The sequence below is a fragment of the Schistocerca gregaria genome, chromosome 7 (genome assembly GCF_023897955.1).
Source record: "Schistocerca gregaria isolate iqSchGreg1 chromosome 7, iqSchGreg1.2, whole genome shotgun sequence".
Lineage (NCBI taxonomy): Eukaryota > Metazoa > Arthropoda > Insecta > Orthoptera > Acrididae > Schistocerca > Schistocerca gregaria.
Window position 1 is genome coordinate 95248125 of NC_064926.1, and position 288358 is coordinate 95536482.

The window sequence follows — 288358 nt, forward strand, 5'->3', positions numbered from 1 at the left end:
TCTCATAGAGTTGCAGTAACTATGCAGATATACCATTGTTTGACATGTCAGTGTAAACAAGGACAATTATCTTTGGAGTAAATAAGTTGTTTTTCTTCAGTATACTTTGTTTGACATGTGTAACTACTTACAATGCATGAATACAGGAAAGGAATAAGATTTTTAGAACTTTAAGAAGTGGTTTGTGTAGTAATCTTCTGTCTGCATGTTTCATTGTTCTTGTAATTGTGTTTTTATTTCCTGATTAGTCTTTTGGCCTGTTTGTATATTTCCCTAGAAAATTATTGTATGCTGTAGTAATAAATGTACATGAGCTAAATATTCAGCTGTACTGTTTTAAAATTAGTGCTACTGCAACCAATTTTTGCTACATAACTCATATTTGCTAGTTTTGTGTTTTGGGATGTGATATTAGACACAACATTAAATGCTGAGCTTTCTGGGGTCACAGCTGATGACATCATGCTACCAACTACCTGCCCATGATGATAGATGTCACAGTCAGCAAGTTGTTCTTCTCACTTTGGTCACACTTTCAAAGACTTGTGAAAATGACTGCAATATATGCGAGTTGTTGTTGGATTTGTTACACACTCTGTATAGGTTTGCATTCTCCCCACACCACATCTGCGAGCATATGGATGAGTATTTATTAGACAGTGGGATGTTTTTATTTCCTGATTACTCTTTTGGCCTGTTTGTACATTTCCCTAGAAATGTTTTAGTAGGATTTGAAAGTCTGTGACCAGAGATCAGTTTCCTAAAACAGAGTGACACAAACTTAAAAAAAGAAAAACTTGACAACATGCCTCTAGATTAGATTATTTCTCAGCACTGCTATTATGTGCTAAATATTTACACACATTAAGCACAATGTCTGGTGATGGACAAGTCACGGGTTTGAATATCCTTACAGCAAGATTCTTTTTTTTTCTGTTTATTGTGTGGAACTATTTTGCATTTAATAACAGTGCTGATAAATTGTCTCATTTTTAGAGGCACCTGGTCAAGTTTTTATTTTTAAGTTTGTGTCATACTATTTTAGGATACTGATGTCTGGGTACAGATTTTCAAATCCTATTAACCAACATATAGAAAATTGAACAGCACCCTCCATAACTCCCACTGTCTGATAAAAGCACACCTACATGCTTGAAGATGTAAAATCTATACTGCCTGTGGCCTGGCAGGAATGCAGACCTATACAGAGTGTGTAAAAAATCTGACAACAGCTCAGATACACTGCAGTCATTTTCACAAGTCTTTAAAAGAGTGACCAGAGCTAGAGGAACAACTTGTTGACTGTGACGTCTACCAGTAGGGCTGGGTACTTGGAAGAATGATGTCATGAACTGTGATGCCAGAAAACTCAGGATTTAATGTTGAGTATAATACCACATCCTGAAACACAAAGTTAGTAAATATGAATTACATAGTAGAAATTATTTGAAACAGCACTAGTGCTCAAACAGCTAGGACTGCATACTTATCTCATGTACATTTATTACTAAGGTACACAATAATTTTCTAGGGAAATGTACAAACAGGCAAAAATAGTAATCAGGAATAAAAAAGACAATTACAAGAACAATGAAACATGGAGGCAAAAATTACCATTGAAACCTCTTTTTAAAGTTCTAAAAATCTTACACCTGACCTGCATTCATGCATTATAAGTGGTTCTGCACGTCAAACAAAGTATTCTGATGAAAAACAACTTATTTACTCCAACAAAAATTGTCATTGTTTACACTTCCAAGTCAAACAATGATATATATCCATAATGAGTTTGGAAGGTAGGAGACGAGGTACTGGCAGAAGTAAAGCTGTGAGAATGGGGCATGGGTCGTGCTTGGGTAGCTCAGATGGTAGAGCACTTGCCCGTGAAAGGCAAAGGTCCTGAATTTGAGTCTCATTCTGGGACACAGTTTTAATCTGTCAGGAATTTTCAATGATATATATGTTTAGTTACTGCAACTCTATATTGTGCCGAGGAGGTGTACAGCATGCAGGAACCAAAGTATATAACAAAATATCCAGACACATATAATTTCTTTCTGGACTACATACCTTAGAAAATTTGTGACATCTGACCCATTAAAAACAGACTTTTATGAAGTCTCTCCCTAGTGCATACATAAAAACATGTAATTCATTTTGTTAATTGTCAAAATAAAACGTAAGTGTACAGCGTATACTCAAAATTGTAAATAGTTTTTATATGCCAGAATGAGATTTTCACTCTGCAGCGGAGTGTCCGCTGACATGAAACTTCCTGGCAGATTAAAACTGTGTGCCCGACCAAGACTCGAACTCAGGACCTTTGCCTTTCGCGGGCAAGTGCTCTACCAACTGAGCTACTGAAGCACGACTCACGCCCGGTACTCACAGCTTTACTTCTGCCAGTATCCCTCTCCTACCTTCCAAACTTTACAGAAGCTCTTCTGCGAAACATGCACAACTAGCACTCCTGAAAGAAAGGATACTGTGGAGACATGGCTTAGCCACAGCCTGGGGGATGTTTCCAGAATGAGATTTTCACTCTGCAGCGGAGTGTGCGCTGATATGAAACTTCCTGGCAGATTAAAACTGTGTGCCCGACCGAGACTTGAACTCGGGACCTTTGCCTTTCGCGGGCAAGTGCTTTACCAGAATGGAAACATCCCCCAGGCTGTGGCTAAGCCATGTCTCCACAGTATCCTTTCTTTCAGGAGTGCTAGTTCACTCCGCTGCAGAGTGAAAATCTCATTCTGGAAATTATGAACATGTCTGTCTACTACTCTTATGGTAATGGTTAAGTGATGGCACTGACTATATCATTGTTCTCTGAGAATTGATGCTCACATAAGGACTCTGGAACATAGAATTTTAAGTAGTCAACCTCATTTGTTATCCTGGTAGGCTTCGAGAGGATAAAAATGGAGTTTCTGTGCTTTGTTGACTTGTTCTTCTTCCCTGATCCTAATTTCATATTGGATTTCGATGGTAGTTAAGCAAATAAATGTTGCCAATTATACCTTAGTTATTTTGACATCTAAAGAGCATTGAGTAAAGTGTTCAACACTGCTGTCTGTTTCAGATTACGCTGTTGTATCAAGCTATATATTGACAGTTCATCATCACTTTACAAATTGCGCCTTTGTCACCAATAAGCTGTTGCACACTCAAAGACTGCAATCATTTCTGATGCTTATTCCAAGGAGTACTGTGTTCCACAAATTTAACCTCTCATCCAAACCAACACAGACAGATAATGACATGAGCTTGATGTCCACATTAATTTAGTCAGAAATTGAATATTGTAAGTTGCAGCTTGAATGGAAACCTTCAGGAATGTTAAGCAAGTCAAAGAACGTGAAGCTACACAGACAAATTATAATAAAATGATTCTTTGTATAGCACTGCTACTAACTATTTGACATTGAGTAACATGAGAATTTGGTTCTCTCTCTCTCTCTCTCTCTCTCTCTCTCTCTCTCTCTCTCTCTCTCTCTCTCTCTCTCTCTCTTTGTGTACTTACAAATGCTGCAAGTGAACAGATATATATATATATAACAGCCATGAGAAAAATGTAGAACCTAGTTGCAGGAAGTGCTAAGCACAGAATACCTATCACTTGCATTTTTAAACCTATTGCAGTGCTGAATCTTAAGATAGAGGTGCTCAATCCCTTTATGTAGGGATTTCTCAAAGGACAATAGTGCTGTAATAGCAGTTGTGGCAGGTAGCTGTTTGTGTAGTGACTGGACTTACAACACAGTTGGTGACCTAGACAACATAGTCTTCCTAGCATGTCATATCAACAAACACTATATTGGACTGTTTGAGCATCATGTTTGACATTGCCTTAATGGTGCTGTAAAGTAGATTGATGGGAGGCTGTGTATGACAAGGATGATGGCTGATTTTAGGCATGTTGCACTGATACCTGTTGGAACTGCTTGTTGGGACTACTGAACAGGAGTGAGAAGGTAAGGCTGGTTGAATAATTACTGAAAGTTTAGGGACTGGATCATGGATCATATATGGTCAAATCCATTGTGATGGGTAGGAGGACCAAACCAGTTTGAGTATAAAAACCAGAGAACAATTGTGTCTGTCCAATTATTATCTCACACAATTCAGAAACCACTCAAGCTATTTCAATATCCTAAAAGCAAGCTTTCTAGGTATCAGAAGTAAAAAGATATCACAACAAGTAAAACTGTAAAATATGCAGAATAACAAATCTTCATCAAAACACCTCCCTCCATGAACCATGGACCTTGTCGTTGGTGGGGAGGCTTGCGTGTCTCAGCGATACAGATAGCCGTACCGTAGGTGCAACCACAACTGAGGGGTATCTGTTGAGAGGCCAGACAAACGTGTGGTTCCTGAAGAGGGGCAGCAGCCTTTTCAGTAGTTGCAGGGGCAACAGTCTGGATGATTGACTGATCTGGCCTTGTAACACTAACCAAAACAGCCTTGCTGTGTTGGTACTGTGAACGATTGAAAGCAAGGGGAAACTACAGCCGTAATTTTTCCCGAGGGCATACAGCTTTATTGTATGGTTAAATGTTGATGGCGTCCTCTTGGGTAAAATATTCCGGAGGTAAAATAGTACCCCATTTGGGTCTCCGGGCGGGGACTACTCAGGAGGACGTCGTTATCAGGAGAAAGAAAACTGGCATTCTACGGTTCAGAGCGTGGAATGTCAGATCCCTTAATCGGGCAGGTAGGTTTAATAATGAATAAAAAAATAGGAGTGCAGGTAAGCTACTACAAACAGCATAGTGAACGCATTATTGTGGCCAAGATAGACACAAATCCCATGCCTACTACAGTAGTACAAGTTTATATGCCAACTAGCTCTGCAGATGATGAAGAAATTGATGAAATGTATGATGAGATAAAAGAAATTATTCAGGTAGTGAAGGGAGACGAAAATTTAATAGTCATTGGTGACTGGAATTCGTCAGTAGGAAAAGGGAGAGAAGGAAACATAGTTGGTGAATATGGATTGGGGCTAAGAAATGAAAGAGGAAGCCGTCTGGTAGAATTTTGCACAGAGCATAACTTAATCATAGCGAACACTTGGTTCAAGAATCATAAAAGAAGGTTGTATACATGGAAGAATCCTGGAGATACTAAAAGGAATCAGATAGATTATATAATGGTAAAACAGAGATTTAGGAATCAGGTTTTAAATTGTAGGACATTTCCAGGGGCAGATGTGGACTCTGATCACAATCTATTGGTTATGACCTGTAGATTAAAACTGAAGAAACTGCAAAAAGGTGGGAATTTAAGTACATGGGATCTGGACAAGATGAAAAAACCGGAGGTTGTACAGAGTTTCAAGGAGAGCATAAGGGAACAATTGACAGGAATGGGGAAAAGAAACACAGTAGAAGAAGAATGGGTAGCTCTGAGGGATGAAGTAGTGAAGGCAGCAGAGGATAAAGTAGGTAAAAAGACGAGGGCTGCTAGAAATCCTTGGGTAACAGAAGAAATATTGAATTTAATTGATGAAAGGAGAAAATATAAAAATGCAGTAAATGAAGTAGGCAAAAAGGAATACAAACGTCTCAAAAATGAGATCGACAGGAAGTGCAAAATGGCTAAGCAGGGATGGTTAGAGGACAAATGTAAGGATATAGAAGCTTATCTCACTAGGGGTAAGATAGATACTGCCTACAGGAAAATTAAAGAGACCTTTGGAGAAAAGAGAACCACTTGTATGAATATCAAGAGCTCAGATGGCAACCCAGTTCTAAGCAAAGAAGAAAAAGCAGAAAGGTGGAAGGAGTATATAGAGGGTTTACACAAGGACGATGGACTTGAGGACAGTATTATTGAAAGGGAAGAGAATGTAGATGAAGACGAAATTGGAGATAAGATACTGTGTGAAGAGTTTTACAGAGCACTGAAAGACCTGAGTCAAAACAAGGCCCGGGGAGTAGACAACATTCCATTAGAACTACTGACGGCCTTGGGACAGCCAGTCATGACAAAACTCTACCAGCTGGTGAGCAAGATGCATGAGACAGGCGAAATACCCTCAGACTTCAAGAAGAATATAATAATTCCAGTCCCAAAGAAAGCAGGTTCTGACAGATGTGAAAATTACCGAACAATCAGTTTAATAAGCCACAGCTGCAAAATACTAACATGAATTCTTTACAGATGAATGGAAAAACTGGTAGATGTGGACCTCGGGGAGGATCAGTTTGGGTTCTGTAGAAATGTTGGAAGACGCGAGGCAATACTGACCTTACGACTTATCTTAGAAGAAAGATTAAGAAAAGGAAAACCAACGTTTCTAGCATTTGTAGACTTGGAGAAAGCTTTTGACAATGTTGACTGGAATACTCCCTTTCAAATTCTGAAGGTAGCAGGGGTACAGTACAGGGAGCGAAAGGCTATTTACAATTTGTACAGAAACCAGATGGCAGTCATAAGAGTCGAGGGGCATGAAAGGGAAGCAGTGGTTGGGAAAGGAGTGAGACAGGGTTGTAGTCTCTCCCCGATGTTATTCAATCTGTATTTTGAGCAAGCAGTAAAGGAAACAAAAGAAAAATTCGGAGTAGGTATTAAAATTAATGGAGAGGAAGTAAAAACTTTGAGGTTTGCCGATGACATTGTAATTCTGTCAGAGACAGCAAAGGAACTGGAAGAGCAGTTGAACGAAATGGACAGTGTCTTGAAAGGAGGATTTAAGATGAGCATCAACAAAAGCAAAACGAGGATAATGGAATGTAGTCAAATTAAATCGGGTGATGCTGAGGGAATTAGATTAGGAAATGAGACACTTAAAGTAGTAAAGGAGTTTTGCTATTTAGGAAGTAAAATAACTGATGATGGTCAAATTAGAGAGAATATAAAATGTAGACTGGCAATGGCAAGGTAAGTATTTCTGAAGAAGAGAAATTTGTTAACATTGAGTATAAGTTTAAGTGTCAGGAAGTCATTTCTGAATGTATTTGTATGGAGTGTAGCCATGTATGGAGGTGAAACATGGAGGATAAATAGTTTGGACAAGAAGAGAATAGAAGCTTTTGAAATGTGGTGCTACAGAAGAATGCTGAAGATTAGATGGGTATATCACATAACTAATGAGGAAGTATTGAATAGAACTGGGGAGAAGAGAAGTTTGTGGCACAACTTTACTAGAAGAAGGGATCGGTTGGTAGGACATGTTTTGAGGCATCAAGGGATCACAAATTTAGCATTGGAAGGCAGTGTGGAGGGTAAAAAACGTAGAGGGTGACCAAGAGATGAATACACTAAGCAGATTCAGAAGGATGTAGGTTGAAGTAGGTACTGGGAGATGAAGAAGCTTGCACAGGACAGAGTAGCATGGAGAGCTGCATCAAACCAGTCTCAGGGCTGAAGACCACAACAACAACAACATCAAAACAAGCAATCAGTAAACAATTAAGTACAGCATTTTGAGGTTCAACTTCAGTATTTAAACAGCACAGTAATGTTCATAACAGAACATTAGTGTACCAAAACATGTGAGTATCATAAAGGAATACAGTTTAAAATAAGATATCATTTCCCATAGTTAATAATTATGAAAACTTTGAAATATAAATTCAAAGAGATATTGGCACCTAAAAAAAATAAGCAACCTAGTAATAGAACAAACCCCTTTTCTTAAAATAAATCAGCACAAGTTCTAGCCATAATCATAACTACCAGAATAAGATAATGTTATGTGGAGGAATAAATACAAACACAATTATTACAGAAGAAGTAGATAACTCTCATAAACATCCTTCACAGTTTTGGTATGTAACAGTAGGTAAACAAAGCAACAAAAGTATATGAAAATGTAGGATGTTGTTACAAGTATGCATGGTGAAATGCTACTTTACTAAAAAGATTTTGTAGGTTGTTCAGTGGTTCATGTTTATTGAGCATTTTTCCATAAGGCACACACAGTCTCCACTGTCTGGCACAGCAATATAGATAGTTTTGCAAATGATAAGTTACTGATATGCACCTTTTGTATGGTTTCATTGAATCCAATGGAAAACTGTCATGAAAACACTATACTGAGCTGTTCCTGCAGCAACAGCACTCACACTATTGAACTTGTGTATTGGTTGAAGTCTGTTGCAATACTTTGGGTTTTACATTGTACATTTACAAGATTTCATATTTGTGCTTTATTCATTTTTCAATACCTGTGAAGGTATTTTCACAGAAAAAAGACAATTTTGGAACAAAGAAATCACAATTTCACTCTGGAATGAGACACCAGCAACCACTGCTTGGTCATACCAGAGTATTTTGGTGAAGTTCAGGTTCATCCAGTAAACAGGGAGCAAAAAAATGGTTCAAATGGCTCTGAGCACTATGGGACTTAACATCTGTGGTCATCAGTCCCCTAGAACTTAGAACTACTTAAACCTAACTAACCTAAGGACATCACACATCCATGCCCGAGGCAGGATTCGAACCTGCGACCGTAGCAATCACGCGGGTCCAGACTGAGCGCCTTAACCGCGAGACCACTGCGGCCGGCAAAAACAGGGAGCACTGTAGTTTATATGTAGAAGATTCTCTGATCAATTTGAAACACAGTAATTTGGAAACTCTGTATCTGTTAAGTCTTCTACTCCCATCAACAACTAGTTTCTTTCCTGATTTTTCATTCTACTTGTAATACAGCTGCAAGAAATATGTAATACTATATCTACATAAATATTTCAGTGTGTTGTTTTGATGAAATTTCATTTATATTTATTGTCCAGTGATTATACTAAATCTGCTGATTTCAGTGATGCAATTAGTTTTACTGAAAACTTGATTAATTAAACATTATGGCTAGTTGATTGTTCTGCTACAATACATAATGGAAATGCATTGTGAACTAATCAAAATTTTTGGATAAAATGAGAACATTGTAATACATTAAGGTGACACTTTATTTTGCATGAAACTACTTAACTTCAGAGATAATTTACATTGAAGCTTACATGCCAGATTCTACTTCTGTGAATTTGATGCTGTACTTTTGTTGCTGCATTCTGTCTTTCTTTTCTTTTTAATCAGATGACACCTTTCACAAATTAATTAAGCCACTAATTAAGATTTTGGATGATATATAATAATGTAAAATTATTTTCAAGGATGTTTCCATATTCGTAATAGAGTATTTCCAATGAAGCACAGGGTGGTTCTACACACTTTTGTAATCAACTAACTTCCAAGAAATTCATAAATAAAACAACTGTTAAAATTCATAGACCAATTAACATAATGAAATCTAACCAAGCTGATTTTCAAAGCATCATGTAGTTTCCAAGATTAACAAATATATGAACAAGAGTCATTTAGCATTTAAAAGGAAATTAAAAGAATTTCTTAATGGCAACTCCCCCTACTCATTTGATGAATTTTTGGATATAGTAAGTGGGTAATTTCCCAAATCATACCAAACAAACAAAAAATTACAACTATTGAGTGTCATGTAAAATTTTGTCTAATGTAATATCTTGTATAGACACCTTTTATTAACCTGACATGTTCCACATCATTACGAAGTGTCGTATTCATGATCTATGGAACAAACACTAATCTAATCTAATCTCTAATCTAACTGGCCTACCCCACTCCAAAATCACCAGTCTGCAACTGAAGCACAATCATATAACATCATTATGTCAGTTCATGTTAAAGTCCACTGATACTATTAGTACAAATAAAACTGTCAGTCAGTATAAGAGCCTGTGGTGTTACGCTGTCATATTAACATGTCTGTCTAAAGTCTTGACTTGGACAGCAATTGCTGAACATCTTTGTTTTACTCACTTGTAAAAGGCAGAGACCGATAAAGAACCATGCAACATTTCTGTCTCTTCAAAACTCAGTTGTGATAGTAAAATGCAATTTGTAAGTGTGACTACTTCATAAAAGCTACTTACTGGATAATTTAGTTATGGTGTCAACTGTCTACATCGCAGTAATGAGTGCACTTTGTTTATTATGACAATAGATTACCACTGTGTCTAGTTTTTGTTGTGCTGTTTAAAGAACAATGTGTCACTGAATTAAAGACAAGTTATTAATTTGCAGACAAGTTTATAAAAGATATGGGTGATCCTTTTTACCTGTTGTATCAAGTAGTGTACGACTGGAAATGGCCGCCAATAGTTTCTAAATGCAAAGAAAGTGTGCAACTGTCTGCTTATCTGTTATTTTGCTACACTGAGTTTTGTAAAATCTTGAAGTCTCATATCTTGCTGCATTGGAATAACATACTGAGAACTGATGTCAAGTAGGAGTGATTCAAATGATGTTACCTGGTGGCAAAATTAGTTTTAGAGTTGGTTAATCCCAATTTATTTCAGTGTTTTATAGTTGGTGGCCATTTCTGGTTTCACAATTCACAGTATACGCAGGTAAACAAAATACATCTCCTTTTTAGTAATCCCATAAGGAAGCAGAATTGCTGGACTATTAAGCAGTGTCAAAGATTTGGTGAATGCTCATAGTGACAGACTTATGACTGTATTAGTACACACATAAGGATTTACTATATAGTTCCCAGTCTATGTAAACATTTTCCAATAAACATAGTTTGCTGAGCAGTAGCCCTTTTGAAGTCACTATTGTCTAATTCATCATAATTTTGAGACTCAGAGATATGACACAGTTTCACAGTCTTCACAGACACTTTCTTCCCACTTCTTATTGTGTCATGGTGCAGAATTTCACTTTAACTCACACAGAATGGTGAGCATCAGGCTAACAACATGCAGACTTCTACTCAAACCAACATACAGATGATTTGTGTATGCTCACGAGGCACAAACTTTTACACTAACTGACATCTAGATCTTATTTATGTGCCAGTCTAATGCAATCTGATGTAAAGATGTTAGCAGTTTACTGGTCAGATGGAGACTGTAGACTTTGAGGTAGGAGTGGCTATCTAAAACCAGGTATGAAAGGATGATGTGAATTATGAAATTACATAATACTGTGAAATTCAGTTAGGTTAGATTTTACTGTTTTTCATGCACTCTAAGACTTTACTAAAGCAAAAAGAGGATAATGGAATTTAGTCGAATTAAGTTGGGTGATGCTGAGGAATTAGATTAGAAAATGAGACACTTAAGGTAGTAAAGGAGTTTTGCTATTTGGAGAGCAAAATAACTGACGATGGTCGAAGTAGAGAGGATATAAAATGTTGACTGGCAATGGCAAGGAAACTGTTTCTGAAGAAGAGAAATTTGTTAACATCGAGTATAGATTTAAATGTCAGGAAGTCGTTCCTGAAAGTATTTGTATGGAGTGTAGCCATGTATGGAAGTGAAACGTGGATGATAAATGGTTTAGACAAGAAGAGAATAGAAGCTTTCAAAATGTGGTGCTACAGAAGAATGCTGAAGATTAGATGGGTAGATGACATAATTAATGAGGAGGTGATGAATAGAATTGAGGAGAAGAGAAATTTGTGGCACAACTTGACTAGAAGAAGGGATCGGTTGGTAGGGCATATTCCGAGGCATAAAGGGACCACCAATTTAGTATTGGAAGGCAGCTTGGAGGGTAAAAATCGTAGAGGGTAACCAAGAGATGAATACACTAAGCAGATTCAGAAGGATGTAGGGTGCAGTAGGTACTGGGAGATGAAGAAGCTTGCACAGGATAGAGTAGCATGGAGAGCTGCATCATACCAGTCTCAGGACTGAAGACCACAACAACAACAAAACTTTACCGTTGTAAAATGCAAAATGTTTCAGGTTAGTAACTCATGACAGTACATGGAACATTATTACTACATGGTTTTGGGAACCACCGTCTTACAAGTATGGCATCCACCTTGAAATAATTATTTGACAATTCTAAATTACAATATTCAGAATCTTATTACTGACTGGATCATCTAGTGAGTGGCGTTGTCTAAACAGAAAAAAATACAGCAATAAAATTATATCATCAGAGTTCAGAATCTAACAGTCATTAAATCAAGAAGTGCAAAAGAAGTTTAGAAGGTGTGAACTGTGGATGTCAATTATCTTGTAAGTTAATTAATTTTGGATGATTTTAAATATATTCTCAGAAAGCCGAGCATGTCTGCTTTCAAATGATTTCTAATTATTGCTCCCATGCTGCTTCTTAGCTCATAGTGTTTTCTACAATTATATGGCATTGTGGTAATTTTAATTATCTGTATCTTTTAATTGCCAAAGCATTAAGATTTTGCATTAATGACAATTTTACATATTGCTGTACAGATGATTTATCAGTTTACATGTACAGATGATTTATCAGTTTACATGTACCTGCATTAGATATGGAATTACAAAATGAAAAAATTTAGTTATTTTTGCAAGCAGGAAACAAAAAAGGTAGGTTGAACCCCAAGTTGATGTGTCTCATCACTCCCTCACTGAACTAAATAGCCAGTCATTGACACTTAGCTGACTGGATAATTCAGTGACCTGTAAGACTTTGCCGCAGTTGTTGAGAAACATGGAAAAATACTTTTAAATATTTTTCAATTACAATATCCTAAACTGATTTTACCTAATGACCTCTACTGACAACCCTTTTTACTTTCTTGTTTGTGAAACTTCAAACATGGAAGACTACAGGGTGGAGAAAAATTGTGTCACAAAATTTGAATCCTGGATAGCTGATGCCAGTAGGAATCGAGATTACTAATCTCTTGTAGGTCAAAAACACACAATTTATAAATTACAGAAACGTGGCACCATGCGCTCCGACTTGCCGCAGGATTGCCCTGTTCCCAGATGCTCTGGACTACACATGACCGTGAATGCTTTGCCTGCCATAGATGTTGTTCTTCAGACAAGTACTGTGCCACCATGCTTACTGTGTGACTAAATTGCAGGTGATGTGTGTGTGCTCCGAAGTGAAGCTTACATGTGAATACCTCTGACGTGAGGTGGAGACAAACAGCAAGACCTATTCGACAATTGTGCATATCATGTTTGGCCAGTGACAGGGCAAGGGACATTTGTATATGTGAACTGACAACCATAGCACTGCCCGTCAACTGGCAAATGGCAACAGGCAATCCTATGGACAATCGGAGTGCGTGGTGCCAAGATTCAGTAGTTTAAAAATGGTACATTGTTGACCTACACAATATTAATAACTTGGTTCCTACTGGCATCAGCTGTCCAGAGTTAAAATTTTGTGACACAACTTTTCCCCACCCTGTATGTTTACATAAAAGAGTGTACAATTAATTTTTATTTTGCAGTATCCTTCTTCTCAACATATTCACTACAATATTCTGATACTACATACATTTCACTGATACCTGTGTACAATTTAATTTAAATTTTCAAGAAAGACTTAAACTGCAAATGTAATAATAATATTATGAGAGGGAAAGTTGCTACCCACCATATAGCCAAGATGCTGAGTCGCAGATAGGCACAACAAAAAGACTCTCACAATAAAGCTTTCGGCCATTAAGTGAGTTGCATGAGTGTGTGTGTGTGTGTGTGTGTGTGTGTGTGTGTGTGTGTGTGTGTGTGTGTGTGTGTGTGTGTGTGTGTGGTGAGGAGTGGGCAGGGGGGGCAAGGGGGGGCAGGGGGGGGGGGCGGGCGCGCGCATATCTAGTGTTGATGAAGGTGTTAATGGCTGAAAGCTTTATTGTTAGAGTCTTTTTGTTGTGCTCATCTGTGACTCAGCACCTTGGCTATATAGTGAGTAGCAACTTTCCTTCTCATAATACTGTTACATTCCATATTGGTTTTTCAAATGTAATAATAAACTTTATATTACTTTAATTCTTAAGTTTAAACAAAGGGATACTCCCAGCATTGGGAGTGTACTGCCACTCTAAAATTTTCAAATGTTACATCACAACATTTTGTGCTTAGTATACTACACTCCTGGAAATGGAAAAAAGAACACATTGACATCGGTGTGTCAGACCCACCATACTTGCTCCGGACACTGCGAGAGGGCTGTACAAGCAATGGTCACACACACGGCACAGCGGACACACCAGGAACCGCGGTGTTGGCTGTCGAATGGCGCTAGCTGCGCAGCATTTGTGCACCGCTGCCGTCAGTGTCAGCCAGTTTGCCGTGGCATACGGAGCTCCATTGCAGTCTTTAACACTGGTAGCATGCCGCGACAGCGTGGACGTGAACCGTATGTGCAGTTGACGGACTTTGAGTGAGGGCGTATAGTGGGCATGCGGGAGGCCGGGTGGACATACCGCCGAATTGCTCAACACGTGGGGCGAGAGGTCTCCACAGTACATCGATGTTGTCGCCAGTGGTCGGAGAAAGGTGCACGTGCCCGTCGACCCGGGACCGGACCGCAGCGACGCACGGATGCACGCCAAGACCGTAGGATCCTACGCAGTGCCGTTGGGGACCGCACCGCCACTTCCCAGCAAATTAGGGACACTGTTGCTCCTGGGGTATTGGCGAGGACCATTTGCAAGCGTCTCCATGAAGCTGGGCTACGGTCCCGCACACCGTTAGGCCGTCTTCCACTCACGCCCCAACATCGTGCAGCCCGCCTCCAGTGGTGTCGCGACAGGCGTGAATGGAGGGACGAATGGAGACGTGTCGTCTTCAGCGATGAGAGTCGCTTCTGCCTTGGTGCCAATGACAGTCGTATGCGAGTCTGGCGCTGTGCAGGTGAGCGCCACAATCAGGACTGCATACGACCGAGGCACACAGGGCCAACACCCAGCATTATGGTGTGGGGAGCGATCTCCTACACTGGCCGTACACCTCTGGTGATCGTCAAGGGGACAGTGAATAGTGCACGGTACATCCAAACCGTCATCGAACCCATCGTTCTACCATTCCTAGACCGGCAAGGGAACTTGCTGTTCCAACAGGACAATGCACGTCTGCATGTATCCCATACCACCCAACGTGCTCTAGAAGGTGTAAGTCAACTACCTTGGCCAGCAAGATCTCCGGATCTGTCCCCCATTGAGCATGTTTGGGACTGGATGAAGCGTCGTCTCACGCAGTCTGCACAGGACTACATCCAGCATCTCTACGATCGTCTCCATGGGAGAATAGCAGCCTGCATTGCTGTGAAAGGTGGATATACACTGTACTAGTGCCGCCATTGTGCATGCTCTGTTGCCTGTGTCTATGTGCCTGTGGTTCTGTCAGTGTGATCATGTGATATATCTGACCCCAGGAATGTGTCAATAAAGTTTCCCCTTCCTGGGACAATGAATTCACGGTGTTCTTATTTCAATTTCCAGGAGTGTATAAACAATTGTAATATATGAATTTCTTCACTCATTGTTTGCAATGCATTTACAGCACAAACTGCTCTCACTGCCTTTTTCAGATCCATTTTGTGAACACCCATTTACATTTTCACCCAAGTCCATGTATATGTTGGTGCCCAGTGTTTTTAAATGGTATGAAGAGAAAAATAAATTTCCTATATTAGTAAAATAGCGATTACTATATTTAAAACTATAATAAAGGAGCTTCCTTATTAAACTCATATTTGTTACACACAATGGATGTTTATACAATTAGTGTTATAACACAACAATGAAAATTTGTAATTAAATGAATATATATATATATACAGAAGCTGAAAGAGAATGGAAGCTGTTTTAATTACTCTACTGGTCTTCTCTGAACTATTACCAACTAGCTTTCTTGAAAAATGCAGTTCAGTTTAGTAATTAATTATTGTCTGAAAAACAATTACATCAGTACTAACTTTTTATTTCTGTACAGTTTTGGATAGAAGGAGATAACTGTCTTGTTCTTCTTACAAACTATAGATAGGATAGTCAGAGAATGGAGTGATTGTAGAAGTACCCAAGTTTGGGGAAGGACTATGTACCAAATAGTGTATTCACAATACAGTAATGAACCCCTTAACAATTAGTGCATTAACTATGAATTTGACCCCCTACTCCACCATCTCTTTTTTGCAACATTGGGTGCATGTTCACCTATATATTTCAAAATCCTCACCAGATAAAAAAATTTTTTTAAATTATTTCCAGTTTAACAAATAGTATCTCTTCTTCCTGTTCATCAAGACCATAATTTACATTACAGGTACTAACCACATCATTACAGTAAGTCTCAGCATTATCAATTACATAACATCTACAGCGACAGTATTCCTTTTTACTGTATAGGCAACAGTCAATTACTAAAATCATTTCATGCTTCACCATCTCCCTTTGCAACCATTGTATCATTAAGCTGGTCAACAATTTCATTCAGTACTTGTGAACAGCCTGTTTCAACATCATCAAAGGAATTAATTTTTACAGTAATAATTTTGTAACTGACTCCTATGTGCTGTGCATCAATGACAAATTGCTCTATGTTGTAAATAATTTTGTTACTATCATCAGACCAGATTTGCAGTACTTCAGTTACATTATCTTGACAATAACCAACCCAACTTCATTTCTCTTTGTACATTTGCTTTTGATTACATTTGCATTTGATATCTCCTCAGTGACAAAAATTTCTAAATTACAACCAAATTTTCCGTTACAATTTCATCTATTTGCATCTTCTTAATCTCATTATTTCATTTATTGGTCTTAAGTTTTATATTTGAATTTACACTTCTGAGGTCACCATTCATTTCAATTATTTCTAAATGTAAACCACTAATTTCATTTCTAGTATCACCTCAACAACTGATGTCTATTTTAGTACACAATTCTTTATCTGCTGTTCCAATCCTGAATTAAGGCTTTCAGTAACTTCAACATTTCAGAGTGAAAATCCTCCTTTGATGCCTTTTACCCTCAAATACACTGTCTGTCATGTCTAAGTCACAAATTTCGACACAATTGTTGACCATTGAATAATGAAGACATTTTACATTATTTTATCTTAACACTGAGTGCTGCCATTGACCACTCTCTTTTCCACATTGTATACTGGCTGCCACTTTTGCCTTGAGTCCAATCTGCAATGTTTACATTGACTCTACTCCTTATTGCTATGATGCCATACATCAGTTGACCTTGCATGCTGACTGGTTGTTGCTGTTGGTTCTATTAATGACAGCTTCTGCTTGATGTTAATGTCCTCATTCACAATCTTTATGTTAAATTTATTATACTGTCCTTATTAGTGACCATTAGTTATTTTTTTCTATGATGATCACCATTCCTATTTTTACCGTCCTCCTCCCATCTCTATCACATACAATACACTTAGCTTTTCACTCTGATGAACTTTTGCACAATGTTTTAGCAGCAGTCTCTGTCTTGCATATTACACAGTCTTCTACTTTTAAGCTCTCAGGTTTTCAAATCTGGTCTCATGCAGTCCCCAACAATCAGTCTTTCTTTCTCATCCCATTTATTTAAATATTTATTCTTTGCCCATTGACTCCAGCGGAAAATCCAGCTGAGAGTATTGGGTGTGTCATCTGGTAAGTCTCCCCTAATCCAGGGTTCTGAGTGACTTTCCCAAAATCTTCTCCTCCTAAACCTCACCAGTCCATTTCCTTCATCCCTCTTTCTTCCCCTTCAAGCCTTCTGCCAGAAGAAGGAGTCACTGGCTCCAAAAGCTTGCATATGTAATACGTTTTATATGTGTGTTTTCATACCACTGCTTGGTGAGTACACTTTGTACCTATGCAATTACATTGTTTTCAAAAATTTATTATTTTCATTGACAGATTTGGTTAACATTCAGATTCACATAGCACATGTTGACAGGGCTGTAAGTGTATCAGTGCACACAAAAAGGGTTCACTTAATAGTTTCCAGCCTATGTAACACTGTCCAATAAACATAGTTTGCATACCATTAGCACTTTTGAAGTCCATAATTCACACTTGGTCATGAATTTAAAAAATCAAAGATATTACACAGTTTCAAATTTTTTACAGACACTTTCGTTATGTATATTATTATAGAATTTCATCTTAACCATCACAAAATTGTTAGCATTAGGCTATCAATAAGCAGACTTTCACATGAACCAACATGTAGATGTTTTATGTGTGCTCACTAGTCACAAATTTTAATGTGAACCGACATATATATGGCATTTGTGTACTGGTCTGATGTGATCTCACAAGGAAATGTTAACAGTTTATTGGCCAGATACAGACTGCAGACTTTGAACTAGAGTGACTGTATAAAGACAGGCATAATAAATGGTGTGAATTCTGAAATTACATAATACTTTGAAATTCTATTAGGTTAGAGTTAATATTTTGCTTGGATTCTAAGACTTTAGTATTGTCTGGTTTGTGTAAAATGTTTCAGGTTAACAATTCATAACAGAACATGGAATATTATTAGTACACAGTTCTACAAACCTCATATTTATGAGCATAGCATCCATACTGAAATAAATCTTTTATGAGTCTACATTATTCAAAATCTTAATTACTGACTGAATTAAGTAGTGGTGGTGTTTTATGATCCAGAAAAAAATACAGCAATAAAATTATGTTGTCTAAGTTAAGAATCTTACAATAATTAAAGCATAATGGGTGACTGAATTTGAGAGGTTCTGAACTTTCAATGTCTATTATCTCTTGAGTTAATTAATTTCAGATGATTTGAAATAAGTTCAGAGAAATTCAGGTATGTCTGCTTACAAATGATTAGGAAAAGTAACTCCCCATGCTGCTTCTTAGTTCAGTATGTTTTTTTACTATTATGTGGCACTTTTGTAACCTTAATTATCTGTGTCTTGTGTCTTTTGATTTCCAAAGTTTTTAATAACTTTAATTCCATAATTGTAATTGGGAACATAATACCACACAACTGAGATGTAAGTTTACATTAAATTTTGCATAAATAACAATTTTACATATTTCTGTGCAGATGTTATATTAAGTGTACACCTGCATTGAGTAAAGAATGAAAAATAAATAAATAAAATTAGTTATTCCTGGGAACAAAAAACATAACAGGTGGGTTAAACCCCAACTTGCTGTATCTCAAGTGGGAAGGAACCACTTAATTTCAACAACTGTGTTACATGAATCATTTGGCACTATCTTTTCTAAAGTCATGAGATATATTCACAGTTGTGAATATGGACACCCATCAGACATATAATGGAATGATGACAATGGAAATGTGTGCCGGACCAAGACTCGAACCTAGATTTCCTGCTTATTATGAGTGGTTGACTTACGCTTAGGCTATCCAAACATGTCTCATGACCAGACCAAAATTCCCATTTGTCATCAGTTGCAGCTTGTACTCATACATCCATTATGTATATTTATGTACAGGGGATGCTTGAGCAAAGGAACATTACATTGTAATTTGGAATAACATAGGCACTGCAATATCATATTTCTAAAGTCAGTGTTCAGGATATTATTTTTAGATATGTAGAACTAGGCGGAAAACAGATGAAGTGAACATGGAATATGGTTTCCCTGGTTTGAGGAACAATTTGCAGAAAGCACACAGTGAAAAGAACTCATGAAACTGTGACATGAAGATATAGTGACAGCTGCATCTTGTGCAGAAAGCACACAGTGAAAAGAACTCATGAAACTGTGAAATGAAGATATAGTGACAGCTGCATCTTGTGCCCTGGTTTTTGGAGTGCATTGCAGTAGAAGCATTGTGTTGATAAACTCATACATATGTAAAAATGGTGACATGCAAGATACATGCACTGGCGAAATTAAGGTTAGAGGGAACTGAGAATGTATGAACTAGGGATCATTGAGGCAACTAGCAGTGAACAGTGAAAATATTGCAAGTGACAAAGTGTGCAAAAACAGTGAGTAAAACCAATGGAAAGACATTAAGTAATAAAATCTAAGTTACGTATGAGACAACAAGTGCAGAATAAAAGAAGAAGATGCCATGTGATGATGACATAAGGGATTCACAGTCAGCCAAAGTAGAGGCAAGGTAGACGATTAGCATGTGCAGAGGGAAACATCCAACAGCACAGAGTTAGTTTGCGTATTGCAAAGCAACAGAGGTGGCCAACTTTTAACGATGACCTTGATTCCCAGCCTAAGTGAACCATTTGATACCACTTTGCAATGTATATGCAATGTAGCAAATCTTAATGAGCACATGTTGTAATGTCATCAATTGGCTAAATTTATAAATTATGGTACAGTGAGCACATTTATGAAGGGTATAATGAAATTGTTATGAAATACAGTTTTCATCCAAAAATGTTTTGAATGGAAGTAAACAAATAGTAAGATTCACACTTATAAAACTGACAGAGAGAAATCTAATTATTATTACTGTTCTACTTAATGAAAAGATGTAGGAAAAATATTAGCAATAGAAGAACTCATATTTTGAAACGAACTTTGAAGTTATAGTAGTAACAGAAAATGACTGGTAGAGTACAAAATGCAGTTCAGTGATATGGCATAGGATCGCAGCAAGCTGAAATACATTGATGACTGCATGACAACTGAGTACAGTCCATTCCCTTGAGATATCAGAATCTTTGGAATTTATGGGATATTTGTCTTCTCGCACAGGCACCTAGACCACCTACTGCTTACGCTCTACTGAAGATCCACAGGGACATGGCACCATTCCACCTCATCTTATCCACCTTTGGTTCACCAACATACAAGCTGGCAAAGTACTTGGCCAATCTCCTAGCTCCACATTTGGGATACTGTGAGCATTATATTAAAAGTTCAGCAGATTTTGTCAACTGAATTAACTGCTTCAACTTCGTGAGGGTGACATTATGGTCAGATTAGATGTGGTGGTGCTTTTTACGAATGTGCGTGTCAAAGACTGTTTGGACCTAGTATCCCAGTTCTTTGTAAGTGAAGTGGTCAACCTATTTAGGCACACTCTCACATCTTCTTATTTTCTGCACAATAGCCAGTATTACACCCAACAGATGCCATTGCAGTAGGTAGCCCATTAGCTCCAGCTGATGTAAAGCTCTTCACAAAGAATTTTGAGGATATTGCCTTAGACTTGGCACAATTATAGCGTTGTAGTTTCTTTCAATACATTGATAACGTGTTTGCCAATTGGCCCCATGGAATCAAAAACTTGACAAGTCCTTGGAACACCTTAATGGTATTAGCAGTAAATCCAGTTTACCATGAAGGCAGGAAAATATGGTGCATTACCCATCCTCAACATTCTCATTCACTGCAAATGAAATGAATGCCTTAGCCAGACTGTCTATAGAAAACTCATTCACCCTTATATGTAAAGCCATCATCACCCGGCACAGTAGTGCACTGTTTTACAAACACTGATGCATTGTGCAAGAATATCAGATACTGATAACCTACCCCGTGAGCCAAGCAACATATGCAAGGCCTCAGGGACAATGGCTATAATGTCCAGAAAATAAATGAAGTGATTTGTTGCAAGACTCACAATAAGATCACTGATGAGGGGAAAAAATTTGCTTTCTTGCTGTTCTGTGGCCCCATGCTGAGCAAGGTATACTGCCTGCTGGCCTGCTGAAATGACACAAGATCAAATCAATCTTCAGGCCTGTGATGAAAACCCATCAATTACTGAGACCAGATAAAGATGCAGCAGGTCTCAGAACAGCTGGGGGATACAAGATACATCATGAGTACGGCCAGTCTTATGTTGAACAAACAACACGCATTGTGGAACAATGAATGAAGGAGCATGAGAGGTTTTATCACCTATGCTAATCCAAGAAATCTGCTTTAGCTGAGAATGCATTAGAGAATGGACACCCTGTAAAATGTGACAAAACATCCATCATGGCTCACAAAATGTCTTCCAGGATTGTGTAATCAAAGAAGCCATTGAAATAAAAATCACCAATAACACCCTAAATAGAGATGGTGGACTACACTTCAGCACAATGTGGGATCCAGCAATCACGTGGTTGAAGTGGGTGCATCGATTGCTGAGTCAACATATGGCCGTATATGGCAATGCCGCAGACATCAGTGATGTTACAGCCAGCAGATAGTGCATACAAGGGGCATACAAGCAGCCCACTGACAGTCATATAACTTGACAATGGCCAAGAGTACTTGGCTGAACACTCATGCAATTTTAATAATTTGACACAGTGGAAATCCGAGAAATTTTGATTCACCAAATGTAATTAATTCCCAAGCAGATGAAGACTGATTGTTTGCTTAGCCCACCGATATTCTGCAGTGACACCCTCTGTTTTCTGTTAGTTAGATAGGACTGAAACCATTTTGCAGCACTGCCTGTGACACCTTAATATTCTAATATCCTTAGGAGAATGCAGTGATTCACAAAGTCAAATGCTTCTGAAAGGTCACAGAAAATGCCAGTAGCCTCTAATTTGTTATCTAATGAATTAATATCAGTCTCACTGTATGTGTAATTAGTGTTTAAGGAAACCAGACTGTGACTTGCAGTCAGATGCTTAAGAAAACACTTGAACACAAACTTTTCAAATATTTTTGAAAAAGCCAGTAAAAGTTAAACCATCTGATAGACAGTACCTCTTTACACCATTTCTTGTAAAGAGGCTTCACTTTAGCACATTTTATCCAGTCTGGAGATGTTCTGCTGCTAAGAGATTGATACAGAAACAAATGAAGATAGAACTCAACTCATATGAGCACTCTTTGACTAACTTCGTTGACATATTATCACAACCATTATAATACTTTGATTTTAAGGATTTTATGATGAACACTTTTTCTATGGGAAACATGATTGTTATTTCCATTAGCCTGAAGTTATTTGTAAAGACTGGTCTCAGATATACATTGCACTGTTTACTGAAACTGATAACTTGAACCTGTGAGTAACAGAAACAAAAACTTGGCTTCACCTGCCAGAGGTTGCAGTCATGTGTGTGTGAATTGCATTTAAGTGTGTGTGTGTGTGTGTGTGTGTGTGTGTGTGTGTTTGTTGTGGTGTGTTGTCTATTTTCACCAAAGGCCTTGTTGACTGAAAGCTTATATTGTGGCAGTCTTTTTGTTGTGCCTATCTGCGACTCAACATCTATGCTATATGGTGAGTAGCAACTTTCCTTTTCATAATATTGTTACATTCCATGCTTGATTTTCCATTGTTTGATATTTGTTTAAGAGCTTTGCAACACTACATGCATTTGTTACCAATGTGTCATTAATGTTTAGAGCTATCTGTTCCTATTTCCTTCTGGCCCCACCTGTCTGTGTCTTCACTATACCCCAATAATTTTTATTTTGTTGCCTGATTTAATTATCTTTTTCTCATAATAAAGTGGCTTTGATTTCTGGATTGCTTGCTCCAATGTTTTGCACTTTTCCTTGTAAAGAAATTACAATGCTGACATGAGAGCTGTTCCTAGATAGTAGATTCAGTATCCTGTCTTTATTCCTTGTGTAATCTGTGGTTTATTTTCAGATTTATATTGGTTGGTGTTATCTGTAGGGGAAAACAATTCTCATATCAAAAATCTGTTAAAACTGAGTGCACGAAGGTAATAAATCAGTCAAAAATTAAGAATTTTAGGAGATTGTTTAAAGCCCTTAATTGGATAGTTGTTTACAGTGCTTTGTATTTTCCATTTGCATCAGAAGTATTGTAAACATCTATCCAGTTAATGTCTTGGAGCAATCTAATAAAATTCTCAATTTTTGATTGATTTATTACCCTCTTGCATTCATATTTAATATATTTAAATCCTGAAACATTTTTCAACATTAACATAAGATGCTGCATGTCCTGCTCAGACAACCCATTAGTATTGGTTTTGTAATATGACTTCTTTCCTTAGATTTCTCTGCAAAAGTGTTATCAGTAGCAGTCTCAGAGCATTTGCACATCCTAGTTTCAAAGTTCAAGGTAAGAATTAAGTTGAATGAGTGTTACTGATTTCAATAATTGTTCACTGAGAGATCTTTTCAATAAATCTACATTAAAATCACCAGCAACCAGCATTTATTGTTTTTTACTGTGACATGGGACAACAGAGATTCCATTTTTGTTTATGAAGAGCTTAAAGTGTACAGAAGGTGCTCTGTATATACTTACTATTATAAAGGACTTATTATGAAATACTACTTCTGTTGCACAAACTTCTAAGTGCTTCTCTGAGCAAAATTTAATAATATTTGTATTGTTGAAATCAAAACAGTTTCTGACATATATGGCAACACCTCCTTTCTCCACGTTTTCTGTAGAGAAGTAAGAGGCTAATGTGAATCCTGTAATGTTTAACATATATATTTATGAAATGCTGTCTAGTTATTCAGATGCATGTCACAGTAGAACATTTGTGACTATTTGAGCCATGAATGAATTTCTGTAAGAACTTCTGAGCAAATGTGCCCTGTTACCATTTGTGAAGGAACAGATATTAATTATAGTTCACTGTCTGCAGACCTGCCAGCAGACTTGAACAAAGAGGTTCATGAATGGCTACTCTTATCTCTGCCACAATGGTGCCCGTTGCATGGCAAACACTTTTGCACAATTTAACATCCCATCTCCCCACCCCTCCCCCTTTCCAAATACACACCAGCATCGTGGGTTTTTTTTTATGAGGAGAGGCATACCAAAAGTGTGGTATAGATTACCTCATTTATGATGACAGGTGAGCTGTTTCTGCAACAATGTTATGATCCACTATGTGAAATTAGAATTTTGCCATTTATTACAAAGGCTTTATTGCTGTATAGAACATGTAAAAATATACAATGCAATAATGACTTGAATCACCATTATAAATATACTCGAAACCCGAGTAAACTGTCAGAAGTATGTGAGTAGGCCATAAAAAATGGGTAGAAAAGAATATTTTTCTTAGTAAAAAATGATTTACTAAATGTGACCTGTTGATCCTAAGGATTTGTCTTTGAAGTCAAGGAATTCCCTGTATTAATTTGTAATAATGGCAGCCTTTGTGGAACTGGAGCAAACAGCCTCGCAGCAGTGGTACCACCGGTTCCTGTCACATCACAAAAGTTAAGCACTGTCGTGCTCGGCTAGCACGTGAACGGGTGACCTGCCGAGTCCACCGAGTGCTGTTGGCGAACGGGGTGCACTCGGACCTTGTGAGGCCAATCGAGTGGCTACTCGACTGAGAAGTTGTGGCTCCAGTCACAAAAACTGACAACGGGTGGGAGAGCGGTGTGCTGACCGAGTGCCCCTCTGTGTCCGCTTCCTGTGACACCTACCGGCTGTGGATGACACGGTGGTCGGTCGGTACCACTGGCCCTTCTGAGGCTACTTTGCATGAGGGGTTTACGAAAATGCCTTTCTCTGAAATACTTCAACACGTATATCGAGCTTTTTTACTGTCACGTGTAGGCTACTGATACTAACGTGACTTTATTATTCACTCGCGAAGGCAGAGTACGTTTATATTCAAACTATTCCTGCACTATTCTCCTAAAATGTAAAGATGGATTTTTATAATAGTTTTGAACCAACATTTTTTGACAAGTATTCCAAGTAAACTACAAATAATGGTACAGTTTGGTTATCCAGTTATTGTTATCTCATAGTTCACGACAAAATTTTTAATGCAGTTGAAAAGCACTATGAGGTACTGCCAACTGCAGTAGAGGACGTGTGGTTACAGGTGAGGGTTTGTCTTAAAGGAAATTCTTTATTTTTGTGCAAATATTTTTATTTATTGAATTATATTCTTACTTGTAGAATCAATACGAGTGTAACAAAATAGAATGATTATGGTAAATGAATACGAATTGTGGACCAGTCCACTGATGTTGGTGAAATTACATCACAGAGAAACAAGACGCACAAAGTGTAGTCCTTAAATGCAGTTTCACAGCACGGCAGTTAAGTACTGTGCCGCGAGAGGAGAGAATACTGTATCAGGGTTGAGTGAGGGGCGAGCCACCCCCCTGGCTGCGGGCAGGAGCAGCCGGCTAGGCGCCCCTCAGCGCGTTCTCCTGCAGCGGCAGCGAGTCCCAGAAGGCCATCCGCTCCGGCAGCAAGTTGTCCCGCATGCAGAACTTCAGCACTCCTGCACAGCAAACGGAACTTGTCACAACTTCAAAGAAGCTAAAGGAAAGACTTTCCAGAGCCAGCCTACGCAGGGGAGCGAGTTTCCTAGTTCAACTGCTGCTGGTCCCCGACCGACAGTGCGGGGTCTACGTCTACATCTACATCCACATAGATACTATGCAAATCACATTTAAGTGCCTGGCAGAGGGTTCATCGAACCACCTCCACAATTCTCTATTATTCCAATCTAGTTATTCAGAAAACATCGCTCTTGTGCAACGCAGCTAGCTCTTTATTCGCACGAAGTAATGGCCGCTATCGACAGGGGATCTCAAGTTGATTCCGTATTTCTAGATTTCCGGAAAGCTTTTGACACCGTTCCTCACAAGCGACTTCTAATCAAGCTGCGGAGCTATGGGGTATCGTCTCAGTTGTGCGACTGGATTCGTGATTTCCTGTCAGGAAGGTCGCAGTTCGTAGTAATAGACGGCAAATCATCGAGTAAAACTGAAGTGATATCAGGTGTTCCCCAGGGAAGCGTCCTGGGACCTCTACTGTTCCTGATCTATATAAATGACCTGGGTGACAATCTGAGCAGTTCTCTTAGACTGTTCGCAGATGATGCTGTAATTTACCGTCTAGTAAGGTCATCCGAAGACCAGTATCAGCTGCAAAGCGATTTAGAAAAGATTGCTGTATGGTGTGTCAGGTGGCAGTTGACGCTAAATAACGAAAAGTGTGAGATGATCCACATGAGTTCCAAAAGAACTCCGTTGGAATTCGATTACTCGATAAATAGTACAATTCTCAAGGCTGTCAATTCAACTAAGTACCTGGGTGTTAAAATTACGAACAACTTCAGTTGGAAGGACCACATAGATAATATTGTCGGAAAGGCGAGCCAAAGGTTGCGTTTCATTGGCAGGACACTTAGAAGATGCAACAAGTCCACTAAAGAGACAGCTTACACTACACTCGTTCGTCCTCTGTTAGAATATTGCTGCGCGGTGTGGGATCCTTACCAGGTGGGATTGACGGAGGACATCGAGAGGGTGCAAAGAAGGGCAGCTCGTTTTGTATTATCGCGTTATAGAGGAGAGAGTGTGGCAGATATGATACACGAGTTGGGATGGAAGTCATTACAGCATAGACGTTTTTCGTCGCGGCGAGAGCTTTTTACGAAATTTCAGTCACCAACTTTCTCTTCCGAATGCGAAAATATTTTGTTGAGCCCAACCTACATAGGTAGGAATGATCATCAAAATAAAATAAGAGAAATCAGAGCTCGAACAGAAAGGTTTAGGTGTTCGTTTTTCCCGCTCGCTGTTCGGGAGTGGAATAGTAGAGAGATAGTATGATTGTGGTTCGATGAACCCTCTGCCAAGCACTTAAATGTGAATTGCAGAGTAGTCATGTAGATGTAGATGTAGATGTAGTAGAGAGCGAAAGAACGAACACCTCTATCTTTGCGTGCGAGCTCTGATTTCCATTATTTTATCGTGGTGATCGTTTCCTATGTAGGTCGGCGTCAACAAAATATTTTCGCATTTGGAGGAGAAGGTTTGTGATTGGAATTTCGAGAGAAGATTCCGTCGCAACGAAAAATGCCTTTGTTTTAAAGATGTCCAAATCCTGCAGTATGTCAGTGACACTCTTTCCCATATTTCGCTATAATACAAAACGTCCTGTCCTTCTTTGAACTTTTTCGCTGTACTCCGTCAATGCTAGCTGGTAAGGACCCCACACCGCACAGCAGTGGTCTAAAAAGAGGACGGACAAGCGCAGTGTAGGCAGTCTCCTCAGTAGATCTGTTACATTTCGTAAGTGCCCCGCCAATAAAACGCAGTCTTTCGTTAGCATCCGCTACAACATTATCTGTGTGTTCTTCACAATTTAAGTTGATCGTAATTCTAATTCCTAGGTATTCAGTTGAATTTAAGGCATTTAGATTTTACATATTTATCGTGTAACGGATTACTTTTAGCACTCATGTGGATGACCTCACACTTTTCGTTATTTGCGGCCAACTGCCAATTTTCGCACCATTCAGATATCTTTTCGAAGTCGTTTTGCAATTTGATTTGATCTTCTGATAACTTTACTAGACGATAAACGACAGCGTCATGAGCAAACAATCTAAGATGGCTGCTCAGATTGTCTCCCAAATCGTTTATATAGATAAGGAACAGCAAAGGGCCTATAACACTATCTTTGGGAACCCCAGAAATCACTTCCGTCTTACTCGATGGATTTTCGTCAACTAGTACGAACTGTGACCTCTCTGACAGGAAATCACAAATCCACTCACTTAACTGAGACGATATTCCATAAGCACGCAGTTTCACTACAAGCCATTTGTGTGGGACAGTGTCAAAAGCCTTCCGGAAATCCAGAAATACGGAATCAGTCTGAAATCCCTTGTCAATAGCACTCAACATTTCATGCGAATAAAGAGCTAGTGGCGTTTCACAAGAACGATGTTTTCCGAATCCATGTTGACTGTGTGTCAATAGACGGTTTTCTTCGAAGTAATTCATAATATTCGAACACAATATATGTTCCAAAAATCCTGCTGCATATCGACGTTAATAATATGGGCCTGTAATTTAGCGGATTACTGTTAGTACCTTTCTTGAATATTGGTGTGGCCTGTGGACGTTTCCAGTCTTTGGGTACGAATCTTTCGTCGAGCGAACGGTTGTATATGATTGTTAAGTATGGAGCTAATGCATCGGCATATTATGAAAGGAACCTAATTGGTATACAGTCTGGACAAGAAGACTTGCTTTTATTAACTGATTTAAGTTGCTTAACTGCTCCGAGGATATTTACTTATGCTTTACTCATGTTGGCAGCTGCTCTGGATTAGAATTCTGGAATATTTACTTCGACTTGTGGAGGCATTTTTGAAGGCTGTGTTTAGTAATTCAGCTTTGGCAGCACTGTCTTCGATAGTGTCTGACACAGAATACGGCAGGGAGTCGATTACTGGCTCTCAGACGGCAGCCGCAGAGGTGGAGGGTTACGCCATGCTCAGTGCGCAAAATGGCGAACGTCCCTTGCAGTTGTCACACCTGGTCGACTGGAAACTTGACGACGAGCATGTCGGCCGTCACATTCTCGTGCAGTTCAACACCGGGGTACTGTCACAATCAAATGTCCTACAAATCTACGTGTAGCACGATTCGATCAGCTGGCCAAATGGACACCCAAACTGAGACCCCTTTCAAACTGCCTCAGGTGCTGATTAGGCAGTTCCGCAAATGTAAGCGTAAGTGGCATCGTTGTGTCTCTCTGTCATCAATCCACATTTGACACTGAACGCGCCTCTTACACACCGTACCAGGCACGGGAGCAACGCTGAAGATGAACAACACTAATGTACTCTGATGGCTGTTTACTCGCCAAGAGAATTGCAACTTTGATTCAAATGGTTCAAATGGTATGAGACTTAACTTTTGAGGTCATCAGTCCCCAAGAACTTAGAACTACTTAAGCCTAACTAACCTAAGGACATCACACACCCCCATGACCGAGGCACGATTCGAACCTGCGACCGTAGCGGTCGCGCGGCTCCAGACTGTAGCGCCTAGAACCACTTGGCGATCCCGGCCGGCCAATTGCAACTTTAATCACTTACGTACCTCCCCTCACCCCACAATCATCCCCCCCACCCCCCACCCCACGGTTCGTACATGTACGAAGTTACATTCACATCTGACCACATCTTCTGCGTAATAGTAGATAAATCAAATGCGACGATCCGATATGCATATCAAATACACCGTATTCAGGTTTTATTTTGACATTTTTACAAATTGTTTCTGTTTTGTATGTTTTTAGACATTCTGTCTTCGCGTCAACTCTTTTCGTTCATCTAAAATAGGGTGATACAAAAGTCTGGATGCACCCCTATCAGAGCCAAAAGGCATGAGGAATCATGATGGCGTGTAGTATGGTGTGTTTAATTGTGGCTATCTCGAAATCCACGCTCTTGGACTTGGGTTACGTTTTTCAAATGGGAAAGGGATCATGTGACACATCGTTTTCAGCCTCCTCTTTCTCAAGAATACACATGTGAAACCTGTTGTAAGATATGCTTATTTCTGTAGGAGTTATGACCTGTTAAATGGTTCAAATGGCTCTGAGCACTATGGGACTTAACATCTGAGGTCATCAGTCCCCTAGAACGTAGAACTACTTAAACCTAAATAACCTAAGGACATGACACACATCCATGCCCGAGGCAGGATTCGAACCTGCGACCGTAGTCGCGCGGTTCCAGACTGAAGCGCCTAGAACCGCTCGGCCACCCCGGCCGGCTATGACCCGTTAAAGTTTGAAATTGCAAGGAGGTGATAAATTGCGTTTATTATTGTAGGTGATCCACAATGGCACTTACACAGCAGAATGCACTGAAGTTGTGTTAATGAGTGGTGAAAAAAGTACCAAAGTAACTGCTGCTGACTTCAGTGCCCGGGATCCTTAGAGATTACATTTCGCATATGACAGCACCCAAGTTATTGGGCGAATTTCGTACAACAGGTTCTGTGGTGGGAAAGCCACCCACTGAACGTCCAAGAACAGCCATTAATGAGGAGACTGAAGCAGCAGTTGTGGCGTCGTTCCTGAAAAGACCACATAGCGGTACGTGCTGGTTACAAGCAATATACGGTGTCAGTCAGTGTTAAATCCTCCGTGTGTTGCACACACACACCAGTGGTACCCATGCAAGTTACAACTACAATATCGTCTCTCGGAGGATGGCCCTGACCAGAGCGTGCAGTTTGCAGATCGGGCTCTGGATTAGGTTAACATGGGTGCAGACCTCGTATGTAGCTGTTGTTCAGTGATGAAGGTAATTTTTATGTGCAATGTGGTCAGATGCAAACACCTCGTGGGTGGATCCCTGTGAAGGTGCTGTCGGTAAAAAAATAATGGTTTGGTGTGAGATTTGGGACACAGGAATCGTGGGCCGGTGTTTATTGACGGAACTTTGAAAATGAGGAGGTATCTTATCTTGCTCCGTGTGCTTCCAACACAGATGAATTAGCAGGGTGATTTCCAAACGTTCGTCCAACAGTACGGTACATCTCCCAACTATGCTACTGAGGTCAGTTCTGGATGAAGAGTTTGAAAGTCATTTGATAGTCCCCTGATCTTACACTTCTTGACTTTTACTTGTGGGGCATTTGACATCAGCTGTGCATGAGGTAAAAATCAATAACGTGGCCCATCTTTGTCGGCGTATTGAGGAGGCATGGGCCTCTGTTGACGCACAGATCCTGCTACATGTGCAGGAAGACTGGCAAAAAGAGACTCCAACTGTATGTTCAGCGCAATGGAGGTCACATTGAGCGTACGTTTTAATGCCTACTCTGACAAGTGACGTAAGCTTTAGCGGTCATAACTCCTGCACAAAAAAATATATCTTAAAAAGATTTCACACTTGTATTCCTTAGAAAAAGGCGGTTCAGAGAGTACTCTACTGCATTGGCTCCTTACTTAGCTTGCATTTATCGCGAATCTCTTGCTCAACGTAAAGTCCCGAGCGACTGGAAAAAAAGCGTAGGTGACGCCTGTATATAAGAAGGGTAGAAGGACGGATCCTCAAAATTACAGACCAATATCCTTAACATTGGTTTGTTGCAGGATTCTCGAATATATTCTCAGTTCGAATATAATGAATTTCCTAGAGAAAGAGAAGTTGCTGTTCATGCATCAGCACGGCTTTAGAATGCATCGCTCCTGCGCCCTTTTTTCACATGATATCTTGCGAACCATGGATGAAGGGTATCAGACAGATGACATATTCCTTGACTTCCGGAAAGCGTTTGAATCGGTGCCCCACTGCAACTCCTAACTAAGGTACGAGCATATGGTATTGGTTCCCAAATATGTGAGTGGCTCGAAGACTTCTTAAGTAATAGAATCCAGTACGTTGTTCTCGATGGTGAGTGTTCATCGGAGATGAGGGTATCATCTGGAGTGCCAGAGGGAAGTGTGGTAGGTCCACTGTTGTTTTCTATCTACATAAATGATCTTTTGGATAGGGTGGATAGCAATGTGCTGCTGTTTGCTGATGATGCTGTGGTGTACGGGAAGGTGACGTCTTTGAGTGACTGTAGGAGGATACAAGATGACTTGGACAGGATTTGTGACTGGTGTAAGGAATGGCAGCTAACTCTAAATATAGATAAATGATAAATTAATGCAGATGAATAAGAAAAAGAATCCTCTAATGTTTGAATACTCCATTAGTAGTGTAGCGCTTGACACAGTCACGTCGATTAAATATTTGGGCGTAACATTGCAGAGCGATATGAAATGGGACAAGCCTGTAATGGCAGTTGTGGGGAAGGCGGATAGTCGTCTTCGGTTCATTGGTAGAATTTTGGGAAGATGTGGTTCATCTGTAAAGGAGACCGCTCATAAAACACTAATACGACCTATTCTTGAGTACTGCTCGAGCGTTTGGGATCCCTATCAGCTCGGATTGAGGGAGGACATAGAAGCAATTCAGAGGCGGGCTTCTAGAATTGTTACTGGTAGGTTTGATCATCACGCGAGTGTTACGGAAATGCTTCAGGAACTCGGGTGGGAGTCTCTGGAGGAAAGGAGGCGTTCAGTTCGTGAATCGCTACTGAGGAAAATTTAGGAAACCAGAATTTGAGGCTGACTGCATTACAATTTTACTGTCGCCAACTCATATATCGCGGAAAGACCACAAAGATAAGATAAGAGAGATTAGGGCTCGTACAGAGAGAGGCATACAGGCAGTCATTTTTCCCTCGTTCTGTTTGGGAGTGAAACAGGGAGAGTAGATCCTCCGCCACGCAAAAAAAAAAAAAAAAAAAAAAAAAAAAAAAAAAAAAAAAAAAAAAAAAATAATCTGGTTCAAATGGCTCTGAGCACTATGGAACTCGACTGCTGTGGTCATTAGTGCCCTAGAACTTAGAACTACTTAAACCTAACTAACCTAAGGACATCACACACATCCATGCCCGTGGCAGGATTCGAACCTGCGACCGTAGCAGTCGCGCGGTTCCGGACTGAGCGCCTGAACCGCTAGACCACAGCGGCCGGCCCTCCGCCACGCACCGTATGGTGGATTGCGGAGTATGTATGTAGATGTAGATGCGCCTTATGAACCCCTTCCCTCCTGTAACACATAATCCAAACCCAATCTGGCGGATTGCGAGGTTTGAGAGATGGCCGCCGCTGTCGTCACAGCTCCTATAAGTTGCGCTACGAGCTACAGACACCCTCTACCTGACGCCATTGTGATTCCTCTCACAGTTTGTCTTCTGTAGGGGTGTATTCAGACTTTCACCTCACCGTGTCCATGATGTGCATGCACCCCGTGAGATTCGTTAGATTCTATCGTGATTCACTGAATCACGCTGAAAATTAGCCTTCGGCGTCATTTGGCATTGTATGAATGATAATTTGGTAAAAAGACGCTGTACTTCTGACGTCATTAGCTCCTGTACTGAGATAAGCTGCCCCAGCCGGACTCGGGCGGGTCCTCAGTGGGTGACGTACCGTCTTCTGCACTGCGACCGGCGCCCGTGGCCGCGGCTATCTGCAGGTAGGGCAAGGAGCTGGTGTCCGTGGTGCTGGGCCACCAAGCATCGTCCACAGTGCTGGCGCAACCGTCCTGCGACCTGCGGCGACGTCTCCACGACACCGGCGCAGTGGGTTGCCTGGAAGAGAGGTTTCCACTCTAATGGAGCTCCACAAAATGTAAGGTCAAGTAAAAAGGCAGGACTCTGTAGAAATCGTTAGATAACACAAAGCAGACATCTAGAACATGAGGTCGACAGACAGGGCAGAATCACTAGCCAGGAATGGCCGCAGGACAAATGCGAGGCTGCAGAAGCACGCATGACAAATGGAAAAATAGATGCCGCCACAAAAAAAGAAAAAAAAGTGGCCTTCGGAGAGTAGAGAAACAGCTGCATTGACATAAACTACTGGCCATTAAAATTGTTACACCAAGAAGAAATGCAGATGATAAACGGGTATTCATTGTACAAATATATTATACTACAACTGACATGTGATTACATTTACACGCAATTTCGGTGCACAGATCCTGAGAAATCAGTACCCAGAACAACCACCTCTGGCCTTAATAATGGCCTGGATACGCCTGGGCATTGAGTCAAACACAGCTTGGATGGCGTGTACAGGTACAGCTGCCCATGCAGCTTCAACACGATACCACAGTTCATCAAGAGTAGTGACTGGCGTATTGTGACAAGCCAGTTGCTCGGCCACCATTGTCCAGATGTTTTCAGTTGGTGAGAGATCAGGAGAATGTGCAGGCCAGGGCAGCAGTCGAACATTTTCTGTATCCAGAAAGGCCTGTACAGGACCTGCAACATGCGGTCGTGCATTATCCTACTGAAATGTAGGGTTTCACAGGAATCGAATGAAGGGTAGAGCCACAGGTCGTAACACATCTGAAATGTAACGTCCACTGTTCAAAGTGCCTTCAATGCGAACAAGAGGTGACCGAGATGTGTAACCAATGGCACCTCATACCATCACTCCGGGTGGTACGCCAGTATGGCGATGACGAATACAGGCTTGCAATGTCCGTTCACCGCGATCTCGCCAAACACGGATGCGACCATCATGGTAATGGAAACAGAACCTGGATTCATCAGAGAAAATGACGCTTTGCCATTCGAGCACCCACGTTCGTCGTTGAGTACACCATCGCAGGCGTTCCTGCCTGTGATGCAGTGTCAAGGGTAACCGGAGCCATGGTGTCCGAGCTGATAGTCCACGCTGCTGCAAACGTAGTCGAACTGTTCGTGCAGATGGTTGTTGTCTTGCAAACGTCCCCATCTGTTGACTCAGGGATGGAGACGTGGCTGCACGATCCGTTACAGCCATGCGGATAAGATGCCTGTCATCTCGACTGCTAGTGATACGAGGCCTTTGGGATCCAGCACGGCGTCCCGTGTTACCCTCCTGAACCCACGACTCCATATTCTGCTAATGGTCATTGGATCTCGGCCAACGAAAGCAGCAAGGCCGCGATACGATAAACTGCAATCGCTATAGGCTACAATCCGACCTTTATCAAAGTCGGAAACGTGATGGTACGCATTTCTCCCCCTTACACGAGGCATCACAACAACGTTTCACCAGGCAACGCCGGTCAACTGCTGTTTGTGTATGAGAAATCGGTTGGAAAATTTCCTCATGTCAGCACTTTATAGGTGTCGCCACCGGCGCCATCCTTGTGTGAATGATCTGATAAGCTAATTATTTGCATATCACAGCATCTTTTTCCTGCTGGTTAAACTTCATGTCTGTAGCACATCATCTTCGTGGTGTAGCAATTTTAATGGCCAGTAGTGTACAAAGCTGAAATGACAAGCCAGTACTAAGCAATGGAGGAATTTATAGAAGAGCTAAGAATGGAAATGAGCTTGAAGATGACGTTACAGAAAGATAAGAAGAAGTAAATGAAGGTGAGATAGGAGGTATGGTACTGCAAGAAGAATCTAGCAGAGTTGTCAAAGATCTAAGTAGAAATAAGGCCCCTGGAGTAAGTGGCATTCCCTCAGAATTACGGAATCACTGCGAGAGCCAGCCGTACCACAATTATTTCACTTGTTGTTTAAGATACGTGAGACAAGCCTTGCTTGTACTGGATGGGCATAACAAATACACCAAAACTGTAGGGGCAATTCAGCTGGCTCCTGATTATGGTGTAATCAAGTTATTATTTCCTATGCACACGACTCATAATCTACAGCCGCTGGACAGATCGTTGTTTAAAACACTAAAAAACGGCTGCAATGAAGAGTCATTTTCGTGAGCGCTTTATCTTCTACCAGTATATAATAACAGTAATCAAGAAAAATGCAAAACGACCTAAACCAGTATCAAGTCCTTACAGGAAGGAGACAGAAGCAAACAAAACGGAAATAAGAAGAAGAAACCTCTGCACAACTTGTGAAAAAAAGACAAACAGATGGAAACTTTAACAAGAATAAAAAATAAAGGAGAGAGTGAATTGGTTTTGTCAACTGTGTGAGGAAGATGAAGAAGAAGACGTGATTCCGTGTATGAAACGTAATGGTTGGATTTGTGACTTACGTGCTGGTGTGGGAAATAAAATTAAGAATATTTCTGTGATATCCGTGTTCAAACCAACTGATTTTCGATATGCCAATTTAAACAATTTAATTAATAAAAACGTATAATCCGACTCCCGATTTTGAAATCCTACTGAGCCGAGCCTGCCTGAGCAATTTGTCAATGCTTCCAGACGACTAACCCGGTGCACGTCCACCCTTAGCCGTGGCAGGCTGTTATCTAACGGCTTCTAGGAGCAACAAAAATCTAGTTTTCAATACTTCTTATATTTACTGATTGGACTTGAATACTCAAGATGTTCTCATAATGTCCTCATTAAGAGGTACATTCTTACGTTAAATGTACAACAGACTAAAACAAGTACTGCAGATAGAAGCGGTGTACAGGCTTCGCGGCAGCCTAAGTCACTGCGTGCAAATAAATACTCCTGTTATAATAGTATAATAACCGAGAATAGGAGCAGCGCTTAGTGATTTCCAAATCTTATGAAATCGTTGTGGCCTTATTGTTATAACAGAATTAGCATTCGCCTACGGCTTCGTTTTAAGTACGTTTACGGCGGTAATGGCGGACTCACGTCTTATCGCCAGCAGCGAATCAGTGCACAAAATCGCTACGATTTAAGTTCACACATTGCTAAGAAATTCGTTATCACCGCTGCAAAGCATTCAACAAATGATGTATTCATTTTGCACAAACATTTTCTTTTTCCTGTCTACGGCATTAAACAATTTCACGGTACCTCTTTAATAGCCGCTGTCGCAATATTACATTATGCCCCTGTATTGGAATTAATGTAATGTTCCTGCATATAATACTTGCGTCAATTGCATTTATAAAAACAAAACTAAAAATGCAAAAAAATGTAATATTTCCTTGTTAAGCATGTTAATGAGCTACGACCAAAGAAATTTGTTATGTCTAATGTCTGAGATGATGCAGAAGCCAGAGAAGGACAGTTGAAGTGAGAGTTGTCAGTGGAAGAAAATAACAGCCTTGTTAATGTATTGTGTATTTTAACAGAATTTTCAAAACTCACTACTGCTGACAATTCTAAGTTTTGTGCAACTTCCTAAAACACAAATGAAAGATAATTACTTCTGGCTACAAATGTGAGAATTGCTTATTGTAGAACTGTTATGTCGGCACGCTATCGTACATTAGGGCTGTTTTATGAAATACATGCGTAGCTAAAATTTATAAAATTTCGTTCTCTGAGCACATACAAGAAACTTTCTAAAGGAAAAATCCCTCCTATATGGGGTTCAAATGGTTCTGAGCACTATGGGACTCAACTACTGTGGTCATCAGTCCCCTAGAACTTAGAACTACTTAAACCTAACTAACCTAAGGACATCACACACATCCATGCCCGAGGCAGGATTCGAACCTGCGACCGTAGCAGTCGCACGGTTCCGGACTGCGCGCCTAGAACCGCGAGACCACCGCGACCGGCCCTCCTATATTCTGATTTGTGATCCTACGGGACTGTTTCTTTTTTTTCAGGCCATTGACAATTGTTATCTGGAGAAAGTTTTGTGCACAACAGATAAATCGAAGTAACAGCTGTTATTCTTTCCATATTGGATTTCATAGTGTCGAAGAAACAATGTTGGAAAGCGCTTTGACGTTTACAAAAACTTCTATGCAGCTAGTAGTAAGGCGTGAAAGGCGTTGCTAAATAAAGGTAAGATCGTTGAACTTGTGCAAAACAAAGCTGTCACACACACCATATTCCAAAACCAACAAACAGGTTGAAGTATTGTGCTGAGTTGTTATTAATGACCCAAAAACTTAGTAAAAGCTTGCAATAATCATTAACGCACATTAATATATTTTAGTCCTTCAAGTCACTAGAGGCGCTGAATTCCACACTGATTTTCTGGTGGAAATGTATATGAGATAAATGTGTTGTAACTTTCCCATCTAGGCGGAAGGAAGTTTCTGTGCTGGAAGAACAATATTAGCAGTTAGGGTACGGTGGCCGAATTAGGCACGAACAAACTTCTGAAAATCGCTGTATGGTCAAAGTGGCAAATAATAATTGTACGAGACACGGCAGGATTTATCTGGAACAAATGCTTTAGAAAAGGCGTATGTATCGAAAAACTGTATCAGTAAGCAGAGTTGTCAATCGTCTGACGACGTACCTGTGGAAGATTAGTTTGGGACGAACAACAGAATTTTAAGTTTAGTGCAAAGGAGTGAGCTTTAGCAGATGTGCTTTTAAACACATGCATGCTTAACAGAGAGAAGGAATGAATTGTCACGTGGAGTCATTGCGTTGCTGGTACGAGCAGAAGAAGTGTAAGAGGATAATATTCTCAGTATTAACACCCAATTTAGAGATAGAATATTTGAACGACTGCACAGAGTAAATAACTGAGAGTTCGCTTTGGCTGATTATACGTTAACACAGGATATTTTAATGACACAACACCAGTTCGAATATTAGTAAATAATGAGAAAAACGCGGACGAAATAACTATCCGTGATTTCATCTGTCTAGTTTTGGGAGATCCTTCACGTGGTCATTTTCAAAAGAAGTACCGTCAAGTTTTAATATGACCACCAATTTCTTACTGCTTCAAACCTTTAGAGCAACGCGTAAAAACTCAACAAATGGACATCATTTACGCTAGCGCCATCTCTGTGTAAAGCCCAGAATTTTTAGTTTTGTGCGTGCACACCCATACACTGGAAGCCACCTTGCGGTGTGTTTCGGAGGATACAGTGGAACCATTTCCCTCCCCTCCTTCACTGTTTCGTCCGATAATGTTGCGTGAGAGCGAATGTCTGTAAAACCTGTATGAGTTTATTATCTCGTCTCATCATTTCGGAAGACTGTGTAGGAGCCGGCCGCGGTGGTCTCGCGGTTCTAGGCGCGCAGTCCGGAACCGTGCGACTGCTACGGTCGCAGGTTCGAATCCTGCCTCGGGCATGGATGTGTGTGATGTCCTTAGGTTAGTTAGGTTTAAGTAGTTCTAAGTTCTAGGGGACTAATGACCACAGCAGTTGAGTCCCATAGTGCTCAGAGCCATTTGAACCATTTTTGAACTGTGTAGGAGGAAATAAAATATTTCCTTGCTCTTCTTGACACGTATACTTTCAGAAGTTTAACAATAAACCCCTCGACAATGCGAAACACCTCTCTTGTGGCGTGTGCCAGTGGAACCTTACAGAATGAACCCGCTGAGAGACATACCGCATTTCTTTCTGTCTCCTCTATCTCTCCTATTGATCCAACCTGGTATGGGTCCTAGACTCACGAGTAATACTCACGAAGGGTCGATCGAGTGTTCTGTAAGCCTCTTCCTTCATGAGTGAATTGTTGTTGTTGTTGTGGTCTTCAGTCCTGAGACTGGTTTGATGCAGCTCTCCATGCTACCCTATCATGTGCAAGCTTCTTCATCTCCCAGTACCTACTGCAACCTACATGCTTCTGAATCTGCTTAGTGTAGTCATCTGTTGGTCTCCCTCTACGATTTTTATCCTCCACGCTGCCCTCCAATACGAAATTGGTGATCCATTCATGCCTCAGAACATGTCCTACCAACCGATCCCTTCTTCTGGTCAAGTTGTGCCACAAACTTCTCTTCTCCCCAATTCGATTCAATACTTCCTCATTAGTTATGTGATCTACCCATTTAATCTTCAGCATGATTCTGTAGCACCACATTTCGAAAGCTTCTATTCTCTTCTTGTCCAAACTATTTGTCGTCCATGATTTACTTCCATACATAGTTACACTCCATACAAATACTTTCAGAAATGACTTCCTGACACTTAAATCTATACTCGATGTTAACAAATTTCTCTTCTTCAGAAACGCTTTCCTTGCCATTGCCAGTCTACATTTTATATCCTCTCTACTTCGAGCATCATCAGTTATTTTGCTCCCCAAATAGCAAAACTCCTTTACTACTTTAAGTGTCTCACTTTCTAATCTAATTCCCTCTGCATCACCTGACTTAATTCGACTACATTCCATTATCCTCGTTTTGCTTTTGTTGATGGTCATCTTATATCCTACTTTCAAGACACTATCCATTCCGTTCAACTGCTCTTCCAAGTCCTTTGCTGTCTCTGACAGAATTACGATGTCATCAGCGAACCTCAAAGTTTTTATTTCTTCTCCATGGACTTTAATACCTACTCCGAATTTTTCTTTTGTTTCCTTCACTGCTTGCTCAATATACAGATTGAATAACGTCGGGGAGAAACTACAGCCCTGTCTCACTCCCTTCCCAACCACTGCTTCCCTTTCATGTCCCTCGACTCTTATAACTTCCATCTGGTTTCTGTACAAATTGTAAATAGCCTTTCGCTCTCTGTATTTTACCCCTGCCACCTTCAGTATTTGAAAGAGAGTATTCCAGTCAACAGTGTCAAAAGCTTTCTCTAAGTCTACAAATGCTAGAAGCGTAGGTTTGCCCTTCCTTAATCTAGCTTCTAAGATAAATCGTAGGGTCAGTATTGCCTCACGTGTTCCAACATTCCTACGGAATCCAAACTGACCTTCCCCGAGGTCGGCTTCTACTAGTTTTTCCATTCGTCTGTAAAGAATTCGTGTTAGTATTTTGCAGCTGTGACTTATTAAACTGATTGTTCGGTAATGTTCACATCTGTCAACACCTGGTTTCTTTGGTATTGGAATTATTATATTCTTCTTGAAGTCTGAGGGTATTTCGCCTGTCTCATACATCTTGCTCACCAGATGGTAGAGTTTTGTCAGGACTGGCTCTCCCAAGACCGTCAGTAGTTCCAATGGGGCCTTGTTTCGACTCAGGTCTTTCAGTGCTCTGTCAAACTATTCACGCAATATTTTATCTCCCATTTCATCTTCATCTACATCCTCTTCCATTTCCATAATATTGTCCTCAAGTACATCGCCCTTGTATAGACCCTCTATATACTCCTTCGACCTTCCTGCTTTCCCTTCTTTGGTTAGAACTGGGTTTCCGTCTGAGCTCTTAATATACATACAAGTGGTCCCCTTTTCTCCAAAGGTCTCTTTAATTTTCCTGTAGGCAGTATCTATCTTACCCCTCATGAGATAAGCCTCTACATCCTTACATTTGTCCTCTAGCCATCCCTGCTTAGCCACTTTGCACTTCCTGTCGATGTCATTTTTGAGACGTTTGCATTCCTTTTTGCCTGCTACATTTACTGCATCAATTAAACTCAATATTTCTTCTGTTACCCAAGGATTTCTACTAGCCCTCGTCTTTTTACCTACTTGATCCTCTGCTGCCTTCACTACTTCTTCCCTCAAAGCTACCCATTCTTCTTCTATTGTATTTCTTTCCCCCATTCCTGTCAATTGCTACCTTATGCTGTCCTTGAAACTCCGTACAACCTCTCGTTCTTTTCGGTTATCCAAGTCCCATCTCCTTAAATTCCCACCTTTTTGCAGTTTCTTCAGTTTTAATCTACAGGTCATAACCAACAGATTGTGGTCTGAGTCCACATATGCCCCTGGAAATGTCTTACAATTTAAAACCTGGTTCCTAAATCTCTGTCGTACCATTATATAATCTATCTGAAACCTGTCAGTATCTCCAGGCTTCTTCCATGTATACAGCCTTCTTTTATGATTCTTGAACCAATGTTAGCAATGATTAAGTTGTGCTCTGTGCAAAATTCTACCAGGCGGCTTCCTCTTTCATTTCTTTGCCCCAGTCCATATTTCACTTACTACGTTTCCTTCTCTCTCTTTTCCTACTGCCGAATTCCAGTCACCCATGACTATTAAATTTTCGTCACCCTTCACTATCTGAATAATTTCATTTATTTGATCATACATTTGTTCAATTTCTTCGTTATCTGCAGAGCTAGTTGGCATATAAACTTCTACTACTGTAGTAGGTGTGGGCTTCGTATCTATCTTGGCCACAATAATGCGTTCACTATGCTGTTTGTAGTAGCTTACCAGTACTCCTTTTTTTTTTTATTCATGGTTAAACCTACTCCTGCAATACCCCTATTTGATTTTGTATTTATAACCTTGTATTCACCTGAGCAGAAGTCTTGTTCCTCCTGCCACCGAACTTCACTAATTTTCGCTATATCTAACTTTAACCTATCCATTTCCCTTTTTTAAATTTTCTAACCTACCTGCTCGATTAAGGGATCTGACATTCCACGCTCCGATCCCTAGAACGCCAGTTTTCTTTCTCCTGATAACGACATCCTCTTGAGTAGTCCCCGCCCGGAGATCCGAATGGGGGACTATTTTACCTCCGGAATGTTTTACCCAAGAGGACGCCATCATCATTTAATCATACAGTAAAGCTGCATGCCCTCGGGAAAAATTACGGCTGTAGTTTCCCCTTGCTTTCAGCCGTTCGCAGTACCAGCACAGCAAGGCTGTTTTGGTTATTGTTACAAGGCCAGATCAGTCAATCATCCAGACTGTTGCCCCTGCAACTACTGAAAAGGCTGCTTCCCCTCTTCAGGAACCACACGTTTGTCTGGCCTCTCAACAGATACCCCTCCGTTGTGGTTGCACCTACGGTACGGCTATCTGTATCGCTGAGGCACGCAAGCCTCCCCACCAACGGCAAGGGACATGGTTCATGGGGGGGATGAGTGAATTACATTTCCTTAATATGAATTCCAACCTGGCACCTACTTTTCCTAGAAACAGTTTTATGCTTTTGTTCAACATTGCATCGCCAAGGACTGGATATTTCACGGTGGCTATTGTTTCCAATGCGTAATCTGATAGTATGGATCTCTTCGCCTGTTTATACGCCACGTATTACAGTTATTTACGTTCACCAGCCAACTGGCAGCCCCTGCGCCAGCCGTCGGTCTCTGCAGGCTTCCCCCGTTTCGCGCGTCTTCTGACGGTGCAACTTCTCCGAGACGAGTCAGCCCCCGCCAACAATTTTACAACATACACTACATATCATTTTTGAGAACCTTCTGCATTAATTACTCGTTACTCGTCGAAAACCGGATATTTTCTTTATCAGTTTACTTTCGGGAAATATCCGCATTTCCTCTTCTCTATCTGTTTGTATTAACTTTTTTCCTGACGACGGTTCTCATTTTCCACAGAGTCAAAACACCCGTCTAGTCAAACACATTCTCTCCTGTGTATTCTAATAAGGGATCATATCCGCTCGGATATCCGTGCGTGTCAAAGCACCGACTCCGGCACAAGGATTTCGGCCGGTCTGCTGGCCAGCCTGGACTTGGTTTTTAGGATTGAATACAGGACTGGTTCCCTTAGTCCCATCTGAGTTACACGATTCGCAAACATTTACAAAACATTCGTTCACTTTCAAATGAAGAGCACTTTGTGCAGACTGTTAGGCTACACATATTCTGTTCTGGAGGGCAGGGGGTGGGGGGTGGAGGAAGGGGTAACAAGGTGGCGACAGTAAGGTCATCCGGCCACTCTTTAAATTAATAATGTCTAATCCGTTCTACTTCCAAACTGTGCCGACACCGAGACGATGTGGGACAATGGCACAAGAAGAAGATGAGAACTAATAACTATTAATGTATTCTAGGGTCCGATTTCGAGTTCATCGACCACCTTGTATATGCTCTGCTCCTTTACTGAATGCACTTTGCTCACGACATCCGTGTAACTTAGCACCTCAAATCTTGCTTCATGGGAATTGCTATTCAATCATTCACAGACATTTTTACCATCTACGTCTTCACAACAAGAAATTTGTGTCTTAAGCGAAAACATTCTTTCTAATTATAAGATTAAATGTTTTATTCTTTTCATATATTTCCGAACTATAAATCGATAATCTGCAACTCCGATTCCTCACAACTGGGTAATCGAAAGTTTGCTGTTGTATACAGTAATGGTCGCATAACACTCCGTTGGGTTACCACTTTTATATCAGTCGATTTCGGCTCGTTTAAGCATAGTGTTCTGTTCACTTGTACTATAAATTCTCATACTGACGCTACGTTACAGTACAGCAAAACTATTTCTGCTAACACACATTTTTATATAGTTGTTGGCATTGTTATACTCCAATACGCTGCTGAAAATAAAAATAATAATAATATTCAGAACATTACTTTAAAAATTTTCATATAGTGTAAATTTGAAACAACAGACAGTTTCCAGTAACCCATTCTTCTTAGAAAAGCACTCTGTCTTCAGGCCACAAGTGGCCCATCGGGACCATCCGACCGCCGTGTCATCCTCAGTTGTGCCGCAGGGGAGTGTCATAGGACCGTTGCTATTCACAATATACATAAATAACCTTGTGGATGACATCGGAAGTTCACTGAGGCTTTTTGCAGATGATGCTGTGGTGTATCGAGAGGTTGTAACAACGGAAAATTGTACTGAAATACAGGAGGATCTGCAGCGAATTGACGCATGGCGCAGGGAATGGCAATTGAATCTCAATGCAGACAAGTGTAATATGCTGTGAATACATAGAAAGATAGATCCCTCATCATTTAGCTACAAAATAGCAGGTCAGCAACTGGAAGCAGTCAATTCTATAAATTATCTTGGAGTACGCATTAGGAGTGATTTAAAATGGAATGATCATATAAAGTTGATCGTCGTAAAAGCAGATGCCAGACTGAGATTCATTGGAAGAATCCTAAGGAAATGCAATCCGAAAACAAAGGAAGTAGGTTACAGTACGCTTGTTCGCCCACTGCTTGAATACTGCTCAGCTGTGTGGGATCCGTACCACATAGGGTTGATAGAAGAGATAGAGAAGATCCAACGGAGAGCAGCGCGCTTCGTTACAGGATCATTTAGTAATCGCGAAAGCGCTACGGAGATGATTGATAAACTCCAGTCGAAGACTCTGCAGGAGAGGCGCTCAGTAGCTCGGTACGGGCTTTTGTTGAAGTTTCGAGAACATACCTTCATCGAGGAGTCAAGCAATATATTGCTCCCTCCTACGTATATCTCGCGAAGAGATCGTGAGGATAAAATCAGAGAGATTAGAGCCCACACAGAAGTATACCGACAATCCTTCTTTCCACGAACAATACGAGACTGGAATAGAAGGGAGAACCGATAGAGGTACTCAAGGTATCCTGCGCCACACACCGTCAGGTGCATTGCGGAGTATGGATGTAGATGTAGAATTCAATGTCTGGCAGATACGAGGATGGTACGGCATGCATGCAGGCAGGCGTTGTCGGGGAAATGCCAAGTGCTGGAGGGGAAGTGCCGTTATAAACTAAAGCCTACAATCACCATTTTTTTTGTAAATATTGAACGGAGCCCCTTCACGCCCACACTTGCATGATGACCGTTCAGAAAAACCTACTGTCTTCGGTTACTGTCCAAAAAGAATTCCGCTAAAAATGCAGCGATTTATTTTCGCCTGGTTTGTTAACGATTTGTAGCTTTCACACAAATGTCACGAGTGGAGAATTTCGAATAAAACCTACGCATTTCTCTTGTTACGACGTTAAAATTTGCTTCTTTTGTCAATACATAGAGGAGTTTACATTGTCCCACTTCACTAACATGTTATGCAGATACAATTACGAGAGAATTCTGAAACAGTGGTTTATTGAGTGAGGAACTGAGGCAAAGTAAGGTCAGCGTTTTATGAAAAAGCACATTACGTTGTTCCAAAACCCACAGCATTTCTCGTTTCTCCAACTTTCGATGGCCCTTAAAAATTACATTCTTTCATCTGAAAAGTCTGTCGTTAGTGGAATAAGACGGTAGATAATGAAGTTTTGTATAATAAGCGTACGACAAAATACTCTCCCCTTTGTGTGCTATCATTTGCCAAAATCTCACTTTGGTATCTCAAAACTTTTATGAAATGTGAAGAATGTTGTTGGTATTTCACTCTGGCTTTATCGGTTGTGCGGAACGATCGCATATGTGTGCGCTACGTCAGATCAGTATTCTCGAGATTGGTGACAGATAGAGACCTCCACCCAAGTCTAAAGAAAAATTTGTGATGTTAGCTAAATCTCATACGATGCAACATATTATGTAATATGCACCAAACAAAAAACCATAGCGACCCCTATTTTTCATTGCAAACTTTTTCGAACTTCGCGCAATGTCTTACTTCCACGTAAATATTACAGCTACCATGACTATTAATGAAATGATGTGCACATCATAATGAACCTTACAAGTTCAAAAATGGTGAAATGTGTGTGATATCGTATGGAACTTAACTGCTAAGGTCATCAGTTCCTAAGCTTACACACTACTTAACCTAAATTATCCTTAGGACAAACACACACACTCATGCCCGAGGGAGGACTCGGACCTCCGCCGGGACCAGCCGCACAGTCCATTACTAGAGCGCCTAAGACCGCTCGGCTAATTCCGCGCGGCCACAAGTAAAGCTATGAGTAAAACAAAAACATTTCTTTTTACTCAATACTTTCTTTAAAATCACTTGAGATAGACTGTAGGGCGTGCGTGACGATTCTGTCTTCGCCGACTGGCCGAAAGGTGGCAAACGTTTGTGGGGCTCCCCTTCTGAACTAACAAATGAAGTCTGCCAGCGCTCGCCTGTATCCTTATACCACAGGCTTTTTGTGGTTCCCTAACGTAGTCAATATACACCCGAAATGAATAAGAATCTTAAGTATGCGTTAAAAGCTGAATGATCAATGTTTGTTCATTGGTGACAATAAACTCACTGCTCCTCAATATTCGATATTGATTTTCAAGCATTGTACAAAATACTGCTCAAAGGTGCTTGTCATGTCACTTATATAGCTGGTTACATACCTAGTAACTATTCTCCACAGCATTCGAAGCTAATATGTAGCCACGTTGTTCTGCTGGGTGTAACTGCCATTCTGTATTTCCATTTTTAGAAATAGCAGACTGTACACTCCTTAGTATAGGCTGTGAGCTGTTGTCACTGTTAGAACACTTGTTTTTAGTTGCATTGCGGACGGGATCTTCAGTCCAGGGAATTTAATAACTCTTCCAACTGAACATCAGTCAACGATCTACTTGCAAGGTCCTCATAATTCGAACTGGACAGTAAAAATATAGATTCAAATAAGTGAGAAGAGCAATACATTTTCTTGGAAGAAATAAGAAACGAGTCAATTACTGTAAGCTCCGAGGTTTTGTTGATTGCTCATAGTAAGCTGGAATGATAAAAATTGTTATTATCATAAGGTACAACAAGAAACTAAAGCCGGCCGGAGTGGCCGTGCGGTTCTAGGCGCTACAGTCTGGTACCGCGCGACCGCTACGGCCGCAGGTTCGAATCCTGCCTCGGGCATGGATGTGTGTGTCGTCCTTAGGTTAGTTAGGTTTAAGTAGTTCTAAGTTCTAGGGGACAGATGACCACAGAAGTTAAGTCCCATAGTGCTCAGAGCCATTTGAACCATTTTTGAAGAAACTAAAAAGTATTTGCAATTAGGGCAATGGCATTTATGTCGGATCATTATGACCAGAATGTTCCATACGTTATTGTTATGGTTTATTACCAAAATACTTAAAATATCTTAAAACATTGCTCGTTCATTTTCAAACAAAATCATCGAATTTAATAAAGCAGTCTTGGTATTTAAATTTCGAGAAACAAAATTTATAACCATTATTGGGCATGTAGACCATAACCGAAGAGCAGGGTTAAGAGCACCTGAGTTCTGTATGATGACAAGTCTCGAAACTGGTCACAAAACTTGTCCGCTAGTCGGTAAGCTAGCATATTATTCACTAAACGACAGTCCGGAAATATACGGTATGCCATCTGAGAATAAAGGAAATCAGATCTTTGTCTTTGGATACGTAACACTATAGATATTAATCGACAGACGCGAGCGTGTGAGCGTCAGCGTCTCTTACCCGTATTTGGCGAAGTTGGTCCACAGGGTGACGAGGGCGTGCACCACCTCCCAGTCGGGGCTGTTGTCGGGGAACGCCGGGAAGATGGCGGGCGCCGGCACCAGGTACAGCAGGTCGTCGCAGTGGCTCACTCCTGCCGGCACGTCGGAAAGAACATGATGGCGAACACTGCCTACCGAAAAAAATGTATCTACTCTGCAGAAAATAAGTTTTATTGGCACCAGACGGAGGAGCCCGCTACCAGGTTAGTTGTGGCGTTCGTCCCCCCCACCTCCCCCCCCCCCCCCCCCCCACTAGTTTGTTTTCGACTCTCGACATTTATAGTTTTCAAATTAGTACTGAATATTGCAAAAATACAGGATTACACACGAAAAGCCAACTCGGAGTGCAGACTGTTCGCCAATTACGCACGAATCGTTGCCCGCCATGAGCATATACGTCACAAACATAGAAACATGTAATAGTCTTCATATAGGGGATTGATCTTGTCTAGTTTGTGGCCGCCGCGAGCACGCAGAAGTGCTGCAACACGACGTGGGGTGGGCTCGACTAATGTCTGAAGTAGAGCTGGAGGGTACTGGGACCATGAATCCTGCAGGGCTGTCCATAAATCCGTAAGACTACGAAGCGAGTGGAGATCTCTTCTGAACAACACGTTGCAAGGCACCCCAGATATGCTCAATCATATTCATGTCTGGAGACTTTGATGGTCAGTGGAAGTGTTTGAACTCAGAAGAGTGTTCCTGGAGCCACTCTGTGTCAATTCTGGGCGTGAAGGGTGTCGTATTATCCTACTGTAATTACCCAAGTCCGTCGGAATGCACAATGGAAATGAATGGATGCAGGTGATCAGACAGGACACGTGTCACCTGTCAGAGTCGTATCTAGACGTATCGCGGGTCCCATTTCACTCCAGCTGCACACGCCTCACAAAATTACAGAGCCTCCACCAGCTTGAACAGTCCCCCCTCTCGATACAGTACGAAACGAGACTCGTCCGACTAGGCCACATGTTTCCAGTCAATAAAATGTCGTGTGACGAGAGCCTCCCGTCGGGTATACCGATCGCCTGGTGCAAGTCTTTCGATTTGACGCCACTTCGGCGACTTGCGCGTCGATGGGGATGAAATGATGGCGATTAGGACAACACAACACCCAGTCCCTGAGCGGAGAAAATCTCCGACCCAGCCGGGAATCGAACCCGGGCCCTTTGGATTGACAGTCTGTCGCGCTGACCACTTTTTTTTTTTTCGGGTTCGAGGATCGAAGGATCAGGAAGAGGATGTAGTGGGTTTGTCGAAGTTTTATTTCTTTATTTATTTATTTATTTTCATGACAAAGAAAGATCCTACAGCTGCCGTAGCCGAGCGTCCGAGTCGTCTTCTCGTCTGTTGGGAGGGGTTCCCCCCTATTCCGTGCGTAGAGGATCAATATGCTCCAGGGTTCTTCTTCATTTTCAGCGTCTCCCAGTGAGCAGGAGGATCCGCAAATAATGAACCTAAATAATTTGCGAAACGAGTTCTGTACTTCGGGTGGCGGCTGAAAGCTGCATGTGTTGTCATCAATAGGGACCAAAAGTCGAGTGTGCCTTTGGGAGCATCGCAAAATATGTAGTAAACGGCCATGCCTTTTAGCCAGTTAACGGCTTTCATTCTGGTTGATGGAAAGTATACGTCGTCGGGGCGCAATATTCCGTCAGGGGAGACGGACTCCGGTAATCGCCGCATGAGTAATGCCAGCATGCGCTGCGTCAGTAGCCAGCACTCGCTGGTCGCGGCACAAGTCAGACGGTGTGCATCCGAGTCAGCGACTGAGCATGTCGGACACGAGGGGTCGTCCGTCAGATGTATGGAATGGAGCCTTTGACGAGTAGCGAACTTCCCATTCACAACCACATACCACAATGAACGCACCGTCGTAGGTAGAAAAGGCGTGTGTACCGTTCGCCACACGGTGTTCCAGGCAACTTCAGGATGTCTGTGAACGACCGTATTTACAGGTTGCCGCTGTTGATAGAGGCGATAATAGTCTTTTGTGCCGGGCTTCCGTGTCGTCGGAAGTTCTGACCGTAAGTAGCTGAAGTCAAGAAAGAACTCTCTGATGTGAGTGAGTGCCGGTGAAATGTGTCCTACAGAAACCGGGGGATGCAGAGAGTGTGGTGCCACTTCCGCTATCAGGGTGCCCGTCAGAGTGGCGTGGGCAGAGGTCAACTTGCGACGCATAGTGTTGAGATAAAGCGATCGCGCGCGGTTATATACATGAATTAAACCGATACCGCCAGCCCGCTGCGGTAGTGTCAGGGTGGCGTATCGGACTTTATAAACAAGACCGGTGCTTACGAAATGTCCATATGCTGCTTGAAATCTGTCGGCCATCGTAGCCGTCAAGGGAAGGATATGCGCAAAATAGTTCAGTTTTGAGACAAGATAGGTGTTGACATAACGTGTTCTGAGGAGCATATCCAAGCGCCGCAGTTTGTTGTCCTGCAGCAGAGCACGTGTCTGGTGTAGGAGCCGACGGTACGTAGCGGCCGCAGTGCGGCGGACATTGCTATAGAATTGCACTCCTAAACACTTGAGTACGGGCACCTTGTCAAAGGGGAAAGCCCCCCTCCGACATCCATGTATTTTGTCTTCTTCACGTTGATGATGCTCCCAGCGACCGCCCCGTACTGGCGTAGCCACTGTAGCGCCATATGCATTTCATCCTCTGATCTGGCCAGGAACACCACGTCATCGGCGAATGCACCACAACGAAAGGTCACGTCCCGCAAGGAGATACCAGATAATCGCTGCCGTAGACCATGTAAAGCTGGTTCAAGCGCTGCAGCAAATAATATACCCGACAGGGGGCACTCTTGTCGCACTGACCGTCCAACAACAGCCTGATAACCGTTGACCATCATGCGGGAGCGCGCTCCGTGGACCAGTAGAAGGACTACCTGTGCAGACTCCGGAGAGAGGCCCATGTGTTGCAAAACTGCGCGTAAGAAGCCGTGGTCGACGCGGTCGAATGCGTGGTCAAAATCGACGGCGACAAGGGCGCCTCGTATTTTGCAGGTCGCCGTCAAAGCAATTACGTCGCGGTATGCTGCTAACGCCGTATTGACACCACCTAAACATGTCTGATCGGTGTGAATGGCTTTCCCGATAGCGGTGTGGAGACGCGCGCGGAGGATACGGGCGAAGATCTTGTAGTCGTTGTTGAGGAGCGTGAGTGGGCGAAAATCCTGCCACCTACAACCACCATTCGGTTTCGGTACTGGGATCAATATGCCTTCTGTGAATTCTGTGGGGACAGTGAAATCAGGGCGGATCAGGTTTTGAAACATTTGGATCCACTTGTCACCCATTAGGTGGTAAAAAGTGCGGTAGAATTCCAGGGGTAAACCGTCCGGTCCAGGCGACTTGTTCGGTGCTCCACGTGCCAAGGCCGATGTCAGCTCGTCGGGTGTAATGGGCAACAGCAGACTATCATCGGGCGCCACGTCCCTAGGGGTGGGAAAATGGTGCAACAGCTCGTCATAATCACGTACATTTCGCGGATCTTCCATGTACAAGGTTCCATAGTGTCTGGCGAACGTGTGCGCGATGTCCGTTTGTGTCACTGCGTGGCCGCCCTCCTCCGTGTTTACCGCCGTAATGAGCTGACGTTTGCGGTGGCGCCTCTCGCGCACAATGTGATACACTGACGCTGTTTCGTTGGGGATACAGTCTTGCACTCGCGCACGGATGCGGACACCTTCTAGCTGCTCCGTCCTGATGCGAAGTAGACGAGCTTTGATGCGTTGTACGGACATCTGACGTTCGGGAGACGGTGGTTGCGTCACCAGCTCACGTAACGCTGTATAGTAAAATTCCGATGTTGCCGTTTGCCAGTTCGATCTGTCACGCCCGTAGACCATCAAGGTCTTTCGGAGTGCAGGTTTGACACATCCCAGCCACCACAGCAACGTGGAAGCATACATGGGCAGGCGCCTGATACATCGACGCCACGTGTCAGTGACTGCTCGCCGACACGCTTCCTCGCGAAGGAGGGAGACGTTCAGCGTCCACGGGCCCCTGCTGCGTCTTGTGAGTTGTCGGGGCAAGGTGACAGTGCAGATGTACGCGAGATGGTCCGTGAAGGCCGTCGGCCAGAGTTCTGCATCACGGGTTGCTGTGCGCAGAGCACGCGAGACGTATATCCGGTCCAGACGACTGGCAGAATGGCTGGTAAAGTGCGTATGTCCACTCTGGGTCGCATGATGTAAGAGCCATGTGTCGTGGAGCGCGAGGTCACGTATCAATGCTTGTAGAGCCGGACATGGGACGTAATGCGGTATCTGGTCCTCGGGCCGCAGAACATTGTTAAAATCGCCGCCCACTATGTAATGGTCCATATTTCCTTGCAAAAGTGGGGCTACCTCCTCCGAATAGAAGACATGCCTGTCACCTCGGTGCGAATTACCGGAGGGAGCGTAGACATTAATGAGGCGGACTGCGCCAAGTGTGAGTGCGATGCCTCGCCCGTTCGACAAGTACGTCACGTCCGTCGCGTCTATGCCATCTCGGAGAAGGATGGCCGTTCCTCCTGCGCCATCGCCTACGGGTACGCTGTACGTGGTGTAGCCATATAGGTCTAAACGCAGCTCGGGACGGACCTCCTGGAGAAGGACAATGTCCAAATCTGCCGCTCTGATCATATCGTGTAACATGCGGGTCTTGACAGTGGAGTGGACACCATTTACATTGACTGTTCCCACACGGTAGGACTGAGACATATCAAGTGTCGGAGGCAGTGTGCCGGTGCAGGCCCATAGTGATCTCACACACCACACAGCCATCCATCAGCACGCTGTGCATTACTGTGCCGTATGAGTCCTTGACTGGCAGAGCCCTCCGGGCTCAATGTCAGCCATGGGCTCTGGTGGAGATATCGATGTGTGCTGTGCATCATCTGCCTCCATATCTTCTGCCCAATCACCAAGAGACGATTGTGATGTCATTGGGGGCTGGTCGCTTTCACAGGAGCCCACATTTTGGGAGTCGACGCAATGCGGCTCGTTTTCTGGGCCACCAGATTTAGGAGTGTGTTCCTTGTCTTCAGGCACCTTCTGGGGAATGATGCCACTGGAGCGAGTTGCACTTGTGGGCGAGTCAATGAAGTCGATGTCTTCCGCCGGCTGCACATCCCTGTCCTGTTCTTCAGCTGACAATCGCCTCTTCTTGTGTCGCTTGGGTGATTTTTGCTTTCGGGTCCGAGATTCGACATGCACTGGAGGGCGGGGCTCGACACAGTCTCGGTCGCTAGGAACCCCTGTGTCCGATCCCGACAGTGACGGTGTCTGGGCGCCCACGACGCTCCGGTGGGCAGAGGCTGTAGGAACCTCTACACCGTTGGGGTGCGTCGTTGTCGACGGCGTTGACTCTCCAACGGAGCTGGCAGCGGCTTGAGGAGGTGGCATGTGTTGATCATCCATCACATCATGTCGTGCCGCCTCCACATACGTTAGCGGGAGAGAGGTCATGGTGGATCGTTGGGGAAGTTCATTGCGGGGCACCTGAACGAGGCGTCGCTGCAGACACTCAGTTCTAACATGGCCCTCCTGGCCGCAGCCCGAGCAGGTCCTCGGTTGTCCATCATATATAACAATTGCGCGGCAGCCACCAACGAAAATATATGATGGGACGTGCTTCTTAAGTTCTATGTGCACTTGTCGTACCCCGTTAAGGACAGGGTACGTTTCGAATGTGTTCCATTTCTCCTCTGTGTGACTCAGAACTGTGCCGTATGGCCGCAGCGCATCAACGACTAGGTTGGCAGGAACTTCGAACGGTAGTTCAAAGACGCGCACGGTACGCACCCCCAGACCAGCATGGTCAACTCCTACCACGCTCACGTTACCGTCTGCGTGGCAGAAGCGAAAGCCGTTCGCAGATCGTTGGAGTAATCTGTCGCAGGCCGCTTCGTCAATCAGTTTGAGGTACACTGTGCAGGTTACAATAGACAGATGAATTCCTATCAGTTCTTGTGGTTCTATGTGCATGATGTCTCGTAGAAATCGTTCAATTTCATGGGCCTTCGGTCTCGTGTACGATGAGTTGAACGTTAGCTTGATTGTAGCTTTTCGATATGAGAACGCCATGTCGGGTCGGTACAGGTACTATACGGCAAGAGAACGACGCGACCGCGCGCTAGCGGGTAAACAACAACACCTGCGGAGCACTGCCCGGCGCGCCGAGCCCGTCCGCACGGTATCACGGCTGAGAGCCGACTGCCACTCAGCTACCGGGGGCGGACATGTTTCCAGTCATCAATAGTCTAACGTCGGTGCTGACGGCGCAGGCGAGGCGTAAAACTTTGTGTCGTGCAGTCATCAAGGGTACACGATTTTGCATTCGGCTCCGAAAGCACTTATTGATGATGTTTCGTTGAATGGTTTGCACGCTGACACTTGTTGATGGCCCAGCATTGAAATCTGCAGCCATTCTTGCACGATCGTTTTATGGCCGCAGCGATGTTGGAGATTTGATGTTTTACCGGACTCTTGATATTCACAGTACACTCCTGAAAGTTCCCACTTCATCGGAGATGCTGTGTCCCATCGCTCATGCGTCGACTGTAACACCACATTCAAACTCACTTAAATCTTAATAACCTGCTATTGTGGCAGCAGTAACCGATCTAACAACTGCGCCAGACACTTGTCTTATAAAGGCACTGCCGACCGCAGCGCCGTATTCTGCCTGTTTTCAGACCTCTGAATTTGAATGCGCATCTTCGACCATAAATATAATAGACTGGCCCTGTCGTCATTTACGTGGCTCCAACATCCCTGGGCTAAAGTCACGTGAATGTTGGCAAAACATGGTTGTTTCGTGTTGCACTTATGGCTGTACTCAGCGTTTTGTCGGAGGAAATGGCATTACATTTCACGTGTGTTTCTATGATAGTGCAGATGCGTTTATTAAAATCTGCTGATGTTTTTTACACTTGAATTAGAGTATCACGTAAATTAAAGTGTTGAAAGTGATGCCTGTAAAGTCAGACTCATATTACATTTTGGAAAGTATCTGTGATAATTCGGTTACAGAAGTAAGTATAACTGTTTCTCGTTCCTACTCATAGGTTCACTAAGGATGAAAACCGGAGGCAGCTTTGGATAAAGGCCCTCTGAAACGGAAAACCTTAAGCCATCTGCACATATGCGCCTTTTTGTATATACAAGTGATATTATAATAAGGTGAGAGCACCCATAGTCGACACATGAAGAGAATTTTTTCTACCTTCTAGTGCTATTAAATAAATGTAGGCTCCAGAATTATTTTCTGAAACTTCAAAGTCTCACCTTTCATCTAAAACATCATCTTTTTAAACTGATAGTTTAAACTTTTGTAAAAATAGTAGGAACTGAACCTTTGAAGTGCACCTAAAATTGATACTCAAAAATGGACTTGCTCCTAAAGTCGACAATTTTGGCACCTATGATTGACATAATTCCCATATCCCATTTTCTTTTATAAGGACTAGAGCTCAAAACGCGGCGAATCCAACATTTAAAGTTTTGACACGAGCCCACTGTTACTGTTTAAAAGAATTTTAATGACATTTTACTTTAATTGATAGTTTATAGTAATTTAGTCCCGCTGCCCACCAGAGGGGCATGTATTTGTTAGATTTTATAAATGGTACTGTGAACAAATATAGGTCAAATGTAGTTCTGACATAATTTTTCGCAAATAAAAAAGTAAGTTTTGTTGGAAGCGTTTGGCAGTCAATTGAGAAATGTGGGTAAAATACGATACAAACATAGGATGGCAGACCGCTGATTTGAAATCCCGCCACGTTTTGCCAACAGTCACGTGGTTTATGTTGGAGCCACACCAGCCCTATAGCTTCTGCACAGCAAGGCCAGTCTACTAGTATCTATGATGCGCATGCCTTTACCAGTTTCTTTGGCGCTGCGGTATATAAGATGCTGAAAATGGCCTCCTAGTGCTTCAGTGCACTTTTGCGCACACCCTGACATATTAATATACACTTTGCGCGACTCTTCCAGATCAGTTCTCAAACCTTCATTGTGACTGTTGTCGTTCAACTCTTCTAACGTTACTAGGTTATTTGCATACACTTTTTCCTTTAGACTGCCCCACAGATAAAAGGCACAAGTTGTTAGGTCCGGCGAAAGCTGCGGCCACAATCCTTTGCTGAGAGTCCTTCCTTCTGTGAACATTTCATGAATTCGTGAGACTGACTCGCGTGCAGTGGGACAGGTCGCCTCATCCTGTTGAAAGATAGCAGACCTACGTTCATCTTCGAAACAATAGAGGACAATTGGCAGGCGACAATGGGAAGTCCATTGCTCGGGGCCGGTTTTTCGTGCGTCACGTTGTATAATTAGCAACGGAATTACTTAAAAATAAACATATTACGGACTTCATTTGAAAGTTATATTTTCACTTACAGTAATCTTTTTGCTGAGAAAAGGAAATCGATCGTTTCCAGTTCTGCGCACCACTTACATTTTTCACGCCACTCATCGTGTTGAATATTTATTTATTCACTGAACATGGCGTGATTAGGGCCATCTCAGCCCCACTGACATCTGACTGGCCTTTCTACATATTTCGCATTACATTCATTTCGATGAGCGACTTATAAGATACATTTAATATCGAATGCAACATTTACAAATAGTGCACAATAAAGACCCAGTTTACGTTAGTTCAGAAGAAAGTACAAAGATAAAACAAATAAAATGCAAAATGATTTCAGTTTTAAACTATGAGCTCTGGGCGGAGAGAAAAGTGGTGGAAAAGGGAGAAAGATGATTCAATGCCATTAATGAAGATGGGGAAAAAATTAAAAAGAGAGACAAGCATGTCTGGAAAAACTGCTAACTTTTTGACAGAGGGAAATTGGGCTGTCCATTCATTTTTCACAAAACTGATTAGGATGACAGAAGGAAGAGTCTCAGCTTCTTATAAGTAACGGGGCGCAAAGTAGCTTGTTCCATAGGCGTGCAGGGGCAGCAGGCCAAGAGTTTGTGAATATTTTTGTTTTATTTTAGGGTACTATAAAAGTAAACCCTTGTGTCTCGATTATAATGAGGCGACAGGTAGTTAATATTTGATGCGAGGTACTGGGGTGCATGCGCACTGAGCAGCTGATGCAGTCATATAGCGTCCGGTAGTCACTTCACGTGTCTGGCTGCAAACAACCTAGCTGGTGCATGAAATACTAACATGGTCAGACTGATAAGTCGGATGCACTGCATCTGGCTACCTCTAACCATGTCGAGTTCCTGTTTCGCATTGGAGTAAATGTCATGCGACTTTAGCCTCCCGTTGGGTAGACCGTTCGTCGGGTACAAGTCTTTCGATTTGACGCCACTTCGGCAACTTGAGAGTCGATGGGGATGAAATGATGATGATTAGGTCAACATAACACCCAGTCCCTGGGCGGAAAAAATATCTGACCCAACCGGGAATCGGACCCTCGAACCCAAGACCTTAGGATTGATATTCTCTCGCACTGACTACTTTTTTTTTAAAAAAAATCTCATTTTGTTCGTTGCATCTGCTCGAGGCGGACGTCGTAAGACATCCGTTGAAGTTCGTTGTTGATCGATTAGCTCAGTATTTTTATTACAGAGGGCTGCTAACCATCTAACCAAACACGCTGAGCTACCGTTCTGGCTAACCACTCAGCTACCAGGGGAAAACGTATTGGAGTACATCGTAATAGTGAAGGATCGGTGGAATCAGTGATTGCAGACTGCTCATTCTAACAAAAAGAGTAGTAGGTAATATGTGCAGTGATGAGAACTTACAGCCGAAGCTTGACAATTTGTACAAGAACTGAAGCGAAACACGAGTATACAGCAAGTGCAACACAAGATCCTGAGGCCATTCTCTCACAGGGCGAGGCAGCTAATGTTGATGCGGACAGGACATCCGACCTCGTGAGATACAGCGTTGTCGGCACACAGGACTATGTGGTTAACGAGATTTGCACTCTCACGCTTTCCAGCAACCATTGTCGACTTTGCAGCAATGTGGCAGCAGTATATGAAAATACTGCGATAAGGCGAGCAAAACTGCTGATGAAACATATTGTTGCAGGTAGTCCCTGGGGTACAGTGCACACAGAATACTGTGGCCGCCTGATTAACTCATGGGGAGAGTGGTAGTTCAAATGGCTCTGAGCACTATGGGACTTAACATCTGTGGTCATCAGTCCCCTAGAACTTAGAACTACTTAAACCTAACTAACCTAAGGACATCACACACATCCATTCCCGAGGCAGGATTCGAACCTGCGACCGTAGCAGTTGCGCGGCTCTGGACTGAGCGCCTAGAACCGCTAGACCACCACGGCCGGCAGAGTCGTAGTGGTGGGGGTTACAGGCAGGTGCTGTAGGGGAAATGCCGAGCGCTGGAGGGGAAGGTCGTTCTAAACTGAAGCCTACACTCTCGGTAAATATTATGCCGGGTCCCTTCACGCCCACACTTGCATAGTGAGCTTTAAGAAATATCATTCACATCTTTTGTTAGAATCTAAACCGAATTTCGCCAAAAATGCAGCGATTTATTTTCGCCTACCTTTTTAACCATTTGTAACTTTCAGGGAAGTATCACGACTGGAGAATTTTGAGTAAAACCAACACATTTCTCTGGTTTCCATGTTAAAATATGCCTCTTCTTCCAAAACACAGTGGCGTTTAGACAGTCTCACTTCATTAACATATTGTGCAGATGGTGTCGCAAAATAATTCTAAACAACCGGTTTATTAAGTTTATTGAGGAACTGAGGAAAATTAACGTCAGTAGCTTATGAAAAACCACGTTCTTGGTGCAAAATAAGCGTGTAATGTCTCCACTTCTGTTGTTCCAAAACTCATAGCATTTCTCATTTCAAATACTATCGATAGCCCTTAAAAATTGCAATCTTTCATCGAAAAAATCCGTGGATAGTGAAATAACATCGTAGATAATGTAATTTTCCATAATAACCACATCGCAAAATACGCTTCTCTTTGTGTACATTTGGAATGGTGACATGACTGGGAAGCACTGACTGCCGATGAACGGATTCGCATTCAGCGGAGAAACGTAGTTGTGCCAGATGACCCAGACGGCCATCGTCAAGGAGCATGGCGGCAACCAGGACAGAGGTCACATTCTTCCAGCGTTTTGGAGAAGCACAGTTGAGTTGCTCTTGCCATCACCGTGTCCTGATCCATCATCGCGTATTATTTCAGGTCACGGCCGAAAGTGTTTGAGGCAACTCTGACGACACGACAGCACGTCACGGACATCCTGCTCCGTCACACGTTATCTCTCATGCGACAGTACCGTGGCGCCCATTTTTAACAGGACTGTGATTATCCACACACGGCAGCTGGCCCCATGAGCTGTCTGTATGAGGTTGAGGTACTCGAGTGGAGAGCAAGATGCCCAGACCTGTCCCTGATGAAACATGTGGGACCAGCACTCCATTAGTGAGCCGAAATCGAGGCTGTCGAGGCCCGTTAGAACAGCCGTGCGCAGCCTTGCCTCAGGACAGGATACGACAGCTTTCGCAACCGGATCAGTGCGTGCATCCGTGCTAGAGGGCACGCAGCGCCATACATCGACTGGTCTCGTACTGCCAAGTTCTTTGTAGATTTGACTCGATTTTGTAAACACACACACTCTTAATTCATAAAGTGTTGTTTCATTTCGTCCTCCATTTATGGGGTACTTCACTTATTTTTCCAGTTAGTACATTTGAAACGGAGCTATTGTCTCAGTTACTCACTGGTAAATTCCACTGTAAGGTATCAACATTCGTTGTCTATAGGTAATTGAAGCTCAGTCTTGAATTTGGCAGTAGGGAAATGAAACCTTCTGTAGATGAGCAGTTTCAAAATACAAGACTGTGTGACCGCTAATTTTAAGGCAGTTTACGAAATACATGAAATTGCGTTACACATGCGTATGTAACCTGAAAGCGCACAAAAAATGTCATGCTTCCCATATCAAACCACCGGAGTCGTAGCCCTGAAGTTAAGGCACTGGGCTCGCATTCAGAGGAATTGATTCACGCCGTTTCTGGCCAACCAGAGTTGATTTGGCAGTTACCGTAAATCGCTCTAAAGCGAATGTCAAAATGGTTCCCATGGAAAGGACGTGATCCGTTTCCTTCCCTATTCTTGTCAAATCTGAGGTTCTATCATCTGTAACACCTCTCATCCTCGATAGGACGTTCAACTACAGACTTCATTTTTTGATTCCACGTCAGGGACCCTCCTTTTTAGTTTACTTATTAATTCAGATGCTTCATGAAAGTAAATTGTCGAGAAAGTAAGGTAAAAACCCACTTCGCAAGTCGACTCAACATTGCAGTGATTTACTACGGATGAAGCTATTGCATATGGAGTGCCATTAGCGTCTATATATCTGTAAATTAGATTATCTAGTCAGAACTACAATCTGAAGTACAATTTAATGCATAGAGCGATTTTAGATTTCTCAAGTATCTATAGTGTTCAAGCACAAGAAAACGAGTTAAATATAATAAAAGATCGTTGGAGGAGCTCAGAAGTGGCACCTAAGCTACAGGCCTACTCCACCGTGGTTCAATGAACTATGTAACTGGCGGAATTAAAGCTGTGGGAACGGATCGTGTATCGTACTTGGGTAGATTAGTTGGAAGAGCACTTAACCGCGAAACGCAAAGATCCCGAGTTCGAGACCCGGTCCGGCACACAGTTTTAATCTGCCAGGAAGTTTCATATTAGCGCACACTCCGCTGCAGAGTGAATGTCTCATTAAGAAAAGAATTGTAAGCTCATGATGGACTGTGGAAACATAATACTCAGAAATTTTCTGCACTGTTGCATTTCATTATATTTTCGAGCGCGAAAATGGGAACTCTCTTGACGAATACGACAAGCTAATCATATGTGAAACTACGACTCTACAGGAGTATCAAAAGTTGTAAAATGTTACGGCTTGTACGGTCTTTGTGTGTGTTGCTACAGAGACCTTTAGAAAAGTTTATTGAGAGTTGTGGCAAGCGACAATGTAACCAATGGATGTTGGTTGGTTGGTTTGGGGAAGGAGACCAGACAGCGTCGTCATCGGTCTCATAGTATTACGGAAGGATGGGGAAGGAAGTCGGCCGTGCCCTTTCAGAGGAACGATCCCGGCATTTGCCTAGAGTGATTTAGGGAAATCATGGAAAACCTAAATCAGGATGTCCGGACGCGGGATTGAACCGTCGTCCTTCGGAATGCGAGTCCAGTGTCACCAATGGATGTTCTAGTGCTTTATATATGTTCTTGGATTCCAGTATAGGAAAAGCGACATTTCGATGGGAGAGACATGAGATCAGTTACTGTTAGCTCACGTAATCAATATCGACTTACCGAGAGGGTTCTGAGAAACTGTAGCGCTTCTGCAAAGAAATAGCATACATATCTCTTTTTGACCTGTTATTGATTACTGCTATAGAGCTTACATTCCTCACCAGGTGGGATTAAGAGAGAAATCCTAGGAGTGCAGCAACATGCAGTTAGAACTTTAAACTGCTGGTCCAGTCTCTATGAGAGTATCATGGAGACCACACTGTTTAGAAGAAACGCTGTTGGTTTACTTTCAGCACAAACATTTGAGACCAAACCTAGGTATTGTGTGTAAAGATTCGTTCTGAATACTAAATAGTACCTGTAATACCTGTAACATGTGAGAATCCTTTGCAATTCAGGGACGTATTTCAGAGTACTAAACCTTCATCTCTGTATTCTGCTGAAATTGATTTTATAACTTTAGAACGTCAGTATTCAGGGTGACTGTAAAACGAAACACTGCCTCCACTTTGTATCTAACACGTCATAAGAATAAACTAAGACGGATTAGTGACTGTAAGGAAGTATATACACAGTCTCTTCTCCCTCGCTGAATGCGCAGGATGAAGAAAAAAATGAGTGAAAAATTTCGGTACGAAGTGCTCTTGTTGTGCACGTTATAGTGGTTTGCGCAGTATACAGGTGGAGTACACATCGCTGAGCTGACATGAAACGTAGTGAACCCCTTCCAGCTAAATGCCCTTAAGGTGAAGACAGTGAAATGTCTGGAATATAGCTACTTATCAAGAACACATGTAGGGCAAAATTGCAAAAAAATTCGATTTTTTATTACATAATTTATTAAATTGATTCTTTAAGGATAACATTGCAAACTTTCAGAATCGAACTCTGGCTTGAAATGTATTTTATAAAAGTTTGTTTGGGCATCTGCGCCTGCTACGGCCTCTCTTTCTATGCTGTGATTCAGACGTTCTCAACGCTAGAAATTTTTTGTGCGCTAATTTTTTGTTCACCCGATCGAAACGAACTGCAGATGAGTCTAGAAGGCAGTGAGAAAGATTATAGTTGCTTTTTTCTTTGTTTACAATGTGGTTTTGCGAACAGTACATGCTACAACCTTATTTCAGTTTTTAGTTTTGCGTATATCAATCTGTTTTGCTCGAAATGGGACGTAACAGAGGACTCATATTCAAAAAAGTAAGGAAATGTCGAATTTAACACGTAAAAGGTACAGGAAATTTAAATAACACTGTTACAGTTGCTGCTTTTAAGTGTGAAGAACAATTTTCAACAAAGTCAATGAGTTCATCGAAGAAGACAATTAGTGAAGGAATTGATGATGTTGTGTACAGTGTCAAAGACGAGTTTTCCAGTGGTTTTAGGTTAATTGACTTAGAAATACTAGCCCATATTATTAATGTTTCATGTGCATGTGGTAACTGTGGTTCAAAGGCCTTAGGCTGTATGATAACAGTGACAGAATTGGCACCGGTCGCGGTGGTCGCGCGGTTCTAGGCGCTCAGTCCGGATCCGCGCGACTGCTACAGTCGCAGGTTCGAATCCTGCCTCGCGCATGGATGTGTGTGGTGTCCTTAGGTTAGTTAGGTTTAACTAGTTCTAAGTTCTAGGCGACTGATGACCACAGATGTTAAGTCGCATAGTGCTCAGAGCCATTTGAACCATTTTTTGAACAGAATTGGCATTTTAACTAATATACATATTTTGTGTAAAGTTTGTAAATATGATGTTTAGTTCTAGACTTCTGCTCTCTATGGGAAGCTGTATGAGGCGAATACAAGACTGCCTTACGTCATGAGATGCTTAGGTGTAGAGAGAGAAGGCACAAATTTCATTTGTGACTTGATGAACATGCCTCCTGTGACTAGATTCAGTGATTACAACAGAACATCTACATCTACATCTACATCTACATCCATACTCCGCAAGCCACCTGACGGTGTGTAGCGGAGGCTACCCTGAGTACCTCTATCGGTTCTCCCTTCTATTCCAGTCTCGTATTGTACGTGGAAAGAAGGATTGTCGGTATGCTTCTGTGTGGGCTCTAATCTCTCTGATTTTATCCTCATGGTCTCTTCGCGAGATATACGTAGGAGGGAGCAATATACTGCTTGACTCTTCGGTGAAGGTATGTTCTCGAAACTTTAACAAAAGCCCGTACCGAGCTACTGAGCGTCTCTCCTGCAGAGTCTTCCACTGGAGTTTATCTATCATCTCCGTAACGCTTTCGCGATTACTAAATTATCCTGTAACGAAGCGCGCTGCCAAGATGCCATACAGAAGATACCGTCGTCGTTCGAAACAGACAGTCTACAAAACCATCGAGAACATTGAATTTGCTACAACAGCTGGAGACAAGAAGAATCGTATACCAGTCAAGTCTGTCGCTGCTCAAGCCTTGCTGGACGGACCTTCTGTTTTCTGTGGCTGCTGCCGACTTAATTTTAGTTTAGATATTAATGATTCATTTGGTCATGGTAACGGATGGTTCACTGTAGCCTTTGTTCGTGGAGGTACAGGAGTACCTAATGTTCCTGGACTCGAAAGTTTCGTTGACAGAGACATTATTGCATTTCGCACCTACCATATGGCCGAACTTGCTAATAAAGACTTTGGTAAATCCGCAATGCTCTTGCAGTTGAGTACTAGGAGGACATCAAAGCAGCTGTTGAGGAAGGAGTAGCTATTAACAGTGAAGGGGAAGAAGGACACTTTGTAGTGAAGACAGATCTGTGTGTCCTCTATGATGGAACCTGGACGAAGAGGGGCGATACATCACTTCATGGTGTATCATCTGTCATTAGGATGGAACAGGGAAAATCTGAGACTTCCAAGTAATTAGAAAATATTGGTCTCAGTGTGACACAAGGAAGGACAATGATGTCAGTGAAGAAGAAAGGTGGCAGCAAGAACACAAGAAAGTGTGCAGCAAGAATTACCAATGGTGAAGTGGTGGGATGGAAGCAGCTAGGATGAAACTAATATTCCAAAGATCAGTTAAACAGTATGAAGTATCTAGATGATGGAGGTTCATGGGCTTTTAAGAAGGTTTTAGAGAGCAATCCGTATGGCTCTCATACTAAAATTGAAAAACTGGAATGTGTGGGGCATGTTCAAAAGCGAATGGGAGGTAGGCATCTCAGACTGAAGAAAGAAATGAAGGGCAAGAAATTAGTTGATGGAAAGCCACTGGGAGGTGTGAACAGACTGACAGATGAGGAAATTCACACATTACAAATATTTTATGGAAAAGTTATCAGGGATAACTTACATAGCATGAAAACAACACAGCAAATCATGTGGGCAATATTCTTTCACTAACTTCCTACAATTGATAACCCTCAATTAATAAAACTTTGTGACACAATCTTCAGGCCTCCGGCAAAGATCCGGCAGCTAATGAAATCTGTGAAGGACGATGCAGGCCTCAGAACGGAACTCACCTGGAAGCATCACATCCGTGATGTGAAAGGGAGAGCCGTTGGACGCCTCCGCGCCCTGTATCCACTGCTAAACCCGCAGTCAACTTTGCCACCGCAACACGGCATCACGCTTTACCTAACATTGGTTCGCCCACTGTTAGAGTATGCGGCCGTGGTCTGGGGAAAAGCCGCAGATGCTCACATTGTTACTCTGCAACGGATACAGAACCGCGCCCTGAAGACTGCTATGCATCTTCCAAGGCGCTTTTCGACGCGCCAACTCCACGAGGACACCGGAATCGTGCCTCTTCGAGAAAGGTTCCGCGCCATCGCCAGGAAATTCTACGAGAGGACGGAACACTCCCGTAACCGGCTCATCCGTGGACTGGACCAACAACCACATCACAGGCCAAGCACGCGCTGGCCTGACCTGCTGAGGGATTAAGTTTTACTAATCCCCCAGCAGAGTGTGTTACTTTTTCTCTTACAGGTCACACCAGCATGGAAAAATCGACAAGTGTGTTAATATATTTTTCTTTTCTCTTCCACAGGAACCGCAGGAATGACAAATCTGTCTAGACTGCACCATTCTCGAGCCAAGGATCGGCTCGTCTTTACAGCGTCAGCGTCAGCGTCAGAACGCCAGGCATTTACAAGATACCGTGCGGATGTGGTCAGATCTGTGGCGGACACTGCTCGCACTAATGAAAGCGCCGCACAGAACATGAAAAGTGGCACCGTCTGCACTGTCGCGAAAACTCAGCTGTAGCACAACATGCTCTGGAAAACAGACATCGAATAGCTTCGATGAGACGTCTATTATTAAACGGAGTAATGGCTTCTGAGATAGAGTGATAAACGACGCCATAGTGATTAGAACTTCTGACAACACCTTCAAATGAGACGGTTGATTGCAGCTCAGTACAACGTGGGATCCGGTGTTGAGGGGGTTGAACAAGTGGCGTCGAGAGCGACGGCGCGGCTATATAGGCAGGGCAATGACAACTACACGACAGTCATCAACTTGACAATGGCAGAGGAGATCTCTGCAGAAAGCTCGTGGGCAGTAAACCACTTGACGCGGCTTGAAACCCGAGAATGTTTTATTAACGGATACCGCCGCGAAAGCATGCATTCGTACAGATAATCTTCAACATTCCCGTTGTGATATATCATGGTGCAAATGTCCTCAGGCAGCAGCCAGTGGAAAGTCACACAACCACAAACATGGTTTGTCACTTGCTTTTTTTTATGTTATAAAATCAACTTTCAGGTACCTAGCTAATGCTGAACTGGAGAAAAAATGTGTACATGGGGAAAAACAGAATACATATGAGAGCTATATGGATGCACTTTTCAAAAACAGTATTTGTGGCCCCATTTGTTATTAAGATAGCTGCATGTGATGCCTGTCTAGTGTTCAATAGTGGAAGTGTAGGTAGGATTAAGAGCTAGCAGAAACTAGCCTTCCGACCAGGTGCATTCACAATGAAGTAAAAGCACTAATGAAGTGCGACTGGACAAAGCTCAGGCAGCAGAAGAAAAAAATGCAAATTTTGGCTAGGCAGAGGAAGAGATTAATCCAGAAAGACGAGGTAGAGAAGAATGATTTTGGATACGAACACCATTGTCCCTAGAGGTATAGCAATATTGTCAAAAATTGAAATAAAAACTGTAAATGCGAATTGCCATAATCTGACTTTTTTCAGCTATAATGTACCTTTACGAAGGAACTATAGAAGCTAACACCCTGAAATTCGGCATAAGCGTTAAGAATTATGAGTACTTACTGAATAATTATGTACATCATCTTTCCGTTATCTTCTCTCTGAGCAAAGTTCTCTTTTAAAATGTGAGAAATATAGAGCAGTCCCTCGTAACACAAAACTGAAAAATTTATTTCAAAGCAAGTATGACCTTAAAATCTGCTCCACACGTTCTTTTAGCCTCTTACGCAGATGTCAACTGTGAAATTCCAGTTTTATTGCTTGATTAGTTTACGAGAAAAGGTACATTATAGAAACAATGTTAAAAATTCAAATCCATATAAAATGTATGTAGAGGCACATTTTCAAACACAAATTGCACAAAATATCATGCATTATGTTGTACATAATAGTCGCATGTTCCACTATTTTAGCTGTAATATTTTTGGCGGTATATATGTTTAAGTACAAAAACGCATTTTGTCCTACTTCTTTCATTAACACTCCTGCATATTATTTTGGGAATAACGTCTGCAGAGTACTGAATCACTGTGATAAAAGTCGTTATTTACTCTCCCACCATCGACAGGTAAACAGTAACGAAGAGGGAGAGAACTTGTATTCATTACAATAACAAGCTACTTTTAAGAAATATACAAAATTAAGTAAAAAAATTAAACAAGACTTTTAAGTTAGAATGAAGTGCATCATGCTCCTAAGATCATCAGCTTCAAATAATATCACAATCTTAAACTTGTCATTTTTATCCATCATGTAATTCCTAAATTTCATATGCTTTTTTGACTGAACTGAAATAATGGAGTGGGGTGTCCTCATAGCCACACTTATGATATGTAGAAACAAATTTTTATCTACATGTACATCATACTCCGCAAGCCACGTAATGGTGTGTGTCGGAGGGTACTTTCGGTTCCACTATCTGAACCCTCCAACCCTGTTCCGCTCGCGAATAGTGAGTGGCAGGAATGATTGTCGGTAAGCCTCTGTATTGGCTCTAATTTCTCGAAATTTCTCCTCGTTGTCAATACGCGAGATGTATGTGAGGGGAAGTAATACGTCGTCCGACTCCTCCTGAAAAGTGCTGTCCTGAAATTTCAATAGTAAATGTCTCAGGGATGCACAACGCCTCTCTTGTAACGTCTGCACCATTCATCAGTTCTCTGCAGGTCGTTCTGCAAATTTTTACTATCTTTTGGCGTTGCTAATTTGGTATAGACAACTGCATCAGTGCTATCATTTGTGAATATCCTTAAAGAGCATATATTCCTTCGTTGGCGCCTCTAGGTATTTTATTTTGAATTCTGTGGGTGCTTTCTCCCTTTCAGTCTGTCATTTTTATTTTCGAGAAGGAGATGCGCATCTTGCCCTAAACGCTCATCTTCTTCCTCCTATGTAAATTTGTGCCACAGGGATCAGGACCTTCGTTTATTTGCACGGAAGTAGTACGTCCATCTGACGCATTTAGTGGAGCTTGTACCTCTGTCTCATCTCAGGCTCTCCCAGGTTAAGTGATATGGATGCAACTTCTGGAACGGAAATCAATCATAATGTTTGAAAAAATACTGTCGGTCTTCCCTTCCGACTGAAAGAGTCAAATGTTGAAGACAGATCTGCAACAAAATATTTCCTGTTTTAATTCGTCAAATGTATCAATACAGTGCTTGCAGAAACTTTAGGGACTCATTTAAATTTCATTGAATTCACGTGTGTCCCATAACTAATAACATTTCAGTCAATGTGTTACATGTTCTACATCTACATCTACATGACTACTCTGCAATTCACATTTAAGTGCTTGGCAGAGGGTTCATCGAACCACAATCATACTATCTCTCTACTATTCCACTCCCGAACAGCGAGCGGGAAAAACGAACACCTAAACCTTTCTGTTCGAGCTCTGATTTCTCTTATTTTATTTTGATGATCATTCCTACCTATGTAGGTTGGGCTCAACAAAATATTTTCGCATTCGGAAGAGAAAGTTGGTGACTGAAATTTCGTAAAAAGGTCTCGCCGCGACGAAAAACGTCTATGCTGTAATGACTTCCATCCCAACTCGTGTATCATATCTGCCACACTCTCTCCCCTATAACGCGATAATACAAAACGAGCTGCCCTTTTTTGCACCCTTTCGATGTCCTCCGTCAATCCCACCTGGTAAGGATCCCACACCGCACAGCAATATTCTAACAGAGGACGAACGAGTGTAGTGTAAGCTGTCTCTTTACTGGACTTGTTGCATCTTCTAAGTGTCCTGCCAATGAAACGCAACCTTTGGCTCGCCTTCCCGACAATATTATCTATGTGGTCCTTCCAACTGAAGTTGTTCGTAATTTTAACACCCAGGTACTTAGTTGAATTGACAGCCTTGAGAACTGTACTATTTATCGAGTAATCGAATTCCAACGGATTTCTTTTGGAGCTCATGTGGATCGCCTCACAGTTTTCGTTATTTAGCGTCAACTGCCACCTGCCAAACCATACATCAATCTTTTCTAAATCGCTTTGCAGCTGATACTGGTCTTCGGATGACCTTACTAGACGGTAAATTACAGCATCATCTGCGAACAGTCTAAGAGAACTGCTCAGATTGTCACCCAGGTCATTTATATAGATCAGGAACAGTAGAGGTCCCAGGACGCTTCCCTGGGGAAGATCTGAATTACGAGTGTATAGCTAAAATTTCACTGCTGTGACTCTAATACTTTTCGAGGTTTATTTCTCCGTTTTGTAAACACAACTAAGAGAACCCCGTTTTTCCGACTAAAATCGTTTGTTTACCTCTTACACAAGATTGTTTTTCTCTAGTAAATTCACTGATAAAAGTGGTCAGTTTCGTTCCGCGACTACCGATTAACAACACTTAGACGAATACTGACCACGCATCCAATTTCTTCGTGTCTTGTTTGTAATGGATCCGCAGTCAAAATTAGTATTACTGTTGCCAAACAGGAATTATCACAGAACGAAACTGACTAATTCTGCCACAGAATTTATTGTGGAAAAAGTTTGTTTCAGAGACGATGAAATGAGGTGTCAGTTGTACTATTCCTATGCTCCAGAGAAACAACAGTAAAAATTTCATTGCTGTAGAAGCAGTAGCGTTCGAGAAAGGGAATATTAAAGTCAGAAAAACGGGATTTTATAGCTCTGTTTACAAAACTGAAAACCTTCCATCTCCCAAAGTAATGGAACTACAGCAGAGGAATTTAACTGAAAACGAGTAATTAAGACTTCTAATAACACTGACTGAAATACTGTTACTTTATGGACACACGAGGATTCATCGACATTTAGGCCTGTCCATAAATTTCCTGCAAGCGCATTAACAGTCCAAATTTATTTTTTCCAAAGGCAAAGAAGCAGAAACTACTGACAGATGAAAGTAGTTTGCTTAGAATCAATGAATTTGAACTGTACCCGGAAAACCTAATGATCATACACAACCCATTTCCTTGTTTTTGCTGAGTCGTTTGATCCTGTTCCACGTATTATTCCTCTTCTATTTCTCCAACGTAAGTCCCTAATGTTTTTCCGTATGTTCTTAAAATGCCATGAAATACAGACCTACAAAAAATAAAAGCGTAATAGCTTATTTTTTCAGGTTTTTGCAACCGAAGGATCATATCCATCTCCAGTGCTTCCTTTCTGAATATCTACAGAATACGTCAGCAGAAGTGTGGAAGGAGTACTGTCTGCAGTTGTCTACAAACTGTCCCCTATGTATATCCCATTTCCTCGAACAGTAAGTTTTTGAACAAGTGAAGGAATTTTCGACCAAATTGCAGTTTTCCAACTGTGACGGCGCTGGAACAAAGCGCCCTCGTATTTATTATGCTTTAAATCTAGAGACACAGACGCTTACGCTGACAGACTAACTCACAGAGTACTACTTTTTGTGGATGTCTCATTGGAGTTTTCTTTGGGTAGATATCACGCAACAATACTAGGTAGAACACCTGACTCCACAGCTTCCGCTGCAGCTCTGGTCAATGGTGCAGTGTTGCGGGCGTCCACAGCAGTCGCGTGTCGCAGCCCAAACTCAAACCGCGCTTGCGCGAGCAGGCAGCCCGTTTCGTCGCGGGAGAGTCGCACCTTGGACAACGCACCTTTAGCACAGCATTCGGCAGTAGAATGTAATTTTGCTCTCGACATAATCGTAAGAACGCTAAACCGGTTATTTCCAAGAGCGCAAGGAAATGAGGCAACACAGGCTTTCAGTTAAAAGGTAATTAAGTAGCCGGCTGCATTGCTTACCGTAGTCCTTTGTGGTGTTTGCGAAGAGGCTAGAGTAGCTGTACATGCCCCTGTACTCGAAGCTGTACACGAAGATGTTCTTGTGGCCTGCCATTCTATGGTACAGCACCGCGTTGTGAAGGGGATGGTTGAATGACCGGTCACTGTAAAGCTGCAAACAAATTTAGAAATTAGTACTCGTTTCACTTTACTTTCTCAAGGTAATCGCTCAGTTACGAGTTATTTGCTGTGGAAATGGCTGTAAAATCAGAATTATATGCTTAGAATTTCACAATTTTTTGTAAAAACACAGCATCTTAACAATTATAACTTCACATACAATTTCAGTTTCTCGCGCAAGTGGAAACAGTTCACGATTTTATAGTTCGTTTCTTACATCTTTCGAGGTTATCCGTTACCAGGCTACCGACTGTCAGTAGCCGCAGTTATTTGTTAAACTTCATTTTCGTAATTCTAACTACAGATATCTTAGCCGCAGCATAAATTGTTTAAAGCACGGAGCTCCTACAACTAAATGTAGAACTAATCGCAGTATTTTTAAGTCCTGTGAATAGTGTAGTTTTGTTTGATGAGTTGTATGAATAGTTTCTGTTTATTTATTATATATTAGCCGACAACAGGTTAAGTAGAAGCGACACACTAGCTTAGTTTCCACTCGGTTGACAGAAGCCGATTGCGAGTGGACCACGTATAAGTTAAGTCTCACATGTGTAACTTATTTGTCTTGCTTGAGCAGAAATAACGTAAGCTCTGAAATTCGACACCGAAAACAGAAAACACTAGCAGTAATTAAAAAGGAGATATAAATGGGTTGTTTTTGTTGTTGTTCTTGTCTTCAGTCCGAAGACTGGCTTGATGCAGCTCTCCATGCTACTGTATTCTGTGAAAGCCCCTTCGCCTCCGAATAACTACTGCGACATAGAGCCTTTTCAGTTTGCTTACTGTAATTATATCTTGTGTCTCTCTCTACAACTTTTACCCTCAACTCTTCCCTCCAATATTAAATTGCTGATCCATAATATCTCCGAATGTGTCCTATCCCCGATCCCTTCGTTTAGTTAAATCGTACCAAAAATTTGTCTCCCATTTCTATTTAGCACCTCCTCATTAGTCACGCGATCTACCCATCTAACCTTCAGCATTCTTCCGTAGCACATTATTTCGAAAGCTTTTATTCTCTTATTGTGTAAACTGTTTATCCTTCATGTTTCAATTCTATACGTGCCTAAACTCCAGACAAATACCTTCAGTAAAAGCTTAGTAACACTTAAATCTGTACCGAGCGAGATGGCGCATTGGTTAGGACACTGGACTCGCATTCGGGAGGACGACGGTTCAGTCCCGTCTCCGGCCATCCTGATTTAGGTTTTCCGTGATTTCCCTAAATCGTTTCAGGCAAATGCCGGGATGGTTCCTTTGAAAGGGCACGGCCGATTTCCTTCCCAATCCTTCCCTAACCCGAGCTTTTGCTCCGTCTCTAATGACCTCGTTGTCGACGGGACGTTAAACACTAACCACCATCACCACCACTTAAATCTGTATTACATGTTAACAAATTTATCTTCTTTAGAATCGCTTTTCTCGCCATTGCCTATCTACATTTCATATCCTCTCTACTTCGGCGCTGGCCGCAGTGGACGGGTGGTACTAGGCGCTTCAATCTGGAACCGCGCGACTGCTACGGTCGCAGGTCCGAATCCTGCCTCGGGCATGGATGTGTGTGTCGTCCTTAGGTAAGTTAGGATTACGTAGTTCTAAGTTCTAGGGGACTGACGACCTCAGATGTTAAGTCCCATAGTGCTCAGAGTCAAGAGCGGACACGTTTCCATTGATTGATGGTCGAATCCCCATAGTCCAGTGCACTCCGTGATGTCGTTGGGTCAACGTGTGAACACGTAGGATAGGTCTGCTGGAGCTCCATGTTCAGCAATGTACGATGAGTGGTGTGCTCAGAAACACTTGTGCGTGCACCAGCATTGTCCTCTTTCGGCAAAGACGCCACAGATCACCATGTGTCATACTTTACGTAGTAGACAAGCCTCCGAACCCCGCGTTCTGTAAAGAGTCGCAGATGAGCAACCGTTTACCGTCTAGTGGTAGTTTCACTGTCTTTCTACCTCTTTCCGTAGATGCTTACGACATTAGTACGTGAACATTCGCCGTTTCCGTAGTAGCCGTCCATAGGTTCTGCGTAATAATAATCTGTGCGAGTCGGCCGAGAGCGTTGACGCAGGGTAACACTGGTTCCCGTCAGATTACCGAAGTTAAGCGTTGTCGGGTTGGGCTAGCACTTGGATGGGTGACCAGTCTGTCTGCCAAGCGGTGCTGGTAAGTGGGGTGCACTCAGCCCTTGTGAGGTTAAGTGAGGAGCTACTTGACTGAGAAGTAACGGCCGGTAGAGCGGTGTGCTGACCACAAGCCTCTCCATATCCGCATCCAGTGACGCCTGTGGGCTGAGGGTGACATGGCGGCCGGTCGGTACCATTGGGCCTTCCAAGGCCTATCCGGACGGAGTTTTTGTGAGGGATGCTTATCTCAATGGATTTCCCTATTTCCAGCCCATATCTTCGCTAGGATGAACCCTCGTCTGTGTCTGCTCTGCTTGAAAACTTTTTGTTACCGCGTTACCACCACCAGGCGGCATCCAACGTCGCGGTGAGCAGTGGCGATAATGTTTTGGCTTTTCAGTATACGTTGGTTGGAAAATAATGGTAGCATAGTCATATTTGAATACAGGTTCTCTAAACTTACCCGGTAGAGTTTTATGATAGCTATGTCGACTTTCTTCCAAGGATTGCCATTGAAGTTTCCTGTCATTTGTGTTACAACTTCGTGTAGGCTATACATATCTGGTACGATACTAGCAACGGGCCTGGATTCGTTTGATGTTTATTTTCACGCCTAATTGATAAAGATCCCAACACTGGAACTCTACTGTAGAAGTGGCCGCACAAGAGTTTTGTGTGCGGTTTCTTTTGCGGATATACCACGTTTTCCCACAAACCTTCCAACAGAAGTAAGTCTTCCATTCGCATACCCTAATACAACTTTTACGTGATCGTCCCATTTCATATTGTTTCTTAGTATTATCCCCCAATACTCATACGATACGACGAGGTCAAGATATCCACCACTAATATGCTTATCAAATACTTCATGGTTATTTATCTTTGTAATAGGCGTCATCTTAGATTTATGCATATTTAAAAAAAGCTACCATTGATGACATCAAGCGCAAATTTTGTTCTAGGAAAGAAAGATACCCCATGATCAGGCTCTGAAGACCAAGCAATAGATGACCGACCCTATGACATCCTCTGCCGTTTATTACTGGATACGGCACAAAGGGGCATGGGGTCAGCACACCGCACCCTCTGCCGTTGTCGACGTTTCGACCTCTCAGTGATACAGCTACGCATTCGGCATCACGAGACTGAGTGCATCACAGTCCAGTCCTCCTACCAAGGAAAGTCTCCTGGCAATGCCAGGAATGTAACCAGGGTCCCTCGCATAAGGGTCTGTTGTACTGACGAGTCGGCTGCGGAGGCTCACGTTTTGTCGTAGCCTTCCTGAAACTCCTTACGATCATTCAACGACGGTAGTTTCCTGTATGTAACTACGTCGTCAGCAAAAAAAATGTCGTAGCGCTACGAAGCCTAACTGCACACTGAAAACGTTACAGATCCTAATATCCATCATCAGGGCACACCCACTGTAACATTCGTTTGTGTGGTATATTCGTCATCCAATATAAGGTACTGGGCTCTGTTAGTAAAATACTGGTAGCCTCCTACCCCGCCTGATTCGTTAAATTATCAAACTCTTATGTGCGAAACAGATCGAAATGTCTCATTATTTTACGAATGGATTAATGTGTTAAATATTTCGCTTTAAGTACTTAAACTGTTAATTTTGAAGACGCAGAACCCTAATTATGTCGGTTTTGATAGTTACGTATTATTCGCCCATTTAGTAATGAATGTCAAAACCAAAACTTTGTGTCAATGTTTATCTCCAGAACTAACAGTCGTACAATGATGTAACTTTTCGGATACATTCAGCGGTGTATGTGAATACTGTCTGCAAAATGCGTTACGAATACGGTCAGTAGGAAAGGTGTAATAAGCTAAAATGCCATGCTTCACGTTATAGTTTTACTGCACGAACAGTGAAAATGTAGTAAGCAATAAACTTTTTTTCCTTCCATCATTTTTTCGGAGTGCCAGCGAGAAAACGCTTCGTGAAAGTTCGAAATTATGCGTAAGGTTTCTTGGAAGTCACTAAGTGCTGTCGTTCTGAAATATTGAGTAAATTTAGTCTGGATAGTTCGCGCATTGATCTACACTGCCTCAATAAAGAGTAATGCTGGCGTAGTGTGACGTCCTTTGTCGGCGGACGGCAGTCTGTGAGTCTCATTAGATGAAGAGCGTCTCTTTCCGGGATGCGGACAGTTTTTGCGGAAGTCGGGAGGCGACTTGCTCTGACGCACAGCCCGAGGTCAGTGAACATCACGGCCGCCCGGCAGTTCTCACAGGATAACTGAGCGCGACGTTTTCGCTTTTCGGTGGATACATCGAAGAGCAGGATGCTGCAAAAACATCAGACTAGCAGGGGAGAGTCTGTTGCTTTCGTTCTAAAAATCAGCTTCAGCCAAAGGAATTTCATTACTGTGTATCGTGTTCTTGGTGCATAAGGCTGACAAATCGTATAGACACTGCTCCTGTTCAGCACCAACTTTTTGTTTAAAAATGTAGGTCTTGTAACCAAAAAGTGGGAAGGTATTTGTCCTTTATTCAACTTTTTCATGAGCTTAGCAACAATCCTCTCCGTTTCATTGGCAACAGCATCGATCCGTTGTCTACTTTAAAAAAAAAAAGAGAAAAAGAAAGGGAATTTAGCAAGAAGCAAGGCAGTTAGATTCAATTGGCTGCCAGCTGCCATCTGGAGAGGTTATTTTTGATGGATTGTGTTTTAAGCGGCCGTCTGCTGTTGTTCGGCATCGGCACATTTCGCTGTTGTTGAGGGAATGTAAGTACACAAACTGCGTAGCTTGATCCGTATTCAGAGCAGCTCGCTTACTTTTGTGCTTCAAATACGGAACCTGTGTCGTCAATTTGATTTATCATGAACTGTAATTTTAGATTGTTTACTATCGAATTCAGTAGTTGCACATGTCAGTGTCTCTGTGCGTCTCCACGCAGTCTACCAGGTAGATTTTGATACTTGCCGCAGTGATAGCGTCGTTCTTAACCAATTTAGTCGAATATTCGAAGAAATTTGCTCTCTCTCTCTCAATCTGTTGTTAATTGTATGAAACATACACAGCAAATAAACTTTGTACGTGGATTTGACTTAAATTTCAAGATCTTTAAGCTTGTCTGGTTAGGTAAACGTTAATAAAGTCTAACTTGTTGTGTAGCGAAATGGTTGACATCATTGTGTCAGTGTTGTCCTTGTGTAAACGGCCAAGTGCGAGGATATTTTAATAATTATTTTGTGAAACCATTGTGCATTGCACTCGCTCATCTGGTATTCCTACCAATTAATGAACTTGGTGATAAACTCACTGCCCTCTATGACAAACATGCACCTGTGCGCACAGTCCGTGTAAGAAAATCTCCTGCTCCATGGCTGACAGCTGAATTACGTCAAATGATGACTAATAGGGATGCTGCCCACAGGCGTTTCAAGGCAGATCCGAAACCCGAACGTTTTGAAGAATATAGAAAGCTACGGAACAGAGTGAAACAACGCATTCGCAATGCCAAAATCAGGCACGTTCGCTCCCTTGTATGCAGCGATCTGATACCCACGACTCTATGGAAGAATCTCCGTAGCTTGGGGGTCGGAAAGGCAAAATCGGAAACTACTTTTCATGTGTCAGCTAACGAATTAAATGAAATCTTCTCTGCACCTCTGAATACCAGCACGGCTGATAATAACCGTCCACAGGAATCCCCAAACAGGATAACTAACAACGATACCTTCCATCTAAAACATGTAACAACAAATACGGCAAGAAAAGAAATAATGACAATCTCTTCTAATGCAATAGGCAACGACAGTATCGGTATAACCATGATTAAGAATGTTGCCGATATCTTAGTACCTGTCTTAACTGACATATTTAATTTTTCCCTCGTGAACGGAATATACCCCACTGCATGGAAAAGAAGCATAATTCGACCCATCCCTAAGATCGAAAACCCGCAACTGCCTAGTGATTACCGACCAATTAGCATACTGCCTGCTGTTTCCAAAGCACTTGAATATATTGTTCATGACCAAATCACTGAACACTTGCATGAATTTAGTCTATATGACAAATTTCAATCCGGTTTCCGTAAACATCACAGCACAAACACTGCTCTAATTAAAGTAACTGATGACCTGAAATATGCCATCGACAATCGAAAGGCAACAATATTGACGCTACTGGACTTCAGCAAAGCTTTTGACACTGTTAACTTTGACATTTTACTCAGAAAAATGCAACAGCTTAATTTCTCTGATAGTGCAATGAAATGGTTTGAAAGCTACTTAAAAGACAGACAGCAATGTGTTGTCTGCGAAAATGAAAAATCTTCCTGGAAACATGTTTCTTCGGGAGTGCCACAAGGATCAGTCTTAGGACAACTTTTGTTTTCTTTATATGTCAACGATATTTCGTCGGTTTTGTCCTCCTGTAAACATCATTTTTATGCCGACGACCTCCAGCTCTACCTAAGCGTCAGACCTGAAGACGTAAATACTGCAATCGCTCTGATGAATGATGATCTGTCTTCAGTAGTGACATGGGCGAAAAACCTGGGGCTTAAATTAAATGCAAAAAAGACGCAAGTAATCTTAATAGCCCATCAGAAATTAATAAGTTCAGATTTCCGCGAACGGCTACCTCCTATTCTGCTCGAAGGTACTCCAATACCATATCAGAAAACAGTGAAGAACTTGGGTGTAACTTTGGACGAGCATCTCAACTGGGCGGAGAATACAGTCGCAGTGTGCCGAAAGACGTATGCTTGTCTCTATGCTCTCAAAAAGTTTCGGAACATATTCCCACAGGACTTGAAACGCCAGCTCGTGCAAGCACTCGTTCTACCGAACCTTCACTATTGTGTTGTGATTCAACAAGGCATGAGTAGTGAAAACAAAAGACGGCTATAGCTAACCATGAATGCATGTGTGCGTTACACCTGCAACATTCGCCGATATGATCATGTTAGTGCTTCATACTCCGAGCTAGGGTGGCTGCGGCCGGACAAACTGCGTGACTACCACACTCTATGTCTACTTCACCGACTCCTCGTCGCGCAAGCACCCCAGTACCTAGCTTCAGAGATTAAAAACCTGTCATACCATCATAATCGAAACACGAGGTCACTCTTATCTGGTATCCTAACTGTGCCCACTCACAAAACAAAAACTTTTGCACACTCCTTCTCAGTTGCCGCTGTCCGCCTCTGGAACAAACTGCCCCTTACCTTGAGGAAAATTCAATCTCCTGTTGCTTTTAAGAAGAAGTTGAAGCATTTCCTACTATCATCCGCATAAAATTCTCCACAAAATTAATGTGCAAGGCCAATCCTCTCATCTGTCAAATAGCAAAGCTAGCGTCTCCTATCTTGCTCCTGAGATGCCTTCCTCTTCATCTATCTCTATTAGCCACGCAGTCTTCTTTTCCTTTATATTTTCCTTAATTATGTTTCATCATGTCTCTCTATTCTTCTCCTCCCTTCACCATGAGTCTCCCTCATACTCCCTGCTGCCAGCACTCCTATCTAAAATCTTTCTCTTCAATAATGTATTTTTCGAGGTGTACCTTTCTAATTGTTTATCTCACTTTTTGTATTAGATGTAGTTTAACATGCCTACTAAAACATATGACTGTAAAAATAAGTAGAATGCCTGGTTGGATGTAAGAGAGGGCCTGATGGCCCTAATCTTGCCAGGTTAAATAAATAAATAAATAAATAAATAGATTTGGTTCAAAAATGGGTCAAATGGCTCTGAGCACTATGCGACTTAACTTCTGAGGTCATCAGTCACCTAGAACTTAGAACTAATTAAACCTAACTAACCTAAGGACATCACACACATCCATGCCCGAGACAGGATTCGAAGCTGCGACCGTAGCGGTCGCTCGGCTCCAGACTGTAGCGTCTACAACCGCTTGGCCACTCCGGCCGGCTCTACGATTTGGCTTTATTGAAAAAGGAGAGTTGAGTTCACTTCTCCTACAAATCTAAATTGCTCCTCAGTTGGCATTAATTCACAATATAACTACCGGCGAGGAACTTCTCGGTTAGCAGTCGGTGACGTGGTGGAGTTTCGAACGAATGTTCAAATCTGTGTGAAATCTTATGGGACTTCACTGCTAAGGCCATCAGTCCCTACGCTTAACCTAAATTATCCTAGGGACAAACACACACACCCATGCCCGAGGGAGGACTCGAACCTCCACCGGGAACAGCCGCACAGTCCATGACTGCAGCGCTTGAGACCGCTCGGCTAGTCCCGCGCAGCAGAGTGTCGAACGGCTATGGAAATCTATGAAGACAGAGTCGAAAAAGATGTGCGTGGTTTGGATGGAGTTCCAACAGAACAGTGGCTAGAGGCTGAGCGACAGTCGATTAGGTTACTCTACAACGGTTTTGGTGAGCTGGGAAGTCCATACACCATGATAAGGACGAAAGGGAGACGATGACAGGCATCTAGCAGTTGCACGAGCGTACTCACGTCTATGAAGGCCCCGGCGTTGCTGTCGTCGAGGACGACGTCGCCGCCGCCGGGGAAGAAGAAGCGCTTGATCTGCTGCCACACCTGCTGCGACTGGTTGGCCGGCAGCTCCATCAGCACCGGCATCAGCTCGTCGAGGCGCGCGTTCAGCTCCGACAGCTGCGTCGCGTTGCTGAGGATAGCTGCGCAGACCACACCCTCCATTTGTCCTGCGTTTCTTTCTTTGCGTACTACCTCGACTTTTTTCAAACAGCACCATGAAAATCAAGAGCTCAGTTGGAAACCCAGTTTTAAGCAAAGAAGGGAAAGCAGAAAGGTGGAAGCAGTACATAGTCTATACAGGGGCGATGTTCTTGAGGACAATATTACGAAAATGGAAGAGGAGGTAGATGAAGAATGGAATGGGAGATGTGATAGTGCGTGAAGAGTTTGACAGAGCACTGAAAGACCTAAGTCGAAACAAGGCCCCGGGAGTAGACAACATTCCATTAGAACTACTGACAGCCTTGGGAGAGCCAGTCCTGAAAAAACTCTACCATCTGGTGAGCAAGAAGTATGAGACAGGCGAAATACCCTCAGACTTCAAGAAGAATATAATAATTCCAATCCCAAAGAAAGCAGGTGTTGACAGATGTGAAAATTACCGAACTATCAATTTAATAAGCCACTGCTGCAAAATACTAACACGAATTCGTTACATATGAATGGAAGAACTGGTAGAAGCCGACCTCGGGGAGATCAGTATGGATTTCGTAGAACTGTTGGAACACGTGAGGCAATACTGACAATACGACTTATCTTAGAAGGAAGATTAAGGAAAGGCAATCCCACGTTTCTAGTATTTGTAGACTTAGAGAAAGATTTTGACAATGTTGACTGGAATACTCTCTTTCAAATACTGAAGGTGGCAGGGGCAAAATACAGGGAGCGAAAGGCTATTTACATTTTGTACAGAAACCAGATGGCAGTTATAAGAGTCGAGGGACATGAAAGGGAAGCAGTGGTTGGCAAGGGAGTGAGACAGGGTTGTAGCCTCTCCTCGATGCTATTCAATCTGTATATTAGGAAGCAGTAAAGGAACAGAATAAAAATTCGGAGTAGATATTAAAATCCATGGAGAAGAAAAACTTTGACGTTCGCCCATGACATTGTAATTCTGTCAGAGTCAGCAAAGGACTTGGAAGAACAGTTGAACGGAATGGACAGTGTCTTGAAAGGAGAGGTATAACATGAACATCAACAAAAGCAAAACGAGGATAATGGAATGTATTGTAATTAAGTCGGGTGATGCTGAGGGAATTAGATTAGGAAATGAGACACTTAAAGTAGTAAAGGAGTTTTGCTATTTGGGGAGCAAAATAACTGATGATGGTCGAAGTAGAGAGGATATAAAATGTAGACTGGCAATGGCAAGGAAAGCGTCTCTGAAGAAGAGAAATTTGTTAACATCGAGTATTGATTTAAGTGTCAGGAAGTCGATTCTGAAAGTATTTGTATGGAGTGTAGCCACTATGGAAATGAAACATGGACGATAAATAGTTTAGACAAGAAGACAATAGAATCTTTCGAAATGTGGTGCTACAGAAAAATGCTGAAGATTATATGGGTACATCACATAACTAATGAGGAGGTATTGAACCGAATTGGGGAGAAGAGGAGGTTGTGCCACAACTTGACTAGAAGAAGGGATCGGTTTGTAGGACATGTTCTGAGGATCACCAATTTAGTACTGGAGGGCAGCGTGGAGGGTAAAAATCGTAGAGGGAGACCAAGAGATGAATACACTAAGCAGATTCAGGAGGATGTAGGCTGCAGTAGGTACGCGGAGATAAAGAGGCTTGCACAGGATAGAGTAGCATGGAGAGCTGCATCAAACCAGTCTCAGGACTGAAGACCACAACAACAACAACCTTAATATTCTAATTTGTTACGGAATAGCCTTCAGCAACAATCGTGTTTTAAGGCGTCAAAAACTTCCTCAGACTAAAAAAAAGTAGCATCACGAAGGAATTATCCGAACGGGACGGACATCAGCAGACACGATGTACATACGCAGACAAATGCTTATACACACATCAAAAAAAGTTTTGCAGCATCCCAGTTCCCAGAGCTCCTGAGGAAGACGTTGACTGTGGACATTGTATCACAGACACAGTCCCTTTCACTGTTCAGAGATGTCACTACACCCGCCCAGAGATGTAAACAACCATACATGAGCAGCGCCCATTAGATGGATGGGATCCGACAGCCAATCAGTTCCAGACATTCTACCAGGAAGGAGGCACACGCCTCGTGTTCTCTCTAGTTCAACCATGCCTAGTCGCTCAATACCGCGGTTCGATGGCGTCCGCATTGTTACTTTGTGTCACGGTTTGAAGGCAACCCCGTCAAGATGAACACTTTAAACACACTGTCCAGCGAGTGCAGCAAGGCGGAGATTCCCTGATGTTTTCGAGTGGCATTACGTTAGGCCGACGTGCATCTACATCAAAATGGTTACTCTTCAAGTCACACTTAAGTGTCTGGCAGAGAGTTCATCGAACCACTTTCATACTATACCATTCCACTCTCGAATGGCGAGTGGGAAAAAGGAACACCCAAAATTTTCCGTTCGGGCTCTGATTACTCTTATTTTATTATGGTGATCATTTCTCCCTAAGTAGGTGGGTGTCAACAAAATATTTTAGCATTCGGAAGAGAAAGTTGGTGATTGAAATTTTGTAAATAGATCTCGCCGCAAAGACAACCGCCTTTGTTTCAGAGGCTGCCACCCCAACTCGCGTATCATATCAATGACACTCTCACCGCTATTGCGCGATAACACGAAACGAGCTGCCCTTCTTTCCACTTTTCCAATGTCCTCCGTCAATCCTACCTGGTAAGGATCCCACACCGTGAAGCAATATTCCAGCAAAAAAAATGTTCAAATGGCTCTGAGCACTATGGGACCTAGAACTTATCACTACTCAAATGTAACCTAAGGACATCGCACACATCCATACCCAAGGCAGGATTCGAACCGGTGACTGTAGCAGTCTTCTAAGTGTTCTGCCAATAAAGCGCAGTCTTTGTTTCGCCTTCCCCACGATATTATCTATGTGGTCTTTCCGCTGCTGATGGTCACGGAAGGCTCCGTAACGGAGGTACGTGAATGCCATCCTCCGACCGATAGTGCAACCATATCGGCAGCATATTGGCGAGGCATTCGTCTACATGGACGAAAATTCGCGCCCCCATCGTGCACATCTTGTGAATGACTTCCTACAGGATAACGAGATCGCTCGGCTAGAGCGGCATGCATGTTCTCCAGACATGAACTCTATAGAACATGCCTGTGTTAGACTGAAAAGGGATGTTTATGGACGACGTGACCCCCCCAACCACTCTGAGGGATCTACGCCGAATCGCCGTTGAGGAGTGGGACAATATGAAGCGATAGTGCATTAAACTTGTGGATAGTATGCCACGACGAATACAGGCATGCATCAATGCAAAAGGACGAGCTACTGGGTATTAGAGGTACAAGTGTGTACAGCATCTGGAGCAAAACTTCTGAAGGTGTCGCTGTATTATGGTAAACATGCAATGTGTGGTTTTCATTAGCAGTAAAAAGGTCGGAAATGATGTTTATGTTGATCTCTATTCCGATTTTCTGTACACGTTCCGGAACTCTCGGATCAGAGGTGAAGCAAAACTTTGTTTGATGTGTGTAGTTACAGAAACATTCGATAATTTATCCTAGAGAAAGAGTTTCACAAATTGAGCAAGTCAGTAACGTGCTGATGAAGCTCTGGCCCTTATGCAAGCAATTATTCGGCTTGGCGTTAATTGACAGAGTTTTTGGATGTCCTTCTGAGTGATACCGTGCCAAATTTCCAACTGCCACTTTAGTTCGTCAAAATCCCGAGCTGGTTCGAGGCCTCTGCCCATAATGCTCCAAAGGTTCGCAGTTGTGGTCAGATTCGGCGACATTGCTGGTCAAGGTAGTCTTTGGGAAGCGTGAGGACAAACAGTAGAAACCCTAGCCGTTTGTGGGCTGGATTACCTTGCTGAAATGTAAGCCCTGGACGGGTTGTAATGAAGGGCAACAAATCGAGTAGATTGCCGTCGACGTACAGCTGTGCTGTAAGGGTGTCGCGGATGACAACTAAATGGGCACAGTTATGAAATGGAACGGCACCCCAGACCAGCTTTCTTGCCCGGTTGTCGGGCCGTACGCCGGGCGACAGTCAGCTTGGTGTCCCAACGCTGCCAGCAGCGCCTTCAGACACGACTTCGCTGGTCATCAGGGTTCACTCATAAACGGGCCTCATCACTGACAGTTCAGCTCCAGTTAATGAGATTCGAGAATTTTTTTGTCTCTACACAAACATCACGTCTACCGATTTCTGTCCCATTCGAATAACTCCTTCGTAGCATTTTTTTTAACTCTGTTATATTGGGCTCACCCACAACTAGCTCGTACGATTCTCTGTAAGGTTAAGCGCTTCACCTGTAGCTTTGCAGTACGTGTACATGTATCACAGCACGTGGACATGGCCTCCACCATTACCCTCTCGCTGAATGTATTGCTGATCCTCTTCTTACCGCTCGGGCTGCATAGAGAGCTTGCTCACAACTTTAATTGATATATATACTAAGATGGTATCTCTGCTTTCGGACATATATGTAGTTAAGGCTCACCGGCCACTTGACCATCTTCTTCTTCTGTGCGAATGCACAAACAGTGCCCGAACTCTTACGGGAATCGGAAACGTGCCGCGAGTAACGAGTATAACGGGCGGAGGCACTACGAATGTAGTGCGGGACAATACGTTGAGAATGTGGGTTTCGCGGGAGGCGTGTAAGAGATAAATCCTTGCAGTCGCGCTATCCTCTGTGTTCTCAGTGGCTCAGATGGATGCTGGCACGGTAACTCAGCGTGTTCGGTCAGAGGGCTAGCTGCCCTCTGTAAAAAAAAAAAAAAAAAAAAAAAAAAAAAAAAAAAAAAAAAAAAAAAAAAACCCCTGAGTTAATGGATCAATGACGAACTGAAACGGGTGTCTTGCGACGTGCGCCCTGAGCAAATACACCGAACAGAAACGAACAAAATGAGATAAAAAAAAGATGGATAGAGGGTCTGCCATGTAAGCAAGAGATCCCGTGTTCGAGTCCCGGTCAGGGCACACATTTTCATCTGTCCCCGTTGACGTATGTCAACGCCTGTAATCAGCTAAGGGTGTTAATTTCATTGCAATTTCACTTTAATTGATAGTACAATGCTGTTCTGACAATTCCAGGAAAGGCTTTGATGGTCGCTGGTTAACAAAGAAGTTGTCAAATACGGTCCAAGGATTATCTTTATTTTAACAGTTACCGTATGTCTCATTTCCTCAAAATATCCGTCGTGGTACTCAGTAATTTCTGTTAAGTATCACGAGCCACTATCATACAGACAGAGCTGCACGTAATACAAGTCATACTAGACAATAAACGTCGGCCGGAGTGGCCGTGCGGTTCTAGGCGCTACAGTCTGAAACTGCGAGACCGCTACGGTCGCAGGTTCGAATCCTACATCCGGCATGGATGTGTGTGATGTCCTTAGGTTAGTTAGGTTTAAGTAGTTCTAAGTTCTAGGGGACTGATGACCTCAGAAGTTTATTCCCATAGTGCTCAGAGCCATTTTAACCATTTGAACAATCAACGCGTCAGAGCTCTGTGCTCTGCTACCAATCACGAACAATCTCCTAGGCAAGCATCGACACGACGACGCCCTTTCGAGTATACCACTTCACAACACACGCAGCTTGTTAGTGTGCACCAAACCTGGAGACATGGCGTAGCCACAGAATGAGATTGAAGCTGCTGGGACGGATCGTGAGTTGTGCTTGGGTAGCTCAGTTGGTAGAGCACTTGCCCGCGAAAGGCAAAGGTCCCGAGCTCAAGTCTCGGTCCGGCATACAGTTTTAATCTGCCATGAAGTTTCATAGGTTAAAACATAATTAAAGAACTTAGGTAGAGATATTTCAGTAGGTCATAGTTACTGGAGTAGAACAGAAACGAACCTCGATCCACCTCTATCAAAATTCGCGTTTGCTCAAGACAACATTAACTGTGAGAGAAGAAAAAGTTTGCTCAGTGTCATGTGAGTCTTGATATACTCCAAGGCATCTGCACAATTACAAGCTTGACACGGTGGTGCTCTTGTTCTGCAGTACATTGGCCATCCGGCGTTATGGTACTTTGACCCACACCCAACGCCCCCTATTGGTAATGGTGACTTCCGACGTCCTAGCTGCCGCTTCTCCTGTAAATAATTGTGTTGTCCTTTCAGGGTTGGGTAAAGGAAGGAAGATCACCGTTTAACGCCCGACCGACGACCAGGCTCTCGGAGACGGAACACAAACGTCAGACTGGGAGAAATATAGAGAAGCAAGTTAGCGGTGTCGTTTTCAAATGAACATTTTCAGTATTTATCTTAAGCGATTTAGAGAAAACATGGTAAACTTAAAATCAAGATGACCTGAGAGGATTTCAAACCACTGCCCTAAAGGTTGAGCGAAGCCCGTTCCAGCCCAGACACCAAGGAAGTTTGGTCGGTGGTGCCACAGATGGAAGCGAGTTCCTCCAACTAGTAGCAACGCATGCTTCTGGTTCAAATGGTTCAAATGGCTCCGAGCACGATGGGACAACTTCTGAGGTCATCAGTCCACTAGAACTTAGGACTACTTAAACATAACTAACCTAAGGACATCAGACAATTCCATGCCCGAGGCAGGATTTGAACCTACGACCGTAGCGGTCGCGCGGTTTCAGACTGAAGCGCCTAGAACCGCTCGTCCACAACGACCGGCAACGCTTTTGGTAGCTCCGTGCTTCCCCACTACCCGGAAGGTCGAGCAATTTACGTCACACCTTGAGAAATCTCAGGCTTCGCTCGAGCTTTCTATCGCTGCGCGATCACTTTACTTTTTTCGGTGACTTTTCGCGACGTTACTCAGCGTTATTGACATAGATACATTTTAATACTAAAAATCTCTTTGAAACATCGAATGCGATATTTCTTAAGGTACAAGTCATTTGTAAAAACACCAACTAATCACTAAATAAAAAACCACAATTACGATTCAGTCTTAATTCTCGTGCGTTCACTCGTCCCGCAATCAATTGATGTCTGTTGGTACCTTCTCCGCGACTAGTCTCACCGCTACCACATAAAATCTGTATTTACAGCCCGTTTAATAGGATCTATTTGGTTTATTAGGCATTTAATTTCTAATTATTTTACCTCTTGGCTTCATCCGAATGTTACCACCGTGTTTTCAAACTGATTGAAAGCTGATAACTTTTGTAAACGTTATTCTAATATTGAAAAAGGGATCAAAATGGTCATTTGCAAAACCACTTACTAATTGATTGTAGCCTCTAATCATCAAACAGAATTCTGTATTGGGTCCACAGCCAAGTGATACTTTTTAAGGACAACATTTTCGCCTAGACTGTTAATTTTATTTAAATAATCACCATAAATCCTTGCCCAACCGTACACATTATATGAGAACTACGAGGGGACGTCAGAAAGCAAGCTAAGCATTATCTAACAAGCTCAAGAAGTTTTTTTTTTTTTAATGTTGTAGCGCACTTCACATCAAATGGTTCAAATGGCTCTGAGCACTATGGGACTTAACTTCTGAGGTCATCCGTCCCATAAGAAGTACTTAAACTTAACTAACCTAAGAACATCACACACATCCATGCCCGAGGCAGGATCCGAACCTGCGACCGTAGCGGTCGCGCGGTTCCAGACTGTAGCGCCTAGAACCGCTCGACCATTCCGGCCGGCGCGCTTCAAATCCACAGAGATACATGACACTATTTTTCAACAGTCGCAAGTCTCTGTAAACAACGGTGGGAACTTTCTACTAATCATTCAGTTTGTCGGCGGTAGAAATCCGCTCCTCGGTCGCGGAGCCTTTCGAGAACCGCTGAGCGAATGTAGTCACAGCTGGAAAATCTCCACGGATGTTCTTTCAGCTTGCCAGAAAGATGAAAATCGCACGGGGCAACATCTGGACTTCCCGATCAGCGTCAGCCACGTCTTCGCGGCCTTGGTCAAATTTATTGGTACTATTTGACTATTGCTGGACACGGCATAGCATTTGATTCACACACCGCCAGAATTTCTCGGCTAACCTGTGTGAAATTTAGACGTTGTTACACGAGAATCTCAGTGTCCCGCGCATTTCAGCTTCGCAGTACGTTTCCAGTTGGTGCGTCATTTCGCTTGCACACTATGATGCACGTGTTATGTACACTATTCTGGCAGTTGTTTTGGTGTCACCGCCAGACACCACACTTGCTAGGTGGTAGCCTTTAAATCGGCCGCGGTCCGGTAGTATACGTCGGACCCGCGTGTCGCCACTATCAATGATTGCAGACCAAGCGCCGCCACACGGCAGGTCTAGTCTAGAGACACTCCCTAGCACTCGCCCCAGCTGTACTGCCGACTTTGCTAGCGATGGTTAACTGCCTACATACGCTCTCATTTGCCGAGACGATAGTCGTGCATAGCCTTTAGCTGCGTCATTTGCTACGCCCTAGCAAGGCGTCATATGCAGTTACTATTGATATTGATATTGTGAATCATGTACCGTCAAGAGCGACGTTCATCATTAAAGTTAAGTATTAACTAATTACGTCCGCTCTCTGAATTCTAATTCCTTGTCATGTTCACGTCCGTATAGTTCTTCCCTCCTCACGCCAGCCTGCGTGAGCTAAAACGCGTGCATTTCGGCGTCCTCTAGTAACACGGTCTTGGATCTTCTAGCAACACAGCAGTTGTGACCTAGTCTTACTGTGAGACGAGAAGTGTAACTTCCTCTCCGAAGTCCCTACGTATTACTGTAAATTTCTTGAAATACTACAGGAGTTTGTGAGTAGGTAGGATTTAGTGCCATTTCGCGTGTGTTGCGAGTCATCAAATTCTCATATTTCAAAGATATACCCACCTGGAAATGGAAAAAAGAACACATTGACACCGATGTGTCAGACCCACCATACTTGCTCCGGACACTGCGAGAGGGCTGTACAAGCAATGATCACACGCACGGCATAGCGAACACACCAGGAACCGCGGTGTTGGCCGTCGAATGGCGCTAGATGCGCAGCATTTGTGCACCACCGCCGTCAGTGTCAGCCAGTTTGCCGTGGCATACGGAGCTCCATCGCAGTCTTTAACACTGGTAGCATGCCGCGACAGCGTGGACGTGAACCGTATGTGCAGTTGACGGACTTTGAGCGAGGGCGTATAGTGGGCATGCGGGAGGCCGGGTGGACGTACCGCCGAATTGCTCAACACGTGGGGCGTGAGGTCTCCACAGTACATCGATGTTGTCGCCAGTGGTCGGCGGAAGGTGCACGTGCCCATCGACCTGGGACCGGACCGCAGCGACGCACGGATGCACGCCAAGACCGTAGGATCCTACTCAGTGCCGTAGGGGACCGCACCGCCACTTCCCAGCAAATTAGGGATACTGTCTCTCCTGGGGTATCGGCGAGGACCATTCGCAACCGTCTCCATGAAGCTGGGCTACGGTCCCGCACACCGTTAGGCCGTCTTCCGCTCACGCCCCAACATCTTGCAGCCCGCCTCGAGTGGTGTCGCGACAGGCGTGAATGGAGGGACGAATGCAGACGTGTCGTCTTCAGCGATGAGAGTCGCTTCTGCCTTGGTGCCAATGATGGTCGTATGCGTGTTTGGCGCCGTGCAGGTGAGCGCCACAATCAGGACTGCATACGACCGAGGCACACAGGGCCAACACCCGGTATCATGGTGTGGGGAGCGATCTCCTACACTGGCCGTATACCTCTGGTGATCGTCGAGGGGACACTGAATAGTGCACGGTACATCCAAACCGTCATCGAACCCATCGTTCTACCATTCCTAGACCGGCAAGGAAAGTTGCTGTTCCAACAGGACAGTGCACGTCCGCATGTATCCCGTGCCACCCAACGTGCTCTAGAAGGTGTAAGTCAACTACCCTGGCCAGCAAGATCTCCGGATCTGTCCCCCATTGAGCATGTTTGGGACTGGATGAAGCGTCGCCTCACGCGGTCTGCACGTCCAGCACGAACGCTGGTCCAACTGGGGCGCCAGGTGGAAATGGCATGGCAAGCCGTTCCACAGGACTACATCCAGCATCTCTACGATCGTCTCCATGGGAGAATAGAAGCCTGCATTGCATTGCTGTACTAGTGCCGACATTGTGCATGCTCTGTTGCCTGTGTCTATGTGCCTGTGGTTCTGTCAGTGTCATCATGTGATGTACCTGACCCCAGGAATGTGTCAATAAAGTTTCCCCTTCCTGGGAGAATGACTTCACGGTGTTCTTATTTCAGTTTCCAGGAGTGTAGCTTATTCTTCGTAGTTTCCCGCGTATCGCCCCGCGTCAGATTTCACGTGCCCGCTCGAGCAGCGCCCGATTGCTGGCTACGCCTCGGGCGCCGAGAGCCGCTGGGTGAGGTGTGCGGGTACTCACGGACGGCCCTGATGATGCCCTCCTGGGCGACGACGCCGGTGAGCCAGGGCACGGACGTGAAGGCGGCCGAGCTGCCTCCGGCTCCCGCGCTCAGCGCCTCCTGCAGGACGGCCAGCGGCGCGGCGGGCAGGAAGCGCTCCTGGGGATCGCCGCTCGACTCCACCGTCGGCCGGTACAGCGTCAGCGGGTCCACCGACCACACCTGCGCACCACAGGCGTGCAACAGAATCTCATGCGTGGAAAAAAAAGTTCAGACTGTCATCAGGTAAAGCAGCAAGTTCAGATTGTGGAAGGCCTTCGGGACTCGAGAGGCGTTACTCACTCTTTCGGTGCTGATTCTACGATATCATGTTTATGCTTGCTTCGTCGGTTACTAGACATCACTCACCATGACAAACTGACGTATACTGGTGAGCCAAAACATTATGACCACTTCCCATCGCTCAAAAGACGAAATGCCGCTGGACCTGACGGATACCAGTTCGATTTTACACACAGTACGCTAAGGAACTTGCCCCCCTCCTTGCAGCGGTGTACCGTAGGTCTCTAGAAGAGCATAGCGTTCCAAAGGATTGGAAAAGGGCACAGGTCATCCCCGTTTTCAAGAAGCGACGTCGAACAGATCTGCAGAACTATAGACCTATATCTCTAACGTCCATCAGTTGTAGAATTTTGGAACGCGTATTATGTTCGGGTATAATGACTTTTCTGGAGACTAGAAATCTACTCTGTAGGAATCAACATGGGTTTCGAAAAATACGGTCGTGTGAAACCCAGCTCGCGCTATTCGTCCACGAGACTCAGAGGGCCATAGACACGGGTTCACAGGCAGATGCCGTGTTTCTTGACTTCCGCAAGGCGTTCGATACAGTTCCCCACAGTCATTTAATGAACAAAGTAATAGCATATGAACTATCAGACCAACTGTCTGATTTGATTGAAGAGATCCTAGATAACAGAACCCAGCATGTCATTCTCAATGGAGAGAAGTCTTCCAAAGTAAGAGTGATTTCATGTGTACCGCAGGGGAGTGTCACAGGACTGTTGCTATTCACAATATACATAAATGACCTTGTGGATGACATCGGAAGTTCACTGAGGCTTTTTGCGGATGATGATGTGGTATATCGAGAGGTTGTAACAATGGAAAATTGTACTGAAATGCAGGAGGATTTGCAGTGAATTGACGCATGGTGCAGAGAATCGCAATTGAATCTCAATGTAGACAAGTGTAATATGCTGCGAATACACAGAAAGAAAGATCCCTTATCATTTTGCTACAATATAGCAGGTCAGCAACTGGAAGCAGTTAATTCCATAAATTATTTGGGATTACACATTAGGAGTCATGTAAAATGGAATGATCATATAAAGTTGATCGTTGGTAAAGCGGATGCCAGACTGAGATTCATTGCAAGAATCCTAAGGAAATGCTATCCGAAAACAAAGGAAGTAGGTTACAGTACGCTTGTTCGCCCACTGCTTGAATACTGCTCAGCAGTGTGGGATCCGTACCAGATAGGGTTGATAGAAGAGATAGAGAAGATCCAACGGAGAGCAGCGCGATTCGTTACAGTATCATTTAGTAATCGCGAATGCGTTACGGAAACGATGGGTAAACTCCAGTGGAAGACTCTGCAGGAGAGACGCTCAGTAGCTCGGTACGGGCTTTTGTTGAAGTTTCGAGAACATACCTTCACCGAGGAGTCAAGCAGTATATTGCTCCCTCCTACGTATATCTCGCGAAGAGACCATGAGGATAAAAGCAGAGAGATTAGAGACCACACAGAAACATACCGACAATCCTTCTTTCCACGAACAATACGACACTGGAATAGAAGGAAGAACCGATAGAGGTACTCCGCCACACACCGTCGGGTGGCTTGCGGTGTATGGATGTAGATGTAGATGTAAATGTTGATTAACGTGAAGCTGTAACAAAAATGTATAAGCGGAGTAGACAGAGATGGGGCATCATGCTAGCGAAGATACGGGCTGCAAATGAGGAAATCCATAGAGATAAGCGACTTTGACAAAGGCCAGATTATTATTACGCAGTGCCTCTGAACGAGTATCTCGAAAACGGCGGAGATGGTCCAATGGTCACGTGATACTGTCGTGAGCATCTACGGAAAGAGGCAGAAGGACAGTCAACCACCATTGGCGCTAAATGGTTGGACGTCCGCTACTCTTCACAGAACGTGGGGTTCGGAGGCTTGTCAGCTCTGCAAAGCAGGATAAATAGTGATCTGTGGCATCTCTACTGAAAGAACACAATGCTGGTGCCCGCACAAGTGTTTCAGAACACATTGTACATTGTTGAACATGGAGTTCCGCAACAGACTACCCCTAAGTGTTTACATGTTGACCCAACGACAGCCTCAATTACGATAGCAGTGGTCACCATCGGGATTCGAACGCCGATCAGTGGAAATGTGTCAGCTCTTCGGGTGAATCGAATATTTGCTACACTACGTCGATAGTCGTCTCCGTCTCCACAAACGCCGTCATGGAAGTGAACGGCAGCTGAAAAATAAGCGAGACACGGCGGCATGCTGGTGGGAGCAGTATTATGCCATGGAAGATATTCTCCTGCGCTTGCGTCGGACCTGTGGTAGTAGTCGAAGACACACCGAGAGTTGCGAACCACCTACATCTATTCAAGCTTGATGTCTTCCCCGACGGCGATGTCATCTTTCAGAAGTATATTTGTCCTTGTCTCGGAGACAGAACCTTGCTACAGTTGTTTCAGGAGCGTTATAGTGAACTCACGTTGATAACTCGGCGACCAAATTTGCCTGATGTAAATCCTTTCGAACTCATCTGGGTCGCTATCGGGCGCCATACGCAGAATGAGTGATGTATTTCGTTCCAAAGATGAACAAATAGGTTATGAAGCAAATGGTCATAATGTTTTACCTCATCAGTGTGTATCTTACGTGTACTGGTGCTGAATGGTTGTGAGATCCAACGGATTGAAAATTTGTACTGGAATCAAAATACTCGCCGGCCGCGGTGGTCCAGTGGTTCTAGGCGCTCAGTCCGGAACCGCGCGACTGCTACGGTCGCAGGTTCGAATCCTGCCTCGGGCATGGATGTGTGTGATGTCCTTAGGTTAGTTAGGTTTAAGTAGTTCTAAGTTCTAGGGGACTGATGACCTCAGAAGTTAAGTCCCATAGTGCTCAGAGCCCTTTGAACCATTTTTGAACTTGTGTGCATGTCGACGGTCAGTTGTCATAAAAGGTATTCAAAAAATGGTTCAAATGGCTCTGAGCACTATGGGACTTAACATCTTAGGTCATCAGTAAAAGGTATTCACTACGAATGTAATTGGCCAGGGCTGCATTCTTTCCCTATTAATTTTCAACATCTATTCTGCGAACATCTTGCAAGAAGCTCTTGGTGGAATGTATCAAGGAGCTGTGGTTGATCGGGTTATCAGTAACATCAGATACGCTGATGAAATTGTCTTACTTGAAACCCGGCTGGAAGATCTTCAAGAACTACTAGTGGCTGGAACAGAGCAATAACATGGGGTTATCCTTAAATGTCAACTAGAGGAAACAAATGGTCGTCAGCAGAAACCGAGAACCCAGATGAAACCTAGGGCAAACTCGCAATCGGTGATTATTTTTCAACATCTGATCTGCATAAATAATCTTCCAAGTTGCTCTCGTTGGAATGTAAAAAGGAGTGGTGGTTCATGGCGTTATCAGTTAAAATTTCATCATATAAATATTTGTGGTGTCAAGTCAATGATGCCTGGGACTTTTCTCAAGATATTCGCTGCTGAATAGAAAAGACCAGAAGTTATTTTCAGAGAACGTACAAAGTTCTAATTAGCGGTGACATAATCATTATGTTTCGCCGTCTATTATTTCGATGCTACCTATTGAGTATCCTACTCTAAGGACCTGAGTCATGGACACTTGCCGCAGTATTAAGTAACATGTTAGAGGAATCTGAAGTGTGGGCGTACTGAAGGATATTAAGGATAACACGGCCAGATAAATTCACACATGTAGTAGTAAGATAACTGGAATACTTTGGGCATATAATTCGCAACAACAAAATATACTTCAAGGAAAGAATGATGGAAGATGTGGTCCAGGATGTAGAAGATTTTCCTCGCTCAGGAACTTAAGCCAGTGAATTGAGCGCTTAGCAGCTTTTCAGAAGAGCCGTCGGCAGACAACAGATTATGCTCGAGGTCGCCGCTGTTCTTGAAGGGCGAAGTACTCGAAGAACAAGAAAGGACAAGACGTGGATAAAGCGGGTGATCAAAAAGTCAGTATAAATTTGAAAATTTAATAAACCACGGAATAATGTCGATAGAGAGGTAAAAATTGACACACATGTTTGGAATGACATGGGGTTTTATTAGAACAAAAAAAAGTTTACAAAATGTCCGACAGATGGCGCTGGACACCAAAACTGCTACCGTGACGGCTGAGAGGTACGCCGATATGTTACAGAATCGCATTATCCCCAGCCTGGCTGATAAACACCTGCTGGAACGTACGATGTTCATGCAGGATGGCGCTCCACCCCACGTTGCTAGACGCGTGAAAGATCTCTTGCGTGCATCATTTGCTGATGATCGTGTGCTCAGCCGGCACATTCACCACGCTTGGCCTCCCAGGCCCCCACACCTCAGTCCGTGCGATTATTGGCTTTGGGGTTATCTAAAGTCGCATGTGTATCGTGATCGACCGACATCTCTAGGGATGCTGAAAGACAACATCCGACGCCAATGCCTCACCATAACTCCGGACATGCTTTACAGTGCTGTTCACAACATTATTCCTCGAGTACAGATATTGTTGACGAATCATGGTGGACATATTGAGCATTTCCTGTAAAGAACATCATCGTTGCTTTGTCTTACTTTGTTATGCTAATTATTGCTATTCTGATCAGATGAAGTGCCATCTGTCTGCCATTTTTCGAACGTTTGTATTTTTTTGGTTCTAATAAAACCTCATGTCATTCCAAGCATGTGTGTCAATTTGTACCCCTCTATCTACATTATTCCGTGATTTATTCAGTTTTAAAATTTATACTGACTTTTTGATCACCCAGTACACTGTATTTATCTACAGAAGGATGTAGTGACCCGTAGAAATCGAGCCAGGAGAAGATCAGTTTGGGGTTCAGAGAAATGTAGGAACACAACGACTTTATTTCCATATACATATATTTTAAATGTAAGTCCCCTGGCACGTTTTCTGTTTGTGTGTGAAAGCTAATTGCAGAAACTGTAGTAAGGCTTTTGATACAGTTTGCACTAATAGACAGACTGAATCACGAGAAACGTTTGTGTGCATAATTTATTACCGCTAGGCCAGAGAAGTCGTCCGACACAGACACTTTATGCTACCCGTGCGAATCCAAGGCAGATCGCTAGTAGACAATAAGTTGTAGAAAGACAAGGCTACATTTACAAAATTTTGTAAATTTTGGAAACAGAGTTTGACAATGTTGAGTGGAATACACTCTCTGAAATTCTGAAGGAATCAGGGAGCGATTTCCTGATATACAGAAAAATAATAACCTATAATCCAAATTTTATTAGTTAAGAAGTATTTGTCTACAGTGTACCCTCGAATGGAAGTGACACCTACACAACATGAAGAGAGTAGAAGCTCTTCAAATGTGTTGCTACAGAAGAATGCCGATGATAAGAAGGGTAGTTTGAATAACTAATGAAGTTATACTGAATCGAATCAGAGAGAAAAGAAATTTAAATCACAACTTGACTAAAAGGAGGGGTCAGTTGACAAACATACATCCTTAGGCATCCCTGTGATTTACAGATTTTGAGATCCCTTTTGACACAGACTCAACATAATTTATCTGTACTGATATCCATTGCGAATCCTATGTTAATATTCTTATGAATATTCACGCCAATGGTACAGCTTCCAGTACATTACACCAGCTCATTAAGAAATTCAGATTTGAAATATGAGCCAGGAAAGGAGCTTCCGTTCACCAAGACTGTTCTGTGTAGACGTAAAGGAACTTCTCATGCCCTAAAACTGGAAAAACGCAGTCGTCTTAATGGAACAGATCTGAAATATCTCCGTTTCGGAAATTACATTGCGCTGTTTGTCTCTTAAGACTAGTCCTGGAAACAGTTATAATACGACTAAAATAATCAACATATCGAAAAAAATCTACAAATCAAAAACGAAGTCAGCTTGTGGGCTTGTATATTTAGTCGAAGACTGCAGACTAGGTGAACTATAAAATAAATAAGCAAAGAACGAAAAATGGTCGGTAGAACTTTTGGTATCATAGCAAAGCTTCCGACGTATTTGAAAAAGAAAAAGATGCGTTATCTGTATTATGAATTTTGGTTTATAGAAATGAGATACGAATCTCTAATACGAAAACTCACAAGATGTAGGGAACTACCAGCAGGGACGGGAAAACAAATAATACATCAGGCAATACGAAATGTTGGTTGAGTAATAAACAGCTTGTTGATACGGCGTAGCCAGATTGGCCATGTTGTAGTACTGCTGGGGTGGGCGGCATCCTGTTTAAGTGAGAAAGGGAGAGCTTTCCTTAATCCGCCGTGTCTGTGGGGAAAATGGCTCTAGTTTCGAACTCAGTCTTGACCATTTAAGCCACAGAATTCGTCCCTACATACAAACTGATTAGTTAAGAGACTGAGGGGATGGACAGAGGTTACAACACACAAAGAAAGAGGTTATAATTGACATGTTTATATACGTGGCTTGGAACTTAAATAGTGGCAACTATTTATTCACAACATATAAGAGAGCTGCACGTTTCCTTCAAAGTAGTCAACAGTGTTGTGCAGAACCCATTGCCAGCGATGTGAAAGACGTAGTATACCGTTAGCAGAGCCTGTTCTGTTGATGGTACGAATGGAACGGTCCACTGCCTGTCGAATCTCTGGAACAGTTCTGAAGCGAATGCCACGAAGCCAAAACTAAAACTCCAGTCCAACGAATGGCGTCATTATGGGTCGTCGTGAAAGTCGAAAGTGCGTCAGAGCTCCAGTATGGTGAAAGTTACGGTGATTCTCGTGTACTACTGTGATGATGTTATCCTAACGCATTACGTTCCTCCAAGACGGTCCTTCCATGCACAGTATTACTGTTCGTATTTTGGGGCATCACCTGCAACCAGCTTTGCAAAAGAAGCGGCGACACTTTCTGCGCAACCCACCCACCATTCTGCACGACAATACGCGGGCGCGTACAGCGCAAGCTATGGCTGCTCTGTTCAGACGATTGGACTGGGGAGTACTGTACCATCCACCATAATACCCGGATTTAAGTCCTTGTGACTTTGATTTGATTCCGAAGATGAAGGAACCACTTCGTGGCATTTGCTTTAGAACTGTTCCAGAGATTCGACAGGCAGTAGACGGCTCCATTCGCACTATCAACAGAACGGGCTCTGCTTACGGTATACCACGCCTTCCACATCACTGGCAACGGCTTCTACACAACGCTGGTGACTACTTTGAAGGACAGTAACAGGTGCAAACATGTAACCCTTTTGCATCGGTTGTGAATAAATAGTTGCTATTATTTAAGTTCCAACCCTCGTATACTAAACATCAGGACCTTACTCATTTCCGAGTACAGCCTTCACTAAGTGCTTATACAACAAAGAAATAGTGCAGAAAATGACATGCAAAACAGTGATAAACCCTGAGAAAGCAAGCCACTACTAACAAACTTATGAACAGGAGGTAGTATCGAAGTGGCAGACAACGTTTCATTGCACTACAGGACAAACTCTGCTTCTGCTCTGGTTACTGTGGGGGAATCATTTCGAGAAAAATCAGAGGGATCAGAGGTAGAACCGAACACATGAGAGATCTTCGAGACTGCTAAGAGAAGGCTGGTTGCGATGTCCTCCTTATTACAGAGCGAGGCAAGCAAAAGTGGCCCAGGCGAGTGGCAGCATTAACGGAGGAGAAAGAGACCCACAGTTACTTCCAACAGGATGGAGAAACTGCCCATGAAGCCAGCCGAGGGCGAACTTTGGAGCACATTTACACAATATCCACGCCCGGCAAAGCTGTTGGGAGATTTCACTCTGCTCGCGGCCCTAGCTGGCCACGCAGGTCACCTGATCCTTCTCTGTGCGATTACTTTGTGTGGAGAGCCTTCAGGTGTAAGGTGTACCGCAACGACCCTCACAGTCTTCAAGAACCGCAGCAGAACATTTCGGATGAGACTGCAGCAATTCCAGCAGGCCATCTTTGATCCACCTTCAGCAGCTTGCTGACCAGGGCCCGGAAGTACCAAGAGATGAATGGCGGTCACTTTCAACATCTGGTATAGTTAGGTTAGTACAGTATTTCTTCTCTGTTTCTTTGTACCCTGCAACTTTGACCCTGGGACATTTTTATTTGCTCCGTCCAGTACATGCTGGTGCCAGTGGTGTTCCGTAGTAATCAGCAAGCTGCTACAATGCACCTATGTAAAACAGATTCTCTTTCCCGGTTAAATGATGCCGCCTATCGCGAGCGTTACTACGCATACCTGTCCAAAGGGATGAATGTGAAAACTATAACGAGTTTCCAGGCTGCCATTGGTCAGAGCCTGTTATGGTTTTCTTTGGTGTCTTTTGAGCTCATAATTTAACTGCAACCGCTGCTGTCCGAAGAGAAAGTGGGCTAAAGTGGCCGTGCCTCGGAATCCTATGACTTTGGACTGACTGCCCTATGAGTAGGTCTCCGACCTCAAAGAGATAAGTCTGCTGAGAAGGGCAGTTGCTAAGTCCTACCTGTGGGGACGTAGAAAGCAGATAATGTCTTCGATGCTCAGAGGTAACCCATCCTGCTTTCGCGCCAACTGACATTAGGGCGGCCATGTTCCATATCGAGGTTCCTTTCTGAAGAAGAGGAAATCCTTCTCATTTTTAGCAGATTCTAACGGTTGTCGCCATTTTGTGGAAAACAGCAATTTCTCTCATAAAATTCTGTAATACTGATCTCCAGTACCTAAGGAGTCCATCTGTCATTGCCACTTCTCTCTCCAATCTATCTCAGAAGCATTAATCTGCATATAAAGTTACCCAGATACAGAAATAAAATTTCTGCCAAAGAAGCATCTACATGCAGAATGAGATTTTCACTCTGCAGTGGATTGTGCGCAGATACGAAACTTCCTGACAGATTAAAACTGTATGCCGGACCGAGACTCGGACTCGAGACCTTTGTCTTTCGCGGGCAAGTGCTCTACCAACTGAGCTACCCAAGCACGACTCACGACCTGACCTCACAGCTTTACTTCCGCTAGTACCTCGTCTCCTAACTTCCAAACTTCACAGAAGCTGTCCTGCGAACCTTGCAGAACTAGCGCTCCTGAAAGAAGTCTGCTAAGAAGGGCAGTGGCTAAGTACTACCTGTGGAGACGTAGAAAGCAGATAATGTCTTCTTGCCAGCGAAAGGCAAGGGTCCCGAGTTCGAGTCTCGGTCCGGCACACAGTTTTAATCTGCCAGAAAGTTTCAAGCATCTACATGGTTTTAATTAATAGGGGCCTCTGTGTGTGTGAAGTGGCCTCGTGCGAGCTCTCATGTAGGCGTCTTGGCACAAGGTGAGGCTGACTTGAGTTGTAGCGTCACAGACACACTGAAGTTGACGACGTAATTATGACCGTAATTGAAGTGAAATGACGGTAAATGGGAATGGACAATAAACAGACAAAGGAAATTCTTTCTTGGTTTCCAAGAACTGAGAAAATACTGAGACAACCAGCTAATAGAAGGTCGGAACATGACATTAGAAAAATATGAGATAGCTACGTGGGTATAAAAGAACTGGTGTTCAAGGTCCCATCGATGATAAAGTCTTCAGAGATGGAACGCAAATTCGGATTTCGGAGGGAAATACAGGATCTGTCCCAAACATTTCGAGAATAAAATTATCCTGTGAACGAGAAGGGCTACAGGGATGCAGTTTTCGGAGGTGACAGGTCTTGCCTAACGAATGCGACTTGGCTACGCCTCCTCTCGGCATTGACAAGAGTGAAGTTGGCGCCTCAGTCGTAGTGTGTTATGATAACGCTTGGAGATTCGAATTGCAGTGATAAATTGAGCAGTGAACCACTATAAAATTTTGCGTTAAACTAAAAAAAATCTGGCTCTGAGACGGTGTTCGGGACCCGAAAGCCTTAGGGGAGTAACCAACTGCCAACCATGAATTCAAGAGTGGCGGAAGATGCTCCGGGTGGGCCGAGACAGCGCCAAAAACGGGTGCTTTTGGTGTCGTTCAACGTTTCAAACACACCAAAATGTGGAGAGAGTGGGGAAAATTTAGAATAGGAAACGATACCAGAACATAATAATTGTAGTAGGGGATTCTAGTCTGCTGAAGTCGAATGTTTACAGCATTTTGAGAGACGTGTTAGGAATGAGAAAAGTGTGTACAAAGATGATCCGAAATGTGCTGACCGATGAAGACAAGGGACGTGTAACGAGTTGTTGCAACACCGTGAAACTTAAAAAATGGTTCAAATGGCTCTGAGCATTATGGGACTTAACTTCTGAGGTAATCAATACCCTAGTACTACTTAAACCTAATCAACCTAAGGATATCACAGACATCCAGGCCCGAGGGAGGATTCGAACCTGCGACCGTAGCAGTCGAGCGGTTCCGGACTGTAGTGCCTAGAACCGCTCGGCCACCCCGGCCGGCGTGAAAATGACTCTAATTTTTTGGACAGGCTAGTGACAGACGACGATCCCGAGTGAAAAAGATAATGCAGTGAGTGCAGCACAGAAAAATTCACCTCGCGTCAGGAAGACCCACATATGCCAATCGGCAAAGCTCTACTGTGGAGGTTTATTCACAGCGAATTTCTGTCTCAGAGACAAATGGTTAATGGTCAGTCTTACATTCATGTCCTGCCTCGGTTGCGAGATAGGGCAAACGCATCATGAAAGACATCACGAACAACTGAATTTTGCATCACGACACACCGCGCCACACTATTTTCGTCGTGCATGTTTCTCACCAGGAACGGTATGGAAACGCTGTCTCAGCGCCGGATAGCCCTGATCTCACACCATCGGATTTCTTTTTGTTTCTGAGAACAAAGTCGTTGGAGGAGGTAAGAGAGACTTCGAGGCACTGCCGTAAGGAGGAAACGGACGACGCCTGCCAACAAGCCTTTGACTACTGGCTGAGGCGGTGGTGGCGATATGTAGATGCGGAAGGAATGTGCTTTGAACCTTTATAACGTTTTGTAGATTAAGAATCAATAAAGGCCTTTACAAAAAAATAAACAAAAAATAGTTAATCTCGAAACTTCTGGCACAGATCGTGTAAAGAGCTACTACGTGCCAGCAAGAAGACGATAGCTACGGCTTCGCTGCTGCTGGAAGCGGCCGGCTGTGCGCACCTTCAGCTGGTCCGTCGCGTCGACCAGCCGCGCGGCATCGACGGTCCTGAGGCAGGCGACCAGCTGCGAGCTGGAGCTGGAGTTGGAGGAGTCGACGTCGCAGCCGACGAGGGCGGCGTGCCGGCGCGCCAGGCCGGCCGGGTCCTCGGTGGGGAACGCCCACGCAGCCACCGAGTTGCCGCTCTCGCTGATGGCCCGGTGGAACAGTCCTGGACACACACACCACGAGACTGCTCAACTGCTCGCAAGGATGTGACGGGATTCTTCCAAGTTTCTGGAGAGGCCAGGTTGTGGTGATGCGGTTGCTGTACCTGCACCGGCATAACACTGCCCTCGACAGTTCACGTTACGTCAAGCTAGGCTGGTTATAATGCAATAGCGATGCTGCAGCAGTAGCCTCTACATTCACAGCAGCCTAAATGGTTTTCCATTCTACCTCATAAATGTAAGGGGCAACGGCCTTGCCGCAGTGGATACACCGGTTCCCGTGAGATCACCGAAGCGCTGTCGGGCGTGGCTGACACTTGGATGGGTGAGCATCCAGGCCACCATGGGCTGTTGCCACTTTTCGGGGTGCACTCAACCTTGTGATGCCAATTGAGGAGCTACTCGACCGAATAGTAGCGGCTTCGGTCAAGAATACCATCATAACGACCGGGAGAACGGTGTGCTGACCCGACGCCCCTCCTATTCGCATCCTCAAGTAGGATGACACGGCGGTCGGATGGTCCTGATGGGCCACTTGTGGTCTGAAGGCTGGGTGCTTATAAATGTAAGCTGTTGGACAATATCAGTGCATATAAGAATTAGTTTTTGAGTGAATACTCCGCAGTAGTCACAGTGACACCAGATGAACAAACACATAGTAACACAGATACGTGGTCCAGCAGTCCTATGTTCGTCGACAACGTGCAACAGCCTCTCTCAGGCAGCAGTGGCAGCGCTAGCAGCAGATGGTGAAGCGTGTTTGGGGGATGCGAAAATTGTGCAGTCGTTGTTGCAATGCGGAAACAGAGCAATTTACGTAACGCCTAAAAGGGCACGGCCGTTGGCTTTCGGGCCAAGTCTGGAAGCATTTCCGAAATATCTAAGTTTGTAAACTGTTTGCATACTGCCGTCGTTAACATACATCGGGCATGGCAAAATGGCGCTATCCAGATCCGCCACCGAGGCAACTGTGATCCACTAGGACAATAGATGAATGGGTGAACGACAGGGATGGTGGTTATCGGCAGAACAACCAGATTTGGGTTACGTGAGGTTTTTTGAATGCCAGTTTAACCGAACTGTCAAAAACCACTCAGAATAACCGGTTTCTGAAATAAATGATTTTCCGTTTTTCATTCTTACAATTTTCTATAATAAACGTGGAAACCAAACAGAGGCTGAAACATTTTTACTTTCTCACTTTTAAGAAACATAGAATCAAACTATTAAATTAAATAGGCAAATAAAAGTCCATCGTTCACTGTTTTTTCTTGAAAGTGATAAGTGGTTGACTACTACAAAAAATCAATATTCTCCTATTGATTCTAATTTTTTGAAACTCTGCTCAAGCATCACATTGTAATCGGGGATCAAACCACTACTTGGTAATTATGAATATTCAGTGTTAAAGGGCGAAAACTGAAGTTGAAGAACTCGAATTTTTCCGTTTTTTATTAATCATAAGCGAACGCATGCTATGCAGACACATGCAGTAGATCAGCTGCTTTCTATTTTTAATTTAACTACGAACGAACTGTCAAGTTTTAGGTTTTCTCCTTATATTATATCACGTGTTTGTTGTGGCTTTTCCCTTTTTAATCTTTTAAAGCAAATGGAGAGTTTTACTTCAAAAACCCCTCGACCGATCTCGACGAACTGAGCTAGGGGGGCCATTGTTGCACTGTCGTGCTCGACGAGCTGCGTTCTTCCAGCCGTGAGCTCTCGCCGGGCGTGCTCGTCGAATTCAGTTCCGCCGTTTGTTGGCGCTATTGTACGTGCTCGAAGAAAGGCGTTCGGGCGTGCAGTCGACAGCCTACGAAATTCATTTTGACGTCGGTACCAGCCGTTAGAGTCGCTCTACACAGTGTAAAGTTCTTTCGGCGGAGGTCGTTCGCGGTCTTTTCAGTAAAATAATATATTTTGTGAGACAATAGTTTTCCATGTTGAAACATGTCGAAGCGCTCATATTCTTCGTTTTTGCGTAATGAAGACAATGAACTGTTATTATACTAAAGCGATAATGAGTGGTCTAGGGCCAGTTTTTCGAGCGGTGGAAATGACAGCGATGACAATTTCAGTGATGTGATACAGAAACGTCAAGTGTGGAAGAGGACAACGCAGAAGAAATGCAGACTGCTGACACTGGTTCTCCAGCATCTTGCTCACTTAAATGTAGTGCTCATAGGAGTAAGTCTACTTTCACAGGCACTCCAGGAGTAAAAACTAGTTTCAACGATCCTCCATCCATTCAATCTTTTTACCTTCTTTTTTGGTGACAGCTTGTTAACAATTATATCAAGTGAAACAAAAAAAATATATCGAAGAATTTTAAAGTTGAAACTTCCTGTTAAAATGGTTGGAAGAGCATTTGCCCGCGAAAGGCAAAGGTTCCGAGTTCGAGTCTCGGTCCGGCACACAGTTTTAACGTGCCAGGAATTTTCATATCAGCGCACACTCCGCTACAGAGTGAAAATCTCATTCTGGAATTTAAAAGTTCATATGCAGATATAATGAAACAACGATCTCGTGTGCACAAGTGACTGCCTACAAATAATGGAGAGCTCTATTCGTTGTTTGCATTGTTATTTTTCCAAGGAATTGTACAAAAATCGAATTCGAAATGTATTATTCGAGAAAACAAGTTGTTGAAACTCCAATTTTCCGAAAATTATGTCTGAAAGTATATCTAGTCTTCTCTTGAAGTTCCTTAATTTCAATGACAATACTTTGTATTAGCAAGACTGGAATTTCTTCCAAATTGTTCAAACTGAAACCTGTCATTGACCATTTACAGAAAAATAAATAAATAAATGTGAAGAGGTTTATACTCCGGAACAAGGGTTGTCAATTGATGAATTCCTCCTACTTTGGAAGGGGCGGCTTCCATTGAAACGTGCTCCTGTTGGAATTAAGTCATTTTGTCTGCACGAAGCAAAAAGTGGCTATTTGTGTCGCTTTATCATTTGCACTGGAAAAGACACAGTGTTTGAGCCACAACATACTGAATATCTTTTAGCGTGGAAAGTTGTTTTGTCGTTACTCGAAGGGTATTTTGGAAAGGGATATACGGTTTTTATCGATCGATTCTCTTCAAGTTGCCAGCTGTTAGATTTCCATTCATCTAAAAGCACTGACTGTGTGGAACGGTTATGGTGAACAAAAAAGAAATGCCAGCAGCTTTGAAGGAGGGAAAACGCGAGAAAGGTCAAGTTAAGACCTTTTATAGAGGAAAGTTGATGGCGATGCGATGGTGAGATAAAAAAGGTGTGTGCACTCTATCCAGTATCTATAGTAACGAACTGAAAGAAACTGAGAAGAGGAGAACAGTAAAAACAAAGCCTGAAGTTACACTGAAATACAATAAACAGAATGGGCGGCGTTGATTTGGCTGACCAGTACATGACAAATTATACTGCCACAAGAAACCGCCTGTGAATATATTATAATTATGAAGCAGTATCTCCATTTCATGGGCGTGGCAGCTCTCAATTCGTACCTTTTATATAAGAAACTTGGCGGAAAATTGGGACAACTCGATTTTCAAATTCGTCTAATCGAAAGTTTACTGGAAAAATACAGTACACGTGTTGTTTCGTCCTCTCAGCACAGTAAGGTTGGACGCCCCTGCCAAGTTTCATCCCCAACACGTTTGGTAGGCCGGTACTTTCCCAAACACATTCCAGCTACTGAAAACAAGAAGGCGCCGACATGAAAATGCCGAGTGTGTTGCAGCATACTGGATGACAACGGGAAAAAATAAGAAGAGAAACGCGTGTGTATTGAGAAGAGAGTGATGTTGGATAGTGTGCAATACCATGCTTTGAGCTATACCATACAAAGAACAATTTCTAATAAATATTCCTCAAGAAACTGTGTTTCGTTTAGCTCCACCACTAAAACCCTTCCTCAGAATATAAAATGAATAATAAATAACTTTCCTTCAGCAACAGCGTTACTGCTGTGGAAGTCTTGGAATTGTTAGCTATTCAGTTGTTAGATAATCGCTTGCTCTCACAACAATCGCACATAAGCATGTCAAATACGCGCCGTTACAATAAGCGCTAGAGGCGCGGGAAGATTACACGCGCGGGAACACTTCTAGGCGCCAAAATTCTCCGCCTGAGCAGCGCTGCATGCGACTTAAGGCCGGACGATATTCCACATACAAGGGCACCATCTAATAGACCACCCCACATGCTAACAAGTACATTATTGTTGCAGCAATGCTGTACCAATTCTTATGTGTATGTTGCTCGATTCTATTGGCATTGTTATTGAAATAACACTGATCGATTTCCCAATTTTTTACAATAGCGCAATATTTCAAAGCAATGCAAATATTACCAATCAAAACCACCTGTTCTTTAAAAAAGGTTTTGTAAAAACAAAGAAAAACTTTAGTACTGGTGCAATGGCTAACTGACATTTTGGATTTTTACACGATTGTTCATAAAAAATGAAAATACATGTTACAACCGAGATCAAACAAACACAAAAAACCAGTTATTCAGAATTAAAACACCGATGTTGGTTTTACCCAGTCGGTTTTTCCCACCCGTGTTCAACGAGTATGAGCGAACAGGTGTGCAACAGTTTAGCAACCGACCACCCAGAAGAACCAAGGGACTACCAACAGTGTCTCTCCAACAACCGTCCAGTGAACGCTGCTGCTTGTGGTCCACCACAAGGTACCTGGTTCATGCACCATGCTGACTTCGCTGGCAACGAAGACTGGAATTTGCACCCCAATATCGCATCTGGTTCACCGAGTCGCGAGAAGTGGCCTATGCAAACGAATCACGTTTTATGCTCCATTGGCCAGAGAGCCGTTGCTGCGTGCGCTGTGAAACATCTTAAAGCGAATATCCTGCGACAGATGTCGTCAGAACCAGGCCACAGGACGGACCGTTGTGGTCAGGAGTGATCTCGTCATTCTGGAAGGCACAATGGATGAACAGTTATGCATCTGTGGGTCGTGGAGTTTGTCCACTCCTACATGGAGTTTGTCTTTCCTTGATAAGATGGCATCTACCACTACAACTACGCAACGTGTCACACTGCTCGAAGTGAACGTGCGTTGTTTGCAGAAGAGAGGATGAGATTATCATACTCCCACGGCCACCAAACTCCCCTGATTTCACCCCGTTCAGGAATCTGTGGGACCACCTCCATCGGGCTGTTCCCGCCACGGATCCTCAGCTGAGAAACCTAACGCAGCTGGTTGACTCTCTTCCAGCGCGTCTTGCAGCGGTCCATGCTACAGGATGTGGTTTTTGAGAATTTTGACAAATGGTCACATTAATGTGGCTAGACAGTGTATAAGCAAAGCAAATCACAGGCAAAGATATATGGAGGATAAGCGTTTGATGATCACCGATACCCTACAAACGATACTGTATATATGATTACGTAGGCTTTCCCGCCGTAATAAGTCTCGTCGGGTTTGCTACCGGATCCTAAAATCAACTTGACTCGGTATTTCGGCGATCCAACTGGTCACCATCTTCAGGAAAATGATGCTTCTGCTGATGAGTCCCACGAGAACTGACGCCAGGCTGCAAATCGACGTCCTATATAGGCCACCGTTCAGTACACGGCGCATGCGCCGCCCATCACGGTTTCTGCCTTCGAAGACAGGGAAGTGGCGCCGCCCTTAGTAGAACACTGGTGGCAACGGTATATCACACTCAGGGCCGCGCCGAAGAACGTTCGGTTTTGATGCGAGATAATACAGGATTCCACGTCTTGCTATGAAGAAATCCATTGTCTCTGTTGATTTAATTATCAGCCAACCTAATTTCACAGTGCATGACAGGTGTGTGGAACATCGTCGTCATACCAGGCTACGACAGCCGGAAAAATCGGCAGTAGCAGAACAGTGCTTAAATGAGGGACATAGTATGAAATTTGATGAAACTGTGGTAGTTGCCAAAATTTCCACTTTTTGGAACAGTGTCTATAAAGAGGCGATTGAAATTAAGTTGGCTGATACTTTAAACAACAGAGACAATGGGTTTCCTCTTAGCAAGACGTGATATCCTGTATTATCTCGCAACAAAATTGAACGTTCTTCGGTGCGGTCCTGAGTGCGATATATCGTTGCCAACAGTGTTCCAGTAAGGGCGGCGCCACCCCCCTGTCTTCGAGGGCAGCAACCGTGATGGGCGGGGCATACGCCGTGTACTGAACGGTGGCGTATATAGGACGTCGATATGCAGCCTGGTGTCATTTCTCAGCGGGACTCATCGGCAGAAGCAGCGTTTTCCTGAAGATGGCGAACAGTTGGATCGCCAAAATATCGAGTTAAGTTGATTTTAGGATCCGGCAGCAAACCCGAAGAGACTTTCAATACGGTATATAGTTTACAAATAAATAATAACCGAGATTGTAATTTCCTATTCTACAATTTGTAAAGTCAACCATGCAATAAACAATCGATATTCGTAGCTTTTCACTCACCAATATACAGTGACAATTCCACAATTCCTTTTCCTCCACTTTGTCGGCTTCAGCGCCAAAACCGTCGTCATCACCAAGACAAATCAATAGCTTTTCATGTTCTCTGATTATACCTTCCATTGTCTGTGCATTATCGAAAAAGTTTTTTTGATGCCCTCGAACTTTCCCTCCACGAGGCTGCACCCACAGTAACAATAGCTTCACCCAAAACCCATTCCATCTGTGTTATTGTACAAGACTTTGCGTCCGTCTAGCGTTTAGTAACGGAAACCAATACTTTTCAGTACAATTTTTAGTGACGTTTTCCCACCCGTGAAAATTTTACTTTCTGCTAACGACACTAGTAACACTGCTACAGTAGGATACTGTTTCCCGCTGTAGTGCATTTGAATACACACCGTCTTACATAGAAAGCTATCATCGTATCCATTACATCACGCAACCAAACTGTTTAAGTTAGTTTTTTTACCACTAATGCTTGTCACAAAAAATTAGAATTTTTTTTTCGTCAGTTGCTCGCAAATGAGTACCCACCAGGGTGAATGGCTGCAATGTGTGTTAGCACGGCTCTTAACCTACATAACGATATAGTAGATCCCACCGCTGGGGACACATCGGTAACAGCATGAGGCTGCTTTTTCTTCTTTCCAGACGTCGCTAGATTACATTATTTGGTCCAAACGGATCGGAATCGTTACGGCTCATATGTATCTCTTTCAATTTTTGCAATAACTATCGATTACTTTTTGTTCTAGAAGTATCGGAAGGAATTCATGGCTGTCCATGAACACTTACGTATTCTTTTTCCTGCTCGTAAAACCCGCTAGTTCTCGATAGCAACTCCAGTGCCTGGCTGTTAAGTGGAAAACCTAGATGTAAAGGATTGTCGTTAGGCGAACGACGTCTTTTAGGTAGCATTTTTCTTTATTCTTGCAAACTCATACATCGTGTACTCCATGAAGTCACAGCTCTGGTACGAAGACCACTGATAATTTACATGAAGCTCATTAAAGGTTTTAGATGAGCTTTGCTATTTGGGAAACTAAATAACTAACGATAGCCAATGTAGCGAGGATATATAATCCACAGTGACACTAGCAGGGAAAGAATTTCAGAAAAAGATAAATTTATTAACATTGAATATAGCCTCTTCTGTCGCTATTTGTCTGCAATATAGCGTAGTACAGAAGTGAAACACTAATGATAAACTGTTCAGACAAGACCAAATTTAAATTGGTAGGTCGAATAACTAACGAGAAGGTATACTGAATAGAACTGAGTAAAACAGAAATTTTTGTTACAACATGACTAAAAGAAGGGATAGGTTAATGGGACATGTCTCTGGCATCAAGGAATCAGCAGTTTTGTATTGGAGAAATTATGAAGGATAAAAATTGTAAAATGAGACAAGGCTCGAATACATTCAGCAGGCTCCAATGAATTTGGGTTGCATTATTTATGCAGACAATAAGAGGCTTGCACAGAATATTGTAGCGTCGAGAGCTGCATCAAACCATCTTTTGACTGAAAAGCCATGTTGCCTTTTAATAAATGATTTAGGAAATTCGTTCATTGCATAATTCAGAATCGCTCCGTTTTGCATTGTGCTACGGCAGAAAATAGGGAAACGCAATAGTGAGCACAGCAAAAAGAAACCTAGCGCTAGGACTTTGCCGCAGGTCCAGTCCGTACATGTAATTTTTTGATTAAATTGAATTAAATTTTAATTAAAGGTGGGCAGGTGCCAGCGTGGGACTTAGAGGGACACTTCGCCATTTATTCACGGTATGTGTCAACGTCACATCACTCCGTGATCACGCGGCAGGAGGAAACAAAACAGGATCGCTGAAAAAGCATAAGAACCCTTTGCTACTTTGGATCGGGTTTAAACTGCTTCGAGCGGTGTTGAATGGTACCCAGTGGTTCCAACCTATACACAGAGGACAAACAGGTCGCGCTGCGTTCCATAGGTGTCAGACAATACCCATATAACTTACTATGTGTTCTGCCTCACGGCAGGTCTGGTCATGGGGGAAGCCTCGTCAGAGAGGTCCACCGCATGAGCGTCTAGGGAAGTGATTCCAGTGATGGTTTCCCGTTGCCTTCCACTGATGGTTGAGATGATAATGGGAACAACACAACACCCAGTCTCTGAGCGGAGAAAATCTCCGACCCTGCCGGGAATCGAACCCAGGCCCTTTGGCGTTACAGACCGCAGCGCTGACCACTAAGCTATCGGAGCGGAATGTCCTTAATGAAGGACTGAAACGTCCGAGGGTCACAGCAGACTCAAAGGTTGCCAAGGAGTACTTCCTGTCGCTAGTCACACTGCAGACTGTCGTTTTCGACCGCGGAATCTATGGGAATCAAAGCCCCAGGGGGAAAAGGTGCTTTCATGGCGGTCCTGTGGCCTTTTCGTGCCAATTCTAAGTGGCGTTGCACCTGGAATGTTTTCCTCGGCCACTCGTAATAAAAACCGTGTGATTACAACGCCGTGCATCGCCGTTCTAAACTCCATCGCAGACATAGTTTCAAACCTGCGACTTTTCCTGACTTACGCCGCCCCACAAAATTACGAATGGAGGAAAGTTAATCGCTTACTATATTTTCGCTGTTCGTGCAGTAAAACTGCCTCATCAAGCGTGACGTTTTAATTTATTACTTCTTTACTGGTTACTGTATTTGCAACACTTTCCGCAAACACTGTTCACGTATACCGTTGAATGTACCAGCAAAAATATGTCAATGTGTGACACATGATTCAGGAGAGATGAAGTCATGAACACTGAGTTGTGTGAAAAAGAAACTGCAGGGTGAAATTCGCTTGAGGTACAGGTGAAATATACGTAAAAATATGTGAGAAGTACGTTAAATATAGGTGAAATACATGTGACAAATGTGAACCCGGGTAAAGCTTCAGGTAAAAAGCAACTCCTAAACTCCTGGATCGATTTCAACAAAACTTGGTACACATGCTACCCACTAGTTGGAAATAAATACTGTGGCGGTAAGGACCACCAACTTCCTAGTGGGAGGGGGATGACAAAACGGTGATGGAGGAAGGTGCTGAGGAGGAGACTGATAGGGGAAGGAGCAGATGGACATAGATAGGGGGAGAATGAGATGACCAGAGAGAGGGGGGGGGGTTTGTCAGGGAAAGGGAAGGGAAGAAGGTGGACAGTGGCTCCTACAAATCATATTTTCCAAGCCCGGCGAATAAGACACTCGTAGACATTATTATAACTCAATGCCATTGATGTGTTATTGTTGTGATGCAACTCTCCGTGCTATTCTATCCTGTGCAAGATTCTTCGTCTCCCAGTACCAACTGCAACCTACATCATTCTGAATCTGTTTAGTGTATCCATCTCTTGGTCTCCATCTACAATTTTTACCCTCCACGCTGCCCTCCAATACTAAATTGGTGATCCCTTGATGCCTCAGAACATGTCCTACCAACCGATCCCTTCTTCTGGTCAAGTTGTGCCACAAACTTCTCTTCTCCCCAATTCTATTCAATACCTCCTCATTAGATATGTGATGTACCAATCTAATCTTCAGCATTTTTCTGTAGCACCACATTTAGAAAGCTTCTATTCTCTTCTTGTCTAAACTATTTATCGTCCAAGTTTCACTTCCATACATGGCTACACTCCAAACAAATACTTTCAGGAACGACTTCCTGACACTTAAATATATTCTCGATGTTAACAAATTTCTCTTCTTCAGAAACGCTTTCCTTGCCATTGCCACTCTACATTTTATATCCTCTCTACTTCGACCATCATCAGTTATTTTGCTCCCCAAATAGCAAAACTCCTTTACTACTTTAAGTGTCTCATTTCCTAATCTAATTCCCTCAGCATCACCCGACTTAATTCGACTACATTCCATTATCCTCGTTTTGCTTTTGTTGATGTTCATCTTATATTCTCCTTTCAAGACACTGTCCATTCCGTTCAACTGCTCTTCCAAGTCCTTTGCTGTCTCTGACAGAGTTACAATGTCATCGGCGAACCTCAAAATTTTTATTTCTTCTCCATGGATTTTAATACCTATTCCGAATTTTTTTTTTCGTTTCCTTTACTGCTTGCTCAATATACAAATTGAATAACATCGGGGAGAGGCTACAACCCTGTCTCACTCCCTTCCCAACCACTGCTTCCCTTCCATGCCCCTCGACTCTTAACTGCCATCTGGTTTCTGTACAAATTGTAAATTGCCTTCCCACCCTGTATTTTATCCCTACCACCTTCAGAATTTGAAAGAGAGTATTCCAGTCAACATTGGCAAAAGCATTCTCTAAGTCTACAAATGCTAGAAACGTAGGTTTGCCTTTCCTTAATCTATTTTCTAAGATAAGTCGTAGAGTCAGTATTGCCTCACATGTTCCAACATTTCTACGGAATCCAAACTGATCTTCCCCGAGGTCGGATTCTACCAGTTTTTCCATTCGTCTGTAACGAATTCGTGTTAGTATTTTGCAGCAGTGGCTTTTAAACTGATAGTTCGGTAATTTTCATATCTGTCAACACCTGCTTTCTTTGTCATTGGAATTAGTATATTCTTCTTGAAGTCTGAGGGTATTTCGCCTGTCTCATACATCTTGCTCAAAATATGGTAGAGTTTTGTTAGGCCTGGCTCTCTCAAGGCTGTCAGTCGTTTTAATGAAATGTTATCTACTGCCGGGGCATTGTTTCGACTTAGGTCTTTCAGTGCTCTGTGAAACTCTTCACGCAGTATCTTATCTCCCATTTCATCTTCATCTACGTCCTCTTCCGCTTCCATGATATTGTCCTCAAGAACATCGCCCTCGTATAGACCCTCTATATACTCCTTCCATCTTTCTACTTTCCCTTCGTTGCTTAGAATTAGCTTTCCGTCTGAGCTCTTGATATTCACGCAAGTGGTTCTCTTTTCTCCAAAGGTCTCTTAATTTTCCTGTAGGCACTATCTATCTTACCCCTAGTGATATGTGCCTCTACATCCTTACATTTGTTCTCTAGCCATCGCTACTAAGCCATTTTGTACCTCCTGTCGATCTCATTTTTGAGACGTTTGCATTTCTTTTTGCCTGCTTCATTTACTGCATTTTTATATTTTCTTCTACACTCAGTTAAATTGAGTATGCCTCTGTTATGGAAGGATTTTTATTAGCCCTCGTTTTTTTACCTACTTAATCCTCTGCTACTTTCACTATTTCGTTTCTCAAAGCTACCCATTCTTCTTCTACTGTATTTCTTTCCCCAATTCTTGTAAATCGTTCTATAATTCTCTCCCTGAAGCTCTATACAACCTCAGGTTCTTTCATTTTGTCCAGGTCCCATCTCCTCAATTTCCCACTTTTTTGCAGTTTCTTCAGTTTTAATCTACAGTTCATAACCAATAGATTGTGGTCATTGTCCACATCTGCCCTTGGAAATGTCTTACAATTTAAAATACTAGTTCCTAAATGTCTGTCTTACCATTATATAATCTATCTGACACCTTCCAGTATCTCCAGGGTTCTTCCACGTATACAACCTTCTTTTATGATACTTGAACCAAGTGTTAGCTATGGTTATGTTATGTTGTGTGCAAAATTCTACCAGACGGCTTCCTCTTTCATTTTTCCCCCCAATCCATATTCACCTACGACATTTCCCTCTCTCCCTTTTCCTACTATGGAGAATTGACATATCTGAATGCAAATGGGATGGATGCTCCTATTCATCCTGCAAGTATCGATGGTACAGAGTAAACAGAGCTTGAAGTAACATTCTTGTACCTCTTTTGTAGTGACAGTCGCAGTTTTGTCTGAGGATTTGTAGGCCACACTCGTGAGTGAACAACTGCCGAAACGCACTCAGCACAACCTGTCAGTCTTTCCCAGCTTACTGCCTTAATTACATGAAGCGGGACGACTTCCCACGTGCAGCGTCCTCTCTTAAAATGCGTGCAGTGCGGAGTGCAGGGTGCTTACCGGCCGACATGGGTGACAGCATGTGGAGATGCACAGAGCCCGCGCCCGCGCTCTGTCCAAAGATGGTGACGGCGCTAGGGTCCCCGCCGAAGGCGGCCACGTGATCTCGCACCCACCGCAGCGCAGCCACCTGGTCCTTCATGCCGGCGTTGCCCGGCGCCTCTTCGTCGTCCACGCTTAGGAAGCCTGGTTACGTGCAACATAGTACGTGAGATCGCAACACAGAGTAAGCTCACATTTCTAATAGGTTAGTTATATGGTTAAAGGTTCTGACTTCCTCTCATCAGAGAAGAACTTTACTTTTAATTTATAAACATATTTTGCGAATAATATGAGTGGAAGAAGTATTGATGAAGAAGAGAAATGAAAAGAAGGTAGGGAAAGTGAGAGACGGAGAAAGGGAAAGCTTATAAAAATGTTCCATAAAGAACACACCTTTTAAAATGCCCGCCATTTCTATTCAAGTAAGTTGGCGGCTTTGAACGGTGCACTGCTTTCTCTGTGGTTAGTAATTGAGCGTATAACTTATTAAAAATGAGATGAATGTTGTACAGAGACTGATTACAAAGTCTGTGGAATGTTTGGTCAACGTAGATAGTGTTGGCAGTTCCATGCGGCTTTTCGCGGATGATGCTGTAGTATACAGAGAAGTTGCAGAATTAGAAAATTGCAGCGAAATGCAGGAAGATCTGCAGCGGATAGGCACGGTGCAAGGAGTGGCAACTGACCATTAACATAGTCAAATGTAATATATTGCGAATATATAGAAAGAAAAGTCCTTTATTGTATATGATAACGGAACAAACACTGGTAGCAGTTACTTCTGTAAAATATCTGGGAGTATGCGTACGGCACAACTTGTCTAGAAGAAGGGATCGATTGGTAGGACGTGTTCTGAGGCATCAAGGGATCACCAATTTAGCACTGGAGGGCAGCGTGGAGAGTGAAAATCGTAGAGGGAGACCAAGAGATGAATACACCAAGCAGATTCAGAAGGATGTAGGTTGCAGTAGGTACTGGGAGATGAAGAAGCTTGCACAGGATAGAGTAGAATGGAGAGCTGCATCAAACCAGTCTCAGGACTGAAGACCACAACAACAACATGCGTACGGAATGATTTGAAGTGGAATGATCATATAAAATTAATTGTTGGTAAGGCGGGTGCCAGGTTGGGACTCCTTAGAAAATGTAGTCCATCAGCAAAGGAGGTGGCTTACAAAACAATCGTTCCACCTATGCTTGAGTATCGCTCATCAGTGTGGGATCCGTACCAGGTCGGATTGACAGAGGAGGTAGAGAAGATCCAAAGAAGAGCGGCGCGTTTCGTCACAGGGCTATTTGGTAAGCGTGATAGCGTTACGGAGATGATAATCAAACTCAAGTGGCAGACTCTGCAAGAGAGGCGCTCTGCATCGCGGTGTAGCTTGCTGTCCAGGTTTCGAGATGGTGCGTTTCTGGATGAGGTATGTAATATATTGCTTCCCCCTACTTATACCTCCCGAGGGGATCACCAATGTAAAATTAAAGAGATTCGAGCGCTCACGGAGGCTTTCCGGCAGTCGTTCTTCTCTCGAACCATACGCGACTGTAACAGGAAAGGGGGTAATGACAGTGGCACGTAAAGTGCCCTCCACCACACACCATTTGGTGGCTTGCAGAGTATAAATGTAGATGTAGATGAATGCACCTGCAGCATATCGACCGTATTCGGTCAAAAAGTATGCCAGAGCGGAACTGAGCTGCAAGAGATCAGCGACAGGCATTCTAGGTTGTTATGCAATCCGAAGCAAAACACGGCCGACAGGTGTCATGAAGCAGAGCCAGCTGCGCACAGTGCAGTAATAGCCGACGCTGCAACACACCGGCGAAGAATGAAAGCCTTTCCTCATCTGCCAATGTTGAAGAGTTTAGAGTACATGTCTTAAGCCCTAAACGATGACAGTCTGAAATGTATAAGTACTCGGTCGTTCGTGTACTAAAATATTATCTCGGTATCGCAGCCTGCGCCACGAACCTGTGGCACCCGGAGCGACATCCTGGATGCAGTACGGGATCCGCTGTTCGACCACAGGACAAGGCAGCTTGCCCCGAGTCACGAGAGAGCTGCCGCTGGAGGAGAGAGCCGCCCGTTCGCTGGAGGGAGATCACGGAATTGTCAGCTGCGCTGCGGTCACAGCCGGAGATGTCACTGACAGCGGCATTCGAGTGACGCCACGCCTGTACCCGCTCTCTGTCCTGTCAGCAATGCCGGACGTCTATTGCATCGCCTGAGAGGCAGCTAGACGCCTCCACCAAGCTGCTACTGAGAACTACGTCCGACGGCCTCAGTAAAGAAGTTAACTACACCTACTGTCGTCTTGACATCTCATTTCCTTCAGGTCACAATCCATGGGTCATCTAACAGACTGTCATACTGTGATAGATTGACTCCTAAATTTGAGAAAACCGATTCGTTTGTGTACACTAAACACTTTGGCGTCCTCGTGTCAGCCGTTCTGCAGAAAATATCGCCATAGCGAATGATAATGTCGCTGCGAGTATGGTGAAATCTATTCGCTGATGTTCATAACAACTGGGTATTCACAGAACAAGCGTGCAACTAATTCTGAAAGAAAATCTGCACCTTTAGGATTATAAAATCCAGTGGACACAAGAACCAGAGCCACACGATCACGAAAAGCGCCTAACATTTAGTCATTGGGAGATGCTTGCAAAACAAAGAGCGGACAACAATTTTATGAAGAAAATAATGTTCAATGATGAGCCACACTTCCTCTTCAAATGTGGGTGAATTATTAAGGGACCAAACTGCTGAGGTCATCAGTCCCTAGACTTACACACTACTTAAACTAACTTATGCAAAGAACAACATGCACACCCATGCTCGAGGGAGGACTCGAACCTTCGGCGGGAGGGGCCACGCAATCCGTGACATGGCGCCTCAAACCGCGCGGCCACTCCGCGCAGCCGCACATTCTGTTGAATGGCTTTGTGAACAAGCAAAATTTCAGTATTTGGGGCACGGAAGATACTCGGATGACTGTGTGGTGTGGTATTTGGACTAAAGGCGTAACACGGCCTTACTTCTTCGCAGATGATGCCGGAAATACCTTACAATGGATGGCGAATGCTATCACAGCAGAGAGTGTATTCATACACACTCACCGGAGGCATGCACTGCAATAGTATGTAAATTGTTTAATTTAATCAGTAATATTGCAAGTTACTCAAAAGCTGCAATCTTTACGGAACATCCTATAGTAAGAGATGAGGAAAGAGGAAGATATAACAACAGACGTTGGAAAAGGAAGATCTTATCAAGACGTCGGGAAAGAGAAAAAATGTTTGTAGGAGACCGAGAAATAGAAAGACATTAGTAAGCGCCAGAGAAAGAGAAATGCAACAACAAGAGAGTAAGAATGAGAAAGGCGCTAGCAGCAGACAGAAAACGAGAAAGACAATAGTAGTAGACACAAAACAAAAAAAACAATAGTAAAAGACAGAAACAAGTAAGACTTTATTTAAAAATAGAGAAAGAGAAAGTTAACAGTAAAAGATAAGATGGAGATAGAGATGGAGAGATACAGAGCAGAAAGACGGAGTCCAAAAAACGACATTGGGAAATTGACGGAGAAATATATTAAAACAGAAAAGAGAAGGGGAATGTTAGAGAGGAGAGTGTAAAGGGCAAGAGAACACAATCTTTTACCTATGTGTGTTCACGACGGTATAATTTGATCGTAAAGAGATGTTTTGGTTACTATCTGACACAGGAATTTGGGGAAAACGTCAAGAGGCAGGAAGCTGTCTCAGTTAGACATTGTAGAAGTCACACTAGCCTTGCAGGGTGCTTTTAAGATATTCGTCTTTTTATTTCTGAATAATATCCTTGTTTATTTGCAAATCATTATGTTACATCTGAAACGCAGGAATCACTACTGTGATTATAAGTTAGATGTTGATGTAATGTTAGACTAACAAACGCGCAACTGAAATAGATTTATGAATTATAAACGAAGGTAAATATCGTCTGAAATATCGGAGAGGTCTATCTCTTTTCGATTACACAGTTGACGATAAATCAATAGAAGACGGCCGCGGTGGTCTAGCGGTTCTAGGCGCGCAGTCCGGAACCGCGCGATTGCTACGGTCGCAGGTTCGAATCCTGCCTCGGGCATGGATGTGTGTGATGTCCTTAGGTCAGTTAGGTTTAATTAGTTCTAAGTTCTAGGCGACTGATGACCTGAGAAGTTTAGTCGCATAGTGCTCAGAGCCATTTGAAATCAATAGAAACAGTAACAAAAGTAAAAATCTAGGAGTAGCCCTGTGGAGCGTCCGAAAGTGAAATGACCACTTAAAGTTATTTGGAGGAAAACCAGATGCAGCCTAAGATTCTCTGGAAGAAGCCCGAGCAAATATGATTAAGCCACGAAAGCGTGGCTTACGAAACACTCGTTGGACGGATCCGTGAGACGGATCATTCGCCTGCGACCCTCACCAGGTATTATTAATAGGTCAGATAGATAACGTCCAACGAAGAGTGGCGCGTTTAGTTACTGGCAAGAGCAGCACACGCTACGTGAGAGGCACTGTGCGCCACGAAGAAACTAGCTACTGGAATTCCGAGAGCGTCCGTTCCAAAAAGAGTCAGGTAACATTTCCCCTACATGCATCTCAAGAAAGGGTCACAACTATAACGTCAGAAAAATCTGAATTCATGTCACTGTTCAGGATAAATTGTAGGTCCCTGTAATAGCTGCCTTGGGAATCAGTTCACAGAATGAAGGAAAGCAAAAGCAGACGACCTCCAATAGTACCGTACCTAGTAAGCCACTATGGTGGTCAAACGAATCTTCTGGTTGATGACAGCATTATGAGTCGGCCATTGGCTCAGCGAACAAAATTTATATGGTAAAATGCCATACCACAAATCCAAAAATATTCAGTTCGACCCTCAGTGAGTCCTGGCCTTTTAATCTTTCACTTATCATTTCTTCCACCTCTGGAAAAGTTTGATGATGTAAAAAAATGTCAAGTTGCACCGTGTTTCGTAATCCACGCTAAGCGCAGCCTATTACTGGCTGGGTAAGTTAGTTCGAAGGTTGGAGGCGTACCACATCCAGTAGGATCATGCCTAGTTAAGCGCTCTAGTTTTCAACTGAGCTTTTCCCAGCTCACATTTGTTTACGTGCTGTTATTGTGAGGAAGGTCAGTCCAGAAGTCATTTATTTACTGGTGTAGTTAGCTGCCTTTCTAGCAGACTCCACCCTGGTTGGGTTTGTAGTTGACTCCAATTTGGGGCTCGCGTGTCAAAACGAGCTCTAGCTACACTCCTGGAAATGGAAAAAAGAACACACTGACACCGGTGTGTCAGACCCACCATACTTGCTCCGGACACTGCGAGAGGGCTGTACAAGCAATGATCACACGCACGGCACAGCGGACACACCAGGAACCGCGGTGTTGGCCGTCGAATGACGCTACCTGCGCAGCATTTGTGCACCGCCGCCGTCAGTGTCAGCCAGTTTGCCGTAGCATACGGAGCTCCATCGCAGTCTTTAACACTGGTAGCATGCCGCGACGTGAACCGTATGTACAATTGACGGACTTTGAGCGAGGGCGTATAGTGGGCATGCGGGAGGCCGGGTGGACGTACCGTCGAATTGCTCAACACGTGGGGCGTGAGGTCTCCACAGTACATCGATGTTGTCGCCAGTGGTCGGCGGAAGGTGCACGTGCCCGTCGACCTGGGACCGGACCGCAGCGACGCACGGATGCACGCCAAGACCGTAGCATCCTACGCAGTGCCGTAGGGGACCGCACCGCCACTTCCCAGCAAATTAGGGACACTGTTGCTCCTGGGGTATCGGCGAGGACCATTCGCAACCGTCTCCATGAAGCTGGGCTACGGTCCCGCACACCGTTAGGCCGTCTTCCGCTCACGTCCCAACATCGTGCAGCCCGCCTCCAGTGGTGTCGCGACAGGCGTGAATGGAGGGACGAATGGAGACGTGTCGTCTTCAGCGATGAGAGTCGCTTCTGCCTTGGTGCCAATGATGGTCGTATGCGTGTTTGGCGCCGTGCAGGTGAGCGCCACAATCAGGACTGCATACGACCGAGGCACACAGGGCCAACACCCGGCATCATGGTGTGGGGAACGATCTCCTACACTGGCCGTACACCTCTGGTGATCGTCGAGGGGACACTGAATAGTGCACGGTACATCCAAACCGTCATCGAACCCATCGTTCTACCATTCCTAGACCGGCAAGGGAACTTGCTGTTCCAACAGGACAATGCACGTCCGCATGTATCCCGTGCCACCCAAAGTGCTCTAGAAGGTGTAAGTCAACTACCCTGGCCAACAAGATCTCCGGATCTGTCCCCCATTGAGCATGTTTGGGACTGGATGAAGCGTCGTCTCACGCGGTCTGCACGTCCAGCACGAACGCTGGTCCAACTGAGGCGCCAGGTGGAAATGGCATGGCAAGCCGTTCCACAGGACTACATCCAGCATCTCTACGATCGTCTCCATGGGAGAATAGCAGCCTGCATTGCTGCGAAAGGTGGATATACACTGTACTAGTGCCGACATTGTGCATGCTCTGTTGCCTGTGTCTATGTGCCTGTGGTTCTGTCAGTGTGATCATGTGATGTATCTGACCCCAGGAATGTGTCAATAAAGTTTCCCCTTCCTGGGACAATGAATTCACGGTGTTCTTATTTCAATTTCCAGGAGTGTATTTCGTGCAGACGGGTGTGAAGACTATATGCAAACTGACATGATATGCTTGTGTTGTAGCTGATGATGATAAAAGTAGAGGGATATGGTGAAACAGCTTAAGGGAGATGGTTGAACAGCTAACATTTCTCTATAACCTCCAAGTGGCTGTCGAAGACTATGTACCCCCTTCCAAAGAACGAATCGCAATGAACAGAGCTACATTCTCTCACTGAGTCGGAGAGTGTAAAGAGGTTTGAAATTCTTGCTCAGGAGAACGGGGTAAACACCAGTAATCGAGAATTTTACGTGACCTACACTCCTCGCCCTGCTAGTCGTATGCTAATGATGAAAACTGTTGCACGAATACAGATTTCCACATAGGACTCAGAGGTGACGCAGTGGTTAGACACTGGACTCGCATTCGGGAGGACGACGGTTCAATCCCGCTTCCGGCCATCCTGATTAAGGTTTTCCGTGATTTCCCTAACTCACCTTTGGCAAATGCCGGATTGGTTCCCCTGAAAGGGCACGGCCGACTTCCTTACCCATCCTTCCCTAATCGGATGAGACCAATGACCTTGCTGTCTGGTCTGCTTCCCCAAACAACCCCAACCCCAACCGCAACATAGGACTCAGTGGGCCGTAGTATAGCCGTACGTCAGAGAGACCGGCTCCAGAGGCGGGTAGCAGCTGCGTAAGTTCGTCGGATTGGGTTCCAATATTTGGTCTGTCGCAGGGTAACAGATTACGGCTAAAAGTTGTTGAGTTCTGCGCGAAGCATTGAACTTCATGTATTGAGTTTAATCAAAATGTAATGGCAAATCTGTACTAAATATTTTCAAATATATCATTAGCTGCCTTTTCAGCGAAGTAAACTGATACTATTTTTTATTACTCGTATCCTACAAAAGGGACAAGTTTTACATATTTTGAAATCAAACTGCAAGAACACTGATGAAGTATATTAGAGATAACGAAGTGTCTAAAACAGAACGCTGCTGTGGTACACCATGTCTGATCGTCGTCTGTTCGCAGATAATGCAGTTGTCTACAAGAAACTAGGAACGCCACGAGGCAGTATCGATTTGCAGAATCAATTACAATGGACTGATGAATGGTGCAGGCTCTGGCAGTTGACCCTAAACGTAAATAAATTTAACGTATTGCGCATGCATAGGAAAAGAAATCCACTACTGTACGACGACACTATTGATGACAAATTTTTGGAAACTTTCTCTACCATAAACTATCTAGGAGTAAGTCCCCGCCTCATCAGCTGAGAGATGAGTACGTCTGACTACCATGTAGCGGGCCCGGCTTCGATTCCCAGGGGCGTCGGAGATATTCTCCGCTCGGGGACTGGGTGATGTGTTTACATCATCATCTCATCATTATCGACATGCATGTCGCCCAGAGTGCCAACAACTGAAAAGACTTGCAGCTCGGAGGCTCTACTTCCTCAGGTGGGGACACACAGCCACCAGTGGCATACGATCATTTCATCACGAGTAGCTATCCAGAGAGACCCCAATTGGAATAACCAGTAGAAAAAGCAAATGGCAGATCGAGACTCATAGGAAGAATCTTAAAGAACTGTGACACCTCCGCGAAGGAAGTAGCTTACAAGACGCTTGTTCGATTCTGGGGCCCTTGCCAGGTTCGACTGATAAGATGTAGAGAAGATCCAACGAAGATGGGCTCGTTTTCGCACGGGTTTGTTTAGTTGGCGCGGGAGCGTTACAGAGAAGCTACAAGAGAAGCACTGTGCATAATTCGCTACTGAAATTTCGTGAGATTACTTCCCCGGAAGAGTCGGAGAACATATTACTTCCTCCCACATCCATTTCGCGAAATGACCACGACGAGAAAATTCGAGAGATTAGAGCCAATACAGAGGCTCACCGACAATCATTTTTTGGCAGCGCCATTTGCGAGTGGAACAGGAAACAGGGGATCATTTAGTGGTAGGAAAATAGACACCGTCAGATAGCTTGTGGAGTAAATGGTTCAAATGGCTCTGAGCACTATAGGACGTAACATCTAAGATCATCAATCCCCTTGAACTTAGAATTACTTAAATCTAACTAATCTAAGGACATCACACACATCCATGCCCGATGCAGGATTCTAACCTACGACCGCAGCAATCGCACAGTTCCGGACGGAAGCGCCTAGAACTGCTCGGACACATCGGCCGGGGCTCGCGGAGTATTAATGTAGATGTAGAAATTATGAGACCTTTTTTTAACGTGATGGATACGAAACTCACAGACACTGCTTTCCATCGTGGGGATAATAGAGAAACCATGAACCTACTGCATCTATAATTCCTCGGGGGTAATGTTGTTCACAGATGAAATCCTGAATAAAAAGAAAGGACGTTAATGTAGCGGGGTGGGCAAATGTAGGGGTACTCAGTGCTTCTCATCTGACCTCCACAAGACAGGTCAAACTGCTTGTTGTCACCGTCTTGCAATTTCCGTATACAACTTGAAAGAAACCAAATGATTCATCATCACAATCGCTGTTATGTCTGCACTTATTTACAAACCCATAGAGAGAAGAGCAAAAACGACGGAAATGCAGGAAGAGGAGGAAGGTACTGACCTAAGACGCCGAGGCGGTAGTTGAAGGTGACGAGGACGATGTCGCGGTCCATGAGGAACTCCGGCCCGGTCAGCACGGAGACGCCGCTGCCGCCGAACCAGGCGCCCCCGTGCAGGTACACCATCACCGGCAGCTGCCTCTGCTGCAAGCACACGGGACCCGCCGTCAGCACGCTTAAAATATACACTAAGACAACAAACTGACGTGGCCAAAACTCGCAAAATAGGTGTGTGTATTCGCGCCAGTGCAAGGTAAACAATATGATACAAAAAATAAAGCTGCATGGCATTAAAACACACATCAAAAAAGTTTGGCATCACCTCGGCTCCGAGAGATTCGGAACCTGTACAGAAAATTACAATAAACCTCATTTCCACCCTTTTTATTGGTCATGAAAGCCACACATTGCATGTTGTACCACCATACAGCGAGACCTTCAGAGGCGGTGAGCCAGATTTCTGAACACATCGGTACCTCTAATACCCAGCAGCACGTCCTCTTGCACTGATACGTGCCTGTCTTCGTCGTGGCGTACTATCCACAAGTTCATCAAGGCACTGTTGGTCTAAGTTGTCCCACTCCTCAACGGCGATCCTGCGTGGATCCCCAGAGTGGTTGGTGGGTCACGTCGTCCATAAACAGCCCTTTCCAGTCCATTCCAGGCATGTTCGATAGGGTTCACGTCTGCGGAACATGCTGGCCCCTCTAGTCGAGCGATGTCGTTTCCTGGAGGAAGTCATTCACAATATGTGCACGATGGGGGCGCGAATTGTCATCCATCAAGACGAATGCCTCGCCAATATGCTGCTGATATGGTTGCACTATCGGTTGGAGGATGGCATTCACGTATCGTACAGCCGTTACGACGCCTTCCATGACCATCAGCGGCGTACGTCTGACCCACATAATGCCCCTCCCCCCTCCCCGCCAAACAGCAGGGAACTCCACCTTGCTGCACTCGCTGGACAGTGTGTCTAAGGCGTAAGGCGTTCAGCCTGACCGGGTTGCCTTCAAACACGTCTCCGCCGATTGTCTGGTTGAAGGCATATGTGACACTCATCGGTGAAGAGAACGCGATGCCAATCCCGAGCGGTCCATTTGGCATGTTGTTGGGCCCATCTGTACCACGCTGCATCGCGTCTTGGTTGCAAAGATGGACCTCGTCATGGACGTCGGGAGTGAAGATGCGCATCTGTAGCCCAGTGCGCACAGTTTGAGGCTGCACGAAGAGCATTATTCAACATGGTGGCGTTGCTGTCAGTGTTCCTCCGAGCCATAATCCGTAGGTAGCGGTCATCCACTGCAGTAGTAGCCATTGGGCGACCTGTGCGAGGCATTCATCGCCATTTCCTGTCTCTCTGTATCTCCTCAATGTCCGAGCAACATCGCTTTGGTTCACTCCGAGACACCTAGACACATTTCTTGTTGAGAGGCCTCCCTGGCACAGAGTAACAATGCGGACGCGATCGAACTGCGGTATTGACCATCTAGGCATGGTTGAACTACAGACAACATGAGCCGTGTACCTCCTTCCTGGTGGAATGACTGGAACTGATCGGCTGCCGGACGCCCTCCGTCTGGTCATGAAAGGCTGTTTAAATCTTTGGGCGGGGTTAGTTACATCTCTGAATAGTCAAAGGGACTGTGTCTGTGATACAATTCCCACAGTCAATGTCTGTCTTCAGGAGTTCTAGGATCCGGGGTGATATGTATGTACATACAAATAAGAAGCTAGAAATAGCAGAAGTTAATTCTGGCAATCCCAAAGCAGAAGGCATCCCGTGTGTTATCATCAATGAGGATAATGCCAAAAAGAAATACAAGTAGCTCTATTCATTCCTTATATTTGATTCAAAGAGAATGCACTATCCTTTCGGGAGCTTCAGGTGAGTCTCAGGTTCACGATAATTTGACAACTATGTGACATTCTGTACGCTTTTGAATATTAGCAGTAGCAGATAAATAAATATGATGTTCCTCTCCTGGATTGCGAGACGAACACACAGTATAATGCGTATTTATTTAAATAACTTTAAATGTAAGCTTACTCCTATGGAGTGTAGTGTGGTTCCTTACACTGATGCAGTGAGTGCAGCCAAACTTTCATTGCCAATTGTTTAAAATGTTTTTAATGTACAGTTCCAAAACTACTTGTTTCCCACTGAAATTGATAAAATGAAGTTACAATGACGTTTACTTTCAGAATCTGTCAGCTCTAAGTTGTTTAAGATTTAACTAAGATAAAATAAGTTCTGGAAGGGGTGAGGGACCGAGAAGGAAGCGACAGGCGGTATGTGGTACACGACCTTTACCTTAATGTACGCACTGTAGAAATAAAATAGATAAACAGATTATTATTTTCTTTTTTTTCACTTTTTCATGCTATATCTTGAAATCGAATTTATTCTCTTCTGGAAATTCATTTCGAATCTACGTATTTATACTCCATATTTAAAAGTAACAGCTCTCCCGAACAAAGAAGTCAATGACACTCCCACTACTGAAGTGCAATAGCGAGAAAATTGAGTAATTTCTGAGCCATTTTGATTGACTTGTGACGTGGCAGAAAGCCACTCAATTTTTTTTAATTGTTTGAAAACTATTTGCTCACCTCCAAATTCGAATACATCTGATTTTTTTAATCCGAACTCTGTCACTTTTAAACTGTTTATAAATATCATAGCGCCAGTCCAGCGAGACACGAGGAAGATCGACTACTCACACACAGAGGAGTTGCGCATATTTCAAGCAAACGCACGGCGATCATCGCTGAAAGCCTTATTTCCTAGTTAAGAGTTGCTTTGAGTTGTTGTTGTGGTCTTCATTTCCAAGACCTCCCCACGCTAGTTGTCCTGTGCAAGTCTCTTTATCTTTGCCCAACACTTCGTCTTCCTGTACGATTTTACCCCCCAAATTTCCTTCTATTACCAAATTCACGATTCCGTGTTGCCTCGTGATATATCTTATCAACCGATTACATATTTCAGTCAAGTTGTTCCTACATTTATTTTTTATCCACCTCGATAGAGCACATCCCTAGTAGTTACTATACCCATCAAATCTTCAGAATTATTTTATAGCAGAAACACTCCAATTTATTTTATAACATTTTAACAAATTCCAGTTTATCGTAGATGCTTTTCTTGCTACTCCCAGTCTGCATTTTATATCTTCCGTACTTGCAACATCATCAGTCATTTTGCTGCCCAAATAGTAAAACTCATCTACTACTTTTAGTGCCTCAGTTCCTAATCTAATTTCTTTAGCATCGACTGATGCAATTCGATTACATTCCATTGTCCTTGTTTCTACTTTTATTGATATTCGTATAATAACCTTTTTTCAAGACCTTATACATTCCGTTCAGCTGCTCTTCGAAGACTGTTGGCGTCTTTGGTGAATTACAACGCCGCCGGCAAAGCTAAAACTTTTATTACTTCTCCCCGAACTTTAATTCATTTTCCCAATGACTCCTCGATTTTCTATACTGATCGCACAATATACAGACTGAATAACACAAACCTGACTCTTAGAACAGCACTGTGATTTGTGTGCAAGTTGTAGATTACTTTTTACTCTCTGCCTTTTATCCTTGCTGCCTTCAGAATTTCTAGGAGGGTATTGCTGTCAGCATTGTCAAAAGCTTTTTCTAAATCTAAAAATCCTATAAATGTTGGTTTCCCTTTGCAAGTGTATATTGTAAGATAAGTCATAGGGCCGGTACTACCTTGCGTGTTCCTACATTTCTCTGAAATCCAAACTGATCTTCCGCGAGGTCGGATTGTACCTGTCGTTCCATTCTTCTGTAAAGAATTCGTGTTAGTATTTTGTAAACAGGACTTGTTGAGGTAATAGATAATACTCACATCTGTCAGCAATTGGTTTCTTTGAAATTGTAATTATTACTTTCTTCTTGGTATTTCGCCAGTCTCAGTTCTAAGGATCTCAATAATTCGCAAGGAATATCGTCTACTCCAGCAGACTTATTTCGACTAAGGCCTTTCAGTACTCTGTCAAGCTGTTCTTTTATCTCAGCTTCCTACTTTGAGATACAAGGTGTATCCGTGATGACTTTTGAAACTTTCGGTGGAAAAGGATGAATGTATCAATTTGAGGTAAGGGACCCTGGTGCGGAAACGACCAAGTCGAAAGTTAAAGCGAAAATCATTCTGATCCCTCCGACAGGGGAATACGTATAACGGTATTGTTGTTGAAGTTTGTGGAATGGGAAATATTCCGAGGTGGTAGTATGGATCAAAACAAGAATGAAATGCCTAGTAAATATGGGCTTTAGAATTCATACCGTAAGAGTTTTTCTGCTTCAGGCTCTTTCGTTCACGTATTCCGGAGGAGTTTGTACGACGAAAACAAGAAAAAATGTCCAGTATACATGGGACCTAAAATGGAAACCGTAAGAGCTATGAGGACATGTTCATGTCTGCTGCTGTGAAACACATCGTGCCTCTGGACAAGTGCTCTTAAGGTTTGCATTTTAGAACCCTTGTTTAGATGACAGTTTTTTCTTGGTTTGGTCTACAACACCACTCGTGGAAGGTGTTTGCCCTATAATCGTAGCAACAACAGTACCAGTACATTTAACTTACGAATTCCACTGCCAGATTGGTGTCCCTTACCTCAAATTGATACATTTACCCTTCTCCATCACCCCTGACACTTTGTAACGTCAAGCTGTACGCATCGTATTATCTTCCGGAAGTAACGACAAGCATTAGTAATAGATTGGTTTGTGTGTGTGTCTGTTCTTTTTTAATGAAGAGGTAACAGTAAAGCAAATAAAGAAGGGAAGCTTTTCACGTACTACAAATGATGCAGTGAAAGCAGGCTCGGAGATGGCCGTACTTACCGCGGGCTGCGTGTAGACGTTGAGGTATAGGCAGTCCTCTTGGCCCATGACGACCGCGTTGGGCACCAGCACGTTCTTCTGGATGCACAGCGGGCCGTCGACGCTGGCGTTGAACGAGCCCGCCGGCAGCTCTGTGGGCCGGGGATTCTGCCGGAAAGGTTTCTTAATCAGCACCCGGCCGTAACATTTGTAAAAATTATAAGTCAGGTATGAACAGTCGTCAACATGACATCATTTACTTCGTTAGGTTGGCAACACTTTCGTGAACAAATAAGAAGAGAAAACAGCAAGAGAACACACAGTTACGAAGAAACGTGTCACAGGTCCCGCAAGAAAGATTTGCAGTTAGTGCTAGACCAGTAGTGATGATCCACAGCAGTTTACAGTGCCGATAACATGCATGACAAATATAATGCTTTCCTTATAACATTTCTCATTCTCTTTGAGAGTTGCTTTCCATTAGAAAGTGCTAAACAGGATACTAGCAGTAAAAGGCAGCCTGGGTGGCTGACTAGAGGGATAAGGATATCACATAGAACAAAGCGGGAATCATATCAAAACGTCAGAAGCAGTCGCAATCAAGCTACAGTAGCCCATTACAAGCAGTATTGTAAGGGGCTTAAAAAAATTAAAAAGGCAAAGAGTATGTGTTACGCAAACAGAATAGCTCATTCGCAGAATAAAATTAAAACCATATGGTCAGTTGTGAAGGAAGTGTCTGGTCAGCAACACAAGGTCAACGTTGTAAAGGTAATTCATAGTAAAAATATTTATCTTTGTGATAAGTCAGATATACGTACAGTATTTAACAATCAATTTCTGAACATAACTGGTGAATTAAATAAAAACTTAATTTCCACAGGGAATCATATAACTTTCCTGGAAAATGGCTTTCCGAGATTGTTGTCTGAAATACTCCTCTGTGATACAGGCAACGAGGAGACTGAGTCAATAATTAAATCACTGACGACTAAGGACTCTCATGGATATGATGGAGTGCCTAGAAGAATACTAACCTACTGTGCTGCACATGTTAGCCCTGTATTTAGCCATATTTGTAATTTTTCGTTTGAGAATAATCAGTTTCCTGAACGATTAAAGTACTCAGTACTAAGGCCGCTTCATCAAAATTCAGAAAGGGATGATGTAGACAATTTTAGACCTGAATGAGATTTTCACTCTGCAGCGGAGTGTGCGCTGTTATGAAACTTCCTGGCAGATTAAAACTTTGTGCCGGACCGAGACTCGAACACGGGACCTTTGCCTTTCGCGGGCAAGTTCTCTACTTGCCCGTGAAAGGCAAAGGTCTCCATCTACATCTACAGCCGTACTCCGCAAGCCACTTGACGGTTTGTGGCAGAGGGTACCTTGAGTAGCTCTATCGGTTCTCCCTTCTGTTCCAGTCTCGTATTGTTCGTGGAAAGAAGGATTGACGGTATGCTCCTGTGTGGGCTCTAATCTCTCTGGTTTTATCCTCATGGTCTCTTCGGGAGATATACGTAGGAGGGAGCAATATACTGCTTGACTCTTCGGTGAAAGTATGTTCTCGAAACTTCAACAAAAGCCCGTACCGAGCTACTGAGCGTCTCTCCCGCTGAGTCTTCCACTAGAGTTTATCTACCATCTCCGTAACGCTTTCGCGATTACTAAATGATCCTGTAACGAAGCGCGCTGCTCTCCGTTTGATATTCTCTATCTCTTCTATTAACCCTATCTGGTACGGATCCCACACTGCTGAGCAGTATTCAAGCAGTGGGCGAACAAGTGTACTGTAACATACTTCTTTTGTTTTCGGATTGCTTTTCCTTAGTATTCGTCCAATGAATCTCAGTCTGGCATCTTCTTTACCAACGATCTATTTTATGTGGTCATTCCATTATAAATCACTCCTAATGCGTACTCCCAGATAATTTATGGAATTAACTGCTTCCAGTTGCTGACCTGCTATTTTGTAGCTAAATGATAAGGGATCTATCTTTCTATGCATTCGCAGCACATTACACTTGTCTACATTGGGATTCAATTGTCATTCCCTGCACCATGCGTCAATTCGCTGCAGATCCTCCTGCATTTCAGAACAATTTTCCATTGTTACAACCTCTCGATATACCACAGCATCATCCGCAAAAAGCCTCAGTGAACTTCCGATGTCATCCACAAGGTCATTTATGTATATTATAAATAGCAACGGTCCTTCGACACTCCCCTGTGGCACACCTGAAATCACTCTTACTTCCGAAGACCTCTCTCCATTGAGAATGACATGCTGCGTTCTGTTATCTAGGATCTCTTCAATCCAATCAGACAATTGGTCTGATAGTCCATATGCTCTTACTTTGTTCATTAAACGACTGTGCGGAGCTGTATCGAGCGCCTTGCTGAAGTCAAGAAACAAAGCATCTACCTGTGAACCCATGTCTATGGCCTTCTGAGTCTCGTGGACGAATAGTACGAGCTGGGTTTCACACGACCGTCTTTTTCGAAACCCATGCTGATTCCTACCCGGCCGTAACGTGTGTAAAAATTATACGTCGGGCATGAACAGTCGTCAACATGACATCATTTACTTCGTCAGTTTGACAACACTTTCGTGAACAAATAAGAAGAGAAAACAGCAAGAGAACACAAAGATACCAAGGACCGTGTCACAGTTCTCGCAAGAAAGATCTGCAGTTAGTGCTAGAAAATGTTCAAATGTGTGTGAAATCTTATACGGCTTAACTGCTAAGGTCATCAGTCCCCAAGCATACACACTACTTAACCTAAACTATCCTAAGGGCAAACACACACACACCCATGCCCGAGGGAGGACTCGAACATCCGCCGGGGCCAGCCACACAGTCCATGACTTTAGGGCCTAAGACCTCTCGGCTAATCCCGCGTGGCAGTTAGTGATAGACCAGTAGTGACGTTCCACAACAGTTTATAGAGGCGATAACATGGATGACAAATATAATGCTTTTCTTATCACATTTCTGATGCTCTTTGAGAGTTGCTTTCCATTAGAATGTGCTAAACAGGGTACTAGCCTGGGTGGTTGATTAGAGCGATAAGGATATCATATAGAACAAAGCGGGAATCATGTCAAAATGTCAGAAGTAGTCGCAATCAAGCTACAGTAGCCGATGACAAACAGTGTTGTGAGGTGCTTAAAAAAATTTAGGAAGGCAAAGAGTATGTGTTACGCAAACAGAATAGCTAATTCACAGGATAAAATTAAAACCATATGGTCAATTGTGAAGGAAGTGTCTGGTCAACAAGACAAGGTCAACGTTATAAAGTCAATTCGTAATAAAAATATTTATCTAACTGGTAAGTCAGATATACGTACAGTATTTAACAATCAGTTTCTGAACATAGCTGGTGAATTAAATAAAAACTTAATTTCCACAGGGAATCATATAACTTTCCTGGGAAACGGCTTTTCGAGATTGTTGTCTGAAATACTCCTCTGTGATACAGGCAACGAGGAGACTGAGTCAATAATTAAATCACTGACGACTAAGGACTCTCAGGGATATGATGGAGTGCCTAGAAGAATACTAACCTACTGTGCTGCACATGTTAGCCCTGTATTTAGCCATATTTGTAATTTTTCGTTTGAGAATAATTAGTTTCCTGAACGACTAAAGTACTCAGTAGTAAAGCCGCTGCATAAAAATTCAGAAAGGGATAATGTAGACAATTTTAGACCTATTTCTATGCCACCAGTGCTAGCTAAAGTTATTGAAAAGGCTGTATAAGTAAGGATAATTGATCATTTTATTTCACATCATTTGCTATCTAATGTACAGTTCGGCTTCAGGAGTGTTTTAACAACTGTAAATGCTATATTTTCTTTTCTCCTTGAGCTACTGAATGGGTTAAACAAAAGGTTTCGAACGCTAAGCATATTTTTTGATTTAACTAAGGCGTTTGATCGTGTTGATCACATAATATTGCTCCAGAATTTGGACTATTACAGAATAAGGGGAGTAGCTCACAACTGGTTCACCTCTTCCTTTAGCAACAGACAGCAAAGGTTATTGTTCACAATGTTGAGAATGGCTGTGATGTGGGGTCTGAGTGGGGTACGGTCAATGGGGGGGTGCCCCAGGGATCATTGTTACGGACACTCCTGTTCCTTACTTATATAAATGATATGCCCTCCGGTATAAAGGGTAATTCTAAAATATTTCTCTTTGCTGGATCTAGCTTGGTAGTAAAGCATGTTGTGTGCAACATTAGCTGAGTTTCACATAGTGCAGTTCACGACACAAGTTCATGGCTTTTGGAAAATAAACTAATAATGAATCACAGTAAGACTCAGTTTTCACAGTTTCTAACACACAATTCAACAAAAACTAACCTTTGAATTTCACAGAATGGGCGTATGATTAGTGAAACTGAACAGTTCAAATTTCTAGGTGTTCAGATAGTAAACTGTTGTCGGAAGCCCACGTGCAGGATCTTGCTCAAAGATTTAATGCTGCCATTTTCACTATTCGAATGTTATCTGAAGTAAGTGATCATTCGACACGAAAATTAATCTACTTTGCTTATTTTCATTCGCTTATGTCGTATGGTATTATATTTTTGGGTAACTCTTCCGTTTCTAAAAGGATATTTTTGGCTCAGAAATGGGCAGTTCGGGCAATAAGTGGTGCAAGTTCACGAACCGCTTGTCGACCCCTGTTCACGAGTCTGGTTATTGTGAATTGGCCTCTCAATATGTATATTCCTTACTGTCATTTCTTGTTAACACTATTAGCTTATTCCCACGAATAGGCAGCTTTTACTCAGTTAGTACTGGGCAGAAATCAAACCAGCATTTGGATCGGACTTCCTTAAGTCTTGCGCAGAAAGGTGTGCAGTATAGTGCTGCATCCAATTTCAATTAGCCACCACTAGAATTCGAAAATCTTAGCAGTAATCTACGCGCTCTCAAATCAAAACTGAAGAGTTTTCTCATGGGTCTCTCCTATTCTGTCTAGGAGTTCCTTGAAAATTAAACTAATTTTTGTATTGTTGATTGTGTTTACTCACACGTATGGCTTGAGTTTCTTCGGGTTCATAAATATTTTATTTTTATCTGTTATTACTTTTATGTTGTAATTTCGTGTACTGACACGTTCCGTGACCTTCGAGATTTGCGCCTCAATTTGGTCCTACGGAACTTGACGTGTAAATAAACAAATAGAACAGATTACTCCTTACGTTGAACGTAGGAGGTTTGCAGCAGAGGAGATGAATAGACTAATGGAAAAATGATTAGATGAGGACATCGGTTGAAGGAATATGAACCCTCTAAAGAAACATCTCCTGCATGGTAGAAATTGTGATTCCCTTACATGAATGACAGTTTTGTTTGTTGCGCAACAAAATCAAAGTCAGAAAGCCATGGTTGCGACATTATGAGGGTTGTTGGACAGGAGGTAAGATGGCAAGCGAGCATATTTCTTCTGCTGGCAGTCACAAACTTCAAGCGCATGTTACATTGCTGAACCTGTTTTGGATATTTGAGAGGGTACGAGACTCTGATTTTTTTTCTGAAATACTGACTTTTCTGAACATAGTTTCCCGGTGAAATTTCAGTATCACACGTATAATTAAGTAAAAACAAAGCAATCTGACTTGCGCTGTTTACATTCCACGTTCTACAACAATCGATGAACAAAGTTACGAGGTGATTCTCTATACCACTGCGTGGGCTGTTTGAAACGTAGCAGATTGAAGAACTCACTTCTTTTCAGCCAAATGTCAAAAATATGAGAGGGGAAGCAGAAGGTTTCTTATTGGGTATATTTGTGGGGGGTTTACCAGATCCCGCGGTTCCCTTACAGCCAGAGAAATTCTCCCGAAAATCTTGACCAGAACCCAGGGACTACAACTATTTTTAACTTTTTCTGGGACAGTGTAATGCAGTCATAACCATAAAGGCCGAGTGTGTGGTTGTGCGTCTGAACGGTAATGAAGTCCGCAGTTGGATCTGGGTGTCTATTAGTAAAATACGAGGCTGGAGACTCGAAGGTCGTGGGATCTAATCCTGGCCAAACACCGGAATCTATCTGTTTGGCTTTAGTATGAAGATATACCAGCGTCGACACGAGGTCGGGGTTCCGTCTTAAACTTTACGTACCTTCTCCCCAGTACTATTACAGGTGTAATACAAAGGCGCGCAGGTCGTTGAAGTAGCGACCAGTTGAAAGTACTCGCAGGCAGACCGCTGAACGTCCATCTTCAGGAACTTCTACCCAATCACGCCATACGAATTTACCTTCACTATAGTCGAAGATACGTTCGTTTCAAATTTATATTTATCGATTATATGAAATGATTACAAATCTGTGTGAATCGATATTTGTGCCAATCATTCATTAGCCTGCGAGTGAAGACAAGTTGAAATACAATTTACATTGCTGGAGATGCTTTCTTCAGGAGCATATTAATCAATGAACACTGAGCGAGCTTTATGACCTGTATCCCTCCTTACAGCAGTATTTTTAACACTTACACGAAAACGCAGGTCGCCCACCGGCGGTTCAGCGTACGGGATCCCGCGGAATGCGGCAAATATCCTGCCATGGTATGACGTCATCCAGCTCCCGACGATGTCAGTCTCGTTAAGCCGAACCGTCGGAAATCCAGCTTCATACCAGTGTGCTGCTGTTGACGCCAGAAAAGCCAGTACCCACGCGATTCTCATGACGATCTCCATCTGTGGACAAAAGCACGTGACGAGTCAACAAAAAAGTGCACTATTTCGTACAGCGCACTGATCTTAAACGGTGTTGGGCATTACATGTTCCCCTAAGACTCACGAGGCCAGTAATGACCTTAGCACTAGCATCGGTTGGGCTTACAAACGTGTTTTCACGTGGAACAGTGAGATATGTCTGATAGTGGATCAGGACGAAGATACTAACTAGGTAAAATTACGACGAGATAGTATTTGTTTACTCAGCTTCGAAGATCGGTGTTTCATAAAAGAACGTATTGTTGTCATCACAGTACATCTAGCCATAAGTTTTTTTTATGTAGGAGTGATTTCAGAAGCGATTTGCAGACAGGCGTCACATTCAAAGGAGTGGAGTCACCGAACGTATAGGCTAATCAAGAGCGTGTGAGTACCCCGTCTTAATTGGATGTCTTTGTGTCCCAATAGAAATTAATATAATTCTTCAAGGAAGGGCCAACGGGAATTAGAGAGGCTTGAGTGCAGGTTTGCGATCTGGTGTGCCAGCATCTCGTTTTTCGATCCGGCATGATTTATCGTCATAAAGCCCTATCGGACGAGCACTGAGTCACCGGTGCTCATTGTCTCCCGAAAGCCCTTCGGTAGCAGGTTTCGGGTTCTGCCGTCCCTAGGAATTTTTGCAGACGAGTCGCAACGTCGATGCTTCCTAACCAGTCCGCACTCTTCGATTGCCACTGCTGCTTGCCTAGCAATCTATGTAACGCTCTCCTGTCCTGTTAACAGACTGTTAAAATGGCTCTTCATCCGCTTCACGTGAGGAACTTTACAGCCCTTAACAGTCACACTTGCAGTTATGTGTCTGTTTTGTAGCTGTTGGTCGTTTGAAGACTTGCGCCCTATCAGCATTGTTTAACATCTGTCTACAGCAAATCCGATAGGCTATCCATGTAGTCTGTACGTGAGGACGGTAATAAAAATCCTCACTCTAATAGTTTTCGACAAGACTCACCAACGCTCTAGATGACATCACTAAAGTCAATATGTATTTCTTTTTACTGGTCGTGTGTTTGAGTGAATACTCAACTGACACCTGAATTCACAAAATAAATGGCGGAAAATCTGTGACACGTTGTTTAGTGCCGAATTGTTGACACCATCATCTTAAAACTATTTCTTCTCCCAAAGAGTTCAATTAGTATCTATGTAGCGCTCGAAATTTTCTGGCAGATTAAAACTGGATGCCGGAGTGAGGCTAGAACTCGCGACCTTTGCCTTGCACGGCCAAGTGCTCTGCCGACTGAGGTGGCCAAGCAGAACTCACGATCCGTCCCCATAGCTTTATTTCTGCCAATACCTCGTCTCCAACTTTCCGAACTTTACAGAGGCTCTCGTAGCTCCATGTAGCACACGTGACGCAGTAACAGAAATACGTAAGCCGAGAGGAGATGGATGGGGAACTACCCTAGCGATGGCGAGGACTGCAAGTGGAGAAATCCACTGAGATAAGTTAATTTGACAAAGGCCAGATTATTATTACGCAGAGCCTGTGAACGAGTAACTCGAAAACGGCGTCGCTGGTCGAACGTTCACGTGTTACTGTCGTGAGCAACTACAGAAGTTGGTAGAAGGGCAATGAAACTACCAATAGATGCTAAGTGACTGGACGTCCACGACTCTTCACAGGACGTTGGGTGTGAAGGCTTGTCTGCTCTGTAAAGTAGGACAGATGGCACTCCTGGCGAAAGTGCACTATACCGCTGGACGCACATGTGTTTCGGAGCACACCGTTCAGCTCCTCTTGTTGAACAAGGGGCTCCGCAGCAGACGATTCCTCCGTGTTCAGATATTGACCCAACGACTCGCCAATTACGATTTTAGTGGGCTCGAGATCATCGAGATTGGACCGAGCATAACTGGAAAAATATCAGGTCGTCGGATGAATCGCGTTTTTGCTACACTAGGTCTTCGGTCCCCTCCACAAACACCGTCATCCAAGCAAACGACTGCTCGAAACGTGCACCGCGCCACAGACGCAGGCAGGTGGGAGCAGTGTTAACGTAAGGAAGAAAGTTTGGGTTTAACGTCCCGTCCACATCGAGGTCATTAGAGACAGATCACAAGCTCGCATTGTGTCACGGATGGGGAAGGAAATCGCCCATGCCCTTACAAAGGAACCATCCCGACATTGGCTGGAGCGATTTAGGGAAATCACGGAAAACCTACATCTGGATGGCTGGACGCGGGTTGAACCGTCGTCCTCTAGAATGCGAATCCAGGGTGCTAAGCACTGCGCCAGCTGGATCGGTAGCAGTATTAATGCTGCGATAGACGTTCTCCTACCTTTTCACGGCACCTATGGTGGTAATTGAAGACACCAGCTCATGCTTGATGTCTTCCCTGACGACGATGTAATCTTCTAGCAATATTACTGTCCGTGTCTTGAAGCCAAAATCGTACTACAGTGGATCGAGGAACATGATAGTGGAATCACTTTAATGTCTTGACCACCATATTCGCCTGATTGAATCCGGTTCTCTCATCTGGGTCGCTATCGAGCGCCATCAGCGCGTACACAAATCAGTTGCCATTATTTACGGGAACTAAAGGACTTGAGCGTAGACACCTGGGGCCATATAGCTCCACAAACCTACCATCGAACAGTTGAAACGATGTAACACTGATCGTTGGTGTATTGCGATACAAAGATGGCCCAATAAACTGTTATGCAGGTCGTCATAATGTTTTGGCTCGTCAGTGTAAATGAATTGGTTTATGCAATTCTTATTGCTGTGAGCCACTCGCCCAGCCGATGATAGCAATGAACTTGAGTTCTACAAATGTGATTGATTTGCTGCAGATGAACAATTATTTCCTCAACTTAGCATAAGCTAATAAGACAATTCGTTTTACAAGTAATGGCCAGTAGCGATTACAACGACCTCTTGTTTGTATGAGGTGGCAGGCTCAGTACCCGCCGTTCCCATGGCATGCATTTATTCCAGTCTTCTATGAGTCCACCCCCCCCCCCCCCTTTTTTCTCTCTCTCCACGTTGCCGTAATAAGAGGTTGGTGGTTCTTACCCCTACAGTGTTTATTTCAAGAGTGCAACTAATACGTGTACCAAATTTGATTGAAGTCGTTCACACATATTTAACACGTTTCACAAGTATTTATTCGCATCTGTATGTCTACCGAACTACGCTCTGCAATTTCATTTTCACGCAGCTTAATGTTAATGGCGTGGAATCTCCTGAACTATGTGCCGTACAATGATATAATTTTTGCGAGTACATCCAACGGTATACGGGGCTACTGTCTGCGAAATGTATTGTGAATGGATTTAGCAGTAAAGAAGTAATCAATTAAAACGTCGTGAATGATGCGGCAGTTGCTCACGCATCTCATTGTCTATGATGTCGTATGTCTCATAAAATTGTGTATTTCTGTAGGTATATTCAGAGGCATATGTTGATACTGCCCGCAAAAAGTGTTGCGACAGGCATAAAAATGGTTCAAATACCTCTGAGCACTATGGGACTTAACATCTGAGGTCATCAGTCCCCCTTTTTTTTTTTTTAATCTCATTTTGTTCGCTTATGTTCGTTGCATCTGCTCGGGGCGGACGTAGTAAGACATCCGTTGAGGTTCGCTGTTGATCAACTAACTCAGTTTTTTTATTACAGAGGGCTGCTACCTCTCTGACCGAACACTCTGAACTACCGTGCCGGCTTAACGTCTGTGGTCAGCAGTCCCCTAGAACTTAGAACTACTTAAACCTAACTAACCTAAGGACATCACACACATCCGTGCCCGAGGCAGGATTCGAACCTGCGACCGCAGCAGTCACGCGGTTCCGTACTGAGGGCGTAGAACCGCTAGACCACCGCGGCCGGCGCTAGAACTTAGAATTACTTAAATCTAACTAACCTAAAGACATCACACACATCCATGCCCGAGGCAGGATTCGAACCTGCGACCGTAGCAGTCCTCCGGTTCCGGACTGAAACGCCTAGGACCGCTTGGCCACCGCGGCCGGCACGACAGGCATATTCTATGGAAAACATGGATACTGTGTGCGAAAAGTGTTTCGAATAGAATTAGTAGCGAAGAAGCAATAAATTTCAATGTTTTGCATGATGCGGTTGTTTCCTAAGCGTTAAGTGATGTAATTTTTCTGGTACATTCAGTGATATATATAAATACTGTCTGCAAAATGTATCATGAATACAGTTAGTAGAAAAGAAGATATTAGTCAGGAAGAATCAATACGCAAAGAAGTGGGATACGGATGTTCTAAGGAATGACGAGATACGTTTGAAGTTCTCTAACTCTATAAATACAGCAATAAGGAATAGCGCAGTAGGCAATACAGTTAAAGAGGAATGGACATCTCTAAAAAGGGCCATCACAGAAGTTGGGAAGGAAAAAATAGGTACAAAGAAGGTAGCTGCGAAGAAACAATGGGTAACAGAAGAAATACTCCAGTTGGTTGATGAAAGGAGGAAGTACAAACATGTTCCGGGAAAATCAGGAATACAGAAATACAAGTCGCTGAGGAATGAAATAAATAGGAAGTGCAGGGAAGTTAAGACGAAATGGCTGCAGGAAAAATGTGAAGACATCGAAAAAGATATGATTCTCGGAAGGACAGACTCAGCATACAGGAAAGTCAAAACAACCTTTCGTGACATTAAAAGAAACGGTGGTAACATTAAGAGTGCAACGGGAATTCCACTGCTAAATGCAGAGGAGAGAGCAGATAGGTGGAAAGAATACATTGAAAGCCTCTATGAGGGTGACGATTTGTCTGATGTGATAGAAGAAGAAACAGGAGTCGATTTAGAAGAGATAGGGGATCCAGTAGTAGATTCGGAATTTAAAAGAGCTTTGGAGGACTTACGGTCAAATAAGGCAGAAGGGATAGATAACATTCCATCACAATTTCTAAAATCATTAGGGGAAGTGGCAACAATACGACTATTCACGTTGGTGTGTAGAATATGTGAGTCTGGCGACGTACTATCTGACTTTCGGAAAAGCATTATCCACACAATTCAGAAGACGGCAAGAGCTGATAAGTGCGAGAATTATCGCACTATCAGCTTAACAGCTCATGCATCGAAGCTACCTACAAGAATAATATACAGAAGAATGGAAAAGAAAATTGAGAATGCTCTAGGTGACGATCAGTTTGGCTTTAGGAAAAGTAAAGGCACGAGAGAGGCAATTCTGACGTTACGGCTAATAATGGAAGCAAGGCTAAAGAAAAATCAAGACACGTTCATAGGATTTGTCGACCTGGAAAAAGCGTTCGACAATATAAAATGGTGCAAGCTGTTCGAGATTCTGAAAAAAGTAGGGGTAAGCTATAGGGAGAGACGGGTCATATACAATATGTACAACAACCAAGAGGGAATAATAAGAGTGGACGATCAAGAACGAAGTGTTCGTATTAAGAAGGGAGTAAGACAAGGCTGTAACCTTTCGCCCCTATTCTTCAATCTGTACATCGAGGAAGCAGGAAGCAATGATGGAAATAAAAGAAAAGTTCAGGAGTGGAATTAAAATACAAGGTGAAACGATATCAATGATAGGATTCGCTGATGACATTGCTATCCTGAGTGAAAGTGAAGAAGAATTAAATGATCTGCTGAACGGAATGAACAGTCTAATGAGTACACAGTATGGTTTGAGAGTAAATCGGAGAAAGATGAAGGTAATGAGAAGTAGTAGAAATGAGAACAGCGAAAAACTTAACATCAGGATTGCTGGACACGAAGTCAATGAAATTAAGGAATTCTGCTACCTAGGCAGTAAAATAACTAATGACGGACGGAGCAAGGAAGACATCAAAAGCAGACTGGCTATGGCAAAAAAGGCATTTCTGGCCAAGAGAAGTCTAAATATCAAATACCGGCCTTAATTTGAGGAAGAAATTTCTGAGGATGTGCGTCTGGAGTACAGCATTGTATGGTAGTGTAACATGGGCTTTGGGAAAACCGGAACAGAAGAGAATCGAAGCATTTGAGATGTGGTGCTATAGACGAATGTTGAAAATTAGGTGGACTGATAAGGTAAGGAATGAGGAGGATGTACGCAGAATCGGAGAGGAAAGGAATATGTGGAAAACACTGATAAGGAGAAGGGACAAGATGATAGGACATCTGCTAAGACATGAGGGAATGACTTCTATGGTACTAGAGGGAGCTGTAGAGGGCAAAAATTGTAGAGGAAGACAGAGATTGGAATACGTCAAGCAAATAATTTAGGACGTAGGTTGCAAGTGCTACTCTGAGATGAAGAGGTTGGCACAGGAAAGGAATTCGTGACGGGCCGCATCAAACCAGTCAGTAGACTGACGACCAAAAAAAAAAAAAAAAGTAATAAATTAAAACGTCATAACCCAAGGAAATTCTGGTCTTACGTAAAATCGGTAAGCAGGTCGAAGGCTTCCGTCCAGTCTGGCCTGGCAACGGAAAAAAGCAAAACGAGAAATGACATTTTAAAATTTAGCATTTGAAAAATCTTTCACGCAGGAAGATCGTACAAACATACCGCCGCTTGAGTCTCCTACAGATTCCCATATCGATGACATGGTGTTACGACATCCCTGGGGTTGTGAAGCAGTTGAATGGGTTGAAAATAAATAAATCGCCAGGTCCTGATGGGATTCCAATTCGGTTCTACAGAGAGTACTCTACTGCATTGCCTCCTTACTTAGCTTGCATTTATCGCGAACCTCTTGCCCAACGTAAAGTCCCGAGCGACTGGAAAAAAGCGCAGGTGACGCCTGTATATAAGGAGGGTAGAAGGACAGATGCTCAAAATTACAGACCAATATCCTTAACATCGGTTTGTTGCAGGATTCTCGAACATATTCTCAGTTAGAATATAATGAATTTCCTTGAGACAGAGAAGTTGCTGTCCTTGCATCAGCACGGCTTTAGAAAGCATCGCTCCTGCGAAACGCAACTCGCCCTTTTTTCACATATCTTGCGAACCATGGATTAAGGGTATCAGATTGATGCCATATTCCTTGACTTCCGGAAAGCGTTTAACTCTGTGCCGCACTGCAGACTCCTAACTAAGGTACGAGCATATGGGATTGGTTACCGAATATGTGAGTGGCTCGAAGACTTCTTAAGTAACAGAACCCAGTACGTTGTCCTCGATGGTGAGTGTTCGTCGGAGGTGAGGGTACCATCTGGAGTGCCCAAGGGAAGTGTGGTACGTCCGCTGTTGTTTTCTATCTACATAAATGATCTTTTGGATAGAGTGGATAGCAATGTGCGGCTGTTTGCTGATGATACTGTGGTACAAGGGAAGGTGCCGTCGTTGAGTGACTGTAGGAGGGTACAAAATGACTTGGAAAGAATTTGTGAATGGTGTAAAGAATGGAAGCTAACTCTAAATATTGATTAATGTAAATTACTGCAGATGAATAGGAAAAAGAATCCCGTAATGTTTGAATACTCCATTAGTAGTGTAGCGCTTGACACAGTCAAGTCGATTAAATATTTAGGCGTATAATTGCAGAGCGATATGAAGTGGGACAAGCGTGTAATGGCAGTTGTGGGGAAGGCGGATAGGCGTCTTCGGTTAATTGGTAGAATTTTGGGAAGGTGTGGTCATCTGTAAAGGAGACCGCTTATAAAACACTAATACGACCTATTTTGAGTACTGCTCGAGTGTTTGGGATCCCTATCAGGTCGGATTGATGGAGGACATAGAAGCAATTCAGAGGCGGACTGCTAGATTTGTTACTGGTAGGGTTGATCATCACGCGAGTGTTACGGAAATGCTTCAGGAGCTCGGGTGGGAGTCTCTGGAGGAAAGGAGGCGTTATCTTCGTAAATCGCTACTGAGGAAATTTAGAGAACCAGCATTTGAGCCGGCCAAATTGGCCGAGCGGTTCTAGGCGCTTCAGTCTGGAACCGCGTAACCGCTACCGTCGCAGGTTCGAATCCTGCCTCGGGCAAGGATGTGTGTGATGTCCTTAGCTTAGTTAGGTTTAAGTAGTTCTAAGTTCTAGGGGACTGATGACCGCAGACGTTAAGTCCCATAGTGCTCAGAGCCATTTGAACCATTTTTGAAAAGAACTTGTCACATTTTGTTTTACAGTTTCGGCCTTTTCTCCTAGGACACAGTTTGCAACGTCCAACACTGGCAGTCTCTTCATTGCTATGACAGTGGGATTGCATCTTCACCAGACAATAAGTCCTTCATTGCTGCCGTCGTGTTTTGTGGGCATTCCATTCAGCTTCTGCTTCCTTCGTTTTACATGGGGCTTTATAACGTATTGCCTTAGATCTAACAGAAGTTTTCTCCTTCTGTTGCGTACAAGAGCCTTCTAGGATTTTTTGTCTTCCTAATAACGTAGGCATTTATGGCTGTTCTATGAGTCATGTTCAAGAACAGTACAAATGGCCATCGGTTAGTAGACTGATTGCATGAACACTCATTTATCATTTTGTCCATTGTATCAGTATCATTGCAGTGTAGAATAATACCGGCATTGAACTCTTCCTTCTCCGTATCACAAGTGTCATCATGATGTTCAGAGCTCGAAAGGATTACTGCCTTGTTCATTTTAGGCACGTATGATACCAGGTTAGATTTTCATTGTACGCGAACATAGATGGAAATTGTATTTTCAATAGAGTTTGTAGAAGTTCAGATGGGATTTCAGGTTTGTTTTTAAAGAGTATGAATGAAGTCAGGAGCTTCTATGCAAGTGGAACGTTCGTGAAAAACCTGCCCGTTGTATCACCATATCAAGTTCCTAAATGAGACATAAGGTCCATTACAACTCTAGCATCTCGAGTGTTTCCCATAGATCCTTCTTTTTCTACGTATACCTGGAAGTTGAAAGCATACAAAGATTCGAGATCACAGATGGCCCAAATTTTTATGCCGTATCTAGTTGGTTTGGACTTTATGAAAGCCTTAAACGGGCATTTCCCAAGAAAAGCTTCCAACTGCTCATCCACTAATAGTGTACAAAATGCAAAAAAATTCGTACATTTGTCTCCTTTCCTCTCTTGTGGCCATGTCGTCGTATTTGATCTAAGAAAGAAGTTCAGAAAAATGTGTTGAGCGTAATATAGAAAGTGGTTCCCTTTCAGCTTTTAATGCTCCCATAGTTACAGGGAGCCCTATGACATCGAACATTTCCGTTGCACTTGTTAAGCTTCACTTACAGTTGTTAGAAGGATGAGTCGCGTTCCATAAATTACAAACTGTATCTGATTTTTGATTTCTGTATTTTAAAACACTGTACACTGTATCAGGTGTAGTGCACAACATGAAAATCTCCAAAATCTAAGACACATTCTGATCAATCATTTCTTCGTTTTCCCTTAATTCAATAACGTCTTCGATTATGTCCATTTCTTCCACGTTGTCTTCTCTTTCTGAACACACAGACTCCTCATCACTGTCACATGATAATGATTCTGATTCCATTATTTTCATTACTTCTTCTAGATCTCATTCACTGTGTAAAGTACGAGGGTTGGAACTTTAATAGTGGCAACTATTTATTTACAGCTCGTACAAAATATATACTTGTTTCAAAGTTTTACTGACTTTCAAAGTAGTCACCAGCATTGTGTATAACTTGTTGCCAGCGATGTGGAAGTCGTAGGATACTCTCAGCAGTGCCAGTTGTGTTGATAGTTCGAGCGGCGCGGTCTATTGCCCGACGAATTTGTAGCAGTTCAGAAGCGAATGCCGTGAAGTGTTTCCTTCAGTTTAGAAATCGAGGTGAACTTATGAGAAGTCAGGAGAGTGCAGTAGATAGTATAGCACTTAGCAGCCCCACCAGTCAAACAAATCAGTAACAGCTTTGCACTGTACGTGCCTGAGCAATGTCCTGCGAAATGATGTTCAGGTCCTGCAGAAAGTGTCACCACTTCTGTCCCTAAACTGGTCGTAGGTTGTGTTCTAAAAATGAACAGCGTAGAGACAGAAGTGATGACACTTTCTGCAGGACCTGACCATCATTTTACAGGTTATTGCTCAGGCAAGTACAGTGCAAAGCTGTAGCTGATTTGTTTGACTGTTGGGGCTGATAAGGGCTATACCACCTGCTGTGCTCCCCTGACTCAGCCCTTGTTATCTCAACCCGATTTCTAAACTGAAGGAAACTCTTCAAGGCATTCGCTTCAGAACTGCTACAAATTCGTCGGGCAATAGACCACGCCGCTCGAACTGTCAACGCAACTGGCACTGCTAAGAGTATCCTACGACTTCCACATCGCTAGACCGAGCGAGGTGGCGCAGTGGTTAGCACACTGGACTCGCATTCGGGAGGACGACGGTTCAGTCCCATCTCCGGCCATCCTGATTTAGGTTTTCCGTGATTTCCCTAAATCGTTTCAGGCAAATGCCGGGATGGTTCCTTTGAAAGGGCACGGCCGATTTCCTTCCCAATCCTTCCCTAACCCGAGCTTGCGCTCCGTCTCTAACGACCTCGTTGTCGACGGGACGTTAAACACTAACCACCACCACCACCACATCGCTAACAACGGTCTGTACACAATGCTAAGAACTACTCTGAAGGTCAGTAAAACTTTGAAGCACATATCTATTTTGTACGAGCTGTAAATAAATAGTTGCCACTATTAAAGTTCCAATCCTAGTATATTTCTTCTGTAACCTTAGCTTTTTCGACCTATTCGTTTTGCACGGCCCCTCGCGTCGGAGGTTCGAGTCCTCCCTCGGGCGCGAGTGTGTGTGTTGTTCATGGCATAAGTTAGTGTAAGTTAGTTTAAGTACTGTGTAAGTCTAGGGACCGATGACGTAAGCAGTTTGGTCCCTCAGGAATTTACATACATTTGAACATTTAAACCTTTTCGTTTCACAACACAACATCCTATAACCACAGAACGGAAGGTAATTACTAACAGAGAAAAATATTTGATTGAACACACAACATGCATTAAAATTTCAAACACTCATTTCACACTTGTACCAATATAACTTGCTACAATGTGGATTTATACACTCCTGGAAATGGAAAAAAGAACACATTGACACCGGTGTGTCAGACCCACCATACTTGCTCCGGACACTGCGAGAGGGCTGTACAAGCAATGATCACACGCACGGCACAGCGGACACACCAGGAACCGCGGTGTTGGCCGTCGAATGGCGCTAGCTGCGCAGCATTTGTGCACCGCCGCCGTCAGTGTCAGCCAGTTTGCCGTGGCATACGGAGCTCCATCGCAGTCTTTAACACCGGTAGCATGCCGCGACAGCGTGGACGTGAACCGTATGTGCAGTTGGCGGACTTTGAGCAAGGGCGTATAGTGGGCATGCGGGAGGCCGGGTGGACGTACCGTCGAATTGCTCAACACGTGGGGCGTGAGGTCTCCACAGTACATCGATGTTGTCGCCAGTGGTCGGCGGAAGGTGCACGTGCCCGTCGACCTGGGACCGGACCGCAGCGACGCACGGATGCACGCCAAGACCGTAGGATCCTACGCAGTGCCGTAGGGAACCGCACCGCCACTTCCCAGCAAAATTAGGGACACTGTTGCTCCTGGGGTATCGGCGAGGACCATTCGCAACCGTCTCCATGAAGCTGGGCTACGGTCCCGCACACCGTTAGGCCGTCTTCCGCTCACGCCCCAACATCGTGCAGCCCGCCTCCAGTGGTGTCGCGACAGGCGTGAATGGAGGGACGAATGAAGACGTGTCGTCTTCAGCGATGAGAGTCGCTTCTGCCTTGGTGCCAATAATGGTCGTATGCGTGTTTGGCGCCGTGCAGGTGAGCGCCACAATCAGGACTGCATATACCGAGGCACACAGGGCCAACACCCGGCATCATGGTGTGGGGAGCGATCTCCTACACTGGCCGTACACCTCTGGTAATGGTCGAGGGGACACTGAATAGTGCACGGTACATCCAAACCGTCATCGAACCCATCGTTCTACCATTCCTAGACCGGCAAGGGAACTTGCTGTTCCAACAGGACAATGCACGTCCGCATGTATCCCGTGCCACCCAAAGTGCTCTAGAAGGTGTAAGTCAACTACCCTGGCCAACAAGATCTCCGGATCTGTCCCCCATTGAGCATGTTTGGGACTGGATGAAGCGTCGTTTCACGCGGTCTGCACGTCCAGCACGAACGCTGGTCCAACTGAGGCGCCAGGTGGAAATGGCATGGCAAGCCGTTCCACAGGACTACATCCAGCATCTCTACGATCGTCTCCATGGGAGAATAGCAGCCTGCATTGCTGCGAAAGGTGGATATACACTGTACTAGTGCCGACATTGTGCATGCTCTGTTGCCTGTGTCTATGTGCCTGTGGTTCTGTCAGTGTGATCATGTGATGTGTCTGACCCCAGGAATGTGTCAATAAAGTTTCCCCTTCCTGGGAAAATGACTTCACGGTGTTCTTATTTCAATTTCGAGGAGTGTATATGTGTGTGTGTGTTACCTTGTCACTTAGAGTCTGAAGCGGGGTACCAAAGGACTGTAATAAAATTTCAACTATTATTTATTACATGAAGAAATTTACTTAAAACCCAACAATGCTAGTGTTCAATGGGATTGTTTAGCAATGTCAGATAGTCTGTAAGAATAAATCATTTCAAACAGCCACAAATAATAAATTAGTTATTTTGGGATGCTGCAGTACATCGCTTGGAATGCAGAATGTTAACAAAAGAAATGGTTAAAGGGCTCTGAGCACTATGGTCACCAGTCCCCTAGAACTTAGAACTACTTAAACCTAACTAACCTAAGGACGTCACACAACACCCAGTCATCACGAGGCAGAGAAAATCCCTGACCCCGCCAGAATGTTAACAGAAAAACACGAGTAACTCAAAATGCACATGTTCTTACTGGACTTTGATATTTACCGTATCTACCGACCATGTTATATTTGAAAGCCCCTCTTACTTACACGTGATTCGCTGGTAGCTGCATTACATTTAAAACACACAGTATTTCGTATCAGTTACTTCCAGTTCACTTCCAGGAAATAATCATCCAATGCTTTTGTTTTCTGCTTCTGTATTTTTCCTAACAACGGTTATTATTTTCCGGAGAGTCAAAAAGCGGTACAGTTAAACGAATTCAGTCCTGCATAGTCTCACAACACATCAACACACTTCTGATTGCTCAATACGCTCGTTCTCTTCCTCTACCCAACACACTTCGCCCGCATCTCGTGGTCGTGCGGTAGCGTTCTCGCTTCCCACGCCCGGGTTCCCGGATTCGATTCCCGGCGGGGTCAGGGATTCTCTCTGCCTCGTGTTGGCTGGGTGTTGTGTGATGCCCTTACGTTAGTTAGGTTTAAGTAGTTCTAAGTTCTATGGGACTGATGACCTTAGATGTTAAGTCCCATAGTGCTCAGAGCCATTTGAACCATTTGAACCCAACACACTTCATTCACTACAATCACATCAGTTAGCTGCTAAAAACCCGGTTCAAAGGCATCGCTATTCAAACACTCACGGATGGTTTCGTCATCTACGTCTTCACAGCCAAAAATTTGCATTTCTAATTATAACAAAATACTTCAGGCTACGTTCTTAGTTTTTTCTCCAAAAAACGCGGGTTGTGCACGAAAAATCCCCAAGTAGGATAATCCGGTTAATTGGGAGTTTGTAGTATTTATGTTATTTATTTTCCGATACAAACTCAAGTACGTACTCGAATGACACGTTGACAATTTCAGATGCCCATTCTGGGATCCACGTGTTGCTCACGAAGGAAACTCCCCATCGCACCCCCCTGAGATTTGGTTCTGAAATTGCCCAGTGGTTAGTCCATCAAAAACTGAACAGAGAAAAGGCATAAAAACTGGAAGAAGGTGTACAGAACTGTGTCCGTCCGTGTCTCTTTGCTGTATTCAGCTTTCTGTATGTGTCATGGCGTAATGTCCGTTTGCAATAGGGACATGTAACGAAGGGATTCCTATTTTTTCTACGCTTGTACTAAATGTTATGCCTCTTGAATTCCGTTTTGGGAGTTTTGACTCTTGAATTCTTTCGTTGTAACGTACTTCACAGCCGTTTATTTGCTATTTTCAATTCTATGAGAGGTCTATGCCGCTCTGGGATGCTCTCACTGTTCATCACAGAATATCAGTCACTTGGTAAGAATATATTTCCGTCGCAAGTGGAGATGCCACATAGGTCTGTCCCAGGATTGGAAACAACATATAAACGGGTGTGAACTGCGTTGCAACAAAGGAATTGAAGAGTCAAAACTTCCAGAAAGGAACGCACGAGGCATAACTTGTGTAGAAGAAATAGGAGGTAGGTACGTCTGGAGGTCCCTTCGTTACACGTCGCTGTTGCAAAGGGACATTACACCACGACACATACACAAATCTGAACACAGTGAAGAGTTCGTAATTTTGTGAAAAAAAAAAAACAAAGTGGGGCATGAGGGAGATTGGAACCCGGATCATCCCCTTCACAATCTAACACTGTGACCACAGAACCACGACAAAACTTCACCAACGTGGTCCGATATTGCACATATTAAATTTGGACCATTTACTATTTCTGCTTTGCTTCTTTTTTTCCACAATCCAATGCACCTTGTTCCTGTATACGGGCTTGATCTGTGTTCAGTCTTTGGCGGGTTGTCCAATGGTCCAGTTTACCACTAAATCTGAGGGAGGTGTGACGGAGAGTTTCCCTTGTCCGAAAGGCCATGTATTGGCACTCTCACTTCGTGTGGTGTTTTGTGGTACCATTCGGATACAAAACATAAAATAAATTTGCAGATCAGATAACTTGCAAATCTCTCGCTTTACTCTATTCACACAAGCCGGTAAGAGTGTGCTTTCGCCAGTCCATGTTCTAATTATGACATCGCATAACACTTTCGTCTGACTAAAAACAACTGAGGCGAGGAACCTGGTAGCTCACGTTCGCCCCTGAAGATGACGTACTCCGTCACGCAGGAGAGAACCAAACATGAACACTTGCAGCACTGCCCGCGCACACACGTCAGAGCCTCTGCTGTGTGCGAGCCGTGCCGTGAAGCGGGAGGTACGAAAGTCATTTGATCTTCAAACTTATCTCGCTCACAAACGGTAAGTTCCCGAACATGGGATCCTTATTACACCTCTTCCTACCGAGTCCTCTCTACAGTCCCTACAAGCCTGTGATGCGAACTGTGAAACACGCTGTACATCCAGTTACCGGAAACACTTACTTCATACACATACAGACGTACTGACGCAAGACGTAAATGTATTCCGGAACCTATTAGTACTATCGCTTCTAAAGGCAGTTTCTCTGCTGAACGCTAATCGCTATGTCATTTGTTGGCGCAACAGAAGAGATATCGCTGAGTCACAAATGTGTACCTTTCAGATTTTCATCAACACATTTTGGGAGCGCCACTATATGGAAAAGATACTTTGATCACTTCAGCTTTGGCAGAAACAAATGAAGGTCGGAGGGCAGAGGAGAAAAATGGGATGTCGACTATTAAGACGAAGCTGTTTCCATATCCTTGTGTTAATGGAAACTGCGAGGAACATGAATGAGGTTAGACAAGCAGAGATCTGAAACCCGGTCCTGATGAATACGAGGTCCCTGTCTCAACTATTACGCACTTCACTCTAGTGTCATGGGCGCTTCGATATTAAAAGGAGTTCAAGAGTAGTGAGAAGATCCCTATGAAGGGAAACAAAAAGACGATTCTAATTCCCAGTATTTGAAATTACTGATCACTAAACAGGCTGCCCAAAAACGGTTTGTGTAATGCTATGTAACTGATGACACCTAAACAGGCTCCTATAGTATAAAGTTCATGCAACCGAAACTTGGCACATACCGAACACTCACAGCCAGCTGTCACTTTTCAGCATGTAACCGCCACAAATATGGCGTGAGAGGAAAAAGAACATAGTCTAGGAATGACAAAAGGACTATTTGTACATTTTGCTGACCATGTGCGTCCTGCAGCGTAAATGTTTCGCAACTGGGAGGCCGCCTAGCTAGGCGACGCTGCCCTAGTTCACGGTGCTAGCTGCCCGCGTTCATGCAGGTTCCTCCGTTACACCCAGTCACTTGTCTGGAAGAACAACCAGCGTGTGTGATACATTTGAGACTGGAGAAACTGTTCTGTATTTACATAATTCTTTACTCTGTTGTCTGTCTGGCCAGCTCAGAAACAAGCTTATCGGTCTAGCTCCCACTTGTAGGCAATCGATCTGCGAACTGAACATGGTTTATGAGCGCGCTTTTGAGTATCTGCCGAAGCAGAACTATGACGACCTGACTTTACCCGAAGTGTGAGCATTTGTTCAAAGTTTGTAACCATTTGTATTATTGTGGTGTGCGTACTGCAAGACCTTCGGTACACACACCATCAGATTATTTGACTTGTTGCTCTAACGAAGTGGGCGAGTGCCAGCAATATGTCTCGAGGTCTTATTGTGGCGTGTTTATCTTCTGCCGTTAGGTCAGACGATAGAAATGCCACTTGCACACTTATAGTAGCAGATTGACAGTGACCAACTTTAAACAGAACTTGATTAATTTTCACATACATTTATTAAAATAATAAAAAGCATAGACATTACGTAACTTGATTCTGGATGCTGTTTACAATTGACAATCTGAAGTTCCTTTGGTCTTGGTACATTAATCTTATTCTCACATATCTCTGATACTTGACAAAAGTGTCTATTCATTTATCTTCATGGCTATGTACAGGAATATGATAATCTTATTAGGCGCAGACTGAAACTTGACTATAGACTGGTACAGACAAATGCAGACTAATGCAGACTGACTAATCGAAGGTCTTTACACTCGTTATAATACCTGAAGCGTTCAGGTATCACTGCGCGAGTGTGATCCGCGAGGAGAAAAGGTTCTACGTTAGCACCAATCTCATTGGCTGCGTTACATATTAATACGCGGATCGGCTGAAGCAGAATTTGGTCCGTCTCTATGGCAGCGCCATCTCGTAGTGCGGAGACGGACGAGCGCTGCGCCTGCGCTGTTGTACTTAGCGGGGCGCGCTCTATTGATAAAGTTGTGTACGCGCTGAGTACGCAGAACTATGTGCACAACAATTATCATATGTCACAGACACCTAGAATTGATAAGCATTTCGAGGTAGTGTAAAAAAATGGTTCAAATGGTTCTGAGCACTATGGGACTTAACATCTGTGGTCATCAGTCCCCTAGAACCTAGAACTACTTAAACCTAACTAACCTAAGGACATCAAACACATTCATGCCCGAGGCAGGATTCGAACCTGCGACCGAAACAGTCGCGCGGTTCCGGACTGAGCGCCTAGAACCGCTAGACCACTGCGGCCGGCCGAGGTAGTGTAACTATAGGCCACGTTACTAGGTAACGCAAGAGTGGATCAACCTAGAGTCCGGTTCCCAGAAATCTTTGAATTACCCAGCAAAAACTAGAATGCATCTTCCTCTATACTTTATTTAATCAAGGTCAAATCACCCGCCAGTGGCCATCAGCAGTATGCAAACAGTTCGAACCATTTATCCTTAAAGCCATGTTTTCACTTCACAGACGACAGGTTTTTTTTCTGCTGACGCACTGTTTACTGTTACCGCACAACACTGTAATAAGGAGGAGTTAAATAAGAAAGCACTGATGTAGCTGAGGTATGTGACACGGTATCGGTTGTATTCGAAATCTGGCGACAACAGTTTTTGAGTAGTTAAGCTGTTACGCTCATCTGGAAAGTCGCAGTCTACTCCCAATGGACTGTTAGCGTATAATTTCACTATCATGGTGACGTTTCAAGGATTTCAAAAGATAGGATAGCAAGTTGAAATTATTGTGAAATGCTTTTACCGCAAACGTGGAATGTGTGCCGCAATAATCGAAAATATGAGCGGAAGTCTTTACAGTGCAACTGTGTGTTGAAAACGCCATTTAATTGCAAAATTATGGTCGACCTCTTCAAACCGTTAAGTAAGGGCTCGCGTTCAAACTTAGACAACTCTTCGAATGGAATGTGGACGCCTGCTCTGCAAGTATGTGCGGCCCTTTTCGATAATGAAGCACATCAAGTGGGACCGCCCCCCCCCCCCCCCCCCCCCACACACACACCCCACCCTGCGACGACCGATCTTCCTCTGACTTTTTAGCCAGCTGGCCTCTCCTAAAAGGGAATTCTTTTCTGTTTCTGAGATTCTTTAGTAAGAAACCGAGTACCATAATGCAATTGCCCATCAGGAAACCAAAGGCTTTTATTTTTGTCTGACAAGAACGGCCCAGTGGCAGCATAGCAACCGTGGTAACTTATCAGTACTGGTAAATTTATTGACAAACAATAAGTAACAATCACGCTCGAGAAAGTGAATAAGCGATATTTCACGATGTTGAAGTGAGAAAGTATTTGGTGTGCAAGATATAGAAGTAGGTAAACGATGACGGAGTGAATATGAGACGTTAAAATAAAGTTTTGCAAGTGCTGACAATCATAATTCCACTGATGATACGCGTAAACGTTCTATTACGTGGCAGTTCCTGCACTGTCATAAGCAATACAGGTTGTATCATAATTAACGGCTTAAACGCATACTACTAAAAGTACCCGATAGCAGAAGCAAAAACGCCTAAGTAAAAAAGAGCTCTAATACGCATACCTTAAGAGCACTTCTTCAGAAGAAGAGATGTCTTTCACAGTAGCGAAGACGTTGAAATGCTCATAGCTCTTAAGACAAGCCCTTTAGAGCCCATATTTACTCATATTTGTTTGCTCCTAGTATCGTGTAGCTTCAGCCGTACGCGTTTATGTTATTACTTATTATGCACCCTGCATAAGGGGATACGAGATCTGCAAAAACTTCACACTCTTTAGCTGCACAGAACTGACTTTAAAGTTAGCAAAGAAATTCTCAGAAAAATGACTGCACCTGGGGGGTGCCATCTAAAACCGGGTCATTTCACTATTTCCGAACAAAGCCCATTTTTATTCGATTAAAATGTTTTATTCCTCATGGAATTACCGTACAGCAAAGCGCATAGTAGCAGTTATTCACCAGGAGTTTTTCGTAGAAACAAGAAACGATTCTTCATTCCGCATTTCATACGGCATTCTGCCTGTAACCTGTATGGGCTATACGTATTTTAATTTGAATCAAACAAAATGAGAATATGTAAGACCTTTTATTCGACATGTGACTTGCAGTTCTACTACCCGCTGCTCTTTTCTTTCCCTTTATTTACACGATAAGTCACCAGAAAAGGCTAAATTTGATACATAGCGAAAACACTGGAGTTGGAAGTGCGAAACATGTTTCTCAGAAGACTACTACGCACAATAATTGCTCCATAGTTCCACGAAGACACAATTATACTCCGCCATTTTGAAACCTGACACACTGCATTTCCTGTACTGCTCCCATGCTGTAACGTAACTGTGTTCAGTGTCGTCGGGATTGTACCGCGCAGTGCGCTACCTAACGAGACTGCAAGGTCAGCACACCGGTCCACGGTAGGACCCGCGCTGCGGGTTAACGACAGTGCACCGGTTCAAAGACGGGCGGCTCACATGACTTGGCTCACTCAAGGCATTCGACCGCAAAGTACAGATAGCTTTGAAAAATCCTGAGCACTAGACAGGCATAACGCTAACTAGTACAGGGTGAAATTCATGCAGATCATAAAACAGACATAACTGAATGCGAAACTTAAAAAAAGAAAAAAAAGTTTCTGCCTGACATTTTCTAAGTTCGGTACGACTTCTGCTGGAAACTCGATGTTACACACACTGCAGCAAATCAGGCATAACTCCTTCAGCTGTGACATAGTTATTCTTGTAAGCTCAGCGACAGTAGTAGGCGATAGCGCAAAGGATTTACCTTTGATTAATCCCCTCCCTCGATGTGTCCGCTGATCTGGTAAACGGTCACTGATGGAAATGCAAACATTCTTAAGGTGGTGCTGCGGTAGACCAGCTCGTTGGACGTGTATACGGAAATCTCCATCCCCCTAATAAGTCTGTAAGTAACTAGTAAACTAACCTGTAAATTATTTTCACGAGAGAGGGAGGAAGGGATCGTATTCCAGCACAGACTTAAGGCACGGAGGTAAGCAATATCATTGGGGCAGGTAATTAATGTGTAAACTTAAGACACAAAATTACGGCACAAAAGACTAGGTTTTCGATTGACATCAGTGTGTTGTCTGAATGGCCGTGGTTTTCACTGTCTCCACTCAGCTTTCCCGCTTAAGGGGTGTAGGACGTCAAACGGGCGGACTTGGAGCAGGAGAGGCACCACAGCACATTTTATTTTCTACTGTCTATACGTTTACAAATAAATTCATAAAATTTTGTCAGAATGACCACGAAGGATTCGGGATTCACACTCATAACAGTCGAAGTTCAAAAACATAACAAAATAATTTATTTTACATGTGAAATTTCATCATCTTTTTCGCTTACTATTCGCTGCATTTGTTGCTATAGGTACATTTTTCTTCACAAATAAGAGAGATTTTTTGATGAATTTTGCACAGCATACAAACCATACTTACAGGTGTATGAAACTCTAGAATTTTCCAAATGTATTAAAAACTGTGGTAAAAATTGAGATAATTAACTACAAAATTTGATTTTATTCTAAACATAAAGTTTAAAACGTAACAGCTCATTAATTTTTCATAAATTAAATAGATTCTAGAGTTTCAGACACCTGTAAGTATGGTTTGTATGCTGTGCAAAATTCATCGAACAATCTCTCTTACTTACGAAGAACAGTGTACCTATAGCAACTAATGCAGCCAATAGTAAGTGAAAAAATAATGAAATTTCACATGTAAAAAAATTATTTAGTTATGCTTTTGAACTTCCGCTGCTACGAGCGTGAATACTGAACCCTTCCTGGTCATGCTGACAAAGTTTTATGAATTTACTTGTAAAAGTATAGACAGTGGTAATTAAAATGTCCTTTGGTGCCCCTCCTGTACCAAATCGGCCCGTTTGACGTCCTACCCTCCTTAAGTAGAAAGTTCACTACTTGATAAAGATCATATTTTCAAAAAAAAGCCTTTGTGTTTATGTAACCGATTTAAAATTTCAGGAGAAAATTTTTTAATAACGTAATCATGTAAAATACTAGAAGACCAAAAGAATAGACGTTTCGGCGTAACAGGAAGAAGGATTTTTATGACTATAATTTCTGACACTGTTCGCGAGAGCTCATTCTTTATGTACTTACATCAGTTTCTTTTATTCTTGCACCTACAAATATCTTCATGGTTTTTAAGATATACACTTTTTGTAAGTACGCAGCAGCTAAAGAGATGCAAACCGGGTCAGTTTTACAGAATACGACGCTGTTCGGCACTATGACGGTACCAGAGTCAAACACTGACGCCTCTTTCAAAAGAACGACTTCATAATTAGCCACGTCTGCTCTCCTCAATGAATTTACATCCAACTGCAAATATGTGAAGTCTGTATTAGTTTCTTTGTAGCTCAGAAACAAAGTAAAGCCTAGTATTCCTCCGCTTCTGGTACTTTGAAGGAAATTCGATATAAAGTCTTATAACGTTAAGGAAGCTGTCTAAGATTCAGAAAGGAAAGTGTACCTATTGAAAGACGACTCGAATTAAAACATCAGAGCCTGCAGCGCGCCATTAGAGAGACCGTACCTGCATCTGCGTTCCGTACAAGGACAAACCCGCAACCAGACCCGTCAACGTGCACCCGACCACTGAAGGCGCCAGGCAGAACTACTCGGCTCTACTCGTACGACACTCTTTTTCGTCTCGTGCCTTGGCTCGCATTGGCCTTCGTCATCTCTATCGAGGCGCGGCAGCAGATTGGCACACCGGTATCCTTGTTCACCTCTGCAGTACAGACCATTACGTTTAATCTTAGTCCTCCTACAGAAATTATAGTTTTTTCTCGCAATACTTTCGGCGATGAAAGAATCTCTATAGTCGATCGATTAGCGCCAGTGACGCACACGTAATGACTATTTATAATACGCCGTGGGAAAAAAAATTACTCTCTGTCCGCCGTACAGGAAGAAAACTGTTTGAGTTAGCTGCAGCACAAAGGGCGTTACTATGCTTTGATAAGACGTTACAAGTTTTATTCGTCTTTTAAATGATATCTCAAGTATTGTACGTCTAAGTGGCCACTTGCACGCAGGTGTAGCACAGCTTTCTTGATACGTGATTCAAAATGCGACGTGCTTGTGTGTGCATAAACTTTGCAGCTAGACTAAAAACTACTGAGAGAAACTGATTGCCGGATACAAGAATCGTTGTACACGAAGCCGACAAACCATTTTCGGTCAGTATTGGTAATTTACCATAGACAAATCCCTGTTAGCCGCACAGGACAATCAACCAAAATCTCAGCTATATTACAGATGACAGCTATATGTACATCAGTATATGCTCGTGAGGTAATGTATTGGTATTTTGTTAAATGTTATGAATGTAATAACCACAGTGCCAAAGCGTATGTGCTATTACACAATTTGTACCGGTAATTCGACAGAAAATGCACCCAATGACGATGGTAAAATTTCGCATAATCATGTATGAGTGAAACAGAAGAAAATCGTGTTTACTCACGGCAGAACCCTTTTTGCTTATTATTAATATTTACTGATAATGTACTGATGTGCTATGATATGGACACTTTAACGTGGAAAGCATAGAAAACGAGAATGTAAGCTCGGTTTCCACTTGTAGATACAACTCGTTTCCAATTCGACTGGCATCACTGATGTTGAGTGTGGGAACATCCAGAGACCTATGGCGTCAACTGAGTGACGCCATTTTCAGCCATACCATAAAAGTTAGTAATACTTTAACTCTGTGACGCCACTTTCGTTCCCCCACCACCAATCAGCCTCAGATTGGCAGTTCGTGGCTCAGTTTCGAAGCACCGGTGATGTATTTTGATTTTGTGTCAGTAATTTTGGAGTGTGGGTGTTTTGCAGCACCGAACAGTGTTTAAAACTGGTTAGAAAAAAGTTCATCCATGAAAGTGCGATAGATTGTGAATGTTGGACAAAAGTAATGTTGTTAGTGTAATTGAATCAGCACAAAATATTTATCGATTTATACTCTGTGGTATGCGCACAAATGTCATCTCAATAAAATGATGTGAAGTATGATTTCATTCTAGATGGTGAGTACGTGGTGTTACGACGAAATTGCTGTAGTATCCTACATATGACCTCGATTACCTAACGTCAGCAGAAATAAGACTCTTACATCTTCTTTGGCTCACTTATCGTGTTGCTTACTCCCTTGTAAGAAGTTGCTGTTTCTTCGTGTTCATTATCGTGCAGCAGGTTGTGGATGGTAACTCAATGTATCACCTATCAAAAATATTCATGTCGTTTTTTCCTCGCTCTATTTCCTAGTGAGGCCGTAAAAACCGCTTCTACTACTAATAAGAACGACTTACACAGGAAATGTGATTGAGGATACGTACGTTTCCAATTTAAAAAGACGTGTAAAATCCATCAATTTCCTATGAGACAGAACAGCAGTTTCCCAGCTTCGGACTAGTTGGTTTATAAGCAGGTGGAGCGCTGGATATACGCCTTCGTGGTGAGAAACATCTCGGCCATCTCCTACGACGTTTGAACGGTGTAGAAAGAAGCAATTTATCATCTTAAAGTTGGTCGCCGTAGAACGTGCCTGTATGCTGAAGCGATAGCAATGGACATTAGAAAGAGCTGTCTGTAGAGTTCTCTGGAATTTCGTTATTGTTCCAGTCTTTCTGAGGAATACGTTTAATGGATTGTAGGAAGCATCCACCTGTGACTGATTTCCGCAGACCGGAGAGATATCACTGCCACCAGACGGATCTCTTTGTGGCCCACCAGCGACAAGGTAGGACAGGCCTCTATCCCTACCTAAGGTGGGAAAAGGTGTTGTGGTGGAAGGGGCGGGGGGGGGGGGGGGGTAAGAATGACTCTAAGTCGGTTAGTTCCTAACTACACATCGAGGCGAACTTAAATACAACTGCCGCCCTTCTCTCCTGGGATCGTATTTTGTGGCAGTTGTATAATTGCCACGATTTTCCCCAATCCCCTGTATATGTGCTGCATTATGACCCATTGATTGCCAGTGCTAGTTTTTTTCACCACAATTAGAACATCGAAGCATTTTCCATCAGTTGTGGTAGCGTGTGCAGACATTCCTTAATTTCGATTTCCTGGGCTCCTGGGTGATCATCGAGCAATGCAACGGGAGGCGTCTGTAGCGAACTCTGACATCAAACGGTGATACACAAAGTCCTCAGCTGTGTGCGTACAAGTAATACACTTATTAAACTCATCTCTGTCCAACATCAGCATCTCGTCAGCTGGACACAATTCCCACCAAAAATGAAGATAGCACTTTTCAATCCAACCTTTTTCCCACCACCTTGTAGGTGAAGGGATCATCTTATGTAGAGTCTGAGTAGTTTCGAGTGGTATCGTGAAATTTTTTTCTAGCAGTATAACACCAGTTGTGTGACATTGTCAATTTTTGAGCTGTATTGCGATTTTAGGTGCTACTTGTCTAGCGCTATGCAGAATTTGTGTAATTAGAACCGATCTTTATTATTAATTACGTAATTAGTACTAATCTTAACTTCAATTCACAAACCAAAATAAGTAGAGTACGATAATCTCTTAACTCTCCCCCCCAGCACTGGACAGTTTCCATGTGTGGCGGGATGCACTTGGGCTTTCCGTCCTCAAGGAGCGGGGTTCGAGTTCCAGAAAGGGCACTGCCATTTTGAATTTGCCGATAGTTCCCAGGTGGGGATGCGGTGAAACGGCAGAAGAAATTCTTGCCAATAGGGTAGGTATGGAATGGGGACTGGTGAGTAGGAGACCGACATGCCAGCTGGGAAAAACGCATATTGTCATCTGGCTGTTGGGGGGGGGGGGGGGCAAATTAATTGATAAATTTAATTACTTTGCATATCAATTTGATACCAAAACTGCACTCAAGCGGTATCACCCTTCTACTCACGGCAACATGAAAGCGTTTTCTGCCATTTATCCAACGATTTTAGAAATTCCGATGGAATCTTATCTATCCCTTCTGCGTTATTTGATCCTAAGTCCATCAAAGTTCTTCCCTATCGTCTCCTGTTTCTTCTTCTGCTGCATAATAATCCATGTCCGCCCCCTGAGAGAGTCCTTCAGTTTACTCTTTCCTTCTTTTCGCTCTCTCCTCTGCATTTAACAGTGGAATTCCCGATGCACTCTAAATGTTACCGCCCTTGCTAATTTCACTTAAGGCTGTTTTGACTTTTCTATATGGTATACTTACCATCATTTCATTTTCGATTTCTTTCCATTTTTCCTGCAGCCATTTCTCCTTAATATCCCTGTACTTCCTACTAATTTCGTTCTTCAGTCACTTGTACTTCTCTATTCCTGAATTCCTATGAAATATTTTGTACTTCCTTCTTTTGTCGGTCAACTGAGCGGTTCTGTTATCCACTGTTTCCTCGCAGTTACCTTCCTTGTACCTACAATTTTTCGTTTCTACTGCCGTGACTGCTCTTTCTAGATACTGTCATTCCTCTTCAGCTGAACTGCCTACTGATCAATTCATTGTAGCCTCAAAAAACTTCAAGCGTATGTCTTCATTCCATAGTACTTCCTCATCCCACTTCTTTGCGCATTAATTCCTCCTGACTAGTCTCTTAAACTTCAGCCTACTCTTTATCATTACTAAATTATGATCTGAGTCTATATGTGTTCCTGAGGGTTTAGGAATCTATGTCTTACCATGATGCAACCTAATTGGATTCTTCCTATATCGCCCGGCCTTTTCCACGTGTACCTCCCCCTGATATTTATTGTAGAAATCAGTTAGTCTTTGCCCTCTCGTTCCTATAATCAAGCCCGAGGAGCACCTGTACATCCTCAATTATTTGCTTAATGTATATCAATCTCGTATACATCTACAAGTTTTGCCCTCTACAGCTTCCTCTAATACCATGGAAGTCATTCCCTCATGTCTTAACAGATGTGCGATTATCCTGTCCCTTCTCCTTGTCAGGGTTTTCCACATATTTCTTTCCTCTGCACAGAACTTCCTCATTCCTTACCTTATCAGTCCACCTAATTTTCAGCATTCATTTGTAGCACCACATCTCAGATGCTTCTGTTCCAGTTTTCTCATAGTTCATGTTTCACTGCCATTCAATGCTGTGCTCCAAACGTACATTCTCAGAAATTTCTTCCTCCAGTGAAGGCTTATATTTGATACTAGTAGACTTCTCTTGGCCAGGAATCCCCTTTTCGCCATAGCTAGTCTGCTTTTGATGTCCTCCTTGCTCCATCAGTCATTGTTTATTTTTCTGCCCAGGTAGCTGAATTCCTTAACGTCATCTGATGTTAAGTTTCTCGCTGATCTCATTCTTACTACTTCTCATTACATTACTCTCAGTCCATACTCTGTACTCATTAGACTGTTCATTTCATTCAGGAGATCCTGTAATTCTTCTTCACTTTCAGCCAGGATGGCAATGTCATCAGCGAATAGTATCATTGATATCCTTTCACCTTGAATTTTAATTCCACTCCTGAATCTTTCTTTTATTTCCATCATTGCCTCTTCGATGTACAGTAGGGGGGAAAGACTACATCCCTGTCTTACACCCTTTTTAACCCGAGCGCTTCGTTCTTGGTCGGCCACTCTTATTATTCCCTCTTGGCTGTTGCACATATTGCATATTACACTTCTCTCCCTGTCGTTTATCCGTATTTTTTCTCAGAATTTCCAACATCTGGCTCCATTTTACACTGTCTAAACATTTTTCCAGGTCGACAAATCCTATGTACGTATCTTGATTTTTCTTTAGTCTCGCTTCCATTATCAATAGTATTGTCAGAATTATCTCTCTGGTGCGTTTACGTTTCCTAAAGCCAAACTGATGCCCACCTAAGACATCCTCAATTTTCTTTCCCATTCCTCTGTATATCATTCTTATACGTAACTTCGATGCACGAGCTGTTTAGCTATTGTCAGTGCTTGCAGTCTTCGGAATTGGGTGGATTATAATTTTCTGAAAATCAGATGGTATGGCGCCGGACTGCTACATTCTACATACAAACGTGAATTGACGTTTTATTGCTACATCACCCCAAGGATTTTAGAAATTCTTGTGGAATGTTATCTATCCCTTCTGCCTTATTTGATGCTGAGTCCTCCAAATGTCTCTTAAATTCTGATTCTAATAGTAGATCCCCTATGTCTTCTAAATCGACTCCTGTTTCTTCTTCTGTCACATCAGATAAATCTTCCCCCTCATAGAGGCCTTCAGTGCTGTCTTTCCGCCTATACGCTCTCTCCTCTTCATTTAACAGCGGAATTCCCGTAGTGCTCTTAAAGTTACCACCTTTGCTTTTAATTTCACCGAAGGTTGTTTTGACTTCCTATATGCTGAGTCAGTCCTTCGAACAATCATTTCTTTTTCGATTTCTTCACATTTTTCATGCAGCCATTTGGCCTTAGTTTCCCTGTACTTAATATTTATTTCATTCCTCAGCTACTTGTATTTCTGTGTTCCTGAACTTCCTTGAACATTTTTGTACTTTTTTCTTTCACCGATGAATTGAAGTATTTCTTCTGTTACCCATGGTTTCTTCGAAGTTACTTTCTTTTTATCTACGGTTTTCTTTCCAACTTCTATGATTGCTCTTCTTAGATATGTCAATTCCGCTTCAATTGTATTGCCTACTGATCTATTCCTTTTTGCTGTATCTATAGCCTTACGGAAGTTCAAACGTTTGTCGCCATCCCTTAGTACTTGCGTATCCCACTTCTCTGCGTATTGATTCCTCCTGCCTAATCTCTTAAACTTCAGCCTACTCTTCATCACTAACTCATTGTGACCTGAGTCTATATCTGGTCCTGGGTACACCTTAAAATCCGGTATCTGATTTCGGAATCTCTGTCTGGCCATGATGTAATCTAACTGTAACATTCCAGTATCACCCGGCTTTGTCCCAATATACCTCCTCCTCTTGTAATTCTTGAACAGAGTATTCGCTATGACCAACTGAAATTTATTACAGAACGCAATTAGCCTTTATAAACCCTCATTCCTTGACCCAAGCTCATATTCTCCTGTAGCATTTTCTTCTACTGCTTCCCCTACAACTGCATTCAAGTCTACCATGATTATTAGATTTTCATCTTCCTTTCTGTACTATGCTACCCCAACAGTATCGTCATACACTTTCTCTATCTCTTCATCTTCAGCTTGCGACGTCGGCAAGTATACCTGAACTATAGTTGTCGGTGCTGATTTCCTGGCGATTCTGATAAGAATAACCCTAACACTGAGCTGTTTACAGTAACATACTTTCTGCCCTGCCTTGCTGTTCATAACGAATCCTACTCCTGTTATGCCATTTTCTGTTGCTGTTTATATTATCCTATACTCATATGACCAGAAATCCTTGTCTTCTTTTCATTTCACTTCACTTAACCCTACTATATCTAGATTGAGCCTATGTATTTCGATTTTAAGATATTCTAGCTTCCATACCACGTTCAAACTTCTGACATTCCACGCCCGGACTCGTAGAACGTTACCGTTTTTCTCATGGTCACGTCCCCCTTGCCAGCTCCTTTCCGAAGATCCGGATAGGGGACTAGTCCGGAATCTTCTGACTGTGGACAGATCATCGTGACACTTTTTCAGTTACACGCCACATGTGCTGTAGATGCATGATATGTGACTTTAATGAAGTGATTTCCTTTTCCTTCTGCATCCTCATTCTGTTAATCACTGTTTATTCTTCCGCCTTTTAGGGGCAGTTTCCTAATCGGAGACCCGCAATCCTTTGTTGATTCCTCTGCCCTCTTTGAGAAAGCCGTTGGCAGAACGCGGGTGACTTCTTATGCTGAAAGTCTTTGGCCGTCACTGCTCATGATTTTTACTGAAAACGTAAGTAGTTATGGGAATCGAACCCGAAACCGATAACGTTTTGATTACTAGTGAAAGATGCTGCTCCAGGCCACGTGTGGAAAGATAACAGCGCCATAAACGAAGTATTACAGTCCCGAACTACACCGTTCCCAACAATAGTCCAGATCACCCCTCACTTTAAACTGCCACTTTATTAGTGCACCCCGTACACAGACATTGTATCGTCAACGTCCTAAGGATGATAAGCTTGACGTAAGAATGCCGTGAAGGTAGTAATCTTCTACGGTAAAAGGAACGCAAAACTAAAAAAAAAAAGTAAGTAAAACTGTAATTAAGAAGTGACAAGGAAGAGCGGCATGTTCGATGTATTATTCCCTGGCCAAATTAGATGCAAAATGACATCAATTGAAATTTTCACTGGCCACTTATTGTTTCTGAAAAGAGGGACATGACAGTGCAATGATATAGATGTAAAAGAAGGCAGGTGTTAACTCTATTGGACAGCAGGAACCCGGACCGCTTCGGCTAATATCGCGCAAAGCGTCAGCTTACGTGAGAGTAACATTGTTTCGTGTTGCATAAGAAACTGCAGACGCCAGCTTTTCCAAGCAATGCACCCATTAGGCAGCGCTATGCGCGGCTGCCGCAGAACGTAACCTGAGTCGCCCAGACAGGGGCGCCGCATCTACACGAGGAACAATCGTACTGCAGACGGCAGCGAATTCCTGCAACCACTCATTGCCAGTTAACAGGCCGCAGCCGACGAGACGTTTCCACAATCGGCAACTTCTGTCAAGGCCACTGTTTTGCATAAGAATTCGGGGTGGAGTTGAAAAACGGCCGATAGAAAAGCGAACATTTTTGGGAAGTGTGCACGAAGGGCGGTGTGAGAAGGGCGATTTAATCACTTGAAATCATTGCCAGAAGTTATCGATGTGACAAATGTCAGAAAACAGAGGCCTGAATACTAGACCTTAGGTATAGATGTGTGACACTATCCCGCCGAGTCACATAGACACAAATAATGAAGATCAGACTGTGCCTCAGATCATTTCAGTCAAAATAAAGAACGACTCGGATTTAGATATAGGTTAAGGTCGGATGATGTAAATCGAAGACAAATAGTCTGAGTGAAAAATCAAGGATCACTTTTGGCATTCTTTCACTACAGTCTGCCGTTGAGATCACAATTTCAGTTTCTTTAATAAGCAGATACGCCGTATTACGTCAGTGTATGGCACGACAGGCTGAATATAATGAAATAGAATTAACTGAACAATACACATTTATAAAGAAAACAGACAGAATTATAACCGTAATTATCTGGACACTTATGTGGACACAGGTTTGATACCTGCGTGTATGACCAAACTGTAGTTGTATGTGATCTAGTATCACTCACTGTCATTTTGTTGTCTGTGGTGGCTCGTAGACACGCTGACAAATACTTGTCAATTGATCACTACTTCACATTCCGTTATGCGTAAAGAGGATGCTGTGAGATGCATGTTTAGACACTTTGTCTTGGAGAGCAAAAAATGGTTCAAATGGCTCTGAGCACTATGGGACTTAACATCTGAGGTCATCAGTCCCCTAGAACTTAGAACTACATAAACCTAACTAAGGACAGCACACACATCCATGCCCGAGGCAGGGTTCGAACCTGCGACCGTAGCGGTCGTTCGGTTCCAGACCGAAGCGCCTAGAACCGCACGGCCACACCTGCCGGCCTGGGAGAGCACTCTGGAAAATATTTACTTTATGTAGTAGTAAAGAGACACCAAATGGCAACGTAGAAGGGGATATTGTTTTACGGAACTGATGCCTGCAGTGAGTGCAGAATATCAGAACCGCACGTTTCAGTCACTTTGGGAGGAGTCACGTACGAACATCTAAAGGAAGTTGTTATAGCGTACTGTTGTTCATACCTGTCTGTGCTGAGTGTAAGCTCTGGATGCTTTGAGCGAGGAATTCTATCAACTACATGTCACTTCTTCGTTCAAAGAGCAGGACCATTTCACGAGAGAATCTCTAGGCTTACAATTATAGGTATTGTTAATTCATAGTCGAAGAACTATATAGATCAACTAGGAAAGGATAATTCCTTTTTTTGTGTTACGACACAAAGTTTCACTATGAATGAAATTACTGTCTAAAATGCAGATAGAATCAACGTTTAGTTTGTTACTAACATACTGGGCATTCAGTGCCCAACAGATGCTTATGCAATGTTTATTTTCGATTTTAGTTCCGCAGCTCGTGGTCTCGCGGTAGCGTTCTCGCTTCCGTAGCACAGGCTCCCGTGTTCGATTCCCGTCGGGGTCAGAGATTTTCATCTGCCCCGAGGTGGCTGGGAGTTGTACGTCTTCATCCCCATTACGGTCGGAGGAAGGCGACGGCAGACCACCTCCACTAGGACCTTGCCTAGTAGGCGGTGCGGGTCTCCCGCATCGTTTCCCTAGGCTCTGCCAAGAAGCATGGGGCTTCATTTCCATTACCAGTGTTTAAGAGTTTGAAATACACCTCCAAAGAAATAAGAATGAATCTCTTTTATCGGACAGTTGTTCCCTTGACAACATCGGGAGGACTGGCTGATGAAATATCGTTCAAGAACGACCGTAATACCTGGAAGCATTCCTGAGAACTTTGTAAAAAAAAATATTTTCTAACCATTGCTGTTGTATCAGTGGCAATGCCACTTGTAAGTGGAACATAAAAATACAGTCTGGAGAACGTTAACACATTCTCCTGAGAATTTTGCAGATTTCAGTGGATACATCATATCTAACATCGAGATGTTTGTGAATGCTAGCCATACCTGCGAGTGGTAAATTACGATCTGCAATCAGATGCTTAAGATAATGTTGATATACGAAGAAGTATGATAAGCAAAGTGGTATGATAAGCCATAAGACGTGAGATAGAATGCAATTTCGTTTTGAAAGAGTTAAATTAAAACATGAGGCACGAATAGATTGCTGCCTATGTTTCTCTCCTATGAATTGCGCGAGCACATATTAAGTGTGTGTATCGAAAAAACATCGCGTTATTCGGTGTCTACCGTATAATTATGCATTTTCACTAATATACTGCACGAGACGGAAATTTCAGAACGATCTCATTTGAGCCAATGATGATAATGCACCATGAGTAGGGACGTTTTCTATAGAAAAAATACATATATATATATACGAACCACAGACTTGGCCACTTTGGCTGAACCATTTATATGCACTACCAAACTTCAGAGGTGACATATTTTCTCTATATACCGGTAGTGTGCCTGTTGCCTTTTAGGCGCTAGATGATGTCAAACTTACTTGGATTATGAATTGTTGCTTTTGTGTGACGGGTTACCATTCTTGTTGTCACAAGGTCATTCTCTAAGAATCGGGAAAATTCATGAATGACATTTCTTTGCAAATCTTTTAAGAGTTTGTGTGTTTCAGTGTTCTTTCCGTTTGTGTATTGTAGAAGGAAAATTAGTGTGGGTCATCTGAGACAAAGCACAAGCTCCAATTAGAGAAGGTAACAGGCGATGTCCTTTTCGAAGGAACCATCCCGAAAATCCTACCTAGGTCTGGGTGGCCGGGCAAGGATTTGAACCGCCGCCCTCCAGAATGTGACACGAGTGTGGCGAGCACTGCGCCAACTCGTCCAGTCTGAGCGTGACGCTGGTCAGGCGGAGGTCCGGAAGCTGTCCGGCATTTTTCTTAGCGGCTCTTAGAAACTGCTCTCAAGGTATAGTGTTTGTAATAAGTTATTCGGTTAACAGTATTGTCTTTGGGTATGGGAAAGTAAGAAGATAAAGGTTTCTCTTCTTTCTATAGACGAAATTGTTAATCATGGAGTACATGTTTCGGAATAGACGAAGATGTGGTAAAAAATCGGCTGCAGATTTTCAAACGAACTCAGATGGATATATCTTAATTGATTTAGGAAAAACATGAACTACTTAAATCTGATTACCCTCTGGAAATGCGACCCTAGATTCTCCTGGATGTAAGTTGTAACATATCCGCACAACATCAGCAACATTACTCTTCTTAACTTTAATTACATTTCTCCATTTCTCTTCCCCAATCATGCAATCGTAGTCAGTAGCTGTGTTAAATGAATTAATTTAGTCCAAAAATGATTTATAAATTTCTTAAGAAACGAATTACGATATGGATAATAGAACCAGTAACTGACAACAACTAAGTACGAGTGCATTTTTTATTGTTGTATTTCCAAAAAAGTTTAAACCATAATCTGATTCAGAAGAATTCCCTACATCAGAACACACAACAAATTGTCGTCTCACACTGTTTCAAGGTGATGCTGTCACTTATCGTTTAGTAAAGTTATAACAAGATCAAAACATGTTGATTTCGACAAAATATATGTAGGTTGCGAATCATGACAGTTGACGCTAAACAATAAAAAGCGTGAGGTCTGCCGCATGTGTGCTAAAAAGATCCCGTTCAATTTCGGTTACGCGATAAATCAAACAAACTTGAAGGCTGTCGTTTCAACTAAATACTTAGGGATGGCAACTACGAACAACTTACATTGGAACCGTCACAAGGAAAATGTTATAGCGGAGGCGAACCAAAGAATGCGTTTTATTGCCAGAACACTTAGATGTAACAAATTTACTGAAGTGGCTATCAGCACACGCTTGTTCGTCCGAGATTAAAGAAGGGCAGCTCATTTTGAACAGTAGTGCAATAGCGGAGAGTGTGTCACCGAACCGATACGCGAGTTGAGGTGGCAATAATTAAAACAAAGGCGGTTTTCGCTGCGGCGAGGCCTTTTCATGTTATTTCAATAAGCAGTTTTCTCCTCCGAATGAGAAAATATTTTGATGACTCCCACCGACAAAGGGGTAAATGACCACTGTAACAAAATAAGACAAATCAGGGCTGGCAGCGACAGATCTGGATGTTCGTTTTTCTCACGTGCTATTCAAGACACTGTAGTGCGAACTGCAGAGTAACCTCAGATGTACGTGCACAATCTTCGCAACGGAGTACATACAGGGTGTTTCAAAAAAGACCGGTATATTTGAAACGGCAATAAAAACTAAACGAGCACCGATAGAAATACACCGTTGAGGATGCAGGGACGATGGGACTGCAACATGGGGCTTTTCGGTTCCCCATATGCGCCAGTTCTGTTTATTGTCGAAGCCGTCCAGGTAAAAATAAGCTTCGTCAGTAAACCAAATGCTGCCCACATGCATATCGCCGTCATCAGTCCTGTACACTATATCGTTAGCGAATGTCTCTCGAGGCAGCAATGGTAGCGGCGCTGACGGGTTGCCGCGTTTGAATTTTGTGTGGATAGAGGTGTAAACTCTGGCGCATGAGACGATACGTGGACGTTGGCGTCATTTGGACCGCAGCTGCAACACGGCGAACGGAAACCCTAGGCCGCTGTTGGATCACCTGCTGCACTAGCTGCGCGTTGCCCTCTGTGGCTGCCGTACGCGGTCGCCCTACCTTTCCAGCACGTTCATCCGACACGTTCCCAGTCCGTTGAAATTTTTCAAACAGATCCTTTATTGTATCGCTTTCCGGTCCTTTGGTTACATTAAACCTCCTTTGAAAACTTCGTCTTGTTGCAACAACACTGTGTTCTAGGTGGTGGAATGCCAACACCAGAAAAATCCTCTGTTCTAAGGAATAAACCATATTGTCCACAGCACACTTGTACGTTGTGTACAGCACACGCTTACAGCAGAAAGACGACGTACAGAATGGCGCACCCACAGACTGCGTTGTCTTCTATATCTTTCACATCACTTGCAGCGCCATCTGTTGCTGAAAATTGTAACTACTGTAATTTCGAAAGTTTGTCTGCCTGAAAATGTAATGTTGTCCCAAGCGTATTGCAACAAACGGTGTATTTCTATCGCTGCTCGTTTAGTTTGTATTGCCGTTTCAAATATACCGGTCATTTTTGAAACATCCTGTACGTCCTGTAATGGCAGTGCTATTGATTAACCTGAGTATCATGTCGAGAGGGCTGAAATTGTGTTGCAGATATCGTGAAACACACAGCTTAAAACGTCTGCACCTTATGAACACTGCCAACCAGCTCAAGATTACTGTACAGACCAACTGTGTTCGAGTAAAAATTAGGCCCACGCAACAGTGCAGTGCGAATGATAACGATGATTCATAAAACATTGTCGTGGGACAACGCTTATTTTTACTGCTGGATGCAGTTAACCAGTTTTTGCTGCATGACTATCGAAAGATCATAGCTCGATATCCAGCCACCCTGAAGAATAAGCTTAAGAGAAGTGCCAAAAAGTAGTCAATAGCTTCTACTTGTTTGAATACAGGTTCCTCTCAACGTCCGTATGGTTGACAGTTGCAACTCCATACACGACCGGATATACCTCAGCTCCCAATCACGAAATCTAGCACTCAACACCTTAACACGATCAAATAGGTCGGGCTATGTATCGTTAACTGAAAAAAAGTGAATGAGAAATGGCTGCAATGCAATAAGCCGTGTAATGTGCAGAATATGCTGGGAGGTTATAAAATCGGGTATTCCCTTCATCAACAAAAGCGCATTCACAAAGGTATGGTCTAACGTTTCATGACAAAACGTGCCATAGCTTTTTGCCGGTGCATCTTGAGATACACAAGGAAAATTTCAGATGACGACACCTACCAGAAGTTACCAAAAAAATCGCGAAAAGTCTTGTTTTGAGGTTTGGCGTCTGCGGCTAAGAGATGAATAGCCCTGGATATCGTTAGCACACTGCGCAACATCCGGGCGAACAGGGTCGGTCGGCGCAGCGCTCAACCAAGGGGCATACCTAATCAGGGCTTTGTTAAAGCCGAAGGCTAATAATACTCGTTCTGTCTGCAGTACTGTATGGTAAGAGTAATTTTAATTTTTTGCGCATGTTGCGAACCGCATTGTTTTAACTGTACTCCGATCAATTTTATACACTATCAGTCTCTCCGCGTAGGTGATGGAAAAGCTATGGATGTTTTTGCTGTTTGCCATGGAGATATACAGCACATTCCAGCTTAAGCCATCAACAGATAAGTCGTACAGATTATAACATGTGCGAAATGCTGGCAGGCCCGGATGTATGCGCAGGGTGAGGGAGGAGGGGGGGGGGGGGGGCGCAAAGAGGGGTATCTTCCCTCGGTGGCAATTTCAAATGACGCAAAATTCATATTCTTGAAGAAAAAAAACCTTGTTTCACAAAGTGCCTACCCTTCAGCGCACGTTGTTTTATCGATTCTGCGTATAATTTTGAAGCGCATCCCAGTTTGTTTTTCAACATTGTTGAACACATACGGAGTTGGTTTATGAACGAATCATCAGTTGGTTTTTGAATTGCGTCCTTAGTGTACGTGATGCCTCTACCAGGGGAATCCCCGTCGCATCTAGAAATAAAAAACTTCCCCGCAGCCAAAAGCGGAGTAAACCCTAGCGGGTGAATATCAACTGCTGTTTGTTTATTTGGTTGATTGGATGTGCGAATTATAAGCGTTGTTGTAATTATTAGCGAAATCCGTAGATTCAAACTACCAGAGTGGAAGTAAACGACTAACATAAATAACAAAACGATTACATATTATCCTCTCGGTATATCCAAGAAAGCCGGCCAGTGAGGCTGTGCGGTTCTAGGCGCTTCAGCCCGGAACCGCGGGACCGCTACGGTCGCAGGTTCGAATCCTGCCTCGGGCATTGATGTGTGTGATGTCCTTAGGTTAGTTAGGTTTAATTAATTCTAAGTTCTAGGCGACTGATGTCCTCAGAAATTACGACGCATAGTGCTCAGAGCCATTTAAACCATTTTATCCAAGAAAATGAAATTTTGATAGAACATTTTTGCCAGAACGCTGATACGCTACTAAGAGCCAGTTGTACAGGCCACGGTGCAGAAAACGCGTTGCACGAACAAGTAATAACGCCTAACCGTAGAACAAATGAGGGGTAACTAAACCAGTGAGTCTGGCAGGGTTAGTGAAGTTAACCGGAGAATAAGTTTTGTTGAGTTGTGTTAGAACAAGAAAGGAGAATAAACGGGGACATCACACAAATTATGTGGAAAAATATGACGATCTCAAATAATATTAAATATTTTGTTTTATCTAGCAGACAGTGACAAAATAGACGTAATCAAATTGAGAAATCACATTAGTCTTGGATGCTATTCGTATTAACAGCTTTTTTAGTGTCAGACAACGAAATTTGGATTTTTTATGTAGCAAAACGTTTGACGAACTTTTGTGGGGTAGTAGGTTCTTTCGCAGAAAGCAAATCACACAGTGTAAAAGTGTAGCAAGATTAGAGAGAAAAAAAAAACCTGGACCTTAAGGAATGAAGAAATGGGTGGTGTCTTGCTTACGTCTTGTCTTTACTGGTTTAATGTTTCCTACAGTTAATTTTATGTCACACAGAAGCTAAAGTTATTAGCTAATATGCAACAAAGAGTGCAAATTTTCTGATTATTTCGGTTACAAATACTCCAACCCAGTATTAACTGTTAGCTTTTCTTAAGGGATGGGGGGCGGGGGAGGATACGATGTCACACCAGCCGTTTAGGAGCAGGAGAGGCATGACAGGACATTTTAATTCCCACTCTTATGAATATAGGTTTGACGGCTTATATTGCAAAATATAAACATCTGATCTCCACAGGGCGAAGTATAGTGGCGTGCGATAGAAGAATGCTGTGTAAAGAGCCGTGGCACTGCACTTTGGCACACTTAATGCCAAATAACATGTCTTATGTTTTCTCGAAGATGTATGCTTTATATACCAAACTCTTCAGAAAGATGTGCGATGCAAAATGAACATATGTTTGAAAAATCGATTTGTCGTTTTCATGTCGTGTCTCAAACGATTGGGGGAGAGTGGGGAGGGGGGAGGGTGGGGGCGCCACTGTCGAGTTTTTGCCCCGGTTCGCAAATATCGTAGATCCGTGGCTGAGTGGAGGTAAACTTCCAGACGGACGTTGTAATAGGGAAGACATGTAGTTAGGAATGACTGACGTAATCATTACAAACTGAAAACTCAATGGTTGCAAAATAAATTTTAAAAAAATCACGTAAGACAAAATGGTGGTGTACTGGACGGACTAAGGTGGTTGTTACAATAATATCTCTGTTTTTCGTGAATCTTGCGTGCAATTGCTGCCTACGTCATTTGTCTTCAAGAATCGACCGGAAACTTAGCACTACGTGTGAACAGAAAGACTTGTGGCACACACATCGATGTCTGGAAAAATGGGCAAGCAAAGATTTTGCATTTTTGACGGTGAGCGTTCCTTCCATTTAGTGAAACGAGGTCGCTTCTCCTTCTCGATTCTTGGTTACGTCATAAAAATTCTGAACCATTATCAGCAGCGTTTCGTACGCACACTGACAAATATGTACAGATACTTCAGATTCTGTTTGACTCGACGAATGTACCTCAACCGGTAGATAGACTATTTTTGAGTCAGCGGAATGCATTGTAAAGAATAGACCACGGGAAACCATAGCAGGCAGATCATAGCAATTTCCGTTTACTTACATGACAGTATTCTCAAATTGCAGGCAGTAGCACATTTTTTTTTATATCCTCGGTTCCAAAGTCGGATTAAATATGCAAAGCACTTTTCAAAATATACCGATATTTCATAGGACTCATTCCTCACTATGGAGCAGTTTTCTATAAAAATGTCGAAGTCGGTCTGTTATTCACAGACTTATCAGGTCACACTACAGGAAGACGGTGAAACAATGACTTAGACAAAATTTTTAGTTGTTGTGATGAATGGCAGTTACTAGGCGCTTCAGTCTGGAACCGCACGACCGCTACGGTCGCAGGTTCGAATCCTGCCTCGGGCATGGATGTGTGTAATGTCCGTAGGTTAGTTAGGTTTAATTAGTTCTATGTTGTAGGGCACTGATGACCTTAGAAGTTAAGTCCTATAGTGCTCAGAGCCGTGAACTGCAGCTAACTCTAAATGTACAGAAATGTAAGTTAATGCGGGTGTGTAGGAAAACCAAATGCTTAACGTTCGGATACAGCAGTAGCAGTGCCCTGCTTGACACAGTCACGTCTTTTAAATATCTGGGCGTAACGCAGCAAAGTTATGTGAAGTGGAATGAGCATGTGAGGGTTGTGGTAGGAAAGGCAAATGGTCGGTTTATTGGGAGAACTCTAGGAAAGTGTGGTTCAACTGTAAAGGAGAACGCATATGACGCTAGTGCGACCTATTCTTGAGTACTGCTCGAATGTTAGGGATTGGTTCCCCAACGTTTTAAAGGAAGACATCGAACCAATTCAGAGGCGAGCTGCTGCATCTGTTACTGGTAGGTTCGAACAACGTGCCAGTATTACGGAGACGCTTCAGGAACTCAAGTGGCAATCCCTCGTGGGAAGGTGACGTTCTTTTCGAGAAACACTTTGGAGAAAATTTAGAGAACCGGCATTTGAAGCTGACTGCAAATCGATTCTTCTGCGGCCAACATACTTTGCCCGTAAGGACCGTGAAGATAAGATACGGGAATTCAGAGCACATACTGAGGCATACAGGCAGTCACTTTTCTATTTGCGAGTGAAACACAAATGACTAGCAGTGGTATGGGATACCCTCCGCCACGCGCCGTAAATTGGACTGCGGAGTATCGATGGAGATGTAGATGTAGATCAGTTCTAGTACCTAATTTATGTTCTTGGAGCACAGAAAGGTATATTTAGAATATTGTATGCATATTTCCCATTTTCGCAAAAGCTAGAAATACTAAAATTAATGACGACATTTTGGAAATTTCGTAATCATGTGCACATACTCCATATGACTTCGGGAAGGAAGTCATAGAAAGAAAGTTATATTTCTCTAAGAATATTTAGTTATTTTTGGATCTTTTTCAGTTGGTGAATCAGCTCCCGCACCGATGTGACAAAAGAGCGGCGCTTAGTCGACGCCGCCCTGTCCGTAGAAGGCGTTGGGTATCGCAGTGAGAGAATCATGAGCTGTGCGTGTATTAGGCAGTTTCAGACACGCAAACCAAGCGAAAAATGTCATATTTCACAACTTTTTAATGACTTCCAGTTCGTGCTGCAAGCTATAATTTTTTTTCTTAGAGACGTTTTTCAAAGTTGGCTAGCGGTGGGAACGAAATCAACACAAATTTCTCCAGAACAGGTCCGACCATTCCCTGTAACTACTGTCGGTCTCACACGAACTGCCTCAGTGGCCTCGCGGCAAGGCCGGCCATTGCACATCGTGTTTCGGCCTACTTGCGGCGGCGGTGTAACACGTTCTCTCGTAGACTGCCCTGCCGGCTCTCTCTGAATGCTTTCGTTGATCAGTCACCGTGTTAGTCTACGCTGACGATGTACTCGTATGTCATGCAGCATACACCTGAGTGCAGTCTCGAGTACGCATTACGGTAGCGAGCTTATTGTGGTTAAAATATAAACCTACGATGCTTACTGTCTACAAGTATGAGCGGCACATGGAAGAACTGGTCTCGATTCCCTGCACTGCCGCGGAATGCACAAAGCGGGGTTTACTTAGGCCTCTTCTGGACGACGGGAGGCCCCTGCGTCTCTGCACAGTGGACGGCTTCCCGCAGCCGTCTAGGGCGCACAGATTCAAATGGTTCAAATGGCTCTGAGCACTATGGGACTTAACATATGAGGTCATCAGTCCCCTAGATCTTAGAACTACTTAAACCTAACTAACCTAAGGACATCACACACATCCATGCCCGAGGCAGGATTCGAACCTGTGATCGTAGTGGTCGCGCGGTTTCAGACTGAAGCGCCTAGAACCGCTCGGCCACACCGGCCGGCTAGGATGCACAGAGCCCTAGTCCCTTACGTAGTAGCCGAGCTACAGCCTGTCGGTGTGCTGCTGGAGAACCATACAGTCACAAAGTGTTCCTCGTAGAGGGGTAGCAGTGCTAGCTTGCAGGTGTTGTGAAGAAATGCAAAACATGGAAGAGACGTCGTGAGTTTCCTCACTAAGTGAACTCGGCTCCTGGGTAAAAAATACTAAACGAAACAGTTGATGTACCTTGACAGGGACCACAAAGCCAGAGATGCGATTTTTTTGTTGTTGCAGGTGTCCTCTTTGTCCTGAAATTACATGCATCCATTACGTAGAATACCTGTATGTTTGGAAAAGAGAATGTTGAATAACCCACTGCGTAGAGCAAGACGTCCTATTGAATGTACATTTGGACTGATATCCAATAACGGACAGATATTCACCAAACTTTCAGTGGCTCCATCCTGTATGCAAAACATCTAAGTGGTGTGTTGCGCTTCACTGTTTCGTTCGCGCTCAACACGGAGTAAAATTCGAAGACAGTTAACAGTGCGATGGTTGTAAACGTAAGAGGATCTGTCTCGGTTACAAACTGCAGATCGAGTGCAGAGAAAATTATTCCAAATAATTTAGTAGACTACTTCGTTAGCAGTACTGGAGAATGCGAATGGCGATATTCTCTAATTTAAGCCATGGATACTGTACAGATCGAGGAAGGAAATTTGTAAGTTGCTGTCGTCAGTTACCTCGGAAATAACTATAGTAGCCTGTACAGGCTATATACACGCTCTGTAAACATCTTGCCAAAGATTAATAAAAAATAAGAAAAGCAAGTTTTTATCATTTTCTTCTAGTGTGATGACAGTGTGTTAAAAATCTGTGTTATATAGTCTAAATATGTGATTTCGGGTTTCACCCTTTGTTTATTTACTTCCATACACAGGTATGGAACAGTCGGACAGTACTAGCGAAACTCCTACTTACTCATATATAGTCACAGTTTCCTCAATCATCCGACATGCACAAAAAATCCTTTACTATGCTGTACAGTAACGACAAATGGCGGGCAGAAACTACAAAGCTGCTGACCTGACAATGTGTTCCGAAATTAAACGCGAAAAGCTCACCGCTAACGCCAAGCAGCTCGCTGCCTGCCTCTGAAGGCTCCCATTTCACTGTCCAAGGCGAGTATGGAGAAGAGTCGAAAAGAAAACTGAAGAGTTGTTAGACGATGATCAGGCTGGCTATAAGAAAGGTAAGGCATCAGAGAGGCAGCCCTGGCATTGTGCTTGGAAATGGAAGCAAGGCATAAGAAACATCGAGCACCTTCAAAGGAACAGTCACCTAGAAAAAGCGTTCGACATGTTGCGAAATGTTCTAAATACTGTGAAAAAACAGGAGTAACCTACAGCAAAAGACGAACAATATACGATACGAACAAGAACCAAAAGAGAGCGGGAACAGTGAAAGACTACGAACGAAGTGTTTGGATTAAAAAGGGCGTTAGACTGCTTTGCAGTTTTTCGCTATTATTGTTCAGCCTTTCCATCGAAGAAACAATGAAGGGAAGAAATGGGCAAATACGTCGGCACGTTAGCTCTTGCTTAACACATGTATCTCCGAACAAGAAATCAAGAGCGTGTAGTAGTACCGTCTGTAAATCTACGTTGTGAGACTCAGGAAGAACTGGCATCAAGTTATTTAATGCTCCCATTTATAGTACAGGTATTGTACTAGACTATAACATAGCATGTCTACAGATTTGAATGTCACTATAAACATAATGCTACTTTAGTGATATACATTTATTCTGCCGTCTGTCGATGCGTTGAGACTTGACTTTCGTCGCAACGTGTGTCAAATAGTGGAAAAACGAGATAGTTTTTGAGTAGTAATGTTGTTGCAAAAAAAAATTATTTCCATTGTACGATTATTGGCGGTCTACCGCAAAACTTGGCAGTAGATTTTCTTGATACAAACAGGAAAATGAATGTTCACAGTGATTTTTTTTTTTTTTTGCTTAAAATTTGTTTCATTTTTCTCTGAGTAGAGCATGGGTGTCGCTAATCAGATGACGTATTACGCTGGTAACCATGGTCGCCCCCATAGTTTTGATTGTGCGGTGTGGTATATGACCGTCTCGCGTAGTTACTTCCAGACGAAGCCGAGAAGACAGTGCTTCGTGTAAAAGTCTGGGACATTCGATTGTCAGCCTTTGTTTTGAAAAGATACTCATTGGGATTGTAATCATCGATATTTTAATATCGATACTGAAATCTATGAAACTTCGTAACATCGACGTTAAGAAACGAAATATCAACTATCGATGTTGCCCATTGATAAGACAAAAGGTATTGTAGTAATAGTCAGTAGATGATGTAGAAAGCTCTCTTCAATTCCATTTTGTCACCTGAAATATGAGTTGCTTTTGCATGAAACAAACTTAGCATGTTCGGATTTAGGTTATGACATGTTCGATACGCCTGCCATCATTGACGAAGATGTGCCTCAGACGACTAGCAAAATTCTGCATGACCCACTTCGGAACATCGATGCTGTCGAAGAGCTCCTGAATGGCTATTTTCAGCTCAGCAGTGGTTTTGGGGTAATTGCTGTGCACCTTGTCTTTAATATAACCCCACAAAAAGGAGTGGCATGTGTTCAGGACCGGAGAATGTGGCGGCCTATCGAGGCCCGTGCCAGAGGCCACTGGGTATCCCAGAGCCAGAATGCGGTCCCTACAGTGCTCCTCCAGTACAGCAAACACTCTCCTGCTTCGATGGGGTCGAGCTCCGCCTTGCGTGAACCACGTCTTGCCGAAATCAGGGTCACTTTGGATAATGGGGATGAAATCATCTTCCAAAGCCTTCACGTGCCGTTCGGTAGTCACAGTACCATAAAGGAATATTGCTCCGATTATTCAGTGACTGTACACTGCACACCACACAGTCACCCGTAGAGGGTGAAGAGACTTCTCGATCTCAGTCCCCCAAATGCGCCAATTCGCTTAATGACGAACACATCCAAATAACTGTAGACTTGTTCAAATAACTTACGAGTTTTCTTCCGGGTAACGTGGTCGACCACTGCCGATATTTCGGCAGCAGCACACCCTGCCATTCTCAAGGCACAACTGCAAGGAGGAAGCAATGCGCGAGGGAATTTAATACCTCGGTTCACAGAGGAGAAACAAGGAAGATACCACACACAGGACAATTAGCCGCAGAGTCAACACACAACCAAAGATAACCAACATCATAAATATCGATAGTGACTATTAATCAACAGGTGAGGCAGCACTAATTCTGTCCCTGTGTTTTTTGATGAGAGACAGAGCCGGATTCCAAGCAGCATTTGAACAAAATCCGCCATCTCTGTTTACAAGGTTGCTTGATAATTTGATTTCAACAGCTACGTTAATAACACTAACCCAATAGCTGGACCTGCAAGCCGGAATCCTCTGTTGCTGTATTCCATAGGATGGCCGGTGTCAAGGCAATGTTCTGCAATAGCGGATTTTCTCGGCTGTTGTAAGCGTGTGTGACGCTTATGTTCAATACACCGGTCTTCCACAGTTCTGACTGTATGACCAATATATGACATGCCACAACTGCAAGGAATACAATAGACACCAGCCTTACGCAAACCAAGATCATCATTTACGGACGCCAACAGGGCCTTAATTTTAGAAGGTGGTCGAAAAACACATTTTACATCATATTTCCGCAAAATACGGCGAGTCCTGTTGGAAATGCTTCCTGCGTAAGGCAAAAAGCCGTAGACGTAGGAGCCACTTCGTTGCTATCGCCACTCACCCATTGCACAAAAGGCTGATAGCGTAACGAACGATAGACCTGCCTCTCGCTATAACTATTCTGACGAAGGGTGACTTCGAGATACGATAGGTGCCAAACTTTCAGGGTCTGAGATACCGTGGGCCCTCTGAACCAACGGAAGAAGTACTCTTCACGCTGATCTGGATGGTGACAACTATTAGCTCGCAGATAGTGTTAGTGGGCTTCCTATAAACAGAATGCCCCAAGCAAGCCATTCAGCGGCCAGAGCTTGATAAGGCCATTGTCCGTGCCTGCGACTCGCGAGCAAACGTGCAGTTTGTAATTCTACGAAAGATGTTGAGAGTCAGTACTGCTTCTGATTTCCTTCCACGCTGGAGATCGAAAGCAAGCCATTATTTTTTGTAAAATTTTCACTGTATAGCACAGGAGTAATACAATGCGTTAGAAGGAAGGTTATCGCAGTTAGAAAACTTACCAAAGCCATTTCGATTCTATTTTCTGATCTGCATGACCGTATTGTTTATGAAGTTCAAAGCAATTAGATAAATGAATAAAGGACCTCGTGATATGGTTGCAAGCCATGTGCACAACGCACTACGTGGAAGGCAAGTAAACTTATATTCGAAGTTTTCTTCCTGTCGCCTTTGGAGAGCGAACTTCTGCCCGTAAGACCGCACGTGATGATTTGGTTCGACCTGGGCATTATTTCCGCGTGTCTACTGAGTTTTTACCGCCGTTACCAAGATTAAATCGACGAGACTTATTTGGAGCCAACGAAGAAACGAAAAAACACGTTACGTAGAGAACGTTCTTAAGAACGAAGAGCTCTCGGTAGATTTGCACTACGTTTCTCTGAGGTCATCAGTGAAGACACGAAAATCCTGCGTGTAAATAAATACTCATGCAGAGCTGTTAGGCGATGTATTGACATTTCAGGATGTAAGAGCTTCATAGTTCGCGAAGATTGTTAATGACATTTCCGACTTTAATTGAGGAACGTTACCTGTCACGTTGTACAGCCTACTAAAGCCGGAATCAGAGTATGCGGTAATATCATGCATTATCCTCTGTTGGTTCACTATAGAAACAATTAGCTCGGGAAGCGGTGAACGTATTTGCAAAACTGATGTGAGATTTCCCAGCAAACGTCCCTGTAATATGCAGTCACCAAACTGAGTTTCACACGAAGTGAGAACAGTCTTCATACAGATAAGAAATCATCGCTTGAGAATTTTGTGTTTTCTTGGTCATGTGATGGCACAACCTATTATAAATGGGAGAGGTAGCATGTAGCACACACACACACACACACACACACACACACACACACACACTCATATATATATATATATATATATATATATATATATATATATATATATATATATTTTCAGAGTCGCAGTGCAGAGAAATGAAGACGGAAATGGGAAACAATGAAAAGCACATAATGGTTTTTGCACTGTTTTGTGGCGAATGTTCCACAAAAACACCACTCAAGTTCTCGGTGTACATATACAATAAATCAGACAGGGTGCTGACGATGCAAGGAAGTATCGTTGCTGGACGGTCATAAGAAGCTGCGGAAGGGCGTGGACAAAATCTGCACTTGAAATGCGAATCATCATCATCATTTTCTTTGGGTCTTTGCCCCACTTCAACGCGGGGTCGGCCATATTACTATGGGTTTGATGATGTAAGGATCAGAGGGTAGCTGGATTCCCTTTCTGTTGCCACCCTGTATCCCAGCTGTCTGTGTCTAATGTGAAAAAAATGGTTCAAATGGCTCTGAGCACTATGGGACTCAACTTCTAAGGTCGTCAGTCCCCTAGAACTTAGAACTACTTAAACCTAACTAACCTAAGGACAACACACACATCCATGCCCGAGGCAGGATTCGAACCTGCGAACGTAGCGGTCTCGCCGTTCCAGACTGTAGCGCCTAGAACCGCTCGGCCACCGGCGGCCGGCGTCTAATGTAAACTAGGAAATAGTGCGGTTTTCAAACGTCTGCTAGTCGTGTAACTGAGGCGGAACGTTGTGACCAGCCCAGTATTCACCAAGTGGAATGTGGAAAACCGCCTAAAAACCACATCCAGGCTGGCCGGCACACCGGCCCTCGGTCGTTAATCCGCCTGGCGCGCCTACCTAAGTCCAGGAAGCAACGCATTAGCGCTCTCAGCTAACCTGGCCGGTTACGCACTTTAAATGTGAATACTTGTAAGATAGTGCCTGAAACATAGACGAGGAACCCGATTGTATCTGATTATAAGATTAGTGAACATCTTCAGCTCGTCACTTGGTATAAGTGTTTATGGCCAATACAGAGAAACGATGTGAAGTGGGACGCTCACTTAAAACCAGAATTAGGAAAAGCGAAGACTTCATCCAAATCTACTCCCTACATGCTCCGCACACCACCGTATGACGTATGACAGAGCGCACTACGTGCCGCTACCAGTCATCTCCTTTCCTACGCCACTTTGTACACACCGTGATTTCTCTATCTTGTCTTCGCGGTCGGTACACGAAATATACGTAGGAAACCGTAGAATCGTTGTGCAGTCAGCTGCAAATACCTTTTCTCTCAACTTTCTCAACAGTATTTCGCGAAATGAATGTTATATTATCGTCCAGCGTTGCCCATTTGAGCTAGTTTAGAGGAGCGGTACTCGAAGAATTTTGAGTGTCTGTCATGCTGCCACACTGTATAAGTCGCATAGGGACGATGACAGTAAGATAAAAGCAAGCGAATGGAATAGGAAAGCCAATCGATAATATTCGTACAATGTACTCCCCGCCACGTACATTAGCCTGCCCCAATGGCTGTTGTTCTTTGTGTTAAACCAGTATTTTGTTTTATATTTTTCACAGGTTTAAAGTTTCGGCCGTGCTAGGTAAACGCATGCACCGGTACTTGGCTTACAGACAACGTACTGAACTACGTTACATAATTTTAGAAGCGGAGCGGACTAAACTGTGCAATGCAGATAAGTACGTTGACTACGAGCCAAGTATTCTTTCTTTTTGTTGCTAAAAAACCGTGTGATTTCAGCCCCTTTAGAATGTTTCATCAACATCATAAATGAGAGTCAGAAAGGCACACTTTAAGGATCTCAGGTTTTCAAGGGTTGAGTAGAAGTTAACTTCACGTGCGCTTGTGGCCGATCCTACACAGAAATTTAATTACGGTCGTCGTAAAACGCCTCGCCCTGATACGCACACAAGCCTTACGCTACACATCTATTGTTGACAGAGGCGATGAGTATAGATAATCTCGCAAGCTGCCCAGCAAATGTTTTGCCCCGTTTATCCAAATGTTTTGATGTGTCTACGATAACCCCTGTGAACACCGACGAAGCGGAGCAGAACTACCGAAGTATGTGCGTTTAATCGGTTATACTTTAATCTTGGGAGTGGCTAAATCGCCGAAAATACATAGCAATGAACAATCTACGTGTACGAATACAAATATTCCTTTGTTCGGAATCTTATAAATCTCCGAAAGTTTTCACCGATTGCTTTGAAATTTTGACATAATGTTCCATTCGAAAACGCGATTGTAAAAACACCTACTTGAGCGCTTTTTATGAACACCATTGTTTGCAATGACATCGAAAAATTATTGACCAATTTACTCAAGAGTTTTACATGACATTCTAATAACTGTTCTGACGGACATCAGCTATACAGGGCGTACATAAAGTCCGGGAACACTTTCAGTTATTTATTTCACAAGAACTAAACATTGTACAGATGTCATACATATTGCATTTTGAAGAGAAACACTGAAAGTTTTTTTTTTTTGTGCAAACATTCGATATGCGACCTTGAGTGATCCGGCAGACGTTAATACGGTAATCGAATTCTTGCCACACACGTCCCAGCATGGCAGTCGCTTCCCGTATTCTCTCCCAGAGCTCTGCTACATAACGTGGTAGAGGCGGTACATATACCAGATCTTTGATGTGTCCCCGCAGGATAAGGTCACACGGAGCGCGAGATCTGGTAATCAGGGAGGCCATTTCATGAAACAGTAAACTTCAACACACACAACGCTCTCTCAGCACCTAAACACGCAATGTTTGCGACTAGCGCTGACTATCGGCAAATTACCAAACTATGCTGTTGCGGTTTCTCTTGAAACTGACATATGAATGATATGTCTACAATGTTTGGTTATTGTGCAATAAATAATTGAAAGCGTTACCGGACTTTAAGTACACCCTGTATATTTTTCATATATTTTTCATTTTTGGTTAAAATTATATAGGCGCTACGTGTACAAGAAGAAACAATATATATGGGAGAAACAATCTGCCTAATCATTTAAATGCCCTGCTATCGTAGTTAAGACTGACTGCGAGAAAGAAAACGAACCTCACCATTTCCACAGTATAGCGCAGAACAGCATCAGCATTTTATTTCTCGCAGTCAGTTATAACACAAAACCTGCACATGTTGTTTTAAAAAAATTAAACACTTATTTTATGCACGTCTAAACGTTTATTAGAGTACCGTGTAAAAATTTGAAATAAGTCGTTCAAGAAATTTATTATACGTATATTATACATTCTTAGCAAAAATCTCTAAAATTTCTTGACGACTTATTTCAGATTTTTGCACGATATTCTAATAAACATTCAGACGAGCATAAGATGGTTCGTTTCCTTTCTCGCAGTCAGTTTTAACTACGATAGCAGGGTAATTAAATCATTAGACCAACTGTTTCTCCCATTTATATATTGTTTCTCCTTGCGCAAGTAGAGCCCATATAATTGTCAACAAAAATTGTATACACAGATATACGCTGTTTTTTCCTCCTCGCAGTCGGTTTTCACAGAAGACAGGAAATCTGTATCTGTGGCTTTTCGGCTTCTGATTAGAATTGTACTACAGAATCTGAATGGAGTGAACTTTGTAATATGATCTGTTTGTAGATGGAAAATATGCGAAATACTGTCACTGCAGCTGCTGTCACTACAGATGTAGCAGCAGCAGAAGAGGGTCTGTGCGACCCTGTATACCAACGGTCCCAATCGATATACCCAGCGACTTCAGTTCCCAGTCAAGGTTTCGTTGGCATCAACAATGCTGAATAAGGACGGAGAGAAGGGGGAAGAGGAGGTGCACATAGCGGGAGGAGAGTCTACGGACACACAGAGAGAAAGGTGGAAGGGGCAGGTGGAGATGGACCGAGAGAAGCGGTTCAGATGGCTCTGGGACGTAACTGCTGAGGTCATCAGTCCCCTAGAACTTAAACCTAACTAACCTAAGGACATCAATCACATCCATGCCCGAGGCAGGATTCGAACCTGCGACCTAGCGGTCGCGCGTTTCCAGACTGTAGCGCCTAGAACAGCAGAGAGAAGCGGGAGAAGGGTATTAGAACGTATATCAAATTCGCATACTTACTTAGCAATTGCGACGTCACGGTCGGGTTCGCCTGCATAAAGAAAAAGAGTGGTTCAGTCCTAACAATAACTGCCAGTGCAGAATGGCTGTGGACCTCGTTGCAACTAAAATACTGTCCAGGAGCTTGTGCAGTATACATGTAGATGGCGCTCAACACTGAGCGGGCTCCTGACCGTAGTCTAGGAAGAATGCAGTGTTCCGTCTGCTAGGGTATTAGGAGGGAAGTGTGGTCGAGCCCTTCGCCCCCACTGCCTTTTACCCACGGAAAAGCTGCCCGGCACTCAGTTTGATAGGAGGCTGCGTGGACCGCGAACTGTCCTGTAGAGGAATGGAACCGGAACAACCAGAGCCGGTGTCCAGAGCTTTACCCGCTGGACCAACACTGCCAAAAATGCCTGAGTTGATCGCTGTACAAGCAGCGTCATGTCTGATTTAGAACTCGAGCTTTCGAAGATATTCAGTACGTCTGAAGCAGAAAATGGTGAACATCATCGAAAGCTCTATCTTTAAGATACGGACATAGTGAGAATACTATAAATGTTTTTGAGGAAGACGACGCGTGTAATAGAAGGAATGGAGAGCGATTACAACCCATCGGGTTTCAACTTTCGGAAACGCAAAATAACAATAGCTGCAAGGGCACGATGTTTGCGTGGGGACAGGGACAAGTAAATGTTTGGCACAGAGGCCTGTGCCGTGACGCAGCAGCGGCTGCGGCGGCGCGCGGCGTCTTACCGGCGACGGTTGTGGACGTGTGCGACGTGTGGCGTGTCCGCGTGTGTCGGCGGGGGCGTCGCGGCGGCATCTTTATAGAGGCGGCGGCCGGCCAGCGGCACGTGGACGCCGGCGGCGCGCGGCCTGGCCCGGCTACGTCACGCAGGGCGCGCGTGGATCCTGACGTCGGGGGTGGGGGGGGGGGGGGGCGGGGCGCCGCCATGCGCCTGCGCGCTGCGCTGCTGCCCCGCCGGTCCGATGCACCGCTGGCGGTCCCGCAGTCATCTCGCAATGAAACCATGTACAGCCGTGGCTATCCGCCGCTGACGGTACCGCACGTCGCAATAAAACAATGTGCTACACTACGAGGTGCATTCAAGTTCTCAGGCCTCCGACTTTTTTTTTCTACTTAACTACTCACCCGAAATCGATGAAACTGGCGTTACTCCTCGACGTAATCGCCCTGCAGACGTACACATTTTTCACAGCTCTGACGCCATGATTCCATGGCAGCGGCGAACGCTTCTTTAGGTGTCTGTTTTGACCACTGGAAAATCGCTGAGGCAATAGCGGCACGGCTGGTGAATGTTCGGCCACGGAGAGTGTCTTTCATTGTTGGAAAAAGCCAAAAGTCACTAGGAGCCAGGTCAGGTGAGTAGGGAGCATGAGGAATCACTTCAAAATTGTCATCACGAAGAAACTGTTGCGTAACGTTTGCTCGATGTGCGGGTGCGTTGTCTTGGTGAAACAGCTCACGCGCAGCCCTTCCCGGACGTTTTTGTTCCAGTGCAGGAAGGAATTTGTTTTTCAAAACATTTTCTTATGATGCACCTGTTACCGTAGTGCCCTTTGGAACGCAATGGGTAAGGATTACGCCCTCGCTGTCCCAGAACATGGACACCATCATTTTTTCAGCATTGGCGGTTACCCGAAATTCTTTTGGTGGCGGTGAATCTGTGTGCTTCCATTGAGCTGACTGGCGCTTTGTTTCTGGATTGAAAATTGGCATCCACGTCTAATCCATTGTCACAACCGACGAAAAGAAAGTCCTAATCGTGCTGTCGTTGCGCGTCAAAATTGCTTGGCAACATGCCACACAGGCAGCCATGTGGTCGTCTGTCAGCATTCGTGGCACCCACCTGGATGACACTTTTCGCATTTACAGGTCGTCATGCAGGATTGTGTGCACAGAACCCACAGAAATGCCAACTCTAGAGGTGATCTGTTCAAAAGTCATTCGGTGATCCCCCAAAACAATTCTCTCCACTCTCTCGATCATGTCGTCAGACTGGCTTGTGCGAGCCCGAGGCTGTTTCTGTTTCTTGTCATTAAACTGTCGCGCCGACGAACGCACTTTCGACACATCCATAACTCCGTCACCACATGTCTCTTTCACCTGTCGATGAATTTCAATTGGTTTCACACCACGCAAATTCAGAAAACGAATGATTGCACGCTGTTCAAGTAAGGAAAATGTCGCCATTTTAAGTATTTAAAACAGTTCTCATTCTCGCCGCTGGCGGTAAAATTCCATCTGCCGTACGCTGTTGCCATCTCTGGGACGTATTGACAATGAACGCGGCCTCATTTTAAAACAATGCGCATGTTTTTATCTCTTTCCAGTCAGGAGAAAAAAAATCGGAGGCCTTAGAACTTGAATGCATCTCGTACTAAACCTGTGGCCTCCACATATACAGGGTGTTACGAAAAGGATCGGCCAAACTTTCAGGAATCATTCCTCACACACAACGAAAGAAAATATGTTATTTGGACATGCGTCCGGAAACGCTTCCATGTTAGAGCTCATTTCATTACTTCTCTTCAAACCACATTAATCATGGAATGGAAACACACGCCCACATCTCGTGGTCGTGCGGTAGCGTTCTCGCTACCCACGCCCGGGTTCCCAGGTTCGATTCCCGACGGGGTCAACGATTTTCTCTGTCTCGTGATGGCTGGGTGTTTTGTGATGTCCTTAGGTTAGTTAGGTTTAAGTAGTTCTAAGTTCTAGGGGACTGATGACCATAGATGTTAAGTCCCATAGTGCTCAGAGCCATTTGAAACACACAGCAACAGAACGTACGAGCGTGACTTCAAACACTTTGTTACAGGAAATCTTCAAAATGTACTCCGTTAGCGAGGATACATGCATCCGCCCTCCGTCGCATGGAATCCCTGATGCGCTCATGCAGCCCTGGAGAATGGAGTATTGTATTACAGCCGTCCACAATACGAGCACGAAGAGTCTCTACATTTGGTCCCGGGGTTGCGTAGACGAGAGCTTTCAAATGTCCCCATCAATGAAAGTCAAAAGGGTTGAGGTCAGCAGAGCGTGGAGGCCATGGAATTGGTCCGCCTCTACCAATCCATCGGTGACCGAATCTGTTGTTGAGAAATGTACGAACACTTCGACTGAAATAAGCTGGAGCTCCATCGTGCATGAACCACACGTTGTGTCATACTTGTAAAGCCACATGTTCTAGCAGCCCAGGTAGAGAATCCCGTATGAAATCATGATAACATGCTCCATTGAGCGTAGGTGGAAGAACATGGGGCCCAATCAAGACATCACCAACAAAGCCTGCCCAAACGTTAACAGAAAATCTGTGTTGATGACGTGATTGCATAATTGTGTGCGGATTCTCGTCAGCCCACACATGTTGATTGTGAAAATTTACAATTTGATCACGTTGGAATGAAGCCTCATCCGTAAAGAGAACATTTGCACTGAAATGAGGATTGACACATTGTTGGATGAATCATTCGCAGAAGTGTACCCGTGGAGGCCAATCAGCTGCTGATAGTGCCTGCACGCTCTGTACATGGTACGGAAACAACTGGTTCTCCCGTAGCACTCTCCATACAGTGACGTGGTCAACGTTACCTTATACAGCAGCAACTTTAGGGTTATCGTCAATTGCACGAAGAATTGCCTCGTCCATTGCAGGTGTCCTCGTCGTTCTAGGTCTTCCCCAGTCGTGAGTCATAGGCTGGAATGTTCCGTGCTCCTTAAGACGCCGATCAACTGCTCCGAATGTCTTCCTGTCGGGACACCTTCGTCCTGGAAATCTGTCTCGATACAAACGTACCGCGCCACGGCTGTTGCCCCGTTCTAATACATACGTCAAATGGGCATCTGCCAACTCCGCATTTGTAAACATTGCACTGACTGCAAAACCACATTCGTGATGAAGACTAACCTGTTGATGCTACGTACTGATGTGCTTGATGGTAGTACAGTAGAGCAATGAGTCGCATGTCAACACAATCAGCGAAGTCAACATTACCTTCCTTCAATTGGGCCAACAGGCGGTGAATCGAGGAAGTACAGTACATACTTACGAAACTAAAATGAGCTCTAACATGGAAATTAAGCGTTTCCGGACACATGTCCACATAACATCTTTTCTGTATTTGTGTGTGAGGAATATTTCCTGAAAGTTTGGCCGTACCTTTTTGTAACACCCTGTATAGAGCTCCCACTTATCCGGGTCATGCGGACCCGAGACCGCACGGATAACCGGACAAACATGTTTTTTAGCCACAGACTGTTGTTCGCCATATTAATGAAACATAATAGGAAGTTGGTTTCATAAGTCTAGAAAGAAAGAAAGCCAAATATCTTTTTCGTAAACAACTCACCTGACGTCTCGATGTAGTCTCCTTTGAAGGACATACACTCCGTCCAGCGATCCTCGATGTTTTCATCCCGTAGGGAAAACTCTACAAAGTACTCCTTGACTGTGTAAGTAGGCTGTTGAGGTTCTTATATTGGTAACGACACCGCCACGTAGCGCTCTGTATGAAAATCACTGACTGTGATGTGTGCAGTCTGTGGCTGGTTTGCATTGTTGTTTACTATTGTAGTGTTGGACAGCTAGGTGTTAACAGCGCCTAGCGTTGCGCAGTTGGAGGTGAGCCGCCAGGAGTGGTGGGTGTGGGGAGAGAGATGGCGCAATTTTGAGAGCGGACGATCTGGACGTGTGTCCATCAGAAAGAGTAAATTTGTAATATTGGATATCATGAGCTGATATATATATATATATATATATATATATATATATATATATATATATAATTACTTTTGAACACTATTAAGGTAAATACATTGTTTGTTCTCTATCAAATTCTTTCATTTGCTAACTATGCCTATCAGTAGTTAGTGCCGTCAGTAGTTAGAATATTTTATTTAGCTGGCAGTATTGGCGCTCGCTGTATTGCAGTAGTTCGAGTAACGAAGATTTTTGTTAAGTAAGTGTTTTGTGAAAGGTATAGTTTAATGTTAGTCAGGGCCATTCTTTTGTAGGGGTTATTGAAAGTCAAACTGCGTTGCGCTAAAAATATTGTGTGTCAGTTTACTGTTGCTCACAGAAGGTAAAGAGCGAAATGCGAAATGTCTGAGTACGTTCAGTTGTGCTCAGCTGTTTGAAAATCCAATAAAGTAGGGGTTTATCGGCACAGTAATTCGTTAATTTTTCTAAGGGGACGTTTCAACTGTAAGTGTAATTTCCTCATTCGATGAAACTTTCTTCCCTGCAAGTCAAAGTTTCAAGTTAGGGAACAGAAAGAAAGTCTCTTGGCGAATAGACTGGTTTAGGAATCAATTCAAAGCCCAATTCACGCACTCTCTCCATTGTTATCGCTGATGTGGGGGACGGTGTATTATCGTGGTCAAAGAGCACTTTCTTGCGTGCCAATCTTTGTCTTCTTTCATCCCATGCAAGTTTCAGACAAACAGACAATGAAACATAACAGCGCTCATTTTAGTTTATGCCTTTTTACAAGTAACCTATGAGCATTTTTCCGTGGTAATCCCAAAAAACTTTGACCATCAGCTTATTAACCCACAGAAAGATGTTTGCCTTCTCCGGTGCATTTTCGCCAGCCTTAGTCCAATGTTCATTAACAAACACAGTCGTGGTTGCGTATGTTGCTTTTTATTTGTATACGACCGCTTTCGATTTACTACAGAGGTCACCATCAGATCCATATTCCTCGGTGGTAGCAGGAATCCCTGGCGTGGAAGTGAACAGTCCTCTGCTATGTTCTCAGCGCCTCCTTCAGGCCAAGAATTCCTGCTGCCACCAAGGAATACGTATCTGATCACCATAGAAAGCGGTCATTCACAAATAAAAAGTAACAACTTATACGCGATCACTACTGTCTTTGCTAAATAAATCATAATTTAGATCGCTGTTTCCTGGGTCAATGTCCTAAAATTTTTTTTCTTTGTTTTGACTATCGTTTTGTTTCTTGTGTGTTATGATGGATCCAGGTTTCATCAACAGTCACAAATCGGCGCAAAAAGTCTTGCGCATTTCGATTCGATATCGCCAGACAGTGTGTTGAAATGTGCCGAAAAAGCTTTTGGTTGACTGCGGCACCCACCTCGTACACAGGTTCTTCGTACGCAGGTCTCCGTGCAGGATATCGTGCGCTCGCTTGGTTGAAATGCTTACAGTCTACGGCGGTCTTCGGATTTTGACAATGGTTTCGTTAGTGGTGACCTCCATTGGGCGGCCGGAGAGCGCTTCTTCTTCGGTGCTTGTCCGACCACGTTTAAATTCATTAATCCAAAAGTAAATGGTCTTCAACGATGGTGCAGAGTACGCTCGAACTTTATGCAGTTCTGCTTTGGTCAGTACGGCAGTCAAATCCTTCAAATGAAAATGTTCAAATGAAACTCGGTTTTCTCCGTTTACAGCTGCACTCGACCTGCTGACCAAATGCGACTGTCAACATTGAAATGCAAGCTGTTGAAATTTTTTATCCGATCGCTACCAACCATAAGGGAGCGACAAAAATGTTCCATTTTCTTATGCAAATTTACCAAATTTATAAATCCAGCCCCCTATATCTCACATTTGAAAGATCAGTCCGTTACTCCCCGGAAACTGACAAACTATTTACAGAATTATATTTAAAGAAATGTGTCGTTTCGTATCGCTTTCTTTCAGTTCTATTTCAAGAAATAATCGTCCAATGCTTGTTTTTAATCAATTTTTTTTCCTGACCATGACTCTCGTTTTCCGGGGAGCCAGTCTATAGTAAAATCAAGGGACTTCAATAAAGAAGTTACACAGCATTATGACAGATCGTGTAACTTTCATTGAATGCTACGCTACACGTCAAAGTGACATATACAGGGTGATCCATTGATCTTGACCGGGCCAAATATCTCACGAAATAAGCGTTAAATGAAAAAACAACGAAGAACGAAACTTGTGTAGCTTGAAGGGGGAAACCAGATGGCGCTATGGCTGGCCCGCTAGATGGCGCTGCCATAGGTCCACCGGATATCAACTGCGTTTTTTTAAAATAGGAACTCCAATTTTTATTACATATTCGTATAGTACGTAAAGATATATGAATATTTTAGTTGGACTACTTTTTTCGCTTTGTGATAGATGGCGCTGTAATAGTCATAAACATATGGCTCACAATTTTAGACGAACATTTGGTTCACAGGTAGGGTTTTTAAATTAAAATACAGAACGTAGGTACGTTTGAACATTTTATTTCGGTTGTTCCAATGTGATACATGTACCTTTGTGAACTTATCATTTCTGAGAACGCATGCTGTTACAGCGTGATTACCTGTAAATACCACATTAATGCAATAAATGCTCAAAATGATGTCCGTCAACCTCAATGCATTTGGCAATACGTGTAACGACATTCCTCTCAACAGCGAGCAGTTCGCATTCCGTAATGTTCGACATGCATTGACAATGCGCTGACTCATGTTGTCAGGCGTTGTCGGTGGATCACGATAGCAAATATCCTTCAACTTTCCCCACAGAAAGATGTCGGGGGATGTCAGATCCGTTGAACGTGCGGGCCACGGTTTGGTGCTTGGACGACCAATCCAGACGACCAATCCACCTGCCACGAAATATGCTATTCAGTATCGCTTCAACCGCACGCGAGCTATGTGCCGGACATCCATCATCTTGGAAGCACACCGCCATTCTGCCATGCATTGAAACATCTAGTAGTAACATCGGTAGAACATTACGTAGGAAATCACCATACATTGCACCATTTAGATTGCCATCGATAAAATATGGGCCAATTATCCTTCCTCCCATAATGCCGGACCATACATTAACCCGCCAAGGTCGCTGATGTTCCATTTGTCGCAGCTATCGTGAAGAAGGGATCGGTTGGTAGGACATGTTTTGAGGCATCAAGGGATCACAAATTTAGCATTGGAGGGCAGCGTGGAGGGTAAAAATCGTAGAGGGAGACCAAGAGATGAATACACTAAGCAGATTCAGAAGGATGTAGGTTGCAGTAGGTACTGGGAGATGAAGCAGCTTGCACAGGATAGAGTAGCATGGAGAGCTGCATCAAACCAGTCTCAGGACTGAAGACAACAACACCAACAACAACATCGTGGATTTTCCGTTGCCCAATAGTGCATATTATGCCGGTTTACGTTACCGCTGTTGGTGAATGACGCTTCGCCGCTAAATAGAACGCGTGCAAAAAATCTGTCATCGTCTCGTAATTTCTCGTGTGCCCAGTGGCAGGACTGTACACGACGCTCAAAGTCGTCACCATGGTATTCCTGGTGCATAGAAATATGGTACGGGTGCAATCCACGTTGAGGCAGCATCATCAACACCGAAGTTTTTGAGATTTCCGATTCTTGCGCAATTTGTCTACTACTGATGCGCGGATTAGTCGCAACAACAGCTAAAACACCTACTTGGGCATCACCATTTGTTGCAGGTCGTGGTTGACGTTTCACATGTGGCTCAACATTTCCTGTTTCCTTAAATAACGTAACTTTCCCGCGAAGGTCCGGACAGTTGGATGATGTCGTCCAGGATACCCAACAGCATACATAGCACACGCCCTTTGTGCATTTTGATCACAACAGGGATACATCAATAAGTACTTATACGTTCGTGACTATTACAGCGCCATTTATCATAAAGCGAAATATGTTGTCCAACTAAAACATTCATATTTCTTTACGTACTACACGAATATGTAATAAAAAATGGGGGTTCCTATTTTTAAAAAAACGCATTTGATATCCGTTTGACCTTTGGGAGTGTCATCTAGCGGGCCAACCATAGCGCCATCTGGATTCTCCCTTCAAACTAGACGAGTTTCGTCCTTTGTAGTTTTTTCGTTTGACGCTGATTTCGTGAGATATTTGGTCCGGTCACTATGAATGGATCACCCTGTATATATGCATATACGACACTATCTTTCAACGTAGTCGCTAAGTCTCTGTAAACAATTGTCCGAACGTACCGCCAGTCGTGTAGTTACTCTATGATGGAAATCTTCTCCTCGGTCACGGAGCCATTCCAGGACAGCTATGTCCTCATCGTTGAAAATCTCTGTCCCCGAGATGTTCCCTCAGCTTCCCAAAAACACGTAAATCGCTTGGTGTAAAATAGGACTTCCAGATCAGCATCATACACGTCAGACCGTTGACATCTGTTTTACTACGGCTGTACGAGGGACTTCATTTGGTCCATATGCCGCCAGAATTTCATATTGAATCGGTTTGGAATTTAGAATTCCTTTTTGTAGCGAGAATCGTACTGTCCCCCTTATTTCAGCTTTCGAGTATGTTTCCGAGTTGCCAAGTTACTGTAGCGATAAACATAATTTCGATGCGCGAAAATATTCCGCTGCTAAATTTGCGATTACTTGGAGCTGTAGTTTTGAAACATCGTTCCGCATCACCTGTCGTGAGGGTGGTTATTGAAAATACAAAATTATAGGGGACAGAATTTGATGCATCAGATATTTATATCCACTTTTGCAGGTAACGTGCTATTAAACAGTTCATTTCGAGGTTGATCTTACTCATTACTCTTTCAACATGTGTTCGCTTGCCTTTGATGTGGAGCATAGATCTCCGTCGTTTCCTGTCACCACTAACGAAACCATTGTCAAAATCCGAAGACCGCCGAAGACTGTAAGCATCTCAACCGAGCGAGCGCACGATATCTTGCACGGAGACCTGGGTACGAAGAACCTGTGTGCGAGGTGGGTGCCGCAGTCAACCAAAAGCTTTTTCGGCACATTTCAACACACTGTCTGGCGATATCGAATCGAAATGCGCAAGACTTTTTGCGCCGATTTGTGACTGTTGATGAAACCTGGATCCATCATAACACACAAGAAACAAAACGATAGTCAAAACAAAGAAAAAAAATTTTAGGACATTGACCCAGGAAACAGCGATCTAAATTATGATTTATTTAGCAAAGACAGTAGTGATCGCGTATAAGTTGTTACTTTTTATTTGTGAATGACCGCCTTCTATGGTGATCAGATACGTATTCCTTGGTGGCAGCAGGAATTCTTGGCCTGAAGGAGGCGCTGAGAACATAGCAGAGGACTGTTCACTTCCACGCCAGGAATTCCTGCTACCACCGAGGAATATGGATCCGATGGTGACCTCTGTAGTAAATCGAAAGCGGTCGTATACAAATAAGAAGTAACATACGCGACCACAACTGTGTTTGTTAATGAACATTGGACTAAGGCTGGCGAAAATGCACCGGAGAAGGCAAATATCTTTCTGTCGGTTAATAAGCTGATGGTCACAGTTTTTTGGGATTCCCACGGAAAAATCCTCATAGGTTACTTGCAAAAAGGCATAAACTAAAATGAGCGCTATTATGTTTCATTGTTTGTTTGTTTGAAACTGTGCCAGACTTTTTGCGCCGATTTGTTCTCTTGATGAAACCTGGATCCATCATAAAGCACAAGAAACAAAACGGTAGTCAAAACAACGAAAAAAATTTTTTAGGACATGTAGGAGCGTCCGTCACTCTAGTCTCTCCAACCTTATTTTAAAAAATGCTCTGAGCACTATGGGACTTAACATCTGAGGTCATCAGTCCCCTAGACTCAGAACTACTTAAACCCAACTAACCTAAGGACAACACACACATCCATGCCCGAGGCACCACCTTATTCGAATAATAATTAATGTCATATGTTTCTTCGAAAAGTTCTTCTGGCTATATCATGGTTTTATAGGAACAGTGTGCTGGAGTGAAGCGAACGAAAAGCTCTTTTTCTGCTTAGATATTTGCCAATGCTGTTCCCACTGCTAGTGTGCCTTTTTTTTGAAACGTGGAGAAATTCAGAACACAGAAGCTGTGTAAATAACAGGTCGTAATTATCCATTGACTTGTGGGTATTTTACGAAATACAAGCCCCGACAACACAATAACCTACTCGTTAACCCTTTAAGCACCAGTGGTTTCTGCCTGAAACCAACATTTTTTTTTTTAAGTACCAGTGTCTTTCGCATGAAACCGCTGCTGCTATTGCAACACAGAGACAGCTAGTGGTACATTGAGGTACTTCCACGATAACAGTGTACTGCAATGTTCAAAGCAACAGTCGGCGAGGAGACTGTGCTACGTGGCTGTAGGTTTTTTTTTTTGTGATCATGTTGAGGGGCTCATTGACACGGAATGTAAGTATATTTACAGTTATTGTAACGTACATTTGAGTCTGTTCTGATGCTTTAATGTGTGATTTTCGAAATGAAATCGTAGATGCAGTATGTACTTTTGATACAGATCTATTAATTTTTAAGCTCACTTTTTACTCCTTATTTCGGACTATAATTGGTTTTAGACATTATGATTTGATGGAAGTTTCCAGATGTGGAATTGTGTCTAGAGAAAATTCGAAATTGCTTTGTAATATATTTCATGAAATGCAGGCTTCTTAAGAACCGTGTGGCCCAATGGTTTCAAAGTGAAACCATCTGCTTTGCTTTTTGCCAATTTCTTCGTGTTTCATTCCTTACTATGAAGATAGAGGTCAATTCTGAGAAAAATTTTAATAATAATTTATTTATGTTACTCAAACAGAAAGCGTTAACGCGTCTCCGCAGTTAAGTGTCGATGGGTCTTTTAACTTAAGGGGGGGGGGGGGGGGGAATATGACGAGAACAGCGACAGTCTTCTGAAGCTAGTAATACTTTTGACTCTGAGAATTTATAGACACGGAGATGATAACAACAAAGTAAGCGTACAGGTGTTTTCTGAAGTTATTTCTCCTACGAACACAGTCTGGTTTCCGCGGAAGAAGGAGTCGTCGGTGACTTCTTTGCACCCGGACTTTCGGCGATGAGTCAGCTGTTCGGCAAATGCTGCGGGCTGCCCTTCGGGCACACACGTGTGCGAAACCGGCCGCCTAGGCGAAGGCCACGGCGCGGATGCTCCGGCAAATAGCACGGCGGTGCAACGCGGCCAAGTCGCGCGCTTGCTGCTATTGTTCCTCCGACACATACGTGTCGCGCTGAAAACAAACAGCGGAGGGTGGAGGCTGGTGTCGATACGTGTTTACCTTCATGGATCGAGGAAATAAAGCGGATGCAGTATTTATTTCCGACAAGCATTTGACTCGGAACCACATCAACAATTCTTAACCAAATTACGATTTCATGGGGTATCAAACAACATTTTGTGAGTGGATTGAGCATCTCTTGGTAGAGAGGGAACAGTACGTTACTTTGGATGGAGAGTCATCAACAGAAGTAGAAGTTCAGGAGTGCTCCAGGGAAGTGTGATGGCACCCTTGTCGTCATATTCTGTATTACTCACCTGGCAGACGATATTAGTAGTAACCACTGACTTTTTTGCAGAACCTGCAGTTATCTACGAGAGGTGTTACAAATACAGATCAGTCTTTTCCAACTTTACTGTTCATTGTTGTCCCGCCGCGGCTTGGCACAGGTAGGCCAAATATGAATACCTGGACGACTTGTTTTGTAATACGCAGTGATGAGTGAGATACTGCGTGACGCTCTGGATCAGGGTTAGGTTGCGCCTCGCTTGCGGCAGGAATTTCCAAACAGTGCGTTAAGGCCTTATGTCCTCGAGCCGCAACATCTCTCCCTTCACGATCTCCACTGGATTCTCGAGACCTGTAATGGGTTTTTGGGGTTCTGTTTAAAGCTGTTGTTGTGGTGTGTACGTGTTAATGTAAAACTCATGAAAATGTGGTAGCAACAATAACAATATTATTTGAAAGAGATAAATAATTCTTATTTATGTGCTGCTGACCCCGATTATAATTAATTGTTTTGTCATACCTTATCACTACAAAAAGACTACTGGCCATTAAAATTGATACACCAAGAAGAAATGCAGATGAAAAACGGATATTCATTCGACAAATATATTATACTAGAACTGACATGTGATTACGTTTTCACACAATTTGGGTGCATAGATCCTGAGAAATCAGTACCCAGAACAACCACCTCTGACTGTAATAGCACCCTTGATACGCCTGGGCATTGACTCAAACAGAGCTTGGTTGGTTGGTACAGGTACAGCTGCCCATGCAGCTTCAACACGATACCGCAGTTCATTAAGAGTAGTGACTGGCATATTGTAACGAGCCAATTGCTCGGCCACCATTGATCAGACGTTTACAATCGGTGAGAGATCTGGAGAATGTGCTGGCCTGGGCAGCAGTCGAACATTTGCTCCATCCAGAAAGACCTGTACATGACCTGCAACGTGCGGTCGTGCATTATCCTGCTGAAATGTAGGGTTTCGCAGGGATCGAATGAAGGGTAGAGCCACGGGTCGTAACACATCTGAAATGTAACGTCCACTGTTCAAAGTGCCGTCAATGCGAACAAGAGGTGACCGAGACGTGTAACCAATGGCACCCCATACCATCACGCCGGGTGGTACGCCAGTATGGCAATGACGAATACACGCTTCCAACGTGCGTTCAACGCGATTTCACCAAACACGGATGCGACCATCAAGATGCTGTAAACAGAAACTGGATGGATCAGAAAAAATGACGTTTTTCCATTCATGCACCAAGGTTCGTCGTTGAGTACATCATCGCAGGCGCTACTGTCTGTGATGCAGTGTCAAGGGTAATCGCAGCCATGGTCTGCGAACTGATAGTCCATGCTGCGGCAAACGTCGTCGAACTGTTCGTGCAGATGGTTGTTGTCTTGCAAACATCCCCACCTGTTGACTCAGGGATCGAGACGTGGGTGCACTATCCGTTACAGCCGTGCGTATAAAATGCCTGTCATCTCGCCTGCTAGTGATGCGAGGCCGTTGGGATCCAGCACGGCGTTCCGTATTACCCTCCTGAACCCAACGATTCCATATTCTGCTAACAGTCATTGGATCTCGACCAACGCGAGCAGCAATGTCGCGATACGATAAACCGCAATCGCGATAGGCTACAATCCGACCTTTATCAAAGTCGGAAACTTGATGGCACGCATTTCTCCTCCTTAATGAGGCATCACAAGAACATTTCACCAGGCAACGCCGGTCAACTGCTGTTTGTGTATGAGAAATCGGTTGGAAAATTTTCTCATGTCAGCACTTTATAGGTGTCGCCACGGGCGCCATCCTTGGATGAATACTCTGAAAAGCTAATCATTTGCATATCACAGCATCTTCTTCCTGTTGGTTAAATTTCGTGTCTGTTGCACGTCATCTTCGTGGTGTAGCAATTTTAATGGCCAGTAGTGTAAATATTGAAATGATGTTTCAGTAATTCAATACTTGACATTAAAATGTATGCATCAAACAGTTAATATATCACACCGGAGCCTCTACCCATAACAACACTGGCGTCGTAAATATTTTTATTTAAAGTTACTGATAACTTATTCAGAGAAAAATTAATCTTACGCACCAGCCATAAAAATTATTTCGTTTATGAAAAGTCTAAGATTGTTCCACTGAGTGTTATTTTCAGAGTCAGAATAAAAAAATAATAAATTCCTGTGTGTTCTTGTCCTCTGAGTTCAAATATTGTAATATCAATCGAAAGAATTAATGACTGATTAGTTCTGCAGTTTGAAATTGCCGCTCCATACATCCACGTAATGGCGGCAAACAAAGCATAGTCTGGACTGCTGTGGGCACAAAACTTAAAACATTCGTACTTGGTTGTCCAGTTACAAATAAAAATCCCTACAACAGAATACCATTTAGTAAATTTACGTTGTATTTTCTTTTAATCATTTATGTCTGCCTTTTACAATATTTAAAAGAACAGGCCTCAGCTTATCTTCGATCTCATCCGCTTCATACATCATAGGGAACAATAGAAGAAGGAAAAAATTTCACAGACAATAAAATGCCAATACATTCCTTTAGTGGTATTATTTTTTGTTGTATGATAATTCCTTGTAGAAAACTGATTATAAAAATAATAAGACATATTGTTGTTATTTCACAGTACAATAACAAGTCACAATATAATTATAAGTGTTCTCTCAGTTCTCACATATAGACTTAAAAATCATTTCTGGAGAAATGTTCATTACTGCATAAATCTCGTTCACTGTCGCATACACTGTAGACACAAAATACTGACGTGGACATTACAGAGCACATAGTCCTGAGTCTTTTAGCTATTCAAGAGTACTGAGAGAGACTTGATCCTTTTCTAGGCATTTTATTTGTAAGCAAAACGAAATTAAACTATGAGAAATAGGCACCCAAATCACAAAGCGAACTCAATAAATTTGTTTTCCCTAGTCACAAAGTCAAATATAAATAAAAACATTCGAAAGAAGCAAAGCAATGTTTGTAAATCGGGAAATCCCAATACCCTAGCTAAGTTTGTATCAATGTTTGTATTAGTAAAGATGTCTGTGGCACTTATTCCGTGCAGCGCTGTGACGATCATATTAATCAGTTATATATAGAAACTTGCTAAACTGAGGAGACTCATAAAACACATTTTTTCCCATGAACCGATTTTGATGAAACAATGCATATGTGAAGTCCCTAGCTACACTCAAGTTACCTGTGAAAACTGCATGAAAATTCGTCAAGTAGTTCTGGAGATTAGCGTGTTCAAACAGACAGACAGACAAAGTTATGAAAAATTGTCTTGCGATCTGAAGTTTTCCCAGCGTATTTCCAATTTGAACAATTCTAGGGTATCCGACGGGTAGCGTCGTAATTTCTCCACAATGTTTCGGCAGACGTACACGCTACCACCTTCAGGTGGTTCCTGACGAATGCTGAGCTGTTCCTCTCGGCGCTCTATATATACTAGCCGTTACCCCCTCCACCGTTCCTCTCCTGGTGTTTTTAGTGCGGCGGGCGGGGCGGCTTCTAGAGGTGGTGGGGGAAGTGGCGCCTGGGTCTGAACTGGGGCCTGCAGTCTCCCTGCTGCCACCGCTGGGAGCGGTCCTCGATCTCTGGGACCGCATCTTTCTCTCTAGGCTGAGTGCAGGGTTCCAAGCCTGACTAAGTTGAAGGCCGCTGTCTTTGTTAATCAGATCGTCCTGTCTTGTTGCATTCTGTCATCTCAAAAGTTATTTCAAAAGGTCAGCCTTTTTTAACACACCAGGGGTGCTGAAATGCTATACGAAAACAGGTTGCTGAAGTAAGCTACTGGCCATTAAAATTGCTACACCACGAAGATGACGTGCTACAGACACGAAATTTAACCAGCAGGAAGAAGATGCTGTGATATGCAAATGACAAGCTTTTCAGAGCGTTCACCCAAGGTTGGCGCCGGTGGCGACACCTATAAAGTGCTGACATGAGGAAAGTTTCCAACCGATACACAAACAGCAGTTGACCGGCGTTGCCTGGTGAAATGCTCTTGTGATGCCTCGTGTAAGGAGGAAAAATACATACCATCAAGTTTCCTACTTTGATAAAGGTCGGATTGTAGCTTATCGAGATTGCGGTTTATCTTATCGCGACATTGCTGCTAGCGTTGGTCGATATCCAATGAATGTTAGCAGAATATGGAATCGGTGGGTTCAGGAGGGTAATACGGGATGCCGTGCTGGATCCCAACGGCCTCGTATCACTAGCAGTCGAGATGACAGGCATCTTATCCGCATGGCTGTAACGGATCGTGCAGCCACGTCTCCATCCCTGAGTCAACAGATGGGGACGTTTGCAAGACAACAACCATCTGTACGAACAGTTCGACGACGCTTGCAGCAGCATGGACTATCAGCTCATTCGTCATCGCCATACTGGCGTATCACCCTGCGTGATGGTATGGGGTGCCATTGGTTACACGTCTCGGTCACCTCTTGTTCGCATTGAAGGTACTTTGAACAGTGGACGTTACATTTCAGATGTGTTACGACCCGTGGCTCTACCCTTCATGCAATCCCTGCGAAACCCTACATTCAGCAGGATAATGCACGACCGCATGTTGCAGGTCCTGTACGGGCCTTTCTGGATACAGAAAATGTTCGACTGCTGCCCTGGCCAGCACATTCTCCAGATCTTTCACCGATTGAAAACATCTGGTCAATGGTGGCCGAGCAACTGGCTCCTCACAATACACCAGTCACTACTCTTGATGAACTGCGGTATCGTGCTGAAATTGCATGGGCAGCTGTACCTGTACACGCCATCCAAGCTCTGTTGACTCAATGCCCAGGTGTATCAAGGCCGTTATTACGGCCAGAGGTGGTTGTTCTGGGTACTGATGTCTCAGGATCTATGTACCCCAAATTGCGTGAAAATGTAATCACATGTCAGTTCTAATATAATAAATTTGTCCAATGAATACCCGTTTTTCATCTGCATTTCTTCTTGGTGTAGCAATTTTAATGGCCAGTAATGTATATCTGTACTTTTGTTTTCTCTTTTGTCAAGAACAATGCACGGTTCAAGAACTGGTGAGCCATTAGGCACTGGGGTTGTATCTCCTGCCTCCGCAATGTTTTCAGATCGTAAGAAGGGGCAGACGATTCATGGTGAGGGTATTGAGCATGGAGATAAGGAACATTATAAAATAATGTGATCTCGAAGCAAAAAGCAGGAAAGTAGAACAAGGTCACATACTTGCCGCCTCTTACGCTGAGGTATCTCTACTATCTCTTACAAAAAGATTTGTGCTTCTGGTGAAACTATCGTTACTTGTGTATGGATGTAATAAGAGAAATTGTGCTACGTATATGTGGACATCACATTTCCACTGCAAACTTGAAACAGTCGAGAAGCCCTCACGAATAACAATGCTTTAATTGGCTCTCCAAGACGAGAGGAGCATTTCAGTGGTGGCATACACATTGTGGGCATTAACAAAGTAATTATACAACAGGCTAAATAAAATATGGTCGGTATTATTATGAAAGCCTGAGAATACTGAAAGAGTGTGGTGATTAGATACACTCCTGGAAATTGAAATAAGAACACCGTGAATTCATTGTCCCAGGAAGGGGAAACTTTATTGACACATTCCTGGGGTCAGATACATCACATGATCACACTGACAGAACCACAGGCACATAGACACAGGCAACAGAGCATGCACAATGTCGGCACTAGTACAGTGTATATCCACCTTTCGCAGCAATGCAGGCTGCTATTCTCCCATGGAGACGATCGTAGAGATGCTGGATGTAGTCCTGTGGAACGGCTTGCCATGCCATTTCCACCTGGCGCCTCAGTTGGACCAGCGTTCGTGCTGGACGTGCAGACCACGTGAGACGACGCTTCATCCAGTCCCAAACATGCTAAATAGGGGACAGATCCGGAGATCTTGCTGGCCAGGGTAGTTGACTTACACCTTCTAGAGCACGTTGGGTGGCACGGGATACATGCTGACGTGCATTGTCCTGTTGGAACAGCAAGTTCCCTTGCCGGTCTAGGAATGGTAGAACGATGGGTTCGATGACGGTTTAGATGTACCGTGCTCTATTCAGTGTCCCCTCGACGATCACCAGAGGTGTACGGCCAGTGTAGGAGATCGCTCCCCACACCATGATGCCGGGTGTTGGCCCTGTGTGCCTCGGTCGTATGCAGTCCTGATTGTGGCGCGCACCTGCACGGCGCCAAACACGCATACGACCATCATTGGCACCAAGGCAGAAGCGACTCTCATCGCTGAAGACGACACGTCTCCATTCGTCCCTCCATTCACGCCTGTCGCGACACCACTGGAGGCGGGCTGCACGATGTTGGGACGTGAGCGGAAGACGGCCTAACGGTGTGCGGGACCGTAGGCCAGCTTCATGGAGACGGTTGCGAATGGTCCTCGCTGATACCCCAGGAGCAACAGTGTCCCTAATTTGCTGGGAAGTGGCGGTGCGGTCCCCTACGGCACTGCGTAGGATCCTACGGTCTTGGCGTGCATCCGTGCGTCGCTGCGGTCCGGTCCCAGGTCGACGGGCACGTGCACCTTCCGCCGACCACTGGCGACAACATCGATGTACTGTGGAGACCTCACGCCCCACGTGTTGAGCAATTCGGCGGTACGTCCACCCAGCCTCCCGCATGCCCACTATACGCCCTCGCTCAAAGTCCGTCAACTGCACATACGGTTCACGTCCACGCTGTCGCGGCATGCTACCAGTGTTAAAGACTGCGATGGAGCTCCGTATGCCTCGGCAAACTGGCTGACACTGACGGCGGCGGTGCACAAATGCTGCGCAGCTAGCGCCATTCGACGGCCAACACCGCGGTTCCTGGTGTGTCCGCTGTGCCGTGCGTGTGATCATTGCTTGTACAGCCCTCTCGCAGTGTCCGGAGCAAGTATGGTGGGTCTGACACACCGGTGTCAGTGTGTTCCTTTTTCCATTTCCAGGAGGCTATATTTAGTTTGTTGAAATGTATTGCTGAGAAACGCAAATCTACTTCCTTGGCAACGTTTTTCGAGTGACGTGAACTGCCGCTCACAAGGTACAATGCCTGGTTTCCGCATTCCTGTCGCGCGAGTTATTCTCAGCTGCTGACAATGCACTGACCATTGTGTTGCGCGACAGATCAGTTGTTTATTTTTCTCAGCGACAACTATTTTATTCTCGAATCACACATTGTCAGTTGGCAAGCCGTAGGTCTGTAACCAGCATCTGCCATGGGCCTGTCATTCCGCCTGAAGGAACGAACCCTCGTCATTATTTTAAGCTGCTCAGATCAGGAGAGGGAATAAAATCCTTTGGTAAGTTTCCATTCCAGTCGTTCAGTGTTACAAGTACGATCGGTTACCGGAAATCAATCAAAATTCCAACAGAATTGGCAATTTTTTTGTGTGAATTGTTAACTTTTTCTCATTCGTAGAAGCATCACCATTTATGAGTAACGGCCAAATTTCTCTTGTTGACAGGTTTAATTGTACTTCCCTTGCCAAAACACAGTATAATTTGCAAAAACTCATCTTACAGCAGCTATTGCGACAGAAATCTGAAACAAGTAACTGGCAATCAAAGAACTGAACAGGATACGAAAAATCTCATAGTGTCGGTCTGCAGCAACATAAAAGAAGAAATTTGATGTTTATTTTCATACAAGGAAATTCTTGTTTCAGTAGCTGTCTATAACTCTTAAAAAATTACACTCACTGGAATGAAAAAAAGTATAACTACTGATATATCGCCGTAGATAAAAAAGTACTTTATGTTTACAAACTGGCTAAATACTCTCCTACTTGTATGCTATCATTCACCAAAACCTCGTTTCGATGTCTCGAGCGGTTTAGGAGATATGAGGGATTTTTGAATATTTCATTATCGTGGGCTTGAGATCGGGAGTGAGTGTGCTACATGGGATCAATTTTCTCGAGATCGGTGGCCGATAACGACCTCTTCCGAAGTCTAAAGAAAAATTCAACATGTTAGCTAAATTTCATACGTAGCAACATATGGAGCAATACTCACCAAACGTGAAATCATAGCGACCCCTTTTTTTCATTGCAAACTTTACGAATTTTGGGTGGCGTCATACTAAAATGTGTAAATCATATTACAAGTATGATAACAAGAACGTTACTCCACTCTGTATTGTTGCCAAATTTATTCAAGATGGCGGTTCCAAGATGGCGGCGACAGAAGTGGCATTGAGCCAATGGCATCATGGTAGGAAGTTCAAATTGTGGCGGGTAAATAGGACAATTGGTCTGCCCGACTAACCTAACCCCCTAACCTCCCCGTCCGCACTCCCCACCTCCAGGAAATGGCGGGAAGTTCAAATCTTGGTGGAATGAAAGGACACTTAGGCTACCTCCACCAACCTAAGAAAATGGCGGGAAAATAGGTCACTTGGTTTGCCTCCACTAACCTAAGTCATCCGACCGCCACTTCTTCCTTGGAATTGGCGGGAAAAGGACTCAGCATGTGCTGTGCTGCTGGATAGGATGGACGTAAATCTTTATTTTGCATGTAGTATTTATTTAAACAATTTGAATTGTCATAGGTAGTAGCTCCATCCAGTGTGTTCACCAAGAGGTCCAGACTCCAGCTGACCTGGTACACAGTATCACCACAAGAAGGCGCTGTCATCCCATGGCGGTCTGGGAGAAGAACGGGGGGAAAAGGAATCAGCCTGTTCTGGGCTGCTGGAGAGAGAAAGGAGTGTATTTATTTTGGAACAATTTAATTAGGGACAGATTTCACGTAGTTTATTTATTACACTGATACAAAACACCCGCTCTAACGTACTTGGGTCACAATAAGAAGCCTACATACCTGCAAACTGCTCGAAAGCCACCGAAACAATACAGTACACTGATGTACAGACACGCTAACTACTTGTAAATTGTCACAATAGCCGCGCGGGACTAGCCGAGCGGTCTGAAGCGCTGCAGTCATGGACTGTGAGCTTGGCCCCGGCGGAGGTTCGAGTCCTCCCTCGGACATGGGTGTGCGTGTTTGCCTTAGGATAATTTAGGTTAAGTAGTGTGTAAGCTTAGGGACTGATGACCTTAGCAGTTAAGTCCCATAAGATTTCACACACATTTGAACATTTTTTGAATTGTCAAAATAATGCATGTATAACGCTCTGCAAACACGCTCACTGATTGTAAACTGTTGAAATAATGCATTGCACAGCTTATAGACCTGCAAACTACTCGTAAATTATCGAAATAATATCAGTACACCTATGTACAGACACACAAATAACTCGAAAAATTAACGAAATTGTACAGTATACTGATGTACAGACACGTAAACAACTCGTAAATTACCAAATTAATGTGTAGCACAGCCTACAGACCCGTTCACGAAATAATGCAACAGACACGTTAACTATGCGTGAAATCGCTAAAGTAATGCATATATAACGCCTTGACAACACGCTCACAACGCTTAAACAGCCGAGAATAATACAGTGGACAAACACTCACCGCACGTAAAATCGCTTTTGAACTATCATTAAGAAATTCGACCGTGACGTGTCAGCAAATGGCTCGCCTCCAGTTTCGGGTTACAGTCAGAATTCTTCTAGTGTTATACTGACGTCACATGGGTATGTATATAAGAGCCAAGTTTCCCTCTGGAAGCACACGTGTTCACCTAACCATCATTGCTGGCGCGATGACGCATAGCCTTGGTACCTGCAGTTCAGCAAGGGCCTAATTGCCGAGCTGCTCCCCAACGCAAGTCCAGCTAAAAGGTTCTCAGAAGTATACTGACGGCACACACCTATGTAAATAACAGTTAAGTCTCCCTCTGAACGCACTATAGAAATCCATTGCAATGCTTCCCAGAGTAGCACAGGGTGCGTTCTCCCTAGTGACCCTAACGGGACATGCGATACGTTTCCGACCACGTACATGTTTCCCCAGCCAACACACATACCTGCTGGTCCAGCAAAGGACTAATTGTCAAGTGAGAGATGTCTGCATAGTGACTGACCCCCACAGGTGCAGCTAAAAGGCACTCACTTTTATACCAGTGTCTCATGTATATGTAAATAATACCCAAGTCTTCCTCTGGACGCGCCATAGAAATCTTCTGCAATGCTTTCAGAAACTGTTAATGAAAACAGTCCAGAATAACACCGAAGACATTCTTCCCGATGATTAATTCTTCTCAGGTTAACAGCCGAGTGGTGGCGTCGTCTTCTCGCAAGTTTCAGTGAGTTTCGTACCCATCATCTTCTGGGGAATTATGAGTACGAATCTCAATGAAACGTTGCGACAGGACGACGCCACCACTCGGCTGATCATCCGAGAAGTATCCATCAGTGGAATACGCCGAGAAAAACTGAAATCGCATATATTCTTCCGGATGCTGCTAATCGCAGTGTATGTCTGTCACATATCAGACTCTCACTGAAATCATAAAGTGATGGAGTAATAGTTAACGGTCACTTTTGTTGTTGTTGTAGGAGCTTTTGCGAGGTCTCGGCTTATCGGCATGGAAATAGCCGCCCTAGCAGGAGCTATTTACGAAAATAGCTCAGAATAACACCGAATGCATTCTTCCTGGTGGTGCTGATGAAACATCCCATGCTACCCTTCCTGAAAATCATAATGTCCTGCTTTCAACATACGTCTCAGAAATGGTAAACGTTCTCACCACTATGTAGAGGCTCCTATATCCCAGCACAAACGATGTCTCATAAATGAATGGAGCATTTTGACTGAATTTAGTGGTGAAACTCCTGTCTCTGCCAGTGCGGGAGCACTGTCCGCATTTTTTTTTCTGCAGACGATACTTTCAGCAGCCAAAATATATTGTACAGATCGCCATATTGTACTGACAGTTAAACCCTGCAAAAGTGGTCTACATATCGTCATATACGGAAACACACTTGCCCAATTACACTGCTATGCTACTGAGGACGTAATCTTAAATATTACAGCGTGAAACCGATCTCCAACATGGCAGTATATAACCACACACCATGTCAATGTAGTAAACATACAACCTGTATCCTGCGCCATACAAAATCGCCCCTTTTCCATCATGTATATAGCTATCGACCACGAGACACTCGTACACATACCGCGAAGACGGACAGCATAAGCACATGCACCGTATATACTCCTCGCAGTGCTAGATATTTCTCGCAAGGTCAGGCAGTCATCCACTGCAGCTGTTGGTCACAAGTTATCCTCCCCCATCTCACGACCAGAGCGAACTCTACGGACCGAAGTCACTCTCCAAACTGTTTCACAGAGTTGGGGTCAGTTCCCCCCAGCACAAAGGCATTAAATCGTTACTCTTCCTGTCCCCGACCTGTTTGCTTGCTTGTTTGCTTTCTATATCCATCTCCAGACTATGAGATTACAAGAACATATCTCATATCACATGGTTTGCCAGAATAACATACCATTTCCGCTATATTTCTCTATATCAAGCACAAAGCAATATCGCTTGCATAGCAGTATCGCTTGCGGGGTATAATTCCGAAGATACAGACCTGAAATTATTTCTCTAGAAACTCGAAACTTAAGCGAGTAACTAGAAACTGATCTCGTCTACGAAGCCCTTAACGTGATACCTCGAAAAAAATATAGGAGACTGATATTTCCACTCGCGAATACCGATGTCGGTGAAATAACGGATTCCAAATCATCTTTATAAATTACAAAGTCAACTAAAGTGTTTCTCATATCTAGAGAAGCAGCAAACGTCTCTTCTACCCGTCCTTCACATGCTATACCCATACAACACACACCACAATCGATGTTCTCTCAACCAAATAAAGATGGGAAATGTGCAGAAACAGTCAGCTGGAAAATTTACAGCGAAAACACACGTCCATATTGAATCCTCTCAAATTTCCACGTAATCATTAATACTGTCCAACACATACTAAGGATTAGTTGTAGAGGACGACACTGTTAAGTCAGGTAAACTTCTGCTTCCCTACACACCTTTTCATTCGGACAGCTCCTGCTATTATTCGGAAACATGAATCATTTCCGTTGCAGGCCAACGTCACCTCGCACTACACACCCATAGACAGAACCGTCCTAGGAAACCAGCCACGTACATATTTGATTGCTATCCTTGCAATTAAATATTACGATCGCGGTCTCAATTGGACGACATTCGACAAATGAGTGAAGTATCAGAAATACACTGTGCTGATGGCTGTGGCTCTGGAAACAGAAATCTCTGTACCATTCTCATGACTTGACATACTTTTTCTCATTTCTATTACAGTATTCCACTTCAAATCCATACCTTTCTTACGACTGGACATGTCGGAAGACACACATACTTTATGAACCTGATGCTCAAGGCGAACCTATCACGTATCCCCTATTACTAAGTATAATACTTCGCCAATAGCTGATTGCTGGCGATACGCAATAATACTGACCGAAAATCAGCGATGGATGGACGTGTCTCATAAATTTTCCTGTGAGTGGTACCACTCTGTTTAGAAAGAGAAACGTAATCATCTTACAAACCGCCAGATGTTAAAAAACACGATCGCAACAACTACTGTATGTTACTGTCACAAGCGGTTCTAGAGTTGCTCACAAGTATCCATCTTAAGAGCTATACTGGCTTTATAAAGCGAGGTATTGCATTATCTCCGAATGGAGTGGTTTTTCCAGGCAAATACCGCTACACTGAATATGACAGTGATCGACAGAATGTATATTATTAGACCATGGGTGCGATTACACGTCGCAGACTTTACAACCTTCTAATAAAATTACCGAATTTAGAAACTGATTCGCTAAGGAACGTGGTATGAAACCGGTATTTGCAACTCCCTGATGCCGCCGCTAGATATTCTCCACTATTTGTAACGCATTCTGTCTCGATGACGTGTCAGATTTTCAGTGATATATGCAATGGGTTATAGGCGATGGTTGATTGAGAAGGATCACAAACAGTAGATAGTGTGCTGGTTGAGGTCGTAAGAAATGTACATTAGTTTTTCAGACACTAGTGCTACGCTTTCCAGTAGAAATGATGTCTGTGAATCGGAATCAAGTCTTTCCATTCAACCACATACCTGCGTTGTATCCTATGGAGAAGTCTTTTGATGATTACAGCCACTGTGAATAATATCTCTGGCATTATCATATCTCAAATAGGGTCACCTTTTTCGAACCTATCTGGTACAGTAAAATTTTAGATAGTCCCTATGCCTCTTGCTACTGCTGCCACTTGTGTAGCTTTGCGCATGTGATAATCCCAATTTAAGTTGGAACTGAGAAGAAATCGGAGAGAGCTATATCTACCACCTTCTGTAACCCGCGTAGAAACAGAGTGTGACAGGACCTCGTTTTGACCAATCAGTGGAAATGGGAACATGTGATCGTAGCTCCGTCAACAGTATACAATGTGTAAGGTCAGCGCCAAACGAAGCCTGCGCCTACCACACGAGACAGCATAAAATACAGTACGGGATCTGGGAGAAGGACGAGGATTTGGCTACTGCATTATGGTGAGTCCCCAAACTACACACAGGTTCTGCAGTCCGAAGCAGATCCACGTCCTCAGTGCCCACTCAAGTCTATCACCCCAATACGATATCATCTTTATTCCCTATCATCCAACAGAGCAAAATTACGAACTGTAAAAGCTCCACTAAGTTCATCCGATATAGAATTCGATAAGACATTTATCGCGTCTCTCTCCTCCCATATACAGGGTGGTCCATTGATCGTGGCCAGGCCAAATATCTCACGAAAAAAGCGTCAAACGAAAAAACTGCAAAGAACGAAACTTGTCTAGCTTGAAGGGGGAAACAAGATATCGCTATGGTTGGCCCGCTAGATGGCGCTGCCATAGGTCATACGGATATCAACTGCGTTTTTTTTAAAAAAATAGGAACCCCCATTTTTTATTTCATATTCGTGTAATACGTAAAGAAATATGGATGTTTTAGTTGGAACACTTTTTACGCTTTGTGATAGATGACGCTGTAATAGTCACAAACATATGGCTCCTAATTTTAGACGAACAGTTGGTAACAGGTAGGTTCTTTAAAATTAAAATACAAACCGTAGGTACGTTTGAACATTTCGTTTCGATTGTTCCAATGTGATACATGTACGTTTGTGAACTTATCATATCTGAGAACGCAAGCTGTTACAGCGTGATTACCTGTAAATGTCACATCAATGCATTTGGCAATACGTGTAACGACATTCCTCTCAACAGCGAGTAGTTCGCCTTCCGTAATGTTTGCACATGCTTGACAATGCGCTGACGCATGTTGTCAGGCGTAGTCTGTGGATCGCAATAGCAAATATCCTTCAACTTTCCCCACAGAGAGAAATCCGGGGACGTCAGATCCTGTCAACATGCGGGCTTGGACGACCAACCCACCTGTCATGAAGTAAGATATTCATTAACGCTTAAGCCGCATGCGAGCTATGTGCTGGACATCCATCATATCCATTCTGTCATCCAGTGAAACATCTTGTAGTAACATCGGTAAAACATTACGTAGGAAATCAGCATACATTGTACCATTTAGATTGCCATCGATAAAATGGAGGACAAATATCCTTACTTCCATTATGCCGCACCATACATTAACACGCCAAGGTCGCTGATGTTCCACTTGTCGCAGTCATTATGCATTATCTGTTGCCCAATATTATGCCGGTTCACTTTACTGCTGTTGATGAATTACGCTTCTTCACTAAATGGAACGCGTGCAAAAAATCTGTCATCATCCCTTAATTTCTCTTGTGCCCAGTGGCAGATCTGTACACGACGTTCAAAGTTGACGCCATGCAATTCCTGGTGCATATGGTACGGTAGCATTCTCAACACCGGCGTTTTTGAGATTCCCGATTCTCGCGCAATTTGTCTGCTAATGATGCGCGGATTAGCCGCAACAGCGGCTAAAACACCTACTAGGGCATCATCATTTGTTGCAGGTCGTGGCTGACGTTTCACATGTGGCTGAACGCTTCCTGTTTCCTGAAATAACGTAAGTATCCGTCGGACGGTCCGTTCAGGATACCGAGCAGCATACATAACACACGCCTGTTGGGCATTTTGATCACAATAGCTATACATCAACACGATATAGACCTTTTCCGCAATTGGTAAACGGTCCATTTTAACACCGGTAATGTATCACGAAGCAGTATTTTCGCACTGGCAGAATGTTACGTGATACCACATACTTACACGTTTGTGACTATTACAGCGCCATCTGTTACAAAGCGATAAAATTGGTCCAACTGAAATATTCATATTTATTTACATACTACACGAATATGTCATAAAAAATGGAGAATTTTGAAAGAACGCTGTTGATATCCGTTGACCTATGGCAGCGCCATATAGCGGGCCAACCATAGCGCCATTTGGTTTCCCCCTTCAAGCTAGACGAGTTTCGTTCTTTGTAGTTTTTTCGTTTGTTCCTTATTTTGTGAAATATTTGGCCCTGTCACTATCAATGGACCACCCTGTACAAGAAAAAGAGATACTGTCTGCATGCCGGCATCGAGCACATGTGACGATCCTGTTAAATATACAGGCATTGATCCATTGCAAAGACGAGTGTAAAGTTGCATCGCCTGTATTGCAGGAGTATAACCGTATCTCACAAACTATACTATAAGTCACAATAGATGCCCCCTCCGATCCTGTTTCGTTCTTTGAAACATTGTTATTTTCTGATGTAACACGCTTTGTACACTGCCATACATTTTGTTTTTTCCGCCACGACTGTCAAGTTCTAAACTGTAACACGTTCTGGTCCACTGCTTCTTGCAGAAAACTAGACGTCGCACAGTGTAAATCATGTAGGTACTGCTTCTACCATAACACACTACACACACTGGATGATTTTAAATAAAATACGGTTACAACACAAGGAAACTGGAAGAGTTTGGCGGCACTGCAAAGATTGACCTCGCCATGGTCGTCGGGAGTGAAGCTACCAATCATGCAGCCTATTGCGTACAGCTTGAGGAAAACACGACGTCCTGTGTCTGCAATAAAAGCATTATTCAACATGGTGGCGTTGCTGACAGGGTTCCTCCGAGCCATAATCCGTAGGTAGCGGTCATCCACTGCAGTAGTAGTTCTTGGGCGGCCTGAGCGAAGCATGTCATCCGCAGTTCCTGACTCTCTATATCACCTCCATGTACGAACAACATCGTTTTGGTTGACTCCTAGACGCCTGGACACTTCCCTTGTTGAAAGACCTTCCTGGAACAAAGTAACAATACGGACGCAATCGAACCGCGGTATTAACCATCTAAGCATGTTCGAAATACAGACAACACGAGCCTTGTACCTCCTTCCTGGTGGAATGACTGGAACGGATCGGCTGTCTGACCCCCTCCGTCTGAGAAGCGCTGCTCACAGCTTTGGATGGGTTTAGTGGCATCCCTGAACAGTCAAAGGGACGGTGTCTGTGATACCATATCCACAGTCAACGTCTATCCTTTGGACTTCTGGGAACCGGTGTGATGCAAAATGTTTGTTGATGTGAGTATTTATAGCACCTCGAGCATAGTGCATAATTTACAGTCGATCTCTTTGTGGATGGGAGTCACAGGGAACAAAATTAGAGGCAGAAAGACCCCCTCGCACTGTTCAAAATGGTTCAAATGGATCCGAGCACTATGGGACTTAACATCTGAGGTCATCAGTCCCAATTTTATCTGCAGCTGACCAGAAGTAGACCACTACATTCCGTGTGTCGTGAATGAATGAAGCTTCCCGAGTCCTCACCCATTCAAGTGCGGAAGATTTCTCCAAATCCGCCAATGTCGAGGAGGTTAGCACACGTTATCGGTGTATAGTAGGAGATTTGAAAGTGCTGTGATGTAATAGCAGACGGTTAAGTAGAACAAGGAACGTATGTTTTTATGCATGATAAAGCTCAAGACAGATGGAGTTTGAAGCATTTTACATAAATCAACTACGCTATCAATTTTGAAGTATTCTTCTAGTGTCCGTGATCAGTACCAAGAGGGTACTGGTAAGAGGCAATATAAACACACGCACTCCTAAAGCTGCATGGTTCTGCACTTAAAACACGCTACAATGTTAGACCGCTTCAGTTTCCGACCTATTAGTCGTGTGGAATGCATCGCTGTTAATATTCCAATGTAATAAATATATTTAAAGCGCATGACATACATCCTTCTTGCAGGTTTCTCTACGGTAAACTATCGCAACAAACTGCAAAATGAAAAAAAGTTTCTTCATTAAAATATAGATTCTGTGTGATACAAGCACACGGTAGCTTTCCAGAGAAGTATAGAATCCACTGTTCACATACGTTCACTGTTCAGAAATTATAAAATGCCCGCATCATTCCTATATAAAATGATCGTTAGTAACGGAGAATACCTCTTACAAGGAAATAGATAAACGCATAGCAGCGGCGTTCAATATTTGAAATTACTCGTCATGCCACCACTAACTCTGTAAACAATACATCTGTCAAGCAGATGTATCCACAGGGATTGCAGTGCCTCATAAACACCTATTGCTCGATTTTTGTATCCAAGACGCGATAGGGAAATGAAGTACATCGCATAAATAATCGTTCATTTACAGGGATGTGTCGAAACAAGACGGTCACGTATCATCACACATGAGATGGAAGTCCTCTGATGACCGATAGGTTTGCTGTTAACGATCGCAAGTAGACAGTACTCAAAGTCACATACAGAACACGTAGTTCTATATGAGTCGAACGCAGGCTGTGTCACGCGACTGATGCATCCTGACAAAACGGTGGAAAAAATGGTCAAATAACCTGCATCAACAACCCACTTCTGTAGAATGCCAATAAATCTCACCTCCTTACAGCTCCGTCTCAACCGATCACTTCATCCTCTCTCTGTTATCCTTTAACGCAGATGCATGTAAGTTAAGAGGGTGATGGTTCTATGTTTTCCTGAAAAGCGTCAAATACAGTAGTCAACCCGCGTGTATCACTGTTTCCTCAACAGACATACAGTAGATTGCTGCCTCGATGGAAAAAAGTGACTGTTTCCCTTCGCTTCCATGACGACGCTTTCTCGGATTCCTCTTGCTGTCGCATACTTGTTCCCATGTACAAGAATTAGTTTGCGCCAACCAGAAGACACGCAAGTACTTCCTCAATTTCCCCGCATTTCGGTGTATTTCCCCTCTATTTATCGTATTTTCCGCCATTTTTCTCAATTCTGTCGATTTTATGTCACTTCTAGAAATGCGGTCATGAATCATCTCTCGTTCCATGTTCTGAAACTGCTTGTAAATTTAGTACAGCTGCCAACACCACTATTTTTCTGATCGGGCGGCATAGAACAACACTGTACTCGATTGCATCCAGTCGCCTCCACCCACATATTCTACATTTGCAATTTCATAACTAAGATGATTCTAAGTTAGCGACAGGTGTTTGTGAGACACTGCAATCCCTGTATGTACATCTGCTTGACAGATGTGTTGTTTACAGATTTAGTGGCAGCATGACATGTAACTTCACACGTTGGACGCCGCTGCTATGCGTTTATCTGTTTCCTTGTAACAGGTATTCTCCGTTATTAACGATCATTTTATATAGGACTGATGCGGGCATAGTATAATTTCTGAACCGTGATCGGATGTGGTCGATGCCATACATCTGTGGAAAGCTACAGTGTGCACGTATTACACAGAATCGATATTTAAAGGAAGTATTTTTTTGGTTTCACAGTTTGTTACCACATTTTACCGTAGAGAAACCTGAAAGGATAATGTATGTCAGGCGCCAGAAATACATTTCTTAACATCTGAATATTAACAGCGGTGCATTACACATGACTAATAGGTCATAAACTGAAACGATCTAACATTATAGCGTGTTGTAAGTGCAGAACCGTGCAGCTTAAGGAGTGCGTGTGTTTATATTGTCTCTTACCAGTACCCTCCTGGTACTGATCCCAGACACTAGAACAATACTTTAAAATTGATAGCGTAATTTGATTTCTGTAAAATGCTTCAAACTCCATCCGTCTTGAGCTCCATAGGTCATAAACTGAAACGATCTAACATTATAGCGTGTTTTAAGTGCAGAACCGTGCAGCTTGAGGAGTGCGTGTGTTTATATTGTCTCTTACCAGTACCCTCCTGGTACTGATCCCAAACACTAGAACAATACTTTAAAATTGATAGCGTATTTGATTTCTGTAAAATGCTTCAAACTCCATCCGTCTTGAGCTCCATCATGCATAAAAACCACACTTTACTTGTTCCCCTTAACCGTCTGCTATTACATCACAACACTTTAAAATCTACTGCTATACACCAATAAGAGGCGTAGTAGTATTAATACAAGTAGTTGCTTTCTTAGTAGACAGAGAATTTCGAGACCACTATTGTTAGTTCTAGAAATAGTTCTATTGGTATAACTGAACTTAGGTAGTATAGACGTACAGTTTTTTTTCAGTAACTGTGAAATTTTACCATGAGTGAAAAGTATGGGCTCCATCGTAGGTTTGCGAGCAGTGGGTTACCGCCTGGGATTTGTGCAAAGTATTTCTATTAGTGGGAATGCTGTGGGGAAGCCAGTGGGCATTATAGTGAGATCCTCTCCTGGGAATGCAGAATCTGTAGTAGAAATAAGTTAATAGAGGAGCAGGAGCGTAAGATCTGTGCCTCTCAGGTGCAGTTAAAACACGCACAGGAGGAACTAGATAGGTTGAAGAGGGTGAAGGGTGGTGGGGAATGGGAACTGGCAGTTGGCAAGAAGGCAGCTAGGAGGAGGAGGTATTCAGACAGTTTTACTTTGCGTAAATGCAACAGATTTGACCAACTGTCAGAGTTGAGTGGAGAGGAACCTCGTGTAGCTGTAGATGTAAGGAACACGCAGCAGTCCTCAGCAGTTAGGAGGCCTAGGTCAGTTGCAAAGCTTAATAGGAAGAAGAAGGTTTTGCTACAAGGTATTTCGCATGGTAGAGGTGTGGGCCAGCAGGTGCAGGAAGTGTTGGTTCAAATGGCTCTGAGCCCTATAGGACTTAACATCTGAGGTCATCGGTCCCCTAGAACTTAGAACTACTTAAACCTACCTAAGGACATCACACACATCCATGCCCGAGGCAGGATTCGAACCTGTGACCAGAGCGGTCACGCGTTTCCAGACTGAAGCGCCTAGAACCAGTCGGCTACACTGGCCGGCGCAGGAAGTGTTGGGGAGTGAGTACGAGGTCACCAGCATAGGGGAGTTATGTAGGAATTTTACAAAGGAAGATTCGGTTGTGATAGTGGGTCGAGCAGGAAACAGTCTTGATAGGGACGGGGAATATAATGTACGTGGTGACTAGGTAAAGATAGCTACTCAACTGGTGGCACTAATGTGCATTTCGAGCAACTGATTCTGCGTCATGATCGGCATCATCTTAATGCGGCTGCTAGGCGCGTTTACATGGGACTAGGGAGGGCGCTGATGGCACACCTCATGGGTCACATTTTAGTGGTGCCAGCTGGATCCATGAGTAGATCGGGTTTCAGTAGGCATGGCCTGCACCCCAATAGGTATAAGAAGGGGAACCTGGCAAAGCTAATAGGTGACGGTGTAGTGGGAAGGGTGGGATAACTCATGGAAAAATTTCTGTAGTAGTTGGTGTTAGAGCTGCACCTTTTTTTTAGATTGAAGTCAGCTGATAGCTATACCTGCGTAAAGGATGTCCCTCTAATTAAGGGCTCACTTTCAGAGGATTTCATGTTTCCAAGAAGAGAAGGAATTAGCACATTTCAGCAAAATACAAGAGGTATTAGAGATAAAGTTAGTGAAATGCTTATAGATGTTGACTCTGAAATTATTGGAATGTCGGAGCACCACTTAAATAATTCGACAATTCAGAGGCTTCCTTCACCAGGATACAGATTAGCTGGCTGTTTTTCAAGGAGTTCCTTGCGGGGTGGGGGAGTGACTATGTACGTAAAAAACTTTGTTCCATTTGAGACAATAGATGTATAACGGCACTGCACTGAACCTATATTTGAATGTTGTGTAGGGGTAGTTGAATTAATGAAACTAAACTTCTAATTGTTGTTGTTTATAGGTCCCCTAACTCTGACATCAGAGCATTTCTGTCAATCAAGAACGGGTTCTTCATTCACTTTGTAGGAAGTACCAGAAATTAGTTACATGTGATGACTTCAATATAAATTTTGTATATGATGGTGCAAGAACAAGGACGTTGGCAGATCTCCTAAATTCATATGATCTGATGCAGACAACGTTTTTTCCAGCTAGGATGAAGAGGAACAGGAGTACAGCCATAAACGACGTTTTTATTCATTACTAGATGGGCATTCTGTTAGTAAAAGGGTGCAAAAATTTTAACGCAAAATAGCTTTTGTACTCAAACAAATGCAACATATAATTACAAACTATATAGGAATGTTGAGATCAGGAATCGTTTTACAGTACTGCCGGAAACAGAGGACTCAGATGTAAACCAGCAGTGGAAAGAAATGAGAAATGTGGTTACAAAGGCTGTAGGAGCAGTCATTGGAAGAAAAGTGGTGAGGAAGAAGGAGTGGTTCATTGAAATCTGTGAAGAGGAGATCAACAGGAGTGAGCCGTGGTAAAAATCGCTGTTTTGAAGAGCGCGCAGCGGCGCGTAGTGTGAAGCAGTCGCCCTCCGTTTCTGGCGGTGGCGCCGCTGTGGCAATCGCAGCTTTGGTGTCTCCCTCTGGTGGGAAAGGGGAAAGGCGGCCTGTTCACGTGCATTTAAGGGGCGCTATGAGCTCGCCACGGGGTGAGTCTGGGTCAGTCTCTCGTCCCCAGCTTGCTGTCTGTCTCTTGTCCGAATTTGTGGCGTAGTGAGAGAACTAAACCACTGGTCGCCAGGTCGGGGGCTTATTTCCTGAATCTGAGTCTGCGCTTTAGGCCGCCAGTCTGCTCGAGTTGCTCAGGCAACGGTCATTGGCAGTTGGATCGATCGGTTGGTCGGTCGTGCACTGAGACACAATGTGACTTGTCCGCCTTGAGCGTCGGCGCATGTGAGGTCGCCACGTGAGTCCAGTGGGCTGCGGCGTATAGCGAGAGGTAGTGGCTTCGTGACCGACACGAGAGCAACAGGAGTCAACCACGACATCGGGCTGGCCGGTGCGACCTGCGACGCCGTGAGAGATCGGCGCGCCTTCCTGCGTCCGTTAAAGCGGCTGGCAGCGGACGGTTCGTGAGAGCGTTTTGGGGGTGCTGCGCGAGGTCTTCGCCAGAAATCGCATTTTATTAGAAGCTAAGTGATTGGTGATACGTTGTTTCATTTAGTTGTTAAATTCTACTTGTTTTCTTGGTGAGGTCACCAGCCGCTTTGTTTTGTGGTCGTCGCACCATTCTTCTCAGTTTGCCCACCCGCGGGAGGGTGGTTATTTATGAATTTAGTGGTCCGTTTTTCCCTTGTGGAGTACGGGCGGGTTAGAGCAACCTGCGTTTCGAGTTGTTCAGTAATCTCCCTATCAATCTGCTCTGTCATGTTTGTCGGATTTGGTGTGTTAACGAATTTATTGCTTGAAGTGTAACGACCTAATTCCTGAAATATGTTTTTATCTTGCCTATCATCTTGAGAGGCAGTATATGTGTACTGTAGAACATGTTTGGCCAACCTTGTATAATTGTATGTAAGATTGCATTTCACGGGATTTTATTTAAATGGTCATTTTAGCATATAAAGTAGCCACTCTTCCACCGTAAGACTTTTCTTAGAAGTGAAAATCAAGTTGCACATTCGGTTGCAAGTTAATATTTTAATTTTAGTGTTTTGTACCATTTCCATCCCTCTACGGGGTGCATAGTTTGTGTGCTTGTGTGAATTGTTAAAACTTTTACTTTAAGGTAATCTGGTGTGTTGCAGATTTGCACCAGTGTAATCTTGCAGAGGTTGTTGTGAGCGGTCGTGACTACGGCCGTGTCAAAAGGGAGCGGCAGGGTTCTCAGCGCGAAAGCTCATACATTCAAAAATTTGTTTCTTCCAGCCTCTGAATAAATTGAAAATTGATATTTAGAGGGTGATTTCTGTTTATAATTTTAAATCTGTTTTTCTTTTTAAAATAACTTTTATGAATAAAATTCCCATTTGTTAAAAGCAATTTCATTTTGATTTCATCAGTTACTCCCTGGGAACTACTTCCACGCTCACATAGTGTGAATAAATCTGTTCATGTTCTCAATGAATCGCTAGTAAATAAAGTAAATTCTTAAGAAAAAGCTTTGAAAGTAAATTCATGGTTCAAGGAGAAAAGAAGCTCGTGACACGTGGTTACAGTCAGCAACTGATCAGAGCAGTAAGGCAGAACATGACTGAGTCCGAAGAGAAACACAAGCAACATTGTGGAGAGAAAAGAGGAATTTCGTGAATGGGGTTGTTACAGAAACAGAAGACTTCCAGGGAAGGATGATGAAGAACATGTTCAGAAAAGTCGACTATCTGAGGAAAACCTATAAACGCACGGAGAAATTCATAAAAAATGTCAAAGGAGAGATGCTGACAAATGAATATCAAATTGAAAAGAGATGGGAAGAATATTTCAGTGACTTGTTAAATTGTGAAGACCCAACGACAGTCTTTAATTTTCCCCTACCACAGACAGCAGACCCTGAATACCTACTGCCAACTGTTGAAGACATCAAGAAGAAGGTAAAACGACATTAAAAGGACGGAGGCCCAGGAGAAGATGGCATCCATGCTGAAATAATTCAGGAAGGGGGAGACTACCTTGCCGCTTGGAGTCACAGATTAATAGAGATCATTTGGAACACTGAAAACATTCCAGAAGACTTGAGGAATGCGCTATCTGTCCCATCCACAAGAAGAATGACAGAATGGCATGTGAAAACTACCGTGGCATCACTCTGCTCAATATTTGTTATAAGATCTTCTCAAACTGTCTCCTAGACCGAACCAGCGGTTGACAGACACCGTTATTGGTGAATATCAAGCAGGATTTTGTCATGGGAGATCTACTATCGACCAAATATTTGTCCTACGCCAGATCGTAGAAAAAAAGGTAGGAGTCTGGCCAAGAACTACACATTCTTTCATAGGGAAAGTATGCTGAGATGTCTTGAACAGTTCGGTTTCGCCAAGAAACTAGTAGGCCTCGCAAAGGCCTGCATGATGGATACTACAGCAAAGGTAAAAATTGGAAATAAGGTGTATGAACCATTCAAAATAAAAACTGAGCTACGGCAGGGCGATGGATTATCACCTGTTCTCTTCAATCTCGCATTAGAGAAGGTAATGAGAGAGATGTCACCTAATGAACTCACAGGAGTCCACCCATACAGACAACTGAAGGTTCTTATCGTCAAGACAGGGAGTTAAATATCTGGGGACAGTATTCAGAGATGAACCATATATTGAAATGGAAATACAGGCAAGACTACAGGCAGGTAGTCGCTGTTGCCATACCTTTAACGCTCTCCTCAAAACAGGAAGTTCGTCAAGACATTTCAAAATAAACATCTACAAAACAATCCTACAGCCAGTAGTACTATATGAATGTGCCACCTGGAGTACAACCAAGCAAGATCTGAGCAGGCTGATGATATCTGAAAGGAAAGTCTTTAGGAAGTTTTTTGGACCAGTTTACGACAGTGAGAGTGAAAAATGGAGGATTCGTTACGATACAGAGTAGTATGATATTTACAAAGAGCCGAACATCGTGGCTAGAATGAAGACACCACGACTTCAGTGGGCAGGGCATGTTGCTCTAATGCAGGACAACCGATGGCCGAAAACTGTACTCAACACCAAGCCAACTGGCAGAAGGCCCGTAGGAAGACCTAGAACTCGATGGAGTGACTGCGTAACCGAAGACCTACTGAGAGTGCGACTGCTGGATGGCAGAAAGGAGCCGAAGACAGGCTGAAGAGGAGGCAATCTCTCAAAGCAGCGCCTGATCGCGTAAAGTAGGTAAGTAAGTAGGAAAGTTAATCCACAACAATAGAGAGCATTTTAAACCTTCTCACGGAACAGGAGTTGCGGGATGTTTATAGCGCCGATAACATACGTTATAAATATAATGCTTTTCTTAACACATTTCTCTTGCTCTTTGACAGTTCCTTTCCATTACAACGTTGTAAGAGGGGTACTAGCAGTAGTAAGCAGCCCTGTGGCTGACTAGTGGGAATTATATCAAAATGTTAGAATTAGTCACAATCAAGCTACAGTAGCCCATTACAAACAGTACTGTAAGGGGCTTAAAAAACTATTTGGAAGGCAAAGAGTATGCGGTATTCAAATAGAATAGCTAATTCACAGGATAAAATTAAAATCATGTGGTCAGTTGTGAAGGAAGTATCTGGCCAGCACCACAAGATCGATTATATAAAGTCAGTACGTAGTAAAAATATTTCTGTTACTGATAAATCAGATACATGTACAGTATTTAACAATCATTTTCTAAGCTTTTCTGGTGAATTACATAAAAATATAGTTTCTACAGGGAATCATATAACTTTCTTCGCAAATGCCTTTCCGAGACTGATGTCTGAAATACTCCTCTGTGGTAGAGGCAAGGAAGAGATTGAGTCCATAATTAAATCAGTGAAGACTAAGGACTCTCGTGGTTAGAGTGTCTAGCAGAATATTAAAGTCATGTGCTGCACGTATTAGCCTTGTATTTAGACATATTTGTAATTTTTCCTTGAGGAATGTCAGTTTCCTGAACCTTTAAGTACACAGTAGTAAAGTCGTTTTATAAAAAGGGAGAAAGGTATAATTTAGACCTATTTCTATGCCACCAATGTTTGCTAAAGTTATTGAAAAGGCTGTGTGTGTAACGATATTTGATCATTTTATATCAGATGTACAGTTCGGCTTTAGAAGTCTTTTAACAACTGAAAATGCTATATTCTCTTTTTTCTGTGACGTGCCGGCCGGGTGGCCGAGCGGTTTTAGGCACTACCGTCTGGAACCGCGTGACCGCTACGGTCGCAGGTTCGAATCCTGCCTCGGGTATGGATGTGTGTGATGTCCTTAGGTTAGTTAGGTTTAAGTAGTTCTAAGTTCTAGGGGACTGATGACCTCAGAAGTTGTCCCATAGTGCTCAGAGCCATTTTAACCATTTCTGTGACGTACTGGATGGGTTAAACAAAAGATTTCGAACGCTAGGCATATTTTTTCCTTTAGCTAAGGCGTTTGATTGTGTTGATCAGAAAATATGTTCCAGAAGTTGGGTCATTACAAAATAAGGGGAGTACTCAAAATACATTCACCTCTTCCTTTAGCAACAGGCAGCAAAAGGTCATTATTCACAATGCTCAGAATGGCTATGATGTGGGGTCTGAGTGGGATACGGTCAAGTGGAGGGATCTCCAGGAATCAGTGTTAAGGACACTCCTGTTCCTTATTTATATAAATGATATAATATATGTGACGAGGGCCTCCCGTCGGGTACACGTTCGCCTGGTGCAAGTCTTTCGATTTGACGCCACTTCGGCGACTTGCGCATCGATGGGGATGAAATGATGATGATTAGGACATCACAACACCCAGTCCCTAAGCGGAGAAAATCTCCGACCCATCCGGGAATCGAACCCGAGCCCTTAGGATTGACAATCCGTCGCGCTGACCACTAGCTACCGGGAGTGGACCGTATAAATGATATGCCATCTAGTATTATGAATCACCCTAAAATATTTTTGTTTGCTTATGACACTAGCTTGCTAGTGAAGGATGTTGTGTGCAACATTGGCTCGGTTGCAAATAGTGCAGTTTATGACATATGTTCATGGCTTGTAGTAAATAAACTAACGCTAAATCACAGTACATCTCAGTTTTTACTGTTTATAGCTCAATTCAACAAAACCCAACATTTTAATTTCGCAAAACGGACATATGATTAGCGAAACTGAACAGTTCAAATTTGTAGGTGTTCAGATAGATAGTAAAGTGTCGTGGAAAGCCCACGTTCAGGATCTTGTTCAAAGACTTAATGCTGCAATTTTTACTATTCGAATGGTATCTGAAGTGAGTCATCGGTCGACACGAAAATTAGTCTACACTGCTTATTTTCATTCGCTTATGTCGTACGGGATTGTATTTTGCGGTAACTCTTTCCATTCTAAGAGGATATTTTTGGCTCAGAAACGGTCGGTTCGAGCAATTAGTGGTGTGAGTTCACGAACCTCTTGTCGACCTCTGTTCACGAGTCTGGGTATTGTGACATTGGCCTCTCAATATGTATATTCCTTACTATCATTTCTTGTTAACAATATTAGCTTATTCCGAAGAATAAGCAACTTTCATTCAGTTAATACTCGGCAGAAATCAAACCTTCATTTGAACTGGACTTCCTTAACTCTTGTGCAAAAAGGCGTGCAGTGTACTGCTGCATCGATTTTCAATAAGCTACCACTCGACTTCAAAAATCTATGCAGTAATCCACGCACTTGCAAATTGAAACTGAAGAGTTTCCCCATGGGTCACTCCCTCTATTCTGTCGAGGAGTTCATTGAAAAATTAAGCTGATTCTTCTTGACGTCTGTTTGTGTTTAATTAAGCATATGGATTGACTTTTTCTGGGTTCATAAACATTTTATTTTCATCTGTCCTTACTTTTATGAGGTAATTTCATGTACTGACACATTTCATGACTTTGGAGATTTGCTCCTCAATTTGGTCCTACTGAACTTGACGTGTAAATAAATAAAATAATAAAGGGTCACAGGGAGCGTCTCTTGCGACTTATAGTATTGTTTGTGGGATACGGTCATCCTTCTACAGTACAGCCGATGCAACTTTACTCTCATATGTGGAGTGGATCAATACATGTATATTCAATAAGATCGTCACATGTGCTCGATGCCTGCATGTAGACGGTATTTGTATTTTATGTATGGGAGGAGAGAGATGCGGCAAAAATCTGTCTTTTATACTATGTCGTGTTGCAGGAGCAGGCTTCGTTTGGCGCTAACCTTACACATCGTACACTGTTGGCGAAGCAGCAACAATAACATGTTCCCATATCAACTGTATGGTCAAAACATGGTCCTGTTGCACTCTGTTTCTACACGGGTTGCAGAAGGTGATAGACACAGCTCTCTCCGGCTTTTGCGCAGTTCCAACTTAAATTTGAACGACCACATGCCCAAAGCTGCAGAAATGCATAGGGACTATCTAAAATTTTACTCTACCAGATAGGTTCGAAAAAGGTGACCCTATTTGAGATATGAGAATGCCAGAGATATGATTCACAGTGGCTGTAATCATCAAAAGACTTCTCCATAGGATACAACGCAGGTGTGTGGTTGAATGGAAAGACTTGATTCCGATTCACAGACATCATTTCTACTGGAAAGCGTAGCAATAGTGTCTGAAAAACTTATGTACATTTCTTACGACCTCAACCAGCACACTATCTACTGTTTGTGATCCTTCTCAATCAACCATCGCCTATAACCTAGTGCATATATCACTGAAAATCTGACACGTCATCGAGACAGAATGCGTTACAAATAGTGGAGAATATCTAGCGGCGGCATCAGGGAGTTGCAAATACCGGTTTCATACCACGTTCCTTAGCGAATCAGTTTCTAAATTCGGTAATTTTATTACAAGGTTGCAAAGTCTGCGACGTGTAACCGCACCCATGGTCTAATAATATACACTCTGTCGATCACTGTCATATTCAGTGTAGCGGTATTTGCCTGGAAAAATCACTCCATTCGGAGATAATGCAATACCTCGATTTATAAAGCCAGTATAGCTCTTAACATGGATACTTGTGAGCAACTCTAGAACCGCTTGTGACAGTAACATACAGTAGTTGTTGCGATCGTGATTTTTAACATCTGGCGGTTTGTAAGATGATTACGTTTCTCTTTCTAAACAGAGTGGTACCATTCACAGGAAAATTTATGAGACAAGTCCACCCATCGCTGATTTTCGGTCAGTATTATTTCGTATCGCCAGCAATCAGCTATTGGCGAAGTATTATACTTAGTAATAGGGGATACGTGATAGGTTCGCCTTGAGCATCAGGTTTATAAAGTATGTGTGTGTTCCGACATGCCGGCCGCGGTGGTCTCGCGGTTCTAGGCGCGCAGTCCGGAACCGTGCGACTGCTACGGTCGCAGGTTCGAATCCTGCCTCGGGCATGGATGTGTGTGATGTCCTTAGGTTAGTTAGGTTTAAGTAGTTCTAAGTTCTAGGTGACTGATGACCACAGCAGTTGAGTCCCATAGTGCTCAGAGCCATTTGAACCATTTGTTCCGACATGTCCAATCGTAAGAAAGGTATGGATTTGAAGTGGAATACTGTAATAGAAATGGGAAAAAGTATGTCAAGTCATGAGAATGGTACAGAGATTTCTGTTTCCAGGGCCACAGCCATCAGCACAGTGTATTTCTGATACTTCACTCATTGTCGAATGTCGTCCAATTGAGACCGCGATCGTAATATTTAATTGCAAGGATAGCAATCAAATATGTACGTGGCTGGTTTCCTAGGACGATACTGTCTATGGGTGTGTAGTGCGAGGTGACGTTTGCCTGCAACGGAAATGATTCATGTTTCCGAATAACAGCAGGAGCTGTCCGAATGAAAAGGTGTGTGGGGAAGCAGAAATTTACCTGACTTAACAGTGTCGTCCTCTACAACGAATCCTTAGTATGTGTTGGACAGTATTAATGATTAAGTGGAAATTTGAGAGGATTCAATATGGACGTGTGTTTTCGCTGTAAATTTTCCAGCTGAGACACGTCCACCCATCGCTGATTATTGGTCAGTATTATTGCGTATTGCCAGCAATCAGCTACTGGCGAAGTATTATACTTAGTAATAGGGGATGCGTTATAGGTTCGCCTTGAGCATCAGGCTTATAAAGTACGTGTGTGAGTTCCGACATGTGCAAAGGAAACGACTATGTCCAGGCGTAAGGAAGGTATGGATTTGACTTGGAATACTGTGATAGAAAAGGGGAAAAAGTATGTCAAGTGATAAGAATGGTACAGATATTTTTAACTCCAGGGACACAGCCATCAGCAGAGTGTCTTTCTGATACTTCACACATTGTCAAATGTCGTCCAATTGAGGCCGCGATCATAAAAATTAACTGCAAGTCTAGCGATCAAATTTGTATGTGGCCAGTTTCCTAAGACGATTCTGTCTAGGGGTGCATAGATCGCGGCGTCGATGGCATGTGGTGGGAATGCAGCAGCTGTCCGAATGGAAAGGTCTGTAGGGATACAGAAATGTACCTGACTTAACCATGGCGTCCTCTAGCGAGCTAATACTTTGTATGTGTTGGACAGTGTTCGTGATCACTTGGAAATTTGATAAGATTCAATACTGACGTGTGTCTGCACTGGACCATTATTCCCTCCCATGTAAATTTTCCGGCTGACTGCTTCTGCACATTTCCCGCCTTTATTTGGTTGAGACAACATCGATTGTGCTGTGTGTTGTGTGCATCTAGCAGGTGAAGAACGGGTAGAAGAGATTTTTGCTTATCCTCTAGTCACGAGAAACACCTTAGTTGACTTTGTAAATTATAATGATGATTTGGAATCCGTTAAATCACTAACTTAGGTCTGCAGATGGGGCTCTGGTTACGAGTTGGGGGAGGATGACTGGTGACCGACAGCTGCAGTGGATGACTGCCCGACCTTGCGGGAAATATCTAGCAGTGCGAGCAGTATATATGGTACATGTGCTTATGCTGTCTGTCTTCGCGGTATGCGTCCGGATGTCTGGCTGTCGATAGCGATATGCATGATGGAAAAGGGGCGATTTTGTGTGGCGCAGGATAGAGATTGTATGTTTACTACATCTACATAGTATGCAGTGATATATTGCCATGTTGGAGGTCGGTTTCACACTCTAATATTCATGCTTCCGTCCTCGGTGGCATAACAGTGTAATTGAGCAAGTGTCTTTCCGTATTTGACGATCTGTGGACCACTTTTGCAGGGTTTAACTGTGAGTATAATATGGCGATCTGTACAAAATAGTTTTGCTGCTGAAAGTCTCGTCTGCAGAAAAAAAATGGCGGACAGTGCTCCCGCACTGCCAACAGCAAATGTTTGGCGAGTTAATTCAGTCAGAGCCTATGATAATGCGCGATTCATTCATGAAACATCCTTTGTCCTGGGATGTAGGAGCCTCTACATAGTGGTGAGAACGTTTACCATTTCTGAGACATATGTTGAAAGCAGGACATTACGATTTTCAGGAAGGATAGTATGGGATGCCTCATCAGCACCATCAGGAAGAATGTTATTCTGGGCTATTTTCGTAGATAGCTCCTGTCAGGGCAAATATTTCCATGCAAACAAGCTGAGACCTCTCAACAGCTCCTACAACAACAACAAAAGTGACCGTTAACTATTTCTGCAACACTATATGATTTCCATGAGGGGCTAATAAATGATAGATGGCCTCCGCCATTCACAGTATCAAGAAGAATGCTTTCCGTGCTATTCTGGACTATTTCCATTAACAGTTTCTGAAAGCATTGCAGAAGATTTCTATGGCACGTTAAGAGGAGACTTGGCTGCTATTTACATAGAGATATGGTGTCAGTATACTATTGAGAACCTTTTAGCTGCACTTGCGATGGTGAGTCACTCGGCAGTTAAGTATTCACTCGACCGCAGGTACCAAGGCTATGCATCATCATGCCAGCAACGGTGGTCAGATGAACAGATGCACATACAGAGGGAAACTTGGCTCTTATTTACATAGCCAAGTGATGTCAGTATAACACTAGAATAATTCTAACTGTATACCCGAAACTGGAGGCGACTTCACCTGCTGGCTCCCGGCGCAGCACTGTGAGAGCGACAGTTCATTCACGCCCCAGCGTGCGTTTCTATGGCGCCGGCTCTAGTCCAGCTTGCCCTGCAAAGCTCGCGTGCGGTGTCGGTGGCGCCGACGTGCGCGCTCGCGTTGGAACCTCTGTAGGGAGCCATTTGCTGATACGTCACGGTCGAATTTCTCAACGATAGCTCGAAAGTGTTTTTACGTGCAATGAGTGTTTGTGCACTACGCTATTTTCGGCTGTTTAAGCGTTGTAGGCGTGCTGGCAGCGGTTACATATACATTATTTTGACAGTTTTACACATAGTGAACATGTCTGTTGCATTATTTTGTGAACTGGTTTGTTGGCTGTGCTATTCATTATTTTTTTGTAATTTACGAGTTGTTTGAGTATCTGTACATCAGTGTACTGCATTGTTTCGTTAGTTTATGAGTAGTTTGCAGGTCTGTAGGCTCTGCAATGCATTATTTTAATAGTTTTTAATTAGTGAGCGTGTTTACGTTATACGTATGCAGTATTTTGGCAGTTTACGAGTTGTTTGCGTGTCTGTACATCAGTGTACTGCATCATTTCGGTGACTCTTGAGTAGTTTGCGGGTCTGTAGGCTGTGTATTCTGACCCCAAGCACGTGAGATCGAGTGTTTTGTATCAGTGTAATAAATAAACTACATGAAATCTGACCCAAAATATTTTTTTTTTCAAGTTAAATAATGTACAATCCTTCCTCTCTCCAACAGCGCAGAACAGGCTGATTCCTTTTCCCACTGTTTTTCCCCTGGACCACCATGGGATGACAGCGCCCTCTGGTAGCAGTACTGTGTACTATTTCAGATGGACTCTGGACCTGGTGGTAAACTTACTGGATGGAGCTAACTGCCTATGACACCTCAAACTGTTTAAATAAACACTGCATGCAAAATCACGACCTACGTTCACCCAATCCAGCAGCCTACCACAAGCTATTTTTCCCATCAATTCCAAGGAAGAGGTGGCGGTCGGATGACTTAAGTTATTGGACATAGCCCATGTGACCTATTTTCTCGCAAAAATATTCCTGCCATTCTCTTAGGTTAGTGGAGGTAGCTAAAGTGACCTTTTTTCCAACAAAGTTTTAACTTCCCGCCATTTTGTAGGGGAGGGTAGGGGTATGGGAGGAGAAGTGGTTAGTTTAGTGGAGGTAGCCCAAGTGACCTATTTTCCCGCCAAAATTTGAACTTCCGACCATGACATCATTGCAACATCTCCATATCTATAGCCGCCATCTTGGATCCGCCATAATGAATAAATTTGGCAGCAATGCAGAGTGGGATGACTTCCTTGTTGTCTCACTACTCACAGTAAGTGTGACCATTGGCGAGATAGTTTCTGTAAAATATTTGGAGAAAGATTACATCATGGGTGCCCTTCGTTTCTATCGGCGCAAAGCGTCACCAACGTCAAAGTACCGGGTGATCAAAAAGTCAGTATAAATTTGGAAACTTAACAAACCACGGAATAATGTAGATAGAGAGATAAAAATTGACACACATGCTTGGAATAACATGGGGTTTTATTATAACAAAAAAAACAAAGTTCACAAAATGTCCGACAGATGGCGCTGGACAGCAAAACTGCTACCATAACGGCTGAGAGGTACACCGATAGGTTACAGAATGGCATCTTCTCCAGCCTGGCTGATAAACACCTGCTGGAACGTAGAATGTTTATGCAGGATGGCGCTCCACCCCATATTGCTAGACGCGTGAAAGATCTTTTGCGCACGTCGTTAGGTGATAATCGTGTGCTCAGCCGCCACTTTCGTAATGCTTGGCCTCCCAGGTCCCCAGACCTCAGTCCGTGCGATTATAGGCTTTGGAGTTACCTGAAGTCGCAAGTGTATAGTGATCGACCAACGTCTCTAGGGACGCTGGAAGAAAACATCCGACGCCAATGCCTCACCATAACTCTGGACATGGTTTACAGTGCTGTTTACAACATTGTTTCTTGACTACAGCTATTGCTGAGGAATGGTGGTGGACATATTGAGCATTTCCTGTAAATAACATCATCTTTGCTTTGTCTTAGTTTGTTATGCTAATTATTCCTATTATGATCAGATGAAGCGCCATCTGTCGTATAATTTTTTTAACTTCTAATAAAACCCCATGTCATTCCAACCAACTGTGTCAATTTGTACCTCCCTATCTACATTATTCCATGATTTATTCAGTTTTCAAATTCATACTGACTTTTTGATCACCCAGTATGTGTACGCATCTCAATATGCATTGGACCAGCGTGACACATGCGGAACGAGTGCGTCGCGCACACTGTCATGTCATGACAAACGTGCTATTCGTGTCTCCATAAATGGTTAAAATCGCTCTAAGCACTATGGGACTTAACATCTGAGGTCATCAGTCCCCTAGGCTTAGAACTACTTAAACCTAACTAACCCAATAAAATTCGAACCAACGACCGTAGCAGCAGCGCGATTCTGTACTGAAGCGCCTAGAGCCGCTCGGCCACAGCGGCTGGCTATTCGTGTCTCAATTAGAGACACGAGGTAAAACACTGAGTGTTCTCTTCGATGCACTTCTCACTAGTTTGCTGAGTATGTTTCTACGTGTAGAAATAACCTCGAGATGTAAGTGGCTTTAACAAAGACACTGTTACAGTCTGTTGCCTGAGAACGTGTATCTCGGAAATGCCACAGGTCGCCAGCCGCTGGCGTTCTACTGCCGTCGCAGGCATGGGCAACCGTTGGCTACCCGCGGGCCCGATTCACGTACTTAAGTATGGGGAGTACGTATTTCGTATACCTACAGTGTTAAATTTGCAATACTGATCACCTATTATCTCAGAACCTTTGAGAGACAGAGATTTGAAATTTTTGGGAAGTGTAGTTTTACTCCTTTATTGATTACTGAAGCGGAATCATAACACACAGACAAATAATTATTTAGTTATGATATTTTAAAAATTTATTTTCAATTTTTTTAAATCAATTTTTTCTTCTGTAACTAAAAACCATTGTAGGTGGTTCAGTAGCAGAAGTGTAAGAAGTATGCTAAGAGGTAACATGGACTAAAATTAGATATACGCGGCTGTACTAGTTCCTGAGATAATGGGTCAAACATTAAAAAAGTCATTTTGAGGAAGTCGAGGTTAAACTTTTGATACGGAGACATGCCAATTCCTAGAAATAACCAGTCCCATAATAAGCATTATCTGGTTCCTGTTCTTGGTCATCCTGCAAATCTAAAAGCTACTTTCTTTTCCTGCCTCTTTCTTCTTTAGTCGTTTTCTCTGCAACACGCTGGGCTTTCGTGATACTACGTCGACTCTTTCACTGGAAGGATTGCAGTGTGTTGGCTCCTGGAGTGAGACTAAGTTTCCCTTACCCAAAGAGTTTCCATTCGTACAAAGACATTTTTTGCTAAGTGGGTCCAAAGAACATTATTGAAAAACTCATTCGGGTTTTTGCGTTCGACCATGGAGACATTTGGAAAAAATGTCAGGATGAGTTAACTCTCTATATATTGGTTTAATAGCTTCCATCACTGCAGATGATATGCACCTGGTAGTCGAAGACCATGTATAGGTGTATCATCAGTGGAATAATATAGCCCATACTGCTATTTTCATCCCTTATAGGTCATGTGCATTATTTCTTAGCGCCATTCCATAATACTGCTGGAGTTCATCAATGTTTGTGTCTGTAATTCTTCCTTCACCATTCACAGTCTCCACAAAATGCGTGTGCAATACCACCATTTCCGTTTACACACTGCATGCAACCTCTTAACACGAACATTAACATGAATTCAGGAAATAAATAGCTGAAGGCCACAGCCTTCTAGACTGAATAGATCTGGAGATAGAGAAACTTAATGAAGTCTGTGCAGAATGACTGGAATTTTCTTACACTTGGACTATTTACTTTGAAATAATAGAAACTACACTTCCAATTGCAATTAATCGACAAATAATGCATCAAATTATTCAGGAAAGATTAAACGTTATTAAGAGATAATAACTGGTAAACGTCACTTTTTGTCCAATTTCACCGTACATTCTCCCCTTAAGTTCACGGCCCACGTTTTCACGTGGCGCAACCCCAGAACTCCTAGCGCATAAACATCACAGCTATAGCATCAGTGACGTCAAAGTTTATGGAGCTAACGCAACGGCCACACCACTAAATGCTGCCCGAAAACACACGTTTTTAAGAGTACAACCTTTTTATGTTTGCCCCATGTTCAGACTTTTACATTTACTTACGCGTCGTGAACATCGTTCCCTTACTTTCGACGTTCTACAATAGTGTCTTATAAACTTGCGTTTTCAAAATTCTGTAATTATCTGTGAAACAGCAAAATCCTCACTCTGTCTCCTACGAATTTATTCCACGGCCCGAATGACGGTCACAGACCTCCAGTTAACCACCCGAGGTCTGACGTAGGTAACTGAAGGCCGACGAAGCAACGAACGGGCGACCAGGGGTTTTACGTCAGCGGGAGGGCAACCTTCTAACGGGAACACTTCCCACGCGACAAGCATCTAAGAGGAGCCTCGCTAGTTGTCCAAGTGCAGAGGCAATGGCGTCACAGGCTATGCCCCTTCTCATTGGCGTAATGGTAATCATGTGGCAAATAACGCCCCTTTCTGTGATGTCATCGTGCACCTTACTCCCCTCTCTCCCTCCCTGCCTCCCCTCCTCCTCCTCCCATTCAAACAGATGGAAGAGCCAGTCACAGGCTAGAAGTTTAGTGCTCAATAAAATTAAACAGAGAATCACATTTAGCTTTCATGTTCAAAACTATCTGCATTTTTTGCACTATTTTCAAAATATGTGACAGTACAATATTTTCAGTTCTGTATCATTTATTAAAAACGTTTATACTTTACCTGCCATCTCACATGTGCACACACAACATAAAAAAGCAGTAACCTTCATCTAAATTGCATTAAATGACGCCATGTTCAAAGATACTTGCCAACATTTCCGTGTCAAAAACTAGGTAAGCTTCCCTCAAATTGGACGAATATGGCGTCATGTTCACAAATACTTTCCAATATTCTATGTCAAAAAATATGTGAGCTTCACTTGAATAATGTGAGAATGGTGACGTGTTCAAAGAGCTTTGCACACTACACTATTTTCCATGTCGCGAAAAAAACATAACCTTCAATTCGATCCATATCCAATATATTAATTAGGCATATGCAACTGAATTGCGAAAACTGTCGCCATTTAGCACACACAACTCTGTATTTCACACTTCACGATAAAAAAAGATTATGTAAAAATCCTGTACCGATGTCATTTCTCTCTGTCTGTCTGTCTGTCTCTGTCTCTCTCTCTCTCTCTCTCTCTCTCTCTCTCTCTCTCTCTCTCCCCTCTCTCCCCCCCTCTCCCTCTTACAAAATGATCGAGGAATTGTGTGTGTATTTCTGTCAAATCGAATCATTTTCATGACCCCTTTGTTTCCTTCTTTTTTGTACTCACCCTTGGACGTGTACACCTCTCCCATCCGACCCAACTTCCGCCGCACACACACATAATCTAAGAAGCATATTACGCACTCGAATGCAGTTGGAATGCTGGAGAAAGAGAATAAGAGAGAGAGAGAGAGAGAGAGAGAGAGAGAGAGAGCTTGGACTAGTGCTAAAGTGGAAATGTCTGATAACATACCCAGCCACTTGCAGAGGCGGTGCATGTCAGCTCCACTAATATTCCATAATTCCATCTTTCCCTCTGTAATGCTTACTTGCATCAACCACAAACAATATAATATATTACAGAGGCAATGGGAGGAAACAAAACACACAAAATAAGTTTAATATAAAATATGTTATAAACAAAATTTAGGTGCGCACTTGGTTGACTGCACCCAATATAAGATAATGCTGATCAAGTACATTTACATAAGTCGTTCAGCGTACGCCATTCAATACACTCAAGCTACAGTCAGAGATATTCAGAGTTTAAATTATGGTTCGTTTTTTTTACATTCAGTACTATTACAGTTTCCGCATTTAATATTTTAACATTTTTTCACACATACACAATACTTTCCTAGAAAGTATGCCAGCAAATTTAAGGAATCTATATGTCGTTACAGTAGTGAAAATTTTTAGTTTTCCTTGTTCACTTCTAACACAGGAACACAGCCTCGATTTATTTTAGTTGTTTCTTCTCTTCATGTGCACAGGTTCATAATGAAAAATGTCCATGCTCATTCGTCGGACTGTGAAATACAACAGGCGCTATTAAATGAGATCTGTAATGTGGCTTACATCTGTATGCGTAGTACTACGAAATCAGTCTGTAAAATGGCAATGAACTCTGCGTTTAGTATCTGTTTGCTTGAAGAGATCCTCGGAAATGTGGCAAAATTGCTGTCGTTCGAAACGTTTCTTCCTATTCCGTACTAATAATAATCTGGTTTCATAGCAATAAATAATTTTTTACACGCTGTGTAATCAGATACTGCTATTTGCTAAACGATTCCATGCAATCTACAACTCGGTACAGCTGAAGCCGCGAATATTCGTCACTGTAACTACCGTTCAGATGGAATGCACTACTAAACGTTTTGTGCACAAGAATTTCATTACTAACACGTGGTTACAATAAGCATTCGACGTCTGCGTAGAACAAGAATAGTAGCTTTAATTGTTTATTGTACAAGTAGAATTTTATGAACTGTTTCTCCGCTTTAGGCAAGATTAAAGTGACGATTTACATGTTTGTCAGATCAGGACGCTTGGAGAATTTAAGGAAAATAAATTATTTTACTATTTATACTTTGTTTAGAAACAAGGACATGATAACAATGTATTAATTATATATAAAATCAATTAATCAGCATTAGATTGCAGTTTTTTTTACATTTGTTTGTTTTATATTTGTTAGCGGAGGAAATCAGTTTCAAAATGTCGAGTCTGGTTTTCAAGTAGGAATGGAGCTTATCGTATGGTTTGTTGATGTTAGTCCTTGTAATTAAAATGGCATTCAAAATTGCGTTACTTACTGTGTTTCGTCAACTATCCGTGTCTTATTCATTAGCGAAAAAGCTCTTTCGACAAGTGCGTTACTTCCAGGCAAGCATAAATCGTAATTAATAATTATACGAAATTTCGTGCAGCTCAGATTGTTGTGAATAACTCCAGGCGACGGTCTCCAGTAGCAACATTTTTAACGATCCAGCTTTATATTTTTTTCAGTTGTGACGTAGCTGGAAATAAGCGAAAACCCATAGAACAAGTTCTTTCTTGATCGCTGCTAAGAAATCCTTGTGTAGTCAACAAATCCGTCTCATTCTGTATTTGTTCCCACGTAGTTACTTTTATCAAAGTTGCCCATTCAAATACTTCTAAGTCTGCACTGACACCAACGATCCAGGTATTCATCGCTAGTCAGAAAATTCAGCCTCCGCGGTTTCTGCACAGCTATATAATATGTGCAGAATTCACAGTAACGGTCTGAGGTGTGGGGTTGATCTGTTATTCGGTTATTCTGCGCAACGGATTAATCTGAGATGTACCCTTTACCCTGTGGCTCCTTCAAGATGCAATTTCCACCCACACACTACTACAGAAGTCAGACAGACGCTCCTAACGTTCTAAAGAGAAATGCCTGAAAAACTTTCAGCAATAAATATATTCTGGAGTCGTCCGCTGTAAGGAAATGACACAAAAGTTCAAAAAATTTCTTATGTAACTAGTGGGATACTTGAGTAGTGTTAGTTAGTGTAAGAAAAACATGAAACTAACGAATGTTATTATTTATTTTGCAAAAATTCTGAGGAGTCACAATGCCACTTGTAGTAATGAATTGAAAAAGTTATATCCTAGTTCTTTTCGGAATGTGAAGTTACCTCTGAAGGATGGTATTCGCTAATGAAATTTCTATACAAAGTTTAAGATGATTGTTGACTTGACAGAATGGCTGAGAGGCGCGCCTACTCAACTTGAATAATTATCCTTTAGAATGTTGCTAGGTACGGTCGAGGCTGTCGCGTGTGAAATGTGTACTGTTGTGGAGGAAATATGGGGCTCGCAATAGCTGTAGCGCACAATACCGTAAGCTGCGATGGCTGCTGTCTGCGCCGCTCGCTGCTGACAAATAAGATAACTCTCGTTCTATCTGGATTGATCTTCGCTAATCAAACTCTCCTTCTGCCTTGATGAAGTCAAGGATTCCTACCCCTAATGGCGTGGTACACCGGTCAGATAACAAGTCCACCGTGATGCCACTCAAAATTCGCTCGCAGGCGTTTAACTATAACTGTCGGCCAACACAGTGAACAACACTTAATCACAAGGACTCAATACAGAGTAGCACTTCGATTCACTTTCGACAGAGGTGCTCTCCCAGTGAAGTACTGAGGAGAGACCTGTTCCTCGCTCCAAGAGTGACAACGGAACGGCGCCTCTCCATGCCAGACGTGAAGGGGTATATCTTTCGGTCTCTTCCATTATTCCTTCAGCTCAAGCCGTCAGAAAGATCGTCTGCCAATCAGCATTGCTCTTCTAAAAAGGTACTTTTACAAATATATCATTTTCTTAACTCTACATTTGTGTTTTATGATTTTTTCTTTTTTTGTGCAGGTTCAGTGGATGGCGTAATACCACTGTGAGAGGGGTGGGAAGGCCAGTGGGCAGCACATTTCTCATTTTAGTGCCTGACGAGATGTAGTCAAAAACTTGGTGGAGGATGTTATTCAGTTGCTCCAGTCCTGGGTGGTACTGAGTTACGAGGGTAATGCTCCAATGTGGCTGAACTTTGGGAGGTGGTGCGAGACTCGAAAGATATTGCAAGAGAGATTTGTTTTTGTAGAAGGTTGGGAGGATAATTATGGTCTGCAAAGGCTTCAGTGAGGCCCTTGGTATTTTTCGAGAGGGGCATGCTTCATAAAGTCCATAAACCCAGGATGCCCCATTATAGCCAGTTAGTGTGCTACTGAGAACATCTCTGCTCCCGTAGACCAACACCTTCAACTTTTTAGCCAGAGGCTACCATTCTATATAAAAGATATCAACCATTTCCCCCACCGACTCTCTACAGTTCCTGTCCCTTTATCACACAGTACCCTGCTCATCACTATTAATGCCACCACCCTGTACACTAACATTCCTAATGCTCAAGGCCTTACCACTATTGAACACTACCGTTCCTAACACCCGACGGACTTCAGAACAACCACCTCTTTGCTAGTCGCCATGACCAACTATATCCTCACCCACAATTACTTCTCCTTCAAAGGCATTACCTACAAACACCTTTCACTTTTGCACTATCCTATGCCAACCTATTCATGGTGGGTCATCTAGAGGAATCCTTTCTAAGAACCCAGAATCGTCAACTCCTCACCTGGTTCAGATTCACTGATGGTATCTTTATTGCCCGTATCAAAGGTGACGATACCCTATCCACATTCCTCCAGAGCCTCAACAAATTCCTACCCCCCCCCCCCCCCCCCCCAATTGGCTTCACCTGGTCCTACCCACCTTCCTAGATGTTGATCTCCACTCTAAAGATGGCTACATCAGTAGCTCCGTGCATATCAGACCTACTAACCACCAGCAATACATTCCTTTGACAGCTGCCACCTGTTCCATACCAAGAAGTCCCTTCTGCACAGGCTAGCCACCAATGGTCGTCACATCTCAAGTGACGAACAGTCCCTCTTGAATTATACCAAGGGTCTCACTGAAGCCTTCACTGACAGTATTATCCTCCCAACCTTGTAAAAAGACAGCTCCCTTGCCTTATCTTTCAAGCTTCCTACCACCTCCCAAAGTCCCACCGTTTGGTCACAGAGGAGCATTCCCCTCATAACTCAGTAACACCCAGAAATGGTGCAACTGAATCACGTTCTCTGACAGGGTTTCAATTACCCCTCATCGTGCCCTGAAATGAGAAATGTCCTACCCACTATGCTTTCCACCCCTCCCACAGTGGTATTCCGCTCTCCTCCAGACCTACACAATATACTTGTCCATCCTTACACACCCCTGCATTAGACCTAGATGTAAGGCCTGTCTCATACATACTCCCACCACCACCAACTCCACTCTGGTCAGTAACATCACCTATCCCATCAGAGGCAGGGCTACCTGTGAAACCAGTCGTGTGGTCTACAAGCTAAGCTGCAGTCACAGTGCTGCATTCTGTGTAGGCATGACAACCAACAAGCTGTATGTGTGCATGAATGGCCACTGATAGACTGTGGCTAAGAAACATGTGGACCACCCTGTTGCTGAACACGTGACCAAAAGTGATAGCCTTCATTTCAGTGACTGATTGACAGCCTGTGCCTGATGTATCCTTCCCACTAGCTTTTCTGAATTGCACAAGTGGGAACTTTCCCTGCAATACATCCTATGTTCCCATTGCTCTCCTGGTCTCAACTTTCGCTGGTCACTGTCCTGACCTATCCAGCCCCTCCCCTCTACAGCACTACGCAGCATCGTTTCACCATCACATCCAGTCTTTTTCCTACTCTCCTTTTCCTGCCGCCTCTCCCCACCTCTCCCCGGCCCTAACCTGCAGCACTACTCTGTCTGCCACCCATACGTACTACCCCTTTCCCTCACTGCCTCCAGGCTTCTCCTTACCCCTACCCAGTCGCCACTCCCATCATGGTGCTTCTGGTCGCAGTGTGGTTTCCGTTGTTTGAGACTGCCGCCGTGCGTATGAGTAGCGTTTGCGCAAGCGGGCGCGCGTGCGCGCTTTTGTGTGTGTGTGTGTGTGTCTGTCTGTTATTTATTTTTATCTATTTGTGACAATCTATTGTTGCGCCTATCTGTGTCTCAGCATCTCCTCTATATGGTGAGTGGCAACTTTCTTTTCCATAGGGTCGTTAAATTCCGTCCTGGACTTTCCATTGTTTGGTTTTTGCCTGTCGGCTTTCCTTCGATTCTAACCCAGTCCTGTTCTCCTTTGTTACTATTTTCTAATGCGTCACTCTACTCACCGTCCATCTTTATTTCGCTTCTTTCCTGTGTATCTCTTTTCGCCTTACAAACCGCACTGCACGCTCTACTTACGAGCCCCGCTGCATCAACCGTCCCTGCTGAGGACAACAGACGGATCTAAGAACACGCTGTTTGTTGGTGCAGCATCCATGTCTCACATTAGTCCCACCGATATAATTAATCCTATACCCTCAATGATCACTCTCCCTAAATCACTCTCGCGTATTTTCGCGTGTTATTTCCCGCACCTTTCCGGGATCTTGTATCTCAATCTACGAACCCCTCCTCACCCCCCATTCTTTCTCCGTTCTATCCCAGTATGCACCACTAATTCCATCTCACCCAGTCACATCTGCCATCATCCTTCTTCACACTTATCCACCCCCATACCCGCTACCCACAGTACTATATAGTTTTATTCTTATCCTTGTTTCTTCACCCAAATTTTAGTTTCGCCTTTCGTTATCGTTGACACCCTCAGGTATTTTTGCATCCTCCAAGGGGTCAACCGGCCCTTACTTATTGCTGTCAATGTATCTATAGCAATATATCTTTGCCTCACGTACGACGTAGTAGGTACTAGCGATAGTCGAGCGCCCAGTCTGCCAGAGGGCAGTCAGTGTTGAGACTCCCAGCAAGTAGGTTGTTGGCTGCCTAGCGAGCAAGGGGGGGGGGGGGATTTCTTCAGGATGGGCGATTGCGTTTGCAGTTGTTTAACGACTGTGTGTGTCACCCAAAGCCGTTGGCCTGACCTCCAGCAAATGACGTTAATTAGTTGATTTGTTTGATGTGTTAATTGTTCATTTGTGCCCTGTGATTTCGTGACAACCGCTCTGGACACCCACGATTTGGACTGCAGTGAGAACTCTGTATTCAGTGCCACATGAAAAACATAAGCGTGTGACGACATTATTAGGCGACCTGTGATGAGTTAACCATAATTACTTTGTCAGATGAAAGGAGAAACCGCATCATTCGTGCTGCTTAGACCAAAGGTATCCAACATTAAAAGCAAAGTATGTACCGATTATTGCTACCTGACATCCTAATCAGCTCTGTTGGATTTGATACGAAACAGCTCCAATGGAAAACATTAACCGACCAACCTTTATTAGTTGCACATGGCCGAATTATATTAAACTATTAGGCTATAATCAACTAGTGAATAACGGTGGATTTAATAGGGAGTGTATCAATCCATTTCATGGTTTTCGTGGTATTTTCACACGAATTTGGGTGTATTTTTGCGAAATCTTTCGGACGTAATTCTACGTTATTTAAGTAATTTTTCGCATTTTTTCCACCACAATGGATCCTTGCTCCTCCCACCTGCGTCAGTACAGAAAAGTTTTTTTTATCCCTAAGCAGAATCCAGTCCCACATACTGTTACTGCGTTGTTTCTTGGCTCGTGGAATCCGCACCAAATGGCCTTACCATCAAATTACCCATCTCTGGCGGCCACCCCTCCTTCCACAATAACCTCCACCTGTTCAGATTCCGCCAATCCTTAACCCTCGAAAACATACTCCTGCAAAACTACATCACACAAGCCCAAACCTCCTTGCAGTCCCTCTCTCCATCCGCAAAATTTGACAGCTATGCAATCCCAACTTCCTGGAACCCATAACACACATTGAAACTCGTGCCATGCAGGAACTAGAGCAACCTGCAAAATGCCACCTCAAACATCTCTCCATCATGCTCACTTCCTACTCCCGCTTTGGTGTACCACTGTCCACCACCTCCACAACAATATTCAAACCTCCACCGTGTCCCCTCAGATCTGACAAACCGTACCTCGCACACCTATTACACTTAGCGCCACCCTCCAAAACTCACTCCCACCACCATACAGAATCCACAACCTAAATATGCCCGTAACACAGTAATGAATCTTTTCTCTAGAAGCCTTAGCTTCACATAAACATCAGTCCTTTTGCAAGGCCTCAGCTTTTTCCCCACTCACAAATTCAATCACGCAGGACTTGTTAAAGATCTAATCTCCTTCTCCCGACCCCTACAGTGGAAAAACATTTCGCCACCGACTCTACCACTCAGACTCAACCAAAGACCAATATTGATACCTGCCTAACTCAGAGCACTCCTCCATCAAAACGTGATCCACCCCTTCCCTCTCCATCAAATCACTCTCTGTTAACCTTACAGAATTTCTTAACCTCGAACCTTGCCTCACCATCATGTCCAAAACATCTCAACATACAAACCAACCTTACATCTGCAGAAAGAACCACAGTCCGCCCTCTAAAAGCTGATCCCGACCTTATAATACTACTATGCTAACAAAGGTCCCACAACTGTTCTTCTGAACTGCAGGGACTACCTGGCAGAAGTACTCCACCAGCCATCAGATACAGCCACCTACAAACTTTGATAAAGTGACCCCATTTCAGAAATCCAGCAAGATCTTCAGTCACTCCTGAAATCCTTAAGCCCATCCCAGAACCTCTCCCCACACTCCTACCTTCTACATGCTTCCTGAAGTACACAAACCTAAGCACCAAGGATGCCCCACTGTGTGTGGAATATGAGCCCCGACTGAGAGAATCTCTGCTCTCGCAGACCAACACCTTCAACCTACTACGTAGTTCCTACCCTCTTCTATAAAAGATACCAACCATTTCCTCCACCGACTCTCCACAGTTTTGTCCCTTTAGAACACGATGCCGTGCTCATAACTGTTGATTCCATCTCCCTTTACACTAACATTCCTAATGCTCATGGCCTTACCACAATTGAAAACTACCTTTCCCGACGTCTGACGGATTCCAAACCAGCAACCTCCTTCGTAGTCGCCATGACATACTATATCCTCACTCACAATTACTTCTCCTTTGAAGGCATTACCTACAAACAAATCCAGGGGACGGTTATGGGCACTCGCATGGCACCGTCCTCTGCCACCCTGTCCATGGGCCATCTAGAGGAATCCTTCCTAAACACTCAGAATCCTAAAGGCCTCACCTGGTTCAGATTCACTGATGACATCTTTATTGCATGGATCGAAGGTGACGACACCCTTTCTACATTCATCCAGAGCCTCAACAACTTCTTCTCTACCATTTGTTGGTCCTACTCAACCCAACAAGCCATCTTCCTAGATGTTGATCTCCACCTCAAAGATGGCTACATCAGTAGCTCTGTGCACATCAGACCTATTAACCACCAGAAATACATCCCTCTGACAGCTGCCACCTGTTACATACCAAGAATTCCCTTCTGTACAGCCTAGCCACCAGTGGTCATCACATCTCAAGGTACGAGTAGTCCCTCTCGAAATATACCAAGGGTCTCACTTAAGCCTTCACTGTGTATTATCCTCCCAACTTTGTAAAAAAAAAAAAAAGTCCTGTGCTTATCTTTCAAGGTTCCCACTACCTCCCAAAGTCCCACCGTTTGGTCACAGAGGAGCATTCCCCTCATAGCTCAGTACCATTCAGGATTGGTGTAACTGAATCACATTCTCTGACAGAGTTTAGATTACCTCTTGCTGTGCCCTGAAATGAGAAATGTCCTACCCACTATACTTTCCACCCCTCCCACAGTGGTATTTCGCTCTCCATTGAACCTAGACAATATACTTATGCATCCTTACACAACCCGTGCTCCCTACCCCTTCCTCATGGCTCATACCTCTGTAAAAGGCCTAAATGTAAGACGTGTTCTATACAGCCTCCCACCACCACCTGCTCCAGTCCAGTCACAAACATCCCTTATCCCATCAAAGCTACGGCTGCCTTTGAAACCAGTCACATGATCAAAAGCTCAGCTGTCACCACTGTGCTGCATTCTATGTGGGCATGACGACCAAGGAGCTGTCTGTCCTCATGAACGTCCACTGACAAACTGGCCAAGGAACAAGTAGACTACCCTATAGTTGAGCATGCTGTCAAACATGACATCCTTCATTTCAATGACTGCTTCACAGCCTGTGCGACACCGGATTTTCTGAATTGCGCAGATGGGAACTTTCCCTGTAATACGTCCTACGTTCCTGTAGCCCCTTTGCCTCAACTTTCGTTAGTCACTGTCCTCACCCATCCAGCCCCTTCGCTGTTCCCATTCCAGCACTACAGAGTCGTCATTCCACCATTACAACAAGTCTTTTTACTTCTCTTCTTTTCCTGCTACTCCCCCACCCCCATTCTGTCCTGCCCTCCATCTCATCTGCAGCACTACACTGTCCGCCACCCCTACCATACTATCTCTCGCCCTCCCTGCCCCAGTCTCCTCTTTACCCCAACCCAGTCTCAACCCCATCATGCAATGGTGCTGCTGCTCGTTGTGTGGTTTCAGTTGCCTGAGACTGCAGTCGTGGGTGTGAGTTGCTTTTGCATGAGTGTGTGTTTGTGTGTCTGTCGTCTATTTTTGACGGAGGTCTTACTGGCTGGAAGCATGATTTATTTGTGAGAATCCTTTTTGTTGTGCATATCTGGGACTCAGCATCTCCGCTATATGGTGAGTGGCTACTTTCCTTTTCATAATATTGTTACAATAGCTTTTACAGGTTTTATGAATGGTCCTGTAATGTGTGAAGCTCATTCCAATGTACGGATGATTTGAGAATTGTTTAAGAACTGATTTTTCCATAATTTCGTTTATTTTGTGACAGACAATTTAAAAAAAAGGGCTTAGTTTTCCTGAACAGAGGAAACGCAGCTTCCATGAGTCAGCCATTAAACCATGGAGTAATTCAGCATTTCCGATGTTTTCACAGATTTTCTTTCCTTCAAGAGCTTATCAGTTCAGAATTTTCATTGATTTATGTAAACTAACAATTTTGAACACTAAAGGTGCTAATTTGGAATAGTATGGCATGGAATAAAGTTAAACCTGCTACTCTCTGCAAGTCTTGGCGAAAACTCTGGACAAAAGCCCAGGAAAAAGTATAAAATCCAATAATACGACAGAAAATGGTGCTTTTGTTTAATTGTTAGATGCTGCTCAAAGTGAAAGAAGAAATTCGCCTCGAGATGAAGTTTAGGACTGGATAGACACCGACACTAAAGAACCTTTATTGGAAGCAATGTCAAACGAAATGATAGCAGAAAGTGCGATATTGTGACAAAAACAAGTTGAGTCACCAGATATCGAAACGGAAAGAAGAAGAAGTGATTGACGAAAAAAATTCAACATCTCGACATACCTAGAATGAAGTGACTGCCGCTATTGGTACATGTATAAGATTTGCTGAAAGCACCAAATCGTAGAACATTGTAGAACTTGTAAATTTGTGGACCATACGCTAACTGATACTTGAAAAAAAAAGCCGACTGAAAGTAACAGAAATATATTAGGTGAATAAAATATAGAAATACTGGATGTACTGTAGTATAAAAGACAGGCAGTACTGTGCTACAGCGTAATACTGTAATGTCCTGAACATACACAATTTAAAATTACATTGCAGAAGGTTTGCATTGAAGTTTTTAATTTGGTCTCTAAAATGTTGTTTTACAGAGTATTAAGCCTATACACTTTTTAACACTCTAATGGAAACAGAGAACGTACAGTATATACTTTTGATATCAAATTGATTTATAAATTAATTAAATTGATCAATTAATAACGCCTACCCCAACCATGCCCACCCCCACCCCCAGATGATGTCATCTACTTTCCACAGCCGGCATTTTGTCCTCCACCTCCCTCCTTTTCTCTCCCCCTCCCCAACCTACTCTATTGTCAGGAATATCGAATTTTGGCAGTATTTCGGACTTTGGCGGGAATTCCGAATTTTGACAGTCCCAGGACTGTGCTAACGTCCCACCCCATCACCACACGGGAAACGGCGGGAAAATGAAAATAGCGGTGCCTTTTCCCGGACTCGAACCCCGTCCTTCTGGACGGGAAACTCAAGTGCATCCCACAGCCCATGCAAACTGCCCAGATGAAGGAGGAGGAGGTTAGATTAGTGTACATTATTTATTTTGGTTGGCACACTGAAGTAAAGATTGATCCTAATTATGTAATTAGTCATAAAGATCGGGACTAATTACATAAGGAAGCCTAAAATAACAATACACCCCAAAACCTGACAATGCCGTACAACTAGTTTTATCCTGCTGGTGAAAAATTTCACAATGTGGCTCGAAACTAGTGACAGACGCACTCAAGCTCTACCTTACCCCTATAGTCTGGCTGGAGAAAGACTGAGGTGTAAGGTACTATCGTAACTTTTTTTTCTTTCTGACGGGAAATATATTCAACTGACGAAATTCTGGTGCTGGACAGACAGGACTTTAATAAGTGCGTTACATGTAAGCATAGAGCTGAGGACTATGTCTATCGCTGTTTGGCGTCAGAGTTCACTCTGAATCACAGATAATCGAAGCCAATGCACACTACAACAACTGATGCAAAATGTATCAGTGTTCTAACTACACATCGAAATTTTCGTGTAAAAAAAAACCAGCACTCGTAATTATTGGCTCATAATGCAACACATGTATTGGGTATTGGGAAAAAAAAACATCGTAGTAACACAACTACCACAAAACTGACTCCAGAAGATTGCAGGGGCAGCAGTTGCAGAACTGTCCTGCTCGATGTGTGTTCACGAACTAACCAACTAGGAGACAGTCTTACCCCCTCCCCCTTTCACACCTCACCCCTCCCTCTCCCCACCATCGGTAGGGATAGTGGCTGTCCTATCTTCTCGCTGGTGGTCCAGAAAGGCATCCTTCTCGTAGCATTGACATACTGCCTCCAGTCTGCCGAAATCACAGATAGACAAAAGACAAGAACAAGACGCTTCATGCAATCTGTTGAATGTATTTATCGGAAAGAGTGGACCCCTTGGAACAACGACGAAACTCCAGAGAACTCTCCAGATCGCTGCACACGCTGTTCTGCGAGGGGAAAAGCACTGAACTGTAATATTTGTATTCAACATCAATGTGTCTTTTATAATCAAGCACCAATGTAGATGTAAATATTACAAAGGAAAACACAACTGCGGCAATAATAAATGTCCTTTTTCCACGAAAATATGCAGTATGCATTTCGCTTCTCATTATTTTGTGACATCCAGCGAACTGCACCGCCATCGATTACAGATGACCGGACTGCAGAGACATTTCCACCCTACGTGCAAACGGGAAAGAAAATTCCACTATTTTGCTGGGAATACCGATCACTGCAGAATGTCCTTGTTATTTCGAAACCGTAATAGGAGTAAAGAAAAAGCGAGAATTTAAACTCTGAGGAAAGAAATATGTGTTAAGCAATGTCTTTCAACCTGCTGGAGACAGTCCTTCGTTGGTGTTATTCTTATCTATGATACAGAACAACACATTACTGGGACTCTATAGCACTACATTTGACTGCAACCAGTCACTCAAAACCATATATGCCACAGATGCAATGCATTGCTCCGTTTTTCTGTATGTCTGTGTCTATACCAGTCTATAGCAGTGGCTGCCATAAACTTCACTCAGTCCTCTCGAATCCTATCCCAGATGTACTGCATTGTGGATCATCCTCTAGACACCATTGTGGATATAATGTGAAGTGGATGCTCCAGTGGGAGACCTGGGTGAGGTTTATGGAACCCATTCATAACACAGACATACAGAAAAATAGAGCAAATGCATTACATCTGTGGAATATATGGTAGAGAGTGACTGGGTGCAGTCATTTATATTGCTCTACCATACGACTAATGTGTTGTACTGCACTGTACACAAAATAATACTCATGAAGTACTGTCTCCATTCTTCTGATGCACGTCTAGCACATAAAACAGCGGAATTGGGATGATTATGTGCCGTCATCATGAATCTTTAAGAGAATAAGAGGTGTGATAGGCGCACTAGGATGCCATGGTTTGTTGTTATTACTAGAGCTTCTAGGCAATATTGTTATGAAATAGCGGTAACATAACTTGCATCGAAGATGCTATGCTCTTTAACAGGGTGAATGCTTACATCCCCTACGGAATCGTTTTGCGACGAGTTTTTGGCAATTTGCGGGGCTTTAGAACTGTCGAAAATAACGGTTTAAATCGAGACTTCGCAATTGGCAATAAGTAACCTTAGTCTCTATTTGTATGTGTGTAGAGCTGTCAGCAGTGGAGAGTTGCGGTTCGAATGCAGAACTTGCTAACTGTTCATCTGTAAATTACGTTGCTAGGGACGCACAGTCTGTAGGTACTGGGAGGGGAAACCCTCATGGTCCAGAATGTTAAGTGCAGTCAATACACTTTCGACTAACGAGTAACTTATTATTAGGATAAAAACATACCCGAAATGTGCAGTTTGTAGATGTTCTGATATGGTTGTGGGGATCTATCAGAGTTGGAAGGTGTAAACAAAAGCAGTGAAGCTCATCTGGTGAGCAATAAGAGCATATACTTATGGGGAAAACAATATTAGAGCAATTGCAGAAATCAACTCTATACATACGTCAACTCCCTGTTGTAGATCTGTACATGGTAGAGTGGAAGTTAGATGAACGTGTAGAACCGCGCCAGACTTTGTTTCAATCAAGTGCGTTGCTGCACGAGTCTACAGACCAGCTCTCTGATGTGCTGTAACAGTACACGGATTTATTTCCAGACTACGAGTTTCCGATCTGCTCCAGTCGCTGAGTCTCAGCGAGGTATGAGGCGAGTGTTACTACACTTTCCTTGAGCTTCCCTATGCAAAATGCATCCGTGTAGGTCATGGGGAAGATGTGAATTCTTAGGATTTTTTATTACGCTCGTGTATAGGATACGCAATTATCCTCATACAAAATCAGACAACGCTTTCGCGTACCGGCAACATGACCATATACATACGAAGAAATATAAGAATATATGAAGAAATCAGAAATTCCTTAAAAGTCAAGGAAAACCTGGTATAATTACGACAAATTGATGGGAAATAAAATGAAGGAAATACGACGAAATCGCGAAAAAACTTGCAACATTACTTAAACTGTCTGAGAATACATAAAATTAGAGGAAAAGTACCACGAAATGCGGGAAACTGAGTTGGATTGGCGGTGCCCAGATACTCTATAAAGGGGAAAAGCATAAAAATTATGCTTTTTCTGCATTACCTTTTAATCCTCCGCCACCCCCTGTAAACTATGTGAGTCTTCGTAACACATACCCCAACATAGGCGACATTAGTATTACGCAGAGGCGCCACAATGAAGCAGGCAAAACTTATGCATCCCAATCCATAACTGTGTTCTCACACCTGCAGTCTAATATAAATAATACTGAATTATGACTGGTTCTCAAAAACAATGTTACTTCGTAAGTATCAAGGAAAAGAATCATTGCATTAATGAGACTTAAGTGGGGTATGACGTCAAACGCGCTAACTTCGATCAGGAGAGGCACCACAGGATATTTTAATTTCCACTATATATACTTTTACAAATAAATTCATAAAAGTTTGTCAGCATGACAAAGAAGGATTCAGGATTCACACTCATAGTACTGGAAGTTCAAAAATATAACAAAATTAATTTTTTTGCATGTGTAATTTCATCATTTTTGCACTTACTATTGGTTGGATTTGTTGCTATATGTACACTTTTCTTCATACATAAGAGAGATTCTTCGATTAATTTTGCACAGCATACGAACCATACTTACAAGTGTATGAAACACTAGAACTTTCGAAATCTATTATTAACTATAAAATTTGAGATTTTTTTCTAAACAGCTCATCCGTTTTTTCATAAATTAAATAAATTTTAGAGTTTCATACATTTGTAAGTATGGTTTGTATGCTGTGCAACATTCATCGAATTTATTGTTCAAATGTGTGTGAAATCTTATGGGATTTAACTGCTAAGGTCATCAGTCCCTAAGCTTACACACTACTTAACCTAAATTATCGTAAGGACAAACACACACACCCATGCCCGAGGGTGGACTCGAACCTCCGCCGGGACCAGCTGCACAGTCATGACTGCAGCGCCTGAGACCGCTCGGCTAATCCCGCGCGACCTCGAATTTATTACTTATGAAGAAAAGTGTACCTATAGTAACAAATGCAGCCAATAGTAAGTCAAAAAATGATGAAATTTCACATTAAAAAAATATTTTTTTATGTTGTTGAACTTCCCCTGCTATGAGTCTGAATCCTGAATTCTTCCTGGTCGTGCTGACAAAGTCTTATGAATTTACTTGTAAAAGTATAGGTAGTGGAAATTAAAATGTCCTGCAGTGCCTCTCCTGCTCCAAGTCGCCCCGTTTGAAGTCCTAACCCCCTTAAGTCATTCCCTAGCTAGAGTGTTCCATAGGAGGGTGGACCGATGTCACGTACATCAATTCTAATAGCGTGACGAGGGTGTACTCAAGAGATGTAGTGTTAGGACGAAATTGCTTCATAATCTTACACATGAGCAAAACTACCTGACACTTCTTTGTGCAAGAAGAAAGCTACCAGAGCTGCGGTGGTGTTGCTGTAAACGGTAATAAGACCGTTACATCTTCTTTACCTACTGATCATGGACCTTACTCCCTCGTAAGAATTGCTGTTTCTGCGTCGGCATTTTTGTGCAGCAGGGTGTGGGTAGTACCTCAATGTATCAGCTATCGAAGATATTCATGTCGGTTTTTCGTCGCTCTTAGTGAGACATAGCCAATCTACTCCAAATGATCTGCGTGACTGACGTGGGGAGTGTGATTAAGGTTATGTACGTTTCCGACTTTAAAGTTGTATAAAATCCATTAATTTCCTAAGAGACAAGTCTCCGGACTTCGTTGTAGTTGGTTATCAGCAGCTGGAGTGGTTGGTACACTCTGACGATGCCTTGTTAGCATACTAGAATAGCGTAGAATAATTAAATATCAGCGACACAGGCGAGGCCAGGTCATTTTAAAGTTTCTCACCATAGTGACTGGGGTCGGAAATTTGCAGAGTGGTTGTATGTCTGATGTTGGACAAATATATCCTGCATTAGAGCATAAAGAACGTTGCATTCTGTAACAATATAGCATGTTTAGGTGCAGAGCCATGTAACCATTGGAGTGTGTGTTTATGCTCTATCATCATTTCTTTCTACCAGTACCTTCCTGGTACTGATTCCGGACAGCAAAATAATGTCTCAGAATTGATGTCAGCACAGCGCTGGTCCAAAGAAAGTCCTTCCAAAATTCGAAATTCCAGCCAAAATTCGAAGCTCCAGTCAATAGGATAGGCGGGAGAGGGGGAGAGGTGGTAGGAGAGGCCGGGATCCGCTTGCCAGCTAAGAAGAACACGTGACATCTGACGGTGGGGTGGGTGCGATCATTCTAATTAATTTAAATGCTCGGTAACCCGGCATTTTCACTAATCAGGCACCGTCAAGGTCTCGATGGCACCGGATTGGAGAATTTCTACAGTACTTCATAGCTTAGGGGTAGGGAATGTCTTTTTTCTTATTTTCCGTGTTTTCGTACTTGTATGTCTCCCTTGCAAACCGCAGAGCTGTTAGCGATGATCACGGGCAACGCTTCCAATATGAAATTTCGAACGTGCAACGCATGCACCAGGAAACGGGGAGTGAATTGCTGTTACCGTATTACTTCTGTTGACGTAACAGACTATCGATAGGAAAAGGTACGCCTACAGTGTATTTCCTCTGATGGGCAAGGGACAAACGTAAGGTTTAAAAAGACGGTTTTGAGAAGATGAAACAGTCAAAAGAAACTATTGCAGAACTAGCGATTATATGGTTATAAGCCCTTTTTCTTATCAAAGCCCTCTAAAACATTCATTAGCCAGCACTATTACATTTTCCTGAAACAATTCGAACTTCACCAACAAAATATCAGAGGTTGTTCAGTGATATCTACTTAGTATTTCGATACAGCATGTCCATAGTCGCCGGGGGTCGTTACACACTAATTATATTCCATTTGATATCTTACCCTCAGTTATCTGTTGTAGTGTGCCAAACTTCTCGGCGCGTTTCGTTCCTGGAGAGCTGAGTGTCGACGTGATGTGAATTTCTGTTGCCTTGAGGCATGTTTCTGACGTATCAGAACCGAACCAGTAAATGAAACGCCATATGGTCGCAGGAAACGTACTAGCCGGCGGCCAGGCCGCAGTAGAAAAAGCCGCTGGCCTCGCCTGTGTCGCTGATATTTAATTATTCTACTCCGTTAAAGTAGAAACCACACCTGCGTCGTTACCGCAATGAGCGTCGTAGTATAGAGCAGGAACAGACTGTGCTTGAAAGCGGAATGAATCGATTACACTTCCCATAATTTGAGCCACAACAACGGGTCGCCTCATTTTCCTTTTTTTAATGCTCGACTTGCGTCCTAAGCAGTCAAAAGTAGATCGTGTAACTTTGTAGGTGATTTTTTACAAACTTTGACATATCGATGGGCGAAGAGCGCCTTTCAATCCTTATTTCTAAAAAAACAAAAACAAAAAACAAAAGACAAAAAAACTTCTTTTCGGCTGTCGATTGCTGTTTATTATTTAAAGCTTGTCGGTTTCAGGTACTGTCGCCCATCTTCACATCATATTAGTAGTTACAATGTAACCCGTCTTACAAAAAAAACTATCAGTTTATTACGGTACAGTGTATCAGTTACTTAGTTTACAGGGCCAACATAAAGTATGACAAACTTTCTGGAAATATTCCTCACACACAGAAGAAAAAAATGCATATGTGCCTGTGGCGCTACTGTGGAGTACACAAGAGATAAAAAGGCAATGCATTGACGGAGCGGTGATTTGTGCTCAGGTGATTCATGTCGAAAGGTTTAAGACGTGATTTTGGCCACACGATGGGAATCAACAGACTTTGAACGACTTTGAACGTGGAATGGTAGTTGAAGTGTGACGCGTACGACATTCTGTTCCTAAGATCGTAAGGTTATTCAGTATTTCGCGTTCCACAGGGCCTAGAGTGTGCTGGGACTATCAAATTTCAGGCATCACATCTCACCACAAACAAAGCAGTAGCTGACGGCCTTCAATTAACAACCGAGAGCAGCATAGTTGTTAGTCCTAATAGAGAAGCAACAATGAGTGAAATCCACGGAGGCTGAGTGGGATGAACTGTGTAATGCAGAGCCCTACATTAATCAGCAGATGACTACAGAGTAAGATCCGTCCCGTCCTGTCCCGGAGATTTGCTGTGACAGCTTGACACTATCAGTAACATTGCTGTACGATGACGCAGCACTCATGCTGAGATCGGGTGGTCGGTCCATTTATTTACAGCACTTCACCACTACAAACTTGTTTGGTCTACGGATGCAGGGAAGACTGAACAGGTGGTTGCCTTATGTTCAAAGTTCATATAAAGCTATTGTAGACCACCTCCGACTGAATAGTGTGCATGCTGGCGATTTAGAGCAGTGTATCAACACCGTCCCAAAAGAAACAAAAGGGCAATCAATAGGTTTGAGGGAAATTTAACCTAAATTCCACACGTACAAGAAAAATTTATATGGTGAATTCTGTAAAGGAGTGAAAACGGAGAAAGAGGGTGTTGCTTGTTTTTCAGATGTGTTATATGATAACTGAATAATAAAAACAATCTGTGTATAACGATAAACAGTGTTTTATTTATAATAATGTCACTGTTGAAATTGAAATTTGTGGTTAAGTTCCTATGGGACCAAACTGCTAAGGTCATCGGTCCTTGGGTTTACACACTACTTAATCTAACTTAAGCTATCTAACGACAGCACCCGCCCGAGGGAGGACTCGAAACTCCGACGGGGGTAGTCGCGCGAACCGTGGCAAGGCACTCTTAGACCGCACGGCTACACACGACAGCACCCACACCCATGCTCGAGGGAGGACTCCAAACTCCGACGGGGGTAGTCGCGCGAACCGTGGTAAGGCACTCTTAGACCGCACGGCTACCCAGCGTGGCTAATGTCACTGTTCTCGGTAATTTCAACGCAACTGCACCAGCAGCAAGCCGTGTGAATCATGAATCATACCAACATCTTGAGTCATTGTTGAACTGTATGATAGACAACACTCACCTGTATGTATACCGTGTATCTTAGCTGACGACTATTCTTTTTCTGTAAAAGTCCATTTCATGCCAGTATCTGATGTAGTCTGTATCGTGGCAGGATGAGTGAAACATCAGAACTTTGTTGTAAGCGACTGGTCCTGTGTGGAAGAAGAAGAACAGAAGAAGGAGAAGAAGAAGAGGAATGGCATACTCTTCACCGATAATATACGAGCAATGACCGTAGATGCAGCCAGTTGCGACAAGACAAATGTGCTAATTTCACTGTTAACACACCCTGATAGAGTCCGATTTGAGCATGTATGCGTGTTCCTAAAAGCTCTGTCTCAACCTTACTACCAGTTACTGCAAAAGATATAACAAAGTGTTGACTGTGTAACATACATGACATTCAGTCAAAGCAGTGAAATCCCTCCAACAGAGAAAGTAATGCCAAACACATATTTGATGATGTTGCTCTGGAACACCAGAATCAAATTCTACAATATAATTGCTTTGGTCGTCATGTGGGTGTTGATGTGTTTCATTTGAGTCAGATATATGCCACAATCCCAAAGAGTTGCTGAGGGATAACGCAAACCTCATTATAGCCTTCAAGCAAGAGAGTTTGAATTTAAAACATATTTACCAAGAACTTTTAGGAAGTGATATGTCATTCAACGAATTTGTAAAAATATTTGGGGACTACTGGAATGACACACAGTATGGGTTTCTTCTTACTGATAAATCAAGAAAACTGAATGATGGTAGGTACACTCCTAATTTCCAGGAGTTTCTGTAGATATAGCTACACTATGCGATCAAGAGTATCCGGACACCTGGTTGAAAACGACTGGCAAGTTCGTGGCGTCCTCCATCGCTAATACTGAAATTCAATATGGTGTTGACCCACCATGTCTTGATGGCAACTTACACTCTCGCAATCATACGTTCAATCAGGTGCTGGAAGGTTTCTTGGGGATTGGAAGCCCGTTCTTCACGGAGTGCTGAACTGAGGAGAGGTATCGATGTTGGTCGGTGAGGCCTGGCACGGAGTCGCTGTTCCAAAACATCTCAAAGGTGTGCTATAGGATTCAAGTCAGGAATCTTTGCAGGCCAGTCCATTAGAGGAATGTTATTGTCGTGTAACCGCTCTGCCACAGACCACAGTCCGTGCTCGATCGTGTTGGAAGATGCAATCGCCATCCCAGAATTGCTCTTAAACAGTGAGAAGCAGGATGGTGATTAAAACATCAGTGCAGGCCTATGCTGTGATAGTGCCACGCTAAACGACAAGGGATGCAAGCCCGCTCCATGAAAAGCAACACCACACTATAACACCACTGCCTCCGAATTTTACTGTTGGCACCACACACGCTGGCAGATGATTTTCACTAGGCATTCGCCATAAGACGCCCTGCCATCGGATCGCGACATTGTGTACCATGATTCGTCACTCCACACAACGTTTTTCCACTGTTCAATTGTCCATTGTCCACGCTCCTTACACCAAGTGAGCCGTCGTTTGGCATTTACAGGCATGATGTGTGGCTTATGAGAAGCCGCTCGAGCATGAAATCCAAGTTTTCTCACCTCCTGCCTAACTGTCATACTACTTGCAGTGGATCCTAATGCAGTTTGGAATATTCGGGTGTACGTCTGGATAGATGTGTGGCTATTACAAATTACGACCCTCCTCAACTGTCGGCGGTATCTATCAGTCAACGGACGAGGTCGGCCTGTACGTTTTTGTGCTGTACGTGTCCCTTCACGTTTCCAGTTCACTGTCACATTGGAAACAGCGGACCTAACGAAGTTTGGGAGTATGGAAATCTCGCTTACAGACATATGACACAAATGACACCCAGTCACCTGACTGAATTCCAAGTCCGTGAGCTCTCCGGAGCGCCCCATTCTGCCCTCTAATGACTACTGAGGTCGTCTATATGGAGTACCTGGGAGTAGGTAGCAGCACAATGCACCAAATATGAAGAACGTACGTTTTTTTGGGGGGGAGGGGGGGGGGATACGGATACTTATGATCACATAGTGTATGAAAGAGATGGTTGCGTTAGTATATATCACACCGTGGACAAGTTCGCACACGTCAGGCACTCAAATCTCGAAGAAAGGTGTGCATCGACACAGAAATCGTCAATAAACCGATGGAAAATATCAACTTCTCAAACGTAAAGGACGTGGAGTCTTATTCCCTGCAGATTCTGAAACTGATCAAGAAATCAGATGCTAGGGTTATCCCTCTCGAAAAGAATGTAAAAGACAACTGTAAAAGTTGATGGAATTGAACAGAAAGTTGAGGACTTACACCGAAAGTTCGACAGAGTTAGGCGGTATGTATATAAGGCACATCATTTGAAGGAGTTGCTTATTATATGATAAGATGTCGACCAGGAATAAGGTCATCATGGTAGGGAAGGCTATTCGAGAAAAGCTATGGCTGTTAAAGCTGGGTCATTTAGACTCAGAGCATACACTGAGAGAAAATTTTAAACCAGTTACTGAAGATTTTGATTATCTTGCAGCGAAATTACGTAATGAAAGTGTCGGAGCTGATTTCATTAACCACCACATCTGTAATAGGACAGACAAATATATTTTGTGTCAGTGGTGAAAAACCATACATGTTGGGCATACAGCTTAGATGATTAAAAGAAAAAAAGTGCAGATAGGTGATTGGGAATTTCAAAAAACACATGGTCTAATGAATCTCATTTTTCTAAATCTAGCAAAATTTGTAAATTATTCACCCAAAGACCTGGAGATGTACTGTGGAACACTGCAGGTGGCCAATGTACATAGGAAAGTGGAAGACTGACGCAGTGCGTTATACAGAACAATTATAAAATCTATATTGGACGCTTGAGATAACATTGGTGATTGTGTAGACATACAGCATTAAAGAATCAGCAACCGACGCCCATAGTATATTTACTACGACGGTCCCAATGAGCTTATAGATCGACTGCGATTGCTCATGGCATCAGCTGCTGTTGGTAATATCGCACACTCGAATGAAGTTGTTTAACTTCAGAACATAGGGAGAGAGGTATTGTCGGTTAAGAATGGAGATAGTAATTCGAGAACTGCATAAACTAGAACACAAAACATACCTTTGTAGACATGTTCGGATTAAAGGTCTGGATGACTTATGGCAGGCTGAACCTGTAGATATGAAAGAGTATTCACATACGAAAAATGGATTCACATGTATTTTAATGGTTACTCATACATAGTCCAAATTTACCTGGGCAGTACCTGTTAAAACAAAACAGGGGAGAAATGTTGCAGGTATTTTTGAACATTTGTTAAAGACAGGGACGAATCGATACCTGGACAACCTTCAAACCAACCGGAGTGGAGAGTTTTATAATAGGTATTTCAAGACAGCGATTACTGAGGAACGTTTGAACAGAACAATTAAAAATCAAATGCGGATGTGTTTTAATGTCTGTGGTTCATAAAAATGGACAGAAATGCTCCCAGAAATAAATGCACAGTATAATGAAGCCACTGGCCGGGGTGGCCGAGCGGTTCTAGGCGCTACAGTCTGGGACTGCGCGACCACTACGGTTGCATGTTCGAATCGTGCATCGGGCATGGATGAGTGTGATGTCCTTAGGTTAGCTAGGTTTAAGTAGTTATAAGTTCTAGGGGACTGATGACCTCAGAAGTTAAGTCCCATAGTACCCCGAGCCATTTGAACCATATACTCAAACCAAACGTAGCGCATTAAAAATGAAACCAAATGACTGGGGGCTTATGGGCGCTCAACATCGAGGTCATCAGCGACCAAATGATGTTCTCAATAATGGGCTCATGGACACGGTATACTACCATATTAAAAAGCTGGATCCACGTAAACAGAAACTCACTGCAGGTGATTTGGTATGTGTCTCAAAAAGCAAGATAGCATTTGAGAAGTCATACTTACCGAACTGGTCGAGTGAGCCATTAACAGATTCCAAAGTGCAGAGAAAAAACCGCAGAACTTGCATTTTAAAGAATAGCACTGGCACTGAAATTTCAAGATGCTTTTACAAAGAAGAGTTGCAAAAGACCTCAGAACCACGGGTGTTCCTCGTAGAGCATGTCGTAAGACGCTGCAGAAACTGATTTTGCTGCAACACAAAGCAGCTGCATTGTTGCTTCCTATTTGCTGTATTGTGGGGTGAACAGAGCACAACCAGTACACTAGCATAACATGCATGAGGCACATTACAGGAGATCCTGGTGTTCTCGACACACTTCCAGTTGAATAGCACATTCTGGGGTACAGCTACTGTCGACCTAGTACAAAGCTTCAAAAGCGACTGGTTCGTCGTGATAAGGGTATTGACCTGCTTCACAAGTCGTGTTTGCAACACGATATTGCATATGCGGAACATACAGATCTCCTACGACACCAAAATACAGATCGAACACTGGCTAATAAGGCCAAGGCCACATGTGTGAAAAAGGCTATTGCTATAGGACAGTGCTTTGTGGAATTTGTAGCTGATAAAGCCATGCGTGGTAAAAATGAGGTTGGGCTTGGGTGTTGCGGCTATTTTAAGAACTCTCAAGAACACTCATTCAAATAGCTCAAGAGGAAAACGAAATCACAATCAATAAAATAACATGGAAAATGCCACACATCACTATATCAGACGAGCAGTGTTTGAAGCTTTTAAAAGTTCTGAATGTAGTTGTATTTCTTTCCTCTTCATGGAAGCTTTTCGAGTACCCACTGCTACCGACAGCAAACGTGGGCTATTAAAATTTTTGTTTAATTGGAGACAGCCAGATTTACCATACTCGCATTTCAGATAATTAAAATAGGGAACATAGCAAACGCTTCCACCAAATTGGACAATAGCAGGTTAACAAGTGCCAGAGTCTACCTGGACTCAGAATTCTAGCCGTATGATAATTTATAACTAAAATGGGATGAAAACGTGTGGAGTTCAGCGCCTGACTTGTATGCGAAGTTCCGTGCTTCTTACAATGTCCACTCTGTCCATGGGAATTCAAGCAGTTGGCACCGGTCTTCATAACAGACTGCTCAGAACAGAACAAGATAATTAAGTCTCGTCCTACAGATGTGCGTATTGAATTTGAATCTTCTTTAAATTTCCTCGAACACATGCAGCAAATACTCTAGTTCTACAAGACTGTTTGATTAACAATTGCCCGCTCTCTGGGGTCGTGTAGCGAGCTGCATAAATGTATTACTTGGGTACCATCCCAAAGCTTTTCACAATGGCATCTCAAGGTAAGAACATCATAGCGGACGTTCAGGGTTTCTATAATGATGAGCATGGACGGTCCATATTTAAAAGTGTTGCATTCGAAGCTTACACAGAAGATGTTTGTATAGTGCAGCCATCCTCACCACTCATTGCAGCACTCATTGCATCACCGAGATCTTTCAGGGATGCGAAGTGTGCTAAAAAAAAAACGGAGGAGTGTGAAGTGGTTAACACATTTCTACCACGGAATTCACTGGGATGATCCCGGAACACCCTATAAAAATACTGCGACCTCACGTCGATTATTCGACCACACTGACACCATCATCTGCCATCAAAGGCGAGGGAAGGTCAAATGGATGTGTCGAATCTTCAGGTTTGCTGCCAATCGTCATCTGGAATTCTACAGGTGCCCTGCTCCCCGTAGAGTCAAGAAGAAGAAAAAGCATGAACTTAATGTTGCTGTGCCTGCTTATGGAAATGTAGAATTACTTTTAAGTCGGGTGAAAAATAAATTAGCTTTTACATTACAATCGGTGTACTTTATTTTGTTTCACACTTCGTTAGTATGTAACTTTATCCAGATACTGCGTCTCTGGCTCTTCACTTCCATAATGACACTCATATTCAAAACTAATGTCACTTACCTCCTACACATCCTTTATATGTACAAATGGAATAGGTTTTATGTAAATAACAAAAACAACGATGTATACATGGCAACCAATTTTTACAGATGCAGTTTGATTCTTCAATACAAGTTAGTTCTTGAGATCCAATTCGGTTCATTTGGACACATATACATATACGTTTCAATGTTTGATAATACAATTTGATTCCTGAGATATAGTTCACATATAGAGTTTGTATCATGTGATACAATTTCGTTCCTTTAGAAAAAGATGCTTCCACGTTTTACAATGAGGCAGTACTCAAGTAGAGGTTTGTTTGTAGTCCCTACAGTTTTATGAATAATAACTATAGCGTACAGTCCAAACAATTTAGAACAACATAACAACTTTTCTTTTTTGCAGCGGAGTATGTATGCAGGAGGATAATGTTAGACTAGCAGTATTGGGTGTAGCCAAAATATGTACAAGTTGCATTGAACCGGGAAAAAGAAATAGTAAAAAAAGTAATCGGACAGGGATGGCTAGTAGCCATGCTGTCAGACAGTTTATAAAATTAAAATACGTTGCAATTAACTTTTTTCTTACAGATTTTTATATAATTGTTTTATAATTGTATCAAAATTTCATTTTTCTATGTAGGCACAGCAAATCTATATCTACAAGACACACAGTCAAAGTGTGGCTAACATGATGTGCATGAAAAAGAAATATTTGCACTGTGTGGTGTGCAAGAAAAGAAAAACTATTTACACTAAAGAACACAAAGTGTGTAATGTAATGCTATTTACACACTACAAAAAACGTGTCATACTATTCCACACACAATCATTCCTCTCACACTTCGATTCGCTCGCTATCGTCCCTTCCACCCACGTCTTGAATCGTACACGTGAGCTTCAACCCCTCCTCACAAATGACCGGCTTATCGTCATGAGACGACATGCCAAATTTAGACTGCAGCATAGTGTATGTCTCATTCTCTCGTGATTAAATACTAGTTTCCTGCACCATGTGCCACAGCTGTGGTGGAGCACCATAAGCTGGTCGTACAGGCACTGCAACCCTTAACGCAAAACAAAGCACACCCTGAGCCTACCTCTGGGTGTCACCTCCCAATGTGCGATATATGTACAGTTTCGATCTTAAACCTAAAAACTCCTCAAATGGCAGTGCAGTCTCCTTGTCTTTCATTAGACCGAAAAACTTTTTGTTCTGCAGAGCAATACCGCAAGTATTATCGGTCGTTTATGAAGACATGGTACATTCATTGCCATGGTACCTAATTATATGGATCACAGCTCTTCAACCAATAGATGAAGCAGTCAGATTCCGTATAAAGTAACTTTGGACTAGAAAAATGAGTTTTCGTGAATTTATAATGAAAGTGATACATTCGTAGTTTGGAGAGAGGTCTAGTACACACATCCCCACATAGAGAAGTTACGAGAACTCCACTGCAGCCTTCGCCTTCACAGCGACAGACTTCTTATTGAATATCTTGATCGTGGTAATGAATTTCCCTATGCCATAACGTCCATCCTATTCTGTTTCGTTGAGTTTTGCTGTACTGTCCGGACACTCGTATGGGAAAACTCCCTTCCTCGTCGCAACTTGAAACTTTGCTTTATCAGGGAAATGCAGATCGGGTAATATACATATTGTTCAGAGGCAGAGATTCAACGTGTTTCTGGAGTGGCGAGTCGAGGAAGCGGAGCATAATTCTAGGCGTCGCTCGTTTGGAGAATGAAATATATTTCTCCACGCTCTTCGGTAGGAGTCTGACTTGATCATTCTTTATACCAAATTTAGCCAAGTGCTCAACAAGAAAGTGAGCTTCAAACGCATTCTAATTGTAGAAGAATGTGTCACGGTAATAGACACTTCAGGTAGCATTTCTCCGTTAGGTGGTATTGGTCCCTACATGGAGTTTACGCTTTCCAGTCTAACAGCAGCTCACAAATATAAACTGGTATAGGCATGTGTATTCAAATGCAGAGGTATGTAAATAGGCAGAATATGGCACTGCGGTCGGCAAGGGCTATACAAGACAACTACACTCCTGGAAATTGAAATAAGAACACCGTGAATTCATTGTCCCAGGAAGGGGAAACTTTATTGACACATTCCTGGGGTCAGATACATCACATGATCACACTGACAGAACCACAGGCACATAGACACAGGCAACAGAGCATGCACAATGTCGGCACTAGTACAGTGTATATCCACCTTTCGCAGCAATGCAGGCTGCTATTCTCCCATGGCGACGATCGTAGAGATGCTGGATGTAGTCCTGTGGAACGGCTTGCCATGCCATTTCCACCTGGCGCCTCAGTTGGACCAGCGTTCGTGCTCGACGTGCAGACCGCGTGAGACGACGCTTCATCGAGTCCCAAACATGCTCAACGGGGGACAGATCCAGAGATCTTGCTGGCCAGGGTAGTTGACTTACACCTTCTAGAGCACGTTCGGTGGCACGGGATACATGCGGAAATGCATTGTCCTGTTGGAACAGCAAGTTACATTGACGGTCTAGGAATGGTAGAACGATGGGTTCGATGACGGTTTGGATGTACCGTGCACTATTCAGTGTCCCCTCGACGATCACCAGAGGTGTACGGCCAGTGTAGGAGATCGCTCCCCACACCATGACGCCGTGTGTTGTCCCTGTGTGCCTCGGTCGTATGCAGTCCTGATTGTGGCGCTCACCTGCACGGCGCCAAACACGCATACGACCATCATTGGCACCAAGGCAGAAGCGACTCTCATCGCTGAAGACGACACGTCTCCATTCGTCCCTCCATTCACGCCTGTCGCGACACCACTGGAGGCGGGCTGCACGATGTTGGGCCGTGAGCGGAAGACGGCCTAACGGTGTTCGGGACCGTGGCCCAGCTTCATGGAGACTGTTGCGAATGGTCCTCGCCGATACCCCAGGAGCAACAGTGTCCCTAATTTGCTGGTAAGTGGCGGTGCGGTCCCCTACGGCACTGCGTAGGATCCTACGGTCTTGGCGTGCATCCGTGCGTCGCTGCGGTCCGGTCCCAGGTCGACGGGCACGTGCACCTTCCGGCGACCACTGGCGACAACATCGATGTACTGTGGAGACCTCACGCCCCACGTGTTGAGCAATTCGGCGGTACGTCCACCCGCCCTCCATCATGCCCACTATACGCCCTCGCTCAAAGTCCGTCAACTGCACATACGGTTCACGTCCACGCTGTCACGGCATGCTACCAGTATTAAAGACTGCGATGGAGCTCCGTATGCCACGGTAAACTGGCTGACACTGACGGCGGCGGTGCACAAATGCTGCGCAGCTAGCGCCATTCGACGGACAACACCGCGGTTTCCGGTGTGTCCGCTGTGCCGTGCGTGTGATCATTGCTTGTACAGCCCTCTCGCAGTGTCCGGAGGAACTATGGTTGGTCTGACACACCATTGTCAATGTGTTCTTTTTTCCATTTCCAGGAGTGTAGTATCTGCCCGAGTTGTTAGATCGGTTACTGCTGCTACAATGGCAGATTATCAAGATTTAAGTGAATTCGAACGTGGTGTTATAGTCACCGCATGAGCGATGAGACGCACTATCTCCGAGGTAGCGATGAATTGGGATTTTCCCGTTAGACCATTTCACGAGTGTACCATGAACATTAGGAGTCCGGTAAAACATCATATCTCCAACATCGCTGGGGCCTGGAAAAATCCTACAAGAACTGGACCAACGACGACTGAAGAGAATCTTCAACGTGACAGAAGTGCAACCCTTCCGCAAATTTCTGCAGATTTCAGTGCTGGACGATCAACAAGTGTCAGCGTGTGAACCATTCAACGAAACAGCATTGATACGGGCTTTTGGAGCCAAAGGCCCACTCGTGTACCCATGATGACTGCACGACACAAAGATTTACGCCTCTCCTGCACTTGTCAACACCGACATTGGACTACTGATGACGAGAAACATGAAGCCCGGTCGGACGAGTCTCATTTCGGATTGTGTCGAGCGGATGGGTGTGTACGGGGACGGAGACAACCACATGAATCCAAGGATCGTGCATGACAACACGCGAGTATTCAGGCTGGTGGAGGCTATGTAATGGGTGTGTGCAGTTGGAGTGGTGTGGGACCCCTGATACGCCTAGATAGAACGCTGACAGGTGAGGCATAGGTTAAGCATCCTGTCTGATCACGTGCATCCATTCATGTTAATTGTGCATTCCGACGGGCTTGGGCAATTCCAGCAGGACAATGCGACACCCCACACGTCCGGGAACAGTCTTCTTGGTTTAAACACTTCCGCTGGCCACCAGACTACCCAGACGTGAACATTATTGAGTATATCTGGGATGCCTTGCAACATGCTGTTCAGATCTCAAGCCCCTCGTACTCTTACGGATTTATGGACAGCCCTGCAGAATCCATGGTGTCAATTCCCTCCAGCACTACTTTAGACATTAGCCGAGTCCATGGCACATTGTGTGGCGGCACTTCGGCGTGCTCACAGGGCTCTACACGATATTATGCAGGTGTACCAGCTTCTTTGACTCTTCGGTGTATAACAGTCAACAGTGTTGCTGTATAGATCAGTCTTCTCCTGCGATTAGATCATGAGAATGTTGGAGCTCAGCAAGCAATCGAATCAACGGACTAGCCCCGATATATGATCTGTGGCAGCTGAGACTGGATTCAAAGCTACAAACTAACTTGAGCGCCAATGCATACAGTATGTGTTTTTCAGTGAAGGTTGTATGTGAGTCTGTGGTATCACACGAGCGAGGAGGCACTCACAGTCAGCATACTCCACAAAGGGACATCACTCATGGTGGTGGTGGTTTTGAACTTTAAAAATCTGTTTTCCTCTGTCGGCACTTTAACATGTACTGTATCCACTGAAGAACAATCAATAGTACACTTTACTAATGACTCTCTTGAGCCACCTGTAACAAATATGCTTTTTATTGTTTTGCTTATTCTGTTGGGAGGAAAGAAATCGGGACATATCCATAACCCACATGTACTGTTGGTTTTCATTCTCATCTGAGAATAGCATCATGTTAAAATACAGCTTGCGCTGATCTGTAATATCGAATAAATGGAGGGGTCTGATGACTTTTTGGGTGATTTTAACATTGTCATCTGCGTTGTTCTTTTGATGCCAAAAATGTGAACCAAAGTACTCTGATTTTTCTACTCGAATTTGGGTATGTTCTGAAGTTTGACAGGGAAATCAACACCGTAGAAGTTGTAATGTATATATTACGAACATCGTATTTGTTAGGATGCTCCAGATGAACCTTGTAATTTCTTTCACAAGCCAAGATTGACCATGCGGACAGGCGTTGTCTGCTTTATTCTGAACATTAATACACACGTTCTTGCCAGCTATATCTTTCGACAGCTCGATATATCTGGACATTCCATTTATTGGGTCATGGTGATGTGAGTGGACGCCTACATGTTGAACACGGCTGAGTGCTTTACCGCATCCTCTAATGGTCATCTCTGAAAGTTTGTCCCTAACAACACTGAAGGTCAGGTCATGAAACCATCCAGTGATCGAGGTCCTCTGTGATATTACACCGTTTTCCCCTCAAAGATTTGTACAATACTTCTCTCCCCAACAGCGCCTTCCTCTTTGGGGGTGGGATAGTACAGCGCTGCATTTCACTGACGGATATTGCAGATCGTTTACAAGTTTGATGGACTCTCTCTCCATGACATGGCGGCACGCCAACAGGAAACGTGTAACATCCTTGTACTACCGGATTCTTGATACTTCTAAACGAGATGCGCCCATCATATGCTTCCTCGTCCATTAGATAGTCTAGTTCTGTCAGTAATCTTATGTCCTGTAATAGGACAGGAAAGGGGACTGCTACTAGTCATTTCACTATCATCTTTAGTGCCACCTCTGTTACTACTACAACTAACTGAAGGCGGTGGAGTGCCAGCCCCTGTATCGGCCAGAACCAGCAACCGAGTTGCGGATAAGCAGCCTGCTGCGGCTGCGGTTTGTGAGGTCACTGTTTGTCCGGCTGTGAACAGGTGGCGGAGCTCACGCACATGGCAGCGGCACTGGAGTTAAGTGTGGACGCAGCCCGCCACCAAATACTCCTGGCTGGCTACCTGTAGAATTAAAAAGTGCAATAACTAAACCCAGGTAGACACGTTGGCTGTAGATGGATGAAAAAAATAGTGTTTAAAAAAACATAGATACCACGAAGAGAGAGGAACGTGTGAATATATTAATTTACCTGAGTCAGCAACACCACCAATGTCTTCTTTCTGGTGCCAGGATTCGATCAGCTCCCTCAGATCATCAGGCACTGCATGAGTCCATTCAGACAGCAGCAGCTCAAACCCTTATCATTTAGCTACAAAATAGCAGGTCAGCAACTGGAAGCAGTTAATTCCATAAATTATCTGGGAGTACGCATTACAGTGATTTAAAATGGAATGATCATATAAAGTTGATCGTCGGAAAAGCAGATGCCAGACTGAGATTCATTGGAAGAATCCTAAGGAAATGCAATCCGAAAACAAAGGAAGTAGGTTACAGTACGCTTGTTCGCCCACTGCTTGAATACTGCTCAGCAGTGTGGGATCCGTACCAGATAGGGTTGATAGAAGAGATAGAGAAGATCCAACGGAAAGCAGCGCGCTTCGTTACAGGATCATTTAGTAATCGCGAAAGCGTTACGGAGATGGTAGATAAACTCCAGTGGAAGACTCTGCAGGAGAGACGCTCAGTAGCTCGGTACGGGCTTTTGTTGAAGTGTCTAGAACATACCTTCACCGAGGAGTCGAGCAGTATATTGCTCCCTCCTACGTATATCTCACGAAGAGACTATGAGGATAAAATCAGAGAGATTAGAGCCCACACAGAAGCATACCGACAATCCTTCTTTCCACGAAAAATACGAGACTGGAATAGAAGGGAGAACCGATAGAGGTACTCAGGGTACCCTTCGCCACACACCGTCAGGTGGCTTGCGGAGTATGGATGTAGATGTAGATGTAGATGTCATACTGGTTCTCGAGTAATTTCGGCATCTCTGAGTCTGGTCTACTACATCAAAATCAGGGGCTGTAACAATATACCGATGTGTTAGAGAAAGACCTCCTATACTACGGACACAAACAAAATATATTTTAAAACTACGGAATTTTATTTCTACTTACAAGACTGCTCGAACGTCTCTACTTCTGCTGAAAACTGTTCTACTGTTGTAGCACCTGTTGGTGCTGGTGAACAGTCTCCAGCTGCCGTCTATAAGGTCAAGCGCCTCTAGAATAGTTGATATAACAAGAAGAAACACTAATTTTATTAAACGTTAAATTACACACACATACACACACACACACACACACACACACACACACACACACACACACACACACACACACACACACACAGGAAGATTACACAGCTACTACAGAGATTTTTTTGCTTCAATACTCACGCGACTGTGGCTGATGGGTACTCCCTCCTGGAGGCTGTTTCACAGCATGTTGCTGCCGTTTCTGCTGGCACTTTTCAGAAGCGATGAAATTTTCATTTCCTCGTTGACAGTGTTGTTCTTAACTGTAAAGTATTGCCTCCATCCACGAGTAAACTAACTTAATCATTAGATTCCTTTAGGAATGAAGTATGGTCGACCAAATGGAAACGACGATGATGAATTACTTGATGGAAATTTGTTGTCAGTAAGCTGTGTAGGGAATCGATACAGCTCCGTTTTTATTTAGGAAAAATAATGATCATATCAATTTAACTGTCCCGACAGGTTTAACAGATCGAACCAAGGCTTCATAAGCCATTAGATGGCTATCACAATATTAATAAATGAAACTGAAAACTGAAGTACAGATGAGGCCACTGAACTTACAGAATTCGAAACATACTTTGCCATAGATGTCCACAAAGAAAAAAATTTTATTTGTATATGTTGCCGTTAAGAGTCGTAAAAGAAAGTAGATATATTCGTATTCATGACTCTGATAACACCTCCTCTATGATGCACTAAAATCCCCAATATGTTAAAACCGGAAATTTCTCTCTCTGTCACTTCGCCAATATTGGTATCAACACCGATCAAGTGCTATGGTACAAATGACACATGGAAGTAGCAACATTTTGTGAAATCGTTACTTAGGGACTTTCATGTTTAATTGATTCATGTGCAGTAACACACGCATATTGAGCAGCTACAGTCCAACAACAGTTAGGTTGGTGAAGTTTCAGCATTGGAAATCAAAATAACTTAGTAACGAAGTCTGTAAGTAACGTTGTATGCTGCCGTCGCTATTTCGCTTACTTTTATGTAGGAGTAATTTGTGCTCATCTAGCGCCACTAACAGAAAATTTAAAATATGTTCCTAACTTTTGATTTCTTCATTTTGAATACGTATGACTTCCAATTTCCCTTATTATATGGAAACCATGTTTCTTTTAGACTATACGTAGAAAGAGAACACAAACTGGTGGGAGTGACGTTCTTGTTTAAACGTTGCAGACACACTATCTGATAAAAAGTATCCGGACACCTGAATGAAAATGACTTACAAGTTCGTGGCGCCCTCCATCGGTAATGCTGGAATTCAGAAGGGTGTTGGCCCTCCCTTAGCCTTGATGTCAACTTCCACTCTCGCAGGCATACGTTCAGTCAGGTGCTGGAAGGTTTCTTGGGGAATGACAGCCGATTCTTCACGGAGTGCTGCACTGAGGAGAGGTATCGATGTCGGTCTGTGGGGCCTGGCACGAAGTTGGCGTTCCAAAACATCCCAAAGATGTTCTATGAGATTCAGGTCAGGACTCTGCGGAGCCCATTCCATTACGGGTGTGTCCCTGTCGTGTAACCACTCCGCCACAGGCCATGCTTTATGCCCAGGTGCTCGATCTTGTTGAAAGATGCATTAGCCGTCCCCGAATTGCTCTTCAACATTGGGAAGCAAAAAGGTGCGTAAAACATCAATGTAGGCGTTTGCTGTGATAGTGTCACCTAAAACAACAAGGGGTGCAAGCCTTCTACATGAAAAACACTACCACACCATAATACCACCGCCTACGAATTTAACTGTTGGCACTACACATGCTGGCAGATAACGTTCACAGGGCATTCGCCAAACCCAAACCTGGCCATCGGATCGCCACATTGTATATCGTGATTCGTCACTCCACACAACGTTTTCCACTGATCAATCGTCCAATGTTTACGCTCCTTACATCGAGCGAGGCGTCGTTTGGCATCCACTGAGGTGATATGTGGCTTATGATCAGCCACTCGACAATGAAATCCAAGTTTTCTTACCTCTCGCCTAACTCTCATAGTACTTGCAGTGGATCCTGATGCAGTTTGGAATTCCTATGTGATGTTCTGGATAGATGTCTGCCAATTGCACATTACGGCCGTCTTCAACTCTGGCTTTGTCTGTCAGTCAACAGACGAGGTCAGCCTGTAGACGTTTGTGCTGCACGTGTCCCTTCACGTTTCCAATTCACTATCAAACAGGAAACAGTGGACCTAGGATTGTTTACAGGTGTGCAGATCTGGTGTACAGACATATGACACAAGTGACACCCAATTGCTTGAACACTTTCTAAGTCTGTGAGTTCCCCCGAGCGCCCCATTCTGCTCTCTCGCAATGTCTAATGTCTACTGAGGTGGCTGGTGTGGAGTGCCTGGCAATAGGTGGTAGCACAAGGCACCTAATATGAAAAACGTATATTTTTGTGGGTGTCCGGATATTTTTGATCACATAGTGTAGTTCAGTTGCAGTAACCCCTGCATACCGGGTAGTTCAAGTGCAACATCTGTTAAGTGGATGAAGTTTCAGCAACAGAAAATGTACCTCAGTAACGAAAGTGCCCCAGGCAATAAAACTACTGTTTATTAGCATCGGTTTTCACTTACTTTCATCCCATAGTAAACGGAAATAACTTTGTGTCCGCTTTCCGTGTCAGCACAAAATTTAAAGTAGGTTCTCAATTTTCAGTTCCCTTACTTTGAATAGCCACGACTTCCTTTGTTGTATGGAAACTGTTTTTGTTTTAGGTTATTCCTCGAAGAACACTAACGTGTAGGAGTGAAGGACGAAGACCTAAAGATACACAACTTTCGTGTAGACAAAGTAATAGAAACAATGTGGATGTTGATTGTAATAATTCTGTTGTCGTAATGAAAGATAAATTTCAATGATCACTTCACGTAATTCCAAATAACTTGAGTATTATAACTGCGGTTTGATGAATTTACAGTGCAGATTCTATAATGCTTATAATTTCGTATTTGAGGTTACTTTACGCGTTAAAACGGCATTTGGATTGCACTGACATGAGGAAAAGTTAATTTGTCGAGATCAGGTGCATTGAATCATTTAATCGAATTTCGGCCACGATCGATTCTAGTCCCTATTAATGAGTGAAGCTCGGTGTTTCATCCTCGATTTTTTTTATATATCTTACGTCACAATCGGATATAAGTTAAACCAATAGAGAGCTGATAGCGGCTGGGTAACGTTTTGTGCTATGTATGCTGATAATGCTGTTGGACAAAGAATGGCAAGAAAATGGTTTTCTCGTTTTCAACGTTACTGGCTCGTCAGGTTCTAATGAAGATCGTTAATGCATTAACCTACATTCATCTGGATCAAGGTGCTAAAAGTGGGGCATGTAATGGACTGTGGTCATTCCACTATCATAGAACCTTCTCTAAGCAGGCTGTGAAGTGGCCAAGAGCATAGGGACTGGGATCACTTCACAGACAGAGCGTAGTGCTGATCGCGATAGTAGGAATTATGCTTAGGGTCATCAGTAGTCAGTTGCGGTGGTGGAGGAAAGAAAAGATTTTGGACATGAATTTCATACCAGCACTGTGGGCAGTCAATTACACTGGCGATGATCAGTGTGTGTGTGTGTGTGTGTGTGTGTGTGTGTGTGTGTGTGTGTGTGTGTGTTGACAAGGATCTAAAGTGCACTGAGAAGTCCTAAAAGGCTGTTTCCTAACTTCGACTGGAACGATACACATTTACTGTACCGTTCTGACTATTCATTCAAATTGCGTCTATGACTCAAGCCCCTCTGTTTACAAACATTATAATGCACTTACCATCAGCTAACTGCACGTCCATATCCTCGGTAGACAACATCTCAAGCTCGTCAATAATGCTCTCAACCTCCGCCCACAGCTTCTCATCTGTGGATAACAACGAAAACGATGTATATATAAAGTAATTGAAACACTAGCATGGTTCGAAATGCCTAAAAGTATTTTCAGCTACATGGAAAGCACGCAGGATCAAATTCTTTGGCATTAAACACTGTGTTGCGCTCACCATCGAGCATGTCTCCATCCATCTACTCATCTACCTCCTCTGCTTGATTCAGGAGCTCCCTGTGCAGATGGCAACGAAAGAAACAAAAAATTACACCACCGCACGTTATTTTTTGTGATTATATGTAAACTGGCCAAAGATGCTGCAACTTGGTTATTTACCTCCGCTGAACTCCATAGCGTCTGCTGCAGAGATTGTACCCTCCTCCTCCTCCTTGGTGACACACGTCCACATAAAAGTGTGGATGGGCCTCACCTCTTCTTCGAAATGTGGTGGGACAAGATGAAAGAATCACAATCACAAACTTTCGGATAGTAAAATGTGTGTGGATGAGTAAACACACGGAACTATAGCTGTAGCTGTACAGCTGACCTTATTCACCAAACCTGAAGAGATAAAACTAAAAGACGGCGCATACGTTGACTCTGATGAAATAAGAAGCGTGCGATTGGGCTGCCAACATGTAGAACGAGAATTTGCGGTTAGAGGCTGTCGCAGTCTGTCCTACTTAACTCAGCATAAGAGCTACTTGTAATTGACGAGTGGTCCATAGCCTATTCAATGCCTCAACCAGAAAGCCTGTAAATAGCGAGAATGGTGTTGGGCAACAGTGGATGTTGCATAGTTCACTAGCCGTGTAGTCTGCTCTCTTATATACTTATACGTGTAGGAATCTCAATGCCATGTTTTTGTGACGAATTTCCTTTAGTGTCGAAAATATGTATGAAGTGGAGGGGTTTCAGTCATTTACAAAAATATGTATATAAGCGGAGGGGTTTGAGTCGGTTACAGACTGCAGACACATCTTGTGTGTGTGTGTGTGTGTGTGTGTGTGTGTGTGTGAAGGGGAGGGGTGTCATGGCTGCAGTCTGCGCCTACAGAGACACACCCACACACTCCCATCAACTATGGACCACCGGAGAAGCATTGCTTCTACATGTGGAGCTGCCGAATAAGAAACAAAGAACTCACAGCTGCGCTAGTCCACTGACAATGAATCCAATGCCTCATTCGAGGAAAACATCGTTTGTCTGGTGTCAGGTCATGGTAGGGACGTCCGCCCGCTGTTCTCCACAACTGACCACAAAAAATAGTCAACATAGCGAGGGGGAAAGTGCTGAGCGGGAACCTGTGGTGGCCGTTAACAAAGACAGAGAAAGACGTTTCCTACTCACTGTGTCTACTGCTTGCCTGCTATGACAACAGCAACATCTCTGTAACAGTCAGTGTTTAGACTATAACAGAATTTACACAGTGCCAGGAACAGCGCTTTAGCAACTTTCAAAGCATTTTAGATATCCATTAAGCACACAGAACACAGACACATCGATCATTAACAATATAACGGACTGTCGTTTGAGGAACACTTTTAGCCATTGCAATGGTCTGGCCTCAATGCCGGATATGCAATTTGTGGGTGGGGGATTGTGCTGCTCTAGTTGGGAGCTAATTTCTCTGGAATGGTAATTATGGCACTCGAATGGGAATACAGTGCACGTTTTGTTCAGTGTCCATATCACGTAGTGCTAGACATTTGTGTTTCACACTAATACTTTGAGAGACTCTTGGTGGAACAGTAGACACCCCACACCCCCTCACTGTGAAAGATGACGTTAAATGTATAGGCCATCACCTTTGGACAGCTGTATGGAAACTCTCCACAATGCCTGAAACCCTTCCATCCACCCTATGTTGCGATGTCTTCCACACATTTGTGAGTAAGAAACATCACCTCTTTGTTTTATTCCTACCATCCTATATGTTGTGGGAGGAGCACAGTTCGCACCATGCAATGTCTAGCTTTGTGTCAGACCCAATAGATCGAAACTTGTTAATGTCAGTTTAGCAGCAGACACAGACCTAGAAGTCATGGTAGAAAAACAAAATGTATGACGGTGTGCAAAGTTGTAGTCATAGACTGGTTGGATGTGTTACAGCTGAAACACAATGTATTAAGCTGCTTATGAAAAACAACACAGGAATCCTCTCTTGTGATGGCAGCCCTTTTCTATGGTCTTCCTCCAGTACCAGTCACAAAACTTCACTCCGGTCTGCGCAAGTGACTTCGATACTGGCCACCTGCTCTAATAGAGCAATACGTGTGTGTATGTAATATGATCGATGTCAACACGCATATGGTATTTATTTTTCGACATATTGGAAGAGAGAGATGGAGTAAAATCTTTCAGGATTCTCTCCTAGTTGGAGTGGTATGACAGGTTAAAGTATGGATGCAGATAGTTCATAGTTTTTTTCCCTACTCTGGACGTTACAAAGTACCGATTAGGGGAGCTCTTGAGCGTAAAAAATGATTGTATAGGCGCCGATCTGTATCGGTATTCGATATATGTGAAATGATGTAATGCGCTTGTGCATGATATTTTGTCATTTGAACACATGGAATGCTCTCAAACTACACCGATATTTCTCATAAGACTAACGGAAAACGACTGTATCTATTCTCATGGAATCACGACTTTTTATTATTATCGTCACGGTTATGTCTTTAAAAAGTAGGCATTACCGCAAGTCTCACATTATTTCATCCTCGAAAACCTCTAATTATAAGGTAGATAACAGTTGAATTATAACTCACTGTGGAACCTAGAAATGATAGTGTTTTTCCCGACATATGAGTAGACTGAGACTGCACGAAACAGGTTGTCCTGTGATGATCAAATTGCTTGCGAAACTACAGCACTGCTGCTATTGCGAATGATAGCCTGCTGGATTTGGACCGCTTCTTCAAGTACATGTGGCAGAAACTTTGCGCATGTCAGCACGCAGACAAGATATGCTCTCACTTTTTTTTTCGTTTCGTGGAAACCAGTGTGATACGGCGTTGCTTTGGTGAAACGGACCTGCCAGAGTGTAGAAAACATCGTCTTGAATTTAAGCTCGTTGCTGTCGAATGTAAAATGATTGTGTTTTTTCCGAAATGTGAGCAAATGACGTGGAATGATGTAGTCTGCAACGTTAGTTGACGTATCTGAAATGTTTGTAATACACATGTGCATGGCAGTTTATTTACAGACACTGATTTGAATACGAGGGACGATCTGGAACTACGTAATTTTGTCCATAAAACTGAAATAAATCGCTTAACGTAGGGTTTTTTTCTTCGGTGTTTAGATTCTCGCTTTTTCTTTATTCTGATAGAAGTTTCGAAATAACGTGGACATTCTTTAGTGATCGGTAGTTTTCGCAGAAAAATAGTGGAACCTTTTGTTTTCGATTTAATGCATGATAGCAGAATATGTGAGATAAGTTACTACATCTGTCGAAAGTATAGCACTGACCTCTGCAGTTTTGTCGCCTGTGATAATTGGCAGTGCAGTAGCTTTTTTTTTTTGTTGTTGTATGACGCACAATAAGAGGAGTGGGGGAGGGAAAGGTGAGAGACAGATGTGAACTGTATCCTGTAGTCGAATGTAAAAGAATATAACTGTATAGATGCCGTTCTATATTCATAATCCAAGTATTATTTGAACATGATGAATGCTCTCAAGCTATAGCGATTTTCGTGGAAGTAAGACATTTATTATCACCGCGATTGTGTTTTCTATTTTTAATGGATGCTCAGTTATAGGCAGTACATAGACGTTAAATACAAGTGTTATCCATTGCAGAATGGCGCGCCCTTGCGGGCAGAGCTGCTGAAGGCGTGGGGGCGTACTGCCTAAGCTGACAAACAGCTCTCGGTCTGAGTAGCCATCACATTGACACGTAGTCAGCACAGTTTCAGAAAATATCGTTCTTGTGAAACACAACTAGCTCCTTATACTCATGAAGTAATAAGTTCTTTCGACAGGGGATGTCAAATTGATTTCATATATTTAGATTTCCCAAAGGCTTTCGACACCGTTCCTCACAAGCGGCTTCTAACCAAACTGCGTGCCTACGGAGTATCGCCTCAGTTTTGCGACTGAATTCGTGATTTTCTGTCAGAAAGGTCACAGTTCGTAGTAATAGACGGAAAGTCATCGAGTAAAACAAAAGTAATATCCGGGGTCCCCCAAGGAAGTGTTGTGGGCTCTCTATTGTTCCACTACACAGGAGACAATCTGAGTAGCCGTCTTAGATTGTTTGCAGAAGATGCTGTAAAGTCATCAGATGATCAAAACGACTTACAAAATAATTTAGATAAGATATCTGTATAGTGCGAAAAGTGGCAATTGAATTTGAATGAGGAAAAGTGTGAAGTTATTCACATGAGTACTAAATCAGCTAAATTTCGATTACTCGATAAGTCACTCAAATCTGAAGGCTGTAAATTCAGCTAAATACTTTTTTTTTGGGTCATCAGTCTACTGACTGGTTTGATGCAGCCCGCCACGAATTCCTTTCCTGTGGTAACCTCTTCATCTCAGAGTAGCACTTGCAACCTACGTCCTCAATTATTTGCTTGACGTATTCCAATCTCTGTCTTCCTCTACAGTTTTTGCCCTCTACAGCTCCCTCTAGTACCAAGGAAGTCATTCCCTCATGTCTTAGCAGATGTCCTATCATCCTGTCCCTTCTCCTTATCAGTGTTTTCCACATATTCCTTTCCTCTCCGATTCTGTGTAGAACCTCCTCATTCCTTACCTTATCAGTCCACCTAATTTTCAACATTCGTCTATAGCACCACATCTCAAATGCTTCGATTCTCTTCTGTTCCGGTTTTCCCACAGTCCATGTTTCACTACCATACAATGCTGTACTCCAGACGTACATCCCCAGAAATTTCTTCCTCAAATTAAGGCCGGTATTTGATATTAGTAGACTTCTCTTGGCCAGAAATGCCTTTTTTGCCATAGCGAGTCTGTTTTTGATGTCCTCCTTGCTCCGTCCGTCATTGGTTACTTTACTGCCTAGGTAGTAGAATTCCTTAACTTCATTGACTTCGTGACCATCAATCCTGATGTTAAGTTTCTCGCTGTTCTCATTTCTACTACTTCTCATTACCTTCGTCGTTCTCCGATTTACTCTCAAACCATACTGTGTACTCATTAGACTGTCCATTCCGTTCAGCAGATCATTTAATTCTTCTTCACTTTCACTCAGGATAGCAATGTCATCAGCGAATCGTATCATTGATATCCTTTCACCTTATATTTTAATTCCACTCCTGAACCTTTCTTTTATTTCTATCATTGCTTCCTCGATGTACAGATTGAAGAGTAGGAACGAAAGGCTACAGCCTTGTCTTACACCCTTAATACGAGCACTTCGTTCTTGATCGTCCAGTCTTATTATTCCCTCTTGGTTGTTGTACATATTGTATATGACCCGTCTCTCCCTATAGCTTACCCCTACTTTTTTCAGAATCTCGAACAGCTTGCACCATTTTATATTGTCGAACGTTTTTTCCAGGTCGATAAATCCTATAAACGTCTCTTGATTTTTCTTCAGCCTTGCTTCCATTGTTAGCCGTAACGTCAGAATTGCCTCTCTCGTGCCTTTACTTTTCCTAAAGCCAAACTGATCGTCACCTAGCCCATTCTCAATTTTCTTTCCATTCTTCTGTATATTATTCTTGTAAGCAGCTTCGATGCATGAGCTGTTAAGCTGATTGTGCGATAATTCTCGCACTTGTCAGCTCTTGCCGTCTTCGGAATTGTGTGGATGATGCTTTTCCGAAAGTCACATGGTATGTCGCCAGACTCATATATTCTACACACCAACGTGAATAGTCGTATTGTTGCCACTTCCCCTAATGATTTTAGAAATTGTGATGGAATGTTATCTATCCCTTCTGCCTTATTTGACCGTAAGTCCTCCAAAGCTCTTTTAAATTCCGATTCTACTACTGGATCCCCTATCTCTTCTAAATCGACTCCTGTTTCTTCTTCTATCACATCAGACAAATCGTCACCCTCATAGAGGCTTTCAATGTATTCTTTCCACCTATCTGCTCTCTCCTCTGCATTTAGCAGTGGAATTCCCGTTGCACTCTTAATGTTACCACCGTTTCTTTTAATGTCACCAAAGGTTGTTTTGACTTTCCTGTATGCTGAGTCTGTCCTTCCGAGAATCATATCTTTTTCGATGTCTTCACATTTTTCCTGCAGCCATTTCGTCTTAGCTTCCCTGCACTTCCTATTTATTTCATTCCTCAGCGACCTGTATTTCTGTATTCCTGATTTTGCCGGAACATGTTTGTACTTCCTCCTTTCATCAATAAACTGAAGTATTTCTTCTGTTACCCATGGTTTCTTCGCAGCTACCTTCTTTGTACCTATGTTTTCCTTCCCAACTTCTGTGATGGCCCTTTTTAGAGACGTCCATTCCTCTTCAACTGTGTAGCCTACTGCGCTATTCCTTATTGCTGTATCTATAGCGTTAGAGAACTTCAAACGTATCTCGTCATTCCTTAAAACTTCCGTATCCCACTTCTTAGCGTATTGATTCTTCCTGACTAATGTCTTGAACTTCAGCCCACTCTTCATCACTACTATATTGTGATCTGAGTCTATATCTGCTCCTGGGTACGCCTTACAATGCAGTATCTGATTTCGGAATCTCTGTCTGACCGTGATGTAATCTAATTGAAATCTTCCCCTATCTCCCGGCCTTTTCCAAGTATACCTCCTCCTCTTGTGATTCTTGAACAGGATATTCGCTATTACTAGCTGAAACTTGTTACAGAACTCAATTAGTCTTTCTCCTCTTTCATTCCTTGTCCCAAGCCCATATTCGCCTGTAACCTTTTCTTCTCCTCCTTGCCCTACAACTGCATTCCAGTCGCCCATGACTATTAGATTTTCGTCCCCCTTTACATATTGCATTACCCCTTCAATATCCTCATACACTTTCTCTATCTGTTCATCTTCAGCTTGCGACGTCGGCATGTATACCTGAACTATCGTTGTCGGTGTTGGTCTGCTGTTGATTCTGATTAGAACAACCTGGTCACTAAACTGTTCACAGTCACACACCCTCTGCCCTACCTTCCTATTCATAACGAATTCTACACCTGTTATACCATTTTCTGCTGCTGTTGATATTACCCGATACTCATCTGATCAGAAATCCTTGTCTTCCTTCCACTTCACTTCATGACCCCTACTATATCTATATTAAGCCCTTGCATTTCCCTTTCAGATTTTCTAGTTTCCCTACCACGTTCAAGCTTCTGACATTCCACGCCCCGACTCGTAGAACATTATCCTTTCGGAGATTATTCAATATTTTTCTCATGGTAACCTCCCCCTTGGCAGTCCCCTCCCGGAGATCCGAATGGAGGACTATTCCGGAATATTTTGCCAATGGAGAGATCATCATGACACTTCTTCAACTACAGGACACATGTCCTGCGGTTACACTTTACGTGTCTTTAATGCAGTGGTTTCCATTGCCTTCTGCATCCTCATGTTGCCTTTAGGAGCAATTTCCCACCCCTAGGACAAGAGAGTGCCCTGAACCTCTATGCGCTCCTCCGCCCTCTTTTGCAAGGCCGTTGGCAGAATGAGGCTGACTTCTTAAGCCGCCAATGCTGATTATTTATCAAAATTTAGGCAGTGGCGGGGATCGAACCCCTAGACCACGAGTATAACTAAATACTTAGGGATTACAATTACATGTAATCTAAACTGGAACGATCACATAGATAATATTGTGGATAGAGCAAACCAGAGACTGCGATTCATTGGCAGAACACTTAGAAGGTGCAACAGATCTACTACAGAGACTGCTTACACCACGCTTGTCCGCCCTTTTCTGGAGTATTGCTGTGCGGTGTGGGATATGCAACAGGCAGTAATGACGGATGACATCGAAAAAGTACAAAGAAGGACAGCTCGTTTTGTATTATCGCGAAATAGGGGAGATAGTGTCACAGACATGATACGTTAATTGGACTGGCAATTTTCGTTTCGACGGGATCTTCTCATGAAATTTCAATCACCAGTTTTGTCCTCCGATTGCGAAAACATTCTGTTGGCACCCACCTACATAGGGAGAAATGATCATCACGATAAAATAAGAGAAATCAGGGCTCGAACAGAAAAATTTAAGTGCTCGTTTCTCCCGCGAGCCGTTGGAGAGTGAGAAGGTAGAGAGACAGCTTGAAGGTGTTCATTGAACCCTCTGCCATGCACTTTATTGTGATCAGCAGAGTAATCACGTAGATATAGATATATCTCGCTTTGTTGTGCAGTCAGTTGGCGCTGCACCCTGTTATGTATGTGGGAATCGTTAGTTCAGACCCACTGCCTGGAGCGACTGGACCTCCAGCCACGTGCTCCGCCAGGGACGCATTTTACTGAGGACTCGGCTTCCACATATAGCAAGGGGCCTGCAGAATTTTATTGTTGTTCCAGTCTTTCGAAGAAATACGTTTAACAGCCTGCAGGGCCGTAGACAGTATATCATTGCTGCTAGATGGTTCTCCCTGTGGATGATTAGTCAGTCACATGATAGAACAGTCCTGCATCCCGACCTGTGGTGGGGGAGGGAGGGAGAGGGAGTGGTGAGGAGATGTATGAGTGGCTCTAAGTTGGTTAGTTCGTAACCAGACATCAATGAGAACACACAAGCAACTGCTGTCCCTCTCCACTGGTGCAATATTTTGGGATGACAATATTCCCCAATTCCCAGTACATATGTTGCATTATGACCAATTGATTATGAGTGCTAGTTTTTTACACTACAATTTCGATGTGCAATTAGAACATTAAAACACTTTTCATCAGTTGTTGTTGTTGTTGTTGTTGTCTTCAGTCCTGAGACTGGTTTGATGCAGCTCTCCATGCTACTCTATCCTGTGCAAGCTTCTTCATCTCCCAGTACTTACTACAACCTACATCCTTCTGAATCTGCTTAGTGTATTCATCTCTTGGTCTCCCTCTACGATTTTTACCCTCCACGCTGCCCTCCAATACTAAATTTGTGATCCCTTGATGCCTGAGAACATGTTTTACCCTTCTTGTCAAGTTGTGCCACAAACTCCTCTTCTCCCCTATTCTATTCAATACCTCCTCATTAGTTACGTGATCTTTTCATCAGTTATGGTAGCGTTTATTGGCACTCCCGGATTTCGATTACCTGGCTGCAGGGTGATTGTCGAGTACTGCAGCGGGAGGCATCTGCAGCTAACTCTGATGTCAAATAGCGACATACATGCTCCTGAGTTGCATGCTTACAGCTAATACACTCATTAATGTCCTCTCTGTACAACTCCAACATGTCGCTAGTTGAACATATTTCCCACAAAAAATAAAGATACTATCTTCTTCTCCAGTCTTTTTTCCCAACCGCTTGTATGTGTCGGAATTGTTTTCTCCCCTTCGTTGGACGTCGCAAAATAATGAGAGAAACGGGGAGAGCGACTTGCGGATTGTATCCAGCAGTCGAACATCATAAGCTATACTATTTTGGTTATAAAACTAATGGAAAATGGACTGTGACTATCTTTGTGGAATCAGGACAGTTATTATCATTGCGATTCTATTTATTTTTTAAAACATATGATAGTTTATAAGAGGTGCATTGACATTCAGCACAGTTGCTACAGTCAAGTGTTCTCCACCGCAGAATGGCAGGCGCTTGCAGGGTCAACGTGGGGGATAGTGCGGGACAGCCGCAGTTTAGTCAAACAAGTCGCGCTCGGCGTTGCATTCATTTATCTCGCTTTGTTGCATGACCTGCTGACGTCACGCCCTATTGTGTATCTTGGCATCGTTAGCGCTGACCGACAGCCTGCAGTGCCTTGAGCTCTGGCCACGCCCGACTTCTGGATTGCAGATTGCATGCCTACATGCAGAACCAGCAGTTGTTCTCTATTCTAAAACGCAGTTTGGAGAGTTTTCTGGAATTTTGTTGTCATTCAAGTCTGTCTGGGGTATATGTTTAATAGAGTGCAGAAAGCATTCATCTGTGAGTTCTGCAGACCAGAGACAGTATATTACTGCCACTAGATGGATCTCTTTTTGTGGACTGTCAGTGACAAGGTAGAACAGACCTGTATCCATACCTATGATGAGGGGGGGGGGGGGGATAGAGGTATGAGTGGTGAGTGGCTCTCAGTGTGTTATTGTATGTCCATCCTTTTGACTGGACGTGTTGGGGTTTACGGCCGTTCACTATTGTAAGGAAATGAAATGCAAATAGCCGTCGTTATGATCTTATTTATTGTGTAGCTGCGAGTTTTGGCGCTATAGTGTCTGAAGATGAGGCACTGAAGCGCATAAATAAGAACATAAGGACGTCTGTAGGTGTTTCATTCTCTTACTAAGTTGCATAGTTTGTAAATACACATTGATGGGAACATATGTGCAACTTCCGCCCGTCTCTCCTGGTGCCATCTCCTGGCCCGCAATTTTCCCCATTTCCCCAGTACATGTGTTGCATGATGACCTATTGTTTATTAGTGCCAGTTTTATTCATGACAATTTCGGTGTGTTATTGGAACAGTCAAGCAATTCGCATAAGTTGTAGTAGTTTGTATTGGTATTTCTGAATTTCGATTACATGGGCTGCAGGGTGATTGTTGAGCAATGAAGCAGGGTACTTGAGTAATGCAACAGGAGGCATATGTAACGAACTCTCACATCAAACAGCGATAGCCCCAATCGTCAGCTGTATGCTTACAGGTAATATACTTGTTAAACTCTACTCTGTCCAGCATCAAAGCTTTTCAATTGAACATATTTCCCACAAAAAATAAAACCACTCCAGCCTTTTTTCTCAGTATCTCGTATGTGAAGGGATCACCTTATATAGAAATTCAGTACATCTGCCAGTAGTTTCGAGTGGTACTGTGAACCTTTTTCCCAACAGGGTAACACCAGTTGTATGACATCGTCAATTTTAGAATTGTATTACGATTACAGTTGCTCTATGTGAAGCGCTAGGCATATAGTTGTGTCATTAGGAGTGATCTTTATTATTGATTACATAATTAGGACCGGTATTCATTTCCGTTTCCCAACCAAAATAAATAAAATACACTAACCTAACCTTCCTCTTCTGCATTTGGACAGTTTCCATGTACTTGGCTGTGCACTTGAGCTTTCCATCCAGAAGGACTGTAGTTTGAGTACCAGACAGGGCACTGACACTTTGAATTTCCCACCAATTCCTGAGTGAGGGGAGAGATGGGGTCGGACATCAGCACATCCTTAGGACAAAGAAATTGTCACCATTTTTAAAATTCCCGCCATTAGGGTAGGTGGGGGAGGGACTGAGGTTGGAAGGGGCTGGAAGCCACGTGATGATTGGAGAAAAGACATGAGGTCATGTGAGGGCGGGGCTAGGGCGTTATTAATTAAGCAGTTTAATTGATTTGCATACAAATTTGATGTCACAAGTACGCCTGTGCTGCCCTTACCCCATTACTTACATCATTTGCAGGGTTAGAGAAAGCTTTTGACATTGTTGACTGGAATACACTCTTTGAAACGCTGAAAATAGGGGGAGTAAAATACAGGGGGTAAAAGCCTATTTACTTCTTGTACAGTAACCAGATGACAGTTATGAGTAGAGTGGCATGAAAGGAACGCACTGGTTGCAAATAGATTGAAACAGGTTTGTAGCTTGTCATCAGTCGTATTCAATCTGCACATTGAGCTAGCAGTGAAGAAAAAAAAAATTGGAGTTTGCGAGTGACACTGGAGGAGCAGTTGAACGGAATGGACAGTGTCTTGAAAAGATGAACAACAACAAAAATGATTAATGGATTGTAATCGAGTTGGAGATACTGAGGGAATTAGAATAGGAAATGAGACACATCAAGCAGTTGTGAGTGTTGTTATTTGCATAAAGTACTTGATGAGTTTTGTTACTTAGCAGCAGAGTTAATGATGAAAGCCAAAGTAGAGAGGATATAAAATGTAGACTCGCAATCGCAAGAAAAGCGTTACTGAAGCAATTCAAATTTAAATTTAAGTGGTCGGAATTACTTTCTGAAAGCATCTATGTGAAAGGCAGCCATGTATGGATGTGAATCAGGTACGATAAACAGTTAACAAAAGAAGAAAAGAGGGAGCTTTTGAAATGTGGTGCAACAGAAGAAACTAGAAATATATGGGTACTGAATAGAATTGGGGCGAAAGAAATTTGTGACCCACCCTGACTAGAGGAGGGGATTAGTTGATAGGACACATTCTGAGACATCAAGCGATCACCAGTTTAGTATCAGAGGGAAGTGTGGGTGATACAAATCGTAGAGGGAGGCCAAGAGATGAATACAGTAAGCAGATTCAGAGACATGTAGGCGTCAATAGAGATGAAGAGGCTTGCACGAGTAGCATGGAGAGCTGCATCAAGCCAATCTTCGGACTGAAGACTACGACAACGACATTGAAGCTAGTTATAAAGTCACGTCACACGCTTCCACATGATGGGCAGAAGGAAAAAAAATGATCGGCAAAATTTTGACATTAATACCGATGCAGGACTGATCCTTGTTAATGAATATCACAGAAGACGGTGTCTATCACGGTATGTGGACTCACAGAACATGCAGCAGCATGTTTCAGAAAATCGCTGACATGCTTTGAAGAGCCGTTGCATAATCTCAAGACTGTTGTTCGATGCCCAGTGTCGCAGCGCTGTGCTCGCTTTGTCAAATGGTGAGACACTCGTCGCAGTGCTGCCCGAGGGACAGCACAAGTAGCGGTTTCAATGTTCTGCTCTAGCCCTTCCATTGTGATAGTTTGAATACAGTTCACACTTCAGTTTGGCCATAGGTTAAAAATCACAGTCAGAGAGATCAGGCTGTCGACGTGGCCAGGAAGTTGCACTGCCTCTGTCTATTGACTGGCAGTCCTACCAGCGACGGGTCGAAGCAGCCCTACCCACAATCCCTGCTGCCGATCAAACGGACGCAGGTCGCACCCTCATACACCTCACCACCATTGCCCTAGATGCTGCAGCAGCAGCGACCCCTCACCGTCCACACCGGCCCCCCTTACCATCTGCGTCCACTCCCCGCCCCCCCCCCCCCCAATCCTCTCATCCCAGAGAAAAACTGGACTATCCGAGAATGGCAGCTCACTCGGAAACCGCCAACCAAGCGCCTCATCAATAGACTACAGCGCCAAATCAAGGCTGCGGTGCAAGACCACTGCAATCAGGCATGGGAGAACAAAATCTCTGCCATTGATCTGAGTGACCCGTCTGCTTGGCGGCTCACAAAAAGCCTTCTGAGACGAGAGCAACGCCCCCCCCCACCCCTCCAGGTCGCAATGACTTTGTGTCTGAACCAGACGCCAAGGCTAATGCCTTGGCTGATGTCTTCATGCACAACTTCACCCCGGTCAATGACCCCGTTGACACCAACCACATCCGCCTGGTAACGGCACGCCTCCCACAGCTCCTTGCCGTCCAGGACCATGAGGATGAAATCACCCCCATTAATGAAGAGGAGGTTGAACTGTAATTGCGGTACCTCAAATCCAAGAAAGCTGGTGGCCCCGATAAGCTAACGAATGCTCTCCTGAAGCCGCTACCCATAGCTTCTATTCCCATCCTGACGGCCACCTTCAACAACATCCTCACAACCAGGCAACATCCCACTGCCTGGAAACATGCTGAGGTGGTCGCCATCCCCAAGGCTGGGAAGGATCTTCGTTCCCCTGCCAGCTACCGCCCCATCAGCCTCTTGCCCGCCATCTCGAAGGTGTTCGAGAGGCTGTACCTTAAACGACTGCTCATCCGCATTGCCCGAGAACGAGTCCTCCCTGATGAGCAGTTTGGCTTCAGGCAGAGACGCGCAACCACTCACCAACTCCTGCGTCTTGTAGAAGAGGCACTGGAAGCCACAGAACGTAGGGAGTACTTCGGGGCCATACTCCTCGACGTGTCCAGAGCGTTTGACTCGGATTGGCACGAAGGGCTGCTCTACAAATTATTTTCCCTCGGCTTTCCAGTGTCCCATGTACGGCTAATAGCCACATGCCTGGAAGGTCGCACCTTCTACGTTAGGATCCCTGACGAGAAATCTACACGACGAAGCATCAGGGCAGGAGTACCACAAGGCAGCGTACTTGGACCGCAACTCTACTCCCTCTTCACAGCCGATCTGCCCTCTGCACCGAGGGTACATTTAGCTCTCTACACAGATAATACTGCACTCTTCTCTCGTTCTCGGAGTGCGGCAGGTCTACAACAACGGCTCCAGGGGGCTACAGATTCCCTAACCGATTGGGCTAGGACCTGGCGTCTGGCATTTAATCCCTCCAAAACCCAAGCCCTTATCATCTGCCGGCGCCATATTCCCATTCGGCTCCCTCAGGTGACGGTCCTTGTTACCCCAGTCCCCTGGACACGTACTGCGAAGTACTTGGGTGTTACCCTGGACCAACGCCTCACCTGGCGCCCCCATATCGATGACGTGCGTCGTAAGGCAATGGGGCTGCTTTGCCTGCTCTACCCACTCATCAGTCCAACCTCCTCACTTCCCACACACCTTGCTGTTAGATTGTACACCTCCCTTGTTCGCCCCATCTTTGAATACGCGATGGTGGTGTGGGGCAATGCTGCCCCCACCCACCTCCGCCGACTCCAAACCGTCCAGAACCGGGCTCTCCGGCGTGCCCTCCACCTTCCCTTCGACTTCCCAACCCAAGAGCTTCACATGCTGGCCGAGGTGCCGCTCCTTCGTACCCGCATCCTCTCCGCAGCCAATTCCTTTTACCAACAAACCCGTAGCTCTCCTAATCCCTTAGTCCTTTCCCTGGGTACCTGTGTTCACCGTCTAGCCACCACTCGATGGCCTGACCTTCTATTCCGCCCCCCCCCCCCCATGACTTCTCATGCACAAGCCATCTCATCTCAGGACAATTACTCTCCCTCACATCATCGATCATCCCCCCAACATGTCATGTCATTCACCCCCCCCCCCCCCAGCACGCCACCCCCCCCCTTTCGACCCACACTGTCCCCATTGTTGGCCTAATCTGCCACCACCATCAAGACGCCGCTATGAAGAAGAAGAGGCCAGGATAATGGCCTTTCGCTTTCACTAACTCTCACTATTCCTACTCCTCTCCTTTATTCTGTAATTTAATCGTAATTCCCGGCTAGTCAATGGGCCGTTCGTTTTCTCCCACTCTTCTACTGTCCTGTCCTCTTAAAAAAATACGCTGGCCAGTCAATTGGGCCGTTCGTTTTTCCATTTCTTCCACTATCGCTCTGACTCTTCTTTCATACGCATATGGAGTAAACTCTGTCTGGACATCCCGGTTGGCATCGATAGTTTCCTGGAGGTATCGTGTTACAATGCTGATACCAGATATTGCACACCAAACACTGCTGTTCAGATTATGCAACGGCTCTTCAAAGAAACGTCAGACATTTTCTTATGCATAATAGCGCACGTTTTTTGAGTTCACATATTCTGACAGACTGAACCAGGGCTCACCAGAAACAATAAACAATTAAGATCAAATTCCACTTCACTCAGAAACATCTGGCAGAAATCAAAATGCGAAAACTCGTCTGAACGCTTTACTCCTCGTGTAACCACTCGTTTCCCAGTAGAACATTGATTGAATGATTGAAATACGCTAAAGTTAAGGCTTTGTTTATGAAAGGAGATAAAGAAATACCGCCAAATTCCCATCCAATTTTACTTTTGACAGCATTCTCGAAAATTTTAGAGAAGGTAATACACAATCAGCTTCTCCATCACATAGCAGCAAATAATATATTGTCATAACAACAATTCAGATTTCTAATAGGTTGTGATATTGAGAAGTTTGTCTATACGTACAGTGAGAATGTAGTTAATTCATTAGGCGATAAATTACAGCCTACCGGTAAGTAGTAGGGTACTGGGGGTGCAGGTGCAATTTTTATATCAAATTGATGTGTAAATTAATTAAATTGATCTATTAATTATTCCAAAGCCACATCCAACCCCACCCCACAGATGACGTCATGTTTTTTTCACAACGTACACACGCATCCCAGACGCCTCCTGCCACCCCCTCCCCTTCTCCCTCTCCCAGCTACCCTAACGGCGGGAATTTCGTATTTAGGAAGAATTTTGGTAAGAATTTCTTTGTCCCAGGGCGTTACTGACGTCCTATCGCACCCCCCCACCAGCGAATTGGTGAGAAATTAAAAATGGTGGTACCATTTCTGGGGCTCAAATACTGGTGGATCCCTATAACACATTTATACCACCAGAGGCACAGGGAATTGCCAGGAAATTAAAAATTGCGTTGCCGTGGTCCTTTGGATGTGGAAAACGCAAGTGCATCCCCCAACAGGTAGAAACTGTCCAGATGCAGGAAAAGAAGATTATATTCGGCTTGTGTACTTTATAATTTTTTTGTTGGGAAACTGAAGTAAAGGTCGGTCCTAATTACGTAATTAATCATACAGATCAGTCCTAATTAAGAACTATAGCGCTTTACGAGGACTGTCTAAAATCGCAATACAGTTCGAAAATTGACGATGGCAAATAACTGTTGTTATACTTTTGGGAAAAAATTTCACAATGCCACTCGAAACTAGTGGCAGTCGTATTCAAACTTTACCCTTCACCACCAAGCTGGCGGGAATAAGGCTGAGGAGTAAGGTACTATCTTTTTTTTGGGTTAAATATATTCAACTGATGAGACGCTGGTGTCGGACAGAGAGGAGTCTAATAGTGTATTACCTGTAAGCATACAGATGAACACAGTGTCTGTTGCTGTTAGCTACAGGCGCCTCCCGCTGTATTGCCTTGGTTTGTTGTTATTACTGGAGAATCTAGACAATATTGTTACCAAATATCGGTAATATTACTTGCAGTAAAGGTGTTACGCTCTTTAGCAGGGTGCATTGAAAGTTGCTTACATCCCCTACAGAATCGTTTTGCGATGAGTTTTTCGCTCTTCGCAGGTCTGTATCACCGTCGAAAATAACGTGTAAGCTGATGAAATCGAGACTTCGCGATTTGTAATAAGCATTCACAGTTGAACGCGTGTCAGCGGCGGACGGTTGCGGTTCTAATGCATAACTTTCTAACTGTTCGTCAGTGAATTACGTTGCCTGGGATACGAACTCTGCAGGTACAGGGAAGGGAAACTCTCACGTTCCAGGATGGCAAGTGCTGTAGACACACTGTCAGCTAACGAATAACTTATTACTAATACAAAAAACTGAAATGTACAGTTTGTAGATGTCCTGACATGGTTGTGGGGGCGTATCAGAGCTGTAAGGTGTAAACAAAAGTAACGAGGCTCATCTGGTAAGCAATAAGAGCATACACCTATGGGAAAAATATCAGAGCAACAGCAGTAATCAACTCTGTACCCATGTCAACTCCCTTTTGCACGTCCCTACACGGTAGAGTGGAAGTCAGATGAAGGTGTAGAACTGTGCCAGAAATGCCGTCAAGTGCGACTCTGCATGAGACTGCAGAGAAGCTCTCTGCTGCGCGGGGTAGCCGAGCGGTCTCTGGCGCCTTGTCACGGTCAGCGCGTCTTTCTCCGCCACCCCACCCACCCTGTCGGAGGTTCGAGTACTCCCTCGGGCATGGGTGTGTGTGTGTGTGTGTGTGTGTGTGTGTGTGTGTGTGTGTGTGTGTGTGTGTGTGTTGTTCTTGTGTGTAAGCTT

At 43.3% G+C, this 288358-nt stretch overlaps 1 protein-coding gene across 2 annotated transcripts; it reads right to left on the reverse strand.

The window, feature by feature from the left end:
* Positions 1 to 25506: 25506 nt before the first annotated feature.
* On the reverse strand, positions 25507 to 185423 carry LOC126282181 (juvenile hormone esterase-like). 2 transcript variants are annotated; one of them, XM_049981711.1, is made up of 12 exons: positions 185333 to 185423; positions 134519 to 134722; positions 128026 to 128172; positions 123162 to 123303; positions 113831 to 114016; positions 101203 to 101411; positions 89806 to 90007; positions 79289 to 79470; positions 70553 to 70703; positions 47793 to 47925; positions 33419 to 33579; positions 25507 to 25892 (listed from the first exon to the last, which is right to left on the reverse strand). In XM_049981711.1, the coding sequence occupies exons 2-12, from the start codon at positions 134720 to 134722 to the stop codon at positions 25795 to 25797; spliced, it is 1815 nt and encodes a 604-aa protein (XP_049837668.1). In that variant the 5' UTR covers positions 185333 to 185423; the 3' UTR covers positions 25507 to 25794. The 2 variants fall into 2 exon arrangements, with proteins under 2 accessions (XP_049837668.1, XP_049837667.1); XM_049981710.1 differs by lacking the exon at positions 185333 to 185423 and adding an exon at positions 156331 to 156425 and having other exon boundaries at positions 25508 to 25892.
* Positions 185424 to 288358: the final 102935 nt, after the last annotated feature.

What these genes read in the sequence shown, in the direction of transcription:
- LOC126282181 (XM_049981710.1), bottom strand. An exon ending in ACGCCGGGGCCTTCATAGAC is followed by an intron (nt 70,704 to 79,288) that starts GTGAGTACGCTC and finishes ATTTGTTTGCAG; the next exon opens with CTTTACAGTGACCGGTCATT. An exon ending in ACCAACTTCGCCAAATACGG is followed by an intron (nt 33,580 to 47,792) that starts GTAAGAGACGCT and finishes CCTCTCTTCCAG; the next exon opens with GCAACCCACTGCGCCGGTGT.